Source organism: Hemicordylus capensis, chromosome 13, assembly GCF_027244095.1.
Source record: "Hemicordylus capensis ecotype Gifberg chromosome 13, rHemCap1.1.pri, whole genome shotgun sequence".
Taxonomy (NCBI): Eukaryota; Metazoa; Chordata; class Lepidosauria; order Squamata; family Cordylidae; genus Hemicordylus; species Hemicordylus capensis.
In genome coordinates this window covers 22,258,065-22,482,203 of record NC_069669.1, presented here as the reverse complement: position 1 = coordinate 22,482,203, position 224,139 = coordinate 22,258,065, and the positions used below count along the sequence as shown (strand labels likewise).

Below are 224,139 nucleotides of genomic sequence, written 5' to 3'. Positions count from 1 at the left end.
TCCTCGCACAGGAACCACATCCCTCTTTAGTCAAAAGCGAGGGTGAAACGCACAAGATTCTAGAACGGCCACAAACTGCAAAGACTAAATTTTGACATTTTGCCAGCTCCCAGACCCAAACCTGAAAGGAACAGAACACCTTCCTTTTAGAGCCCATGCCCCCCCCCACCCCCCGCCCAAAGTTAGCAGGGCCAACCTCAAACAGAGATGCTGTCACAAAATGACAGGGATAAGGAGCATAGGAAGCTGCCATATACCGAGTCAGGCCCTTGGTCCACCTAGCTCAGTATTGTCTTCCCAGGCTGGCAGCGGCATCTCCAAGGTTGCAGGCAGGAATCTCTCTCAGCCCTCTCTTGGAGATGCTGCCGGGGGAACCTCGATTCTAAGTCTTATATAGACTTAGTATGGCAGCTGTTTTGAGGACTAAAAGCTTGCAGGAGCATGCATGAATGGCCCCCTGCGCTGCGCAAGGTCTACCTTGGTTGGCATTTGGCTGGGAGAGTACAGATCAGCACGCAGGCAGCTCCCCTTAGGGGTCAAAGCTGTAGCTCAGCGCTAAGCGGGCGGAGCAAGGTCTCTGTCTGGCAGGGGCTCTCCGAGGTTTCGGGCAGGGTAGACCATATGGAGCGAGATGGTCTAAGGGTCGGACGCTTCGAGACATCTATTCCTGGGTGGAGGGAAGCGTTTTCAGAAGGGAACTACAGCATGGAAGCAACCCTTGGGTGTTGGGGGAAGCAACGGGTCAGGGAGGCAGCTGCCTCGCGCAGGTGGGGTGAGAGAGGCTGCTGCCTATTACAGAGGGCAGGACCAATTTGGAAGCATTTCAGGGATTTTGCAAGAAATGGTTTGGTTCAAAGCCGGGAGTGTTTTGAACCCCACCCCCTCCATGCAGGCCCTTGAATGAACCTGGTCTTTTCCTGGTGAGCTGGATTGTTGCCATTTTGATAACGCCTTGCTACAGAATCCCCAGCGCCCAGGCTGTGGACATTTATGGGTTGAAGGACCGAGGCGTGTCTTCAGGTCCTCTGGGTGGAGCCGGAGGTCAAGCAGACGCAGGGCTGACTCGACACAAGTATCCTCACTGTAGGCACAAAGCCACCTTGGCGGTTTAAGTGGGAAAAGATGGCTTTAAACAAGCACATGCGCAGTCTCAACCTGCAAGAGCTTTCTAGCTGGACTCCACTGCTCTATTTTAGACAACTTCCGCTAAGATAATCTCACTTCTCACCACCCCACTACCTTAGCCAACGCCAGCCAGCACATATGACTCGGCACCCACCCACCCTCACCCACCATTCAGGTGGATCGATATCCTGTACATTATGGAATATAAACTAACAATGGGGGGGGCACTGAAGCCCAACTTTAGAGCTTCCCCTTGGGTGTAGCCCCCTCCCCAGCTTGCTCCTTATGTGCACTCACTGGCACCCCAATACGCTGCTGCCTGAGACTATCCCTGCATGGAAGTGCCACCACTGATAACAGGGATGTCTTTGCTGTGCAACCGATCCCTTCTCACAGGGCCAAGAGGCACCTCTTCAAGGTGATGGAGAGGAGAGCTGGCCTTGTGGCAGCAAGCATCCCCTTAGCTAAGCGGGGTCCGCCCTGGTTGCATATGAACAGGAGACTAGAAGTGTGAGCAGCACTGGAAGAGATTCCCCTCTTAGGGGATGGAGCCGCTCTGGGAAGAGCATCTAGGTTCCAAGTTCTCTCCCTGGCAGCATCTCCAAGGTAGGGCTGGGAGAGATTCCTGCCTGCAACCTTGGAAAAGCCACTGCCGGTCCGTGAAGACAATACTGAGCAAGATGGACCAAGTGTCTGACTCCATATATGGCAGCTTCCTATGTTCCTTTGGGTGTTTCTCCACAGTTTAGGTGAGAGAAACTGGCCCTCTCCAGCCCCAGCACAGCATCCCTTCAGTGGTAGTTGCTGGGGTCCATCTTGTGTCTGTTTCCAGGTTGTGAGCCTCCTAGGGGCAAGGAACCGTCTTATTCCTTTCTGCTTATTTTTCCTCTGTAATCTGCTTTGAGAACTTTTGTGGAAGAGCAGTATGTAAGTATTTGTAGTCACTGGCCAGCTGTCTGTCCTGTACCAAGAGCTGCTCAGCACAATGAAAGCAAAGAGGACTTACAGTGAGCCTGGCACCCACTAGCAGAGCTGGGCTGCACAACTGCAGCCCTCCAGCTGTTTCTGGATTGCAACTACCATCATCCCCAACCAGTGGCCAACAGTCATGGATAACGGGAGTTGTAGTCCAACATCTGCAAGAGGGCCAAAATTCTGTAGGTCCAGAGGAAGAATTGGCTATCGCCACAAATTTCAAGCTGCTTCTAGCTCCTAACAGAAGCAGAGCCCAAAATGAAATGAAATCTGCTTTGAGCCTTTGTTCAGCGACTGAAAATAAAAAGTTTTATACTTTTAAAAAAAATAAAGATACGGCAATATGGAGGTCAAGCTTTTTTCCAGACGAAAGCCTCAGCAATTATCCCTTTTACCCAGTTTTAAAACATTGACAATTTGTTGTTTTAAAAAAGATGCATCAATAACAAAACAATTCAGCCCCTGTTAATAAAACTCCCTTTAGGTAACAACAATTCCAAGCAGGCAAAGAGAGAGAGTGTCCCAAATACAGGTAAAATTTAAACAATCAATTCAGTCCTATTGAAACATCGTTAAGTCATCCCAACATGGGATGCACAGTGTCACTGTCAAGATAATTCCAAGTGTGGTTTCCACATTCCCCCTCCCCCAACAGACACTGAACAGCAACACAGCAAGCAGAAATTCAAGAGGTGCGGCTTTTCCCAGCACTGCATTTCCTGCAACAAAAGCTGAATCTGATTGTTTTGGGAGTTGCTAAAGGAACCATGGCAATTGCACTCATCAGGTGCAGATTTCCTTGTGCTGGCAGGGGGGCGGGGGGCAGTGGTCTGATTTAGCAATTGAGAGGTTTCCAAGGAACAAACACATTAGAAGAGTTTTGACACAGATGTAATGCACTTCCCAACCGTCAACCCCCCCCCTTTTTTTTAAACACAAGAGTCAAATATTTAAAATTAAAGTAGGATCCCCCACCCCCACTGAGTGACTTGCACCACTATCATCCCTGTAAGACCGCCCACTTTAAGGGAAAAGACCCACCTTCTTGCAGTGCATGCTGGGCATCTTGTTCAACAGAATGGAGCCTGCTGTTGAGCAATTCCGGACACAAGCTAACGGAAGCAAGCGTGTTACCACTTTTTCATTATCTGTAACCATGAGCAATTTTGCAGGTTGATATTCTATATAACCACTGGCAAGAGAATGTATTTTTACAAACCCCTTGAATATTAGAGAGAGTGCCTGAAACGTATAAAACACATCAGAAACGGAATCAGGATTTTTGGACATTGCTTCCAATTCCATTACCGATCTATTTCACACTAAGGAGGTTGTAAAAATATGGCTACACAGTAAGAGACATTCTCTTGCTAGTGGGTATATGTAATATCAACTTGAAGATCTGCATATGGCTAAAGTTGTGTTGCTGTTTTTGTTGGGGTGTAACGTGCCAGATTCTGTCACCCATGGAATTGCCCCACTGGAAGTGGGCAAAAGCATCCCCAGATCATGGCAGATGTTTTGAGGGCAAGGAAGAAAGAGCCCTCCCCCACAAAGCCTCTCGTCTCATGGCCAATGCCCCCAAAAGGTTACTAATGCTCAGCTGACTGGTAGGGACAGTGTAGTCTAACAAAACACAACCCAAATTTTAACAAGAAAAACCCGGGACCAACTTAAAATAAGTAGGGATGTGCCCTGAACCAGCTGGCTCGGTTCGAGCCTAGACCGGACTTGAACCAGACCGGGCCAGATCAGTCTGGCACCCGCTCAACCCCGGTCCAGGGGGGAGGGGTTCACGGACTCCCCCCACCTTTTTAAAATAATTTTTTTGTATGTATGTCACTTGCCCCCTCTGGGGGAGAAGTTGGAGGCGGAGCGGGGGTCCACGGAAGTTCCCCCTCCCCCTGCCAGCCTTCCTTGCAGCCCGTTCGGGCCTTCCCCCTCCAGTGCAGCGGCTGCAATAGGCTTCTGCGTGACCAAGGCCATGCAGAGGCCAATTGTGCAGGCGTGGCGGCCTCCAAAATGGCCACCACACCAGTGGGGAAGGCCCAAACGGGCCGAAGAGCAAGGAAGGCTGGCGGGTGTGGTGGGCAGGGACCTCCACGGACACGGCACCACCTCCAACAGCTCCCCCTGGAGAGGGTAAGTCCGCGAACCCCCAAACAGTTGGGGGTGTTTGGTCCAGGTCAGACTCTTTCGGTTCAACCCCAGACCGTCAAACTGGCTTGACATTGAGCACATCCCTAAAAATAAGCTAGCCATGCTACCCCACCCCCCGCAAAAAAGATGCTGCTTTCATTGGCTTTCAGTCTTTTTACCTTGGAATTAAATGCATTTGTAGTTAACAGTTAACACTGTTATAATCATGGTATAAATCTTAAAATTATCACAAAAACTTTTTAAAAAATCAACAATGTAAACAGCACTACACACGGTATAGACTTGCCCTGAAAGAAAAAAAATGCAAATTTGCAGAACTTCAAATCTGGCACGGTATAATTTAGCAATTTTAATTTAACCTCACCAAAAAAATTGTTTTTTAAAGTTGTGCAACCCATTGCAAGCTGTAATTATACCAAATCTGAGACCAACTTTTTAAAAACAACAACAAAGAAGATTTAAATTTGCAGCCAGGGTCAAACATTGTAGGAAAAACAACAAACAGGAGTAATCCAAAATTTAAAGAAAGTGCCTAAAATATGGATACAGCATTTTAGAGCCCTTTCAAATACAAGGCAGAGAAAGGTGTAAAGTAGAAAAATCTGGAGCGTCTAAATCCCAGGAGTCCAGAGCTTACAAGTCATGAAGGGTTAAGCTGTTGCTGCTGCAAGAAATGGTGTTAAGTGTGGTGATCTGGACACAGGCTCTCTGTCTGTGAAGCCGCAACCCCTTTGGCTTCCTCCTCTTTCTTCCGCTGCTCCATTTCCCATTCCACAAAGGTGTCGAAGAGACTAGGCCAGGCTTCGTCCTCGCTGTAGTTGCTAAGGTCTGGCCCAATGACCTGAGTAAAGTTGAGGAACATGTTCCACGTGTCCCGGGAGATTCCCTTGATTCCTGAGGGGTTCTCGTTCAAGAAGTGTAACCACTGGTCCAAGATAGGGGGCTTGTTCTGGGTGAAGACTAGTTTCCAAAGGGCAATGGCTATTTCCCGATGTAGCGACCGCTGTCCCTCTTCGGAGTCCAGGCCAAACTGGAAGGTGAAACGGTACAGATCCTTGAACTTGTCTTCTTGTTTGGCTTCGTTTAGGAGGCTGGGGAACTGGGCACAAATCCCATCAATGCTGTCCGCGTTCATTGCTTTGCAGCCCTCAAAGAATTCCGTCCTAGCAGGAAGTTAAAAAAGAAAAGAAAAAAGCAGCCAGTTGTGTTAGGTCAGAGCTGTCCAGCGTAAGGCCCAAGGGCTTCGGAGCCTAACCCTAGGATCATTAACAATATTCATTCCCTGCTCCTCCAGTACACAACTGCTCGGGGTGGCTCACACCATGAATAAAACAGAACCAGTTAAAAGACCAGGCCCAAACCACATTTAAAATGACACATTTTTCAAGTTTCAAATTAAACGCCCTCCCCCTCAGCACGAAGATATGTCTCATAGCCTGACAGCGCTCCATAGACATATAGCGGGGGAAAGGATTGAAGACTTTAGAGGGGGAGATCGGAGAAGGAAGGTTTGGTTTGGTTTTTTAAAGCAGAGATTGGAGGAAGAACGGACAGATAGATTGCCACAAAAAGAACATAGAAAGAGAATACGATTTGAAATAACACAATATTTACGAGGTAAATCTGTGGGGGTCTCCTAGGAGCGAAGCAGGACTAAAAGCACTGGGCAGGGTTCTCCGTCCGGAGCTCTTACGGCTAGTCACACATTTCCAGCAGTCCTGCCTGGGAGCACCACGTGGGAAGGCTAACCCAAGCAGAGACCTCCTCGGCTGGAGGCAGCAGAGGAAGTGGTGTGTTTAATGGTTTCTCAGAAACACGGCGGGAGGGAGCAGTCAGAGCACCAGACACAGAGCTGGAGAGCTGAGGCAAGGATTGCCACCGCCCGGCGTGGCTTGGTGGGCCAGCATTTTACTTCTGCGGCATGTGAGGAGCAGGCAAGCTTGGCGCTCCAGCTGTAGAGGAAGGACAAGGCCCACCAGTTTGCAACCCAGGAGGGCTGGCTGGCTGGGGGGCGATCCTTGTCCCACAGCCGCTGGAGTGCCGAGGCGGTTCCCCTGGCAGTTGGACACGGAAAAGCGGAAAGCAGGAGTCCCGCCAGGCCCAGTCTGCCAATGCAGGGGCACCAAGGCGGCAGGATGGCCTGTCCCGCCGGAGGCTGCACGGAGGGGCCCTGCAGGCAGGCTTGCCCACAGAAGGGCCCCGCTTCGCTCTCTGGCAGCATCTCCAGGCAGGGCTGGGGAGAGGGTGGGGGGCCCTGCTGCCAGTCAGTGTCGAGAAGACCCACGGCCTGACGCAGGGCGAGGCCGCTTCCCGATGCCGGCAGGGAGCCCTCTTCCTGAATGCTCCCTGCCAGGAAAATCCAAGCACAGAGGAAGTGAGCAGGCTGGGCTCAAACCAGGTAGGCGGGTGTTTCCCCCCAAATGTGACCTCCCCCACCCCACCTCAAGGAAAGAAATGTGGTTTTGTTTATTATTCATTGTTAGATTTGTATACTGCCTTTGAGTAAAACAATCCCAAGGCGGTTCACACAAAAATTAAACACAAGACTATAAAAATGACGCAATTAAACTAGTAGGCTAAAATATAAAACAAATCTGATTAAAAAGATTTAAAATCCAAGCATAAAAACTACAAAATACAAAGCAGCAGCAGTAGAGATAATCCTATAAAAGCCTGGGTAAAAAGTGGTTCTGTCCCATCTGCTGCCTCCGAACTCTTAATAATCTCGGTTTCCCTGCCTGCTTAGGTTGGTCGTCCTGCAAGGCAGAGTTTTCCAGAGGCCCCTCCCTGCTTCTCCTCCTGCCTCCAGGTCTGCAGGAATTCCCACACGGTCATTTTTATCTTGTGCCTCAAGCGAGTACAGCCAGAACTGACCACTTCAGATGCTGAACTGGACAGATCCAGCAAGCCATGTAAACTTTTATTATTACATAGTTTATTCTGGTTGCAAATGGAGCGTCCCCCCCACCGGGGGGCGGGGGGGGGGATTCAAAATATTTTGGCCATGACCCAACACAAGGCACGCAGGCAGGCACGAAAGAATGTGGAGATAAGGAACTGTGCTCCTGCCCTGGCCAAGTTCTCAGGAGCTTTTCCTGGAGCTCACGTTAGTTTCTAGCACTCAGCAAGACCCTGCTGGCCAAGTCAGGCATGGTTAAGCTTTTATAAAATATGAATGCTCAGCTACAAGTTGGCTTGAAAAATGCAGAATGAAAAGATGCATAACATGCAATGCTGTACAACAAACCAACAGTAAGAAACTCAAGCAGTCTGCAAAACACAAGCACGGAGCCCCCAAGGGTCCCCAGGATAGGATGGCCATAAACTGGGGCAAGGAAGCAGAATGAAACTTCCCACCACGCCCCAGCAGGTGGTGCTGTGTCCAAGCTTTGGTGCCGCTGCAGAAAAGGCTCTGTTCCAGGTCACCATCCACCATACTTCGGAACCCAGGGTAAGGACCAAGGAAGCTCTTAAGGTACATATGGAAGATGCTGAGCTTTAAGGCCTCCTGGGCATTTGTGCCTTTAGAGGATCAAACACATCTGGAATTGAGCTGCCATACCAACTGAAGCTTCTAAAAAGACACTTTTGGCTGCTTCCACCACCCGGGCATCCAGGTGTTGAAGATTGTTCAAGCAGCTGTGTCAATACCTCTTTGGGGACATCCTCATTTCATCATAGAAGAGTCCCTGTAACAGGGATTCCCAGACGTTGCTGACTACAACTTCCATCATCCCCAGCTGCCTTTGGCTGGGGATGATGGGAGTTGTAGTCAACAACATCTGGGAATCCCTGTTACAGGCAATGCTGGTCAGGATCCCTTTTGCCCTTGGCTTTTTGCTGGCATAAGGCTCCTCTAGGTTTTACAGGCCCCAATCCACATTCAGATGCCTTCAACTTGGACTCCCACTTGCTACTTGATGAACCAGAGGTTCTGGCTGGCCGCCTCCATGAGATACCCATTTTCTGTGTGGAAGATCCTTCCATCTTGCCACGCCCCCAGGAGCGCCCAGGAGCAAAGCAGCCCAGAGCCAGGTTCACCGCCTCAGAGAGAAACCGGCCTCAGAGTCCAGCAACCTCAACGCTGCCCCTCAAGGGCTGCACTTGCTCCAACAGCACACACTGCCAGTCACCAGTTCCCCAGCTAAAACCTGCCCTGCCCAGCAGGGCTAAGAACATGCCAAGAGCCCCTTTCTGCTCCACACCAAGCAATGATGGCCAAATCCTGCCCAGCAGCAACAGCAGAGGGTCCGAATCCGAAACAGGCTCAGAGCCCAGCCCCCGTCAAGCTCAGCTTTCCACACTGGCTGCAGTGGGGCGGCCCCGGCAGTGTGGCCACCTAGCTGCAACCGCAGAATTGCAAACAAGCCGCCCGCAGCAGAGTGTCGCTGGGTTTGACAAAGAGAGCCAAGGCCGACAAACACGTGCTACTCTTGAAGCGGCCGTGAACCCACCTGGTGAACTTGCACATGGTCGCCGCCTGGAATTTCCACGCCAGGACGAGCACCTTGAATTCAGTGGGGTCGACGCAGAGGTCGTTGCAGAAGTGCTCCATGCCTTCCTCCAAGATGGCATCTTCGCGCTGGTCTTTGTACCTCCTGAATAACTCCTCAGTCCTGTGGAGGGAGGACTCCTCGGCGCCAGCAGCCGGGTCTTTCTTGGCGTCCCCAGAGGAGGTGGGCGGCTGGCTGGCCTCTACGGCAGCCTCCAGCTTCTTCGTCCCGTTGACCAGGATGTCCCCGGAGGACTTCCCACTGGCCGTGCTGTGCTCTTCCTTGTGGGCGGTGCTCCGCTTGCCGTGAGCCTTGCTGGACTCCCGCTCGCCATTTTTGCTGCCAAGCGTGGAGGAAGGGTTCTTGCACTTGGTGACACACTGGCCCATATTGGTGCACCCCCAGCCGTTAGAGCAGCCCCCTCGCTACCACACACCCGCTCCACTGCGATGCGGTGGGACTCAACATGCCATCAGTGGGAGGCAGCCAACCTGGGGGTGTGGAGGGTGAAGAAAAGACTCAAGATCAGTTCAACTGGAATCCAAACACTCTTTTGCAACTCAAGTAAGAAAAGAAGATACAGCCCATCAGGGTAGGCCAGCCTGACTGAGGAAGGGCCCACGTCCCCTTCTTAGTGAAGTGGCAAAGCGAGACTCATAGTGGACCTCAGCACCCAAAGAGGGACTTCCTCGAGTGAGAAAGCCCCTCCCAATCTCTACGGAGCCCAATTCGGATACTGCCAGATCTGTGTGTGGATTTCAAGTAGGTATTGACTTGGAAGCTGGGCGGGGGAGCATTTCAACTCCTCTGGACATTCTGTATCAGGCCAGAAAAGCTGCCATACGTCGTCAAAAATGTTTGAAAGGAAGACTCCAACTCCGAGCTGCAGAACTGGAATTCACACACAGATCTGGACGCGGCAGCTGGGAGAGCCTTGCTGGCTACAGGAAAGAGTTCTCCAGTGCTGGCATACAGCGTTTGTCCTGCTTTGCCATCACCCGTTATGAGCAGGTCATGCCCACTCCAAATGGCTCTTTTATTCTTGATTACTCGGTTTGGGGGATACTGATGTAAAAAGTGAACGGATTTCTTGATTATGGCCAGAGGCCAGCAGAAGATGTATAAAGTGATCACAGCCTGCATGATTCACATGCAAATGTAAGGTCGGACAACTCCCACATTCCCAGGTATATGGGGGGGAAGGGGGAAGGAGGAAGGAACCAGCCAGTCGCTTGGACTTTGGCGCCACCCACAAGCCACCAAAACCTGCAGTAGTTCTGGTGCCCTCTGCAAGAGAACCAACTTCTACCACACTTCTAACCACTGCAGTTTTGATTTCTTAGCAATGCTTCACAGAGTGTGCTCACTGTAACAGAATCCCAGATGTTGACTACAACTCCCAAAGGCTATTGCAGCTGGGGATGCTGAGAGATGTAGTCAACATCTGGGGTTTCTTGTTACAGAGAACACTGTTCTTGGGATTTAAATGATGTTCAGGTGAAGGCACTGAGACTTGCCCATGGCCACCAAATGGGTTCATGGCAGAGGCAAGAACACAGGGAGGAGACCAACTGTCTTCCAGTTCCGGTTCAAATCTGCCATTTGGACTGCAAGACTGTGGCACCAATTAGGCAAGGTGCTCTATTCACATCTCTCGAGGCAAACTTGAATTGCCCAGCACTGGCTGCCGCAGAAGAGTTCATGTTCAACTGGAAATGGAAGTTGCCGAATTCCACTGGAAACCACTCTTGGGTGAGAGCTGAGCTCTCGTCTCTCACACCCAAGCGATAGTCTGGTTCATTGCTGAACCAAAGTGGGGCAGGCACAAGCTGGGGGGCATCTGCCCTCACCTGGATTGAGAGCCCAGTCTTGAAGCAGGCTCCAGATTCAAGCCCTGGCGGCATCTCCAGGAAGGACTGGGAGAGACTCCTGCCTGAAACCTTGGAAGGCCACGGCCAGTCAGTGGAGACAACAATACTGAGCTAGATGGACCAAGGGTCTGACTTGGTAGAAGGCAGCTTCCCACCTCCCCGGCTCTCTCAAAGCTATCTAAGCCAACGGCCATCACTGCCAATCCAGGATAAAGGCTGGGAAAGGTGCAACTGTCTGCCGTTACATTTTTAGATTTAGTCCAGCAAACCAGAGACTTCCGGGTTCTAAGAAGAGCCACACCGAGCAGCTCAGAACACCACAGTGGCCCCCCTGAGTCAAATGGCCTTTCAGCAGCCTCTCACATCCCTTCCCTCCACCCGAGATGCCCCCAAGAGATGCTCTTTCCATTGGAAAAGGTCCACTTCAACCTTGCCCGTGGGAAAGGCGTTCCCCTTTGCTGGCAGCAGAGCAAAACTGTCCGAGACTCATCTAGGAGAGCGTAGCAGGCAGCCCGGAGGACTTACGTCATCTCCTCAAAAGCAGCGGAAGGCATTGCACGGCCTCTCTCGACTCTCCTCCCAAAGGCCTGGTCTCTCCATGGGATGATGCTGTGGAAACAAGGGGAATGGCTTAGACATCAGCGATCCAAGGACAAAGGAGCATGTACAAAGCTCACGCCAAGAGGCTTTATTCTATTCTTTATTTCTGTATACATGCACTGGTCAATGACCGTAATCAAGCCTATTGAGTTATCTTCTGCTTTCAGATGCTGTGTTAGGGTTTGACTATATAGCCTCTCCCGTAACAAAAGTATATTTTCTAGAAAGAATTCTGACCACCCTGGTTTTAAGTCTGCCGTGTAGTAGGTAGTACAGCTGGGGCGGGGGCTGACAGCACCCCAGCACTTCCGCTTCCGACCTCGAATGGAAACCCCAGCGGAGAAGGAGCACAGTCAGAAAGCCGCGGAAGCTAAGCAGGCCAGGGTCTGGTCAGTGCTTGGAAGGGAGGCTGCCTAGGAAACCCAGCAGCACGACGGTGAATCCCATGGAGGAACAGCAGGATAGAAGGCTTGGGGTGGCACTGAGGAACAGAACCCAAGAATGCCCTCGGCTAACAGGAGCTGCCAGCAAGAGGCCAGGACTGCCGGAAGGAAGGGGGCCAGTGGCAGGAGAGTGGCTGGACGGGACAGACTGCACCCGCACCCAGAGGGACACGGGAAGCTGCCTTCTACCCAGCCAGACCACACTGGCCCACCGACCTCATGACTGGCTGCAGGTCGAGACCCAGTGGCAGTCCATCTCAGCCCTCAAGGCAGCTCCTGGGGTCTTGATGGGGCCTCTGGGGAGCTTCGGCCAAAGCTCAAGACTCTGCAGAGGCAACCACCCCCACCGTACAGGGCGGCACTTTCCTGAGCACTGCGGGGGGGGGGTGGGAGCTCCTCGAAGGAGCCCTCTTGAGCCTTGCACCATCTTGGGAGGCCTGCGCAGTGTAGTGCTAGGAAGTGCAGCCCTTCTCCCCAGGACTCCCCTCCTAGAGATCGCAGGAGGGATTGAGCCCTCCCTTAACGCCCCCACCCAGCACGCTGGGAAAAGGCACTCACCCTGAAGGTTTCTGGCCCAAGTGGCCCCTGCTTGAAAAACAGACAAGATAACTGGGCTACACTGAAGGGCGGCAGCTCTCTGAAATTTCAGGCTGGGGTCTCTCCCAGCCCTACCTGGAGACTCTGCCAGGGACTGAACCGGGGACCCTCTGCCTGCAAAGCAGAAGCTCAGCCACCCCCGAAGGAGAATCTCTTACAGCGCTCATCTGTAGTCACCCATCCAAATGCACAGCTTGGCAAACCCTGCTTAGCAAAGGGGATAATTCATGCTCACTACTGCAAGAGTGCGCTGCCCAGAGAACAATTTGTGATGGGGTGGCTAACAAGGTTTATTAATAATCATAATACCACCAGCAGCTCTCCAACCCTAGGAGTCCAAAATGTTCTTCACTGTAGGCAAGACACACACACACACGCGCGCGCATGTTGGTGATTGTGGCCAAGCCCAATTCTCACTTTCCTTCTTGACAGAGCGGAAGCTGCCATGATTCCGCATAGGAACTATTTCATTTGCATGCTGAAGACCTGCTTGTGTCAGCTACCTTGGAGCGAGCTTTTGCAGTTTGCCACACCCAACGGCATTATCTTGCAAGAAATATGCATCATGCCAGAGTGACACTGTAAAAATACTTCCCAGTGAACTTTTCATATGTGAAGAAAATGACCCACAAAACCCCGCCATGTCTGCCTGGCTAGAGATTGCATTGATTCAATCTCTTGATTCAACTCGGGAAAGCAGAAAGCTCCCAGGACAAGCCTGGCCTCCTGCCGAGGCAGAGAGGAGCATTTCCAGTCCTCTCCTCCACCTCGGCTGGTCTGTAAACACGCAGCAGTGAACCAGGTGCCAGCAGTGGGAACATCTGCTGTGACAAACACTGAACTCTCCCTTACTATTTTGGACTGAGTCGCCTTGCAGACAGTTCTGCAATCAAGTCACACCACAGCCCTGGCGACATTTCTCCACGAATGACTGGCGGGGGGTGGGGAGGGGAGGGGAATTTAGTCTTCCCAGAACTATTTGAGAGGCGGTTTCTTGCTTTCTTTCTTAAAGAGGTGCACTTGCTGGCTGCTTAGAACACCCCACAGAGGCCAAGGCCAAGACTATCTGGCTACAAGACTTGCAATTAGCAAGTCACCTCAGCGCTCACGATCAGTGGGTATGCAGACCGGTTCAGTCCATCAAACCAGCTTGAACCGGCTCACCACTGAACCACTCGAACCGGCCCAGTTCGCAGCGGGCTGGTTCTGCACATCCCAAGTCGATGTGGACCAATGGTCTGACTTGATCGAAGGCAGCTTCCTATGTTCCAGAGCCGACAGCCACAGCAATGGAGCCAGACTAGGCCATCCTCTCATCCCTACGCCCACATCCCCCTGTTCTAACCGGGCCCTGATGTGCCTTGGAATGGCAACGCAGGGGCCTCTCCTCTCGATGGCAGCGGCAGCCGCGAAGAGGTGGCGGGGCTTCCAGGGGCCAGAGAAGCCATCCCAGAGGAGAGCTCATTCCAGGGCGGACTGCTTAGAAAAGGAGGAACTGGAACCAGACGGAAGCCTCTCTCTGTGGAGCAAGCGCATAACTGCAGCTTGGGAGGGGAGGCCCCCCGTCCTTATTCTGTTGCAAACCAAGGACAATTTTTAGAGCCACCTGGCACATCCAGGTGCAGCTGCTGCCAAGTTCCTGCCAGCCAGAAAAGGACCCCGCCAACATACCACACAGCTCAGAATGCAGAAGCCATCCGGGGAGGGAGCAGCAGCCAGGAGCACGAAGCCAGTCCTCACGCTGCCCTGAGCTTTCCAAAACACCCACTGGGGGAAATGCTACTTCCATGACCCACAGGCGTGCTTCGAGGGTCCCAAGAGAGAGCACAGGAGACTAAACCATCGTATCACACCATCAGCGGCACAAGTGGGTAGCAACCTCCCCTCTCACAGGGATTCCCCGATGTTGTTGACTAGAACTCCCAGAATCCCCAGCTGCAATGGGGTTAGGGTCAACATCATCTGGGAATCCCTTTAGAGGGAACACTGGTGGCTGGGTAGATGCTCACCAACAGGAGGGGGTAGTGAAGACCCTCTTCAGAGTCAAGAGCCAGCATGGGGTAGTGGTTAGAGCGGGGGGGGGGGCATGGTAAACCTGGCCCTCCAGCTGCTGTTGAACTACAGCTTCCACAGTTTATTGTGTCTGGAGATGATGGCAGTGGTAGTTCAGGTTGGCCCACTCGTGGGTTAGAGTGTTGAACTAGGACCAGGGAGACCCAAGTTCATCCGCGAAACTGACTGGGTGACTCTGGACCAGTCACTTCTCTCTCAGCCTAACCTACCTCGCAGGGTTGCTGTGAAGATGAACACAACCATGTACACTGCTCTGGGCTCCTGGGAGGAACAGCAGAATGGAAGTATAAGAGGATACACCAGCACCCCATTGCCCTCCCAACAGCTGAGAGAGCCCCAAAAGGTCGCATGGATTTAGAGAGCATAGGAGGCGTTCACAGCTCACCCTCCCAACGGTTCTTGAAAGGGAGAGCTCCACCTGGAGCCAGTGCCTCGGAGAAGATGCAGGAACCGTTCCAGCCACCCCCGCCCCACACCTGGGATTAAGCTGCAGAGTGACTCAGTCAGTTGGCACTGCCTCTCAAAAATGGTGGACCCAGGTCAACCCCATGCCAACGGGGGCCTGGCGGAAGCTGCCGTCTTGCGAAGGACCCCTGGCTCCAAGAACTGCCCCACCTCCACTGGAGGGACCACCGCCCACTCCTGGGGCACCAGCGAGCAAGCCGGTGCCAAAGTGGTGCACCAGGAAGGACATTGTGGGGGTGCCATCAGCTTGGAAAGCAGGAAGTCTGAACTCGGAGCAACTCAGCCACAGCAGACTGGCTCGTGTCCTGGGGCAGGCGGGCTGGGGAAAGCCTCATTCGGAGGGCAGAGGGAAGCCGGGGCGGCGGGGGGAGCCTGCAGAGCCAGAGCTTCCAAGGGCTCCCTCTTGAAGAGATCCAACCCCTCTGGAACCCCACATGCAGCATTCACTGTGGGACACACTTAGCTGCTGGGAACAGGCTGCAAGGAGCAGACCAGAAGAGGACGGGAATGTCATCCTTCCAGTCCTGGAGCAGGAGAGGCTCATCCACAGAAAGGGAAAGAAGATGTCCCAGGGCTTGCTGTGGTGCTTCAGACCAATTTCTGCCTCTCCCCACAGTCAACAAAACGTCCTCAGCCACCACCAAAACAAAACCATGGAATCCAAGCAAAATGCAATTTTGCCTGTTGTCTGGCAGCTACTTGGGGCTGGGCCTTCTCTGTAGTTGCTCCTAGGTTGTGGAACACGCTCCGCACAGGAACCCTGGAGGCTTTCAAGAGAGCCATAAAGACCCACTTTATGCCATTTTAATCTTTTTAAAATACGTTGTACCTTAAAACTTTAAATGGTTTTAAAACTGCCCTGAGGCATTTTTTGGATGGGCTGTATATAAAATAAGGAAATAATAAATACATTCTTACGAGCATGCACATCACCTAACTATCCTGGAGAATGTAAACCAGTCATCTTATATTAGCTACCAGATAGTCGTCTAGGAACATAGGAAGCTGCCATATACTGAGTCAGACCCTTGGTCTATCTAGCTCTGTATTGTCTTCAAAGACAGGCAGCAGCTTCTCCAAGGTTGCAGGCAGGAATCTCTCTCAACCCTACCTTGGAGATGCTGCCAGGGAGGGGACTTGGAACGCTCCATCCCCTGAGAGGAATCTCTTGCAGGGCTCACACTTCCAGTCTCCCATTCATATGCAACCAGGGTGGACCCTGCTTAGCTAAGGGGACAAGTCCTGCTTGCGACCACCAGACCAACTCTCCTCTCCAGGATACGTACCCAAAGATATCCTGCCACACTGAACATCCAGACATATCCACCCCGCTTTTTTAAAAAGATAATAATAATTTAAAAGCCCCAAGTGGCCATCCACCCATTGTTGTGAGACACGGCATTAGCCGTGGCCGGCTGCAACTCCAGCTCTGGCTTTATCCAGCTGCATAGCTGAGCATCAGGACCGTCTGGCCGTGGCGCCAGCACACGCTTGGAGCAGCAGCTTGGCTGCAGTCAAGTCTGGTGGAGCTGGCTGATTTAGAAATTCAACCCCCCAAACTGCCCAATGACCATCATGTGATTTAATCGTAGTGAGTTGTGCTTTGAAAGGAAAAAAAGAAGAACTGAGATTGAGGCAAGGGGAAGAGAGCGGGGGGGGGGGGGTCGGCAGGAGGAAGCTCAGATGACTGGGCAAAGTATCCGGGAAAGCAGCACACAATGACGGGGGGGGGGCTGCTGCATGCAGACGGAGGAAGCCGGAAGGAAGGAAGGAAGGCGCGACGGGGGGGGGGGCCCTACTTACTCCACAGGGGCAACTCCCAGGGTGATGGAAGCAGGCATTTTGCCCCTTTCGCCATGAGGGGAGCACATTTCCATATGCCCACCGGCAAGAGAGCGTCTCCCAAAGTGTGCCGTCAAGGCAGTGCCGACTCCTGGCGCCCACAGAGCCCTGGGGTTGTCTTGGGTAGGATACAGGAGGGGTTGGCCATGGCCTCCAGAGCCTTGTATATTTATTATCGTGTCGGGAAGACACAAAATACCCCCGTAACCAAATCAGACTCTTTGGGCGTTGCTTGGGAGTCCGCTACAGACGTAGTCCACACCTTCCAGGCACGGTAATAGCGACTGGCAGCAGCTCTCCAAGGATTCAGGCAGGGGTCTTTCCCAGCCCTCCCGGGAGACACTGCCAGGGAGGGAACCGGGGACCTTCTGCATGCCAGGCGGATGCTCTGCCACTCAGCTGTGGCTCCATCCTCTCAGGGGAAGATCTTGCAGTGCTCACCGGTAGCCAGCCACCCACCCAAATGCAAACCAGGGTGGACCCTTTTGGGGGTGCAGAACTTGGAGTCACATACCGCCTTCCTTACACACTTGCTGTGAAGATGAACCAAGAAACACACTATTAAACCGTCTGTTTCCAGAATGGAAACAGTCCTACTGGTGCAGACAATAAGCCTGAATCTCCCTTTTGACCAATTCTACCAGCTTTCCTTTCGGGGGGGGGGGGCGGGGGAATAGTGATTGACACAAACCTATGTGCAAGACAGACTGGAGGGCACTTAATGGACCCCCAGGTGGGCAGAGCACATGGAACTTGTTAGCAAGGAGGAGCGGGGGGGGGGGAGGGCTTGGACAAAAACGGGAAATTTCTCAGCTTGAAGAGTCCTCCCTCAAGACAGCCACAAATTACCCCCAAGGGGCAAAGCAACCCCCAACTCTCACCATGCCCAGGCTGAGTTAGCACATGCATACCTGCAATGTTTTCTTGGCAGTCCATCCTTGTGAACACAATACATATACTTGCTCTACTATTTATTGATTTATTACATTTCTAGACCACCCCATCCAAAGGCTCTGGGCGGTGCACAACAAGTAAAATACAAAAACAAACACCATTTAAAACAAACAGGTTATAAACAATATAAAAACACTTAAAAACAATGTTTAAAACCTTGGCAGGCCTGGCCAAACCAGTCAGTCTTTAGGCAATGAGTCCAAACTGCGGATCTCTGCCAGGAGTGCATCCCATAGGCCAGGCCAGGAGCCGCTCCAGAGAAGGCCTCGCTCCGAGTCGCCACCAGACGAACCGGTGGTAACTGGAGACGGATCTCTCCCCCCAGGACAACAACCAGTCTATGAGTTCCAAACCCTGGGATGAGGAAAATCAATGTGTCAGCTATGAGGGCTCCAGAACTAGAGCTGGGCTACTTTTTAATGGGGAGAAGTGCAGGGGGAAAAGAAGAGGGAGTGGTTTAGTCTGAGGTGCACAAGTTCGATATATGCACACTTTGGTATCAGCAAAAATGCAGATGAGGACAGTGGCAGCACACCATTACCCTGCTCCTCTTTTGCAGCAGCAACTTATGACACAATATTCCATGAGTTGAATAATTCCCTTTCATGGACAGCAGCACGAAGGTCCTTCTCAAGTGGAGTACGTCTCCACTGACCGCTCAGGTCTAGGGAGAAGCTGTCGGTCTCCCCTGGGCTTCCGTGGCGTCAAGACTGGCCCACAATCGGTGCTGTGCAAAGCCAAATCCAGTGCTCGGGATACATTCTGCTTCTCCAGCCGCTTTCCTTAAGGGGACTGACATCGTGTCAACTGCAGAACACTCTACAAGGGGGAACCGGGGACAGGCAGGCAGGGAGGAGGACAGCTGGGGACTGGATGGAGCCAGAAGCGCCCCCAAAGGAGCAAGAGGCAGCAAGCAGTGGGCCTCGCGCGGGTGTGAAGCCCAGCAGACACAGCTCAGGCACTTCTGTCACCCGTGGTTTCTAGACCTCATGAAGCTGGCACTGAAATCAGACTTTGACCGATTTTCCTGGGATCTAGGAGCCAGCCAATGGACACGGCCCAACTTAGTGATGGTTGCTGTGGAGGGAGAGGGTGGGCGGGCTTCTCTCTGTCCCACTTGACAAGTCACATACTTGGGACACAAACAGGGCTGCCAGGGGCAAAGGAAAAAATCTTATCCCATAGCTCGGAATACCCTAGTATACATGCCTCAGATTTCTAGCTATCCTGGCTGCTTGGCGCCTGGGATTTGTAAAGCCCTGATTTAAATATTTACGCATATATGACAGCTAACACATATGAATGCAGGAGAGACTGCAAAAGGTCATTATCTCCCACTTGCTGAACAGCCCTAGAAAGCAGAGGATCATCGGAAACTAATTTGAGAACATAGGAAGCTGCCTTTGACTGAGTCAGACCCTTGGTCCATCTGGCTCAGTACTGTCTACCCAGACTGGCAGCGGCTTCTCCAGGGTTGCAGGCAGGAGTCTCTCTCAGCCCTGTCTGGCCAGGGAGGGGCCTTGAACTGTCTCATGCAAGCAGGCAGGTGCCCTTCCCAGAGCGGCCCCATCCTCAAAGGGGAAGATCTTACAGTGCTCACACTTGTAGCCTCCCATTCAAATACAAGCCAGGGCAGACCCTGCTTAGCAAAAGGGACCATTCATGCTTCCTGCCACAACATCAGCTCTACTCCCTACATTTATAGGCTTGGCCCATCCAGCTCAGAATTGTCCACACTGACTGGCAGCAGCTTCGCCAAATAGGAATGTGCATGAACCATAGTTTGAACACCTTTGGGGCAAGGGGACTGGGAACTTTATGGAAAAGGAGAGCAAGCCCGAGGGCCATGTGTGTGCTGACACCACCTGGGGCTTCTAGGGACACGCACGGCTCCAGCAGGAAGCTGCATGGGCTGGTGGAACGCGGATGAGGACCTGCTCTCCTCTCCCACCCAGTTCCTGGTCCCCCGGCCCAAAAGGTGCTTGGACCGTGGTCACCTTAGAGCTGCCAGGGAGAGGATCTGGGACCTTCTGCCGGCAGGCTCACAGATGCTTGCTACCGCTCATCCGCTGAGCTGGGGCCCCATCCCTGCAGGGGAACCTCTTCAGAGTGCTCACATGTGGCCTGCCACCCAAATGGAAATGAAGCTGGACGCTGCTTGGCAAAGTGGACAACTCACACTCTCTCTCCTCTCCCGCAACGTTTTAGGTTTGCAGGAAACCCACCACAGTTGTAAATACGAAGCTTTCCAGAGCAGGCCAAGAGCGGTTCTGGCAGAGGCATCCCACCGCAGTTAAGAGCTCCTGCAGGTCCAGAGTGCCCATCCACAGAGGAGACGACCCCAGTTCCCTCCTTCCAGTCCTCCTTCCTGGGGTGGGGTGGGGTGTCCTCCTGTTGCTCCTCCGCCCTGGGTGCCATCAGAGAATCCAGCCACACCCAAGACAGTGTCGGACTGGAATTACCTGCTCTGAAGAGGAGGCCGCCGGTGGCGTCAAAGGAAGCTGCCTCAAACAGAGTCAGACCAGCGGCCCATCTAGCTCAGCACCGTCTGCACACCAGGGCTCCACAACTTCGGCCCTCCTGTCGAAGTTGGCCTACAACTCCCAGAATCCCCAGAGGTCACAGTGGCTGGGGATTATGGGAGTTGTAGTCCAAAAAGAGCTGGAGGGCCAAAGTTGTGCAGCCCTGCTCTACCCTGAGAGGCAGTGGCTCTCCACGGTTCTGGGCAGGAGTCTCTCCGATCTCCACCCGGAGATGCTGCCAGGGAGGAAACCCGAGATCTTCTGCATGAGCCTAGCAGCAGCCCTGCTGGATCAGGCCCCCCAGGAGGCCCCTCTGGTCCAGGCTCCTGCTTCACACAGTGGCCCACCAGATATGCCACAGGCAAGAGCCGAGAACGTGGCCCTCTCTCCAACTGAGCTACAACCCCATCTCCTAAGGCGGGGTAGGCAACTTTGGCTCTCCAGCTGCTGCTGAACTACAATTCCCATCATCCTCAGCAGGGGATGATGGGTGCAGTAGTTCAGCAGCAGCTGGAGAGCCAAAGTTGCCTACCCCGCCTTAGGGAAAGAAGCCGCCGCCTTGCATGGGGAGTTCTTCCTAATTTTTGCAGCGTGGTGCTGCAAACTCCCGCAAAGCCAGGCAGCGCAAGGAGATTTGGACATGAAGAGCTTTCCACTCCCGTGGAGCTGTAGGGAAGGTTGCAGGCCGTCAAGACAGCAGACAGCAGCTGACTCGGCAGAAGGTTCCTCACTCGGTCCCGGGCAGCATCTCCAGGCAGGGCTGAGAAAGGCCGCTGCCAGTCAGAGCAGACCAACCCAGGGCCTGCCTCCGCCTCCCCCAGCTGGTGCCAGCGGCTGCATCCGCAAAGGGCAGACGGCATCTGGCGCCCGGCCAGCCCACAGATGCTAATCCCAGTCGCTGTGCAATCAGTGTTGTTTGGAGCACGGATGTCATTGCCAAAGGAGAGGCGGCAGCAATGTCCACAATCAGTGCCTGTCAGCCCAGTGGAGAAGCCACAAAGGGTTTCAGAGGCCAGGCCCTTTTCTTTTTCTTTTTAAAGGATGGGGGATATTCAACACCCGCCCCCCTGCAATGCAAGGTGAGAAAGGCCGCAAGAAGGGGGCTCTCTCCCCGCCAGCCCCATTTAAACAAATGAAGCAGCAGCAAGCAGGACTGCAATGAAAGCGAAGGACAGCCGGGGGGTGGGGGGGAGTCTGCTGTGGCCCCCTTTCTGCCAGAAACCCTCGACGGCTGCAAATCCAGCCCCGATGCCCAGGCACCTGCGTCCAATTCCAGAGTACGCAGACCTCAAGGAGAGTTTCCCAGCCTCGACAGAGCGGGGGGGGGGCCTCTCTTCTTCCGCCCGGGCCCACCTACACGTTCAGCCCTCCTCAGACATGCTGCCCCCACCCCAGGGACTAGCCATTCCTACTGTGCACTGGCCACGTCCGTTCCTCCGCTGGGTGCTTGCAGCCGTCCCCCTGCAAAGGGGTCCTGTTTGACACAAGGCGGGTTCTGGCAGCGCAGGATTTGGCCGTGCATGCCGAGGTGGGACTTGAACGCCACGCTGGCCGACTCGCTCCAGGACTAAGCCAGGCGCCAGGGAACGGGGCACTAGTCGCGGGCATTCAGGGGGATTGCCGAGCACATTCGCCCCGGCAGCTCTCGCTCTCCGTGCTAAGCGGCTTACCTGCCAAGGGGATCAGGGGGAGCCTCCGCACCCTCCCCCTCCAAACGCCAGCATCCACCAAGCCACGTGCCAGGGGGCCGGTGGCCCTGCGGCCCCCAGCCCCACACAGGCCTCCTCCCCAGCCGCCTCATGGCCACTGCCACACAAGAGACCGCAGGGACCCTGTCGGAGCAGGAGCAGAGAGCCCCGGCCCCGGGCCTGCCTGCCTGCCTGCCTGCCTCTCCTCCCAGGGCCAACGACGGGGGAGCCGCTTGTCTCCCAAGCTCTGCGCCAGGAGAGGGGCCGCGGGGGCTGGCAGCCGGCTTGAGAGCCGAGCTGACCTTGGTGGGGCCCCGGGGCAGTGTCCGCTTCTGGGCTGGCTCCTGGAGCCCGAGCAAGGCCTGCACTGAGCCCCGACCCACCCGCATGGCCCAGCCTCTGCAGCAGGAGAAGCAGCCCCGGGACTGGAGCTCTGCCAAGGGGGAGGACTGCTCTCCCAGGCCGGCAGTGGGCCCAGGACTGCAGCCAGAGTCAGGAGTCCACCACTCCCAGCCTCCCCCCGGACCTGGGCATTGCGCGACCCACTGCTAGCGGCGGCAGCCTCGTTCCAAAGCAAGGGGGGGCGGGGGGGCACGTTGCCAGGAGCAAACGCGTGCAGGCAGGGCGTCCAACCTAGTCACAGCCCAAGAGCCACTGGAGAGAACATGTCGTCACGTTTGCAGCCGGGCACCCACGGATGGGGAGGAGGGCGCGAGGCTTGTGCCAAGGAGGCGGCAGTTCCTGGGCTCAGAGAAGAGCAACGTCTTCAGAGCCCGGCAGACAAACCCAACGGGCACAGCAGTCTTGACGTTCAGCACACGCCTCTGGTGAGACGGTTGCCGTTACCTTGCAAATTATTTCTGAGGAGTTTGTTTTTAACTTGCATTTCTGGCTGTGGGAGAAAGGAGAGCAGCTCCGAAGGCAGAAGTCAGTCCAGCCGGTCCCAATCACTTGAGGAGCCACACACACACACAGACGCACAAACACACACACAGGGCCTCCAAGCCTCTCCTGCTGCACTCTTGCGCTTCCAATGCTTCATGCTGTGAGGGCTGAAAGAGCACCTAAGCAAGGCAGATCTGCTCCCACTGAATCACCCGAGCATCTTTGCTGTGGCTGCCTGTAAAGCCAGGCTCGGCAGAAAGACCAGCCCCACCTCTGCCCCGAGCAGCGGCCCTTGGGGGGCTGCCACTCGTGGGACCCTCTTCCTTAGACGCCGCCCCTAAACTCTCAGCCCACGTCTCTGACACAAGGAGCCTGCCCTCCCCAGAAGAGGGTCTGGGTGGACAGTCGCATCATCAGAAGGAATCGGGGGGGTGGGGGGGGCCCAGTGTGGCCCTTAACAGGGGCTCCCAGAGGTTGCTGACTACAACTCCCAGCACCCCAGCTGCAAGGGCCCTTGGCTGGGGGTTATGGGAGTTAACACCTGGGGATTCCCATTACAGAGCATACTGGAAGGCACCTCTCTTAGTTCACCCATTTCCAATGTTACTATTCCCCCAATTCCACACACACACAGCGCCACTCTTCCTTCTTAGGCTGGGTTTTTGCCCGACCTGGGCACTTTCCCCCAATCCACACACGAGCTCTTCCAGCACACCCATGGCCACGACAGCCCTAGTCCTTCCTCCCTAGAGTCAGTCTAACACAAGAACGGGTGCACCCTATCATGTGGCCTGCTGCCACCTTTCCTTCGGGGACTGCCCCACGGAAGCTTCCCCTGTTCCCCTCTGGATTTATGAGCAGGGCCCTGGGGAGTTGCCTTCTGCCGAGTCAGACCCCAGATCCACCGAACCTGGGACCGTCCACACTGGCCGGCAGCAGCTCCCCAAGGTTTAAAGCAAGAGTCTCTCCCAGCCCGCCCTGAAGATGCCGCCGGGGATTAAACCTGGGGCCTTCTGCAGGCAGGGCAGAGACTCCACGGCTGAACAACAGCCCGGTGAATCTCTTACAAGTAGCCACACGTCCGCATACAACCCAAGGCCGGTGCTGCTGAGCGAAAGGGACAGTTTGTGCTCGCCAGACCGGCTCCCCCCCCCCCCCGGTCCGAAGGCCCGTGATGCAGCCACCCTGCGGAAGCTAAGCAGGTCTCTGCCTGGTCAGTGCCTGGATGGGAGGCCCCCCCAGGAGCTCCACGGATGCCGCCTGGAGTGCCAGCATGGAAGAGCAGCAGGAAGCGCAGGCCACAAATACATCCCAAGATGACAAAGACATGCGACAGTGCTGGGATTTCGGCAATCCACACTTCCCCAAAGTATCACCGTGTGCCACAGCAGAGGTGTTGTGTGGCTTGTGGAGGCAAAATGTGCTCAACCAGCCTGTCTGAGGCGGGAAAGCCTCTGCCTACACTCCCCACACACCAAAGCCACAGAGAGAGAGATGCCCTTAGTTACCACCGGGGAAGTGCAAAACAGTTTTGCTTACTGGTGTCAGGAGACTGCTTGCTGTGTCCAAGAGTAGGCATCTCTACTCTTATTTATTTTCACTATGTCGTTTTCTATATCACCCAAGACCCCAGGGCGCTGAACACCAAACAAACAAACTAATTAAAGCAATCAGAAAAAACACAACGAAAAAACCAACAGACACAGCTACAATGCCAACTAAAAGGAAGCCAGAGGACAACTACTCAGTGGTCCGTGGTGCTTGTGAAAAGGGCATAAGAAGATCAGCAAAGCCCTGCTGGATCAGGCCCAAGGCCCTATCTAGCCCAGCACCCAATTTCCCACAGTGGCCCACCAGATGCCTCTAGGAAGCCCACAAGCAGATGAAGGCAGACCTCCCTCTCCTGCTGTTGCTCCCCTGCAACTGATATTCGGAGGTATCCTGCCTCTGGGCCTGGAGGTAGCCTGCAGCCATCAAGACTAGTACGTAAGAACAGCCCTGCAGGATCAGGCCCAAGGTGGCCCATCTAGTCCAGCATCCTGTTTCACACAGTGGCCCACCAGATGCCACTGGAAGCCACAGACAGGAGTTGAAGGTGAGTCCACTTAAGAAGTTGCTGGGTCCCCCCAAATGGCATCTCTCATCATTGGGACAAATCAAATGCCAGTTATGAGCAGTTATTTTCTAACATGGCTATGCCAAACAATAATGCAAAATGGCATATTTCTTTTTTAAAAGAATGTTCTGGAAACACTCTCAGTGTAACTGGTAACCAATGCAACAGAAAAGCTGATTAGTTTACAAAGCTAAAAACCGACCTCTGCAGTTCAGCCTCCAGGCGGAGAGGATGGCCTCCGGGCCGCTTCCAAAACAGCCCACTAAGAAGTCACAATACAGCCCAAGGAGGAATATCGTTCCCCTCCCGCCACTGATTCGGACCTTGGCCCTCGAGTAGGGGAAGGGAGCTCTCCCTACATGTACCTGGTTCTTTCTGACAGCGTGTTCAGAAGACAGCTCTTCCCCAGTCAGAGGACAGATCATGAGCCTGGCAGCAGCCGTCCGGTTCTCCCAGGTTTGGCTGGACAGTCACATGCTCCAGGGCCTAAGGTTTTATAAGAGCATAAGCCTAAGTCAGGAGTAAAGGAAACCTGGGGAAGATGCATGTTTACCAGAGAGGGAACCACCCCAAATCTTAACCCAGTCTGATGCTCCCCGTCAATTGCTTCTCCTCCCCTCTCCAAAACTGGTACACCCTTGCTGGATTCTAATGCACGTCAGAATTCAAGCGCATGGATGTGATCAGAGGAATTGTTGTGTTCCCCGATACAGAAATACACTTGGCCAGAACTCAAAGAGCACTGTTTAAATCAAAGTTAAGAACAGAAGAGCAGAACAGCAGCCCTGCTGGATCAGGCCCAGGAAGGCCCATCTAGTCCAGCATCCCGTTTCACACACTGGCCCACCAGATGCCTCTGGGGAGCCCACAGGCAAGAGGTATGTGCACATCCTCTCTCCTGCTGCTCTTGCTCCCCTGCAACTGGTAATGAGAGGCATCTTGCCTCTGAGGCTGGAGATGGCCCACAGCCACCAGACTAGTAGCCATTGACAGACCTGTCCTCCATGAATTCCTCTAAGCCCCTTTCGATGCCACCCAAGCTGGTGGCGAGCATACCACATCCCCTGGCAGAGAATTCCATATATTAATTATGTGCTGATTCTAGTGTTGTGTGTGAGAGAGAAAAATTTCTCTGCCCACCCTGTCCAGTCCATGCATAATTTTATACACCTCAATCATGTCTCCCCTTAGTCGCCTCTTTTCCAAGGTAAAGAGCCCCAGACGCTGTAGCCTAGCCTCATAAGGAAGGTGCCCCAAGCAACTAGCAGGACAACCCTATGCATTTTATTCAAAAGCAAGTCCCAGGGTGTCCAACAGAGCTAAGTCTGTTTAGGATTGCAGCCTAAAGGACATGAGCACGGGCAACGCCATGCGACCCCAGTGTCCATGTGACCACCCATGCAACCACCAGTGTGCAGCAAGACACTGGCCCCCTGGGCCACACCAACTCTCCCTTAGTCAGCTCCAGAAGTGAAGCCTTTTCCCACGTTTGGAGCCAACTCTCTCTTGTGTGCACCAGGGGGGATGCATCCTTCGCTGGGCATTAAGGGGTTAGTCGGCTCCTCCTGAAGCAAGGAGTTCAATTTCCCCACTTTGGGCACTCACCGGGGGGGGGGGGGGGGGGCACGGCTTAAATCATGCAGTGGCTGCGACTGTTGGGGTGGGTGGGCAGGGTACCCCAGTGTTTAATTCCAATATGCCTCTGAATGAAAGGGATAGGACACACTGTTCTAGTCTGACCCTGTGCTCAGCAGAAGAAGAATTTGCTCCAGCAGCTCCTTCATTGTCCTGTTGCTCATTCTGGCAGAGAAAAGCATCTAGCGCATGGTGGTGTAGTGGTCAGAGCACTGGACCAGGAGCAGAGGGACCCAAGTTCAAATCCCCTTCATTCAGCCATGGAAGTCACTAGGTGTCTCTGGGCTTCTCTCTCAGCCTAACCTACCTCACAGGGTGGATGAGAGGCTCAACTCAGCCATATCCATTGCTCTGTGCTCCTTGGAGGAAGAGCAGGAGATACGTGTGAAAATGAATGAACCGGAAGGGCTGCTATGCTGGGGGGAAACCAACCATGGCAGGCAGGCAGGCAAACTCAGGCAGAGTGGCCTCAGATCACAATGAACCAGTCACAGGGCAAGCAGATAGAGCAGATGACAACCCCGTGCCTGGGCTCACCACTTCAGGCGGCATGTTGGGGCTCCCAGGACAAGATGCCCTTCCATAACTCCCCCAGATAATAAAAATTCACTAGCAGAAAGCAGATAAAGGAGCTCTTTAGGAGGGATTGTGAGGAGAGTGCTGCCTAATGGGATGTCAAGAGACAAGTTTGAAAGCTTAAAGAGTACAATAAAATAAATCTCTGCACCCAGGAAACTCGCCTGCCAGGAATATATGTTCTAGCTTCGCTTTGTCCCCGGGGAGCAATCTTCCTGCCTGCAAGGATTCTGGCTTGTCTGAAGGAGGATGCCGTCACATGAGCCCCCACCTGAAGCTTGAAGTGGTGCAAGCCAGGCACAGGCTGACCCCTTCGGAGAGAAAGAGGCCTCAGGGGAGACCCTACAACAGCAAGCAGAGTCTCTGCTACGATATGAAAAGGCCAGAAGAGCAACATGTCCAGAAAGCAGCAGGCAGATGTGAGAACACCCAACATCTACCCCATGGACCACCACCCAGAAATGTTAAAAATGACCCCTCAGTTTGGCTTCCGGATGGCTCTGGTGTTCACACTACAGCTTCAGAAAAGTGGGGGCGGGGGGGGGCAGGGGGATACGGTTGATTCTGGCGTTGTGATCTCTAGAGCCTGTTCAGGTCAGACTTGTTTTTGCATTTGTGGGTTAACACTTCAAAACCATGGATATTGCGGGAGCACAGCGTATCTATTTGTTGTGGCTTGGCATCTGCCACATCCGTGAAAATGACCTACAAATTATGGTAATTACATGCAGCTACTCTATGCCACTTGGCTGCAGCCCTTGGGCTCGAGATGCATTCCCAGTGCCCCCGCCCCTTCCTGAACATCTCTCTCAAATTGCTACACACACCCCAATTACGGCAGCTGCCCAGTAATTGTGGGGCCTGACAAAAAGCAGTACAATGCCAGGACCAAATGGAAGAGGTCTGGGGCTAAAGAATGTAAGGATTCTTATCGGCGTGTGATGTATTGCTTTTGGGTGCAGGTGGGAAGAAGACTTCTTTTGAGAGAGAGTCCAGGAGCCAGGCCCACAAATTTTGGCCATCAGAACCATGTCAGGGGAAGAATGTTCAAAGTGGTCTTTGGCAACATCTACGGCCCTAGAGATGGAAAGAGGCAGCAGCACAGTGGCCTTTACAGCTTGCTTGCTTCTCCCTCCCTCCCTGCAAATGATTAGGCTAAAGTTACAGACATTTTGCACAGAGGAAAGGGTTAGGGGGCCAACGGACCAACTGTTGCGCCCTCTCCATGGAGTAATCTTGTCCATTTCCATTCCTGTGACAACACTGAAAGGATTTTATAGTAGTTTTTGTGTTTTTAAAACTTTTAAAAGCTTTTAAAACACCAACTGCATGTTTGGCTGCTGCAGGCCTGATGGTCAGGACAATAAAAGCAGGAGAACACAATGAAAGCTGAAAGTCTTGAAATGCTATCGCCTATTTCCCACTCCTAGGGCCACAGACCTTGTCAAAAATCACACTGAGACTTCATCGCCCAGCTGGCTCATGTTCACCCCCAGCACAGTACTTCCAGTGACTGTTGCTGGTGTGTGTCTTAAGTTTCTTTTTAGAATGTGAGCCCTTTGGGGACAGGGAGCCATCTTGTTTGTTTATTTCTCTTTGTAAACCGCCCTGAGCCATTTTTGGAAGGGCAGTATAGAAATCGAAATATTATTATTATTATTACTAAGGAGCATATGAAGGGGAGAAGAGCTGGCCTTGTGGTAGCAAGCATGAATTATCCTCTTTGCTAAGCAGGGTCTGCCCTGGTTTACATTTGGATGGGAGACTACATGTGTGAGCACTGGAAGATAGTTATTTACCTATTTACTTTTACATTTATATCCTGCCCTTCCTCCAAGGAGCCCAGAGCAGTCTACATGGTTATGTTTATCTTCACATTTAGGTTAGGCTGAGTGATACATGACTGGTCCAGAGTCACCCAGTGAGTTTCATGGCTGAATGGGGATTTGAACTCAGGTCTCCCTGGTCCTAGTCCAACACTCTAACCACTGCACCACCATCAACAACAACTATTTATTTACCACTTTTCAACAAAGAAGTTTCCAAAGCGGTTTACATAAAAAAAATAATAATAATAAAAGATGGATCCCTGCCCCGAAGGGCTCACAATCTAAAAAATGCTGGCTCTCTAGTCTACACCACCCCTTAGGGATGGGGCTGCTCTGAGAAGAGTACCTGCATGCTTGCATGCAGAAGGTTCCAAGTCCCCTCTCTGACAGCATCTCCAAGATAGGCTGAGAGAAACGCCTGCCTCCAACCTTGAAGAAGCCACTGCCAGTCTGTGTAAGACAATTCTGAGCTAGATGGACCAATGGTCTGACTCAGCACAGGGCAGCTTCCTGTGTTCTTAAGAGAAGCTCATAACAAATTCCAAGTAATTTGGAAAACCATTCTAGGAAAACCCTTCCCTATAAAACGTTTTGAAAAATGGGATAGGTATTTATACACTAAAGTTGAGAGAAATATCCTACAGTGCTGAAAGATGGATTTTTTAAAAATCAGTTTTGTTTCTGTGTCTCAATGTATGTTTTTTAGAATTGTTCATCCTGTCTGAAAAATTATTAATTAATTAAAAAGGGACCTATGAATTCTGAGAAACGTTAACCTGAAGCTCTGCCTTCAGAGCAAGGAGTCTTGCTTTGGTAATGTCCAGCTCTTAAGTAATGCAGCAAGGCAACCTAAGAAGAAACAGAAAGCTTCCAGGAATGCAAAAGGAAATCTATGGCTCTCGGCCTCTTCCAAGAATCTCAGGGCTCAGCATCCCACTGAAGTCCAAAGCCATACTGGAGCAGACAGAGCATCAATTGTATTAGCCACAACTGCCTGAAGAGCACAAACATTCCTCTCAATGTTCGCCGTAAAAGGAAACAACTTCCAGTTAATGTTTGCTTAACCGCTGCTTTCAACAATTACTAGCCATTCCTCATTAACAAACATGTTTCTATGACCTCCCACAAATATGATGAACCTCCACGAAGGCTTCAGTTATCTCTGTGCAGACATTTAAATGGACCATCTTTTAAAAATCAGAAGTGCTGAAGGAGCTGCACTTCCTAGAGATGCCAGGCCTGGAAACCAACATCACTCCTCTAAAGGCACCTTTGCAACTCGACCTCACGTGTGCTGCTTTTTTGAAACACACACAGCAATTTAGTTACTGCAATTAAATCCAAGTCACTGAGACATACATCAGGATGCTGCCCACCTACTGCCTTCTAGCTAAAACACCAGTATTTCGGGATGGGGGGAGAGTATTTCGAGTAGTAAAGAAGCCACATGGTTTTACTAAAGTGAAATATTGCTACTTCAAGAAAACACCCTGAACTTGTTACTCACGTAAACACTAAACCCCTTAGGGGCAGAGTGTTATGCTTTTTTAAAGAGTTGCCTCCACACCCTTCAGATAGGAAGAGAAAATGAATAATGAGTGGAAAAGCAAACCACACTGGAATGTGGCATTTTGTTTGCACATTTCCTACACAGGCTATTAAAAAAATAGGAAAAGAATGTATACACTTTGGGAAATTCCACTTGTTTCTCTAGAATTAAAAAGGCATGATCACCATAAGCCTATTCTAGATCAAAATAAAGATACCAAAACTTTGACCACCAAGAGCTCTCTCAAAACCACACAGGATCACGTACCTGTGCCACAAAAAGGGGTGTGTGGGCAGGGGAGAAAAGAACAGGGACCACAGAAAAATGAAGATAATTCTAAAAATCCAAAGCCTGAGGCCCCTGGGACCACACACAAGTTCACTCTTCCACATCCCAATTCCATATTCAGTAATCCAGAACACAAGACACACCACAACTGGGTTCCACACTCACAACACGTAACGACAGCTAACAACAGATTAACAGATACAGGTAGATGTCCGGAAAGAGTGTTGGGCGGAGTGCTCCATCTCCCCCCAGCTCCAACACACACAAACATTAGCTACCCAGTTGTGCCCACAACAAGCCTACTGAAGGCTGTCAAGTGGGAGTTTCCTCCATATATTAAGAACCATATATTAAGTGAAACTTAACTTCATGCCCCCTCCCCAACTGGACCAGTCCAAACATCCTTCCCACCCACCCCGACAGGAGCCAGCCAGACACCCGTGAACAATAGCCCTGCCCAGCATGGCAGTCAATGGCCTACTGCTTTTGGACAGGGGGTTCCAGTTTTATGGATTTAGGATGAGAAAGTTTCCCCAAAGAAAAGAGAGCCAGCGTGGTGTAGTGGTTAGAGTGCTGGACTAGGACCAGGGAGACCCGAGTTCAAATCCCCATTCAGCCATGAGACTAGCTGGGTGACTCTGGGCCAGTCACTTCTCTCTCAGCCTAGCCTACTTCACAGGGTTGTTGTGAAAGAGAAACTTAAGTATGTAGTACACCGCTCTGGGCTCCTTGGAGGAAGAGTGGGATATAAATGTAATAATAATAATAATAATAATAATAATAATAATAATAGTATTACCAGCGGACACTGCAACAAACTTCTCCTCCCCCTTTCTCAGAAGGTCCTCTTCTAAGGAAAAAGAGATGCCTAGAGGCATCTAAACTCCAGGAAGCAGGGAGAAGAGAGACTCTGTCACTCAGGGATGCAGCTGTAATCAAGTAGTGGGGGGGCATATTTGGGCCCAAGGGAGAGGGGGCCTTGGAGTGGGTTCTGTTGCTGCCGCCGCCACCTGCCTCCCATCCTATCCCCACTTCTCCCTCGTGGGCATTAATTGAGGTCAAGAACCACCACCTCCAGGTGCCAAACTTATCTACCAACAGAAGTTACAATATTCACTTATATAAACAAGTACTGAAATGGTTGTAAGGGATACTCCATCTTTTATTATATCATGCCTAAACATCAAGATGACTTTTTAATCACTATGAACATTAAAATGGCTAGAGTTGTCAAGTGGTAGCTTTCTCCACTCATCAACTGATCTTTAACTTCTATTTTTGGGGAGGGAAAGCTTCCTCCTTATCCCAGAACTCTATGACCAATAAGCTCAGCTTCTGAGAAAGAAAAGTGAGTTGGTTACTAGGTGTTTTGGGGGTTTTTTAAAGTCACCCCGGGCCTTGATAAGTTTTCTTTGGATATAGGAGCCAGCCTAAAAATCTAGAAGCCAGATAATGAGTACTTGACAAAATTATTCAACTCAGTGACAGCTATTATGGAAGGGGAAGATAAATGAGCTTCTCTTTGTCCCCTCTACAGGTAGCATACTTAGAACACAGGCAGCGTTGCCTGGGACAAAGACAGATTTTATTAAACCACACTACCTCTGAATATCACAGTTATGTTTCTAGGTGTCATGGCTCCCTGGCACCTGGGATTTGCCAAGCCCCGTTTTAACCACTTCACTTTGAATACACCAGGTTAGGTTGAAGATCAGTTTTCAAACCACACCACTCCAAGTCACCCATTAACAGGGCAAGCCTAGGCATGTTTACTTAGAATGAAGCCCACCCCCACCCCCACGTGTTCAGCAGGGCTGTCCTAAATGCACACACACTTATTTGAGACTAAGATCCGTAGCATTTTGTGGTACTTACTTTTGAACAAACATGCCTAGGACTGGACTGTGGGAGGATCCTTAGCATCTAGGCTGAAGAAGGGGGCTTTTCTTCCATCCAGTGACAGGAAACTTCAGTGGATGCAGCTTCTGCAAAAAGGAAGAACAGACGAATGCCTTCTGGGAAGGGAAGACGACCAAGCACATACTCCAAACTTGGGGAAGTGAGAAAAAGGACTCTCCTACCCCTCCACACCTCTCCCGGGGGTGGGGCTGCAGGAACCCTCTCATTCCTCATCCCTATGCCTAGAACTTGCCTGCTGTGACTGAACCCTTCGCACAGGCCTTGCCAACCTGTCCTCTGGCTCTAGGGTCGAGCCCAGATCTTGGGGAGCCTGACCACAAATTCCTGACAAGGTTTACCAGATGTAGTGACAGGCATGGTGTGGGGGAGCAGGGAATACGCGGGCTTCTCTTTGTCCCCCACAGAAGCGAAGGACTTGGGGAAGGAAGAGGCCTGCCTGGGACAACCGGCAGACTGCAGAGCCGAGTCTAGGCGCCAGGGCTCCCTGGCGCCTGGGATGTGCCAAGCCCTAACTTGGCAGCCAGCTGGAGGAGGAGGAAGAGGAGCTGCTCCTGCCCCTGAGGCTTCCTTCTGAGGAAGGGGGCAGGACAGGGCAAGCCTCATGCCCCACACCTGGGGGGGGGCAGAAGGAGAGAGACTGCTGGACCCTTCCTCCCAGAGTAGCCCCACCTCTCCCCTGGGGGGAGGCATACAGGGACCCCTCACCCCCTCCTCAGGGGGACCCCTCAGCCCCCCAGGAACTCCAGGAGACCCACCTGCCAAGAAAGGGGGGCGAGGCGGCGACCCACAAGCTCCAAAATTGGCAAAAGCTCCAGAAGGGCGAGAGAGCACCCCCTCCTCTGCCAGCCCCCCTCTGCCTCGGGGGCGCTTCATGCTCCCCCCGGCCCCTCCCTGAGAGAAAACAGGAAGCCCCCGCCAAGAAGAGAACAGCCTTCCCTTCCCTTCCCTCCCCACTCAGGGGAGCCCAGGGGGTAAGGGGGACCCCGCGGAGGCTGCGGCGCCTGGCAGTCCTTCCGTGGAGGGGGGCTCGGCGGGGGGAGGCGGGAGGCGGCGCGCCCCCGGAGCCCCGGAGCCGGACGGGAAGAGAGAGGGTCCAATCCACTCACCCTCCCCGGGCAGCAGCTCGCAGCACCGCCAGGGCTCCGTCCAGGCTCAGCCTCCCTGCATCACTTCCGGGGGGCGGGGCGTCAGTCAGTCAGGGGAGTCAGCTGGCGGCGCGGTGGCGTCACTTGGCGTCCCTGACGCCACACGCAGCGTAAGGGCAAGGCCGCCAGGGCCCGTCGCTCTTGGAGGTGAGTGGAGGCAGCTCTGCCGGGGGCGGAACCACCGTGGGAAGCGGGGGGGGGGGGTGACCCAGAGAACAGCTCGGACGAGGGGAAGAAGGGCTGCGACAGAGTGCCACAGAGTGGGGGTGCTTTTGAAGAGAGAGGAGAGGGAGGCGGCGGCGGCGGCGCGGGTGGCTGTTCGGCGCCGAATCCCCGCTTTTTGCATTGGTAGAGCCCAGCGCAATCGGAAGGCTCCCCAGAGGCCAGTAGGGGTGCCGTTGGCGCTCTCCCCGCTAGGGGGCGCTAGAGCAGTTCCTGGCGGTGGTAAAAGGGCGCCCCCTGCCTGCATGGATGGGGAGGACCTGGCAGAAAGTTCTCTCTGCGTGGTGGTGGCCCCTCCTGGAAACCGATCCGCATCACCTTGATTCTGCCCCTGCCCTCTTTTTCCCAGCACCCCCAGCGCAGGTTACCAGGTCGACTCACGGGGCAGAGCCTGGGATCTGGGGGTGGGGCTTCATGAGCAGAGGCGGAGCCTGGCTGGGCTTAGTGGCTCAGGGGGTGGAGCCTGGGAGCTGAAGGCGGGGCTTAATAGGTTAGTGGGTGTTGGACCAGAACAATACTTCACCAGCTGTCTTTGTTTATTCTGCAGTAGCCCATCTCCCGCTGGTGGCAAAGCCTTCAAGGTGATTCCTCTTTTGGCTAAAGGTATATTTGAGAAATGCAGTTGTGTTATCAATAGTTACAAATAAAGCTCGTTAGCTGTCGCCTGTGAAATGACAGCATATGTTACTGCATGCTGCATTACTGCTACTACTACTATTTATGTACCACTTTTTAACAGAAGTTTCCAAAGTAGTTTACATAGAAAAACATAAATAAAATGGTTCCCTGTCCCCAAAGGCTCACAATCTAAAAGTAAATAAATTAGACACCAGCAGCAGCCACTGGAGGGATGCTGTGCTGGGGTTGGATAGGGCCAGTTGCTTTCTCCCTGCTAAATATAAGAAAATCGCCACTTTGAAGGGTGCCCCTTTGCTCAGCAGGGGCTGTCTGTCAGCATGAGTCCTCATGCGATGTGTATCTATGTCCTCATGGGCAGTAGAGCAAAACGTATACTTGGAGAGTGAGAGTGATTTTTGGAGAGGGAGAGTGATTTTTTAGGAATGAGGACTAGAAAATCGAGACTGTTCCTAGTAAATAGGGTAACCGGAATAAATAAATCTAGCCCGTCCCAGTGATTATGGCCTTTTCACCAGAATCAAGGGGACAAATTTTATTCCATCTCCTGAAGACCCTGAGAAGCAAGCAAACACTGTGAAACTTCAGATCAGGTCATGACACCTGGCAAGAAGTCAAGAGAGGTCCCAGATTTTCTGGGTAAAACTCTTTCCTCTGTGTGTGTTTCCTTCCACTGGCTTTTCATAGCTGGGCCTTTGCTAGTAGTACTGTTTATAGACTTATTTCTTTTATTCAGGCAAAATGCTTAGCCAAGGCATGACCAATCCCAGATGCTAGGGAGACACGGGGCCTAGAAATTTAACCGTGGCGCCTAGACTAGGATATGCAGAGGTAGAGTTATTTAATAACAACTTTCTTGGTCCCAGGCAGCCCTGCTTCTGTTCTAAGTAGGATCCTTGTAGAGAAGCCCATTTCCTCCCCTCTCCATACTATCCACCACTAAGACTGGTAATTCTGTGAAGTGTCCATTGTCTGGCTCCCAGATTCTGGGGCTGGCTCCTAGATCCAAGGAAGACTCGCCAAGGCCTGTGTTGAGCCACTTTGCCCACAAAAGTACTCAGTGTGATTTAGAGAGCAGCAAAGGCACGAGCAAACTGCTACAAGACCGTGCAAGCAGACGCCAAGCTCAGAATGACAGCATTGTGTTTTCAAGCAAAACCCAAAATAGTAAACATTGTCCCACAAAAACTTAAGCAAACAAAAATATTTTGAGCTGGCAGGAAAGGGCACGTGATGTTGGGGATAAACAAGCAGATATCACTGGGCAGGGAATTCCATAGGGTGGGGTCCTAATGTCCGGCTGAAATCTACCCTCCTGTAAGAAGGAATCACATTTGAAAGAAACAGGGAAAGCTGTATATTCCCCTGGTTCAGTTCTCTTCCTTTTTTTTCCTGTTTGGTGGCAAAATTGTGTCTTCGTGGCCATTGGTTTCAGGTTGCCAAATAGCGGTTTTTCCTGACAGGGCAGGTCTTTGAGGTATTTGAAGTTATAAGAGACTTTCCTTGCAAAATAGCTTGAGTCAGGATTTTGCTTCTGTGCAGAAGTGCAGTGAAGAGCAGAGGAGAATCCTCCTCAGAAAGCGGCCAGAGCTCTTGAGCTTCTCGCCCTCCTACATCAGGGGTTCCCAACCTTTTTAAAACAAGTGTACCCCTTCTGTCAGAAACCTCCAGCACAGGCACCCCCAGTGTGTGTGTGAACTGTCATTTCATGCTGCAGCGATGTCCACCCACCGTTTGTAATGGTTTGGATAACCCCTCCCTCCCACACACCACAAACTGCCAAATATCCACATGGTGCAGTCACAAAATATCTGCCACAAAGGGAGGAATTTTCTGATATACAAATGTGTATAGAGCATAATGCAAATGGCCCTTCATTGCATCCGTCTGTGTGCTGCACCCTAGGAGGCAGCCTTCTATAGGGACCTAGGAAGCTGCCTTCGGCTGAGTCAGGCCCTTGGTCCATCTAGCTCGGGACTGTGTTGCCACTGACTGGCAGCAGCTCTTCGGGGTTTCAGGCAGGAGTCTTCTTTCTCAGCCCTGCCTGGGGTTGCTGCCAGGGAACCGGGGACTTCCTGCATTCAAAGCCGATGCTCTACCACTGAGCTACGGCTCTTCCCAAACTGGGAGGTAAAGATTACATCGGTCCACGGAAGCTGTCTTACATGGGTTCAGACCCCTGATTCATCTCGTTCAGTATTGTTGACACTGGCCGGCAGCAGCTTCTCCAAAGTTTCAGGCACGGTTCCTTCCCAGCCCTATCTGGAGAAGCCAGGAATTGAACCGGGGGCTGTCTGCAGATGCTCGACCACTGAGCTCATCCCCCTTCCCACTGGCTTGCTGGTCTACCCCTTGTCTTGACTCGGCACTCAGACACACCTCAGCAATTACGTTTGGAATCCTGTTCCCTTTGCTCCAATTCCAAAACAACAGAATCCTGTCCGCGAGTATATGGGACAAGTTTGCAATACCCTCTGGATCCCTGTGCCATGAAGCCAGATTGACTGTTGTCGGTTCTGCCTGTGCCAGGTGAGTTGAAGACTGAATGCATCCCATACACTGGAGAGAGGTGATCTTCTCAGGCAAAGGATCCTCCTTCGGCCCGTTCTCCCAATGGCACCGCTGTTCCTTTTCCTGATGGGGGTTCTGCACACAGGGCAGCCCAGCGGTGAAGCTGTGGACTTGCTTTGGGCTTACCCCACTGACTCTCTGGTTCACGCCCTGCAGTGGCCTGACTGATGGTCTGGTGCTTTTTCCAGCTGCAGAGCAATTGAGGGTCATCACTTGAGCTAAATGTTATGATTTAGCCCTTCAGGCAACTGGAGAGAGAGGCACCATGCCTGCATTTTGGGAAAGAGCCCAGAAGCAGCACCAGATACGAAGAAGAGAACCCCTGCTAGCTTGGCAAAGAGGCACCTTTTAACGTGGTGATTCTCTTTATTGAGCAGGGGGAGAGTAACTGGCCCTATCCACGCCCAGCACGGTACCTCCAGTGACTGTTGCTGGTGTCTATCTTGTGTTTCTTTTTAGATTGCGAGCCCTTTGGGGACAGGGATCCATCTTGTTTATTTGTTATTTCTCTGTGTAAACCGCCCTGAGCCATTTTTTCTATTATTCAATAGAAATTGAATAAAATAAATAAATAATAAGAGGGAGTTAAACTACCCTTTGCTGGGCCTGCCCTCTTAGCCCATGAACTAGTTGGGGGGTGGGTGAATGCTCATGGTGGTTTTTGACAAGGTCGGCACCCCAAGAGATGGCATATAGGCACTCGCATTGCAAGACTTCCGCGTGTTCTCCTGCTTTGATTGTCCTGACCATCCAGCCCGCAGCAGCCAAATTTGCAACCGTCTTTCAAAAACTTTTAAATTAAGAACACACACAACAATTACTTCAGATTTGATCAGCGTTGTCAGAGAAATGGAATTGAAAATTGGCAGGAATGTCCTGCAGAGATTACGCCATGGAGAGAACACAACAATTTGTTCATTGTTACCCTAATCTTGATTCTAGCAAAAATGACTGTCATTTTACCCTAATTGTTTGAGGGGAGGGATGAAGCGGGTGGGGGGGAGCTATAAGTGCCACAGTGCTATCACCTCTTTTCCATTTCTAGGGGGGTCGATATTGCCAAAAAACCCTATAAGCATTTGCCCCCTGAGACTGTGTTTATTTTTTTATTATTATTCAGTTTTTATACCACCTTCCATAGGGCATCCCAAGGCAGTTTACACAAGTTAAAATACAATAAAATTCAATAAAAATCACATTTAAAACCTTAAAATCAGTTAAATAGTAAAAGCCATAAACCGCCCCCCCCAAACCCCACCACCTCAAAAAAAAGACAAACAGAAGCAAGAGAGCTGAGAGACCCACCAGCAGCCCCAAAGGGGTAAAAGCCTCACCATGAGATGGTAGCAGTGGCCACAATGTGTGGGCTTGGCTCTTGGACTATACGCAATTCTTCCACCCCTGGCTTGGGGGCCTTGGGAGGCAGCCAGAGGACCCCCCACCCGCAAGGGGGCTTCCAAATGGTCTTGCTCTCAAGCCTTCCAGCTGACTCCTGTGTCTGGCCGTAGCTGGCATGAATGGCCCTTTTGCTAAGCAGGGTTTGCTTTTGGACAGGTTACTACACATGAATACTGTAGGGTCTTCCCCCTTAGGAGTTGGGGCCGCAGCTCAGTGGAGGAGCATCTCCTTTGCACGTGGAAGGTCCCCGGTTCACTCCCTGGCGGCAGCATCTCCAGGTATGTGTCTGGGAGAGACTCCTGCCTGCAAGCTTGGAGTCTGCTGCTAGTCACTGTAGACGGATTTGGTATAAAGCAGCTTCCTATGGGAGGGAGGGAGGGGGATGCCACTCCGTGGCCAAGCATTCACATGCCGAGAATCCCAGGTTTGGTCCCCGCCAGCATCTCCAGGGAGGGCTGGGAAAGGAGACTCCTGCCTGCAACCCCAGACAGCCACTACTGAGCTCAAGGGACCAGGGGTCTGACTCTGTATTCAGCAGGGCAGCTTCCTCTGTTCCTCTCTCCAGCACGGGGGTCATTTTTGGAGGGCACCGAGGTCTTTGACTGGTTAGCAATACAGAGATTTGAAATCCCTACTGCCAAAAGTCATTTTTCTGGTACTCTGATACTGAAGAAACTGGCTCTGAACGTCCACAGTTGCATGTACCCAGTTGTGAAAAGTTGGGTCTTTTACGAAAAGTGAAAAGCTGAGCCTTAACTGACTGGCTTTTTTTTAAATGTCAGGATTAGGCATTTGTTAATCAAAGACAGATTTTGATGGATAGCATTCAGGCGAGTGCTTCTGCACACAGAAGGTCTGCTCACGCAAGGGGGTGAGAGTGGTTTTCACCAGCCCCCTCTTCCCCTGTGCTCTCCTCTGCACCCTCCAAAAAATCTGCTCAGCAGTGTATTTCCAGGGGACTGTAGAGGGAAGGGATTGATGGAAATAACTCCTCCCTTCCCCTTCCGTGAGCAGAACGTCTTCTCTTGGCAGAAGTTTCGGTCTGGTGTTACCCAGTGTGTTCTGGAATAATGTGGTGCATAACTGATAGCAGCTGTTTTTCTCTGGGTACATTGCGGGGGGCAGGTATCCTCTGTGGCTGGCAGAAAATAGAAGTTTTCTGCTCTTTTGGTTCTTTTCATGTTCACTTGGAAAGCTAATGAAATATTTGAAAACTAATTAAGGAGCGTGTGAAAATATCCATCTGTTGAGAGGCCTTTTGCTCAAAGCAAATGTTTCTGAGGATGTTCCCCTTTCTCTAGATGACACACGTCACGCGGCAAGAGGTTCTTGGCCTTTACCGCAAGATCTTCCGAATCGCCAAAAAATGGCAGTCTGCTTCCGGGCAGATGGAGGAGACCGTAAAAGAAAAACAGTACATTATAAATGAAGCGAAAACCTTATTCCAGAAGAATAAACATGTAAGTGGATGTATCTCAGGCTGTCTTTGTTGCTGAATAATTAGAGTTTTGCTTAGTATCAAAGATAGCAAGATGATGTTTTTCTCTTTTATTTTTCCTGGTCACATGTTCCTTTGAATGATGATCGCTGCTACTTTTTCTCCTTCACTTGGCTGTGATCAGAGTGTTGGTTGGGTTCCTCCACTGAGGGATGATATGGGAGATGAAGGGCTGTCAAACTTGGGTCCTCCGATGTTCTGGGATGACCACCCCCATCATCACCAGCCACAATGGCCAATGGGCAATGCTATGATCCTTATAGTGGCATAACTGGAGCACCTGTGGGCAAGGGGTGGTGGTACCTGCAGACTTAGGAGAACCACGGATACGTCAGTTTCACAAAAATCTGAAGGGGGGGAAACTTAAGGGACAACTGCCTCAATGTAATTCAATGGAGTGGAATGTTCACAGATTCAGAGGGCACTTAACAAACAACCTAGTAGGTGGAGCTAATAGGACACAGTGGCGAGCATGGCCAGTGGGGAGGAGAGCTTGAACAAGTTTGAAGAATACTCCCTCAAGATAGTCATAACCCATTCTTCTTCTGAAGGGGAAAAGTGCCTAAAATCTTCGCCATCTTCAGGCACAGGCTCAGATAACACATGCACATTAGGGATTATAATAGTACAACATTTTGTTGCAGGTTCATACTTGATTTCTTACAGTCCATTGATTTCAGTGATGCATAATCACGTTAACTTCCTCTGGAGTGCCCCTAGCAGCCTTGATCCAGGCCTAGAAGGTCTCCATTGCTGGTTCTTGAGCACACACGGCTCCTTCCCTTCCATTGCTGCAATCAGAAAAACCATTGTGCGGAACAAAATCCAAATGCTCTGAGATGGTTTGAATCTGTTTAGCAAGGCAAACAAGGATGCTAACTTGCACCTTTGAGGTGCTATGAAATGGAAGAATGGCCCACAAGCCAGCTGGGATGGTCAGCACGTCACGGGGGTGGGGTAGGGGGGACTGCTCAGTGTGGTTTTTGACAAGGTCTACACCCCTAGAGGTGGAAAAGAGGTGAGATCATTGCAAGACTGCCAGCTTTGAGTGACTTCTCGTGCTTTGATTGCCCTGACCATCGGACCTGCAGAGGACAAATTTGCAGTGGTGTTTTAAAAGCCTTTAAAAGTTGTAAAAACACAAACCCTACTATAAAATTGCATCAATCTAGTCAGAGGAATGGAAGTAATTGGCAAAAATGTCTTCCAAAGATTACTCCACGGAGAGAGTGCCACAGTTAGTTCATTGTTACCCTAACCTGGACCCTAACCCTTTCCTCTGTGCAAAAAGGACTGCCATTTTACCCTAATCATTTGGGGGTAAGGATAAAGAGGGGGTGATAACACGGAGAAAGCTGTAAGGGCAACAATTCCATCAGATGTTGCCAAAAATCACTCTGAACAGTCGTCCCCCGAGATGGTACCAGTGGCCAGAATTTATGGGCCAGGCTCATGGGCTACCAGTGTCATCGGTGCCCTCTCCTAGGGTGGTGGGGGAACCACTAAGACATCTTTGAGACTTCTCCCTTGATTCACATGACCAACATTTGCAGTTTCTATTTTGTGTTTCCTCCTTCATTGCTTGACCAGTTAGCAGAGCCTGAGCTGATTAAACAATGTATAGAAGAGTGCAAGGCAAGAGTGGAGATCGGACTGCACTATCGCATCCCATATCCCAGACCTGTGAGTAACAACCCCCCCATTACGAGCCTCCAGTCCAGTCTGGGTGTGTTCTTGCTCAGCAGGATTCGCCACACGCTAGACAGACATACACCTCATTTGCTTCTCTAAGAGCAGTTCTCCTGCAGCAGCAGTTAATGTTAAGCAGATGCCTCCGTGCCTGGTTGGTTCTAGCCTGGAGAGTTGCTAATCTTCAAAGTAATCTAACACTTCTAAAAGAGCCGTTCAAAGGCTGCCTTTTGGAAGCACAGTCGCTTTGAGAATCAAGATGTCAGTTCGATGTTTAGTGACTAAATGGCACTGATCCCTGACATTTTAGACATCAAATGGTGCTAATTGTCTGCTTTTAGCCCCACACAAATAACCATATATTTCTGCCTGTTGGCATTCAAATTGTCTCTAAATAGGAATCCAACATGGCGGCAAATGAGCCATCTAGCTTTTTCCATCCTTGCAGTGCTTACTACGGTGAGTCCAGGGAAACATGGTTGAACAGCCTGAGCACTCAGTACATGATTTAGGGCCCGTTCAAAAAATCAAAAGTCTCTCCACTTACTGTTCAATCCCAGCTTGCCATGCTGTTGGCACTCCCATGTCGTGCACCTCCCACACCATCCTACCCAGACTGCGCAAGCACACCAACCTTTCCCTGTTCACCGACCACGACTTCTGCCAACACATGACCAGTTCTTGGGGGCTTGCACCGGACTTGGGGCCTGACTGGCAAAGCATGGTTTGTGCTATGGTTTTGACTAGTCATAGGCTGCATTCACACGTAATGGAGTTTAAGGAGCCAGAGGTTTCAAAGCCATTACGTCCGAATGCATGAAACTCCAGTTTGACAACATGTGTGACCTGAGGTTTTCTCTTTGGAACTCCAATCTGAACCCTCAGGTTGTAGTGAGTTTCATTGCCCCAACCAAAGGGTCATTGTAGCCTGCGTTACATCCAAATTTGGAACCATAGGCTGCAGCTCCTTCAACCAGAGTTGAGGGGAAAGGTTCCTCCCTCTCTCCAGCTATGATTGGCTGTGCAGGCTATCCATCATGCAAGGAGGAAGCCCACACAGCCAGTTCCCCCTCTTCTCTGCAGTCTTGTTGACTGCAGGCTCACTGCTCTCCTTTATGTCCTAATTCAGACAGGAGAGTGCAGTGGGCAGCAGGAGAGGAACTGAGGGTCCACTGATCCTGCGGCTCCACATTACATGTGAATGCGGTCATAATCACAGCCATTACTTCACCTCCAGAGGCACTTACACACGAGAGTGCTAAGCAGGTAGAAAAACAAAGCAGACAAGCAGCTCTGACCTGTATTGCCTGTATGTTTGAAAGCTCAAACCATAATAGGGATTTTAAACCATGGTTAGTACAAACCATGGTTTCACACGATAGCTGGTCAAGCCATCATTGAGCCGGGCCTCATGATCGGTGAGACCCAGTTTGGTGAGCTGAGTGGAGAGAGCGGGCTAAGCCAGCTCTTCCTGCAGACAATCCAGGCGGGAGCCCTGGGCAGCCAGATCGGCTGCCCACACAATTGCAGGCTCCGTGACGGAGCCGGTGGGGGCTGGGGGGACCGGCTCCAGCATGCCCTGACGAGACCCCCGGAGCCAGGAGGCAGCTTTTCGCCTCCCCTCGGGGGGGTCTCCTCGTGAGTAGCCACGGCACGGAGCCGCGATGCGGCTACTCACCATTTTTAAAACCAGGTTTGCAGAGCGTTCACTCCGCAAACCTGGTTTTAGGGCAGGGGTATGTAGGCGGGTTACCCACCTAGGAACCACCGGGCTTGCAGCCGAGCCCGGTGGTTCACACGATGGGGCGAAATCAGGCTAGCCTCTGCTATGGAACATGTCCCCATGTTCGGCGTTGTATCTGCAAACATGAAGGTAGGAGGTGGGGAGAGTGGCCATGTGCCACGTGGCCGCTGGGTAGGAGGGCTGTTCCTCCTACCTCGGTAAAAAGCTGGGGATGGAATCTGGGTGGGGCGCGCTCACCCTACCCAGTGGCCACCTTGTGCATGATTATTCTGCCTGCCCCTCGCCTTAATGTTTGCAAGTGCATGACTGGAAATCGAGAGGGCACCCAGCTCTCCTACCCAGCCAGCAGTCATGGGAACAAACATCCCCTTTTGCATCTACTACTTGCCCTGGGACAGAAGCCGACAGGAAACATGGACACACTTTTAGTAGCACTTTCTTGTTTACACTTAGCTGAACTTTAGTGTAGACAAGAACAGGGATTTCAGTTTCCCCAGGTCTACATCGACTGTATTTACCTGAATCCAAGACTAGATTTTCCCTCCAAGTGCTTTGCTGTTAGAAATGGGCAGGACTCCTCCCACTTGGTGTTCTGCACTCTCTGAGTAGTTCTCCATTTCTCCACTTTCCACCAGAACTGGGAGTTTGATTTTCTTTTCTTTTTGGTGTGCGTAGATCTATCTGCCTCCCCTGGGCCTCGCTCAGCAGCACGGTCGTGCGTTTCGACATCAGGAAAAGCTGAGGAAGCTTTCCAAGCCCGTCTATTTGAAATCCTATGATGAAGTTTCATGATTCTGACTCCAAGCACAGCCACTGTCGTCCTGGACTGCTTGGCAGACACCTTGCATGCTCACCAGCGCAAACACAAGTGGTGTGGTTAGCACTGGAGAACACCTTTCTCAAGACCAGAAGCCCACTTGGAACCTGAGCACGGAAGGATGTATTAAAGCTGACTTTCAATAAATAGAGGTCAAGAGCTAACACTTCAGTGAAAGTAAGCAAGGTTGTGCTCAAGTACAAAGTGATGCATGGGGAAAGATCTGCCAGGCCTTTGGTCACTCAGGGAGATATTCCCTCATGCCCTGGAGATTATGGTCAATATTACTGAAGTTTCCGTTTGCCCTCAGAGCCCTATTCAGCACAGGAAGGCCTTTAGAAAGCACCTGCATGTCAAGTTGTTCTTTGTCTCAGTCTCGGGGGCTCAAGAGCAAGCAGACCAAGGCTGCACCACTCAAGCCCTCTAGCTGTTTTTGGACTGCAACTCCCATCACCCTCAGTGGTCAGGGATGATGGGAGATGTAGGCAAATATCTGCAGGAGGGCTGAAATGTATAAACATTGTCCCTTGCTTGTAAAGCAAGAGGTTGCTTTCCCTCTTCTCCTGCACAATGGAAAACACTGGGCTGGCTCTCACAGTTATTTTGACGTCAGTTAAATGAAACTCTGAAATCCTGGGGGCGCACACACTGCTGCAGAACGTGTCATCAGAACCCAGAATGTTTCCCCTGATCTCAGATTAAAGCCATGCTCAAGCAACATGTCCCCGAGATTGGCAATCTGAGATCTGAACTCAGTCAGTCCATCAAGGCAACTCTAATCTGACACTGGCCGGCAGGGGTGGGTTCTGTCTTCTCACAACACGTCTTTGCAGATCCATTTCCTACCCACCAAGCACAGCCACTGAAGGTGCACAGTGCAGGCCCTCTCCTGGCTTTCCTCTGCTGGGATTCCCAGATGTTGCTGACTACAACTCCCACAATCCCCAGCTGCAGTGGCTTTTCCTTGGGGATTATGGGAGCTGTAGTCAACATCATCTGGGAATCCCTGTTAGAGGACGACTCTAAATAGAAGACAACTCTGAATTAAAGTAAAGTGTGCTGTCGAGTCGGTGTCAACTCCTGGAGGTTTTACGCACAGCAGATTTTACTGTAAACTTAAAGCTGTCTCAATAAACTGCTGAAAATAGTGGGGGTTTTTTACTCCAGAGATAAATCGGGCTACATTTGAGTGCAGTGGGAAATCTGAATTGCACGTGTGGACTGCTCCCCGATAACTCGCAGGGACTTTGGGGGAAATCTGGCCGATCTGTGTACTTGCACACTCCATTCCGGAGGAGATGCAAACTAAAAGCAAAAACCTCATGGTAAAACTTGCTGGTGGTTGTCCTGTGATTGTCTTTGGTAGAATACAGGAGGGGTTTACTGTTGCCATCTTCCATGCAGTATGAGATGATGCCTTTCAGCATCTTCCTATATCACTGCTGTGACAACCCCCTTAAAAATTAGGTAGAGGTTATACTTGTATTTACCTGAAAAGAAGAGGATGCTGCATTTAAGACAACCTCTCAATTCCTAACATCAAATAACTGGGGGGGGGGCTAGTCTTGGATTCAGGTAAATCCAGGATTTCTGCTCATTCTCCGTTCAGAGAATTCTGCGAGGCAGTGATGCCAGGCCTTGTTGCAGTCTCTCTCTGAGACAGGACGGCTTCTTGCATGGTCTTTGAGGAAACAACTTAATTGTGCGAGACTTGAATGATCCTTTCCAAAGACCACATCGACAGATCAGTCTCCACCCAACCCTCTTAGATGTGGCCACTGCACTGCTTAAAGTACCTATTATCTTTTAACCACACGTGGATGTGCAGAGATGATTTAAAACCTTGTGTTTGAGTTCAGCGTATGAATAAGCTAAGTAGCTGGACAGTCTTGCAGCACAGACAGGGTAAGCGAGCTGGTGTGATTCGGTATTTCATGGCCTAATTAGCAGAGTCAGGCTTACTAAACGAGGACTGCTCAAATCAGTGGGGGAATGCCCGGTCCTGCAAGCAACTCCACAGAGGGCCTCCAGCCACCGGAAAGGGTCTCTCTTGGACACGGCAAAACCAAACAGCCTCTGTAAGAGATGGCTCCTGGGCAAAACACAACTTCAGTCTGCAAACGTTATCAGGGAGAACTGAAACGGATGCCCCTCTGACAATGGAACCTCACGACACCTACAACTGTTTGCAAAGCAATTGTTCCGTCTTTGAGATGGAAGACTGCAGAAGCAGAAAGTATTTCCACACAGTCAATTAAAGTTCCACAGGGGACGCCTGGAAGGCATCAGCCCAGGGAGGATGCATACAGACCTCCCTCAAAGGGAGAAGCTGGTGCCGGCTTGCTATCGCCTCAGCCTGGCTTCCCCAACGCCATCCCTTTGGCCCCTCCTCCGCTGCTTCAGACCTGCCTCTTTCATGTTGCTTAAAATAAAAGGCTTAACAGCCACTTCTATACTGATGTCATTTGAATTCCACGTGATGCCTTTTATTTTCAGAACACTCTTTTTAAGGTTGCAAAACTGCTCTGGGCAGTGGGTGGGACTCATTTTGAAATCCAGCCATGCATGCCTACCCAAGGTCTCTAATGGCAGACTTCCCCTCTCCTACTGTGCTTGGGGCAAACTAGAAGCTACCCGATACAGGCAGGGCTGAATGCCAGGTCTGGAGTTTCCCTCAGGCAGCTGCCAGGGCCCCGAACTAGATCAGGACCAAGGGGCAGTGCCGCGGCTTTAACTCTGGGACACTCTGCCACAGGGCCGGCCCGAGGGTTTGGCGCCCTGGGCGCAGTCGGATGTTGCCCCCATCCCCAGCCGAGAAGGGCAGAGAGCCCCGGCTGCAACTCAAGCTGCCCAGCCTGCGCATGGATGGCCAGGAAAGGACCAAGCTGTGCTGCTCTGGGGATGCAGTGGCGGGAGAGGGGAAAGGGCGGAGGCGCCCGGAGGAGCCCACCCTGCTTCTCTTGCGGCCATCCAAAGCCCCTGAGCGGCAGCTGCTACATGGTGCTGTGGGGAGCTCCCCTCCGCCACCAGCCAGGCCAACCATGGCAGGCCCCACTTCCTCCCTCTCTGGGGGGTCCGGGCACTCGGGAGACCGGGATGGAGGCTCCCGCCTGAGCAGCAGCAGCAGAGCAGAGGGAGGCAGGAAGGAGGCTGGGGCAGAGCGTGCCGGGGGGTGGGGGGGAAGCAAGCCGGAGGCCAGCTAGGAGGCAGGCCCTGCCTGCTCATTTTCCACCCAGGGAGCAGTGGTGCCCCCCAAGAACTGGCGCCTTGGGCCTGAGAGTGGCCCCTTTGGCTTCCTCTGGCTGGGAACGCCCTCCTGAGCTGGCCTGAGAGTGATTCCGGAGCAGTGATGGGAGATCACGTTTCTCCATCTCTCTTCCAAGACGGTTGCACATCAAAAGAGGAAGCCAGTCCTTATAAAGGCTGTCAGGCTGGCGGAAAATGGCACGAGTCGCAGAAGATAAATCTTTTAATTGGAAAAGCCGTGGATAAGCCCTTCAGTCGTCAAGCTGGCAGAGTGCTGCCACGCCCCGGTTGATCCAGTGTTTCTGGGGAAGCTGCGAAGGAAGCTCGATGGAAAGGACATAATTGGTGGAGTGTCCCGTTGTGGACAGGACCCCTCTCCTGGCGCTGGTCTTGTAGACGGGGCACAAGTAAATGTCTTGATGCAGAAATTTGGCACTCTCTCCCGGTTTCAGCCAGATGATGGGCAGGGAGTCATAAAGGATTTTGGGAAAGGACTCGCCAATCTGCATGGTCTCCCTGTCCCACCGGGCCCCTTCCAAGAAAAGCCCTTTCACGTAGGCCCCATCCGCTGGCATTGCCTCCATGTTGTGCTCCTGTTTCATCACCTGGATTGAGGGAAGAAGAGAAAGGGGGCCGGATGAGAAGGTCTCTTTGCTGAGAACCACTCTGCCCGCCCTGTGGGGGGAAGGGGCATTGTCCTGACCCTGAAGGCCCTTCAAACAGGCCTGATGGCTTCAAAACGTCATCCTCGGAGCCAGTTTTCACAGCGCACCCTTTCCTCAGCCACATTAGCCAGCCTTGTAGCGATAATTGAACAAGGCAGGACAAATGGCCCTGAGCCCCCAAGGGAAGGGGGTCAGCTGGCTGGGCAAGAGCCCACTCTTCAACCTCCCCATTAGGGACCCTCCTCAAATCCTGCCCTCATTAAAAAGAACAGGGTAAAACCATCATACTCCTTTTCTCTGCTCCCCCCCACACACACCCCACAAACAAGCATTGCTTAGCAACTGGGTTCAATTTACCCCTAAATCCTGAGGAGCAATATGGGACTCAGTTGCCCATGGAAGATGTTGGCGTGTGTGAAAGAGAGAGCAGTCTGGTTCATACAATTGTTCAAATCTAGGTTTAATGTGGGTTACCGACATTAGCGTGACATTCCACCACCCCCCCATTGAAATCTGTGGCCGTTGCCACATCTTGCAGCAATGCATTCGAGATGCACCATGTGAACTATGGAGGCATGGGCTTCCCTGTCGATTTGCAAGGGCGTGCCCAGAAAAGATGGTCCCCAGCTGGCCACCATAATGTGCAACCGCCAGGGACACATCAAGGTGCCTTATGATGATGCGCTGGACCACTGGTCCTTCTAACCTGGCACCATTCCCTCTGATGGGCAGCAGCTCTCCGAAGTCGTGGGCAGAAATGGCTCTTCCCCAGCCTTTTTACCCAAGATATTTTTAACCGGAAATGCCAGAGATTGAGCCCAGAACCTTCTACGTGCAAAGCACACTCTCTGCCGCTGAGCTACAGGCATTCCCAGACATGGAAAGCACCCTAGAGTATTCTTTTGCCGCCACCCCCACACCCCATTTTGGGAAGCATGGCTGCCACGAAGACTAGAAATCTGAACTGCTCCTACTAGCCATAGAGAGCTGGCAAAGAGCGCCCCCTGTAGGTCCGAAGCATGTTCACCCGGCTTCCACCACCGGGGCTGACAGATGTCTTGAAGTTGCCCAGATTATCCACAGGGATTGGCTTTTCTATTTTCCCTTCCACCCCCCGCCCCCCGGCCTCCTATCAAGACTCTAAAATGTAAAAAAGGCGACAAGAAGAATCTGTAAAGCCTGCAGTCTCTGGCTTCCCGGGCTCTGCTGTCTCCATCTGCTCATTATAGTCTACTTTTTAATGCTCTCTGGACTTGTTATTGTGAACCTATTTCTGCACAATCCCCCAGAGGCCTGTTGCAAGGCAGGGTTCCAATAGCTCTCAAAGCTCCTGCTTTTTTGTTTGGTTTGGTTTTATTTCTGCACTCAGCATTCACCCATGCCATCAATTATTTACTATTTTACAGATTATTATCCTCCGACACTAAGGGATCAATTAAGTCGGAAAGCGGACTCTGTGATTTCTGGCTGTTGCAAAGTCTGAACGGACTCTAGAGAACGCAGCCTCAGAAATCTAACTTAGATGCAGCCATGCGAGGAAAAAGGTATGCCTCGTGAAGTTTTACTACAGAGGTGCCTTACTGATCCCCAGGTGTGCAGCTCATGCAAATGCTCCCTACTGGAATAACAGCGATCCCTAGAAAGAGATGTGCTGATGATGACTGAGGAAAGACCGCTGCATGAGCTTCTCTGGGCATCCTCTGGCGATCTCTTGCTGCCTGCCTTACTGCAGCCGCCTCCTGCTGCCTCTTCTCCAGGGCAGTTGCCTAGGGCACCAAATCCTGGCTGAGTGCATATATGAGTGCCGCCCGCCCCACCCAGATGTTACCTTTAAACATTCACGAAATCTCCTGCCGCTGCTGCCTCACCCTGCTCCGCTGCTCAGCTGGCCGATGCGCATGCAAATGCGCATGCAGTCAAGCAAAGGTAAAAATACTGGCCACACTGAACCCTCCCATGGCTACCGTGCATGGGCACTGGCCAGCTGGGCGGTGGAGGGTGGGGTGTGTTGTGGGGCCGACCCTGCGCGGAGCTGGGCAGCAGTGCAGGCTAGCAGCAGTGGGACATATTGCACAGCTTACAAGCATCATCGGCTTCCTCACTGCCCCAGCCAGCACCAGAGGCCGAGGATGACTTTGACCCCCTGCCTCACATTCAGTTCAAACAGTCCATTCTGTACGGTGCAGAATACAGTATGTGGGAAGGATAACCCGCACGAGATGTCCTCATCCAGCAGCAGCAGAGAATGGGAGGGGTCCCAAGCCATATTCTGCATCAGGCACCAAAAGCCCAGCTAGCGTCAAGTTCTGCTAAGAAGAAAAAAGAAAGAAAGCCTCTCTGTCCTGTCCCTACAATCAATCTTGCCTCAAAGACTCTGCGCCAGTCACTTTCCCCACTAACCTTAAAGATCTCATCCGTTCTTTTAGGGCTCTACCCACACATTTCTGTGCCTCATCTTCCCTTATTCTCCTTTGCAGGCACTGCCCCTTCATAAGCATGGAGTGAAATTATTCCACATACATTACCTCAAATTCAAACCCAATATGATCGATCGGGATGGTATATTTTCTAGCATAATTCTGTGAAACGCCCGTCAGGAACGACTGAGTAAAGTAGAAGCCCGAGATCCAAAATACGTTGGGGGGGCCATGCTTGATCCACTCCTGGGTTCAATGTGAATTAGCAAACACATATGTTTATTGCAAGGGATGGAAAACAAGGACCCTAAAAATACCTGCAAAGTCTTCAGTGCAGGCTCTGTCAGGCTCTACCAGTAAAATGAACACAAACAGTTTACGCCATTTTATGGGCAACATCTAGACCAGCTAGTTGTGATAAGGACCACTGAAATCAATGAGATGAGTTACTCATGGCTGACCTAAGCCCCATTAGGAGAGAGCCAAGGCGATGTAGTGGCTGGAGGGTTGGGCCGGGACTGGGGAGCTCTGAGCTCAAATCCCCGTTCAGCCCTGAAACTCGCTTGGTGACTCTGGGCCAGTCACTTCTCTCTCAGCCTAATCTGCCTCACAGGGTGGTTGTGAAGACAAATGTAACCACATCGACCACTTTGGGCTTCTTGGTGGAAGAGCAGCATATAAATGTAACAATACACAAATTTTGATGGGGCTTAGTCATAATTAATATTTTTATGGCTCCTGCCCAATCGGTTGATACAATTAGCCTGGCAAAAAGCATCAGCATAACCCAGACTCAAGAATGGATTTACAGCTATACACCAGGTTGCTACTATACAGAAGAACAGGCCCGATGACTCTGCACTAGAGAACAGGAATAGAGAATAGTTCCGTGCACACCTGGGTGATGGGGAAGGGTTGCTTTGAGCAGCGGGGAGGGTGCCCTCCCCACTGCTTAAAGCAACCCCACACACACACACCTTCGAACCGGCATGAACACCAGTCTTTCGAACCAGTTCAGCAGTCTGTGATAGACCGCCAAGCAGTTCATGCACACCTCTGCTAGAGAAATCCAGCTTTTGTTCTAGCATCCTGCAGATGTTCAACATATAAATTCAAGATAAATATTGCTCAGATTGCACACCATTTGTTCTGGAGCATTTATTTATTAAACATCTGTACTGCTTTTCAGCTGTCTACAAAAGCAGTCAGACAAAATCCATAATTTACAAAACTGGGTAGAAAGCATCTGCAGAACGAGAACAGACAACCCAAACATGACAAAATATATCTGTCTTTGCCTTATGATGAAACTCTGTAAGGGATGGAGCAGAATGGACAGCCTGCAGAACTCTGGTGGGGCAGCAACCAAGAAGGCCCTGCTTCTTGTGGGAGTCAATCTGTCTTCCAAAACAACCAAGGACTTGAGGCAGGGCAATAACAGGGAAAGCCAAAAGGCTGGCAATAACATTGTCTTGATTCTCGATAATAACTGAGTGGACGAATTGTGCCATTGCTAGAAAGAAGGGCTAGTATGGAAGTGCACGCGCTCAGCAATCTGTCCATTTTCCAGGCATCCCAGGGCTCTGTCTATGTTGGCACCAATGCGGCTACTCTCTGGAATGTGCCAAAATCCTAATGCATGTATAAATGTCCTCATGCTGACAAACGAGGCATAAGGGTACCTGGAAGAAGCCCAGTCGCAGGAGTAGGTCAGACACATAACTGCCCAGCGGCTTCAGAGATGGGTAGGATTTGGCTGCCCACATAGCCGGCACTTTGCCCACAAGCATGCTGTTAAAAACATCCTCCAGCTCAGAAGACATCAGCACTTGGCCTTTGATGGCCTTGCCCAGGTTGATCAGGCTGCTCCTCACAACTTCCGTCAGCCTGGAGGGAAAGGAAACACCAACTCAGCTCCGATTCCTGACTTTAGTTCTGCCTCTCTCAAAGCCCACTGAATGAAATCAATGAAACAGACCTACTGGTTTAGGATTAAACCAGGGCGGCACAACTTTGGCCTTCCTGAAGATGTTGGCCTGCAGTTCCCATAATCTCTAGCTATTGCCACTCTTGACTGGGGATTATGCGAGTTATAATCCAAAAGCAGCTGGAAGGCTGGAGTTGTCCAGCCCTGGATTAAACTCTTGGAAAATAACGTGAGGTTAAAGACATCCAAAGGGAGCCTTACCGGTTAAACCTGATAAGTTCTTGTCTAAGAACTGTATTCATAGACTCCGCATAAAGCACTGGGTATTTCTCCATCACACTTTCTAGGTCAAAATCTTTTGGCAACTTGGACAGGATATCCTGGGCCAGTTCCTCAACGGTTTCCTAAAATCAGAAATTTGAATAACCTTGGAAGTAACATATTTGCAGCATTTTCCTGGATGGCCATTTTCACATACAGTTCTTCTTCAAAGTTGTTTTCTCTACATGTGCTGACACCACTAAACTTTGGCTTCAATTGTGCTCCGTAGGAGTCGGAGTGGGGTGCCCCTGGAAAATTGCCTCATGTTTTAATTAATTAATTAATTAATTAATTACATTTATTACATTTATAAACCACCCCATCCAGAGGCTCTGGGCATAATGCATGAGGAACTAGTTCCCAGAGTAGCCTGCAATAAATCTTGGATGCCATATCCGCAAGATCAGGCAGCTGTGGAGCAGAAGCGCTTGAGAGTTGCGCCACTGTGTTGTCATGTCCAAGTCCCTGGTTGCATAGGAGCCACCGTGTATGTCTGAACTGCTTTTCTCCCCACCAAAAAGATGATAAATATAAATATATATGGGGTGGGTATCCATACTCCTCTTTATTTCTCAGAGAGGAAAGCATCTTAGGTGGGAGGGGTCCGGTTCAATGACCCATTTAGCGGCCACCCGTCTTTTTCTCAGCCCGAAACCAGCCACTGTCTAAAAGAGAGTCTTTGAGAAAAAGACTCGGGAAGCTCCACAACAATGTTTTTAAAAGGTAGAGGAGGAGAGTCAAAATCGGAAGCCAAAACCTTGCACCTTTTTTCAGACAGCAAAACACACTTGAGTATTTTACTTGCATGAGCACCAATGCTTTGTCAGTATTATTTATTGACTAATAACAGGGCTCTCTCTGGAATCCCCCATTTGGAACGTATTACCCCTATTCTGAAAGAGCTGCACTGGCTGCCAGTCTGTTTCCGGATCCAACTGAAGGTGCTGGTTATGACCTTGAAAGCCCTTAACTGTTTGGGCCCTGGATACCTGAAGGCCCTCCTGCTCCCAAAAGTTTCTGCCCACCCAACAAGGTCATCCGAGGGGGGCTTTCCTCTATGTGCCAACACTGAGGAAGGCTCAGCTGTCATGCACGTGGGGCGGGGCCTTCTCTGTTGTTGCCCCTGGCTCTGGAATACCCTCCCAGTGAATATCCGCTCTTTGATATCTGTGGCTGCTCTTTAAAAAACCCTGAAAACTCTTGTATTGGTTCAAGCTTTTACCCCAAGTGGGCAAACTTGGCCCTCCCACTGTTTTTGAACTACAACTCCCAGCATCCCCTGCCAAGGGATCCCCAGCCACTGCGGTTTTGTTTTTTGTTTTTACCTGGGGGGATTTGCCTCCTCCCCCTGCTTGTCTGGGCAGAGTCAATAAAACTCCATTAAAAAGCAGGTTGGTTTCTTGGTTGTCCTTCGTGATGTCTGCATTGTCATGGAGGCCAAAGACTCCGGGGTGGGTGGTGATTGGCAGGCTTCTCAGGTAATCTATGTAAGACTGCAAAGGAAAACATGCCGCTCAGCAGGATACGAGCGGGCCTTTTCTTTCCCATGTCTGAGCGGGGGTGCTAGGATATAAGAGAGACACGAGGACTGTCCTCACGGTCAGAACTAGGGTAAGAGGAACTGTGGAGCCGAGCTCGGGAGCAGGGCACACTTCCATCATTTGATCACGTGTCAGGTACAAGCAAGGTCAGCAGCGGGGAGCGGGCTCACCCGCCAAGCCCCAGCTGGGTCGCAGAAGCGCACCCAACCCAGATTCCGCCCCCAGCTTCAGAACAAGGTCAGAGGGGAAACCCTCCTACCCAGACAGGGCTTGGCAGACGAGCCAACTCCCCACCTCCAGAGTCAGGCCTCCACTGTGAGGGCACCGGAGAGGAGTGGGGGGCAGGCGAATCACTAGACCCTGGGGATGCCCCTGAGGAGGAGCAGCAGGCCGGTGGTGTGAATGGGGAGGTCATGGAGAGAGACCAGGGCGAGTGTTTGGCGCAGGGGGGGCCAGCAGGGCCAGGTGATCTTTGGAGAGAAGGGTCCGGATCGGAGCCAGAGTTTGAACGGCCACAATCTCAAGAACGCAGACGGGGGAAACATCAGCAGCGGGTGAGGGAATGACGAAGGAGTAGTCAGCTGGCGAGAAGATAGAAGCTGGATTGCATCTATGGCCGCTGGCAGGGGTGGAGTGTTGACTAAGTGCACGGGGGGCTGCTGACTGTAAATCGGGCAGCCTCTGCCTTGAACAAACTGCTGGAAACAACACGTCAAGTCTGCTTGGAGCTTTTGTCAGAGAGACTGTGACGTTGGGATTTGGATTTCTCACTCCTGTATTCTTGGTGAGACTGTTAAACCTGACTATTGAGCAGTGAAACGGAAACTCGAGCTACTGGCTATTGCGTCATATGTTTCTGGCCAGCATCTTCTGTCGAGTGAGCCCGTGACAAACGGCCTTGCTTTTACCTCACACACAATCCAGTATCCGAAGCGTGCACAGCTCCCCAGCTAGGGTAGGCTTCTCTACCCTAACCATAGCCATGAGAAGAGCCCTTATATACTGTTCACACAGCCCCAGACTCATAAGGTCAGTTCACACCATCGGGTGGGACCAGAGTCCTATCCAGCTTCAGGAGCTGTGCAAGCTCCTGATTTTCAACCACGTTTTACTACCAAAAACCTCGGTAGGGGAAGGGAGGAGTGATCCTCTCTGAGGCGGAAGGTGGGTAAGAGGGCACCATTCTACCCAGCATATCAACGAGGCACGAGGAAAAGCTGACCCGCCGCCCAGCTCCTCTCTCATAGACAATTACTCCCTCCTCCCCCACTAGGTTTTTGCTAGCACGCGATCAAAATTTGGGAGTGTACACAGCTTCCAAGGCTGGGTAGGATGCTTGTCCTACCCAGTTAAGGATCGTGTGATCTGCTTTATAGAGTGGCAACCAAACCTATGCCATTAAAGCAGCCCCACTGTGGGCAGACATAACTTAGAAAAAAAGACGACCGCGGGGAGACATGATAGAGGTTTATAAAATCATGCATGGTGTGGAGAAAGTGGATAGAGAAACATTCTTCTTCCTCTTACATAACACTAGAACCAGGAGTCATGCCATGAAATTGATTGCCAGGAAATTTAGGGCCAACAAATGGAAGTACTTTTTCACACACATAATCACCCTGTGGAATTCTCTGCCACAAGATGTGGTGACAGCCAACAACCTGGATGGCTTTAAGAGGGGTCTGGAGAACTTCATGGAGGAGAGGTCTATCAACAGCTACTAAGTCGGAGGGTTAAAGGCCACCTCCAGCCTCAAAGACAGGATGCCTCTGAGTACCAGTTGCAGGGGAGTAACAGCAGGAGAGAGGGCACGCCCTCAACTCCTGCCTGTAGGCTTCCTTCCAGCGGCATCTGGCGGGCCACTGTGTGAAACAGGAGGCTGGACTAGATGGGCCTCCTTGGGCCTGATCCAGCAGGGCTGTTCTTATGTTCTTTTAATTGGGCAACCAAAAGCCACCCCACTGATTTCCAGCTTGGCTCCCTTACCTGGTATGTCCCAAATGGTGGTATGTAATATTCATCCCCAGGGGAGAGTCTGTAGTTCTCCTGAGTTTCTATATCTTTGCAGTATACAATGGAAAGAAGCGAGAGGAGCAGACGCCTGTCCTTGTCATCTGTTACTCTGCCGCCATAGTTACATTCTCCTAGGAACATAAACCGCACACAAGGTCAGAATGTTGAGATGTGCATGCAGGAGACCTGGGTGGGGATGAAGCCCTCACTTTGGGGATGGTGGTGGCATCTCCACATCCCTGGTGGCATCTCCACAGTTAGGGCTAGGAGAGATGCCTGCCTGGAACCCTAGAGGAGCTGTTGCCAGTCTGTGTAGACAATATGGAGCTAGATGGGCCAATGGCCTGACTCGGTATATGGCAGCTTCCTGTTATCTATGCCATCAAACAAAGTCATGGTCAGCAGCTGTAACAACATGCTTTAGAATCCCAACTAGCAATCAGCACAATAACAGGCAATATTGACACAACTGACTGTGCACCCACACTTTGTGTCTGCACTCATGTCTTACTTTAAAGCAGAAAAGCCAAAAAGTGGGGGGTTTTAAACCCTGGACATAAATTGGGCTAGGCTCCAATATGCAGCAAAAAACCCGAATTGTGTACAAAGTGCCCTCTGATATGTTGCACGGACTTCAGGGTAAACCTAGACGATATGTGAATGCACACCCTCCATTTGCAAGCTAACAGTCCCGTCTGGGGATACTCGCTCCTGTAGCTGCTTACATTTCACCAATGGGATCTAATCGTTTCTTGATAGCTGGGGGATCTCTCTGTGTTTTTGAATGAGACACATGTCAAAGCTTAAAGTGACACCCCTCCAGCTAGGTGAGGAGGTAGTGAAACAGCAGAGGCAGCAACAGGCCTAACAGGGAGACAGAGAGAGTTGTGAGCTGGCTGGATGTGAACTTCCTTGTGCGGTGGACTTGGAAGTTGCCATGCAGGGCAGCCTGTCGGTGGCCTCTTTGCCTCCACTTATTTCTAAATAAAGCAGAGATGACAAAGACACCCCAAGCCTCCGCTGTTCTCATCCACTGGAAACAAAACCACCCCGGGCTGCTGCCCCTCAAACTCCTCATCACGATCTTTTGATCCCACTCCCTCCCACCTCCAGTCTGCTCACTGGCGAGGCAGGGGAGAGACAGCCAGGAGAGCCGAGTGTCGTTGCTTTCTCTCAGTTGTGCCCGGGGAGTTCTACGTAGGTGTGTGTGCAGAGGGGACTCACACTTACTGGGCGGGTTCACACATAATGATTCAGACTGAGACGGAATGAATGCATTTTATTATTACAGTCAGTGACCAGCAATCAAAAAATAAAATGGAAAATAAAACCAGAGTAAAATCAAATCAAAAACAGGACTGGGTGACAGAGCATCACAACATATACATACAGAGGTCTCAGTTACAATTCACCAACTGCCCCTTCTCAGTTTGCATGCTGCGGTGACGGAGACAGAATCCAGGTAAGACAAAGGTACTTATTGTGCAGGGTGGGAACTCGGGAGACGATTTTGATCTGCCGGTCTGAACAGGGTCACACTTCCCCAGAAGCAGTGTTCCCTCTAACAGAAAATCCCAGATATTGTTGACTACAACTCCCAGCCTGCTCAGCCAAAGCTCACTGCAGCTAAGGAGTCTGGGAGCTGTAGTCAACAACATTTGGGATTCCCTCTTACAAGGAACACTGCCCAGAAGGAACAGGCGCACAGTCTGGGAGGGCTTCTGGATCCAAACCTCTCCCTGGTGTCCCCGGCTGGGGGGGTGGCCAGAGGTGCTATCAGCTTCAGCTGATATGCCAGCTGCATCCGTTTCTTGAGATACACGACCTCAGAACAATTGTCGTTTTATTGATTTACTTTTTGAGCTGCCCAGAGAACAATTTATTATGGGGTGGTCAACAAATAAAGTTCTACTTGCATTTCCAGATCCGACATTCATAACCTACTTCAAATCTAGGTTGCGGACATAGGGTTTGGAACCACAAGTAGGGTAGAATATGCTGACACCGGTGAGTTCGGACGATACGGCCACTGTCGACATAGCTGTCACAGCATTGAAACTCAGGCTCCTGCACACACTCTCGGAACTGGCAGTTCGTGGCAACCTGATTTGCTGTGTTATACGTGAGCCTGCCCACTATAACACAGTTTGAGATGCTATGTTTCACAGAATATTACGCCCTTACCTGTTAGATATGTTAAAGCTTCAAATGGAATTTCTTCATATTCATTCAGAAACATCTGGATCTGCCGCATACTGATTCTAAGATCAGATTCGTTGAATTCGTATGGAATATTCCAACCTGTCAGGATCAGAAAAAAGAAGAAATGAATGAGTTTGCAGCACAGTTAGATTTGTTCTGGAAATACTGACTGTGTGCCTGGCAGCTATTTGGCTGGAGCTGTTTGCTGCTGTGGGAATGGCAATGACAGAGCTCCGGTTCTGCGTGCTGGAGGTCCCAGGTTCAGGCCCTGGCAGCAGAATCCCCAGGTCAGGCTGGGAAAGCCTCCTGCCTGGAACCCCGAAGAGCCACTGCCAGTCAGAGTCAAAAATACTGACCTAGACGGACCAAGGGTTTGACTCAGGATAAAGCAGCTTCCTAGTCTGGGGGAAATAGAGCTGTAGCTCCATGATGAAGCACCTGCTTTGCCTGCAGAAGGTCCCAGGTTCAGTCCCTGGCAGCATCTCCAGGTAGGGCTGGGAGAGGCTCCTGCCTGGAACCTGGGAGACCCACCGCCAGTCAGTGCAGACCATCATGAGCTAGATGGGCCGAGGGTCTCACACAGCAGAAGGCCATTTCCCAATGTCAGTGGCCACAATAAAGGGTTGTTAAAAGCAAATGGTCTTTGGATGTTGGAACCCCACCCCACCCCCCACCCCCACAATGAAGCTCAAGCATTTGTCTCAAGATTGTAGCCAAGGGGGAGATACTGATTTTTAATGAGCTTCCCTTCCAACGTAAGGATGCATTCTGGGCTTAATGGCATGCCAAACTGCCATTGTTAGATATTATTTACGTACCCCTTCACTGTCATTTTTGAATTGCTCAGCTCAAGACGGAACAGCTGCATTCAGATGGATGCAGAGATGAAAAAGGGCTGCAGCTAATTTGAACAGCAGTTGCCTCTATGGCCACCGCAGAGATCGGAACTGATGCTAGTTGAAAGCCCCATCTAAAAGGCTCCCATCTGCTTTTTGAGGAGCGGCCTGGGGCAGAAAGCCCAGCCGCCAACTGCACACCTGAGGAAGCCGTCAACAAAACGAGACCTCAGCTGAGTCACAGACGGAGGCGACCATCTGTACGGCAGCCACATGCCAATGGGCACATACCAAGCACATACTGACACCATCAGGGCATTATCTCCATATGATCAGAAGCAGCTCTCAGTGCCCTAATGGTTTCGGGGTAGGGATAAAGAAGGGGTGATAACACAGAGGAAGCTGTAAGTGCAACAATACTCCACCTACAGTATTTTCCATCTCTAGAGGGGTCGACATGTAAACCTCTCCTGTACTCCACGAAAGACAACCACAGGGCACTGTGGTCGCCAGGAGTCAACACTGACCCAACAGCACACTTTACTTTAAAGAGAGGAGAGCTGGTCTGGTGGTCGCAAGCATGATTTGTCCCCTTAGCTAAGCAGGGTCTGCCCTGGATGCATATAAATGGGAGACTGGAAGTATGAGCACTGGAAGATATTCCCCTTAGGGGATGGAGCTGCTCTGGGAAGAGCAGAAGGTTTCAAGTTCCCTCCCTGGCAGCATCTCCAAGAGAGGGCTGAGAGAGATTCCTGCCTGCAATCTTGGAGAAGCCGCTGCCAGTCTGTGAAGAAAATACTGAGCTAGATGGACCAAGGGTCTGACTCAGTTTATGGCCGCTTCCTATGTTCCTATGTACCTTTAGTGGGTAGACATTGCCAAGAATCACAGTGATGAGTCACATTCATCACTGATGGGCAAAATTAGTCTGTAGGGTTGCCATATCCAGGTGCCTAATTTGCACATTATGTAAATTGGCTTGAAAATAACTTTTGAGCAGACTAGTGACTGCAAGTTTTCCTCTCTACAAGGGCTAGAGCTCAGTTTTTGTTTCTGTTTTTTAAAATGAAAGTTGAAATTAGGGTGAATCTGGGTGGGCTAAGCAATCTGGGTGAGATGCTCAAAATCCGGGTGAAACCTGGAATTTCGGGGGACATGGCCACTCTATTAGTCTGGCTCATGGACTATAGCAGCAGGAGGCCACTTTGGCTCACCAGCAGTTGCTGAACTACAGTTCCTTACAACATCCAATAAATTGCAGCTAGGGATGATGGGAATTGTAGTCCAGTCACAGCTGGAGAGCCAAAGTTGCCTGCCTGCTGGATGAAAGGCTGATGACCTGTGCAGAATAGAGTGGGACAATTCCGGCTTGCAGTATGGACACGATGCTTCTGTTAATGGGGCAGCACAGTGCCAAATCTACTATTTTGGAAAAGAGTGGAATGATCACATCTTACCCAAAGGGCCAAAGTTTCTCCTCTCTTGCACAAGAGCATGGAAAAAACAAAGGCCAAACAGCAATTTCTGCCACATTTCTTTCTTTTCACAGCTGTTAAAGAATGTGATGTCAGAAATCGGGTCGTTGAGGTACGAGCGGAGGAGATTCGCTCTGACCCCTTTTGGTGGCTCGTTGGTCATTTTTATTCCATTCTGTAGAATGCTAACAGGAAACTTTTCCGATGGATAGCTGGTTAGCCACAGCCTGATGGAGCAAGACCAGAAATACATTTGATTATACAGTGCAGATGTTATCCATGTACAGATATCCAAGTTTCTCTTTTTAATGTCTGAATACCTGATAACACCTTATCTATCCATCTATCTATCTATCTATCTATCTATCTATCTATCTATCTATCTATCTGTCTATCTGATTTATAGACAATCCCAAACCTCTGTATCTGTGCAGTTTACAAGCTATCTGTGGGTTACTCCAAGACTCCCTCTTACCAGTGAATGCTCTGGTTATGTGTCCATAAAGATCATAACATTTCTAGCTCTTTTAGAAACAGGTATTTCTAAATATTTTCCCAGCACAGATCCTTCCAATGGCTGCTGCTGGTATATATCTTATGTTTCTATTTTAGATTGTGAGCCCTGGGGTCAAGAAGTCATTTTTATGTATGCATGTAGCAGATTGTGGGTATATACCCTTCCTGACTCAGGCCAGGTTACTGGATAATCTCCCTGACTGGTCCAAACCAGTTCTGCAGCACAAGGGAGACTTCAGTGATGAGTCATCCCTTTCCTCTGCTTGAGAAGCAGATTCGCTGGCTTAAAAATCTTTAACATTCCAAAACCCAGAAAGAAAAAAGAAAATATTCTGGTAGGGTAAATCTCACTGCCACCAAGCCACCTCTATAGAAAGCCTTTCCCAACGGGGTTTCGGGTGACTAGCAATCCCCATTTCACTTTGTTTCCCGTTGTAAGTAGGCAAGAATAAAACCTCTCTCTCCCATGCATCTGCCTGCATATGGAGTTAATTCTTAATTGTTAATTTGGCCATGCTATCCTTGAGATGTGTTCTGCACCAGATAAATCCCCCTTCTGCCTCCCCGCTTTTTTCCTGCTCATTTAATAACCACCCTTGGAGGCTTGTAAAAGGTAAAGAACAAAGAAGAAGAAACTGTTATTCAATTACTACAAACTGGTTCTGTCTGAGGCTTTTGGCTTTTTAGAAACACTTAATTGGTTACAAGAATACTTCAAAAGCACCCCAAATGATGGCATACTTTAAAATCTTAGTTACTCAGTTGCAAAGAACAGATATTTAGGAAAATGCAACGCGCACACACCAAAGAAACAGAAATTCTAATGCAAATTCTTACTAAAACACTTTCTCCTGCCCTAAACCTCCAAAGCCCCTAGCCTGGGCTTCCTGTTTTCCTGAACCCACCAAGCTCCTGATGAGAATCAAGCCTCCTGCAATCCTGTCTCACAAGGATCTACAGTCATCCTGCTGCAGCAAAACTCCATTGCCACATGTCCTCCTCACTTCTCCAGTACAGACTTCAGGCTACTCCACACTCTCTGCACAGACTTCCTTTCTTGTCAGAATTACCCCCTGCAACTCTCAAGTCCCACACACCTGTTGGACTGATTGGGTGAACTCTGGAGTTCACCAGCCTGTCAGTCAAGACAAGGGTTCACTTCCTGTTAACTCTTTAGAGGGAGCGGAGACTAGTCACTACAATGTATTCATTCATTCATTCCTTTGTAAACTGCTTTGGGAACTTTTGTTGAAAAGCGGTATATAACTATTCATCCCATTTGTCATATATAAGATTCCTGGAGCTCAGAAACTGAGATTTATTTATTCTTTACATATTCATGTAGAATTAAGAAGAAATATTAAATGCTTGCCTGAATTGGTCATGGGTATTCTCAGGAATGATGACTTCTTCACAGATCTTCTCCAAAGCAGGCATCCAGCTGGTCGCAAGATGGCAGTTCTGTAATATGACCCACGTTCCATCCACAAGACCTTTATTAATCATCTTGGCTGCTATGGGGCCTTGTCCTTGTCCAAGGGAAATAGTCTGGATGTTTTCCATGCCAAGATCATCAGCAAACTTCAGCAGTCCTGATGTCAAAAAGTTAAAAGTATTTGTGTCTACATGCTTAACAAACATGTGGTGTGTTCTTAGAATCCTCAACAGCCAACTCATACTCAAACTAGTTCATCTCAAACCTCCGGATCAGACTTTAGCAATGCACTTTATGTGGGGTTGTCTTTGTACATAGTCCAGAAACTGCAATTGCTGCAGAATGCAGCAGCCAAGTTATTCTCTGAGATAACCTGAAGAGAACATATAATGCCAATCTAAAAAGAATCTTACACAGAATGTCTCTGTGCAAAATAAAGAGTGCTGGTTATTACCTATAAAGCCCTTAATGGCTTGGAGCCAGGGTACTTAAGAAACCTTCTTCTCTACCATGAAGCCTGCCACCTACTGAGATTGTGAGGTCTCAGTTCTGGTTCCAGTCTGTCACCTGCTCATTTGGTGGCGAAACGGGACCAGGCCTTCTCTGTGGCTGCCCCAGGACTTTGGAACATGCTCACCATCAATAGAAGAGATTCTCTATCTCTGGAGTTTCAAAAAAATAAATAAATCCTTAAGACACACTTTTTGCTTTAAAATATTTATACTGTGTTAATTGTTTTATTTGATTAAATTTTAACTAAACCGTGATTTTAAATCTTTTGTTTTTGCTGTGTTTTAAATGGTTCTGCACTGCCTAGAGATTCCTACGTTAAGCGGGTTGTCAATATGACAAATAAATACATAAAACCTAATAAGCAAGTGGCTCCTGAGGGCCCCAGGCATGGCGTTGAGATTTAACAACCGCCTTGGGGTTGTCTTTTAACGAAAGCCGGTATATAAATGCAAAAATAAATAAATAAATAAATAAATAAATAAATAAATAAATAAATAAATAAATAACAGCCCCCCGCTTCCCAAGGTGTCCTTTCTTTCCTTTCACTCTTCCTTTTTGTTACACATTGTGGGGGGAAGTTTCAGACGAACCGCCACAAAGCAGTAAGCCGGTAACATCTCAGTAAAATGCTGGAATACAAGAGCGGGCGCTTCCAGCGGGCAAGTTGTCCAAACCCATCTAAGTCTGGTTCCAGTACTGGAACATTTTTGCATCTTCCTCAAACCAACTCCCATTCCTGGTTAAAAAAGTCAGCAAAATGTCAATATCATGCTGCGGGAACTGAGCTTGGGTGGGTTCAGATGGCACACCCTCTTGCGTCCCAATATTTTGCCAAGATGTTACTGGCTTACTGCCTTGCAGCAGGTCTTCTGAACCCACCCAATGAAAAGAAGGAACAAGTGGCAAGAATGGATAGTCCTTCATAAGCTTTATCAAAAATCACAGAAAGAAGGATGAAGAATCCTGATTCTGAAGATGCAGCAACAATTCAAGGTGTTGGCTTCAACCTTTAAAGCGCTCAATGGCTTGGAACCAGACTACTTGAACATATTTTATGGGTAGTGGCTGAGGAGAGGGCCTTTTCAGTAGTGGTGCCTTCTCAGGCAGCTGCAGGAGGAGGCACCAACGCTATACTCTTTTCGACTGCAGGTTTTCATTCCTTAAGGCTTATCATGCATAATCTACAGTTGCCATGACTTGATCTGTTTTATATGTAGACCATTTCTCCTGACTGTTGCTAATGTGGTCTTATCCATTACTATTCTGTATGACAGATTTAAAACAAGTCAACGTCTGTCATTGCAAAAAAAACCCACCCCCAAACAATATATTGTTTGTATAAAGACAAACAATAAACTTCACCACATGCTATATAACATAAAAGGCAACTTTGCAACATACGCAATATTAACAAAACTAGAACATGCACATTCTCTTGTGCATGCTTTTTATTCTAAAGCCTATGAAGTGTCCCCAATCCTTCTGAAAAGGGTAGCACAGGATGGATTCTCTTTAACTGTAAGCATCACTGGAGATGTTTCTTAGTGTAAATATGGCATACAGAACCATTTTCATTGAACACACAGGTCTTGAGCTGCAGGTGGGGCTGAAGAGCATTGGCAGAAGTATCAGAAGGTTGACTTTCACTTAGAGAGACAGAAAGACACAGCAAATCCATAGCCCTGGCAGACATTGCTAAAGAATCTCTAATGCCTCATGGGAATCTTGAGATCCCCATGGCGCATGCGCTTCTAGAGAGTAATCATGTCAATCCAGAAATCTTCTCTGATCTCCACTGGGCAATGTGCTAACTTGACATGAAGCTGACATTGTATATATATATAATCTTTATTACGGTCGTTGACCAGCACAAAGCTGACATTGTCAAGCTGAGTTCAAATCTTAGATTACCAATCTCATATTCGTGTCAGGTTGAAGTGTTGCCAGGTGGAATTGGCAACAGTAGCCTGGTTCACACAATCATTCAAATCTCAGTTTAATGTTGGTTACTGACGTTAGCATGAATTTGTGAACCCACACCAAAGTAGGAATCTCAGATGCATCTCAGGTCATAAACCACCTTGGCATGTGGTCACACAATCACCCTAAAGTTGGTAACCAACATTAAACCTAGATTGGAATGGCTGTGTGAACCTGGCTGGTATCTGCATATTCTTCTAACAAGCAAATAATACTTCATTTTGTCATTTACAAAGCTCACCTGCCATAGGGTCAGCACCTGGAGAGAGTATGAAAATCAGAGGTGCACAGCAATTTGAATCATTATAACTTCCTGAAAGGTCAAAAGTTGGAGGTTCAATATAAGTTCTTCCCATATTATATGTGATGAATTCTTGGGTTGCCGGAACAATTTTATCTGGTCTAAGACACCGGAGAATGACCATGCGATCAAGACCTATGGCTAGTTTCCATTCACCGGGGAACTCCTCATCATGAGGTCTGGCAGAGTCGTAAATCATTTTCCATTCCATGAGGTTGGATTCAACATGATCCATTAACCCATGCAGGCTTTTCAGACCAGATGCACGCACTATCTCAGCCCATGACTTCTCAGTTAACCACTCTGGTGCAGGGTTGGGATAGGGATTATCAAGAGCAACGCCTCCCGTCAGTAAGAAACGCCACACTTCATCGTCTATCTCATCTTTCCCTTTCATTATCCCTACAGTCAGGAGGAGAGAGAAAAGAAGTTTGTCCTTTTCAAACAGGGATCGACAGACATTATTGTAGATGCTGACTGTAAAGTGGTCAATGATGTTTGCAATTCTCTCCTCCAAAACGTCACTCTTCTGACTATTTGCAAGAGACTGGACATAGAGGTTAATGAACCATATCAAGGAATATTGGTACATTGGCTCAATGTTTGCCAGATCAGAAATACAGAAGAAAACCGTCGCAGAATGAACAGCCACTGGTTTGTAGCCCATACGAGTGGCATCTATCTCCATCTCAGTCACAGTGGCAATTTCCTGCTTTTCGGAGATTTCTTCAGACAGCTCCTTGGAAGAAGAGAGAACTTTGATGGCTGTTTCATCTTCTAATATATTTCCTTCAGATTTGGAAAGCACTTCGAGAATTTTATCTTCTATCTCCTTCAGCTGCTTCTTGTTCGCTGCACTCTCAACAATCAGTTTGTTTTTCTTCTCTTCCAGCTCTGGTTTTTCCTTCGCAGCCACAATCCCAAGAAGCTGGTCCTGAAGTCCTAGAGGAGTAATCATGAAGTTGAGCAGGCAAACCTTCACTGCCACTTCGGGAAGATAATGAGGATTCCTTAAGCGAGTCGTAATGTAGAACTTGAAATCTCTTGAGAACTCTATAATATTTTCCCCTAGTCTTATGTACTCCACACCTTGCTGCTTGAAAGTGGTCTTGAGCAGCACTGGCTCCAGAAAGGCATCTAGCTCCTCACCAATGTTTTCAAGCAAGACTGGGGTTCCGAACTGGATGGCGTTTTCCAATGACCGAACGTAGTTTGTGTCAGACAATTTGATAGCAGAAAGCTTGTTGCCTTTTTCCATGTTTTTGACCCACTTGTTGGCTTGGCCTTGAGGATCTATCATTAAAGCCCAGCGTCTTGAGTTGGAAACAATAATGCCATTATCAATTGAAAAGGAATCGATTGGCAATCCTGCAATCTGCCAGGCACGGATTTTGACTGGATCCCCTAAGGTATTACTTAGGCTGAAATCATTGGAGCATGGAATCTCCTTCTCTTTACACAAATCCAGCCATTTCTGCTGACATTCGAGACGGTAATCCACTGTAAAGGCTCCCAGATAGGCCACTGTGCCTGAAGATAGTAAGACATCCCCAGTAAGATCGGTGTATCGGATTCCCAACAAGCGTGCTGCTTCCGTCCACCTGTCCTTCTCTCCTCCTAACCCACTGATCAGTTGTTCTGCCCGTACCAGCTTCTGAGAGCAGATATCAATATTGTTCTCAAGTTCTTTCTTCCGGTTGTTCATCTCTTCAAACTCATCGTTCAGAGCTTGGAGACGGTCAATCACGTTCTTAAGCTCGGCACGCTTCTTATTAAGCTTCTGCATTTGTATAGCTAGCAAACCTTCTGCCTCCCTAAGACGCTCACGTTTGGGGGCCACCACCTTTGCAACTCGGTCGTACACTTCCATGGCCCTCACCCATTTGCATAAGCCTTCACAGGCAGACGACACATTCTTTATGACAGCTGGCTGAAAGTCTGGGTGGTTGATAAACTTCTCTCTAATCCTCTTCATCACGGCTGGAGGAATATTATCTTTGTCATAAGTCTTTAACCCTTCAAGGAACTTCATATCTCCTAGAATCTTCTTGGAACTACCCCAGTAATCTTCTATCATTTTACCTGCATTTTGCACAAACATTTAAGAAAAAGATTTCATATTCAAATCCTATACAAGGGGATAATTGTCTATACTGACTGGCACTGGTTCTCCAACGTTTCAGATAGGAGTCTTTCCCAGTCCTTCCTGGAGAAGCCAGGGAGTAAACCTGGGACCTTCTGCATGCGAAGCAGATTCTCTGCCACTGTTCTTTGGCCCCATCCCCTTCAGACAGGGGTCTCTCCCACCTAGAGACGCCAGGGAGTGAACCTGGGACCTTCTGCATGCAAAGCAAATTCTCTACCACTGAGCTATGGCCCCATCCCCTTCAAACAGGCATCCCTCCCACCTGGAGATGCCAGAGAGTGAACCTGGGACCTTCTGCATGCAAGGCAGATGCTCTACCACTGAGCTACGGCCTTATCAAAAGTATTGAATGGACAGGAAAGGTAATTCAGTGCCAACAAAGGGTGCACTGGACACAGAATACTCAGTAGGCCAGGCGCTTGTAATCAGATTTTACCGCTTCCACTTGGATCAGGTTTTCTCTCCGGCTTGATTGCTTTCATGACACAAATGCTCTCCATGACAAGCTTGACAGGCCCTGGAGGGTTCTGCATAGACTTGACGAGGGAGATGTCTGAAGGGTTCAAGGTATCCAGAGCAGCAAGGGCAGCCTCCAGAGCAGGCATGGCCTCTGCAAGGTCCCCTTCACATTCTTCCTGGAATCACAGCAAGCCTAATCAGCCCTCCACTGTCAGCAGCCCCACGGCATCTCCTGCTTCCCCCCAGCACACAGCAGTGACCCAGGAAAGCGGCATCTTGCCAGGAGTCGACCTTTCGCAGCAGGCGGCAGGTTTTATTTATTTGTTTCATGTCTATGTCGCCCGCCCAAAAGGGCTCAGGGCCGTCCAAAATGGCTTCACCAAAAAATAAAACCAATTAAAATATTAAAATAATAAAAACGACTTAAAATATGTTCAACAACATCAAATATATCAAAATGATAACATATTAAAACCAGTTAAAATACATTAAATATTTGTATTTATCTGCCAGAGATTTTTATATGGGGCGGTATAGAAATGTGCTAAATAAAATAATGATTGAATACAATAAATAAATAACATAAAATATATTAAAATATTAACATAAAACTCATTAAAACCACTGAAATACCAGGCTTAAAAATTTAGGTCCTTGCAGCTCTCTGGGATGCCTGTAGGGAGGACAGAGCTCTTTTTCCCACAGGGAGGGCATTCCACAACCTAGGGGAAACATCTTCCCGCAGAGAGTGATCACATGTAGTCTCCCATCCAAATGCAAACCAAATGCTAACTTCCCTTAGCAAAGGGGAGAATTCGTACTCACTACTGCAGGACCAACTCTCCACCCCTAACCCTACTTGCTGGGGTCCCCCAATCCACCCACTCATCTCTTTTCCCGAGACTCCCTTCCTACCAAAACTGCAGATTAGACGCGCCTCTCTTATCATATTAGGACCCGGGATCATCCCTTGAAGCTAAATGCTGGGAGATTCATGACAGACAGAAGCAGTACTTCTTGACACCATGTGAGGTTAAACTATGAAATTTGCTGCTCTCGGAGGTGGTGATGGCCACCAGCCTAGAGGGTTTTAAAGGGGGATCAGACCAGTTCATGGAGGAGGAGAGGGCTCTCAACCTCTGGCAGCCTTGGTGGCTATGGACTCCCGTCAGGATCAGAGGTGGCAAGTCCCTGAATACCAGGTGCTGCTGCGAGGGAAGTGCAAACGGCAGCTGCCCTCTTCCCCCCATTGGTGGGAGGCCCAGAGCATGCACCTGGCTGGCCAGTGCCACTGGGTGAAACGGGATGGTGGACTGGATGGGCCTCTGGCCGGACCCAGCGGGGCTCTTCTTGTGTTCTTCTAAGACCCTGACATGGAGAAGAGCCCAGGAGGTACCTTGATGCCCTGAGCAACCGCTGCTGCCTCGTTGGCCTCCTTTTCATCGGCAGCTACCAGCTCTTTCTTGGCATCCACTTCAACCGTTTCTTTTTCTATATGCACCATCATCTTCTCGGTTTCTGCAGAGGTTTGGATCAATTCCGGCTGGAGAGCTGTCAGCTCCTTCTGCATTACTGCAACCTAAAGAGGTCACCGGGGGAAAGAGGAGCAGCAGCCGGAGAGCGTGGCTGAGTCGTGCCGGGACTAGCAGGGGCAAAGGAAGGCTGGGGGTGTGGGCCCCAGGGCAAGACGTGAAGAAGGGCCCCTGCTCCTGGGACCCCTGTCACCTTCTCCACCCCCCACCAATGTCTTTGCTGCAGGAGAACTATATGGACATGGTGAAAAACCAAACATTCCCAGCACGCCCCCCCCCTCCTATGCAAATCATCTCACACGCACACTTCATACTCCAGAAGGGAGCCAGCAGCTTGCCAGTGAGTCAGGGAGATGGGAGGGGAGAGCAAAGAGCGGGTTGCTTCCCAGCCAGTGCCGCCCCCACCCCCCATCCCCGTTCCCTTATGGCTACACTCCCAATGATGAGATTTTTTCCCACTTGGCTGCTGGCAAGTGAGGAGAAGTGCCCGGCCTGGGTAGGGGAGCCAGGGAGCACGCTCCTGGTTTCCGGCCGTGTGCTTGCAAACCTGAAGGGAGGAGGCAGGGAGGATGGCCGTGTGCGAGGCGGCAGCTGGCTAGGGCTGCCTTTCCTGGGACCTCGGTAAAAAGCCGAGGACAGGATCCAGACAGGGTGCGCTGGTCCTGCCTAGCTGCTGCCTCGCACAGCATCATGCTTCCCGCCTCCTGCCTTCATGGTTGCAGGCACATGGCCGAAGCCACTTTGCCTACCCTGCCGGCAGTCATGGGAACACGCCTACTCCTGAGGAACACTCTAGGAGCCTTGCTCCCAAGGACACGTGTGTAGAATTGGGGTGTTAGTCGCTGAAAGGCCCTGCTAGTCGTTCTGTGAGCAGAAAGTATCACGCTTGCCATGATTATTCTAAGCAATGGACATCGCAACAGGGGTGTGTGCATCTTACCGTTTCCAGCCCATACTCACTTGCGAAGCTGCAAAATCCAGTTTCTGAAGGCCGACAAGGTATCGATTCCTCATCATATCCACTTCATGCCTCTTGCTATTTAGCAGAGCCTTAAAGGTCAGAATCAATTCCAGGTAAGATGTTGGCGTCACATAGTTGTGTCTCCGAAGGACATTGTAATAGCTGACGGAGAGCTCTCGCACGCTTTCTTGGAAATACTTGCACATGGACACGACCCTACAGAACATGGATATGTTAATACAGTTAATACAAACAAATGAGTCAAACTGTACATTATGGTGGTTTGACGGTTTGTTAATAACAAATCAAAATTGACCACGATGTCCGAACCAACTATCTTGGTTTATTCTAACCTACTTCCCTAAAATGAATCTAAATTTGAACCCAAGGTTTGAAGTGGGATTCAGATTTCAGGGAGTTGGTTAGAAAACAACCGAAGATTGGTCGGTTCAGATGTGATAATTGACCCTACTTTGTTTTTAACCTCAGTTGGAAGAACAATCTGCTGAGGGTCACACAAGCAGGGGAGGAAGGAGACCCCACACGGACTGTAATATCTGTTACATTTGTTGTTGACTACAACTCCCATCATCCCCAACCAAAGGCCATTGCAGCTGGGGATAATGGGAATTGTAGTCAACAAGATCTGGGAATCGCTGTTACAAGGAACACTGCCCCCAAGGCTTGGCGACGTGGCATGGAACCAAGATTTAACCGCCATTTCCTGTGACATCTGAGCCAGCCCTGTCTTCCCATTAACAACTGATCAATTTACGTTAAGGTAAGTGCTGTAAATCTAGCATATTCGAGAGACATTTCACAACATACGATTTCCTGATTTCATCTTCTAGCTTCACATCTTCTAAGAACTTGTTTGCTACCATTTCCAAAGCATCTGTGGGCCATCTTTGGAACCAGTCAATCGTACAGCAGTTGATGAGTGAAGGGAACATCCGCAAGCGATTCCGGAAAGCATCTCCTATGGGACTCATTGCTGGAAAAGATTAATCCCCCCCACCCGCCAGTGAGTCAAGTTAACCGTTTGAAGGTGAGGCAAAAATCTGGGTGAAAAGTGTTTTATTGAGAGATAAATAGGGGGTGGGGCTGGAGCCCAGCAGTAAAGCATCTGCTTTGCGTGCAGAAGTTCCCAGGTTCACCCCCTGGCAGAATCTCCAGGTAGGGCTGGGAAAGACTCCTGCCTGAAACCTTGGAGAGCTGCAGCCAGTCAGTGTAGACAAAGAGCTAGATGCACCAAAGCTCTGATTCCGTGAAAGGCAGGTTCCTATGTTTATATTTGGGGGGATGGGGCTGTAGCTCAGTCGTAGAGCATCTACGGCATTTCTGGACAGGGCTGAGAAAGGAGGCCTCTGACAGTCAGTGCAGACAAGACTGAGACAGGTGGCCCAAGAAGCTGACTCGATATAAGGCAGCTCCCTATGCCCCTATGTTTCTATTCATACCTAAAACTATATGCAGATTCTTCTTCACACGCTCAATAAAGAAGTTGTACATGGCCAAAGGGGTGGCTTCTATCCTCCTGCCTTCAGTTCTTGCTGCACTCTGCATTTTCTCAACAATCTCAGCCTTCTCGTCTGCTGCAAAGATGTTAGGCACATCGCCTGTGTTCAAGAGCATGTTAATGTCCTCCACAAATGATTCGTCCTTGATCTGGTTGTCGCAGAATAGGAACACAGTGCTTTTGTTGGCGACTCCTGACTGAAGCATGACCTTCTTGACATCTTCTCTCCAGTCATTGGTGGTATAGAACTTGGTGATTTCAATCATGAAAAGCTCGTAGGAATTCATGAAAGTGCCGAGTTTGGTCACGCTCTGCCGGCCACTCCCGCCGATGCCCACCAGCAATAAGTGGCCATTGTCTTGTTTCAGGACTCTGCATATCCTGGAGATGTGCTCAATGGCGAACTTGAACATGACCAGAGACATCGGCGCCTTGCTGATGTTGTTGAACTCCTCCAGGTAGTATTCCATGACGGAGGTCAGCTTCTTCAAGTTTGTGATTTCATCATAGATTTTTACATCGCTGGATGGTTTAGCGTAGTCCCCAAAGAACAGACTTCGGATGTTATCGTCGCTGATCTTTCCAGTCCGTGATAAATGACTTAGTACCTATGAAAAAGACAGGACGACACCTCACAATTGAACTCCATCAGGTCAGTTTTTGTTGGAGATGGCGTTCCAGTGCATCAACCTTTTGCACCAACTGTCCTAATGACCACTAGGGGCATTGGGAGCAGAGGTAGCTGGTGAGGGTCTCCTTACTTTTGCCTCTACTATGTGTGACCCCTGCCTTGACTCCTCCGGTACTTCCTGTAGAGAGTCAGTCCTCTACCTTTCCTCTTAGAGAGCAGATGGAAACATATATCTTTCTCCCTGCCTATCCATTATGTAGCTAATAGATAAGATGAGGTCTTTCCTATCTCAAACGTATTTCACCAATACACCTATTTAATTTAGATTGTACACCAATCTCCATGCGTGCTCTTTAAGTAACTGCAACTACTCAACTCAGCACTCTACTCGGTACCTGGAGTGGACAGTTTCCTCTTGGTGCTTTGCTGAATAATTACAAACCCCAACAGTTTATCCCTAAAAAGTCTGCCCATTCATTTTTTCATGAATGAGATGCACACAACCTATGGAAGCAATTAAGGTTTCATGTTAAAGCTCAGGATCTACCAAACACAGAGCGCCACGTACCAGAATTTTCAGACATTAGTCGTAACTGACAGCCATGCACTGAGGCAAACATCCAACTTTCCAGGAATGTTCTTGTCCACTACCATAATTTCCCAGTTATTATATGCCCCCATGCATTGTACGCAGTGCCAGCTTTTAAAAGAAAATGGAGGAAAATCATTGTTTCCATTTGTTACATGCACCACCAAACCTGGACTTGTTTCTTTTCTCTCATTCTTGGTCCCTGAGTTGCCAGGACAAGGGGAGAAGCTGCTAGTTGGTGCAGATTCGATCATTTGCCTTGGCAAGAAGCAGGAAACAGTTTTCTTGCTGACAGTGTTAGGAACTGCTTGCACTTCTGTTCTACAGTACATGATACATTCAGATGGGGAGGCAGATAGATCATTGACTGGAATGATTTTCCGGTCACTCAGAAAAACAGGTTGCTTACCTGTAACTGATGATCTGGTAGAGATCCGTCGATATCCATAAGAATGGGTTCTGCGCCTGCGCAGGAGTCACGCGGTAGCCATGCCTGAGCTTGTCGAAGCGCCGAAGCCACGCCCCCACACTGAGCGTTCTATATAAGGCGTGTCTTTGGCGCGAAGTCCCTCAGTTCTTGGACGACCGCCGTGGAGGACGACCATCCAGAAGACGAAGGTGAGTTCATCCAAGGTAAGTGCTCAATAAAGGACGTTGCAAAGGGCTGCACACCGCAATGCACATAAAGGTAGTCCTACTGCAGAGGGGAGGTCGGGAGGGTCTTATGGATATCGACGGATCTCTACCAGATCATCAGTTACAGGTAAGCAACCTGTTTATCTGGATCGAGATCCGTCGATACCCATAAGAATGGGTGTCTAGCGAGCTCCAAAAAAGGAGGAGGGGAGCAGTAGGAATTAAGGCAGCACCCTTTTCAAGATGCTTCTCCCGAATGAAGCCTCTGCAGCAGAACGTACATCTATGGCATAGTGTTTGATAAATGGGGACTCAGAGGACCATGTAGCTGCTTTGCAGATGTCCGTGAAAGAAACCCCTGCTAGGTGTGCAGCCGAGGAAGCGTGGGCTCTAATGGAGTGGGCCCGTATAGCTTCTGGAGGTGCTTTGTTTTGTAGTTTGTATGTGAACAATATCACCTGCACCAACCATCTCGACAGTCGTTGTCTGGAGACTGGGGAACCTTTGGAAGAGCCCTGGTAAGACACGAAGAGACGTTTGGAGGCTCTAAAGTCTTGTGTTCTGGACATATAGAACAGCAGAGCACGGCGTACATCCATAGTGTGCAAGGATCTCTCCAAGGAAGTGGAAGGAAGTCTGAAAAACGTAGGCAGGATTATATCCTGATTGAGGTGGAAGGAAGACACTACTTTAGGTAAAAAAGAAGGATCCAGACGCATTCGGACTTTGTCTGGATAAAAGATAGTATAAGGGGAGTCTACTCTGAGTGCTGTGAGTTCACTGACTCGTCTAGCAGTAGTAATTGCTATCAAAAAGGCAGTCTTCCAGGAGACCAGTTTCAATGAACATGTGGCCATGGGCTCGAAAGGAGGCTGAGTGAGGGATGAAAGAACCAGAGATAGGCTCCATGGTTCTACAGGAGGCTTAACTGGCGGGTACACATTCGAGAGACCTTTTAGAAAGGCCTTACTCAACGGATGGGAAAACAAAGTCTTTCCATCACTGCCCGGGTGTTGTGCGGAGAGGGCAGCCAGATGGACCTTAAGGGAGACATTTGCAAGACCTTGAGTTTTTAGTATCGTTAGGTAACGTAAGACTTCCTTGATCGAAGCCTGCTTGGGTAAGAACCCTCTAGACCTTGCATATATTTTAAAACAGTGCCATTTGCTCTGATAATTCTTACGAGTGGATGCCTTCCGTTGGTTGAGCAAAATTCGTCTTAGGAGAGTATCCGCCAGGCGGTCAGATGAAGGGTGAGTACGTCTGGGTGCAAGATCTGGCCGTCGTCTTGTGTCAGCAGATCTAGGCGCTGAGGTAAGTGGTGGTAACAGTTCTTGGACAGTCTGCGTAGCCGCGGAAACCAAGGTTGTCTTGGCCACCAAGGGGTAATCAAGATCCCGTCGGTCGGTTGAGACAGCAGACGTGCCACTACCCTGGGTATCAGTGGGAGTGGGGGAAACATGTACGGAGTCTCTTCGGACCAGTTCAGCTGAAAAGCATCCCCTAGAGAACGAGCATCGTGGCCCGCTCTCGAGCAGTAACGGGAACATTTTGTATTCGTGGAGCAAGCAAAGAGATCTATGGAGGGAAACATCCATTGGTCGAAGAGCGGGGTCAAGACTTCTGAATGTAGTTCCCATTCGTGTTGGTGATCTTTCAAAAAGACCCGACTGAGGTCGTCGGCTAATACATTCTCCAGGCCTTTGATGTGTACTGCTGCAGGGGCAATCTGGTGTTGGATGCACCAGTGCCACAGCTGGACGCTGAGGGCACACAGGCTCCGGGACACCGTTCCGCCCTGACGGTTGATGTATGCTTGTGCAGTTGTGTTGTCGAGCTGGACTTGAACAATCTGGCCTTGTATGATTGGAAGAAAAGCTCGCAGAGCCAGAAAAACTGCTAGTAGCTCTAGGAAATTTATGTGTAGTAGGGCTTGTTGAGGAGACCACCTGCCTTGGATCTTGTGCCCGTTGCAATGTGCACCCCAACCCTGTAGAGATGCATCTGTGGTCAGCCAGACAGTAGGGGAGGGATTTTGAAAGGGGGCCCCACTGAGCAGATTGTTTCGGCGCGTCCACCACGTTAGAGAACGAAGGACTTGAGGAGGCATTAGTAAGCGTTTGTCTTGATTGTCCCTGCATGGGTGAAAGACAGAAAGAAACCATAGTTGAAGCTTGCGCATTTTTAGGCGAGCGAAGTGTATAATCGCATTGCACGAAGCCATCAGCCCTAAAAGGCGTTGGACGGCAAGGGCTGGTTGGGTTGGTTGTTGCTGGAAGAGACGAATCAGGTCTCCAATACAGTTGAACCTGTCCTCTGGTAAGAACGCTTTCTGCACTCTGGTGTCCAAAACTGCTCCTATGTAGGAGATAACCGGAACCGGTTGTAGATGTGACTTTTTCCAATTGATTTGAACACCTTAGGTCGTGGAGAAGATCTATCACATAACGGATATGCGAAAGTAACTCTTCTTTGGTCTTTGCTGCCAGAAGCCAGTCGTCTAGGTATGGATAGATAGCAATCCCTCTGGTATGTAGGTGTGCAATCACCACAGCCATGCATTTTGTAAAGACCCTCGGTGCGGTAGACAGTCCGAAGGGCAATACATTGTATTGGTACACTTCCCGTCCGACGGTGAAACGTAAGTACTTTCGGTGGCAAGGTCGAATACTTATATGAAAATAGGCGTCCTTGAGGTCCAGCGTTGCAAGCCACTCTTCTCCCTGAAGGAGAGGTAGGATGTGTTGTAACGCCATCATGCGGAATTTTCGGACGTGAATGAATTTGTTCAGGCGACGGAGATCCATAATGGGTCGTATACCCCCATCCCGTTTGGGAATTTGGAAGTAACGGGAGTAGAACCCGTCTAGCCTGTCTGCCCATGACACCGGGGATATTGCCCCTTTGCAAAGAAGATCCTTCACCTCTTCCCTCAGGAGATCCGATGCAGGAGTGAGCTTCATCCCCATAAAACGAGGAATGGTCTTGAATTCGAGTGCATAGCCTGAGCTCACAATCTTCAGGACCCATTTGTCTGATGTTATGTGGTGCCATGCGGGGACATGGCTGGCCAGCCTGATGGTTGGCTGGGACAGAATAGTCGGTGGTGAGGACGGTACCCGCGCTGGCTGGGAAAGGGAGAGAGGAGGAGGTGTCAATGGGCAATTGCAATTTTCAAAGACGCTTTTGGTTGTCCTGCGTCTTGGAACGCTGGGGTTGAGAAGCTTTATGCCTCTGCTGGTAGGCTCGCTTTTGATATGGGGTATATGGCTTTCTGAAATCCCGGCGATCTTGGGTTCGATAGTTGGGCCTGTATTTTCCATAATTGGGTCGGTATCTTGATGACTGCCCGGAGGATGATTGGGCAGCAGTGAAGGTTTTTGCCGTGAACTTGGATTTTTTTAACTGTTCCATTGTGGCGTCTGTGGTGGTGCTGAAAAGACCGGAGCCATCGAAAGGGAGGCCTTCGATCTTTTCTTTCATGTCCATCTGGAGATTAGTGGACCGCAACCAAGCATGCCTGCGTAGAGTGATAGCTGCTGTCATGGCCCTGGACTCACTTTCCGCTAGGTGTTTAGAAATGCTTAGCTGGCGACGAGTCAAATCCCCAGTGTTTTCCAAGGTCTGGCGGAACTTAGCCCTAAACTCATGTATAGGCAAAGATTCCAGGTCTTTTTCCAAAAGTTCCCAGAGGCCACGTGTGTATTTGGCCGTGCAGGCCGCATAGTTGGCCACTTTGATCGAAAGGCACGAAGTCGAATACACCTTCCTGCCTAAAAGGTCTAGTTTTCTGCCCTCTTTATCCGGAGGAACTGTATGGCGTTTGCCTGACTTAGAAGAAGTGGCGCAATCAATAACAAGAGAATTGGGCGCCGGATGCTTCAACAAATATTCATTGTCCTTATCTTGTACCCGGTAGAGGCTCTCAAGTTTCTTGGAAGTTGGCGTGGAGGTGTGGAGTACTTCCCAAGCGCACTTAGCCGCCCTAGTGATCACTGGTAGCATAGGGAGTGCCACTGGAGCGGTAGATTGAGACTGAAGCATAAAGTTGTATACCGGATCATCTATTGTCGCCAAAGGAGAGCGAATGTCCAGCCCCAGGGAATCCGCCATCGCACGAATGTGCTTGTGGTAAGCTTTTAGCTCATCATTTGGAGATACATACGTGGGTGAAGCCACATCCACTGGAGGATCCGCAATATTACTGTCCGAATCCGAATCCGACTCAAAATCGGACGAACCATAATGTTCAGAGGGGGAGCAAGGAGACGGTTCATTTCCATTAGTTTGAGCAATGGTTTGTGTCTCTTCAGTGCTGACAGATGAGTGTGGCAGGACATCTGTCTGAATGGAGGCAGATCTTGTGCTCATAGGAAAAGTCTGTGAAGCACGGTGAAATAGTTCTGGGCACTGCGTCTGGGTAGATACAGTAGACACAGAACGCAGTGGCAATCGTTGAGACCCGGTGTCATCAAACACATATGGTTCTCCAGGTGAAGTTGTACCCATTGGATCCTGGGGGTATTCACAGGTGTGCCATGTTAGCGGGGAGCGTCCTTGGCTGGCGGATTGAGGTCTGGAGGAGTGTGCTGTGGAGACTGAAGGTTGAGATGGGCCTGCATCTGTTGGCAAGAAACCCTTAAAGGTAGAGGTTGTCCGTCTACTCGACGTTGAGTCCAATAGCGAAAGCAGTGAGCGAGTCGCTGATGGTAGAATATCCTCGGCATCGACGTCTATGATCTCGAAAGCAGGAGGTGGGCAGCGTGGCGTCACCTGAGAAGTGAGGACCGGGGTGTGCAGTACAGTATCTCGAAGACCGACCGACGGTGTAGATGGCGAAGCCGAGTGTAGTGGGGTCGGAGCTGGCGATAGAGCTCGAGCAATCGGCATCGAAATCGACGTCGAGGCAAGCACCGGTTGAACAGCAGGAGTCAATATCGAGGCAACTGTCGATGCTGAAGGAGCCGTCGACATCGAAGGATTTGTCGGCATCGACTGAGCTGTCGACATCGAGGGAGCAGGTAGCGCCGACTGATCAGTCGTCATTGGTGGCACTGCAGTGGTCGATGGAATCCCCGATGTTGATGGTAAAGCTGACGACTTCGATACTCTTGGTGGAGATGGAGTACGAGGAGGCAGGTCTGGGGATCTTCGACGTTTTCTAGGTGGAGAACTATGCCGATCTATGTTTCGACGCCCAGAAGGAGAGTCGTTACGTCCACTTGAACGAAGATCCGGTCTCGATGGGGAAGATGAAGAAGATGTACACGGCGTCGATGTTGACTTTACCGGTTTCGATGTCGATGTGGATAACTTGGATACACGCGAAGGAGCTGGAGATTCCTTCGACTTAGAATGTTTCTTCGGTATCGAAGTAGGCTTCGAAGAATCAACTCTCTTCGATGCTGAGGAAGACTTTCGGTGGCGGCTCGACGTTGATGGAGGTGCCGACTCCGCCCTCGGGGGCAATTTTGAAGACGAAGTCGATGTCGAGGGACGAGGAGTACCCGGAGTGGAGGGGCTCAGAACCACGTCATAAATAGCGGCCCGAAGGCGTAGCGCTCGGTTTTTTCTCGTTTGCTTCGAGAAAGAGAGGCAAATCTTGCAGGAGGCGACATTATGTTCCTCACCGAGGCATAATAAGCAAAGGTCGTGAAGGTCCTTGGAGGGGAGTTTCGCCCTGCAGCCTTCACACCATTTAAAAGATCTTTTCTCCTCAGTCATATTCACACTCGTAGTGGAGTCCGTTCCGAGGTCGAAGAGCCGGGATCGTCGTCAGTCAGTCCGCGTCGAGAACCGGGAAAACCGAGAAGTCAGTCCGAGTCAAATTCCAAACAAAGGTCGCTTTCCAGTCCGTCGTCAAAACCAAAAATCAGTCAGTAGAGGATGAACTCGTTCTTAATGTAGAGAGGAACTTTTCCAACAGCTGAGGTGGCAGACCGAGGTCCAAACGCAAAGGCGGTCGGAAAATAACTGAGGGACTTCGCGCCAAAGACACGCCTTATATAGAACGCTCAGCGTGGGGGCGTGGCTTCGGCGCTTCGACAAGCTCAGGCATGGCTACCGCGTGACTCCTGCGCAGGCGCAGAACCCATTCTTATGGGTATCGACGGATCTCGATCCAGATCTGCTTTGAACCTATTTGTTCAGGGAGAGGAGAGGAGAGGAGAAGGAGGCAGTGAGGGGGTGAAGAGCAAAAGAAGGTTCATCTGCTAGTCATTCAGCACGATTTCCTTCATGCCTATCTGCTGCTTTTGGTCTGCCGAATTCTGCAAAATGAAAAAATCCTCCATTGCTGTCCTCCACAACCAGCGTGTATCGAAAAGACCATCAAGCTGAAAATACACTTGTTTGGTAGTTTAGGATTAGCAACTCCAAGAAAAATCTCCTTGATCTTTCAAACCATTATAGTTTAAAACTGTTTTTGATATACGGTTTTTGATATATTAGGCGTGTTTGTATTGCTAATAACTGGGAGCCTACAGAGCATACTAGTCCAAAGATATAATAAACTATAGTAATGGTGACATGTATAAAAAACAACTGAAAACACTTCATTTCAGTTCGCAGTTGTTTCCATAGCTGAAACAAATATCTTATTTCCCAGAATCCAAGACAAGGTTTTTTCCTGAGCCCTTTAATATTAGAAAGTGTGGCATCATCTTAAATCCAAAGTCTTCTGCTTCGGGGGGAAATGAAGGGCTCGTTCATTTTGTTCTTTCATGCATTTCAAAATGAACGCACACCTCAACATACCTTCTCAACACTCTGCTTAAAGCAGTCAGAGGTGGTCTCCTTCACCATTTCAAAGAACACCTTCCTGTCCTCTGCGTCAATTAAGCGGTCATAGAAGACTCGATACACTTCATGAATCCAGAGTCTGATCAGTTTTTCTCCATCCTGCCAAAGAACAGACAAATGGAAGAAAAGGAAATGCACACTTGGTTTTAAACACATGGTCGGAGACATTCACACACCAGTTAATGATCCATCTTAACCCTTGGCTCCTGGAAGCCTTTTCATTGACATGGACAGGACCTGATCAGCAAACATGCGGGATTTTAGGCTGGCTCACTTCCAAGGTCTGCAGAAGTCAAAGGTCCAGTTCAGCTATATTCATACGCACACAATATTTGAATCACCTTCTCAGTGGCTCAAGAATCTCAGCGGTTTAACTGTAGACTCAGCAACACTGTGACAATTGTGTACAATATTGTTCATTGTTCCAGGTGCACAAAGGAAGCTGCTTTATACTGAGTCAGACCATCAGTTCATCTAGCTCAGAACTGTCTACAATGATGGGCAGCGGCTTCTCCGAGGTTCCAGGCAGGAGCCTCTCTCAGCCCTACCTGGAGATGCTGCTGCCGCCAGGGAGTGAACCGGGGACCTTCTGCATGCAGAGCAGCAGATGCTCCACCACTGAGCTATGACTCCATCCCCAAAATTGGGAGAGAAAGATTACCTAGGTGCAGAAGAAGCTGCCTTATACTGAGCCAGACCCTTGCTTGCCTCAGTGGCGTAACGGGGGGAAACGGCGCCCAGGGCAAGCTCTGCCCCTGAAATTGCACCCTCCCCCCGCCCCCCCAGGCCCCCACATACCTGCGCCAGCGCCCCCTGAGCGCGGCGGCGGCAGATTGCGCGGTGTTGGCAGGCGGCGGCGGATCGCTGAGTGTGGCGGTGGCGGGCGGCAATCCCACCAAGTGCGGCGGCGGCGGATGCACTTGGCGATCCGCCGCCACCGCCGCACTCGGCAATCCGCTGCCACCGCCGCACTCGGCAATCCGCCGCCACCGCCGCACTCGGTGATCCGCCACCACCAGTGGTGGGCGGCGGCAGATTGCGCGGTGTTGGCAGGTGGCGGCGGATTGCCAAGTGCGGCAGTGGCGGCAGATTGCCGAGTGCGGCGGTTGCGGCAGATCGCCGAGTGCAGCGGTGGCAGGCAGCGATCTTGCCAAGTGCAGCCACCGCCGCACTTGGCGGGATCGCCGCCCGCCACCGCCGCACGATCCAGGGGGGTTGGGGGGGCATGCCACTTTTTGGCGCCCCCCCACGTAGCCCACCAGAGTGGCGCCCAGGGCACGTGCCCTGCCTGCCCCCCCTATTGTTACGCCCCTGGCTTGCCTACACTGACTGGCAGTGGCTCTCCAGGGTTTCAGGCCAGAGTCTCTCTCAGCCCTAAGTGGAGATGCTGCCAGCAGGGACTGAACCTGGGATATTTTGCGCAACGGTGTGTTCAGCAGCCAAGGAAGTCAGCGATGAATCAGGAAGTTGAGGTCTGCATGAACTCCTTCAGCAAGCTACCCTCTTCCAGCTTCAGGCTCCACCTTCAGAAACAGGATATTCACACTGGCCCACCTTACAGGGTTGCTGGGATGATTACAACATGAGAAGGGACTGGAAGGGCTTGGGGATGGAGAGAAGAAGAGCAGCACACCTGCAGATGGGTATGTGGACACAGCAGCACTCCTCGGATCACCCGGGAGAAATCGCGGAGATTAAAGACATAGTGAGATTTTGAAGGCGTTGGGAGGAAGTTTTCCACAGCCAGCTTGTAGATATTCATGGTAGCATGGACCAGCATTTTGCCAAGTCTTTGAGAAGAAGAAAAGAACAAGGAATGAACAAAACCACAAGTCCTTACGCCTTGCTTGCTCCCTTCTGCCACTCTGACTGGGCACCCTGCAGCCCACCTTTCCATCTGTCGCGTCAAGGCCTTCGCCTTCTCCAATTCCCTTCTGCAAACTCAGAGAGAGGAACAGAAGAAGCCACCTTATGCTGGGCCAGGCCTTTGATCCGCCTAGCTCAGGATTGTCTCCACTGACTGGCAGCAGCTCTCCAGGGTTTCAGGGGGCAGTCTGCAACTGCTGAAGATGTTCGCTGCTTTTCAGTAAATTAACTGAAAAGTGATTGCCTCTTGTCGCAGAGAACATAGGAAACCTGCCTTATACTGAGTCAGACCATTAGTTCATCTAGCTCATCACTGTCTACTCTGACTGGCAGCAGCTCTCCAAGGTTCCAGGCAGGAGTCTTTCCCAGCCCTACCTGGAGATGCTGCCAGCGATTGAACGTGGAACCTTCTGCATGCAAAGGAGAGGCTCTTCCACTGAGCTGTGGCCCCATCCCCAAACTCTTTCCATAAAGCCCTCTCTGGAGTCTGGACTATCCATCTTTTCAACTTTGTTCTGCTGCCAGCTAATTCTCCCCTGGGCACTTTCCAGATTACCCGCTAGAACTGGCAGGGTTAGGGTTAGGGTCGAATTGAAAACGACTCCCAGATTCTACAATGGAAAATACAGCTACTTTTTTGCAATGGACATACAACGTTATAGCATTAAATCGCAGCGATACAACCCAAAACAAGGCATCCGAAATGTGAATGGCACCCTGCTGCCAGCATAGGGACTGCAGTGTCACAACACAGGAAGTGCAGAAGCACACTTAGCAGATATGTTGTGACACGGTGGGAGGGGTTAATCTGGAAAGTGCCCAGGTCCAACCTCCCCTTTTCTTTACCAAAAAGTTTCCTATCCCTTCCCTTATTTTTCTGTCTTTAAAAAAAAAAAAAACAGCGTTAGGCTTCTTTGGACAGGGACCATAAACTCTCTGTGTGTTGCATTGCTGCTTAGGAACTGTTGGCATGAAATAAATATGGTTATGCACTCCCCACCTGTCAGAGCAAGAAGGCTGCCAATGCGGTGCGAGGGGTAGAGGCTCTCATGGCCTCAGAAACCCACCTAAGGAAAAGTCATTTACCTCATAAACGTAGGGTCAAAGCCTTTGCTGAAGTGCCAGTCAACAATGGAAGTGAAAATCTTGGTCAACACTTCATCATCAAAAGCACTGATGGAAATGATATTCAAATGTCGTGTGAAGCGCCCTGGGAAATGTGGAGGAGGAAGGCACAGCAAGGCTTAGGATCATTGGGTTTCCCCCCCTGGCTTCAGGGGCGTAACTATAATAGGGCAAGGGGAGACAGTTGTCTGGGGGCCCACTGCTGGGGGGGGGCACCCAGAGGAAAGTCACATGACTGACTCCCAGCCACGCACCCGCCCGGGCTTCCTTCAGTTGGATTCATCCTCCAAAACTGGTGTGAGTGTCAAGACCTGGAGCTACCAGAACAGCATGTTTTTCTCTAGTACCATTCAATGACTTGCATTGTCCACAATTTACAAAACCTTTTAAAAAATAATTTAGGGTGATGTTCTATTGTAGCAACGGATATTACTCTGCTTTTTGTTACCACTATTCAGCCTCCTTTAAGATTTCTTTACTTCATGAGCTGAGCTTCAGTGAGGGGGGCGCCATTTTAAAATCTTGTCTCTGGGCCCATGCAACCTTGCTACGCCCCTGACTGGCTTCATGTAAATGTTTTGCCTGTCAGCAATTACTTTATGATAGGCTTTTCCACAGCTAAGAGGTTATCCTGCATACAAGCATCACCCCAGCTTGGCCTGTAGCCCTCGGGGACATATTTTCAGATGACTGAAATCTGGTCGTTGAAATTCCCCTCCTCTCCTCTCACACACACAAACCCACCCCACCCCAGTGCTATGTCAGTCCGACACACTGGTGCTACTCTGGTGCTTATCCTGTTGCATCAGTGCTTCATTAGTCAGGATGTTGTCAGTCAGTGTTTGGTTGGGGGAGAAAGGGGGTAAGCATTTCCCCTTTAACCAGCTGTCTAAGCTAAGGTCCGTGGCATCAATCAACCAATCATCTTTATTACGGTCCAAGACCAACATAAGATGAAGGTCTGTGGTAGACCCTGAGATGGCATTTGGCAAATGACCTACCTGTGATATCGTTCCTTCCACCACCTGGAGGTCCCATTGCGGAGACAAACAGGAGATCGACAATGTCAAGCCTGGACGTATCCTTCTTGTCATACCAGTGGCCGTGATCAATCCATTGCCGCAGGAGCTCAATGGGGGGCTGGGCTCCGTACACCTCCTTGGCGGGCATATTCAGGTCATCTGGGAAGAATAAGGAGGCTTCACTGACTCAGGGCAATGAGAGGGCCAGAGAGAGAGAGCCTTGTGTCTTGGATGTGGAACCCCAAATTGACTAAGAATTTTGAACCATGGAGGCTGAATCTTCGCTCAGAGCCTGCTGGTTACCTTGCTACCTTGGTTGTGCCCAAACATCGGAGAGCATTTTCCAGGGCACGTTTTAATGCCCTCTCGCCTGCCCTCTGAGAGTGTAGGTCCAACAATATTCTTTCAGCAAAGGGATTTGTCCATGTGGATTCAGGGCCACTGAAACTGCTGGGCATCTTCTACTTTACTGCACTTTATTATAGAGACCTAGGCAGCAAGTTAACTTTAACTCATTTAATGTATTTCCCTGGCCAAACAGATGGATTTTGTGCTTCTTTTCTTTTATTGGATAAGCAGCCCATTACTTACAAGGTAGCCCTATTTTGTGTGCTGGCGTGCAGATCCCGTCACGGGATGGTAGTGGGCTCTCCTTCTAGTTGTCAATAGTTGCGTTATTATTTTTAAAAATCATCTTATATATTGCTGTATTTTATGTGTTGGTTACTATATAGCTGGTCATAATAGAGTTATTCATTCATGCATTCCCTCACTTGTTTCCTTAGGGCCAAGATCTTTAAAGCTCCTTACCCCAGTCAACAAAATGAAAGAGAGGGAGGTATGAGAGAAAGAAGAAAAGAGGGAACCAGAGATATTTCCAGGAGGCCCGAATGTAACGAAACTGGAAGTGCAGAATAATTATTTCATCACTTTTCACTGTGTTTTAAAATTCCTCTCTCTCTGAGAGGAGAGCTGGTCTTGTGGTAGCAAGCATCGCTTGTCCCCTTAGCTAAGCAGAGTCTGCCCTTGTTGCATATGAATGGGAGACTTGATGTGTGAGCACTATAAGGTATTCCCCTCAGGGGATGGAGCCGCTCTGGTTTCAAGTTCCCTCCCTGGCTTCTCCAAAATAGGACAAGTTTTTTTAATAGGACAAGATTTGAGATTCCTGCCTGCAACTTTGGAGAAGCCACTGCCAGTCTGTGCTATACTGGGCTAGATAGACGAATGATCTGACTCAGTATATGACAGCTTCCTATATTCCTATGTTCTATGTTCTTCCTCACAGTTGGTGGTAGGTTAAGAGACGGTGGATTGCCCAAGATCACTCCATAAGCTTCATAACTGACGGGAAATTTAAACTTAGGTTTCCCATTTCCAAACACAACATTCCATCTATTGCATCATCACCCCTGAGGTTACATCTGTAAGAGAAGACCCCTTGATACGAGAGGTTTGCTTTAGATTGCTGCAAATCTTCTTGTGAGCCTGGAAAATAGAGGGTATGCCCCCTATTTCCCAGGCTCATAAGAAAATATGAGAAAAGGTTAGTTGTTCCCATTTTGAAACAGATAACAATCAGCCCTCACATGCTGGATTTATTACAGAGAAATCACAGATTGAGCAATATGTATTTTATGTTATTTTAACAATTTCCCTACCACTTTCCTAAACATACAATTTTACCCATAATGGTTTAAAGGCATAAAAACAAGACATCTACATGTGCAAGGAATGGTCATATAAAGCAAGCTAAAACCAGCATTCAATTGGCCAGGGACTGTTACACAGAGTAGGCTTTACAGTGAGTTTACTGGGAGGCTGAACTGCGAACTTGAAGTTGTCCCCCAAACCCGACGAAAATAGTGGATTTTCCAAACCCCAGATATAAATTGGACTACACTCTAACACGCAGCGAAAAACCCGAATTGTGTGTGAACTGCTCCCCAATAACTCCCATGGACTTCGGGGTAAATCTGGCCGATATGTGAATGCACCCCCTCCATTTTGGAAGAGATGCAAGTTAAAGGGCTTTAAAAGCCATGTGTGAAAAACTTCCAGGAGGATAACAAACTCAAATCAATACAATAAATTTTGGCTGGGGACTATGGGAGCTAGTGATTCAACAACAGATTGACTACCCCTGACCTACATTAACTGGGACATTCAAGACATCTTACCCACAAACACAATGGCCATTTTCCCCACCGCAGGTCCAAAGAGTCCTTTTCTTCTCCTGTCCAGTTTTGACATAATGATATCCTGGGTCTGATTTGCTGAGGTTCTAGCAGAGAAATTGATGACGTTGGGGGTGTATTTTGTCTTTGGAAGCTGGATCAGAAAGCTGTTGGTGATTGCCGATTTGCCGGTGCCAGTGGGTCCCACGAACAACAAAGGAATGTCATGGTCCACATAGGTTTTTAGGAAGAAACTCTGCCTGGCAGTTTCCATGGTTGGAATTATAAGTTCAGAGACCTGTTGCAAAGAGATGGTTAGAGATTGGGGCACCAGTGCACGGCAAACCTCTTGCTCTATCTTCCATTTCAAACTAGCAAAGCCACCATCACCATCATAACGCTCTCTCTCTCTCGCTCTCTCGCCATCAGTACCATCTCAGGGGATGGATGCTCATAGTGATCTACCCCCACCCCAGAGATGGAAAAGAGGCGACAGCCTTGTTGCACTTACAGTTTTCTCTGTGTTATCACCCCTTCTTAATCCCTAACCATTCGGATAAAATTGTAGTTATTTTTGCACAGAGGAAAGGGTCAGGGCAACAATGAACAAATTGTTGTCCTCTCTCCCTGGAGTAATCTCTGAAGAACATTCCTGCTAAATTTCATTTCCATTCCTCTGACAACACTGATAAAATTTGAGAGGTTTTTTGAGAGGTTTTTTTTAAAAATCACTATTGCAAATTTGGCTGCTGCAGGACTAATAGGTCAGGACAATAAAAGAATGAGAACACAATGAAAGCTGAAATTATCACTAACCCACCCCCTCTTTTCCACTTCTAGAGGTATACTGTAGCCCATGTCAAAAATCACAATAAGCATTCACCTTTCCAGTGTGGCCTACCTTTGTTCCAGCAGAAATAGTTTGCTCTTCCTTTGTGATATACTCTGTCCACATGTTCCACTGTCCACTGGCTATCTTATGGAAATAAAAGTCATACACGGTCCCTAATGATCAAAAAGAAAAAGCCAACAGGAAATCTCACTTCTAGGCAGCAGAAAAGGCTTTGGATTCTATTTTAGATTATAATATTTAGATATGCTTCAGCAAAATTCAAGACTCAGGACATCAAATCATATAGACTTTTGGCCTCGATCTGATGTGAATATTTCCTATTTTTAAAATGCTCGACAGTCATGGACATATGATGTGCAAAAATAAGGATAGAAAATTGATATGTTTCTCCCTATACCTTCCCATCAAAATCAAAATCATCCAGTGCTCTTGAACTTCCAGTTTATATCTTAGTAGGGTAGATTGTTAAATAATTTCTTTTTGAACCAGCCACAAGCATAACAAATTAAACTGTACAGATAGAAATGTTTATTATATATAAAAACATAAACATTCCTAACATATCAGCACTACCAACTTGCTTACTAGGAAGGGCCAATCTGGGAAGATTGTTGCCCACCCCACTGGAGAGGTTTCTGGAACTGGAACCCTGCCTATTGTTCCAGGGTTTAACCCCAGTGGTGAGTTTAACCCCAGTGGTGAGGAATGCCCTCCGGGAGTCTAGGGAGAACAATCATCACACATATCCAATGATGTTAAAAGGACAAACATCCCTCAAATGTTGATGACGTCGCTGCAGCTAATGCAGCTGAACTGTCCTTTTATGAGTTTGCCACTAAATATTCAAAGGGTGGGTCCTTACGATCTGATGCAAAGGGGAGGAGCCCCCAGCCGAGATTCCAGGACTATGTGTGCTCCCAAAATGGGTCGTGTAGACGGGGGTAATGTCGGACAAACAGCTGGGAAGTGATCATGTGCAACCAGCAATCGCAAATGGGCGGCATGGGCAGCTGACATCAGTGATCCAGGATTTGATGTCGCATAGAGAAGGCCCACTGCCCACGCTACCCAGCTGGGCTTGCTTGTTCGTACGCGATCACTTCCCAATCCTCTGCCCAACACTAACCCTATACACAATGCTGGGATCCCAGCTAGGAGCACCGATTCTGGCCATCGAGATCATCCTAGGGAACGAATGCTCACAGTGATTTTTGGCAATGTCTACCACTACCACCACCCTCAGAGAAAGGAAAGAGGTGATAGCATTGCTGTACTTACAGCTTCCTGTATATTATCACTCTTCCTTTATCCCCACCCCCTGAACAATTAGGCAAAATTGCAGTCATTTTCACACAGAGAAAAGGGTCAGGGTTAAGGTCAGAGTAAGGGTAACAATGAACAAACGGCTGCCATCTGTCCATGGAATAATCTTTGGAGAACATTCCTGCCAATTTTCATTTTCATTCCTCTGACAACATCAATCAAATTCACCAACAGTTTTTGTGTTTTTATTATTCATTTATTTCTCAAATTTGTGAACCAAGTTGTAGGAATGGAAACACTGCAAAGCAGTGCCTCCCAACCCCCTCAGGCGCTCCAGAAAGATACTATGTACAATAGTATAGAAAGCCGCCGAGAGATCCAAAAGGACCAACAGAGTCACGTGCACTCTATCAATTTCTCATTGGAGATCATCCATCAGGCCAACCAAGGCAGTCTCCACCCCACAAGCCCGCCCAAAAACCAGTTTGAAATGGGTCTAGATAATCAATTTGTCTGGAGCTGGGAGGCCACCACCCTCCCAATTACCTTGCCCAGTCATGGAAGGTTGGCGACAGGCCTATAGTTGCTTAATTCTGAGGGATCCAATGTGGGCTCCTTCAGAAGAGGTCAAATGATTGCCTCCTTAAGGCAAGGAGGCATCCTGCCCTCCCTCAAGGAAGCATTTAAAATATCTACTAGGCCATCTACAACATACACCCTGCTAGACAGTATAAACCATGTCAGACAAGGTAGTAGGCCACACCATTCCAAGCACCTGTCCACATCCTCAGGAGTCACAAACTGAAAATGATGCCGTCTAAGCACAAGAGGAGTTGCTGGACACCTCCGCATCAGACACTGCAGTAATTGTGGGGTCTGAGTCTATCCACAAAGAACTCATTAAAAACGTCACAGCGGGTAATTGATGATTCCAAATTCTAATTCAAGGGAGGAGGGACATGTACTAGCCCTCTCACAACCTTGAGCAACTCCACTGGATGTGAGCTTGCAGATGCGATATGGGCGGAAAAGAATTGCTTAGTTTCCACATGTATCTCCTGAGCATAGATCTTCAATGCACTCTGTGTTGTAAGCTGTCAGATTTGAGTTGAGTCTTTCTCCCCCTTGCGTTCCAGTCTTCTACCTTGTCACTTCTGACCCCATAGTTCTTTCATATACCAAGGGGCCAGTTTTGAAGTGGGTTGGAGAGGATGCTTAGGAGTGATCATGTCTCCTGCTCTGATGGGTTTGCTGTTCCAATTTTCCACCAGGGCATCAACAGGATCACCAGCAGAGCCAACACTAAATCCTTCCAAGGCTTCTTGGAATCCTATTGTATCTCAGGCAGACTATCCTAATAGGACCCTCACCCCTGCGGAGGTAGGACATGGTTGTGAGTCCAACCTTAACCAGATGGTGGGCCATCCATGACAAAGGGGGAAATCACAGGAGTCCCCACCCATGGAACACCACCCTGATCAGAGTAAAAGACAATAAATATTTATATACTGCTTTTCAACAAAAGTATCCAAAGTGGTTTACATAGATAAAGCAGGAGACCAGATCAAGAGTGTGACCAGCAACACGAGTCGGCCCTGAGACAACTTGAGATAGGCCCATAGTTGTCATGGCTGCTATAAATTTCTGAGCCGCCCTGGACAAATTTGTCCCAAAGTGGGACCAATTTAAATCCAAATGTTTTAAAACTTTTAAAGCTTTGAAAACACCATAGCAAATTCAGTCACAGCAGGCCCGATGGTCAGGGCAAGCAAAGCATGATAACACACTGAGAGCCGGAAGTCTTGCCATGCTATGACCTATTTGCCATCTCTAAGAATGTAGTCCTTCTCAAAAATCACCATGAGCATCCATTCCCCCAGATGGTACCGACCTCCGCAGCTGGCTTATGTACTATCTGACCAAGATGGAAACAGAATCACCTTGTACCTGAGACAGAGAAATAGAATCCTATTAGGTACAACCTGGGGAATGTACCTGCTTCTATATACTAATAAAGGCTAGACAAGATTAGCACTTCACCAAATCCTTGTGACAGTGACTAGACCTAAACCTACATCAAAGATACATTATTTTTCAGCATACAAATTAAATCAGATGGTAAAGCCACATAATTATATTTGTGAAAAGGTACCTCTTTCTGGAAACAAATGTGTTTTCGTTAGCTTCACGCTTTTCGGACGTGGGTTGTCATCATCTATGCCCATCAAAATATTTCGGTAAAAGTGATCAAATTTCTTCCTGCCCTCCGCATTGATGGTGCCACCAATGGTCCAAACCAAGGCAAAAAGGAAAAGACCCTGTAGCCACAGGGTGATCTGCTGACTGGACATGGGCTCTTTCCCTTCGTCTTCACCAGTACTCTTTATCTCATCTAAAAATATTAAAAAGAGCTCCATATCTTACAGTGCTCACACGTGAAGCCTCCCATCCAAATACAAATACCCTGCTTAGCAAAGGGGACAATTCATTCTTGCCCAAGACTAGCTTTCCTCCCATAACATTCCTCCCCTTCATTTGCACCTTGGTTCTCCATCTACATTACCAACATGCAGATGCAGCATCAAGATGCTTTTGTGCCATGGTGAAACACTACATAAAAATAATCTTGAACCAACTGCATGTAGCATAATCATGTTGATTGCTTTTGTGCAGCGTTTATCAACCTCCAGGTGTTCATCAGCAATGTAGAAGCAGGAAGGAGGACATGACTGAATGGAATTGGAAGCTAGCATTTGAGAGTGGGAAGGGACCTTGGAAACTTCCTAGCCCTGCCCTCTGCCCAGCACAGGAATCTGCTACAGCACTCTTGACAGAGGCCTGTCCAGCCTCTGTTTAGAAACCTCTACAAATGCAGAGCCCACCACTAAACCAGGTAGAGTGTTTCAGTGTCCAACCATTCTGGCTATTAGGAAATTCCTCCGTATATCTAGCCTGAAGCTGCTTCCCAGTAAGATCAACCGGGGTCTAGTCTTGCCTGGTTCTACTTTGGGTGGAAGATGGCGCTCACAGGATCCTTACCAAGCAAACAGGTGAACAGTCTCATCATAGTAAAGGCCAGGTGCATGGGTGATGTGTGGACGATGACTTTGCAGTGATGGCGAATGAATTCCAAAGAGGGCTGAACTAGCCACATAAACATGTCATCGACCTACAAGAGAAAGGGGTGACGGTTTTTTAAACTCTGCAGAAGTCACATGACTACCAATAGTCATATTCTGCTAATACCCAGTACAGGTGTTAAATTAGAATAAGCACAGCTACCAATGATGGTGTGATTGCTGATGGTGATAGCATACGGTCCCCATATACAGTTGAACTTTGCACAGAAATATCACAGATGATATCTCCTGCATTTCATGACTTCTTGGCCCTATAATTACATGTTTTTCTGCCTGTCTATTTACATATCAACTGAGGACAACATTTCATGCAACTAGTGAAGTGGGCTCTGGCCCACAAATCTTAAGCCGCATTAAATGTCAGTTTTTAAGCTGCTTTGTGCTTGCTGTAGCAAACTAACATGCTTATCCTGCTAGAACAGAGCTGCTCAACTTCAGCCCTCCTGCAGATGTTGGCCTATATACTGCCCACAATCCCTGGCTATTGGCCATTGTGGCTGGGGATGATGGGAGTTGTAGTTCAAAAACAGCTGGGGGGCCTAAACTGAGCAGGCCTGCACTAGAATAACTAAATGGATGCAGCTGTCGCTCAGTGGGAGAGCATCTGCTTTGCATGCAGAAGGTTCCGGGTTCAATCCCTAGCAGCATCTCCAGGTAGGGCTGGGAAAGATCCTGGTCTGAAATCCTAGACAGCTGCTGCCAATCAGTGTAGACAGTACTGAGCTAGCTAGACAAGCCGTCTGATTCAATACAATACAAGCTCAATATATCAAACCGTAGCTCAGTAGCAGAGTAGCTGCTCTGCATGCAGGTGGTCTCAATTTCAACCCCCGGCATCTCTCAGAAGGACTGAAACCCTGGAAGGCCACTACCAATCTGTGTGGACACGATCAGTTCACATGATCAAAAACTGGGTAGGACAAACCTCCTAACCAGCTTCAGAAGCTGTCCACACTCCCGATTTTCAATTGTGTGTGAGCAAACAGCTAGGTAGGAGGAGGGGAGAGTGACCGTGTGTGAGAGAGGAGCTGGCGAAGAGGGTGTCCTACCCAGGTCTCGCACCCAGGATTTTAGAAAGGTCCTACCCAGCTCCCTCCTCACAGACAATCGCTTCTCCCTATTTGTTTGCTCACACACAATCAAAAACCAGGAGTGCACACAGCTCCAGAAGCTGGGTGGGATGCACGTCCTACCCAGTTTTCGATGGTGTGAAGAGGTCTCCTGAGTCCGAGGTCAGTGGAAGGGAGCTTCATACATCTGGCCATAGAGGGGTGAGTGTGGATCCCCAGCAGACCTGGCACTCAAGCTGTGTCTGACCGTATGCACCCAGGGGACACTACAGCAAACATTCCATTTGTTTCCCCACAAATGGTTAAGGAGAAGCATATTTGCAAAACACAACACAACTAAGCCCACACACCAGTTCTAAGTGCTCCTCATGCAAAGTTGGGGGCAACGTGTTCAGATACGAGTCCTTCAGAGGCTTCCAGCCTAACTGGTGAGGTTCCATGTAGATCATGCCACACCTGGGGGAGACAAAGAGGTGGTTTGCTCAGATTCCTGCGCAACGCAAAAGGAGGCCTCCTGCACATGGACTCAGCCTGCGTGTGACTCTAGATGATCCTTATAGACGTGATGCTGAATGCATGAGGGGAGAGGAATCAGCATTGTGTGAACACTGGTCCCTGGTCCCACCCTACACATGTTCAGCATAGCTACCACATGCATGATGGGGCTCTTTCAATGAGAACATGACCTGGAAGCTGGAAGGAGAGCTGGTCCTGCGGTAGCGAGCATGAATTGCAGGGTCTGCTCTGGTTTGCATTTGAATGGGAGAGTACATGTGTGAGCACTGGAAGATAGGAAATGGGACTGCTCTGGGAAGAGCATCTGCAGAAGGTTTCAAGTTCCCTCCCTGGCAGTATCTCTAGGTAGGGCTGGGAGAGACTCCTGCCCGCAACCTCGGAGAAGCCGCCGCCAGTCTGTGTAGAGAATACTGAGCTAGGTGGACCAACGGTCTGACTCGGTAAAAGGCAGCTTCCTATGTTCCTAAGGTCCCCTGCACTGGCCTGAATAGGATTTTGCCCCATTGAGACACTATTTTGCACTTAGCTCTGGCTGGTGGAGCTTGTGGGTATAGCAAAAAACAAAGAAGAACTTGCAAATCTGAAGTCTACCCACCTCTTTCCAGAGATAGGCAAGCATCTCTTTGAGGATATGTTCTTATAAAGTACCAGAAAATCCAAAACAAAATGCTTAGTTGGGGAGGCCAGCAGAGTTTTGTAACAGAAAACGGGAAGCACCCAGCCGCTGAATTACCTGCTGACAGTTGCTGGCGATGCCTGTTCCAGATCTTCTGGCTCAAAGATTAAGCTCATTTTTGCACTCATCTGGATGATTTCACCGCTCATTAAGCACAGCTGAAAATAAAACACAGTAAAACAATGGTCGAGTCATGCGTAGGGCAGAGATTTTAGAACAATGGCTATTGTTCCCACTTCTTTCAACTGGATGGTGAACATTTTACTTTTGTAGGTTAAAAAACATGGAAGTAAATAATAATTAAAAAATAATAATGCACATACACAAATAAAACATTTTTAAATGTGGCAAAAATGGTTTGCATGCACGTTTCAGTGTTTTAATTTTCCAGGCTGTATTTTCAGGGCAACCACTATGTATTCAAATGCACTTAAGATGGCTATGTCTGACTTCACCCCTCTTCTTGAGGTTGCAAGGTAAAGGTAAAGTGTGCCGTTGAGTCAGAGTTGACTCCTGGTGCCCACAGGGCCCTGTGGTTGTCTTTGGTAGAATACAGGAGGGGTTGACCATGGCCTCCTCCCAGGCAGTAACCTTTCAGCATCTTCCTAGATCGCTGTTGCCCGATATCGTACCAGCAGGGATTTGAACTGGCAACCTTCTGCTTGTTACGTCAAGCATTTCCCCGCTGCGCCACTTAGGGTGGTTGTACATGGGGTTAAAATGAGATAACCCCATATAAACACCACCCTGGGATCCTTGGGGAAAGTGTGAGATGCCACCCATCTGATTAAGTCAATAAATGAAAAGCTCAGTGTGCCCAAGATAGCTTTGGATTTGGATTTCTTGAAGAAGAGTCCCCTGTGCCATATTACACTCCCTTGAAACTGAAGGAAGGGAATGAAAGCAATTTGGGAGATGGCAGCAGGGGAAGCCCTTAAACAGCTCTTTGGAACCCAACCTTCTGTCTCCTGACAAATTATGCCCCATTTGACCGGCAGCTGCCACATAGCAGGAGCTTCACCTCTTACAACCAACAGTGGGGTCTGATGGGCTCAAGTCTCGCAGGAAAGCTGCAAGGATACCTTCTTGTTGTCATCCAGCACGGTGTTCATGTTTTCTATCCAAACGGCGTCCACAGGACCATCAAAGATAATCCACTTCCTGTCCTCAGTTGTGGAAGAAGCTTGTTCTCTGAAGGTGTTTGCAAGGACACCGTCCGTCCATTCATGGCTCACGGGGTCAAAGCACCCATACAGCTGCCCCATTGTGATAGCTTTGGGGTTAATAATTCTGTACTCAACTGCAGATTCCTCCGTCGAACTGTCTGAGAAAAGAAGTCTCTCTGATTAAGATGGGAAACCACCAGCACGCTGTCAGGATTACCTCCGAATTCTCCCCTGACAAGGAGGCCTCTGAGACTGAGGCCCAGAATACTGAGACTCCAGAGGGAGACCCCCTTGCTCCAGAGAACGAGCAGGCTCTTTGCAGTGACAGTGAGTTATTCTTTACAGTATTTGTAACATTTCTCAGCCACATCTCTGGTATGCTGTGGCCCAAGGTGACCTACAATCAATGGGAAACTCACAATAAAAAGTGAAGGTCTCTCTAGAGCAAAAGGAAGATGAAGCCAAAGCTCTCCTGACTAAGGTGGCCTCGGGCAAAATGCACTTGAGATTACCTTGGCTCAGATCCCCAAGTCCGGCAGCTAGCACTTTGTAGGCACTGGTTTTGCCTCCCAGAGGCTCTCCAACGATCATGTAGCCATGGCGCACCATCATCATTTCATAAATCTGTGCCAATGACATGAATGCTGCAATAAATACATTGCATAACAGAGTGTTGCATCAATGACATTTCATTTCTCTCTTAGAAGAACAGAAGGAATTCACGGAAAGGGAAGAGACACATTTATTCAGTGGCAGCAAAACTCATCTAATGTGGGCATTGGGGTTTGGTAGTCCTGTGCTGGGGCCGTTTGTATAAACCACTCTACTTTGAAACAGTCTGATGATAGCAGAGCCACAGCTAGAAATTTTGCAGAGATTCATGGAAGGGGCAGCAGGACCCATTCACCCTGCCTGGTAGCAGCCACCAAGACCAGGAGTCTGCTCCAAGTAGTGGCTGGGGCCTCGTCCCTCCTATTTTGCTAGACTCAGCTCTTGTGGGTTCCTGCTTGGAGTTATCCAAGGTCTTGACCCTTTTCTCCTCAGAACTGTCGGAGTACTGCATCTCTCCTTGATCCCTCCCATGGTGGAGACCTGGCTCGGCCAAGAACAGGACAGTTTCCAGGCCCACCTGCATCCCACTGGCATATTTTTATGCTCTAAAGAGCTACATATTTCAATTCACTCATTTACTTCAGGCAGGTTTCAACAAGGCATGTCCCTATGGAGCCAGCGTGGTGTAGTGGTTAGAGTACTGGACTAGGACCGGGGAGACCCGAGTTCAAATCCTCATTCAGCCATGAAACTTGCTGGGTGACTCTGGGCCAGACACTTCTCTCTCAGCCTAACCTACTTCACAGGGTTGTTGTGATGAGAAACTTAAGTATGTAGTACACTGCTCTGGGCTCCTTGGAGGAAGAGCAGGATATAAATGCAAATAAAAATAAATAAATAAATATGAGTGAGAAAATTCTACTGTATACATTTCCTATGTGCACGTTAAAAAACAAAACAAAAAAACCTGAATAATTTTCCCAATAAACCATGGAACTGGCTGGAGATTCATTTTCTTGATATTGTCATTCAGTGCTTGGATGAAGAGTTCATAATCTGGTTTTGGAAGAACCACACCAGGAAACAAATCAGATATGATCCCCTGTGAAATGAAAGAAAAGAGAATTCCATTTCAAAACAGATTGTCAGAAAGATAAGAGCAGCAGTTCTGAGAGCAAAGTCATCTACAAGTGCATTTCAAGTTGTTAAAAACCAATGGAAAGAACTTTCTTCTGAATCAATCACCACCGTTCATCAATATTTGTTTGCCGTCAGCATCTAAATAACTTTACTTGTTATCTCACCTGAAACAGAGGAACATCTTGCGCCAAGAATTTAGCTAAGTTAACATCCAGCAGTGCCCTGAGCAATAACACACTTTCATTTTCACTTGGGTACTTCAGTTTTAGGTTCCCTGCTGCGGTCAGGACTGACTTCACCGCGCGCATCCCATAGTCATAGTGATGTTGCGATGATAACTGCTCAGAGCAAAGGCGGTAGGTAGCAACAATTTTCTGGGCAAGACTGTGAAAGATTATGATACATTGCAATTTATAAGCAGCAAACACCATGGAAAAATCAAGAAAACATCTACACATAGAAGCAGCTGAATTTTTAAAAATACATGAAACCAAGTCATATTATAAGAGATAATTATGGGATAGTTCAAAATATATGAAAATCCAAGTAGCAGGTCACAGATTCTTTTCTCATTTGGGGGTAAATGGTGATGGCTAGTTAAGGTTCTAATAACTGGAAACAGTTATTGTTTTGGCCAAAGGCGAAACAATTTTTGGTGGGGGAGGAGAGCTGGTCTTGTGGCAGCAAGCATGAATTGTCCCCTCTGCTAAGTAGGGTCTGTCCTGGTTTGCATTTGAATGGGAGACTAGAAGTGTGAGCACTATGAGATATTCCCCACCGGGGATAGGGCTGCACTGGGAAGAGCACCTACATGCTTGCATGAAGAAGGTTAGAACATAACATAAGAACACAGGAACAGCCCTGCTGGCTCACGCCCAAGGAAGCCCATCTAGTCCAGCATCCTGTTTCACACAGTGGCCCACCAGACTCAAATGACCATGGTGTGTAAGAGATCTATAAAGCTTAAATAAAAGAACATCTTAAATTTAGTTTCTGAAACGTATACGGAAATTTAGCCATTTCACATTGGTTCTCCCTTTGAAGTTTCTTCATTGAAGAATGACGCCTTTCATTCTCTGCGCACACACGTCTGAATACACAAATGCACACACAAGCAGTGCTACATAGATTTGTTGCTGGAGCATTAGGAGAAATGAAAACATCTCAGAGAGGAGACCTATAGACAGCAAGATTCCATGAACAGTTCTTCTGTTCACACATTTCCCCTAAGAGATAATTTCATGCAGGACATTCAGGTACTCACAGGTAAAGCCCTACCAAGTATAACAAAAACAAAATCTAAAACAAGTACTTACCTTCTTGAGTCAAGGAATCCCATGGAATAAAGGGAAATTTCACCGATCAAAGCATAATCTGGGACCATCATGGCTACTGTGCGAAATAAAGCCTAAATAAAGACAGAAGGAGGCAACTAATACTTAACATTTGTATAGCAGTATTCATTCATTCATTCATTTTATTTTATTTGTGCACCTCCCCAAACTTACCTCTCTGAGTGCTTTACAACAACATATTTGAGTGTGCAAAGCACTTCACGTTTATTTTCTGGAGTTAATCGTTATAGCAACCAGCAAGGTGGTCTTATGCCCATATTACAGGTGCAGAGTTGAGGCTGAGGACGTGGTTCTTTCTAAGGATGTTTAGGAGCTCATGGCAGAGGTGAGATTCAAATTGCCAAAGTCCTGATTCTCAGACCAGTCTCCAAGTCCAGGAATGGCCAGGCCAACCTGAGGACTACAGCTCCCATTATCCCCAGCTAGAATGGCCCGCAGCCAGGGATTATGGGAGTTGTAGTCCAACAACAGCTGGAGATCTTCAAGTTGGCCCACCCAGCCTTGGTCTTGGTCAGTCCTATCCTACCTGCTGCTCAGAGCCCATGAGTTCTGGCGGCTGAGGCAAGGCAGAAAGGGCCACGGACAGAGCCACTGGATGTGTGGACCAGACAAGAGCAAGTCTGAGCTCTTGAATGCCTCTGAGCCACCTGCTAGGCTCTGCCTCCCTGCCTGGTGAGCAGCAGTCTTAAAGGGGCAGCCCTCGGGCCTAGAGTAAAAAAAGGGGAGACATGACAGAGCTTTACAAAGCTATGCATGGTGTGGAGGGAGGGGAAAGAAAGATTTTTCTCCTTCTCTCACAACACTAGACTCAGGGGTCATCCCATGAAACGGATTGCCAGGAAATTAAGGACTAAGAAAAGGAAGTACTTTTTTCACACACCACGTAATTAATCTTTGGAATTCTCTGCCACGGGATGCAGCAACAGCCACCAGCTTGGATGGCTTTGAAAGGGCATTAGAAAAACGGATGGAGGACGAGTCTACTAGTTGGCTACTGATGGCTACTAGTTCTGACAGCTGGATTCAGAGGCCGGATGCCTCTGAATACCTCTGTGGCAGGAGAGCAACAGCAGGAGAGGAGGCATGCTTCATCTCTTGCCTGTGGACTTCCCAGAGGCATCTGGTGGGCCATTGAGGGAAACTGGATGCTGGACTAGAGGGGACTTGGGCCTGATCCAGCAGGGCTGCTCTGATGAGCCTGACACTCCTCTGCCTCCTCTCCAGTTGAAGCCGCTCACCTGTCACCAGTGCTGATGCGCTGATAGCAGGGAAAGTGATGGGAAGGGAGGCACCGGCTCCTCCAAGGGCTTGGAGGTCCTCAATGCCACCAGAAGATGGCAAGGTTTACCTTCAGGTTATCGGGAAGTTCTGCTCGGCCAGCATACCCAGGATTCATCGTGATGAATACCGCACAGGTTGGATTCAGGGAAATCTCCGTGCCTTCAAAGAGAAACGTTCTGAGCTTTCGAATAATAGCCTGCTGGATACTGAGGATCTGTTGTGCCACGACAGACAGTACTTCAACCTAGCAAACAACCCAAACAGAGCACCATCATGTCTAAAAGGCACCAGGCCTCGAACCAGTGCAGAAGCTCATCTCCTGTGGGTGTTGGGGCTCTGCAGTCCTGTGCTGGGGGCCGTGCATACAGCTCCCTGTCCTTGGAAATGATGTGATGAATGAAGGATGCAGAGAGGCAGCTAGACCTGTCGCCCTGAGGGGACCTACCAGGGTGCGCTGCTGCGGGGGAATCCAGCATAACGACTACAGCCTAAATAGAGGGGCATTAGTCTGTTTGAAGTTAGTTAAGTATATGAAATCGTCACCACTTTATTCATGGGGCTCCTGCTTGTCAGTTGCACTGTCTGGTCACGATACCGCAGTGGTATCGTGATGGTGAAACACAGGTGGAAGCCTGTCCCCAAAGGTTTGGGTGGCCTGCTGCCTGCACTGACCCCCACGCTCACCTGCCCCACGTGCTTCCTGCTCACCCCCCACGTTGCTGCTGGCCTCCGTGGCCCCATCAGTCTTTGCCCGTCAACCCTAGTTATCTATGCTGGTTAACTGCTGCTTAACCCGAGCAATTGGACTAGGATTGCCCTGGAACTTTGCGTTCTCACAATCAGTGTGGAGCTCACTGATCCTGGTTAACTTTCCAACCAGGATCCCTGTCATTGTGAGAATGCAGCCTAGATCACGAGGGATGCACATGACGATAAAACCCAGGCTTAGACTGAAAACCGAGCAGTGCAGCAGATGAACAGTTCTACGTATGCCTCTCGTCATTTGCAAATTATGGCAGTGGACTTTGGTTCTCCCAGCTGCCTCCGTCCGTTAAGCCGTTACCTCAATCCTGTTGAACTCATCAAAGCAGGCCCAAGCGCCAGCCTGTGCCAGTCCTTTGAAGAACTTCCCCATGGCTTTGTAATCAAGACCATCAGAGCAATTGAAGACGACACACTGAAACAAGTGGCAAAATGCGTCACTCCAAGTTGTTACAAAGTTGTTGCTTACATTTATTTTTTGATTTTTATTTAAAATATTTATACCCCACCCCTCCAGTACACTAGTGCTCGGGACAACTCACAATACTAATAAAATAGACACAATGTAAAATAAAAGAGTAATAAAATTAAACAAATTAAAAGACCAGGCTAAAACCACATTTAAAATTACAAATGTTAAAAGTTTCAAATTAAAAGTTATTAATAAAAAGCTAAAAACTGAGAACTAAAAAACCTACCAGATATAAGCAGCAGATAAAACATTTAGGAGCCTCTTTTTAAAAGTTGTGTTTTTAATTGGTGTTTTTAAACACTGAGGGAGGGAGCATGGCAAAGCTCTTCGGGGATGGCGCTCCAAAGCCAAGGGGCCACCACCAAAAAGGGCTCGTCTCTAGTCCCCGCCAGCTGGATCTCTGTTATTGGCAAGGTCATGAGCAGGGCCTGAGATGCTGAGCAGAGGGCCCTGGCAGGTTCATATCGGCGGATGTGGCCCAACAGGTACCCCAAACCGGGTAGAGCTTTAAAGGTCAAGACCAGCATCTTGAATCTAGCCCAGAAGCAGACTGGTAACCAGTGAAGCTGCCACAGGATGGGCGCGACACTCATGAAGCGACTTGTGCCCACGAGCATCCTTGCAGTAGCAATCTGGACCAGCTGAAGCTTCTAAACTGTCTTCATGGGCAGCCCCATGTAGGCTGCATTGCAGGTGTCCAATCTGGATGTTACCAGTGCATGAGTGACGGAGGTCAGGCCTGACTTCTCCAAGTATGGTCACAGCTGGCGTACTAGATGTAGCTGGCAAAAGGCACCTCTGCACACCACCACCACGCTTGTACTGATGCCGCTAATCTCCCGCCCTGCACTCCTACAGTTATCTTAATTTTAATCTAAAATGTAATCCTAATCTTAACTAATTCCAGAGCTTTCTACAGATTTTAGTGTACAGCAATGCAGTGACTTTTATGTTATCATCTTTAACCTGTCTTCATAGACATAGAATGTTTTAACAATCTTGCTGTTAATCTCTTCACTTCTATGCTTTCACCTTATGACATTTTTAGCCAATTTCATAGCTTTTCATAGTCCTTAGTTTTATAGCAATATGATTTTAGTATGCTGCAGTCATAGTATGCTCCACAGCCCTCATTTAGTATGCTCCACAGCCCTCATAGGCACTGACTGTTTTTAAACTGTAGTTGTATCCTTTTAATCTTTCCCTTCTGATGACAGTTTCATGGTTGCCTTATGCTGGGCAAAGCCCCTAATGAAGATGATTGATGGACCAGCTCGTAGATCTTCCCCCTTTCTCCCAGCAGCGGCATTGGCCAGGCTGGAGGCGGCTCAGGGGCAGAACCCAAAGGGCAACCCTTTGCTCGCCCCTCACTCCTGGCCACCCACCCGGCTGTGTTTCCCACCCTGTCCCTGCCTGCCGGAACAGGCTTCAAGGGGCCTCCTGTTCTCGCTGGGATCAGGGCCATGCCAGTCTGGAGTTGGGGTGAAAACAGTGGTGGCCGCGAATGGGGGGGTGGCAGTGGGGAGGCACAAAGGTGAGGGCGAGCACCCTAGGGGGAGGAGGCAGCAAGGGGGGTGGCCCTCTTCCCCCCCCCCGCTTTGGGCCTCTGTGGCTTGGGTGCACTACATGGCTTTGCACAATGGTGGCGAGGCCCCTGCCAGTGTCTTCCAGTATTTGCGCGCTTTTAATCCAGGAAACAGGGATTACTACAAGAAGAACGTCTTTGAAGAAGAGAGGGGATGTCACCGTGAATTACGACTGGGCTACCTGTTTCGCCAGGGCTTTTGCTAGATCCTTGGTGGTCTCCGTCTTGCCAGTCCCTGCAGGTCCTTCGGGAGCACCTCCCAGGTTTAACTTCAAAGCTCCCATCAATGTTCTAAGACACGGGGTGGGGGTGGGGGTGGGGGGTGGAAATAAGCACAAGGGACATTATTTATAGATGCCAGCTGCATCCTCCCAGTTCCCTGCCAGGTAACAATGAGCATGCCCTCGTTCTCCATGGACTGCAGTGAGGGCATGCTTATTAAAATAAGTGAGACGTTGCTCCTGCACGTGTATCTGTGGATTTATTTCTGTTTTAATTGCTTTACTCACCTCAGGAAATATTTTAATTCTCTCACCATTTCCACAAAGTAAACTGGCCAAAAGTAAAAGAACACATTCAGGCCTGTGCCCTGACTTTTGTGAAACATTATACATTTTAACTGGATCTAGAAACAGGATTCTCAAAATGTGAGGATGGCCACCCTGTCAACCTCACGCAAAAAGGTATGAACATTCCCAGGACTCTTGCTGTGCCCCAGCCCAAATTTTACGGACATTTCATGGTATGATATAGCAACAGGGGTCAATAGTCCACCTTGCCCAGAACCGCCAATACCATGTGGTAACTGAAGAAACGCACCCCTTCTGTCACAAACCTTCAGCTCAGGTACTACCATGTAGAGAGAGAGAGAGAGAGAGAGAGAGTGTGTGTGTGTGTGTGTGTTTACAATCATAATAATCTGTTCTACTGCAAAAGCTGATTCACTGATGATATTTGTCTGGTAGTACTAAAGAAGAAAGTATTAAAAACATATTCAACAGTAGGAGTTACTTAGGATGCTGTTTCCTGAGTCAGACCATTGAGCCATCTAGCTCACTATTGTCTGCACTGACTGGCAGAAGCTCTCCAAGGTTTCAGGCAGGAGTCTTTCCCAGCCTTACCTGGAAATGCCAGGAATTAGACCTGGGGCCTTCTGCATGCCAAGCAGGTGCTCTTCCGCTGAGCTGCAGCCCCATCCCCTGGGGTGCATATCTCACATGTGGTCACCCATCCAAATGCAAACAAGGGCAAACTCTGCTTAGCAAAGGGGGCAATCCATGTTCGCTACCACAAGACCAGTTCTAACTATTATACACAGTCACAATTAAGTTAGTAAGAACTGAGTACACGAAGGGGAAAAAAATCTTATCTTCAATGATTTAGCTTTGCACATTTTTCATTTCTTTGGAGGTGTTGTGAAGTTCCAAAAAAACTTCAGAAAAAAATAATCAGCTCATAACAGGCTGGAAATGAAAGTGTAAATCTCCCATCCCCACGCCAGGGATGTTGAGAATATTCACCCCAAACCCTTGGCAATATCAGAACTGGAAACTAGAAACAGTCAGATATCTATAATATTTGACCACCTGGGAATTTTGACAATTTCATTACAATGTATTACCAGTTCTTGTTCTCTCTTTCTCTCTCTCCTTCTCCCCCCTCTCTCTCAGTATTCTCTCTCTCACACACTCTCTTTCTCTGCCCCCCTCCCCCTCCCCCTTTCCCAGGAGCTTTTGGATGCAGGACACTGCAGAGTGAAAATACTTTATACTGTTTGGGCAAAAATAAATCCATAATATGCCTTCTGGGAAAGGGCGAAATACAACTACAGTTCCTTCCCAGTAGCATTTCAATTGTAGTCTGGCTCAAAAGCTAAGCAGGAGGCGTTGGTGTGGTTAATGCCTGGATAGGAGACCCATGGATGCCCTCTCTGGGGATGGAGCCGTAGCTCAGTGGTAGAGCGTCTGCTATGCATGCAGGAAGTCCAGGGTTCAAGGATGTTCCCTGGTGGCAGCATCTGCAGGGTGCTTTCCAGGCTGGCTGCTCAGCAGCAGCAAAATGCCTCCATTTGCGCAAGTCACATTCGGGCTGTAAACAGCAGGGGGTACCGTCTCGAAGCAGCTAACAACCCGAAAAAACAGCAACTTTTCCACAACGGATATGCAACGTCCTTGCTCTATATCACAGCGATTAAATTCACAACAAGGCATTTGGAAATGTGAAAGGCACCCTGCTGTCCACGTAGGGACTGCGGTGTCACAACACAGGAAGAAGTGTGGAAGCACACTTCTGAGATTCGTCCTGGCCCCGTTGTAGGGTCTAGTCTGGAAAGCGCCCAGGTAAGTCTGGGAACTGAGACTCCTCCTGCCTGAACCCTTGGAGAGCGTGCTGCATGCATGAAGAGCAACACACTTTCGCTCAGTGTCTGGCCAATATTGTAGTGGAAGGCAGTGAAGCATCATGGGCAAGCTTAATCTAGCAAGAGCGGTAACTTGATAAATTGGCTCAGGGCTGCAGAACCTTGGCTGTTCTTGGACTACATCTCCCAGGAGCCAGAGCCACAGCGGCCAACAGGCAGAGGTAATAAGAGTCGTGGTCCAACGTCTGCCGGAGGGCCCAAGCTGTACAGCACTGAATTAGGTGGTAAGCCAAGGCATTATCCAATATGCATGTGTGCTTGACAAGGGAACAGGAATTGGAACAGGAAATGTAATTGTGATGTTGAATTGGTGTCCTGAATTGAAGGTGGTTTGTTTTGGGATGGAAATCCCTTGAACTTTTGTTATTTTAGGATGCAGATCCCTTGATGCACTTCTCCATCTCAGAGGACAGATCCTAGTTACAGCCAGCTTCCCTTATAATTCCTTATTTCCCCAACTCCAGGGCTTGACTTCTCTAGACCTTGTATCCCCTCCTGGTCCCTTCCTCGATCCAAGGTTCCCCCAGGTCTAACATCCATCCGGTAGGCACTGACTGCAACAATGGAAAGCAAGCTTTTTCTTTACCTGTAGCATCGGTCTGTCAGTGGAGTAATCACCAATCGCAAAGAATTGCCCAGGTATTCATAGCCATATCTGGCTTCAGTTGTAATCATTCGGACCATCACTTGGCTGTCTTCCCAGTAATATCTCAGCTGCGAAATCCACTGGAAATCGTTCAGATCTGAAATTTCATCCTCCGCCAATTTCGCAACTACATCACGAGCTGCAATAACAAAAATCTCTTAAATAAACTGTGACATGTAGGCCAAACGTTTCATTTTTTCATGTATACAATGGTATGCTGCAGGGGGTCCCAACACGGGATACTTGTACCCCTAGGGGTACTTGAAGGACTCGTGGGGGCGGGGACTCAGAGCCCTCCTATCTCCCCACGCTGCAGCCGCCCTATTTGTCCCCAACCAGAGAACTGCCAGCTTGAAGCCAACACTCCTCAGCAATGTGTCCACTCCTCCTCTGCTCCTAACTGGCTGGCTACATGCTAAAGCTCAGCGTGCCCCTCCCCTCAGCCTGACTGACATGCTTCAGATAACTAGCACTGAGTACTCCTAACTGAAATTAACGGGACAAGGAAACTTGTCGCATTAATTTCAATGTGAGTACTCATGAGTAACTTAGTCTGGATGTAAGCCAGTGACTGGAGTAGCTTGTCTTATAACTGACGTTTAAATTTTTGTCTGGACATGTGTGCGTACGTGTGCGCGTGCGCACACACACACACACTCTATGTGGTACCTGAGCTGAATACCTGAGACAGAAGGGGTACACTTGTTTAAAAAGGTTAGGAACCCCTCCTCTAAGGGGACTATCTTGCAGCACTCACAGGTTGTCACCCATCCAAGTGCAAACCAGGGCAGACCCTGCTCAGCAAAGGGGACACGACGGCCTGCCCTGCCCTGCCCTCCCCTGCCCTTTACCATGCACGTCAATGACAGTGAGAGCTCCCAGAGTCAGCCGGGCTCCTCCTGACAGCTTGCCTCTCACCAGTTCCACAATTTCTCCAATCTGTTTGTTGCTCTTCTCCAAAAATAGCTGGCAAACACAAATGTAGGGAGTTGTTAACCAACAGTTACTTTGCAAAACACAGCAATGTGAGATTATATTTCTAAGGGATATGTCACCAATTTGGAATTTTATTTCTTGTACAGCGGGCTTAGACCATTAAATCTGTAGAAAGATTATTTAATTTTGCCCCAAACTCCTGCCCTCACCATCTCTCGTCTGGATTACTGTCATGCACTCTACCTGGGGTTGCCTTTAAAGACAACTCGGAAGCTTCAGTTGGTCCAGAATGCAGCTGTAATGCTTCCAACCTTGGAAAGGAGGCCAGAATCAAACCAGGGACTTCCTGGTTTCTCAATCAGTCTTTTAGCCATCCTACCATACCAGCCCATTTGAGCCCTGTAAGACTTACAAAAGGCTTGTTCACACAGCCGTTCACCTGGGTAGCCACAGCCTGTTCCCTGGGAGCATGATTGCCTGCAAAGCGTAGCTGGGTAGGACGGCTGTTCCTCTGGCCTCATTCAAAAGCAGTCTGGGGAGGGCTTAGCAGACAATCACGGCACACTCCCCAGCATCTACCTTGCTTTTTATTCACACATAACTGAACACCAGGAGCGCGTGCAACATCCAGAGCTGGGTAGGCCACTTGTCCTAACCAGTTAACGGTTGTGTGGGCAAGTCTATAGTGTAAGTACAGTTGGATTAAAAATTTATAATCATGCTCCATAAAATATTGACTTTTTTCACAACACTGGAGGGTCTATCCATCAAGAATCTTGTCTCTGTAACTTGGCACTGCAAGGACAACTTGTTTGGAAGCGTCGTCTGCATATTAAACTTTAATTTTGCCCCAAATGAGCACTTTGTAAATGGACTTGTCACTACACCAGCCAAACACCATTTCTTACCAAATATAGTCTTTGGATAAATACAGGGCTGGATCTGAAGGTTCTCCTCTGACCAAAGAAGTCTTCCCTGGAGGAAAGGACCCTTTGGGTCCAACTACAGGGATTGCCTTAACAAGCTTACCGGTAAAGTTCTCTCTTGTATGGCTTCTGATACTTCCTTTGTCCAGAAGATTGAAGATACACAGATGACTATTTGGCCAGGCCACTGTAGCACCCACTTATTTCGGGGGACCTTTTAAAAGAGAACCACCAGTGAGGTTATCCAGATCCCAATGGATCCAAGATTTTACATGAAAAAAGGATTGACATATTGGCTGAAGCCTGGTTATGCATACTACAAGCAGATGTCAGACAATGAGGAAAAACAGGTTGCTCCCCTGTCTCTGATGATCTGCTAGTGATCCGTTGTATTCATAATGAATGGGTTCTGTGCCTGCACAGGAACCTCGCGGATAGATTGACTAGCTCCTTGCAACCCCTGATCTGCCCTGCATGTGCTCCGTGCTTCCATTATTTTCAACAGTTGGGGCGTCCTCTTACTCAGTTTCTTGCAGACTGCCTTCTGTTGACAATCTTTAAGTGTCCTTGTAAGGTAAATATGTTTGCTACTGTTGCGGGGAGGTTAGGGTGGGTCTTATTAATACAACGAATCACTACCAGATCATCAGTTACAGGTGAGCAACCTGTTTATCTGGATCGTAATCCATTTATTTATTTATTCATTTCATTTCATTTCATTTATTTATACATACACTTTTACCCCACTCTTCCTCCGAGGAGCTCAGAGCAGTGTACATAGTTATTTTTTATCCTCACAACAACCCTGTGAGGTAAGTTAGGCATCTTCGTTCCATTGATTTTATAGGACCAAGACACATTATTAAGCACAAGTACATGATTGTAACACATTTGCACACTATTACCAGATCATATCCTCCAATGCTGAATTCTATCACTTGTCTGATACTGGCTAACATCATTTCTTCTACTTGCAGAAGCCATTTCTCAACCATGCCCTGAAAAAAATTAAAAAATGAAGACTCACTAAGGCTTCAAATTAAAGGCTGTTTGAAGGAGAACATTAACACTAAGAACATTCAGACACCCTGGAGAAATGGCATTAATTTCAGCGGGGCCAACAAGGAGAGATCCCATGTGGGACATTCATTAGAAGTTAACAGGATGCTTAACTGGTGATGAGCTCTTTGAAAGGATATTCAGCAATCACTTTGTTGCTAACACTTGCTGTACATCTCTGCTGCACACTGACAACTGGGCACTTCCAAGGGTAACAGAATCAGGTATGCTACCAATTTTTCAATTACTGTAGCCTTAGGCAAATTTTCAAGTCGATATTATATATATCCATTGGGTAGAGAACATCTCCTACTATAAGGCCACAGTTTTAGAAACTCCTTATATATTATAGACAGTGTATACAACATGCAAAATACATCAATAATGGAATCAGACATCTTGGAGATCATTTCAGAAACGATCTCCAAGAAGTCTGATTCCGTTACTGATGTATTTTGCATATTTCAGACACCATCTATAATATACACCACACCTCCCAAGTTGCTTGGCCACACCGCCTACACATTCACAGGCATGTCCCTATTTTCATCAGTGAAATATTGGAGGGTATGCTATAGTCCTACACTGCTTTATCTAAAAACCAGCATCCATATTTGAGCTTCAGAGGGCATTTCCCCAAAATCATTTTTTATAGTAAACACTTCCTTATAATTCCTCAGGGATCAGGAGAATTACTTTAGCAAGTGCTGGGAAGATTTTCTTTATAAAAGGAACTACTTCCTTCTCGGAACTGATCATGCCTATAATCTCCAAGTCCTCTGTAAACTCTAGTTTAGCAATTCCCTCGAAGCACTTCTTCAAATGCGGCTGCACTCGCAGAGGATCTTTTGTTTCGGATAAGATCTCCAGCAGCTCATCATTGGAAAGGAAGAAGAATCTGTTCAAAAGAGTTGTAAACACACTTACACATTCACTTCTACATCAAGGAGCTGGGGATTTCATCTGGCTGGCCTTAACAGAGAGGGACTGGAAGCCCAGGGGTGAGATCCAGGCCACAGCACTGCGGTAGAGCATCTGCTCTGCATGCCCAAGGGCCCAGGTCCACACCCTGGCACCCCCGGCTCAAAGGGCAGCAGCTGGTTGGGAAAGACCAGTGCCTGGACCTGGTGGAAGGCCACTGACAAGCAGAGGCCAGGTTTGCATGTCACACTGGACAGCCAGTTCAGCTGAGTGGCAGCAGCCCTGAGCACATGCAAGCCCTGCTTCCAGGCTCAGGAAAGATACGCCAAGATGCCCGGGGTTTGTTTGTGTGCGTTTCATATGTCACACCCCATCTCAGCACACCCTATGCTACTTGCTGTCCAGAACCCAATGTTCAGATCAGATCTTACTCACAGTCATCAGACCAGCAAAACGAGTAAAGAGCAGATACAATGGAGCCCACTGCTCTCAACTGTTATAAGTACCAAACAGATCACTGTTACAGATTACTATTACTATTACTAGTATTACAGCTATAGCCATTAGTCTGGAATAGTTAATCAGCATTCTCAGACATAAACAGAGTTTATTCCACGAACCCTCATTTCTAGCTGAGATTTGACGTGAAGGACAACTGTCCGATTCCACGCTGCAAGTAGGGCCGGGTATGTCGAGACTGGAGGGTTTGCATGCCACGCCCAATCTTGGCATAGCACTCCCAAAACCGGAAGCCGGGCTTCTGCATTCGAGGCTCGGCCAAACTGCCCATTTGACGCCATATGCGACTCCAGCCAGAGTGTAGTAGACCATATGAGGCTAGATGGACCAAGAGCTCAACAAACCAGATGTCTCAATGAGGGTGGGTGGGGTGTTTTGGTGAGGCCAGCCGGGACTTGTAAATGAACCTACCTTGGGAAAAACAACCTTTTCTTTTCCAAATAATTATTCAGACCCTTCTGGATATCTTCCAAAAGCATATTTGCTTCGGTCAGTTTGTCTAACATCCTTGGTTGTTCCGTTGCTACCAGTACTCTGGTGTCTTTCACCTTTTTGAAAAAAGAAAATGGCATACAAGCATCATTGCTTGATGTGGATGGATGGAATACTGGATGTCAACCACTGATCTCAAAATGGCTGTCAGAGTCCCCTGAGGCGAAGACTCTGCTGATCACCTTCCCTGGGGTGACTGAACTGTACAGCAGCAGCTGTTGGGTCTCTGGCCGCTATGCTGGCCCTACACTATGAGGCCATGATTGACTTCCCAGCACACAGGAAGAGTATAAGAAGCTTCCTCTCTGAAGCAGACTTTGCTTTAGTTTCAAGGTCTCTTTTGCTGCCGGTGTTTTTTACTCCCTCTCTTTGCTTTGTTGATTTGGTGTAATCTTTCTGTGTCCAGTGTGTGTGTCCTTTGTGTGTGACTACTCGTTTGACCCTCTGGCTCCTGATCGCCTTCCCAGTCTGACTGCTAGTGTGTGCTCACATCCTGACTCCCAGCTTGACCCTCCTCCGAGTACTGACAGTCTGATTTCCAGCCTGTCCCTGGCTCCTAACTACTGGTTTGACTCTCTGGTTCCTGGTGATCTACTCGGCATGTTGTCTAGCATACTCCTGACTCTGAGCTTCTGGTTTGACCCTCTGGCTCTTGTCTCAGACCCACAGGCTACCAGTTTGTCCCCTGCTGCCTGGCTCCTCCAGTGTCAGGGCTCTGGAATCGTGCCCCCTGGTGTCCAGCCCGCTACTCATGGCTCAGCCCTGACAATGGTGGACACTAAAACAATGAAAGTCAAATAAAATTCTGCTTTCAGAACTAACACCAGAAAATGCCCAATGATACATGGAGGCTGTTCTTACGAGTAGCCTGTTCCAGGATAGGGCAGCCTAGCCTGGACTGGCTGCTCGTGTGGAACGCGGGGATCCTGCCCAGACACACCTGGCTTTCAAGCCTGGCTCTTAGCCAAGGAAAAAGGGAGCAAGCGCCACCTTAACCCGGCTGCCAGGATTGTGTGTCTGCTCAGGCTGCACGCAGCCCAAGGAGACACAGAGATGGGAGCCTAGAGCGCTCTTCTGACAGGGGAATTCCCCAATGCACTGTGCATTGTGGGATTCCTGGAGGCCAGGACGCATCATCCTGGGCTCTGGAGATCCGCACTGCTTGGGGCAACGTCGATCATCTGGGAGTGTGGTCCACACTCCCAGCAATGTTTTTGCTTTCATCTGGGGGGAAGGTAAGTTGGGAACAGCCTTCCCCCCACCCATGCAGCTGCCCGCCTGAGCAGTCATGTGAATACCCTTGTAGCTCTTTTCTGGCTTGTTTTCCTACCACCCTTCCTGAAACCAGGCCAAGGAGCCTCTCCATTTGACAGCAGCCCTGTGAGACAGGTTAGTCTGAGGGCCAAACCTGCTGAGACACTGGAGACCTCGGACCAGATCTCGTCTCTGTAAACTGACAATGGGGTTAGGGAAAGCCTTTCCGCTCACACTATTTCCCCAGTGGAAGTCATTCCCACCCCAGCTGCTGTTTGCTGTGCCAGGGAAAACTTGGTTTTCCAAATGGAGCTGATAACAGTTTCCAAGAGGGAGGAGGATTTTCACGAAGAAAGCAGCACTGGGGGCGGGGAGCGAACCTGCTCCTTCTCCAAAGCCACGGTCAGGGATTTTTTTTTTTAAATTAAATTGTATTTGTTTGTTTGTTTGTTTGTTTATTATTTGATGACTCCAAGGGGCAGTCAGGGGCAGTAGGCGCTCCCCACAAAACATTTCCTGCTCCCCCATCCACCAGACTGGAACTTTACAGCAAAGTGTCAGGCAATACAGTCATCATATACTGCTGTAGCTTGAATTAATTATTTTCAAGGGCCCCCCAGCTTAATGAAGCCTCATTCGCTCATTCCTCTACCCCGGACCTGGTAGTGCTCTCTCTCTCTCTCCCTCCAGCCTTGCCTGCCACACAGTCTTGGACAGGAAGAGGAAACTAGCCAGGAAAGCAGACTGGAAAGTTTGGCTTAATCTCCAAAGATGGTATTTTCTAAGAGGAATCGGGTCTATTTTCTGCATAAGTTTGAAAAGGCCAAGCAAGCTTCATTGATAAGGTAAATAAACTAAGAACATTAATGACCTTCCCTCTGTAAATATTTAACATATCATAAAGCCTCGCTCCCCTAATAATGTCCTTTGCCACCCCTTGGTTGCTCCAAACTAGTTGCTCTAGGGTTGCCCCTGGCCATGGTCCTGATCTGAATCAAGGCAGCAGGGAAGAAAACATTCTTCCCAACATTTTCCCCATAGAGGGAAATTTTCCATTTTCCATTTTCCATTTTCCATGGGGAAAATGCTGAGAACAACGACATTTCCTTGCACTCCACGTGTGCCTTCCAAGATGGCTCAAGGGCTGGAGAGGGCTCTGTTTCTCTTGAAGGAGCTTCACCAGCACTGGGCAAGGCACAGCACTGCATGGAGGTCAGCATGGTAGGAAATGGCTCTCGGAAGGGTTTTGACAAAAATGGCCTTTGCTTGGGAAACACTGAAGAGGAATGTGCTACAGAATGCCTGACAGATGGCTCTCCAGTCCCTAGAACAGAGCAGAACAACTTTGGCCCTCCTGCAGATGTTGGAACAGCAGCTTCCATCATCTCTATTTGCAACTATAGTTGAGGATGATGGGAGTTGTAGTCCCCAAAAAGCTGGAGGGCTGAGGTTGTGCAGCCCTGCTCTAGAAGAACTGGGAGGGGTGGGGCGGGGGGTGAGGGGAGTTCCAAGGAGAGCTGTACACAATATGAGTACTTACTGCTTGCACCATGATGTCCTTCCAGTAGGTGTCCACGATGCCAAACTTCCTGCCTTCCTCTGGCATCTGAGCAATAATGTCCTCAGAACTGAAGATCGGTTCCAGATAAAGCCAAGTTGACTGGCACTTTAACCAGCCGTCTAAAATCTCCTGCATCGTGACAAGCTTCTCTTCCCACCTCTGTAAAGAAAGTGCTTCACTTTCAGGTCTCCAAGGAACTATTTTTAATTGTTAGTCAAGGAACAGGAGACAACGTTGAACAAAATGTCTTCTTTCCATCGTACTGTATCATTGGGCTGGTTCTCATGATCAAAACAAAGTTGGAGGAGGGGTCGGCTACAATTCAGGAGCCTGAAATTTGACTGTGCAGGCTGCCAGAATCCTGGCCAGAAGACTAGGAAGTGACCATGAGGACAGGCTATCTAATTTGCCGGGCAGCACACCTGAACCCCTCCACCGTAGATCAAACCGAAGATGACCGATGTTGGCTGCCCGTGCCGGCAATCTATGATTGCTCCTGGCACACAATCACTTCCTGGTCCTCCAACTGGTATTTTCGTGGTTACAATAACATTCGCTTTTGTAAAGGTAGTGGACTGGTTCTCACAATCAAAATTGGTCCATACGATCAATATACGGGATTCTTGAATTGTAGCTGGCTGCTCCTCCTATCTAGTTTTGATTGTGAGAACCAGTCCACTACCTTTACAAAAGCGAATGCTATTGTAACAAGGGACCAAACTTGATTTGGAGAGTGGAGGATACCCACGGAAGAGAAGGCAATGAACGATCCTCTCTCTTTTCATTGTTTGGTACAAAATTAGCATGCTTGGGATGGTTTAAAATTGAAATAAAGGGCCAGTCACCCCTAAAGCCTGAGCCTTTTCGGAAGGGCGGTATAAAAATCGAATAAATGAATGAATGAATGAATGAATGAATGAATAAATAAATAAATAAATAAACAAATCACACCACGATTGGTATTAGAATGGCTCCTTGGGAGTGTCGAACACAACCACAATGTGTGAGACCAGATTCCTTGGCTGTCCAGCTGTTGAGAGCTAAGCAAACGACAACAAAGCAATAAGCAAACTACAACTGCCATCGTCCCCAGCCACAGTACATTGAGGCTGTGGATGATGGGAGTTGTAGTTCAACAACAGCTGGAGAGCCAAGGTTGCCCACCCCTGAAATAGAGGGGAGGTGAAGCTGGGGAGGGGAGCTGGCTTTGTGGTAACAGACATGGATTGTCCCCTTGGCTAAGCAGGGTCTGCCCTGGTTTGCATTCAGAAGGGTGACTACATCTGAGCGCGGTCTGCTGTCAAGTTGTTCCTCTTAAGGGATGGGCCCATAGAAGAGCATCTGTTTTGCATGCAGAAGGTCCCAGGTTTGCTCCCTGGCATCTCCAGGAAGGGCTGGGAGAGACTCCTGCCTGAAACCTCGGAGAAGCCACTGACAGTCTGGGTTGACAATACTGAGCTAGATGGACCAAGGGTCTGACTTGGTAGAAGAGAGCTAGCTTCTTGTGTTCCTCCTTCCAAAGGGCCATAGGAATGCTTGGAATTTCCGAATGGCCAATGACCATTTGGAAATTCAACGCATTCCATGGCCCTTTGGAGAGAACCCAGGCTTTTCAGTGGGCATTCCCTGTCATTCATTTTAGTACATTCCCCAGAGGATCTGCTTTGCATACAGAAGGTTCCAATTTCCCTCCCTGGCTTCTCCAAGATAAGGCTGAGAGAGACTCCTGCCCACAACCTTGGAGGAACCCTGCCAGTCTGGGTAAACAATACTGAGCTGGATAGACAAAGGGTCTGACTCAGTAGAAGGCAGCTTCCTATGTTCCAAAGAAGCTCTCCTGGAGGAAAGGAGCACGTAATTTGGAAGAGAGATATCATGAGTTAAAGGCTTAGATGCATGACAAGCTGTCAGAATTAAAGGCAGGTACAATTTCAGCCCACCATCAGACAGACAAGAAATGCCCTTTGTGCTTTTGACCAAAACAACCTGTTCACATCCATTCTCTTTAATGTCTTCTACATAGCTATAGAAGGCCTTGAATTCAGCAGCCGAGCACGTACACTACACAGCTACTAAGCTAGGAGGGCATCTGCAGCAAAGATCTTGATAATCTTATGGATTTGGTTAATGCCAAAAGACTTTAAGTGGTTTCTGCAATGCAAACACCAGATAAAATTAGATTTTTTAAAAAGGTTTTGCCTGCCTATCAAAAATGCAATGCAATTCTATTTTCCACTAAGAGATAAATTCATTTATTGCTAAGGCTTATTAATAATCGCAGTGTTATTTTTCAGAAGGCAGAGAAACAGACACATAATGCCTATGGGGAAACAGCTAGGTAACACTATGCCAGTTTGGTTTCTATCGACTCTGGCAACTCACAATAACCTCCAGCTTTCTTATGGTCCTGTGTGTTCGAATCAATGTTAGAGACAGAGCCAAATCACTCCTGGCATTTATGTTTTCAAAGGGCAAGCAGCCATGGTTTGTTTCTTCTAGGAACACAGGAAGAGCTGCCTTCTACCGAGTCAGACCCTTGGTCCATCTAGCTAAGCAATGTCCAAACTGACTAGCAACCTCTCTCCCAGGTTCCAGGCAGGAGTCTCTCTCCCAACCCTACCTGGAGATGCTGCCAGGGTGTGAACCTGGGACCTCCTGCATGGAGCACAGTAAGCTGCCTTGGACTGAGTCAGACCCTGGGTCCATCTAGCTCAGTATCATCTACACTGACTGGCAGCAGCTCTCCAAGGTTTCTAGGCAGGAGTCTCTCTCAGTCCTATCTGGAGATGCCAGAGACCTGGCAAAGCAGATGCTCCGTCACTGAACTGTGGCCCCATCCCCAGTGGACTGGGTGCAACCTGAGATCTTCTTTGCAACTAGCTTGGTCTCTAACTTCATTAAATCTGCATAAGATCTTCTCTACTAGGTCTGACATACTATAGGAAGATAGGAGGCAGCCCGGTCTCTGCCGCCCATTTCTTTCTTAAGAGCAGCTTTCTAGCGGAACAAAATATTTTTAATCAATTAATTCAATCAATCTCACCAATTAATCCAACACTGCAGCCCTGGTTTTTATATAAACACTTCAGAAAAGAACACTGCATAGAAGTACATAGATGTTCAGAAAACGCCGCTGCTTCTTACCCGACATTCGTTTTCTATGGGTTTGATAAACGGAGAACCACACATGGTCTGAGTCTTGACAATGTGATCATCAAGCAGAAGTTGGATGTCATCAATTGCTGACAGAATGCTGGTGTCCTGCAGGGAAACCACACATGGGTGAGGCCATTGGTTGATTTGAGCTCCATTCTTCTGAACCTTAATCCCATATGCTTCCCATTCCTGCCCCAGAAGGGAATAACAGAGACCTAGGGAGCTGCCATATACTGAGTCCAACCACCGGCCCATCTAGCTCAGTATTGTCTGCACAGACTGGCAGTGACTTCTGCAAGGCCCTCTCCACCCCCAGCACAGCATCTCTCCAGTGGCTCTTGCTGGTGTCTATCTTAGGTTTCTTTTTTAGATGGCCAGCCCTTTGGGGAAGGAAGCCATTTAATTTAATTTATTCATTTATATCTATGTAAACTGCTTGGAGAACTTCCACTGAAAAGCAGTCTATAGGAATATTCGTCATATTTGTTTTCCAAGGTTCCAGGCAGGAGTCTCCCCCAGCCCTACCTGCAAATGCCAGGGAGGGCACTTGGAACCTTCTGCATGCAAGCAGGCAGAGAGAGGATGAAAAGTGTCGGAGGTCAGATAAGCTGAGCTTCCAGAAATAAAAGCCGGCTGACATGTTTTGTGTCGGGCGTATTTCGCCTCCACAGGCCATTCATTCCACACATGTGCAGCCGGAGTCCAGGAGCGGTTCGCGAAGGCGGTGAGGTATGGCGGCAGCCGCCAGTGGCACCTGCGCCAGGGCGGAAAGTGTGGGCATCCCACCCCTCCCCCGTAGGTGTGGTCTCACCTAACCCTAACCCTAACCCTAACCCTAACCCTAACCCTAACCCTAACCCTAACCCTTGGGTCTGTGCTGTCCGGTGCCTTCCCCTCCTCCCCCTGCTTACTTTCTGGGCGCTCGGAGGACACAGTTTTAAGACCCAGTGCCTGGAAGGTAAGCTTCTGGGGCTGGGGAAAGCATAGAGCTGGCCCAGGTCCTTGATGGTGCATCACCACTTCAGCACTGTGTGAGCGTCTCATAGGAACATAGGAAGCGGCCATATACTGAGTCAGACCCTTGGTCTATCTAGCTCAGTATTGTCTTCACAGACTGGCAACAGCTTCTCCAAGGTTGCAGGCAGGAATCTCTCAGCCCTATCTTGGAGATGCTGCCAGGGAGGGGACTTGGAGGAACCTTCTGCTCTTCCCAGAGCGGCGCCATCTCCTGAGGGGAATATCTTGCAGTGCTCACACTTCTAGTCTCCCATTCATATGCAACCAGGGCATAGCTAAGGGGACAAGTCAGGCTTGCTACCACAAGACCAGCTCTCCTCTCCTGACTCCTCAAATTGGTGGCAACATCAAAGGACTTCCAAAATTAGCCCCAGGGCAACTCTAGATATAACCTGGAGCAGAGATTAAATCCTGGCTTCACACAAGGACTCTGAGACTCGGGGATGAATGCTTTCCTGCTCCCGTTCATGCATGCGGGTCAAAAGAATTCTTCCAATGCTGGTTTAGAACAAGCCAGGATGGCTTCTTGCAATCAAACCAAGCAACCCTGCCTCATTGGAACCGGGGTTTCAAGATGAACCAGGATCCAAACCAGGGACTGCACAGTGGGAAGCAGAAACATGCTCCTGAGGTTAGGAGAGCTCGCTTGGCTCCCCATCATGTCTGAACTGGCTGCCTGAACAGAGTTCTCCAAGAGAGGGACGTTTGCTCACCGTTTCCCTGTACTTGACAAAGGTGAAGCAGATATTGGCCCATTCCGACTTCATTTTCTCCATGTTTTTCTCCAAGGAATACTCCTTGCTAGCTGCTGCTCCAATAGGCTCAAGTCTAGATGGAAACAGAAATGCAGTACATAACTGTAGTGCGGGACATTGTAAACTACCCCAAGAGTTTCATAGGACCAAACCACACTTCAAACATTCAACATTTTCAGGAAGCATCAAGTAGAAATTAAAAGCTCTCTCACTGTAAAAGCATACAAAAAAATATTCACTAGATAAAAGATATGGGTGTGTTTCTTACTTTTCAATATATTTTGACAGCCCAAATTCTAGCATGTTTAGGAGACAAGTAGTTTCATCGGGTCTTATCTCGTAGCCAACGATATCACTGATCTGGAAAGAAATGGGAGAAAGCAAACTCCAGTCATGACAAACAGCCAGAAAAAGAACACAAAAGGAGATATAAATACTGGTCTACCTTACAAGATCATTGTGAAGTACATTGAACATTTCAAAAGCTCAATATAAGTGATGATGATGATGATGATGATGATCTGTCTCCCTTGCTGCCCCTTACTCTCAAAGTTCCCTTACCGAATGCCTACAGGAGGTCACCCCAAGTCTTTCCTTCAAATTCCTTTGCAAACTCCACCTTTCCTGAAAAGCCTTTGGCCCAACTCCCTCATCCTCGCACTGTATTGCACGTGAAATAATGGAGCATTCTTCCCACTCTCCCCTCCCCTTGTGCCTGTGCTGAGACTGTGAGCCCTTCAGGAATACGCTGGTCTCATGGTAGCCAGCATTGTCCCTTTTGCTAAGCAGGGTTCACCTTGGTTTGTACTTGGAGGGGTGACTCTGTGTGAGGCCTGTGTCTGCTGTAGGCATGCAGGCAGATGTTCTCCCACTGAGTGGTGGCCCCCACCCCCTGAAGTGAGTATCTTTAGGGAATGGGGCCATAGCCCCGGGGCAGAGAACCTGCCTGGCATGCAGAAGGTCCCAGGATCAACCCCCAGGAGCAGCTCCAGGTAGGGCTGGGGAAGAGGGTGTGCGAACCGGTTCGAATTCGAACCAGGGTGGTTCGAAGGTTCAAATTTGAACCGAACCAGCCACCAGGTTCGAGCTGCAGGTTCGAATTCGAACCGAACCAGAACACTTCAGAAACAACAAAACCATGGCAACCCATGGAGGTGGTTGGCACCCTCACTCTAGGCCACCCCAGCACCCCCCCAAGTGCAGTTATGGGGCTGCTGAAACTTCCATTCTTCCCTATGGAGAAAAACCTTAAAGCCACTTGTGGGGTGCTGGGGTGGCCCAGAGTGAGTGGTGGTCTAGTGCAAAGAGGGTGCCAACCACCCCCATGGGTTGCTAACCCATGGGGTACTGGGTTTTGTTGTTTCTGAAGTGTTCTGAGTGTAGATTCTTTAGTAGCATATAAGATTTTCAATGACAAACCATGAATCCACTCTCATCTGCTAACCTTAAAGACACATAAACTTTAAAAATCACTTAAAAATCAGACCTATGCCCAATTCCTTTCAAATAATTCTGATAGCTTCCTGGCCCCCCTTGGGCACTACCACCCACCACACTCTGCTCTAGGCCACCCCTTTGCCCCTGACGTGAAGCTACACATTTGCTGACACCTCCATGCTTCTTTATGGAGAAAAACCTTAAACTTCAAAAATCACTTAAAAACCAGCCCTTTGCCCCATTCCTTTCAAATAATTCTGATAGCTTCCTTGCCCACCTTGGGAACTACCACCCACCACACTCCACTCTAGGACACCCCTTTCTCCCTGACGTGAAGCTATACATTTGCTGCAATCCTCATTATTCTCTATGAGGAATTCCAAAATACTTTTAAAATTCACCAATAATCAGAGGAGTGTCCGATTGCCTTGGAACTTTGTGGATAGTAGGCACCCCTGGTTGTCTACCACCCACCCCATGTTTGTGCCCCTAGGTGCTCCATAATAGGGGATATGGGCTGGTTCTGGTCCCATTATACCCTATGAGAAAAAAATAAAAATAATCTTCAAAAATTCATAAAAAATTGTACGAGTGTCCGATTGCTTTGGGGTTTGGGTGGCAGGTACCCCTGGGTGTCAGCTACCATCCTACCAATTTTTGGATGTCCAAACCAGTTTTAACTGGTCCAAAATGGTTCAAAATGATTCAAATTCAAACCGAACCAGGGGGAGGTTCGAGCAAAACCAAAACCGAACCACCCCCTCCTGGTTCGAACCTGGTTCGAATTTGAACCGAACCGGGCAAACCGGTTTTGTGCACATCCCTACTAGGGAAGACTCCTGCCTGGAACCTGGGAGAGCCGCTGCCAGTCTGGGTAGACAATGCTGAGCTAGACAAACCAAGAGTCTGGCTGGGTATGTCAGCTTTCTGTGTTACTATGACAGGGGCCATCTACACAGCCCTTGCACATTCATCTGCCTGCCTCCTTTTCACAGTACCTGTTCCCAGTGTCTGTCCTTCATCCCACGGTTGCAGGCAATCGAGAGGACAGGGAGGTGTTGCTTAAACTTGTCTATTTTAAATTTCACATTCTCCGCTAAGCGTTTAGGTCCAGGTAGGTCTGAAAGGGTTTTGGTCAGTTTATACATGGTCCTCCACATATTGCCCACTTCCTCCGTGATTTCTTCAGCGTTCAGCTGTAGGATAGGTCCTGTGTACGTACAGTAATGGGAAAAAGCAATGAGCACTGTAAAATTCTCAAAGCCAAGCTATTCCTCCAAAGACTGGCATACAGGCAGAAACAAATTCCACACACAAAGCAAGCCCTCAAATCTTAAGAAATACAAGGTCCAGCCTTGCAAAAAGATCCCAAACTCATAGAATTTTTTTAATTTTCAAAGTATGGTGGAAACACATATTAAAAAGTATCTTCATGCAATCGTATGGCATCAGTGGTATTACAAATCCTCATTTATAGTTAGGAAATGATTACTATGAAGTATGCAACTATATACTGTAGAGGCTTGCTCTATATAGAGGCTTGGTTTAGCTTGATTTATAGTGTATTATTGGGGTGGTGCAGTCCTCATGTGTGGCCTGCACTATCCCAGTTCCACACTGGGACCTTTATTTTAAATCCCCTCCATGTAAATTTGTGGCACTTACCACACCGGGGGGGGGGGGGCGGACAATTTTCACTTTTTCTGGCATTGTCCCTGGGTAAGGACTATACCACTTCAGAAACACAGACATGAGCAAGGCTGAAGTGTCATAAATAATATTGGGCCTCTGACATATTGAACATCTGGGCAGATAATCCATATTATGTTTCCACCCTCCCACCCTGCCCCCCAAATAAGGCAATAAAGGTTTGAAACATTTTTTTTTAACAAGCCACCTATCACTGCGTACTAATCCTCACCATTCATCCATTCCTCCGACTTCACATGGAAATTATAAGCAGTCACCCAAAGCTGCTCAAAGGGCTGCTTGTGTGAAATGATCGTCTGCAATAGCGGAAACTGACTCTTCTCTCGCTCAAGAAGCTCCTCTTCCTTATTAATAGCCTGTAACACACATTATTTCTGTTTTATAAGTTTAGCACCAGTCTCCCATGTTTTTAAACTCAGCCTTGGCAAGAAGAGCTAAAATGGTTTCTTCATCAATGGCTCTCTCAGCCAACTATGATGTTTCTTCGTCTCCTTTCAGAAACCCTTGGAGAAGCCGCTGCCAGCCTGTGTAGGCAACCCTGAGTAGATGGACCAAAGGTCTGACTCAGTATAAGGCAGCTTCCTATATTCCTATGATCCCACGATATGAAGAACAGGCAGTTTGGCCAAAGCAGTAGAGCTCATCCATGTCTCTGTAAGTGCAAGCAAAGTCTGAATCATGTTGGTACTTGTCAAAATGCACCATCCATGGTCTGCATGCCCCACCCACCCGCCCACACACCAAAGGAGAGAGGAAACTACCACTACTATGAATATTTATATACTGCTCTTCAACCAAAGTTCTCATAGTGGTTTACATGGAAAAATAAACAATACATTAATAAGATGGCGCCCTGGCTCCTGGCTCACAATCTAAAAAGAAACCTAAGGCAAATACCAGCACCAGCCACTGGAAGGAGGCTGTGCTGGGGCTGGATAGGGCCAGTTGCTCTCCCCTTGCTAAATATAAGACAATTGCTACTTTTAAAAGGTTTCTCTTTGCTCAGTTAGCAGGGGTATTCAAAGCTAAGTCTAATGAACAGACTTGTAATTTTGAAAAGACTTTTTCTCAAGTATCCTCTCTCCCCAATATAAACTACAGAAGTGCTCGCAAACTCCAGTCTAGTAAGGAAGACTAACTTCATATTCGGCTAAAGCATTGTCCAAATTCTTGGACAACTCATTAAATTTTTCGACGTTATTCTTCATTTCTTCTATGGTCATGACCTCCTTCTTTCGGAAACTTTCAACCTCTTTGTTATAACCTTCAAGGACAACCTCAAATTCAGAGCACCTGGAATTAAGAACAACAAAGCACACTGGACTCTTAAACTGTAGTCACTGATGCCCTGAACTTTTTCTCTGATGGAAGAAAAAACTATGGCACACACACACCCTGTGTGTGTTTTCTTCAGACATCACACGGAACCTCGGCTAGCGCTGTGTGGATGTCCCTCAGCACTGGGAGTGTGTGTTCCCCTGCCCCATTCCCACACTAGTGTCTCCTTCCCAGGTTGGGAAAAGCCGAGGAAACCTCTCAGGTTCAGATCTCGAGCTCTCTGAAGCAAGTCAGTTAGAATAAGCCAAGACTGTTGGGTCCGGATGTCATGACCAAAAGTCTACTACGGTCACTTACCTTTTGATCAGCGAGAGCTCTACTTGATCCCTTCTGTTCATCAGCTGGAGCCTACTGGTGTCAAAAATGACCTCGATCTCATCTGGCCAATAGAGAACTGTGCTGTTCAGAGTAATATCTTCACCTGAGGAAAGATATCAAAGAAATTGCTTTTGGAAAAAAGAGTTAATGTGATTAGCTTTCTTTGAAATCATATTGTTATCCGACCTTTCCTCCTTTCTCACTCAGAGCAATGCACATGAGATAACACTATTTTACCATTCCTTTAACACTGTGGCAATAGCTGGCTATCTTCACAATAACGCTACAGAGAGACCTACTGAGCTTTATGGATGAGCAGGGACTTTAACTCAGGTTTCCCTGGACCTATACCCTATCCATTACACCACCCTGGCTCTTTTAATTTAATTGTTTTAATGTGTTATGTCTTTTAAATCATTGCTTTATGTTATTTTAATGTTTTATTGTTTTAACTTTGTTTTAATTTGTGTTGTTGTATTGTGAACTGCCCAAAGATGTGGGCTCTGAGGGGTAGACAAATATACTAAATACATAAATAAACAGACTTAATTTGGAACACAAGAAGCTGCGTATACTGAGTCAGACCCTTGGTCCATCTAGCTCAGTACTGACGACACTGGCTGGCAGCAGCTCTCCAAGTTTCTAGGCAATAATCTCTCCCAGCCCTACCTGGAGATGCCCAGGAGTAAACCTGGGACCTCCTGCAGGCAAGTCAGCAGGTGCTCTTCCACTGAGCCATGGCTACATCCCAAATTTCAGAAGCCCTTAGACAGAGTCAGAGCACTGGCTCATCAAGCTCAGGATTGTCTACACTGACTGGCAGCGGCTTCTCCAAGGAGTCTCTCCCAGCCCTACCTGGAGACGCTGCCAGAGACTGAGCCGGGGACCTTCTGCAGGCAAAGCAGAGGCTCTGCCCCTGAGCAAGGGCACTGGTCTTTTTGGGAGACTGGAATAAGGATACGCCTGGTTTCCTCCGAAGTGGATAAATCTGCATCTGGGCTGAATCTTCATACTGCAGATGAGGCTTGTTTAATGCTTCATCATAGAAAACAATCCCCTGAACACAAAAGATAAGCAGGCCAGGGAGAAATCTAGGCCAGAAGAACCCTTCTCCTGACCTCTAATGTTTTGTTGTGGGGGAGAAAATGTACGCAAGAGCCTTCGGAGCATATAGGAAGCTGCAGCCAGCTTTTAGCTATGCTGCGTTTTCACTCTCAAACCTACGAGGGAGATCAGCGTAAGACAGCAGGAATTCTAGTCTGTAGATGGCCTCTCGGATTTCACGCCGCAGCTTAAACACGGTCACTTCGCTGGCTTTTTTCAGGTAGGCTGTGAGCTCCACCAGCTCCTCCGTGGTCAAAGGCATCTCACTGACTTTGTCGGCTATTATGCTGTACTGGTTGCAGATGCTGCAGCAGGAGTGAAACCGAGGAGGGGAACAACATTGCATAGCCATCAAAAACAGTGATAAGGATTTTTCTGTGTGTTGCAACAACTCCTAAAAACTCGTTTTGCCTGCTCAATGAAGTTAAAAGGTTCAGAGCATTAAACCTTCTAAAGGGGATGTTGTAGTTAATTCGGAATGTAGGAAGCTGCCTTATACCAAGTCAGACCATTGGTCCATCAAACCCAGCAAAACAGGCATCCAAATGGTGCACGAATCACCCGAATTGATTCGGGTGATTGGAGCTGATTCATCAAGACAGCCAGACAAGCTGGCTGCTTCCAGCAAATCAGTTTGAGGGGTCTGAGCTTTGATTCGACATCAAATCGAATCACAGATTTTGATTCGTGCACACCCCTGCCGAGTGGGTCTCTTCTGAGCCGGAGTCCAGGCGGGTCCTGACACAGCCTTGGAGCTGTCCAAGGTCCTGCAGCGGATGTCTGCCCAATCCTCTGCCCTCCTACCTGCCCTCCTATCTCCTCATCCAACTGCTATCTGTTGGTCCCACATGGCTTGGTCCCTTCTTTAAGGACTTCACTGGACTCTGTGGGTTTCTGCCCATGACCCCAACAGCTCAGTGGGCCTGATATGGCTCATGGGCAGTGTCCCCTGTTATAGGGATTCCCAGATGTTGTTGACTACAACTCCCAGCATCCCAGGCTGCAATGGCCTTTAGCTGGGGATTAGGGCGGCTGCAGTCAACAACCTCCATGGCCGGCCTATTAAAGAATACAGATATGACAAATAACGAGCAGGGCTGCTGTGCGACCTACGAGGCACTGGACTATGTGGGAACTGATCCAGTGTGAATCCATCCCCCTAGTTCCAGCCATACCTCTGGTTTGCCTCCCTGTTTTCGTCTACTTCAAACTGAATCAGCCGGTCCTTCAGCTTCTGAGTCCGAGAGCAAAGCTCCTCATTCAACTTTAATGCGTCAAGGCAGAACATTGCCAAAGGGACCGTGACATGCAGGGAAGCAATTTCTCTCTTCAGCTTTGTCAAGCCATCAATCTTCTGCATAAAGGTAAGTAGCCATCATAATATATTGTGGTAACAGTGCCAACAACTAAGCAAAATCATTTTAGGTGATTTCCAGGAACTGGAATTCATATTTTTGAAGGGACTTTCTGCAAACTTCACCCAGACTTTTAACTGATATTGTTTTGATTGTTTTAATGTTGTTTTTCGAATATTGTTTTAAAAATTCAAATTGTGTTTTAAATTTTTTGCTTTTAAATTTTCTGTTTTTGTTTTTAATTAATGTTTTACTTTTAATCTTGTTGTAAACCACCCAGAGACGTAAGTTTTGGGCAGTGTAAAAATATGATAAATAAATAAATAATAAATAATAAACTGATGCCTGAAAACAAGAGGTTGTTTTGCTCTGGACTACCCTCCTGGAATTAATGGCCTTTGTTTTTCAAGTAAGGGTATCCCAGAGTCTCTCACCTACACACTCCTACTCAATACGGAGTCAATCTTCTGGTCACTGGGGGTGTGCAGTGAATTCCAGACCTTTGCATTCTCAACGGGACTGAGACCTTGGCCAATGGCTATGCTCCTGTTCACAGCAATGCTTAGTTAATAGCTGGTTGGTAGCAAGCCATCCAGCTCCCCACCGCCCAGCTTGTTTCACACTCATAGGCAAAACAGGAGGGCACACAGCTCCCAAACCTGGGCAGGACACATCTCCTATCCAAGTACCAATCGTGTGAGCTGCCCTAATGTATTCTGGAGTAGGGGCTGTTACTCTAACTTCTGTTACAGCAACTTGTACCAGTGGTCTCTGCTATGGTTCAAGCAGGGGCCACACAAAAAAAAAAAAAAACAGTACAAAAAACTCTTTGATGTGAGAGCTATTTCCCACTATGCTGACCTCTGCACAGTCCTGGGCTTTCCTCAGTGCTGGGAGGGTCCTTTAAAAGAGACAGAGCACTCTCTTAAGAGCTCTGAGGGGAACGTCCTGGAAAGGGTGGCATTTCCCAGCACTCTGTGCCTGCCTTCCAAGATGCTGCAGGGACTCAAGAGGGCTCCCGTTCCCTTAAAGAGCCCCCACCCCATCCCCGGTGCTGGACAAAGCACAGCACTGCATGGTGGGAATGGCTGCTGCCTCTGCATGGTGCCAGGGCCGGGCGACTGTGCAGAGAATTCCACTTGGGCCCGAGGGTCACATGAGCCCAAGAAACCATTAATCAGGGAGCTGCACGTAGGGTGATGGGGCTCGCGACTAGCCCCCGGGCTTTACAGGGAGCAGCGCTGCTTTAAACTAGTATACCTTGTCTAACATCATACAATTTCATGACTTGAATTTTTGAACAGCACAAATGTTCTTTTAGAATAGTGGGGTTTTTTCCTTTTAAAACTGCATGTTTTTGTATATTTAAAAAGTCCTGATCTTCATCATTATGAAACCATCATTTGGCCATGATATCTGAACCAGTTCCTACACTTCCCTGGAGAATGGAACGAAAGTCACAACTTTCCCACAAATCTTTAGGTGGCTTATGCATCCGTGAGGGTGCTTCTCCACTGAGGCCTCTAATGCACATCTGGGCTCTGCAAAGAGGCCTCGTAGCAAAGTTGTACATATCCCAGTATCTTTCTGCTCTGCTTATTCAGCTCGAAAGGAAGTGCTGAGCTAGAAATGCAGGGTGGCTGCTTGCAGACGGGCCTTTCCAATGAAAGCTCACCCAGAAGGAGAAGCTATCCTGGCCTATACTTCTCATTTACTCAACAAATGTTGCTTTTAGTTACATAAGAAATTGCTACCTCCACAAAGTCATCCAGATCATGCCTTTTGCTTAAAAAGTCAGTCACGTCTTGTTCGGCATTCTTGTTCAAGAGATCATTGTATTTTCTGTACACGTTTAAGTACCTTAAACACAGAAAGAACAGAAAGTGTCTCAATCAGGATCAATGGCAAAGAGCAGCAGATTATTGTATTTTATTTTTTAAGGCACCACAAGTCACGCCAGGCGGTCAGACGAAGAGTGAGTATGTCTGGGTGAAGGATCTGGCCTCCGTCCTGGGTCAGGAGGTCTAGGCGCTGAGGCAGGTGATGGTAACAGTTCTTGGATAGTCTGCGTAGCTGTGGAAACCAGGCTTGTCTTGGCCACCATGGTGTTACTAAGATTCCACTGGTTGGTTGTGACAGAAGGCGCGCCACCACCCTGGGTATCAGGGGGAGCGGGGGAAACATGTATGGGGTTTCCCTGGACTAGTCCAGTTGAAAAGCATCTCCCAGAGAGTGAGCATCTCGCTCCAGATTTAACAGAATTCACAGCAGAGACTTACTTCTGTGGGCCAACAATATTGCGATCAAATATCTCAGCCGTTCTGACCACATAATCTGAAACCAAAGATTCGTCTGCTTGGACAGTACGAAGAACAAGGTCTTCTCCTTTTAATTCCGGGAAAAGTTTAACTTGTACCTAAAATGGAAAATGTACCCCAGCAAAACAGGGTGATAAGCACAGGATGCTACATATGGAAAGGGAAAACACTTGTTTCTTGACCTACAAGTTTTTAAAAAGTGAGCATTTTTACTTGTCTAAAGTTGAGGGAGATACAGCAACGCAAAACACAAAGACATCCCAGCATAACGTAGTCAGCAGAGTGCTTGAAGCTGTAGAACCTTGTCCAGTCAAGATCAAAGGCCACATCGGCATTTGTTCTCAGATGGATTAAATGATCAAACATATGTCATGGCCCATCAGCCGATCACAGCCCCTGCTCATAACAGTTGAGGAGGCAGTGCCAGCACTAGCCTCAGCCCTGGATCATGATGCCAGCCTGGAACCTGAGAGAGCCACAAGGACATAGGAAGATGCCTTAGGCCAAGTCAGACATCTAGCTCAGCCTTGTCTACCCAGACTGGCAGCAGCTCTCCTGGGTTCCAGGCAGGAATCCTATTTCCCAGCCCTACCTGGAGAGGCTGCCAGGGAGTGAACCCTTTTTCTGCATGCCAAGCAGAGGCCCTCCCCCAGAGCTATGGCCCCACCCGCTAAGGGAAATTCCTTACTGCAGACAGAGCTCACGTCATCTCCCATCCAAATGCAAACCAGGGGAACCCTGCTTAGCAGATTCCTGCTTGCCACGATAAGACCAACTCTCCTCCCCAGGGCTGGGGTCCCCTGAGGAAGCTCTCTCAGGGCCCGGGCTCCCAGAGAGACAGGACCCCCAGTCTCCAAGCCCACTACAGAGCTCACCTTTCTCACACCCTCTTGCACCTCTCAGAGTCTGCTGCGCACCAGCACCGACAACTAACTCAACAAGAGCAGGAAGAGCAGAGGAGGAGCATAGACTCCAGAGTGCTGCCCCTTTCAGGCCTCCCCTCTCCAGGTAGGGAAGCAGAGCCCAGAAGGGGCCCTCTAGGCTCAGCATCGTGGTTCCTTTGGAGCTCTCCAAGGTCCTGCAAACGGCCCTGCTAGCAACCCGGACAGGACATTTTAAAACTCCTTTTTTTAACACACCTTTGGAAGTCCCTCGGAATTCTTGAGGATCTCCATGAAGCAGCGGTAGATTAAATCCCAACAGTCTTTCATATGTGGCTCAAATATAATGGTGGGGTCCTCCACGTCCAGTTTGAGGACCAGTATTTGTGGTATAAAGAATTGCATTTCATGATAGATTTCTCCAAAGTCATTTCCATTCTCAAGACAAAGAAGAAAAGAAAACTGCATAAGGATTGCACGTGAGTAACTGTCAACAGCCAACTCAAAATACTGGAATAAGTGAAGAAAGAGCTGATCAGAAGAAAGCACTACCTATACTGTGATAAGGTTAACCAAGAATCCCTGGTGCTCCTTCTCTGCCTTTGATGCTCTCTGAAGCTGTCCGGACATGGCAGCGACCAGAAATGGAATTAGAGCAGGCTTCCTCACCAGATGAGAAGCCCACCATAGGCCTTAGCATTAACCAGTACCAGGGGAGTCTGCGCACCCTGAGGGAACTTGTCAAACCATACCCCAGGTCAATAAACCATGAAGGGAATCAGAAGAATCAGGGAAGCCAACATGCCCCAACTGGATTCACCCTCTTGAGAGCAGAGGAACATGAGAACAGCCCTGCTGGATCAGGCCCAAGGCCTCAGACCAAGACAGACCCTTGGGCCTTCTAGCTCAGTGTTGCCTGCACTGAAGGGCAGCGGTTTTCCAAAGTTCCAGGCAGGAGCCTTTCCCAGCCCTACCTGGAGATGCTGCCACCAGGGATTGAACCTGGGGCCTTCTGCATGCAAAGCAGATGCTCCCCCACTGAGATGGCCGCATCCTCATCCTGCTATCTCTGTCATAGCCACACATACCTCAAGCTATATCAGCGTATAGATTATGGCATCGACATCACACTGCAAACCCACGGAACGTGCTTGGCTCTGCCTACCTCATGTATCTTGAAAAAAGATAGGAGGTCTTCCAATGAATTGATGACCATCTCCCGTAGCTGTAATGACATGAGCATTGCTACCGAAGCAAAATATTCCTCTATTGGCTGGGAAGAGTCCAAGTCACTCTGGGGAGCGAAATGAAGCCACTTTTCCTTCTGATCAATAAAGAGCTCAGCACATGTGGGAATCCACCTGTAACATATAGATGAGGCTGGGGTTTTGGTTTTGGTTTTGTTACCTTATGGAAATATTATTTACATGTATGGCCCTGCCACAAAATGTTGCAGTATATCCCTGATGTGCAGGTTTTAGCCTATGGCTGAGTGTGATGGGGAAAAGGAAGGTAGCAACCAAGGTGGGAGTTCCTCTTCTAACGTGGGCCTGACTTCATGTGCCAATTTTATTTTCCCATTTGTTTGGTTGGGGGCTGGGCACGGGCGCTCAGTCCCAGCTCCTTTTCATCCAGCCCTAAAGCTCCAAGAGTTCATGTTAAGGAGGAGGATTCTGGAGTTTTGGTAAACTGCTTCAGGGTGGGCTAAGGCCTGTTTCTCTTGTTCAGTCTCATTGTGCTTATCTGGACCTCCAGAGGGCCCCCATAAAGCTGGGGAGTGGTGAGGAAATCCCCTCAGAACTTGCCCACCAGCACCTGGGAGGGCAGAACTTCCTAACACCAAGAGATGAACGGTGTCAGACTTCTGCCCCTTCAGGGTTACCAAGCTAGTGAGGGAGCCAAAGAGTGTCAGCATGTTCTCCGGTGGAGACTATTTGACCGTTTTCCCCCTCAGAAGCAGAAGCAGACGCAGACTCCTTGAGGGAGTATTCTTCAAGCTGAGAAATGTCCCACTCTTTTTGCTCAAGCCCTCCCCACATTTAGGGTGGCTGTACAGTCACTGCCAAGTCCAGAATGTTGGGAACCAGTTCCAGTGAGCATGCAAACCCAACCCAGTCAAGTGCAAACAAGTGTCTTTCCTGAGCCACATCAATGTGAACAATAAAATGTTGATGCTGTAGGGGGCTACCCCCGTCTCACATCTGCTTCTACAATCGTCTCCTCTCCCCTGCTGTTGCAGTTTTTGATGAATTGTGTTGGTTTGAAATTTATTTAAATATTAAACAGCTGAGGCCCTAGAAACAGGGGGATGCAAAACCCATGGCTGGCACTAGCTTCAATCCATGCTGCTCAAAGCATTTTCTGCAAAGACTTTGAAATGAGCTGGGCTCTAGCAGGATTTGCTATGATCAAAGGCTGAAATGAATGGCTTCTTAAAAGACAAGGCTTGATTTTCTTTAAAACCCTCTTCTGTTCACACACAGGCTCATCTGTGCACAGGATAAAAACACACATTGATTTCCCCTATTTATCTAAGCAAATACATTCAAAGCCTTTCCACAAAGAAAACAAAATGATGCTAACATGAACTTGTGCCAGCAAAGGCAAGGGACTTGTTAAGTTTAACTGTCTGGGCTTCTTTCCAAGGAACCATGAAAAATGCAGGGCCAGTTCAGATTTTCTTTTCCAGCTGGTTCTGTTCCCATGTGATTAAGACGTGAACATACACATCTTCCCCCTCCAGCATGTCATTCCTTAATCATGCGGGGCTGCAGTTCATCTCAACGCCCCTTACACATGCTCCAAATAACACTCTGAAGTAGTATTTCGTATAAGGAATATGTGCAGAGAGGCGGTCTGGATGATTTTGTTGATAACTGACGTTCAGAAAGTAGGAGTGGGAGCAACTTTTTTGTTTGCCAGAGCTTTGGAAGCTCCAGTGGTTTGAGGAGACAGAGTCAGTCACAAAATGGCGGCATAAGGAGGCAGAACCAGTCACAAAATGGCGGCATAAGGAGGCAGAACCAGTCACAAAATGGCGGCATAGGGAGACAGAACCAGTCACCAAATGTCAAGACAGAGCCAGTCACAGAATGGACTGGACTTGAATTTACATTGCCAGAATAAGGGATTTAACAGCAAAACTCCTGAATTCTGGGAGAATTTTACTGCAGGACAAGAGAGGAGCAAGAGGTGCTGTTTTGTGAGGGAAGAAACTGAAGAGAAATTAATGGGAGAGGAGGTAAAAGCAACCTTGAGCACTCCAAGAGGGAGAGAGATTAAAAATGGCATGGCCAATCAGATTTGTAGTATTGGTTCGAAGTGAAGGGCATGAGAAGCAGGCCACATGCCCCAAAGCGACCTCAGACTAGTCTGGGAACTACCATTTCCTCCTAAGCTACTTAATGCCCACCCTGAGTTAAGGCACATTGACCTGTTCTGAAGAATATCACGAGCTTCCAGGCAGTGTCTGTGGATCAAATCTTCAAATTCGCCAGGCAGTAATGGCAAGTCACCTGCAAGGATGTCCTTGGTGCGAACAAACCTCAGTCCACTAAACCTGTGGGAGGAAAAAAGGACATGGCTGTGATGATCCTCATCAAAAATAAAAGGTGTAAGCTCTTGTAAAAACATTAAACTATGATGTTTCCTGATCATACTTTCCTGTCTTTAAAATATGAGATGAATGTTTACTAGGGCTGTGTGGTCATGTTGGTCCGAGAGGCATGTTGGGCCCGATATCCCCTCTGCTGGGCATTATTGGAAAGAGTTCCGTCACAACAGGAGGGACCCATGACAGCCGGAACTCCAACAAAAATCTCCGATGTTGTGGCAGAACTCTGTTGGAGTTCCGAATGCCTATCGGACCCAAGTTCAATGGCCAGCACAGCACCTCTCAACAGAGTCGGGTTTTGTATTTCAATAACATCCTGACATTATCTGTGTCCTCTGTTTTGCCATGGTTGGGACACAGACACCAGAGGACAATACTACTGCATGCGGAAGGTCCCAGGTTCAGTCCCTGCAGCATCTCTAGGTAGGGTTGGGAAAGAAGACTCCTGCTGGGAACCTTGAGTCAGTGTAGACCAAGGCTGCACAACACCAGCCCTCCAGCTGTTTTTGGACGACAACTCCCATCATCCCTAGCCACAGTCATCAATAGTCATGGATGATGGGAACTATAGTACAACATCTGTAGAAGGGCCGAAGTGGTGCAGCTCTGGTGTAGTAGGCAATCCTGAGCCAGATGGACCAATGGTCCGACTCGGCAGAAGGCAGCTTCCCAAGCTCCTATGAAAGATGGAGCTTCACCTCTTGGTTGCAACATAAAATGACACATCTGGTCATTTGGACTAAATGCAATTGTAGTACCAGTGCCTGACGTGAAAATATATTGTGGGTGCTAGCACAGCAGAGATGTTACCGGTAAGGTGACTTACTCTGAAAACCAAATTTCTTGCAAAGTAAGCATCATGGGATTCACCGTGAAGAGGTGACTTTCATTCCAGGCTCTCGCTTCTTGGTAGATCTGGTGCCAGGGGACTGGTGCACGGATCACTCTTTTTGGGAAAGGCCGTGGGAGGCTGTGTATAAAGAGTCTTTTTCTCTCCTCTGGATCCTTCAAGATGTAATCAACTACAATAAAGTCACACAGTGTTGAACAACAAAGATAAAGGGGGAAACGGTCAAAACCTACGCTGGAAAACACCAGTTGAGTGTACAGTGTTAGCGGCATATGTGCAACAGCCACTCTGTGGCAAGGGGTTCAGAGTCCAGGATTTTGTTTTTAAATAGTGCCTTTCTAGTCCTCAGTATTCCAAGAGATAACTTTTAAAATAATCCAGTGTTGATGATCATCCAGTCTTAAAATCATCCACTGATAAAGCCAGCAAGAGTGGAAGAGACAGGGAACAGTTTTCAGTGGTCAGGTCAGGCCACTGTCCCTTCTCACAAATTTTGGACCAATTCTTCTACCATGGATGGGATGGGATGGGATGGGATGTCATGTCCAGCAGCATATGCAGACCCAAGGCTGGGAACAACTGATCTAGAATATAGAATTCTAGAGTTCAATCTGCCATGAGTAACCCGCCCTTGGACTACACGACACAACCCCTAAAGCAGCGCTACACCTACGGAAGGACGCACTCATCCTCTTACCAATATCTTTCATGAGCCAGATGTGATAATCATTCTGAATCTCTTGGGTTAAACTTTTCAGCAGGTCCTCCAGGTTTGGGTTGATAAGAAAATGACTCGAGAGGTGCTTCAAAATGCTCTCCATCACTTCTTTGTCTTGTGGGGCCAGCATGTCTTTCCGGATGCCTCTATGAATGTAGTAACAATATCTCTAGAAACCCCAAAGCCAGGAGAAAGAATTAGCCTCATCAGTTAGTGTTGTGCAAGCACCAGAAGGCGAGGACCAAAACAGAGGCGAGACCCTCCATGCCACGTCTCATTTGGCACGAGCTCTGCTGGGTACATCCGTTCAATCTATTGCGATCTTTTTTCTTTTTTTCAGTTCAGTTGCTGGGTACATTCTTTGTAAGGTGCTATCAAGGCTAGAACAGAGAGTTCCCAGCCCTGTCAACAGCTTCCTGTATGGTGAACCATCAAGACAACAGGTTGGGACATTTCTTTAGACCAAGGCTTTGATCCTCCAGTTGCTGTTGGACCACAACTCCCATCATCCCTGACTATTGGCCTCTGTGGCTGAGGTTGATGGGAGCTGTAGTCTAACAACAGCTGGGGGGCTGGAGCTGCACAGCCCTGCCCTAGACAGTAAAGTGTTCCAGGAACTGGAGTGACTCCGCCCACTCAGCCTGGCCACTGGGGCTAGTCTCAAGAGGAAGGGCTATAAAGGGCTAATCCTGTTTAGATGGCAACTAATATAACAATGGGCATCCAAAAGGTTTTAAGTTCTGATCCACTCTTTTGGTTGTGCTTCCATTCTTTATCACATTCAGAGGCCACCACACACCTGTCTTCTGCAACATTCACATACAAACCAACTCAGATTGATACACAAAATATGTAGCTGTTCCCAGGGCCCAGCCCATGCTGGACAAGCTGCAACATACATAGGAACATAGGCAGCTGCCATATACTGAGTCAGACCCTTGGTTCATCTAGCTCAGTATTGTCTACACAGACTGGCAGCAGCCTCTCCAAGGCTGCAGGCAGGAGTCTCTCTCAGCCCTATCTTCGAGATGCTGCCAGAGAGGGAACCTGAAGCCGTCTGCTCTTCCCAGAGCAGCTCCATCCCCTTACAGTGCTCACACTTCTAGTCTCCCATTCATATGCAACCAGGGCAGATCCTGCTTAGCTATGCTTGCAACCACAAGACCAGCTCTCCTCTCTCCTCTTCTTGCACTTTTCAGTATCTATCATCACGATGGCTACTGCTCCTGCTGCTCCTGCTACCACTACACCTCTGTATAAAGAGCCTCTCCTTTCAAGCCATTATTCCAGGGGTTCTCAAACGTTGGCCCCAGATATTGTTGGACTACAACTCCCATCATCCCCAGCCACCATGGCTTTTGGCTATTGTGACCAGGGACAGTGGGAGTTGTAGTCCAACAAGATCTAGGGCACCCAAGTTTGAGAACCCTGCATCATTCATCTCAGAGAAGCTCAGTGCAGGGAGTGAAATGACCAGGGCTCACAATCTAAAAAGAAACATAAGAGAGACACCAGCAACAGTCACTGGAGGTCCTGTGCTGGGGGTGGATAGGGCCAATTACTCTCCCCCTGCTAAATAAAGAAAATCACCACGTTAAACATTTTAGATAGTTTTCGCAGCCGGTTGTCACTTATACTATCATGCACCTGCTGCAATCAGTTGCACTGGCCTTTTCAAACGCTGCTTTTTTGCACAACCTGACCAGGAATTCAGAAATCATGCTAAATGCTAAGTACAGTATGTGTGACTCGGTCTCTGTACAGCCGTGACGCTGAGGCCAACATTCAAAGGCAGGATAAAACTGGCTTCCAAAAGAGGCATCCGCAAAGGAGAGGAAGACAAAGCAAAGGGAGCTGGTAACAAAAAACAGATGCCAAATGGAATCTTCAAAGCCTCCAATGTGGTTAGAGTTGATATTTCTACATGGTGACTCGGCTCTGCGCTCTCCTCCCAAGCAGTCACAGCATTTCTCTCTTGGTATTTAAGAGAATGGCTTCTTCGTCATGAACCCCACCACCCACTGAGATCATTTGGAGAGGTCTGTCTGTATTTGCCACCGGCGCGTCTGGTGGCTACACAGGGATGGGCCTTCTCCACTGCTGTGCTGCCCTGAAGCTTTGGAATGCGCTCCCTGCTGAAATAAAAGCCTCCCCATCTTTGACAATTGTTTAACAAGTCTTTAAAGACACATCTGTTCACCCAGGCTGTTAATTAAATACTGTTTTAATAGTTTAAACATTGTTTTAAAACTTTAATTTGTTGTAATGTTTTAATTTTTTTGTTGTCATTTATTTTAACTAATGTTTTTAATTTTTTCAATTGTCATTTATTTTGTTTTGTTGTAAACCACCCAGACACATACGTTTTAGGCAGTATAAAAATATGTTTAAAAAATAAATATAAATAAATAAAAATAAAATAATAAATATTGTTATTCGAGTTGATTTCTCCATTTTCCATTACCAAATCCAACATAAAAGTTGTACAGATAGTAAACGACACTGAACCCCTCCTTCCCCTGGTATTTCCCCCCAACGATCCTTCCCCATTCAGAGCCACCATTTGCCATTTCCCCACCAATCCCGCCACCCAGAGCAGGGGCATCATTAGGGGTGGCCCATGGGGCTCAGACCCCCCAGTAAATGGTTCAGAGCCCTGAATCTCACCAGCCAGCCACCTCCTCCTCAAATGGGAGGGGGGAGCGATCTGTTTCTATTATCGTTTCTCACCTCCCACCTAATAGGTGTTCTGCTGGGGGCAAAACAGATGCTTCAGCCTGCCCACACCCCCTGAGCACTTGTCTCCTCTAGACAGTTTCCCTTTGGGCAGGAGTCAGACAGAATTATTCTGCGGGAGGCATGACTGAGTGTAATTATCAAAAGGGCCGCTGGGGGACCCAGAATGGTTAAGCATCTAGCCACACCGCCCCAAAGACTGTGACCACCACCCCACCCCGCAGCATTCACCCTCCATGACCCCTGACATAAACAACAAATATTTAAGGGGATATTCACATAAAGGGAAATAAAGAGAATGAGGAGAGAGAGAGAAAAGAGAAGAAAGAGGTATGTTTGAGTAGCCACCAGGTGGTGTCATCAGCTTTAATAAGGAGCAGACCAATCAAGTCCCAAACAGAAATTCACCCAAGATCTCCTCCAATTTATCCCTTTTCCCTGTTTGCTGCCTGCAGCTTTCCCTTTAGCTGCCTTGTCTGTTCAGTCAGCAATCAAGCTCTCTGAAGTAGAGAAATAGTACTGCAAATATTTGCATATTGCTTTTCAACAAAAGAAGTTTTCAGAGAGGTTTAAGTAGGCTACATTCCCACAATCCTGGCTAAAGCAATCAGGATCATTGAGCAGTTGTGAGGATGCAGATTTCCTGGGCAAATTAAACCAATGTAGTTAAACTGCGCTTAACCAGGTTAAAAAAAACTATTTATTTATTTTTACATTTATACATTGCTCTTCCTCTGAGGAGCCCAGAGCGGTGTACATGGTTATGTTTATCCTTGCAATAACCCCGTGGAGTAGGTTAGGCTGAAAGAGAAGTGACTGGTCCAGAGAAACCAAGTGAGTTTCGTGGCAAAGCAGAGATTACACCACAAACCATTATACTACAAACCATTACACCACACATTACACCACATTACTCAAACCATTACACCACACTGACTCTAATCCTGATTAAATGTGAGTTAACCACAGCACTTTGATGATGACGGCCCAGGAAATCAGAGTTCTCGCAACCAACTCCTTGGGACTTAGTGGTCCTGGTTAACTCTTTAACCAGGACCACCATAATTGTAAGAATGCAGCCTATGTAAAACATAAGGGAAAATGGTCCCCTGTCTCAAAAGTGCTCACATTCTAGAGAATGATTTGAAATATGCATTTTTAAAGGTTAAACCTACCTCTAGATCAGCACTTGTGGGTGGCAGTTCATATTTGTTTATCTCCTCCTCATGTTGGTACATCACAACAAATTGTTGTTCTGGAGTCAGAGGCTGGATATCAGAATAATGAATAACTTCTAATTCTGAGCGTGGAGGAGTCTGTAACACATCGACTTCTAAAATGGACACCTGAGGAACCACTGCAGCTCTGAAACGAAAGATGGGCAATATAATCTACACTGACTGGCAGCAGCTCTCCAAGGCAGGAGTCTCTCCCAGCCCTATTGGAGATGTTGCCAAGGACTGAACCTTCTGCAAGCAAAGCAGATGCTCTTACACTGAGCTACGACCTCACCCCCACATTTACATAGGAAGCTGCCTTATACCGAGTCAGACCATTGATCTATCTAGCTCAGGATTGTCTACACAGACTGGCAGCAGCTTCTCCAAGGTTGCAGGCAGGAGCCTCTCTCAGCCCTATCTTGGAGATGCTGCCAGGGTGGGAACTCGGAGCCTTCTTAGTGCAAGCAGGCAGATGCTCTTCCCAGAGTGGCCCCATCCCCTCAGGGGAATACAGTCATCGCTTGCCAAACACAGATTTACCAACCTGGTTTCGAGTATATGCGCATAGGAAATTGTGACAGGTCTTGCCAACTGCGACCTGAGTATCTGCAGTTAGCAAGGTTTTTCAGTGTTGGGGGGGGGGGGTTTCAGTGATTTTGCGGGATTCAGAGGTTCGATCTGCTCATTCCTCTTGGTGACCCTTGCTGACCTTGCTGTCCCTTGCCAATTTAAAGTGCCTCTGAGTGATTTGAGGTGGGGTTCAGAAATTTCCAGAGGTTCAATCTGTTCATTCTTCTTGGTGACTCTTGGTGATATTAAACGATTTTTTTGGTGATTTTTAAAGCATTTTTTGTATTCCCCCCTTTATTTGTAGCTCTTTTTGCAGCTGTGGTTCCCCTAACCCCGTTTCCCATAGACTTTAATGCCAACCGCGGATTTTCCAATGGCGAGGTTTTGTCAGAAGGGGAAGCCTGGCGGTTGGTGAGGGATGGCTGTATCTTGCAGCGCTCCCAGGCCTCCCGCAGGTATTTTCTTCTCCAGGAAAGGTGCACCAGATTGGAGCTTTCAGACTTGGCCAGCTACGACCAGACTGACAATGAGAGGTGAGCAAGAGGGAGCCACGGGACCTCTCTCACACAGGCTCAGATCCAGACTGGCTCCCAGACTCAGTGCAGGTCCCTGTTACAACTCAGTAGGCAAGGGAGCAAAACACTCTCTGTGGCGCAGACGTTCTCTGAAGCAGGAGGAAGGCTACAAGAACCACGGCGGCATTTGTGTGCAAGTGTTTGCAAAGGAGGACACCCCAAAGCGCAGAGACTTGCCATATGGTGAGTCCACCACCTGGCTTGGGATTTTTAAAAAGGGATCATTCTGCTATGTACAGCACCCATGGATTTTGTTTTGTTCATCAATTTCCCAGCACACTGACTGATTAGTGTTAAGTTCTGTTATTCTGGACATGCATCTATATGCATGTACAAGTGTATATTGTATTTACCTGAACCCAAGACTAGTTTTCCCCCAATTTATTTGATGTTAGGGTTGGGGGGGGGTCAAATTCAGGCTCCTCTTCCTTTTGGGTAAATAGTATATTTAACCCAATACCACCTAATGGTGCAGCAGGGAAATAACTTGCCTAGGGAGCAAGAGGTTACCGCCAGTTTGAATCCCCGCAGGTATGTTTCCCAGACAATGGGAAGCACTGATATCAGGCAGCAGCAATACAGGAAGGTGTTGAAAGGCATCATCTCATACTGCGCAGGAGGAGGCAATGGTCAACCCCTCCTGTGTTCTACCAAAGACAACCACGTGGCTCTGTGGTCACCAGGAGTCAACACCGACTCAATGGCACAACTTTACTTTACTTATATTTAACCCATGTTTTAAAAGGGGATCCCTTAAACTCAGGGTGGTCTTCTCTTCGAGTAAATACAGTATCTGGCAACAATCGATTGATAATACACAAAGGAAGTTCACAGGATTATCATGAGGGTGGGTCAGGTGTCCCACCCTGGATTAGGAGCTAAGTGAGCCCCTGTTTTGTGACAATGTGCGAGGGAAACAGCAAGGTTGGAAGGGGAGGAAGTGATGGGAGGGAGGTGCCCGATTGGATGGCGTTTCCTCCTAGCCCTGTGACCCAGCTCCTCTCTCCCAGGCAATCACTTCCTCCCCTTCCAGCCTTGCTTTCCCCCTCACACATGATCACAAAACGAGAGCATGCACAGCTCCCAATATGATAATAGTGCGAAGTGCCTTACAGACTTGTTTGGGCACTAGGATTCAGTTTGATCACTGAGTCCATCAAAACATGCAATCTACAGCTACATCAAAGGCTACCATTCAGATGCAGAAGATCCAGATTGCTTTATGCTGTGCTGGTTGCTGCGAAGGACTCATTCCATCTGGGAACATCATCACACACATCACAGACGCAGTGCAGTGTTATCAGAACATTGATAGTTGAGCGGCTTTGTTCTGTTGCCAGCCCCAACACAGCCTCACACAGCTCCTTGTGCTCTTGTGGTACCTCAGCACTTCCCTGACTTTATGTGCTGCACCACACCCCACGATCTCACTCACCCAGCCACTTCATATATATCTGCTACTTCCCACCGCCCACTAATAATACATGTGGGGAACAGCTTGTCCCAACAGCTTGTCATGACATCTCCTTGCGAGTGAGAAGAAGGGACTTCATTACTATTGCTCAGTGGTGGAGCATCTGCTTTGCACGTAGAAGGTCCCAGGTTCCTTCCCTGGCAGCATCTCCAGGTAGGGCTGGGAAAGACTCCTGCCTGGAACCTGGGAGAGCTGCTGCCAATCAGTGGAGACAATCCTAAGCTGGACCAAAAGGCCATAGGAATGAATGGAATTTGCCAATGGCCATTGGCCATTGCATTTCAGGGGGCATTTCCTGTCATTCCTTTTAGGGTGAGGCTGTAAACCAGTGGCAGGGCATCTGCTTGGCATGCAGAATGTCCCAGGTTCACTCCCTGGCAGCATCTCCAGGTAGTTATCCAGACAGGGCTTCATGCTGCGAGGTATCCAAAAAGGTTTGCAGCAGATTTGCAGCCATTTAAGTTGGGTGATTACATGGATCATTCACGTAGAGTTGTTTCCTCTCTGCATTTTTTCCCCTGTGTGCGTTCCCACAGCTTGCTCTGGGTTTTTTCTCCAACCAATCACATCCCAGGAGGAGCTGAGAGACACCTCCCATATTATTATTATTATTATTATTATTATTTTAGTTTGACAGTCGGTGTTCTGCAAGATTGACTAGTCAAAACAACAGAATGCGCTTAAGCCAAACCTGCCGAATCTGACCCAAATCTTTGTTCATTTTTATGAGCTTGCCTTTGTGACGGCCTTCATCCCCTCATGTTCCCCACCCCACCCCATTTAAGAAGCCATCGAAGTTTACAGTAGAAATCACTGCTTTTTCTCTGTGATGAATAAAAATGCAGCCTCATGGAATCAGCTCAGACACAAAGGGCACAGGTGACGCCGAACCTGTAGTCTCCATTGTTAAGCTTCCAGGCATCCTCCAGCAACTTCTGCATATGGAAAGCCTGGTAAAGGGGAGTGAATGTTTCCAAAAGGTAACAAACTTTTCTTACGTCAAGAAACAGGCCTGCAGAGTAGGGTTGGCTTTCCCTTGCATCCGTGCCCATGCGATTCTCCACTGAGACGAGTGACACAGAGAGCAGAATCTCCAGCACAATAAAGGTTTACTCATAACCAAAAAAGTAACCAAGGACAGTTTTGTAACCTGCATTTGAACACTTGTGACAGGATTTGTGGGGCTGAAGTTTGTTTATGGACTGAAAATGTTGGGAGGCTGGGTTTGGGAGCAGGCAGGCAAGGAGTAACGCCTCCTCTTCTGATCCCCAGCAAAAACCCCTCCCAAGCTGCAGGCTCTTTCTGAAGCTGACCGGCGCAGCTTGAGGTTAAAAAACAAAACAGAACATGAAAGTGCGAGTTCTGAAAAAAGCCGAATTATTGTCAGTGGCCCCTTCACACATCACGGGATAAGCGTCGGGGCATACCAGAAAGCGTGGGTTTTTTCCAAAAACGCCACCGCAAACATTCTAGCTTAGCCTGAATTATGTCCGGGGTAAAACTGGACATAATTTGGGCTAAGCTAGTATGTGCAGCAGTAATTCAGGGAAAAGCAGGATCATGTGTGAGCTGGTCCCTGACAGGTAAATAGGTAAATCCAGCTGATATGTGGACTCACACCCTGCATTCCAGAGGAGATGCAGACTAAAAGCCATGTGTGTAAAAGGCCCAGGTAGGGCTGACAGAGACTCCTGCCTGGAACCTTGGAGAGCTGCTGCCAGCCAGTGTAGGCAATACTGAGCAAGATGGACCAAGGGTCTGACTCAGTATGAGGCAGTTTCCTCAGTAACCTAGGAGCACACATCATGATATTCCACATTAACATTCAGTCTACATTGATGACCCTGTTACCCCCAACCCAGGCTGTAAAATAAAATAAAAATAATAATAATAATTAAAAAACCTCTGCGATCAGCAGTTGTGTGACTTGACTGTAAGTCACGTGAAACTTACTGCACCCTTGCTTCTTCCCCATATGTAGGAGAGCAAACTGGGCCAGTGCAGAAATGGCACCCAATCAGGTTGTTTGGCCTGTTTAGCACTTAGCATGTTCAATGTTAACATTGAGATCACACACACTGGTTTCAACCCACCTTATTTCTGATGCCCCCCTCCCACCTCTCTCTCTCTCTCTCTCACACACCCACACCCACACAGAGTTGCCTTATTCTAAGTCAGACCTTGGCCCATCAAGCTCAGTACTGTCTTCATGGGCATTACCACCACTGGATGAGTGCATGCATTGAACATGGGGCGCCCAGGGCTACGGAGGGCCAAGCTTTGTGCCCACCCCCAGCTGCGCTCACTCCAACTCCACACCAGCTGGCAAATGTCCACGCGCCACAGAATCACTTGAGGAATCCACAAGCCAATCCCCATTTGAAGGGGTCTTTTCTGCCATGCTGACCCCACAACCCCAAACGGCACCGCGCATGCACTTTGGCCAGCTAAGGGGCAGCCATGCGGGACGCCAGGCAGCCATGGGAAAGCAAGAAAAACCAGGATGGTGGCGAGAAACAACAGGAAGAAGAAGTGAGCAGGGTGGGGGCCAGCACGCTCAGGACTTGGCACCGGGGCTGCCTGCAACCTGGTCACACCACTGATTGTTTTCACTAACTGGCAGCCACTCTCCGGGGGTCTCAGGCAGGCAGGAGTCTTTCCCAGTTCTGTGCAGAGACGCCAAGGCCTGAACCTGGGACCTTTGGCAAGCCAAGCAGGTGCTGTGCCATGGAGCGGTCACACCTGCCCTTGATCTGCTCTGTAAAATAATAATGTGTGTCATCGTGATCACATTTGTCCAGCAACCAGGCTAGAAGCCGCACTTGCTGTCTGGACTTCTGTTTTTTTGCCAGAAAATCTTCAGGGCAGGGATGACCATGCAAAACTCTGCCTGCAGCACACAGCAAACACATGGACCGCTGACAACTGCACAATACCTGTCAGGTTCACCAGTGCTTCTTGGCGAGAGTTTCAGCTTCTTCTCAGAAGGTGCATATTCTTTTGGAGCTATGAGACCTTGTCAAGGAAGAACACCTTCAAAAAGGCCTGATCTTAACTACTGCAAAAACTGGAGACCAGAGAAGACAGCCGGGATACTTGGGCTCATTTCTGAGTTTTAACTTTAGGATTTGCCCTTTACATCCTCAGTGAATTGGTAATGTGTACCAAAATGGTGCAGGTGTCAAAAACTCCTAACTGGCCTAATTCATGTTAATGGCACCTTGCACGTTTGTATGCTGATTGATCTGCATTTTTGTCTTCTCTGCTGCTCCTTTCCTGCTGTGCTGATTCATGTGCTTTTGTTTCATTGATTGCTACCGTGCATTTATTCAGTGATTGAAACTGAACATTCATAATGAATTTGAAATGTGCTTATGAGAACATAAACACAAGAACACTAAAAACACCTAGTGTTCTTAGAACACTGAGAATTTTGGATCAGGCCAAAGTTCTCTCTAGTCCAGCATCCTGTTTCCCAGTGTGACTAGCCAGATGACTCCATAGGAAACCCAGAGGAGGCTCTTATGCTTAACGGCAGTTCCAAGGAAGAGCTTGGCTTGTGCATCTTCTGGGAAAAGAGCCCCAGACATCAGGCTTTATCACGGGATTAAGAGGGGTGAAATATTGCGAGTTACGGGACAGACTGGATATTTCAAATTTGTCCAAAAACCCAATGTAAAAAGTGGAATTTTTTACCCAGGACATAAATTGGGCTAAGTTCCAATGTAAAATGAAAAACCTGAATCATGTATGGAGTGCTCCCCGACAGCTCACAGGGACTTCGATGTAAATCTGGGTGATATATGAATGCACACCTGCCCAGAGGTGTACCTAAATAATTTTGGAGCCTGGACCCCTGGACCTAAAGGCCTTTGGAGCGCCCTGCCACCCCCACCGCCAAAGTTAAGCATAATCCCCCTACAAACACACACACGCCGTGACATACTCAGCATTTTTAAGACAAGGTTCTTTAGGACACAAACAGCAACTGAACTCGCAAAAATGTAAGGATATAAAACAGGTATATTTATGCAAATATGCATTAGCAGTAACACTTCAACACTCAACAATATATTCCCATCCCACCCATTTCTTTTCTCCACTCCCCGCTCTGTCTCTACAGCAGAGGTCATGCTCGGTTGCCTCGTGCAAGCCACTGTCTCAGCTGGCCACCCAGTCCGGCCCTGGCTGGCAGCGTGACAGCCACAGCACCCTGGACAGACTAAAGAGGATTTGGGGGTCCCCAGGGGGTGTGGAGGCCCTGGCCCTGGGTCCAGAAGTCCAGGGATAAGAGCACGTCTGCACCTGCCCTTCCCAAGTAAAATCGCCATCTGGCAGGGCTCCAGGCAATGCAGCGAAGCAACTGGCTAATACGTTTTGAGTACCAGAAACGCCTCTACCTTGAATGCCCTCCCCGCTGCTACTGTCATGGGTTGAGTATACAACGCTTTGCTAGACAGACAGGCCTGCCAGATAAAAGAAAAGAAACGAAACCGCAGCACATTTAAGCATACAGGATACGTGGCGATTCTGCCCTCTGTTTTGCTTTTTTTGCCTTTGCAGCTGCCGCCATCATCTTCTGCAGATCTTTCAACTTCAGGTCACGGGCCGTCAGCGTGTAGTTGTTGGCAATGGAGTCGCTCGGGCTTCGGAAGTAGGGCTGCTCTTTAAACGGAGCGGCCAATGTCCAGGATGCTCTTTGCATCAGAGAGGGGAAATGGCTGCTCTTCTGGATCAGCTGAAATGGGGCGGGGGGGGGGGGGCAGTAATGACTTTAAACTGAGCTCTCTCTTGACTTCCTTAGCTAGAGCAAGGCAATGAAAACCACTTCATTTGGATTGTTCTCGTGATTCCTCTCCCATCATCACTCCTTTTTTCTTGTTTATTTTCTGTCCCCACCTTTTACTGATTTCCCATCATCCCACCACCTCCTCTTCATCTAGATGAAGGCAGAGAAAGAAGCTTGCACGTACCTGATACAGCTCAGAAGGCTCTACTACACTGGACTCTGGCAAAGGTGGTAACTCTGGTATTTGCTTGGAATGGCTCATGTTATAGATAGACTCATTCTGTACCTGAGAATAATTATTTTAAAAACCATGTTAGCAGAATGTTTACTCTATAAGATGAACCAGAGAAACCAATTATGTCTTGGTGCAGGTGCTGACCTATATATGGAAAAGCAAGATATTCTCAAAATTAGAACGTGTTTTAAAAAGGAAACTCATTTTTAAAACTGCCTCTCTTCCACTTTCTACAATACATTAAGGATATTCAGAATGAAGAGACACCTTGGAGTTGAAAAGATATTCTTAATGTTGGTTTTGACAAAGATGCCCTGGAACTAGGGCTTAAGAAAAGCCGGCGTGGTATCGTGGTTAGAATGCTGGACTAGGACCAAAGAGACCCGAGTTCAAAAACCCCTTCAGCCATGATGAAACTCACTAGGTGACTCTGGGCCAGTCACTTCTCTCTCAGCCTAACCTCTCACAGGATGGTTGTGAAGATAAACATAACCCTGTATACTACTATGGGCAGGATATACATGTAAAAATGAATACAAATAAGAAATGCCAACCCTCAATTCAGTTTCATTCACACCTGCACTACCTGGGGCTTGAAGGTCTGGAGAGGAGAGTAACAAACAATTTACACAACCAATTGGGAATTCAGCAGATTCCAGATCTGATTTTTCACACACCCATCCCATATCGCAATCCCCAATTCTCCTTCCACAGTTGTCTTCTTATCCGTTCACTCGTGTCCGACTCTCGGTCACTCTATGGATCACTGCACGCCATGCCGTTCTATCTCATACAGCTTCCTTTAATTCCACCATGGTCATTCCGGTGTCATTTTTAATAATATCCAGCCACTGAGTACAAGGCTGTCTCCTTCTCCCGCTGATCATTCCCAGCATAATTGTCTTTTCAAGTGAATCAGCTCGCATGACATGGCCAAAATATGTCAGTCTTTGTTTAGTAAAGCTGCTAAAAATGGATGATCTGTGCTATGGCTAAAATGAAGAGACCTGCTGAACCAGGCTCAAGACTGAGCTAGATGGAACAAGGGTCCGACTCAGGATGAGGAAACTTCCCATGTTCCAGGGGGTGGCTTCCAGGTGGTGTACCAGATGGGCACCAACCAGGTGACAAGATGGCCCTGCCCTCAGAGCAATCCTCCGGGACTAGAGTTGCCACACACCCCAGGAGTTTAAGTTTCACCCAGATTTCAAGCATCTCACCCAGGTTGCTTAGCCCACCCAGATTTGCCTGGATTTCAGCTTTCTTTTTTTAAAAGAGCGAAGCTCTAGCCCTTGTAGAAGCAGAGTTATGGAGCAAAACATGCAGTCATCATTCTGCTCAAAAATTAGTTTCACAATTTACATAATATGCAAATTAGGCACAGGATTTGGAAAGCCAGAATATGGCAACCCTATTCGGGACCGATCTGACCTTTGTGTGCTTGGCAAAGAGCACCTTTCCTCTTATTCCATGCAAAACATACAAGGAGGCTGCTGGGGACCTTTCCCCCTCCCCGCCAGCCCTGTGCCACTTTCAGTGTTTGCAAGGATCCATTTTGAAAAAGGGCTGGCTGGCCCCCACTATGGGCACACAGCAATCCCTTGGCCTCCCTCTATGGAATGTTTTTGGTTGAAGAGCCAGTGGGATGAGGCTACCATCTGCGGGCTTATCATGGAAGACCTCTAATCCTCCAACATGTAACGATACCGCAGCACTATGGGACCTTGGTTGGTCTTGAAGAGCTGAGCTGCCCAGTGTAGTGTTGGCCGAGCGCCATCTCTCTTGGGAGAAGAGTGGAGCCCAAAGGGGGCCACATCTCACACGGAGCACAACATGTTGTGTTCATGAAGAAAGGTAAAGGTAAAGTAGAGTCGGTGTCGACTCCAGGTGACCACAGAGCCCTGTGATTGTCTTTGGTGGAATACAGGAGGGGTTTACCATTGCCTCCTCCCGCACAATATGAGATGATGCCTTTCAGCACCTTCCTATATCGCTGCTGATGCCCGATATGGGGGTTTCCCATAGTCTGGGGAACATACCAGCAAGGATTTGAACCGGCAACCTCTGGCTTGCTAGTCAAATCATTTCCCTGCTGAGCCTGGTGCTAAAGCATTCATAGAGAACCTGATTCTGGGGTCAGGGTAGATAGCAGAGCAGCTTCCTTGAAAGTCAGCCCCCGACAGAAATGTTTGTCCAAACACACAGCACAGGGCCTAACCATCTAACGCTGTGCTGATCTGGGGCTGGATGGGGCCTCAGCTCCGTAGCAGAGCATCTGCTTTGACAGCAAAAGGTCCCAGGTTCAATCCCTGGCAGCAAGTCCAGGTAGGGCTGGGTGGAAAAGACTCCTGCCGGAAACCTGGGAGAAGTCTCTGCCTGTCAATGTAGACAGTACTGAGCTAGAAAGACCAATGGTCTGACTCGGTATATGGCAGCTTCCTAAGTTCAGGATTTACAGGAATGTACATTTTCTGTCATCAGAGTTCTTTTCTTAGAAAAGTGGCAGGCCATCCATGCCTGCACAAATCCCAAGGAGCACTTAAATCAGAGTTTAGACACAGAAATCCCTGGAGGTTTTTCAGATCTGGCTTTTAGTTCACATCTCTTGTGGAATGGAGGGGGTGCATTCACATATCTGCCACATTTACCCCGAAGTCCCTGCAAGCTGTCAGGGAGCACTTCATACACAATTCGGGTTTTTCATTGTGCATTAGAGTATCGCCTGATTTATATCCAGGGTTTTAAAAATCCACTTTTTGCATTTGGTGGGGGGGGGGGCAACTTCGAACTCGCAGTAAAGCCTTGCATTAAGCCATGGTAAAGCCTGCTACCTGGGAAAGCTCCTGGAGAAGCAAGCCAGTGGGTGAGTAAAAGATAGGTTCCTATGTGCATTTCATTTCCCATGAACTGAAATGAAATTGAAATCCTAAACAGACTTTACACTAAAATCAGAGGTTTTCCAGTAAAATATATTTAGGAAAGTGGTGTGAAAGAAGCCTAGTTCCTCCTGCTTTCGTTCTACACTTTAGTTTTTCAAGTAGGAAAAAACAGGGCATTTGGGAATTAATCAATATGCAAGGGGACAGGTACTATTAAAAAGTAATACATATGAAGCTGCACATTCCTCCCGCACACGTACAACAAAAACCTATTCCCCAAACTAATTATTTCCAGCTTATTAGACGTGAGTCATTTTTTAAAGTCAGCCTGCTCCACCAAGGCTCAAGTCCTGCTTGTGGGTAACACCAGGAGGCTAGGATCCTTTTCAGCAGAAAAGGAGGGGCCTCACGCAAGGCTTTCAACCCCCACGGAGAATACGGAATCCCAAGGCCCACAAACAATGCCCCCCCCCACACACACACACACTTACCCTCACAATCGGGGCACAAGATCTGGGCTTCATGATGTACTTTCCCTTGTCTCCGATTGTTATTAACTGCTTCAAATGTACCAATTCAATTAATATTCTTCTTCCAATAAATTCTTGGCTCAGACTTTTGCTGTAACCACCTGGAAGCACACTGGTTGAGGGAGATCATTGCAGGAGGACTCACATTCAATCTCAAATCCCACAGAGCTGGTTTCTAGATTCAACATCTCTCAAGCCCTCCAGTTTCAAAGAAATGGTTTCCCCAGCTCTGTTCTGTGTATGCTCACTGCCCATGCCAGTTTCATGCCCTCATATCCCAGGTACAGCTTCTCCCCAGGCTGGTTTCACTTGCCAAAATTCTGCCCAAAGCAGCCATTTGCTTGTTCCTCTCTCAAGCTTTTGTCACTAACTTCCTTCTTTTAAATCACCTCTGCCCCCAAACTCTACCCCAAATCACCGTGACACCCCACCCCCCGTGTTTGCTCCTACAAACTTACTTACTTCCCCTCTAAGTTCTCTTTCTCCTCCTAGCTTGTTGTCCTGTCAGATTTTGTCCCCATCTTCTTCCCCAACTCTTTCCTCTCAAATCTGACTTGTCACCCTTGCTGGATGGTTGCACCAAGTTCACAGACTTTTAGAGGGAGCAGAAAGTTAACACTACTCAAGTGTGTGAGAGCAAAGCAAACACAGTCCTATTTTGCTCCTTCCCTTCACCCTTACAAGCTGCAGAAAGGTGGGATGGGGAGGATTTCTACCTGTTGCTGCCCGAGTTACCTGTCTCGGAGCTTGATTGTTGCTCTGGGTTAAAAAAGAACTCCTATGTAGGACTTTACTTCTCAGCCTGGGTAACCAAAGCAACAGCATTATGGTTGCTAGGTAACTCAAGAAAGAAAGACTCCTCTCTGGTGCCACCAGCCCCACACCACTCCCCCCCCCATCCCGCCTTCCTCCACCCAGTTGGCCAGAGTTGACTGGAAGGCAACTCCTCCCAGGCTGGGTCTTGCTGGCTGATATTCTGAAGGGCAGCCTCCTCTAGCAACGGAAAGGTAGATTGATAATACGAGACGATGGATGATTAACTCAGGGCAGAGCCGAGACGCCTGACAGATCCAGCGGATGGGAAGCCAACCCAAACTTCTGGAAAGAAAAAGATTTAGCTGTGACTAGGTGCACTTAAGAGGCCCACAACACAAATATGAATAATAAATATTACTGGAACAATAAAGTGCAGGGCAAAGCACAGCCATTTGCTTTGCGAGGAGTGATTTAATATACGTTAAAGCAATTGCATGATACACGTATCAAGCACACAAGCATATGTGCACACATCTGTATAGGACATATATGTGTACTTCAGATGGCTGTGTGTGTTAGATGGGCATGAGCATGTGTGTACTGTATATATTTCCAAAAATGGGAGGGGGGTCCTGAAACCAGAACTGTGCATGCGTACTTGTGTATTTGTAACTGTAAAAGTTACTGTAATTGTAAAAGTTGTAACATCTTTTTTTCAGCTCAGTGAAAAAAGTCCTGCTTGTGTCTGCTGATATTTTTTATAGTGAGTGTGCTTGCTTTGGCTTTGCCCAGCTTTGCAGGGACTGGCTGGGCCCTGCCCGCAGGAGTCCCGCCCTGCTGGTGTGTCTCAGGGAAGTCCAACTCCAAGGAGGAGGAGTCAGTCTGCCTAGAGAGAGCTGGAGAGTCAGCCAACCACAGTTTCTACTCCCGGAGTAAGCCATAAGCAGCTGGAAGGTAGGTGAGGCTAATTAGAGCCTTGACTACCTTTTGGTTTGGTTGTGTAGTGGTGTTAACCTCTCTTTCCCCCTCCCTCCTTCTAAACCAGGCCCGTACCCCTTTGTTCAAATAAAACACCCTTTTGTTTTGTGTGTTTGCCTCCTACCCGGTCTGGAGAGCCCTCTCCAAAATGGCTGGGCCTCCTCCCTGCCACAGGTAGTTTGACTCAAGCCTTCTCTAGACATGCCAAAAGGGTGGACAGGACACCATTCTGCTGAACAGCTAGAGTTGCCATGCCTCCCGAAATTCTGGGTTTCACCCGGATTTTAAGCATCTGACCCAGATTGCTTAGCCCACCGAGACTTGCCCGGATTTCAGCTTTCATTTAATTAAATTTAAAAAAAACAAATTTTTTTTTAAGCAAGCTAAACTCTAGCCCTTGTAGAAGCGGAGTTATGGAGCAAAACGTGCAGTCACTCTTCTGCTCAAACATCATTTTCCAGCCAGTTTACATAATATGCAAATTAGGCACCCGGATCTGGAAAGCCAGAATAGGGCCACCCTATGTGCAGCGTCCTGAGAGCAGGTGGAAGCTCCACTCCAGCAATGACACACCGAGAAGGGACATCTTCCCTGCACTCTCCACGCTTATGGCATTGGTCTGAAGAGGCAAATGCTTTGAGCGCAATGGCAGCGGTTTCTGTGAGAAGAAGGCTGGGTCTCTCTAGGAAGCTAAAGTGTAAAATTAAAGTGCTGGGGGGTGGGGAGAAATAAATAAGAAGACTAGGACATCCTACCCATCCAATCCTGGAAGCAGCCACCACCATCACACTTACAGTGTGTGCCTCTTCAGACAAACGCCATCAGCATGGCAAGGGTCAGGTGGCAGCATGAGACCTCTCTGTGCTTGCAGGAAAATCTTGGGTTGGGTTTTTTGCCTGTCTGAAGAGGAGCTATAGTCCCACGTCAGACTGCTCTTCCTGTTAAGCAGCCTCTCCTTTGTAGACACACTTCCACACCTGCCAATTGAGGATAAACATTTCATTCAACCAATAAAGTGAGCTCCGATTCAGGACAGCTTGTGCTACAATAAAAAGCATTTAAAGATAAAGCAAAACAAAACAGGGTGTGATTGTGACTAATAACAACTCCTCAATAAACACGATTGGCAAAAATATACTACCAAAATAACAACATACACATGCAATTGACTGCCACTGTGAAACTGACATGTTGACGATGTACTGGTATAGCTAAGGAAACTTGTGTCTCAATTTGGAATCCTAAACAAAAATGCATATATAAACAATGATAGCACAGAACAGGCACCACAGTGAAGTCCTCAGAACAAGGAGGGTAGAAGAAATGAAGGCACAGGAACAAAGTCCAACAGTTGTGTTGGGTTTTGGGGGGGGGGGTTGAAAAGAAGCCATGAGTGAGTATGTTTGTCTTGCATGATGAGGGCCTTTTGCATGCATGTGCTCTGCCCGCCCCCCACTGAGACTTAACTTCTCCAGACCTGGGAGCTTGAAGGTGAATAACCAGAGTGTGCCTGTGGGGATGCTAACATTTTAAAAAGCACCCCCCACCATGCCTCCCCCAAAGGCAAAATAGGGGCTGGTTCCCTGCAGAAGCCCACAAGCAGAGCAGGCTGCCAACCCTGAGTGAAGCTAGTTCTTCACAAGACCACCAAGCCAGTAAAACCTCCCATCCTGGAGACTCCCAGCCCCAAGGGCAGCTCCTCCAAAGGGAGGCCAAGGTGGGGAGGAACTCCTGCCTCCTTGCTGCTGTGCCATTAGGAAAGGGACAGGCGCCTCACAGCAGCCCCAGAACCAGCTCTGACAGCCCGGAGAGAGACCTAGGTCCAAATGCCCATCCGGCCATGGAACTCCCTGGGTGCCTCTGGGCCACCTCCTCCCTCGCAGGGTTGTTGTGATGATCACCCTGGGTTTCTGGAAGGCAAAGTGGGATATTAAAAGGTTTAAAAATATAAATATATGATATACTCAATCTTGAATAATATATGATACAACACAGGCTTCTGGAAGGCAAAGCAGACTACTAATATAATATTATGGCTTCTGGATGGATACATGGATTTGTAGATAGTCTGGGCTTGTGGAAGGCAAAGTTACCAGATATGAATATATCATTCTGGATAGATGGATAGATAGATAGATAGATAGATAGATAGATAGATAGATAGATAGATAGATAGATAGATAGTCAAGTCACATGGGCTTCTGGAAGGCAAAGTGGGCTATTAATATAATGTAATATAATGACTTGAATGAGAGAGAGAGATGACAGGAGTGGGCTCTCCTATATCAGATGATATCCAGCCCAATTCCAGAGGAGGGTTGCTACCCCTGTTCACTGGGCAAAGAGGCACCTTTTAAACAATGGTGACAGGGGCGATTCTCTTGATTGAGCAGGGGGAGAGCAACTGGCCCTCTCCAGCCCCAGCACACCATTCCTCCAGTGACTGTGGCTGGTCTCTACCTTTCTGTTTCTCTTTTAGAGTGTGAGCCCTTTGGAGACAGGGGAGCCATCTTATGCCTCTATCATGTCTCTGTGTAAACTGCTTTGGAAACTTTTGTGGCAAAATAAATACTCCTTGTTGTTGCTGCCGCCTCGGGGTCTGTGGCGATAATGGAGCGGATGAGGGGGCTTCAGGGGAGGGGGGGAGGCAGCTCCATCCTCCTCCCTCTTTGCTCCATGGTGTCCTTTACTGGGGGGAGGGGGCTGCCGGAGGGGGTCACCACACACCACCACCCCCCCCCCCCCGCAGCTAGGCCCAAGTGCGGCGTCGCGTCGCCTCCCTCCCGGGCTGCTGCTGCTGCCGCCCCTGCTCCTCCTCCAGGCTCCAGCCGCAAGTCAAGGGAGGCCTCGGCTGCGGCTGCTCGTTGGGGGCTGGTCTCCTCTCTCGGCTGCCTCGCGACGGGGCGCGGCCGGCAGCCTCCTCCCTGTCCCTGCCCGCCCCGGCGCCTGGGCCCAGTCCCGAGGAGGAGGGAGGAGGAAGCGGCGGCGGCGGCGGCGGGGAAGAGGCTGAGGCGGACGAGGAGGAGACCCGGGGCTCGAGGAAGAGCGGCGGCCTCAGTCTGGGGGACGAAGCCCCCCCCCCCCTCCTTGCGGGCGGCGCCGGCGGCTGAGGTGAGGCGAGGCGAGGCGAGGCGGGAGGGGCTGGCCCGCCACGAGGCCGCCCCCCGGACGGACATCCGCCTGCTGCGGGGGGTGGGGGCGAGGGGCCTGCAGGCCGAGCTCCTTCGGCCGTCCCTAGGAGAGATGCTCGTGGCTTGGGCTGCCTGCCGCGGGGGGGGGGAGGAGGAGGAGGAGCGGCGGCCGCCCTTGTGTCTCGAGAAGAGGCGTTCGCGTCCTCCTCGGCCTGCGCGCCTCTCGCCGCCTGGTCGCTCCTCGGGGGGCTCTCGGGGGCGGCTTTCTCGGGGTCCTCATCGCCTCCATCCATCCCGGCCCGTTGCCTGGCGCTTTGTGAGAATGTTGTACCATCTCGCGGCTAGGAATAATATTATGATATTTCAGCCTCTCTTGCAATATTGGTCGCTACCGCGGCTGCAGATGTTTATAGACCGCTCTTCCGCCGATGTTCCCAAAGCCGTTTGCACAGAGAGAAATAATAAACACACGCACCGTTTTCAAAGAGACGCAAGTTTGGGCGAGGTGTGGAAATGTAATGCATGAATGACTAAACAAGGATGGCTCCCTGTCCCCGAAGGGCTCGCCATCTAAAAAGAAGCACTAAGGCCACAGCCGCTGGAGGGGTGCTGTGCTTGGCTTGGAGAAGGCCAGTTGCTCTCCTCCTGCTAAATATAAGAGAAGCACCACTTTAATAAAAGGTGCCTCTTTGCTCAGTGAGCAGGGGTATATCTTGTATATCTGCCCGTCTGTCTCTGCAAGGTGGCTCCCGGGGTTCCCGTGTACTCTGCATTACTGGTAGGATCCCAGGAGGTCATTATGGTGCAGGTTTCTTTTTCTTATTGCATCCATATCCATTTTGTGGCTATACCCATTGAATATCTGCCTGTCTGTTGTCAGCATTCCCAGGTAGGGTCCTAGGCAGTCACTGTGCCAAGTTTGGTGCCAATAAGTCGGTGTCGACTCTTAGCGACCACATCTCCCCGTTAATGGAAGAAAAGGTGCCTCAGGTCGCACTTTTCTAGTCCCCTCACCTGGTGTGACATTTGCTCCCTAGCCGGGCATGGAAAGCCATTGTGCTTGATTAGAAAACGTTGCTTTTCAAATGTGTTAATACGGAGCATTTTCCTCCTTCAGTTCTAAAAACATGCTTGCTGCTTCCTAGCCCCAAAATCAATTTCATTGATTTAAAGAACAGAGGGCTGTGTTTCCTGTGAATAAGGGCAGAGTCACACCAATTAATGGTCCAGCCTTCCATTGGGATTAATGGACTTCTAGATTTGGCAAGTCCCCATCTTGCCTCTGCCACAAACTCGCTCAGTGGCCTTGGGCAATTCACTCCCTCTCCCCAGTTGCAGTATGGGGGCTAAAATGCAACATGCAGCAGGGGTAGGCAACCTGAGAGACTCCAGCTCCCATCACCTCCAACCACCATTTATTACAGCTGGGGATTATGGGAAGTGTAGTCCAACAGCGGCTGTGGTCCTTCAGGCTGCAATGGCTTTTGCTTGGAGATTCTGGGAGTTGTAGTCAATGACATCTGGGAATCCCTGTTAGAGGGAGCACTGCTTACAGGCTTGTTGTAAGGATTGCATTCAGTTAATTCACGTGAAGTGCTTTGCGTACTCAAAGCACTATGCAGATGCTCAGTTGTTGTTGATAATAAGAATAGTATTTTGGATTGTGGATTTTGATGTTCTAATCAACTGGAGTTGGAGCAGGGAACAGTCTTGCATGCATATATCCTTACCCTGGGAGGATTCTTATGCATGCATATATCCTTACCACGGGGTGACTCTCTTTGAAAAGTGGTGGTATAGCTGTGTGTCTGGTTCAGACATGTAGACTGTTTCCAATGTGGGGGCTGCCTCGGATTTCTCTCCTTGCCATTCCAGATCTTCTCAGCTACATAGAAAACCATGAGTGTCCTTTAGTTCAGAGGCTCAAGGTTCAGGCATCAGAGTTGCTAAGGGACCAATTTCTTCTTTGCAGCCTAATCTGATTGAGCTACAGTCTTCCCAAATCCTGACCGGAGGAGCTTTGAAAGGGATCCAGAGGGAATCCCTGTAAATACCCTGTTGATTTAAGCAGCTTGAAGCCTCTTCCTTGTGCTCTTGTTTGGCTGTAGAGTACTCTCTTCTAAATCAAAGATGCATACCCGTGCGCTCAGCTGCTTTCGGAGTGGACAGGACTGGTACAGTAGAAATTTGGCTTGGATTATACATACAGAAGAATTGAATATTAAAGCTTTTCCTGGATTATGTAGACTGCTGGTGGAGGTTGACGTGTTGAATGCTCTCTGTGCCAAAAAAAACCCCAAACCTCAGAGAGACGTGAAGCTCGCGCGCGACGTGCTCGTGCGCAGAAGGCTCCGTGAAGCCTTTTGCACTGAAGAGGGAGAAGGGGCGGCAGGGAGGTATCCTGCCGCCCCAATTACTACATACAATGCGCGCGCTGGAGGGGGGGAAGCGGTGGGAGGGGTAAGTAAACCCTCCCCCGACAAAGTGCCGGACCGCAGCGCTGCGGTTCCGTGCACACCCCTACAGACTACGTTAACTAACTGTATTTACTTACTTACTACACTTATAATCCACTCTTCTTCCAAAGAGGCCAGGGTGGTGTACATGGTTCTATTTGTCCTCCCAACAACCCTGTGAGGTAGGTTAAGCTGAGAAAGAAGTGGATTGCTGGTCTTGTGGTAGCAAGCATGACTTGTCCCCTTAGCTAAGCAGGGTCTGCCCTGGTTGCATATGAATGGGAGACTGCTTGTGTAAGCACCAGAAGATATTCCCTTCAGGATGGGGCCGCTCTGGTAAAAGCACATGCCTGCTTGGATGCAGAAGGTTCCAAGTTCCCTCCCTGGCAGCATCTCCAAGATAGGGGCCAAGAGAGATGCCAGCATGCAGCCTTGGAGAACCTGCTGCCAGTCTGGGTAGACATTACTGAGCTAGATGGACCAAGGGTCTGACTCAGTATATGGCAGCTGCCTATGTTCCAGATTCACCCAGTGAGTTTTGAAGGGGGATTTGAACTCGTCTCCCTGGTCCTAGTCCAACATTCTAACCACTACATCACACTGATTCTTATAATATTGCCTCAAAAAGAAATGGTTGTTATATATTAAGAGAGTCCATTACATTTTATCCCTGTGCTCCTTACTCCTAATTTATTTCAAGGTTAAACATAAGTATTTAAGGCCTATTTTTAGGTATATAAGTATTAAGCCCTGTGTTTGTTTTAAAGTGCTTTGATTCATTGCGCACTGTGTACAAGTAAAAAATTTCTCTCTTTTGAAGGTTTCGTGATTTAAAAAATGCACTAATCTAAGAGGATTCAAGATTTTGGACTGAAAGTGCCATCATGTCAAAAGAAATGAAAGAGCTTCAGAAACGGTGGCAGTCCGTGATGGAAACCGTTCACAGCAACTCTCATGTGAGATCTGAATTTCATCATAATTCTGTTATGACACTTCCCTTCTGTTTGTGGATGGGCAGAGCCAAAGAAATGAAGATATGCACTGTTCCCTCCAACAGGGATTCCTGGGAGTTGTAGTCAGCAACATCCGGGAATCCCTGTTGGAGGGAACACTGACAATATGGCGCCAATTTAACCTTGTGACAGAGCCCCAAGCTTGCCATTGGCTCTGGGTGAGTGGATAAGTGGCACCATCAGCCCCAGTGACTGTGTGGGCAGGACAGCTCCTTCCCTTGGCATACAAGGGGTGCTGCTTGATGGGCACAGCTGTGTCTGGCTCAGATGGGGGCTAGCCTGGATTTCTCTCCTGGCCGCTCAGCACTGTGACAGATCACCCCATTAGCATTTCTTGGGTAGTTACTTATGAAAGGATTTACCCTTGAGTAAGTGTCTCTCAGCTTGCCTCTTTAAGTAGAGCCCGCTAGCAAAAGCACTGGGAAGGATGACATATCCCAGCATCCTGTGCGTGCCTTCAAAGATCATGCTGGGGCTCCACAAGGCTCGTTACTCTTAAAAGGCCTTCCCTAGAGCTGGGCAGAATGCAGCTCTGCATGGGGGCCAGCACAGTGGGAAATGGCTCTCACACGGAAGGTGTCTTGTCAAAGTGCCCCACTAAAACATAGTGAAGATCACTGCCACAGAGTCCACTGTGATGGGTGGACTCCCACCCAGCTCAGATTGGAACTGGCTGAACTAAAATAATGAATGGAAATGGTTCTAAATACAAGTCCGTTCCAAAGAAGCTGGGTGCTGCCACAGTCCTGGCAATGTTATCACCAAGTTGCTCTCAAACAGTTTTATTGCAAAGTTATTGCTTTTCTGCATCCTATAATCAACCCTGTAATGAGCAGATCTGGAAATTATTTCATTATGTGCAAATGTATTCTTGGGCAGTCTGGATTCTTCTTTAGTCTTTTTTAATGCCTAATGTTGGAGTTTTCTCTCTCAATATCAAATGAACTCTGGAGCTCTCATTAAGAGTCCTTACAATGACCCAGTACAATAGGTCAGAATTGGGGTGCAGCAGGCATTGAAAGGATTCTGTTTGCATTTAGCGATGGAGGACCTTCCCCCCCTTGTTTGACCTGCGTGCCATAGCACTTGTTATGAAATAACTTTGACAGGAACATGGTTTTAGCGTTGTAAATAAATACAATTGCTTCAAAGCCTGTGTGTGGTGTGGTCTGTTCCTTTAGATCTTAATGTAATACTTTTTCTCCATAATTCATGGTTCAGTCTGCAGGTTCTGAGGGCGATCAGTCACACACTTAACAAGATAGCCTTACTGCATTATTGAAACATTCTGTTGTAGAATGACAACCCTGACCTCTGAATTGCTCTTCCTCATTACTTGCTTTCATCTTCAGAAGAAGCCTGCAAACCAAACTACTAGTTTCAACTCCTGTACAGGTGGCCCTCATTATTCACAGGGCTTCCGTTCTCGCCTACAGGCGCGAATACGAAAACGGCGAATAACAAAATCCTACCTCTTTGTAAGGGTTAGGTTCCAGGGGTTAGGTTCCTTCAGCTAAAAAAAGGACCAAGAGAGCCGAAATAAAGCTGGGGGAGCACAGTACCTTGCTCTCCAGCAAGGCCCTCCCAAAACCTGCAGATCCTCCAGTTTTGTGAATTTTTGCCAAAAATCTTGCGGTTGGGGGCTTGAAAAAAGAGCCACGAAATGGCTCCGTGCTGCAAAATGGCAGCTGGAAATGACATTTCCCACCACACAGGTACTGCAGATAGGCGGATTTTGCCTATTTTTAAGACCGTGAATAAATAAACTGGGTCTCTTAGACCCAATTGCAAAGAAACTGGGACTCTTAGACCCAGCTGCAGATATGCGAAGCCATGATCTGCAATACCTCTGATGACAAGGGCCACCATTATTTTGACAGCTGTAATCAGCTTTTTAATGACTACCTTTGCTTGGACACACACATCAAAGGACTATGTCTCTTTTTCAGTTATTTGTAGAAAATGTCAAACTTTTAGCTGTTGGGGAGTAGTAGAGGCAGATATAGGCAGAGTCATCTCCCTACATGAAAATGCCTGCCTTATTGCCACCTGGGGTGGGGGGAGGACAAATGCTCGTGGTGATATTTGACAAGGTCTGTGCCCCTAGAAGCGGAAAAGATGTCAGGGCGAGGCTTCCAGGGTGTTTTTCTGCTTTTATGGCCCTGACCATCAGGCCTGCAGCAGCCCAATTTGCAATGCTGTTTTAAAAGCTTCTACAAGTTTTCCAGACACACATACTATAAAATCTTGTCAATGTTGTCAGAGGAAAGGGACATGAAAATTGGCAAGATTACTCCATGCAGAGGGTGCGACAGTTTGTCCATTGTTACCCTGATCCTCCTGACCCTTTGCGGTGAGCAAAAATGACTACAATTTTACCCTAATGGTTTGGAGGCAGGGATAAAGAAGGGGTGATGGCCCACAAAAAGCGGTTAGGGCAACCAGGCTGTCAGTTGCTTTCCGCCGCCGGGGTGGGGCGTAGGCATTGCTATAGTAACTGTGAGCATTTGTCCCCTGAGATGGTACCAGGGGCCGAAATTTGTGGGTCTGGCTCATGGACTGGTTTATTTTCATCAGGAGACTTAAAATCTGAACGAATTACCTCTTTGCTTTCCCAATTGGTTTCGCAGGTGGTTGCTTTCATGAACTCTCGACTTGGCCAGTACTTAGATGACCACCCTTTCGTTGCCCTCTTGCTGCTGGTCTTCATTGCTGCCTCCGCAATTCCTGTGGCCTGCTTTCTGCTTTTCGTTATTTCCACAACCATAATTGCCTGCATTGGGGTGATAATCATGGAAGGTATTTTATTTAGTGCTGTCATCCAGTTAAAGAAACCTTCACCACTTTTATTTTTTTTAATTAATTGCTTCAATCTGCATTAATTTGTGTACAAAAAAAGCTGTAGCTCTAAAGGAAAAAGCATATTCTCCTCCTTTTTAGAGAATGTGCTTATGTTGTAGCAGGCACCATTTTAAACGAGGTATTACCTGCTCATTCCCACACAGGAGTTATGTTTATCCCCACAACAACCCTGTGAGGTAGGTCAGACTGAGAGAGAAGTGCCTGGCCCAGAGGTACCCAGTGAGTTTCACCATATGAGATGTGGTGCTGATTCTCAGTGTTCCCGCTATGGTGTTCACATGTTTGTGTGCTCACAAGTTTTTTAGTGTCCACTCAGTTAATTTTAGATACCGCTCAGGTTGAATCACGAAGGCCCCACTCTGAAAGCACATGCATGTGAACACTGCCACATGATCCTAATGGCCACCTAATGGCACAGCAGGGAAATGCTTGATTAACAAGCAGAAGTCGGTTGCCGGTTCGAATCCCCGCTGGTACTATATCAGGCAGCAGTGACATAGGAAGATGCTGAGAAGCATCATCTCATACTGCGCTGGAGGAGGCAATGGTCAATCCCTCCTGTATTCTACCAAAGAAAACCACAGGGCTCTGTAGGCACCAAATCAACTTGACAGCACACTTTACATGATTCTAGTTCGGGCGCTAAGCTTGCCCCCATTTTCTGCTTATGTGCAAGTTAGAGCCAAGGTCAGAGGCACCGTCCGTGATCATGCTCTAAGCAGTAGCTGAGCCGGAGGGCTTTTCCTCCTACCTTGTTAAAGAGCTGGGTTCTGCTGCTGGGTAGGAAGGGGCCCTTTGATCCAGCTGCTGCTGAGCACAATCACAGAAGGAACCTCCAGCCCTTCTTTTAACTCACAGATGAGCAGAAGACGGGAACGTGCTCAGCTCCTGGATTAGGGTAGGCTGCATCTCCTACCTTCATTAGGATTGAGTGAACTGCCCTTTTATTTTGAACACTTCATGCAGATAAGTAGAGCATACTGTCTCTTGCTCCTGGCTAGGTTTCCTCATATCAGTGGGAGGCATCATGCTGATCTGTGTGCTCGGTGGGCTGGGCATGCTGTCGCTGGCCATTTCCGGGGTGCTGAGCGTGTGCTACTTATCGGTGTCAGCTGTGCTCAACTACTGGCCCACTACAGAGTAAGTACTAACAGCTACCCCTGTGACAAACTGTGTTTACCTTGAAGTAGCAATTATGATTCCATTTGGACTACATTGTTTTCTCTTGGTTGTCATTCAAATCGGAGCAATTCAAATTACAGAGCTCCCTGGAGTACTTGGATTAAACTGATCTTGTGCCCAGGGCGAGTAAGTGGACTCTTGCAGAATCCTCTCACTGCCACTTGGTACTCCTAGCCTTGCCCATGTTGCCAAGCTTCTCTGGCAGAAAAACAAAATCCTATCAAACTTGGAGTATTGTCCTGCTTTCCCTCCTCATATTTTGTCTTCTCCCATGGGCAGATATAAAGGGAACAGAGCTCCTATCTTGGACTGTTCCCCTCTCCTCCCATCCACAGAGCCAGAAGCAGGGTACTGAAATCAGATCGTGCTGATTCGGCAGGATAGAGCTTCCTTTCCTCTAGCCATGCGTGCCACTTCCCTGGTCATTACGGCAGAACATCACACTTATTCCAGTGGTTTTGAAATTGAAGGCTGTTGAGAGCAGAAACCTACCCGATAACTACCTCTAAAAATAATGCTGCGAAAATTGCATTATTAGTCTTCTCTCAGAGCCAAAATAAGTAGCCATGCTCTACATTTGAAAGACTCTGAGAGGATCTGGGGGTGGGAGCACATAAAGAGAGGCACTGTAATGAGGAATGTTCTGAAAATCCTGGAGAATAGGCAGTCTGACCTATTAGGCTTGGATTTCTGTGAGCCATGCAATGTGGAAGCATCTAACACTTTCACTTTTTCCTTTTTTTGCAGCAGTCTGTCAAAGAAGGAAATCGCAAACGGAAGCAATTTTCTGCCAAGCAGCACTCCTGCTTTAGACCAGCCTGCCACTAATAAGAAGTGTGAATAAATTGGACCGGTGCTTGGCAGGCTTTCCTGAGCAGCACTTACAATTTTACAGTCTTGAGGAAACTGTTACATTCTAGAAATGTTTATCTATCAGAACGGTCAAGGCTTGGTTTAGAGTTTATGGGCGCTAAGACTTCCATTTTTCCCCTTAGAAGGACTGAACCATTGTCAAATGTGTTGTCACGTGAAGTCTGCCAAGCATGGTGAGTAACCCCAGCCCCTAGAGAATGGAATGCCATTCTCTTCCTCCAGGTTTATCTCGGCATTTTTGTGTAGGGACTGAGTAAGGCAGTTCCCGCGATTATCATCCGGGTAGGACAGGTGGCCTCCCCTGGTTTGGGAGACATGCACACTCCCCTTTTATCATCGTGTGCAAGGAAAACAGCCAGGTTGGAGGTGGATTAAGTGATCGCCTTGGAGACAGGAGCTGGTTCAGACAGCACCTTCCTACCCAGCTCTCACACCCAGCACTTTTCCGAGGATCCAGCGTCTCTCTCTCCCAGACGATCACTTCCTCCCCTTCTGACCTTCCTGTTTCCCTCGCACACGGTCACGAAACAGGGGTTTACACAGCTCCTGATAACGGGGTGCAACACTTGTCCCACCCTAATGATAAATCAAGTGAACAGGCCTAGTGAATGTCTGGCTTAACATGGAGGCTTTTCTGCCTGATGGGAGGTAGAACCCAATAGTGCTAATAACACTTCTCTTTTGAATGTGGATAAATACTTTCAAGCCTTAAATGTCTTACAACAACGGTTTTGATTAGACTGAAGTCTGTGCCATGTTAAATACATAGGCAGAAAACCAAGTTCAAGGGGATGTTTCTCTTTCTTATTGTTTTTTTAATAGCTCAAGCGTTTGTGAATGTTTTGTTTTAAATTATTCAGAAATATTTGTGTAGGGATTTTGTTTTTGTCCTTGTCATGGTACCTGGTGCTTGGACGTTTTGCACAATATCTGATAAATAAACATTGTGCCTTATGTTACTTAGCGGCCTTATTCACACAGTCATTTGAATCTTGGTTTAATGTGAGTTGCCAACATTAGTGTGATTGTGTGAGAGCACACACCAAGCTGGTTTATGGCATGGGGTTAATCTAGAGATTATCTGCACATTATCCGGTTTACACAATCATGCTAATGTTGGTAGCCCACATTAAACCTAGATTCAAATGACTGTGTGAACAAAGCCAAAGTTTTGTTTGAGATAGCTATATTTTGAGTCAAGTATTTTCCCCACCTTCTTGAATTTTTTTCTTTTTAACAATATTAAGTTTTTGTAACTGGTGACACTATTGTCAAATCCTTTGTCACTAAACAGCTACTTGTTTATCCAAGTTGTCTCATCTGTCTTTATTTGTTAGGATCTGTTTATGCCATCACTTTGTGTGTTTCAGACAGAAAAATAAATACCAGCCACCTTTTCTAAGCCCATAATTGTATTGTGCAGGTGCCAGCTGATCCTCCAAATTGTTCATCACAACTACAAAGCACAGCACTGTGTGCTGAATCCACACTGGGAATGGGGTTGTGCGGTGAAATATCAAATCACAGTTGCCCTTATTTTTGTTTGTTTAGAGCATGCCTTGATCACTTTCCTTTAGATCTAGGAGCCAGCCCAAATATTTGGGAGCCAGACTTGACAACATTACCAGACTTAGTGATGGACATTGTGGAGGGCAAGGGGACTAAATGGGCTGCTCTTTATCCCCTTTACAAGTAACATACAGAAACAGGGCTGCCTGGAACAAATAGATATTATTAAATAACTTTGCCACCTCTGAACTTCTAGGCTTTAAACATCTAATTAAATTTCACCATTTAGATTTCTAGTAGGGGTGTGCATGGATCAGTTTGCGGTTGAACCAGTCCTCTGCAAACCAGGCCGGTTCAAGCGGTTTGATCGCAAACCGCTTCGGACTGGTTCACGCTGGTTCGTCGGCTTGACTGGCCAAGCCAGTTCGTGGAGTGGCAAATTGGTCCATGCACACCCCTAATTGCTAGACACTGTGGTTTCCTGGCACCTGGGATTTGTCAAGCCCTGGTTTCGAATATTTCTCTCCTTGTTTTGAACCATGAGGATCCACAAGATGGTAAACAACAAAACCAGACAGAGCATGAAAAGGCGCAGCAGCATCCTACAGCATAGTCACTAGTGAGCTGGATGGACCTATGTCAGACTGGACAAAAGGCAGCCCCGTGGGTTCTTCTGTCTTTTTTTTTTTTCCCTTCATTAATCTCAAGAAGATGCAATAAATGCAACCCAAAAAAGCTGCCTGAGGGAACCGGAGAAATGAGTCGAAGAGTATAAAACCACCCTGAGCCATTTTGGAAGGGCAGTATATAAATCCAAGGAAGAAAGTGGAAATACTTGCAAATTGCTTTTGCTTCCTAAGTCATGGGCCTAAATTAACTGGGATGGAAGGAATGTTGAAGTGAGTTCTGTGTTTGGGAAGGGGGGAGTCTTTTATTCTTTCTGGATTATCCTTTCTAGAACATGGGAAGTATTTGGTGCTTTTTGGGTGGAGTCGCAAACACCACTGATTGCAATGACAAAATGTGACAGGGTATTAGGAAACTAGTTTCTGGCTGGCAAGAAATAGGAAATAAAAGTACATGACTGTTTCTTGCGGTTGTTATGAAAGTGGCAGCCACACTACAGAAATGCCACTTCTGTCTTCACAAGGGCTAAGAAGTAGAGCTGTGGACTGAACGGTTGGTGATATTCCGATCCTGCTTTTCAGCCCAGCTTGGCTACCAAGGGAGCTTAGGTGTTGATAAAGTCCAGGATTCCAGGACCTTCCCTGCAGAAATGGGGAGCAAAAGAAGCTGCAGGTTCATCTCCGGGGTGGCCCTTGTTTTAATTAGCCAGTCATCAGACTTCTAATCAATCATTGCCCATTTGATTTAATGGGCAAACATAGGTGCATTGCCAAAACCTTAATATAGGTTCTATTTTGGAAATAGTAAAGGAAGGACATTGTTTCCCTAAAGCAAGAGAGAGCTCACAGTTCAATGAATAAAAACAGCCATGCCCCATTAATCATGAAGAAAACCATATTCCTTGTTTTCCTCACAATCTGTAAGAAGGAATAGTCACTGTTAAATGAGAGTTAAAATGGCTTCCCCAAAACCAGCACTTCTGGGTGTGTGTATTGGTCATGTTTTTATCCTGCTCTTCTTCTAAGGAGCTCAGAGTTTTTGTCAACTACCCTGTGAGGGAGACCAGACAGAGGACGTGATCTGCCCAAGAACACCTAGAGAATTCTAGAACTGAACAGGGATTTGAAGTTGGGTTTCCAGCATCCACCCAACACTTGGCCATGGTGTCACCTTGGCTCTTATCCATCAGTATTTCAAAAGAGCCAGAATTAAGGCTGAAATTCTGTGCACACTTCCTGTAACACAGGAGTAAAACCACCAAATACAGTGGGATCATCTTCCACGTAATAAGTATGCAGTGGATCGTGCTGCATAAGATCTGTTAACGCTGGATGGGTTCATGCATAAAGTGCAGCCTACTTGTAAAGTCGGTCAATGACTTTTCTGTGATTGTCTGAACCCACTTCCAGGCAGGGAATTTAGGTTGACTTTGTGCCTTGAACCGAGCTGTGTGAACAGGATTTGTAGTTGGTTTGCCAAACCAAGTGCTGTATTTTATATCTGAACCTGCCCTCTACATGAACCCCGGGTTCATTCCAGGAGCACCTGGCCCTTTTGCCATTGGGGCCAGTGGCTGCAAGATGGCATAACAAGGCCAATCTGGATAGCATCCAGGGACTTGCTGGGAGGAGGCCCAGCCAGAGGACATATCTCTGGCTCAACTCAAACACTTTCAGCAAACCGAGAGATGTGATCACCTGCAGTGCAACTTCAGACTTCCTCCATATCTCAGGCTGGAGAACCTCAAGTTCTGCACCAGCTGTGAACGCGCTCACAGAATTGAAGACCAAGCAATGTCAGGTTCAGTCAGTCACAGATCTTTGAGAGCCATCATGGTTTCTCCCGGGAGGCTTTCCAGTTACCCACTCAACAGCAGTACAATGCTTCAGCATTGGGCAGAGTGCATTGAAACTGTAAATAGAGGCTGTTGCACAAAGCCACCAGCAAGGGGAGCAGTCTTGCAAAAACTCCACCAAGGGAAAACACAGCTGTGTATTTGTGCCACACATGCAAGGTTATAAGACTGCAACGTGGCAATAAAATCTGCAAGAAGGCATTGGAAATGTGAACGGCACCATGCTGTCAGCGCAGGGACTGCGATGTCAAAACACTGACAGTTTGGAAGCAGAGGTGCTCTTACCCTTGGACTTCGGGGCTGAAGTCCAGGGCCTCCACAGCCCCTGGGGCCCCAAAATCTTCTTTAGTCTGTCCTGGATGGTGTGGTCACCCGGTGGAGCATGGTGATGCTTAATTTGCAGGGAAGGGGAGGGCCTCCAAAGGCCTTTCAGTCCAAGCTCCAAAACCACCTAGGTGCACCTCTGTTTGGAAGCACACTTAATCGACAAGTAGCGACACTGTTCTAGTCTCCAATCTGGGAAGTGCCCAGGAGGGCGAATGACATGCTACCTTTAGAGGCACACTGAGAGGCAGAGGTGTCTTTGAGGGCCTTTTCCAGTTATGGGAAATCAACCTGTCTCCACAGCAGACCAGTCTGAATTCGGGGTGGGAGTTGTGAGGGCAGCCACCCAGGACCCTGCATCTAGGGTGGCCCTGTGCTGCAGGACAGAAAGAGAGACTCTTCTTGTTCTGGCAGGGCAAGAACTATATTGCTGGGGGAGGGGCCATTAGACACAGCCCTCTCCGTGGCCTTGCTGCAGGGAGGGTTGCCGTATTCTGTGATCTAAGAGGATGCTTAGGCCACAGGCCCAGGGGGGCTTCTGTGGCAGCCAAGTAATCGCCATGGCTCTCACTCAGGCAGGAACTCCAGGAGGGCAGGAAGGTACCTTATCCTGAGTCATTGGGGGCCCATGCTCCATGGGCAGCCAACCCCTGGTGACACATAGGAACATAGGAAGCTGCCATATACTGAGTCAGACCATAGGTCCATCTAGCTCAGTATCGGTCTCAGCCCTGTCTTTGAGATGCTGCCAGGGGCGAGAACTGGGAACCTTCTGCTCTTCCCAGAGCGGCCCCATTCCTGAGGGGGAATCTCTTCCAGGGCTCACACTTCTAGTCTCCCATTCATATGCAACCAGGGTGGACCCTGCTCAGCTAAGGGGACAAGTCGTGCATTGCTACCACAAGACCATCCCTGACTAATAAAAATTATCTTATGCCCAGTATGAGAAGCTGGCAAACTGATGTGACTGGGGGGATTCAGCTCCAAGAAGTGACCTGGAAGCTGGAGTCTCATCCCAATGTGCAGAAGGCTGTCTTGGGCGGGGGAGGCCTGCCTGCAGGGGCGCTCTTCCCCTCCCCGCCGGACTTTGAGGCCGAAGTCCAGGGCCTCCCAATCCTCTTTAGTCTCTCCAGGGTGGTGTGGTCACCCGGCCGAGCACGAGGATGCTTAATTTGCAGGGGAGGGGAGGGCCTCCAAAGGCCTCGAGGTCCAGGCTCCCAAACGACCGAGGTGCCCCTCTGCCTGGCTGCCCTGTGACTTCCCCTTCTGAGTTCTCCCACCACTCAAGCAAAGATCGAGAGCTCCGAGACAGCCCAAGCTGCCTGCTGCGTCCCCAGCTGCCAGGCTGCACAGATGTCACTCCGAGCCTGCAAAGATGCGCTCCTGGCTTCTTTATGCGCTGGTGTTTGCTTTGTCCTCAGGGTGGTACAGAGAGCAGGCAAATTCAGAGGGTTTTTGCTGGCTCCCCCCCCCCCCCGCAACAGCTGCTTTATCACACAGCAGCAGAGAAACAGCCTCGCCAAGCCATCCTTGGAGAACAGCAGCCTCGCGGGGTCTTCTTCCAGCAGCATCCCTCCTGCCAGACCTCCTCCGCGTGTTCCAACCACTGAGGGGACCTGGCGACTGCTGAAAGATGGATTTTCAGGTGAATCACACCCTTAGTCTGAATGAATGCACCCCGAATGTGTCTAAGACGGGGCAAAACTTTTCCCACAAGGGTAAGTACTGTAAATGGGGAGGCACAGAATTATTGGGGGGGGGGTTGGGGGGTGGAAGTGAAGTGGGGCTTGCTCACAGCTGCAGGCATCAGGGAGAGAATTCTTGCCACTACATGGCCTAATACGCCGGGCAAAACTCCAGGCATGCTTACCTGCAGCGAAGATATTCAGAGATCTCTTTATTCTGAATCGTTCATTATTCTGTGCATGGCAGCTTTTCTTGTTATACAGAGTTCATATTATCAAGAGTGGCTGCAGAGGGGGGGCGGGGCAAGGGCCTCTTCAGAGAAGTAGTTGCTTGGAAGGGAGGAGAGCTGGTCTGGTGGTAGCCAGCATGACTTGTCCCCTTAACTAAGCAGGGTCTGCCCTGGTTTGTATTTGAATGGGAGACTAGAAGTGTGAGCACTAAGAGATTCCCCTCAGAGGATGGAGCCACTCTGGGAAAAGCATCTAGATTCCAAGTTCCCTCCCTGGCAGCATCTCCAAGGTAGGGCTGAGAGGGATTCCTGCCTGCAGCCTTGGAGAAGCCGCTGCCAGTCTGGGTAGACAATACTGAGTTAGATGGACCAAGGGTCAGACTCAGTATATGGCAGCTTCCTATGTTCCTACCTGTCCCACATGTCAGAAATCTAATACAGGGGAGAGAGCTCGCCCACCTAGAGATGCACTTTCCCCCTTCTGTGCCCTCGCCTCAGTTTTGTTCTAGTGCCGTCAGTGGTTATAATCAGAGAACAAAGTCTTTCAACTGTAGATAAATATCATATCATAACCCCCAAGGATTTTGTGCGGGGTGTGTGTGTGTGTGTGTGTGTGTGTGAGAGAGAGAGAGAGAGACAGAGAGACAGAGAGAGAGACAGAGAGAGAGAGAGGTTTTCACAGTCTGCTGTATCAAAAAGAGTCAAGGAGGGTTGCACACAGAAGCAGACCTTCAAGCTAATATGAACATTTCTGCAGCAAAATGATGTGTGCACATGTGGAGATTTCAACAAGTACTTTGAGCCTGCGGGTATTCCACAGAGTCTCCCCCAATAAATACCTGTTTAGAGGCTTCTGCATGCATGCCAGTACAGAAATGCCACGGTTTACCTTTATGTAATGAACACACACACTGTGCTCTTTCCTGAGAAAGGTCTCAGCAGGTAGGAGGCAAGGGTAATGTTCTGAGCATCTCCTCTCCCCGCCGGAGCCTTTTCCACAGAGTTGACCTGATGCAGTGATGGTTCAAGCAACCTCCTATCAGCACAAAAGGGAAAGCGCAGAAATCCTTAGGACTGTGGCAAGGTACTTCTCCCGAGCTCTGTGCAAACCGGTGTGGTGGATAACCTGCATCTCAGATACACAAAAAGAAATTATTTTTTCTTCTACCTGTAGAAGAGGTAGGTGGTATTGGCAGTGGCTGACATCCAGACTAAATTACTCATAGGAACAATGGAAGCTGCCTTCTGAGTCAGACCATTGGTCCACCTAGCTCAGTATTGCCCGCACTGACTGGCAGCAGCTTTCCAAGATTTCAGGTTTATTTACCAGCCCTGGCAGCAATAGGCTGCCAGGGCTGGGAAATAAACCTTTCTCCTGAAATCTTGAAGAGTTGCCGCCAGCTGTGGCACAGCGGGGAATTGCTTGACTAACAAGCAGAAGGTTGCCGGTTAAAATCCCCGCTGGTATGTCTCCCAGACTTTGGGAAACACCTATATCAGGCAGCAGCGATCTAGGAAGATGCTGAAAGGCATCATCTCCTACTGCGCAGGAGGAGGCAATCATCAATCCCTCCTGTATTCTACCAAAGACAACCACAGGGCTCTGTGGGCGCCAGGAGTTGAAATCGACTCAACAGCACACTTTAACTTTTTTATTGCTGCCAGGGACTGAATCTTCTGCATACAAAGCAGATGGTCTGCTACTGAGCTATGACCCCCATCCCCTACTCACAAGTAGTTCAATTGGTCCTATTAATTCCAATGGGCTTGTTCATGAATAATTTAGTCTAGATGCCAGCCTCTACTAATATCACCTACACAGTGAATAGAAGACCATATGTCTGATATATAAAGTATCCACTGTACCTATTTGCACAGTGCCTAACTTTTCCTATTCATTTCAATGGGACTAAAGGTAAAGTAATCGAATAAATAGAAATTGAATGAATGAATGAATAAATAAATAAATAAATAAAGTGTGCCGTCAAGTCGATTTTGACTCCTGGCGCCCACAGAGCCCTGTGGTTGTCTTTGGTAGAATACAGGAGGGGTTGACCATTGCCTCCTTCCGCACAGTGTGAGATTATGCCTTTCAGCATCTTCCTATATTGCTGCTGCCCGAGATAGTACCAGTGGGGATTTGAACTCATTCATTCACTACCGAAAGATCAGCTCTCCAACCCAGGAGCAAATTTCAACTCAAATCTTTATTACAGTCAACGAGCAGCTTCATATAGTGAATATGATTCAAGTTATCTTAGAGAGCGCCTTCTTCTGCATGATCCCCACTGCACGTTTAGGTCATCTGAGGAGGTCGGTCTCCAGTTGCCACCAGTTCATCTGGTGGCCGACTCAGAGGTGGGCCTTTTCTGTAGCTGCTCCTGGGCTGTGGAAGGCACTCCCTGCCAGAATCCGTAATTCGAGTTCGTTACTGGCCTTCAGGAGAGCCCTTAAGACCTGTCTGTTTGACCTGGCCTTCCAAGGTTTTTAAATTGTTGCAAACTGTTTTAATTGTTGTAAATATTCAGCCTGATTCTCCAGGTATTTTTAAACTATTTACATGTTTTAACTGTTAATTAGTTTTGATTTTAATGATTAATTGATTTTAATTTTTTTAATTTTGATGTAAACCACCCTGAGCCAATTTTTGGAAGGGCAGTATATAAACCGAATGAATGAATGATCACACTATAATCACAGCAACAATCGTAGCAGTGATGACAACAAAGCAAGAGTTCACCCCAGTAGTAGTAGTAGTAGTAGTAGTAGTAGCAGCAGCAGCAGCAGCAGCAGCAGCAGCAGCAGCAAACTCTGTGGACCCAGCCTTCCAGGCTAGCCTGCCTTTGCTCTTTCCCGACAGGTGAGCTGAGTCCAGGGAGCGACTCCGCCTTCATCATGCCAGCCCTCTTCGGCATCATTTGCCTGCTGGGCATCCTTGGCAACAGCCTGGTGATCTGCACGGTCCTCAAGAAGTCCAACTCCAGCAGCTGCGTCCCTGACATCTTCATCATCAACCTTTCCATGGTGGACTTGCTCTTCCTCCTGGGCATGCCCTTCCTCATCCATCAGCTTCTGGGCAACGGCGCCTGGCACTTCGGAGAAACCATGTGCACCATCATCACCGCCCTGGATGCCAACAGCCAGTTCACCAGCACCTACATCCTCACCGCCATGTCCATCGACCGCTACCTGGCCACGGTGTACCCGTTCAGCTCCACTCGCTTCCGGAAGCCGCCCGTCGCCATCTTGGCCATTTGTGTGCTCTGGGCTCTCTCCTTCCTTAGCATCACACCGGTGTGGATGTACACACAGCTCATCCCCCTGCCCGGAGGGCTTCTAGGCTGCGGGATCCGCCTGCCTGATCCTGAGCGGGACATCTACTGGTACACCCTCTACCAGTTCTTCCTGGGTTTTGCCATCCCCTTTGCCCTCATCACAGTGGCCTACAGGAGAATCCTGCTGAGGATGGCCAGGTCGTCACAGGCACTGGCCAGTCAGAGAAGCACCAGGGTCCGGACTAAGAAGGTGACCCGCATCGCCATCGCCATCTGCCTGGCCTTTTTTGTGTGCTGGGCCCCCTTCCACGTGCTGCAGCTGGTCCAACTGGCCATGCACCAGCCAAGCTTACCTTTCTACTATGCCTACAAAGTGGCGATCAGTCTGGGCTACGCCAACAGCTGCCTGAACCCTTTCATTTACATCTTGCTTGGGCAGAACATCCGCAAGAGGATCATCGTCTCCGTCCGGCCTGCCACGGCAGGAGAGGACCCCTCCCACAACCGGCTCAAAAGCACACGCGGGGAACCCAGCGAATCGGGGCAACCACTTTTGCACTTGGTCTCTGTCTCCGCTAAGTAGAAATGGGGAAGAGGTCCTCGGGGAAGAACGTCGCTCAGTGGGAGAGTGTCTGCTTGGCATGCAGAAGGTCCCAGCTTCAATCCCTGGCAGCATCTCCAGGTAGGGTGGAAATCCTGAAGCGAGACCTGCCTGTCAGTGGAGACAATGCAAAGTGGTCTGACTCCATATCAAGCAGCTTCTTATGTAAACCTATGACTTTTATAGGTTTATAAAACTTGCTGTTGCTGGTCCAGTTTGCCACAGGGAATCAGTCTCCATCTAGTGGTGGTGATTGATTGATAGATTGATTGATGATCCTCCTATGCCATCTCTGCCTTCCCAAAGCACTTGGCTTGAGTGCTGTGAACTGTGTTCTTTGGAAGGTGACCTGACCACTTGAGCTCTCATAGCAGGAATTTGAGCAAAAATTATGAGCAGGCAGGAGTAAGAAAACAGCCGAGGAGTCCAAAGGGGACACAGACAGTCTCTGCACACAAGAGTGGACAAATTTAAGGCTTGCAAGACTGGAATATCAGCCAGTGCTGACTGCAACATCGTGTCTCAGAGGTTTGGACAGGCATTTAAAAATTAAGGACCAGGGTGTCCAAGACTTTGTTTTCAGGCCGAGAATTGAACTCCCAATCCTTGCACACACAAACCCACTCCAGATTTTCTAGCAAGCTTTCATCATTTCAGCAGCCTTGCTAGGAGAGGAGCACTTTTGTTGGGACTTAGGGAGGTAGAAGACCTTGTGGATTTCCTGCAAATCACCCAGAAATTGACCAGTAAATCCTGGTCTATATTCTGCCCCATCCTGGTCTATCGCTGTGGCAGAATAAAAAGGGATTAGAAATATATCTGACAACATGGTTATGCTTGCATGTGCTGGACTGATACTTGTGATGCACGTTGTTAAAAAAGGGACACAAAGCTAAAATGCATATGTTCCAACGTTCTCTTCATTTTTGCCAGGGTCAGCCCCTTGTTTTCTTGGAGCTGGGGGTCTGGGCTGGGGTGTGTTCATTCTCCTCCTCCTCTCACAGCATCTCCTTTGGGTTCGTGTCTAGCTGGGACCACCTAGCAGACAGATCAGGTCCACCTACCCCTCTTTCCCCTTTGCACACAACGGGAGGAAGGAGTGTACTTCCTAGCCTGGCTTAAAACAAATCAGGGCATTTTCCACACAGGGCTTTTAGCTCTCATCTCCTCTGGAATGGAGGGTATGCATTCACATATCGTCCAAATTTACCCCCAAACTCCCACGAGCTATTGTGGAGCACTTCATACACAATTCAGAGTTTTTATTGCACATTAAAGTGTAGCCCAATTTATATCTGGGGTTTAAAAAATCCACTTTTTGCATTGGTTTGGGGGGGCAACTTTGTAGTAAAGCATCACAGTAAACTTGTGGTAAAACCTGCTGTGTGAAAAATGCCCAGGATTTGTCATGACCGCTGGACCAGGTAATCCTGCTTTATTCTACTCAAAGTTTCCAAATAAACTTGAATCTCCGAAGGACAGCTGAACTGGACCAATAGCTTTTACAAGTCTGGGAGGTTCTCCATGCACAGAAATGGAGATTTTGAACAAAATTGGCTAGACAGCCTAATATAAAGAAAACCAAATTTTTTTGGAAGTGGGCTGTTAATCACTTCTTTGGAGAATCCTGCTCCTTCTTGGGGCTGTCCTCATGATCAGAACTAGGGTAGCAGCTTGGGAGCTGTGTGCGCACCTGTTATTTGATCGTGTGTTAGATCAAAGCAAGGACGAAGGCAGGGAGCTTGCTCCTCTGTCCAACCCCAGCTGGGTAGGACAAGCACACCCGACCAAAACTCTGCCCCCAGCTTTGAAACAAGCTGGGGCCTGACAGTCAAGGAAGGCCCCCCGCCTTCGTCCTTGCTTTGCTCTAGCGTACAGTCGAATATCAGGAGTTCACACAGTTCCTACCCTACTAGCAATTGTGAGATCAGGCCAATTATTTCACTCCATCGTGGTGGGTGCATATCTTTCTGTTGCCTGGTATATCCTTCCCAGGGGCGTATCTAGGGGCAGGGCAGGCAGGGCACGTGCCCCGGGTGCCACTTGAAGGGGGGCGCCATTTTGTAAAATTAATTTTTTAAAAAAATGGCTGCCAAAAACAAAATGGCCACTGTGCATGCTCAAATGGCCTCTGTGAGGCTCTAGGTCATGCCAGGCTTTGCAGAGGCCATTTGAGCATGCGCGGTGGCCATTTTGTTTTCAGTGGCCTTTAAAAAAAAAGATTATTTTTAAAAACGGCCACTGCACATGCTCAAATGCTCCCTGCAAGGCCCTAGAGGCCAGCGGGGTGAGGGGGAATCTTTGCAAAAAAAAACCCAGCCTTTAGGAAGCCCCCCCAAGGGGCTACGGGTAAAAATAATAATAATAAAAATATAATATAAGACACTGTACACATTCAGATTGGCACTATGTACAGAGAATCAGGGCTTGTGAATACTGAGCTGACGCTTAAGAGCTAGGATTGTATTCATTTGCTCTTACTTTGCTTCTTGTGATAAGTGAGTTAAATGTGATGTCTTGCTAATATGGCTATTAATGGTGAGTTTGTCTTTGAATCAGTGAAACCCTTAATATTAAGGCCCACTGGGAGTTTCTTGCTCTCTTTCTCTCATTTTAACTGTCTTTCTGAAAGACTAGAATATATTCCAAGCAGTGACACAGTTTACTCTGCATATCCTTTAATTATTTACAGAGTATCTGGGAAAAGTCAAATTCTCCATTGATTTTTAAAACTTATGTAATGGTGATGCTACAATGCATAGTAGAGAATTAGACAGGCACTTCTGTTTAGTTTTCCAAGTACATCTCCACATAGTATTTGGGTATTTCATGAGCCCCAACATACTGAAATTTGTAGTTTTCCAGCATTTTTTGGGATGGCTAAGTCCACTGCTAAATAGTTTTTGAAATATTAAAAGATTAACAAGCTTGACTTGTATTTTTCAGCTGATATTATGGTAAAGTTATCTGAAAGATGGGTGTCAGATGCTTGGACAGGGGGTGCAATTTCAGTGTTTGCCCTAGGCGCTATTCCCTAGATACGCCTCTGACCCTTCCATTGCCTGGAATAACTTCCTTATGGGGCAAGGCTACAGCATTGGGGGCTCTTTACCTTGGAAAAGAGGTGACTATGGGGAGACGTGATTGAGGTGTATAAAATTATACATGGAATAGAGAGAGTGGACAGAGAGACATTCTTCTCCCTCTCCCACAACACTAGAACCAGGGGTCACCCCATGAAACAGAAGGTCGGGAAACTGAGGACCGACAAGAGGAAGTGCTTTTTCACACAGCGCATAATTAATCTATGGAATTCTCTGCCAGGGGATGTGGTGATGGCCACCAGCTTGGATGGCTTTGAAAGGGGCTTAGAGGAATTCATGGAGGACAGGTCTCTCAATGGCTACTAGTCTGGTGGCTGTGGGCCACCTCCAGCCTCAGAGGCAAGATGCCTCTGAATCCCAGCTGCAGGGGAGCCACAGCAAGAGAGAGGGCATGCACATACCTCTTGCCTGTGGGCTTCCCAGAGGCATCTGGTGGGCCATTGTGTGGAACAGATGCTGGACTGGATGGGCCTTGGGCCTCATCCAGCAGGGCTGTTCTTATGTTTTTATTGATGTCTTGATGCTCTACATTATATATTGTAAGGTGTTCTTGAAATTATTAAATAAAAATTATGTGTTTTGTTTTTTAAAGAAATAGACTATAAGGAAACAGATTTTAGACCAATCACAGCAAGCTATGAGCTTGTCCTGACACTGTGAAACAAATCACACATCCTTTCAACCTTTCCTAGTTTATTGAATGCACAGGATATGAAACCCTTTAATCTTCATGGCATCTTCCATGCTGGAAGTTCATTTTATTGCTCTGAGAGTTTGAAATGTCAGTTCCACTCAAAGAAAATGGGGGACTCACAATTATGGGAGACTCACCATGATAATTCTGAGGTGAAACACAGCGTGCTTTAAGCTCCCCACATGAGATTAACTTAGAGCATCAAATATATTTGTCACCTTTCCCTCTCTCAAAGCCACAGCAAGGAATACAAAAGTAACAAACACGTATGATGGCTTCAGTGTAATAAGAGCCTCTGCACAGCATAGAAGAAGCTGTCAAATAACTCTGGGGACTGGAAGCAGGCGTTACAACAAGCCCATTGGTGTTCCGGTGTTGCTTTCATGACTGGCATCCATCCCTCTATAGCAGGGTTTCTTAACCTTGGGCCCCCAGATGTTGATGGACTACAACTCCCATCATCCACAGCCACAATGGGCATGGCTGGGGATGATGGGAGTTGTAGTCCATCAACATCTGGGGGCCCAAGGTTAAGAAACCCTGCTCTATAGCATGCTGGCATTGTGTCTCTATAGTTCTCCCAGCCCAAGATGTGGAGGGAACCCCAAGTGGGTGCTCAAAGCTCGGAAGGGTCATTTTTTTCTAAATGTTTTTGTGGTTGCAGCCTATGGCAATTCTCTACAGACACTCTCGGTAAATGCCCACCCTCTGCTTTTTCTCTGAATGCCGTTGAAAACTGAATGAAAACATTATGGCTGTCATTCCTCTGCCTATACAAGCTACAATGGACGATGGTGCTCGGGGTATTTCAGTCAGCAGGATGCCCAGCCCTCATGAAAGATGGTGGCTTCAAGCAGGTGATGTGAGTTATTGGACGAGGACCAGGGAGACCGAAGTTCAAATCCCCGTTCAGCCACAAAGCTGACTGGGTGACTCTGGACAGTCACTATCTCTTAGCCTAACCTACCTCACACTATGGGGTACCTACTATGTACCCCACTCTGGGCTCCTTGGAGAAAGAGTGGGATATAAATAGATATCATCCAGTCACTGACAGTTTGGCAGAAGGCTTATCCATATCATGGAAACATGTACTAGCCAAGATTTGTAGCAATAAAGCTTGCAAGCTTGATGCTGGCATGTGGAAGTGAAGTGCATGCATGCATTTCACAAACCAGAAACCCTAGTTTTTGAACAAAAACCAGGGGGCATGAATTAATGCTTCAAGAAGAACAGTACACTCATTGTGCCCCCTGCCCCCACCCCCATCCTTGCTACCATCTCACATACATATCATATTAGCAGGACAGAATGATCCTTGACCTCAGCTTTTCTGCAAATGTTTCCACCATCTATCAACTCTATTATCTATTTCTAAAAGAGCTGGAAATGTTATGATCCTTATGGACACATCACAGGAGCACCTGCAGGCCAGCTGGCAGATTCAGGGTAACCCACAGATAGATGGGCTTCTCAAAATTCTGATGGGGGCGGGGGAATGAAGGGGGCCAAAAATTCCCAAACTGCCCTAAAGTCACTCAATGGACTGGAATGTTTGTAGATTCAGAGGACAGTTATCAGACCACCAGGTGAGCGGGGCTACTGGAACTCAGCAGCAAGAAGCACGCAAGGGCTTGAACAAAAAGGGTGGGGAATCTATCCGCTTGATTAATGCCCCTTCAAGACAGTCACAACCTCTGCTGCTTCTGAGATGGAAAGAGGCCTAAAACTTTCACCATGCTCAGGTAATGAACGCTAGAGAGAGATTTTGTTGCAGATCCATATATACATCATTTTTCTCCTTTGGGCTGTATGCTTAATGACTCCATCACAGCAGATATAATTTCCCTGTTAGAAGAGAGCCAGGGGTTCAGTTGTTCTTCCAAGCTGTTTCCTGGAAAACAGTGTATACAGGTGGCATCCAGGTGCTCTCCTTGCTTCGAGTACATAAAGACTCGACAATCAAAGTCTAATTTCCCGTCCTTTGACCAGTGGGAATAGAATCACTATTCCTGCTTTCCAGAGGATGGCTAATAGGGCTTTGATTTGCTGGCTGAAACAGTCTGGAATAAGCCAGATGAGTTGCTAAAAGGCAGTTATTGATTCTTACCATTTGAAGCTAGCTGGATCCACAAACCAATTAAGCCTTTGTGCTGGTTTTTCATCCAATTCTGTGCTATTGAGGTGCCTGCAAAACAAATGGGCTTAAATCCAAGTTTGTCCGTTTAAGTGGTCTGTAGAGGGAAGGAAGGGCAGATAGGAAATTGAGGCACTCAAATGGCCCCCTTAACAGCCTTTTCTATTGCCGTAACAAGCACATGTCTAGGTAGCAAAAGGAGCAGACAGCTGTTCTGCTCTGGCATTGCTTGTTTCTCAGCTGCTGAAAGGGGACTTCCAACATAGCAAATAGCAAAGTGTTCTTAGAATCTTAGCAGACTGTAACATGAGTTTTTGTAGAATGGCATCCATTTTGTCAGAAACATTAAACTGGGTTGGTAGATGGATGGATGGAAATCGTAAACACGGCCAAGAGCTGTGGGTCTGTGGCATTTCTATGCAGCACATTGTTTTTCAGAACAACAAGTATGGAGCTACAACAAAATGTTGCCATATATCCCTGGTGTGCATATGCTTTACCAGTCTCTCCCTGAACCTGGTGAAAGTTTAAGGTACCTTTCCCCCACAGAAGCCGACGGGGTTGTGACGGTCTTGAGGGAGTATTCTTCAGACTGGGGAATTTCCTGCTCTCCACTCAGTTCCATTTGCTCCACCCACCTGGTTGTCTGTTAACTGCCTTCTGTCCATGAACATTCCACTCCACTGAGTTATATTGGGGAAGTTTGGAGCAGGGTTGGGGCCCCTTTAGAATTTTTGACTTCAAATGTTGCACCACTAACACAGTGCTAGTCTGGATATCAACCACTATTAATATTATTTTGTATCTATTGCTGAAAGAAATGAAACTGTTGTTATCCTTATGGACTCATAACCATAGCACCTGCAGGCAAGAGTTAAGGTAACCCACAGATGATACTACCACCACCACAATCATATTTATAAACCGCGGTTCAACCAAAGTTCCCAAAGCAGTTTACATAGATAAATAAACTAACAAATAAAATGGCACAAACAAATAAAATACAGGCACGGCATATCTGTATACCTCTGGGAGTCGGGACAAATATACCATAAACACTGAATTGTGATTTGTACCCTGAGCAATTCCAGCTGTTCAAGCAAGAAGCCCAGACTCTTTGCCTGCTGAACATGCTTATTCTGTGGCCACTTTGAGGCCACACAGATTGGCTCCAAGGCCCAAATCTTCCCCCAACCCCACCCAGGGGCTTTGAGTCTTTCTGGGAGAAGAGTCCGACCTGCTGGATGTCTTCTCGGCTTGGCCAAAGGGAGAGCTGAAGCAGCAGCAGCCCCTTGGAGCTTTCAGACTGAGGGAGCCCTTGTCAGTCCGAGCCGAGCTGAGAGCGGAGTCGGCTGTATTTGTTGTAAAGCAATCGGTTTCTTCCAATCTGAAGCCAAGCATGGCCCCCCCATGACCCCCCTTCTGCAAATCAAATATCTACCTGTTGAAAAGAGGGAGTGGGGTTCTGGGGAACACTGTCCGTCACAGACTTTATCATCATCATCATGATTCAGTATTATGGACCCAAAGGAGTTTGCAAGGGAACAGAATAAGGCCCAGGGTGCCAAGCCTCCAGGACTGGCCCGGAGTCTCCAAGAATCAACATCCGTCTCCCCAGGAGCTTTCGCAGACAGCAGGCTTGACCACGGGTTTACTGAGAGGCGTTACTGCATGCTTGAATTTGCCGCAAAAAAACCCAATCCAAAAAGTGGGGGGTTGGTTTTTTTTTACCCTTGCCATGAATCGGCTAGGCTCTAACGCGCAATAAAGAACCGAATCGTGAGTGAAGTGCTCCCCCATATCTTGCACGGACTTCGGCGTGAATCTGGCTGATGTGCAAGCGCACACTCTCCGTTCCAGTGGAGAAGTGAACTAAAAGCCCCCTCTGGGAATGCTCCAGACAGTTCTTGAAAGCACTCTGGGAGCTTTTAAGGGCTTGATGTTGTGAAAAATATTGTTACAATGATTGGAATAGCTTCAGTCAGCACTGGCCGTTCTAGACACCAGCAACCTGTGATTAGATCTCCTGTATTTTTTATTATAGGGGTGACGGGGGGGAATGTATATGTGGGGCGGGTGTTCCACCTTTCCCCCCCATGCTCTTTTCCCAGTCTAAATTCCACTTCCTGACACTGCTGTCAACTACAGTGGAAAAAGACATGTACTTGTCTTTCCCCCCAAGTGTGGCTAATAGCAGCTTCAGGGGCAATTTAAACTGAGAATTCTACCCTGAGCACCTCAGAGAGGAAAGGCTGGATACAGAAATGTCTGGCTTCATTACTGTCTGGATAAATGACACCAAGGTGACTATATTCTCTCGAATTAATGGGCTGTATAACAGCCAAGTGGCCCACAGGGGCAAGTTGTGTGCAGCTTGTATTAAAGGTTTATCTAAGATCTTGCTGCCTTCGAAAAGCTACCAGAGCCTACGAGAAAACATCAAACGGCAACTTGAAAAATTGACTGTCCTCTGAATTATGCAAGGTTCAAAGCTACACGATCAGACTCCAGGACGGAAAAATCGCCAGATAGCAGACAGGAGGCCCAAGTGCCTGCCTAATCACCAGAGCAAGGAAAGCTATGGTGGAACATCAAGCTCTCTTTTCTTTTCTTTTTTTGCCCCAAGATGAAATACTTGTCTAGTTCAAAGAAATCTCACACAAACTAGGCAGAAGCTGATGATTAATGAGACTCCCTGAAAGAAAGGGAATGAGATTTTTGCATCAGACAATTGCATCTAGTTGCCCACGGGTTCTGGATGTCAAAAATGCATTATTCTGGGCTCATGTCAGTGTTCATGGGGATGGGACCGTAGTAGCTCTGTGGAAGCCGAGCTTTGCATGCTAAAGGTCCCGGGTGCAATGCTGGCAAGCTCCAGGTAGGGCTGAGAAAAAAATCCTGCCTGCAGCGCTGAAGAGCTGGTGCCCCTGAAGACAATACTGAGCTAGCTGGACCAATGGTACACAGGAACATAGGAAGCTGCCACATCCTGAGTCAGACCATTGATCTATCTAGCTCAGTATTGTCTACACAGACTGGCAGCAGCTTCTCCAAGGTTGCAGGCAGGAATCTCTCTCAGTTCGATCTTGGAGAAGCCAGGGAGGGAACTTGGAACCTTCTGCTCTTCCCAGAGCGGCTTCATCCCCTGAGGGGAATCTCTTCCAGTGCTCACACATCAAGTCTCCCATTCAGATGCAACCCGGGCAGACCCTGCTTAGCTATGGGGACAAGTCATGCTTGCTACCACCAGACCAGCTCTCCTCTCCTGATTCTGATTAATTAGAAAGGAACTTCGTATGTAAAAGGACCAATGGTCTGAGTGAGTATAAGTAGTATGTACATATAAATTGCCCGTGAGGAGGCCGTAACGCCCTGCCCCACAGCTCCTTCTAACATCGTCCTGGGATGAGGTCATGCAGTATTCAAGGGTCAGTGGCAACCCTTGCCCACCCGACGGGCCGCTTCCTGGCTAATGGTCTCTTGGGCCTGTGCGAAGCTTCGGCTGAGGCGGCATCTTCTCCACAGTCTCCCTGGCACTGTGTGGAGAGGACCATTCTCACCATGCAAGGCGGTGCCCTGCCCAGCAGTGGGGGGTCTTTTAAGGGGCACGGAGCTCCCATGAGCCTTGGCACCATCTTGGAAGGCATGCACAGAGTGCTGGGAAGTGGAGCCCTTCCCCTGCCTCAGCACAGTGGGAAATGGCTCCTGCCCTGAAGATTTTTGCCTGACAATTTCGGCCCAACTTTATTTGGGAGGAAGGCAGGCCCGTGTTGCTGCTGCCCAGCCCAGCCGGATTTGGGAAGTGGGTGCCCTGCTAGTCGTTCTCGCCACTGCCACTGCTGTGCTGCTGGCAGTTTTTCAAAATTAGAACAAAGATTTCACTCACTCACTCCCCCGCCACCGGTCCAGTGGCGAGGAGCTCCAAGCAAGCTTAGGAACATCGCCATTTCCCTCTTGCTGGGTCAGACCCTGGGCCTGTCAAGCTCAGAACTGTCTACACTGAATGGTAGCCGCTCTCCAAGGCATTAGGCAGGGGTCTCTCTCAGCCCTACCTGAAGGTGCTAGAGAGGGAACCTGGGGGCTCATCTTCTGTGTGCAAAGCAGATATCTTACAGTGCTCACATGTAGTCACTCATCCAAATGCAAAGCAAGGTGAACCCTGCATAGCAAAGTGGAAAAATTCATGCTTGCTACCGCAAGACCCTGCAGGGGCATTGCTCTACTAGAACAAGCCGGGGGGGGGGGATGTCCCTGGGCCTATGAGAGAGGGGGGACCCTCTGTCTGGGAAGCAACCACATCGTTCACGTTCCTCTCCCGTCTCACTGGCAAGCTGCTGGCTCCTGATCTGAGTTTGGAGAGTGTGTGAAATCTTTTGCATAGGAGCGAGAGAAAGGGCGAGCTGAGAATAATTGTTTTCCAACATGTCTTCATAGTTCTTCTGCAGCAAAGACGGGGTGGCAGCGGGGGCACGGTGGGGGGTGGGGAGAAGGCAGGGGGCCCAGGGCCCACTTTAACCTTGCTAGGCCTCTGCCTCCCTGTGTGATGACTGAACCCACCTTCAGAGAACACGCCTTGGCTCTCTGAATCCTCCGTCCAGCCTCCTCCCCTCCTTGCTGCTTTTCACTCTCGCTCTCCTGTTATCTCCCTCCCCTTTTATTTTACACTTGCTAGGTTTGGGCAGCAGCGATATAGGAAAGATGCTGAACAGCATCATCTCGTACTGCGCGGGAGGAGGCAATGGTCACCCCTCCTGTATTCTGCCAAAGACAACCACAGGGCTCTGTGGGCGCCAGGAGTCGACACCGACTCGATGGCACAACTTTACCTTTAGATTTGGGTTACTCAGGGGGAGACTGCCAAAGGCTTCTTTTTGTATCGTAATCTTAACAAGCATATTTTAATAAACTGGCAACAATCTTTTAAAAGATGGCTAGCCCTCTGGTAGCTTTGCTGTATGCATGATTCGCCTTGCAGCACATATATCATATCTATTGACAGCTGAAGAGTTTTGATTGCAAATTGAGCTGCTGGAAATAACAGAGGTTCTCAGGAACAGGATGAAAACAGTTCAAACCCGAGAGACAAAAGACAAGACATATTGATTTTAGGGGAGAAAACTGGATTCAGAGAGAAGGTTGTTTGAACGTATTAACTTTGCATGTAATTTCAGGCAGATTATCTTTTCTCTTAGCCATGTCCTTTCCATATGGTTTCAATTTAGCACTGACAGACAAGTAGAGACATCAGTAGTGGGGTATTGATCTGAGGCACAATGATTGTGTTAGTACAACAATTATTTCATCTCAGGACTTCAAGCTAAAATGTGTCGTGGGCATGGCCTTATCACCTTATGGCAACAATTATACAATTCTGTATATACTTATTTATTTATCATATTTTTATACTGCCTGATATGTAAATCTCTAGGTGCCAACATTAAAATCACAGGTTAAAATACATAAAACACTATTAAAAAATATAAAACAAATAATTAAAATTATTAAAATTCTAATTAAAAGCTTGCGAGAAAAGGAAAGTCTCAAGGGTCTCCCTGAACCCAAACAGAGAAGGAGATGCTCTTATTTCAGCAGGGAGTGTATTCCAAAGCCCTGGGGCAGCCACAGAGAAAGCCCAGTCCCGAGTTGCCACCAGACGAGCTGGTGGCAACCGTAACCGGACCCCTCCAGAAGATCGTAAAAGGCAGCATCATATACTTATGCCAAGTAAGACTTTTGATCCATCTGCATAGGAACAGAGGAAGCTGCCTTTCATCGAGTCAGACCCTGGGTCCATCTAGCTCATTATTGTCTACACTGACTGGCAGCATCTCTTCAAAGTTTGAGGCAACCGTCTTTCTCAGCCCTTCCTAGAGATGCTGCCAAGGCTTGAACCTGCTGCATGCAAAGAATGAATGACAGGAAATGCCCACCAAAATTGAGTGGTAGATGTTCTTCCACTGAACAATGAGCCCGATCCCCAAAGGTTTCTGGGCAGCAATGGGATTCAATCCCATGCCTATGAAATGGCTTAGACCACTTGGACACACTACCATTGAGCTCAGTATTGTCTACACTGACGGGGTTTCAGATCTTTCCCCACCCTACCTAGGGAAGCTGGGGATGGAATCACATACAGAGCAGGATATTTAGAGCCACTATGATGCCGATTCAAGTTTAATAACAATAAGGGCAATTAGCTCATTAACGAAGGGCCTCATCTAATTCTCATCCTCATTATGTCTCAGCTCAGTTGTTTTGGGGAGGAAGCAAGTCGTACTCTTGTCATCTCTCCCCTTTTAAGATTTTGTTCCTTGTATTCCCCTCTGCCCCCCACCCCCCCGTTCTGTTTTTAAATGTTTTTGAATATGAGTCATTGTCAAAACAAAAGGGAGCAGTAAACAGCTCCAGCTCTGAAGCCCCGCTTTCCCAAATCCAGAGAAATTGCTTCCTCTCAGCATCCTGCTCCCCTTCACCTCCATTGTCGCCTCGTTTTGCACACAGAGGAGAGCAAAGCGTTTGATATGGTAATCAGATCAACAGTCTTCTTCGGCCTAGAGGCAATGTTTGCAGCACTGAGCCCATAGGAACTGTAGCAGGTTTAACCCAGCCTTTGTCTCAAAGCAAGCCCAAGTGTGGAAGGAAAATGCTGAATCATTCCCTCCATGTTTTCCCAACAAGCAGATTCCTTTAAACTTAAACTGTTCTTTTAATAGCTCAGTCGCTGCCACCACACCCACTTTTTAACAGAGCTTAATCTGCCCCCACCATGTAGGCAAACTTCCAGGGAACTCACCTTCTCTTTTCCAAGGGAAAAGTACAAAAAAACTTTCACGTGCAGCTTACGCATGATAAGAAAATGTGGTAGAGTTGCTGAGCAATCAAACTTGAGACGTGTGTTGCACTAGAGACAAAACCAGCGAATGATTAGCCCCCCCATGTTGGTTTTGCAATGTAGTGGGAGAGGGGAAAGAATTGGGGAGCTCAGAGTCTGGCCCACCTCTTCCCTTCCCCTATTGCTGCTGTCTCCCTCCCCTCAGCAGTGCAGGCCCTGTGATCCTCGGGGCCGACCAACCTCTCTGTCTCCCTGAGAGGCAGTTTTTCATGGAGCTGCAAGAAGCTTCCTCTGTGACCAGCCAGGCCCAACGGCAGCCAAGCTGACCATCCCATGCATCACTTGTGTCAGAGAAACTAAAGGAGAAAAGCCTTTACCTCAGTGTCTTCCTAGGAGTTGCAGGCTTCAGGATAAAAGAAATAACAGGGGACAGGAAGAGAAGCCCAGCAGGGAATGCTGTGCCCACACACCCCTTAGGCAGAGAAGCATGGATGGGGGAGGTCAGCTTGTTAAGAAGCTCCTGAGCAAGGACTGTGATGGGCAACAGAGCAAGGCGAATACTACCACCTGGTGGCTGAGCCTGGTAAGGTAGCGAACTTGTCTTCAGTGCTGAACAAACGACCTAGGCTTAAGAACTGTACAGAGCCAATGATGAGATCTTAAGGCAAGCCAACCTTCCTTTGTTTGTTTGTTTGTTTGTTTGTTATATGAACTGCTTTGGGAACTTCTGTTGAAAAATATATAAATAGCCAGCGTATTTGTATCCGTATATTCCATACAAGGAAGGAGCCTTCACCACTGAGGCAAAAACCTCCCCCTTCTTCACAACTGGCTCCATGTTTTGAGTAGGGTGGGCACTTGAGAACCTGATATGGAGGCTCCCACCTGAGCAGCCACAGCAGAGCAGAGGGATGGAGGGAGAAGGGAGGGGGCGAGGGAGAGGAGGAGGAGGAAAGCAAGCGGGAGACCAGCTGGGAGGCAGACCCTGGCCTCCCCCCAAGAACTGGTGCCCCAGGAACTGCCTAGGTCCTTCTAGGGAAGGGGCTGGCTTTGCTTCTGCTTGTGCTGTCTTAGAATTGCCTCACAAAAGCAAAACATGGTTCAATAGTCACCGATTTCAGGGCATAGCCTGAAGGTACAATGTTGTTGTTGTTGTGTTTGGTATTATTAGGGTTGACTTCAAGTGGACTCCAAACTTAGTTGAAAAGCGGTATATAAATATTCTTCATATTCATCTCCCTCAATTTTCTGAGTAGCTCCCAGATTTTAAGCATTTAACCCAGATTGCTTAGCCCGCCCGGAGTCCCCCGGATTTCAGCTTTCATTAGGAAAAGTGTGTGTGTGTGGGGGGGGTGGACTAAGCTCTAGCCCTCGTAGAAGTGGAGTTATGGAGCAAAACGTGCAGTCACTATTCTGTTCAGCTGCTGGACTTGGGTTAAGGCAGGTAAAGCACAGGAGGCTCGCTGGGAGAGGTTCAAAGTACAGTAATCCTCCGAGGAATGTTGCCTTTGTTTTTTATCAGCAGGTGGTCTCTATTGAGCAGCTGAAAGGATAGCTTGCTTTTTCTGTAAATCACTGCCTGCCTACCAGGCTGTGTATCATAATGTTTAAGGACTTTCTAGGCTTTACGTTCAATGCATGCCTACTTAGAAGTAAGCAATGTTGGTTTCAATCAGATCTTCTCTCAAGTAAGTGCATAAAGAATTGCAGCCTTAACTGGAAAGCTGTGCATTTTTTGGTTGTTCTGTTGCTGCTGTTAATATGTCAAGGAAAATGGTTAGGTAAAGATATCTTCCCCAGCTATTGTTGGTAGATATCCAGAGCAAATACAAGTCAACAGGAAAGAGCATCTGCTAATTTGCATCATATGCAAATCATGTGCAAATTAGGGTGCCCGGATTTGGAGAGCCAGAATATGGCAACCCTACCAAACTCCTCTGCTCTTTCCTCTCTCCTACTGTATCCCCAAACAGCTTAGGCATTTGCCATTGCCATCCAAGCAGGCTGGTGACTTGACCTGAAGAATGAGCAGCCTGTGTGGCTCAAGGGAAATCCGAGGCTCTGCACTTGTTGGCTGGGTGGGGGGCAAGGTCAAACTTCACCTAGGGCGCCAACCCCCCCCCCCCCCGAGTAAGGCTCGATGGCCAGCCAACCGCATTCAAACTTCGAGGGCAAAACATCTCTCTCCCTCCCAGGCTCCACATCATGCTCTCAGGGGCTCTGAATTGTCTAGCCATCTGAGAACACAAATGCGAATCAGTGACTCATGGGTCTAGGAATCCAAATAACAACCCATTCGGAAAACATCCCTCCCATCGTAAACAAACTAAGCATGAGAGGGAGAAAGCAATTATAATAAGTTCCGCCACCCATTAAATGTGTCTTAATTAATCCAGTTCTACTCACTGGGGCCTTGTGCTGCACATTTCAGTGTGAAGGGATTTTGGTCCTGGAACATCTTTTCACTGAAGAGAAGAAGAAGGGAGGAATTCGAGTTGCCCAGAACTTCACAACTTTCCTCCCAGCACTTGAAGGGAGAAACAAACATCCCACTTAGACACAAACCTATTGAGTTTAGGCGTCAGACTGGAGAGGGAATTTGAGGTGAGCTTGTTTGATCTTTTCAAAGAATCCACAATGCAACTCATTACATCCTTTCCTTTTGTCTTGTGGCTGGCTCTGTTACATCTTCAATTAAAATCGGCAAGAAGGGATTTGCATTTCTTCCTCCTCCTGCTGGCCACTCAAAAACTTTTAGCATAGCCCAGGATGTTGAACACACACATCATGCAATGCAACACAATGCAATGCAATGCAACACACACACACACACACACACACACACCACTGAAGTCAATGATAATTTTATATTCTGGTGGCTCAGGACTGCATCTTGAGGTGTTTTTTTTTATTTTAAGAGCATACATCCTGCCTTTTTCCATAGACATAAGGTGGCTAACATGATGATGATGATGATGATGGTGGTGGTGGTGGTGATGATGATGATGATGTTGGCTGGCATGATGCAGAGTCCTCCATTGCCAAAAAGGGGGCTGCAGGTTCTGGGCAGGAAGAGCAACCCAAGATTAGCTCACACAGCTCTACCTGACAGATGGCCAGCCTGCAGGCAGCGTGGCTCTGGGATGGGGCAGGAGAGAGAGGAGCAACCTGAGCTGCCGAGAAGCAGAGGCAGCTGTGCCTCTTTTGGCACCCCTCCACCCCCGGCACGTGAGGACGGGCTGCTACTGGCGATGAGGAAAGTGTTCCCTGTCCCCAAAGGGCTCACAGTGAGTCTTAAAAAAAACAAAGCAAAGCAACAACAACAAACAACCAAACCCCAAAAACCCACTCAGAGAGGAGACACCAGCAACGACGACTACTGGGGGAAATGTTGTGCTGCTGAGCTGACCGGAGGCCATTGCTTTCCACCAATTGCAGCTACGTATAAGGAAGCCACCCTTTAAAAAGGTGCCTTTTTACCCAGTGGGCAGGTTTTATTTCATAGCAGGGTTTTATCAGAAACATTGATCAATAGCCAGTGTTTGCTTCGAGTGTCTCAGGGTAGAAGAGATCCTTTCATGGCTCTTCGAAGTGCTTTCACCATCTAGGTTTTGCATCCGTGTGGTTTTAAGAGGCCCCAGCTTTTCCGCTCCAGGGTCTGCTCACAGGCAGTAGAAGCAAAGCATGGTAGGGACGGATTGAGGGCTGCTGTGTGCTTCCCGGCTACGGAAAGGCTCCACACTCCCCTCTGTTGGATGGATTTCCTGGGGGGAACTGCATTAACGGGCCTATTGAGGGTGGGGAGAGGCAGGGGGGTTGAGATTTCAGCCAGGAGGGCCTTGATCTGCCTCAGTAATTGCCATATGGGGATGCAGGAGTGGTGGCTACAGCCAGTTTTAATTACTGCTGTTGTGCCTGCAGAAACATAAAGCAGGGGAAAGGTCCAGGTTGTCCAATATCCCCACAGCTAATGACTACTCGAAGGAGATAATTAAAAACAGCTCACAACTGTACATGTGTTGGCCATGGATTAGTCGCCCCCCACCCAAATTGAGCCAGTTCCCATTGAATTTAATGGGGCATACTCCCAGGGAGGGGGGTATTGGGTTGCTGGCTGAACATAGGAACATAGGAAGCTGCCATATACTGAGTCAGACCATTGGTCCATCTAGCTCAGTATTGTCTACCCAGACTGGCAGTGGCTTCTCCACGGTTGCAGGCAGGAGTCTCTCTCAGCCCTTCCTTGGAGATGCTGCCAGGGAGGGGACTTGGAACCTCAGATGCTCTTCCCAGAGCGGCTCCATCCTCTAAGGGGAATCTCTTACAGTGCTCACACTTCTAGTCTCCCATTCAAATACAAACCAGGGCAGACCCTGCTTAGCTAAGGGGACAAGTCATGCTGGCTACCACCAGACCAGCTCTCTTCTCCTCTCCATCTCCTTTTCCGCTAGATTACTTCCGCTAGGTTACTTTTCTGTTGAGAAAACTCCAGGCTACAGACTTCTCACTGCTATGTTATGAGTCCCTGATTCATAACACAACTGGGTTTATTTCTTTTCAGTCCAGCGTTGGAGAATGTGGAGTCGGGACTCGGGTGACCCATTTTCGATTTCCCTTGCTGGTCAACGGTCTGCCTGCTTGCTGGGGCCATGTTAAATATCCATGGAGGCCGCACACGCAATTAAATACAGAGATGACAACCTTTCCAATGAGACTGCTTCATGGAGCGCAAGATGTTCCAGGGAAGGAGTGACCTTTGCTTCCTCATTTCTGTCTTCCTGAAACTGCCTATAATTATTAATTAACTCTCCACGTCAGGGAAGTGTGAGCCGCTGAGAGAGCAACTGTGTGAGAAGATTCTGCCTCAGAGAGCCGGGTGCTGTTGGAAGATGTCCACGCGGTACCACCGGGCAGCTGCGGACAGCAATCTGGGATTACTGAAAGAAGCCACCAGGAAAGATCTGAACACTTCCGATGAAGATGGGATGACGCCCACCTTACTGGCGGCTTACCACGGAAACCTAGAGGCTGTAGAAATCATCTGCCGAAGAGGGTAACTACAGCAGGCCTAGATGAGTGCCATGTATGGGAAGAGAGTTGGTCTTGTGGTAGCTAGCATGAATTTTCTCCCTTAGCTAAGCAGGGTCTGCCTTGGTTTGCATTTGTATGGGTGACTCCATGTGAGCATAGCAAGGTTTTGGGGGATGGGGGTGTAGCTCAGTGGCAGAGCATCTTCTTTGCATGCAGAAGGTCCCAGGTTCAACCCCTGGCATTTCCAAGTAGGGCTTATTATTTATTTATATATTTATATGTATATTTATTTATTCAATTTCTATACCGCCCTTCCAAAAATGGCTCAGGGCAGTTTACTCAGAGAAATAATAAATACATAAGATGGATCCCTATCCCCAAAGGGCTTACAATCTAAAAAGAAACATGAGAAAGACACTGGAGGTCCTGTGCTGGGCGTGGATAAGGCGTTACTCTCCCCCTGCTCAATAAAGAGAATCACCATTTTAAAAGGTGCCTCTTTCCCAAGTGAGCAGGGCTTGAGAGAGACTCCTACCTAAAACCTTGAAGAGACCCTGCCAGCCAGTGTAGACAACAATGAGCTAGAGGGACCAATAGTCTGACTCAGTAAGAGGCAGAATCCTATATAATTATGAGATGGTGGGGCTGTAGCTCAGTGGCAGAGCATCTGCTCTGCATGCAGAGAAGGTCCCAGGTTCAACCTCCGGCAACTCCAGACAGGGATGGGAGAAACTCCTGCCTGAAACTTCGAAGAGCTGCTGCCAGTCAGTGTAGACAATTCCAAGCTAAATGGACCAGTGGGTTGACTCATTATAAGGCAGATTCCTATGATCCTTTTTGAGCAGCAGGGGCAATTTTCAGCGATGCCTGTATCCAGAGCTGCTCTTACCCCTGGAATTCCAGGCCAAAGTCCAGAGCCTCCACAGCCCCTGGGAGCCCCCAAATCCTCTTTAGTCTGTCTTGGGTGGTGTGGTCACCTGGTGGAGCATGGTGATGCTTGATTTAAAGGGGAGGGTGCCCTCCAAAGGCCTTAAGGTCCAGGCTCCAAAATTACCAAATATACCTCTGCCTGTATCAATACCAAGACTGTAATTAGGGAGTATTGGCAGCCAAGGAATAGACCAGAGCTGAGAAGGAAAACGTGGCCACGTGGAAAGTGAAAGGCATCGGAACAGGAAAGACACGATGTGCAGCTGCAGAATCCAAGCCTTATATATATTAGGTGTGACAGCATGAGGATAATAAAATATATGCCATATTTTATTGCCCATAAAACTGACCTTTAAACAGCTCGCTTGCTCCTGCTGTATTTCCCTGTGGTGAGGTTGAGCATAGCTGGGTGGACTTTGTCCCTTGTTCATCTGCAAGAAAAGACACATTTGACACCACGGAATCTGACCTGGGTCTTCCCGAGGCAGTCAGCCCTAGGTCTGGGCTACACCGCAGTCCTATCACAAGTCATGCTCAGTGCACGTGCAATCTGCACATCGGTCTGCATGCACAGCAGGGGCGTAACTATAATAGGGCAAGGGGAGACAGTTGTCTGGGGGCCCACTGCCTTGGGGGGCCCCCAGAGGTAAGTCACATGACTGACTCACCCAGCTGCGCACCCACCCCCTGCTTCCTTCAGTTGTATTCATCCTCCGAAACTGATGTGAGTGTTAAGATCTGGAGGTACCAGAACAGCATGTCTTTCTCTAGTACCATTAAGTGACTTGCATGGTCCACAATTTACAAAACTGCTTCATTGAGTGGGGGCCCATTTTAAAATCTTGTCTCTGGGCCCACTCCAACCTTGCTACGCCCCTGATGCACAGCAATCCACAGATTATGTTCAATGTATATGTGCAATAGTATGCTTCTAGTCTGTACTACTAGGAATATTTATATACCGCTTTTCAACAAAAGTTCTCAAAGGGAAAATAGATAATAAATAGCTGCAATAGGCTCTATGTCCCCAAAGGGCTCACAATCTAAAAAGAAAACAGCAAGGCAGATCCCAGCAGCAACAGCCACTGGAGGGTTGCTGTGCTGGGGCTGGATAGAGCCAATTGCTCTCCTCCTGCTAACTATAAGAGAATCGCCACTTTGAAAGGGGCCTCTTTGCTCAGTCAGCAGGGCTGATACATTTGTGAGGCCTTGGACCAAGGCTGTTCTTAGATGAACTCATTCACACAGACACATGCACATGTGTACAGACACTTCTCTGTATGCAAAAGGGCTGGGCTGGCTTCCAGGAGACAGGAGGAGTCTCCTCTCTACTGGCTTCTGCTGCTTGTTCTGGGTAGAAAGGGGAGTTAATGAGGCTTCTTTAAACAATGGAGTGGGACTTTTTACAAGAGTTAATCTGAGCTGCAGAACCAAATATATTGTAAGTGTATTGTCTGACACTTTGCTGTGAAGTTAACATCTGCAGGGGCGTAGCTAGGGGAGAGGGGGCCTGTCCATGTTCGCTCCTCTCCCTGGCAGCCCCTTGGACAGAGGTAGGGTTGCCATGTCCCCCGGAATTTAGGGTAGCCACCAGATTTTGGCTCCTCCACCCAGATTTACACGGATGCCAGTCCGTGCAGATGATCCGGAGCTAAATGGACCCAGGGCCTGACTCAGGATTTGGCAGCTTCCTAGGCCTATATTTGGTGAGAGCGAGAAAAACTCCTTCTCACTTTCTTCATACCAAGCATGATCGTATCAACTGGTCCTGTCCCCTCTTGTCCTGTTCCTTCTTTAAGAACGTAAGAAAGTATCGGCATAGGCAAAAGGTGGCGATGCAACGGCCCCAGGTGCGATGCCCTTGTGCCAAGGAAAGGGACCTGCCTCGCATGCAAGGGTCTTAGATAGGCGGCTGGAAGGAGGATGAGGGTCTAGATGGTCTCTGAGAGCAGGAGGTGTGGACTAACAGGGAGAACAGTGTTTCCTAAACTGCGCCCCTGTGATGCTGGGGAGAAGAACAGGGTCCCTGGAAAAGGGACTCAGGGTAAAAGGAGGGCTGTCTACTCCACAGGATTGGCCCGGAGTCTCGAGAAATTGGCCACCCAGGGGTTGTGTATTGGGATAACCCTGAGTCAAAAGACTTTTCCACAGCATCTCCTGGATCCTCCTTTCTACAGGGTGCATGTTTTCCATAACCACTGTCACCACCGCCCTCTGAAGTAGGTCACTCTTTTTGAATCATCGCTTCCAGGAGACTTGAACCCAGGTCTTTCTGACCAGTTGGCCAATTTGCTCTTGCCAATTGAGCCCCTGGCCTCAGGGAATTTCCTGCTACAGCCCCTGTGCCGTTGCGCTCAGAAGTCCTGCCCTACGCCGTCCATAGTTCCAGCATTTGTATGCACAGAGCAAGAACGCTCTAAGAGTGGACAGATTTTCACCGTGATGCAGAAGACTGTGGCGCCCCAGTGTTCTGAGGTCGGGGAGAATCTGTGGCGTGTTGCCCGCGGCAGACAAATGCTACAAATGTGGGCAGTGAGGTGGCAGGGCTTTTGTTCACGTCAGCAAGGCTGCAGCATCCTCCGAAGGGGTTTGTTGGAGTTCCTTTGGCAAGATGAAGCCCAAGCAGGGAGGTGAACTCCCCACTCAGAAACTCCACTTCCCCTCAGAAACTGGTTTTTGGCAGGGGTCTTGAAGATAAGGTTGTGCGTTTTGTTTTTCCCCGTTTTGTTTTTGGCCCGAATCCGAAACACCCCCATTTTGTCCTTTGTTCGAAATCAGCCAATCCGAAACACCCCAATTTTGTTCTTTGTTCGAAATTGCAAAATCCGAATCTGAAACATTCTGGATTTTGAAAAATGGCCCCAGGGAAAAACTAGTGGGTGGGGGTGGTAGTGCCCAGTGGGTGGAAACTACCACCCAAATTTCAGAGGAATTGGGCAAAGGGCTGATTTTTGGTGAATTTTTGAAATATAGGATTTTTCCCATAGGGAAGAATGGAGGTTTCAGCAAAAGTATAGCTTTGTGTTGGGGGGAAAGGGGTGGCCCAGAGCAGAGTAGGGTGGGTGGTAGTGCCCAGTCAGGGCAAGGAAGCTGCCAGAATTATTTCAAAGGAATTGGGCAGAGAGCTGATTTTTAAAGATGTAATGGAGTTTGCGCATCTGTAAAGTTCTTCCCCATAGGGAATTATGGACCTCCATAATTCCTGCCCCATAACTGCACTTGGGGGGCACCAGGGTGGCCCAGAGCCAGTGGTGGTGTAGAGCACATAGGGTGCCAATCACCCCCATGGGTTGCTAACCCATAGGGTACTGGGTTCTGTTGTTTCTGAGATGTTTGAGTGTAGATTCAGATTCTCTGGTAGCATGTGAGAGTGGATTCATGGTTTGTCATTGAAAATCTCATATGCTACCAGAGAATCTATACTCTACAACAATCAAATGCACACTGCCCCACTGGGCAATGAGGGTAAATGCACACTGCCCCACTGGTCAATGAGGGTAAAATTTACCCTTAAATTTGCTTAAAAGGAGTAAGGAGGCAATTGCCAGCAGATCAGCCCATGCTTTCGCTGGCCAGTCTGTGAGCTGGAAGGGCTGGAAACACAAACAGATGTCAAAACTCAAAATGGAGACTGAAAAATGAAGGAGGAAGACTTTTTGTGATTGCAAAATGGAGTTCCAAAACAGCCGAAACAACAAAACATTTTGTATCCAAAACAGGGACGTTTTGTTTTGGCTACAAAATTTCTGTTTTGAGCATTGGGTGTTTTGTTTTGGCTACAAAACAGCCGAAACGGCCTGTTTTGTGCACAAAACGTTTTGTATACGAAACGAAACACACATCCCTACTTGAAGACCATATTCCCATCATTCTCCCACAAGGTATTCTTTTAAAAGGCCACATCCTGGCTGAGTAGCATGGCTGGAGGGGTTTCCTCCTTTTCCTGAGGCAACAGAGACTTATTATTAATTATTATTATTATTATCCTCATCCTTTTGGTGAGGTGAAAGCCACGGCTGGGCCTAGAGCCCTTCCCTCAGAAGGCTACAAGAAAGCTTGGGGGCCGCTTTCCCTCAGCAGTTATGACTTAGGAACTGTAATGCGGAGGGGGGAGCCGCCCGCTCCTTTCCTTGCCCTGCTGCTTGCGGGGGGGGGGGGGGGGCGGCCTTCCCTCGGACTAGGATTTCTGCAGGGCGGGGTGGAACTGGGGGGAGGAGAGCGGCTGCCTGCTTCGGCCTCTGGGCGGGCTTCTCCTCGGAGTCGGAGGCTCTTCGGTAGGCAGCCAAGTAGTGGCAATGAGGTGGGGCTTGAAGCCCCCCCCCCATTCCACGAGCAGGAGCAGGAGCAGGACCCCCCCTCCTCCCCCTCCCGAGTCCTGGCTGAGAGGGCGGCGGCGGGCGCTCCAGCACCAGCCGGTTCCTGCTGCCTCAGCTCAGCTGCCTCCCCTCCCAAGGAGGGGCGCGCCGAGGGCGGGGGCTGCTGCTGCTGCTGCTGCTGCTGCTGCGGCGGCGGCGGCCCCTCCCGGCGTCGTCCTCGCGAGGCGCTTCCGCCCAGCTGCGGGAGGGAAGGAGCCAGCCCGCCGCGGTCAAGCAGCCCGCCAATTTTTGGTGCCGCCTCCTGTCACCCCGCCAGCCAATCAGCGAGGTGGGCTCGGCTGCCAGGAGAGTGGGGGGGGAGTGGGGGGGAGCGCGGAAAGCCCGCCTGAATCGCTCGGCGGGGCTTGGGCGGCTCGGCACCCCCAGTGCGCATGCCCAGTGGCCCGTCCTGGAGGCAGCCTGCAGCCCCCAGTCCCGACCCCCGCCTGCGCCGAACAGCCGCAGAGCCGCCCGGGCGGGATCCCAGCAGCAGGGCGTGGCGGCGGCGGCGGCGGGTACCTGCCGAGGGGGAGAGCGCGGGGGATGGTGGGTGTCTTTCCCGCACCGCGCTTCCCTCTCACCCGGCTGCTCCAGGGGTTTTGTAAGCCATTGGGGGCGGCGTCACCCTCTCCGTGGGGGAGGCAGGCGGGGCCGGTGGCGGCAGCAGCAGCCCCAGCGCCGGGTGCCGCCCCTGGCAGAGGAAAGTCTCCCCCGGGCAGCAGACGGGACCCTGGCGGGGGGCCGGGAGGAGGTTCCTTGAGCCCCTCCGCTCACTTCTAGCTACACCCCTGAACATCTGGGGGGTGGGGGAGCAAAAGGGGGGGCGGGGAATGTTGCAAACTGATTTTTAATTAGCAGCAGGCTAGTGGCTATTTTGCTGTTAGGGCAACTGCTTCAGTTCAGGACTCCGTTGAAAAGCAGGACTAGCCTCTTATTAGTCGATGTTTTCATCTGGGGAAGGGGAAATGCACACAAGCAAAAAGAGCCTGAGACCAAAGGGCCAGAGAGAAAAGATGAACTCTCTCAGAATTCATTAAGATAGCAGCCATGAAATCGCCCCTTGGGTGGCTGAATGTGTGAAACAGCCCAGGATCCAATAAAGCAGTAGTTTAATATTTAGAGCCAGAACCCGCCTCCTACTGATGAGCGTTCAAGAGGCTGCCATGGATACAGGCGGCATATCTGGAAGCAACTGAAACCCAAGCGCTCAGCATTCTATGTTCAGGAGAGGAGGAAAATGGCAAAACAGGGTTGCCATGTTGCCAAAATGGGGGGGGGGAGAATATTGTGGTGTGCCAATTGCTCGTTAAAAAATGTATGCAAAGTGTATGCAAAGGATTGCAAATAGGAAATGCCCCTTAACATTGTAGTCTAGCAGCTGATATCCTGACTGAGATGACTCAAAGCTCCATCCGCAGCCTTGTGTCATGGGTGGTGGCCTGCGTTAAGATTTTTTTGGTAGGCCCAGCTGCCACAGCACTGTCTATAGCCCCATCTACCTGCTTGCCTCCCCACACCCCACCGGATTTCCTGCTGCTTCTCACTGCCCCATGGCAGTCCCCATGCCCAGCGGCTTGATGAGTTCTAGTCACTAAGCGCAGTATAATAACATCACAGCACATGCACCCCAAGGAAGTACTGCAACGTTACTTGCAATGTGAGTCCATACTTGTTTACCCTTATTTCCTTCCTATTTTGTTTTTCCAGAGGTGACCCAGATAAATGTGACATTTGGGGCAACACTCCTCTTCACCATGCAGCCTCCAACGGCCACTTAAATTGCGTCTCATTCTTAATCAACTTTGGGGCCAACGTCTTCGCCCTCGACAACGACATGCGTTCTCCTCTGGATGCCGCAGCCAGCAGGAATCAATATGAATGTGTCAGGATCCTTGACAATGCAGCGACTGAGCAGACCCTCAAGAATCCCAAAAGAGCCTCCAAGCTGAAAGCCCAGGCTGAGCGCAACGTGGAGAGACAAATCCGAGAATGTGAGAGACGCCAAGAGAAACATGAACTTCAGATGAATAGAAATTACAGCAAAGAATCCATGAATTCAGTGAGGGGAACGGCCACCAGGACAAAAATATCTAATTTCTTTACATCCAGCTCTTTAGGGACACTGCCCAAACATCTGAAGGACACTTTCAGGTTGAGGACCAAAAAGAGAGAGGAAGGTCCGGATGACCCAGAAGCAGGGAATAATGGTCAAGAGAGTATGCCTGTTGGACGGACGGCTGTGATGGAAGTCTTCAACGAAAACGACGAGGAAGAACTCACCAATGACTTTAAAAGAAAAAACAGTCTTTCTGAAGAGGACGACCAGCTAGGGCCGAAGTCCATTTTTAACCGCCCTGGTCTTGGGAATATTGTATTTAGGAACAAATTGTCCACAGGCATCAATGCTGCTCTACTGTCACCCGAGAAGGAAGACGCCAGCTTCAAGATAGCCAGTGAATTGTTCCAGATTAAACTGGCTGAGGCTGCGGGCAACCCAGACTTAGAAACGGATCCCGAGGAATCTTGGATTGAACAGGACATTGGGTGGGATGACGGGAAAGTAGAGACGACCCCCCTGGAGGTGTTTCTGGCATCTCAGAACCTCAGTGAACTCCTTCCCATCCTGATGAGAGAAAATATCGATTTGGAAGCCCTCATGCTGTGTTCTGATGAAGATCTCCGGAGCATACAGATGCAGCTGGGTCCGAGGAAGAAAATCCTCCATGCAGTAGACAGAAGAAAGCAAGCACTCTCAAGGCCAGGAAAGACTGGAGATACCCAGCTGTAAGTCCTACAGGTGCCCGATCACAATAATTGGTGCTGAGGCCTGGCCTAGGCACGCTGCAGAATGAAGCCGTGGAACCGACCCTTACCACTTCAGGCTGCAGGTGGGGAAATCACACTCCTCCTGACTCCTCCTCTCTGTGAAAAACTCCTTGTAAAGAGAAACCCAGCACAGTAGGCAAAGGGCTGGACCAGAATTTTTCTCCCCAGTGGGAGGGCTTCTGGTGGGTAGGAGTTCTTTTTCTTTTCACCTAAGAGCATACAGAGTTGTCTGATGCGGAGTCTGTCTGTTGGTCCATCTAGTTAGCTCAAGGTTGTATTGACTGTCATGGGAGGAGAGCGTGACTGGCAGTCCCGAGCATGAATCCTCCCCTTTGCTAAGCAGGGTCTACCCTGGTTTGAATTTGGATGGCTGACTACACATAAGTTCTGTCTGCTGCAAGATATGCCCCTTTAGGGGGTGGCATGGTTTACTCCCTGGCAGCATCTCCAGACAGGGCTGGGAGAGACTCCTGCCTGAAACTTTGGAGAGCTGCTGCCAGTCAGGGTAGACAATACTGAGCTAGATGGACCAGTGGCTTGACTTGGTAGAAGGCAGCTTGCTGTGTTCCCTTGCAGCAGCTCTCCCCTCTTTTCCCCCCGAAGCCCCTTTTCTGCCCCAAATCTGCCCCAGACAGAGGTCTTTCCCCCAACCCTAATTTGGAGATGCCAAGGATTCAACCTGAGGCCTTTTGCATGCAAAGCAGATGCTCTTCCACTGAGTTATGGCCCCACCTCAACCAGCCCCTTCTGGGGCGGAACGGGTTGAATTAGGATCCTCCCCCTGCTGGCTGCCTGTAGTGGCACAGTCCTTTCTAGCCCAGCTGACCTGGCCTCTGTTGCCCATGCCTTTGTTGCTTAAAGGTTGGATTATCGCAATGCACTCTATAAAGGGGTGCCCTTGAAAAGCATTTGGAAATGACCGGAGGTACAGAGTGTGTCTGCCAGACTGATATCGGGAGCTAGCCACAGCCTGCATATTGCACTGACTTTTAGACACTGCTTCAAGCAATCTGATGCCAGATACAGTTCCAGCTACTACCTGCTACCTCGAAAGCCCTCAACAACGTGGAGCTCAAACACCCTAAGGACTGCCTGCTTCTGGCTGAATCTACCCACCTAATGAGGCCAGCTGGAGGACTCTGCTCTGTGTGCCGACATCAGCGGGGCCTTCTCAGTGGTTGCCTCCAGGCTGCGAAACTTACTCTCAGATTTGACCCATGTGGCTCCCTGGCTCCCAGTCTTCTGGAGGTGACTGAAGGCTGCCCTTTCTGTGAGTAGCTGCCCTTTGCCTTCCTTTCACCTGGTGTCTCTTGTTTTTTAGTTGCATTTTTAATGATAGTTGCTTGAAGGCCCTAGGGTCCCAGGACAAACAGTGGCATACACATGTGAGCAAGCAAGGAAATAAATAAGTAAATGAGCGAGTCGTCGTGCTCCAGAGGCCACTGAATGAGGTTCTGACAAAGGGGATGTGGAGTCAAGCCTGCTGCATCCATGGAGCTGCTGTGCAGCTCAAGGGACTAATCCCTGTCTACATGGAGATTCTTTGGAGAAACAGCAAGCAATGCCTTCCTATGGTTCACACAAGGAAGTAACCCTGGGCCACTTTGCCACTTTCGTGATGGGGGCAGCAACTGGGGCTTCTCCAGGCAATCCCCTACATGGGAGGTGGGGCCACATAAAGAACTGGAAACAGACACTTCCAGTCCACAAAGCAGCTGGGGGTCAGTACCATCTGGGGGGATGAACACTCACTGTGATTTTGCTGGTTTGAATCCCCACTGGTATGTTTCCCAGACTATGGGAAACGCCTATATTGCACAGCAGTGATATAGGAAGATGCTGAAAGGCATCATCTCACACTGCGCGGGAGGAGGCAATGGCAAATCCCTCCTGTATTCTACCAAAGACGACCACAGGGCTCTGTGGTCATGACGACTCGACAGCACACTTTACCTTTACTGATGGCCAAAGTGTGTGGGTCTGGCTCATGGACTAGGCAGTATACAGGAGCAGCAGCAGCAGCCATCCCAGCGGCCTCATTCTGCTTTCCTCCTCCGCTGCTGTGTTAAGCTCAGGCATGTGGGGGCTGCTCATTTGCCCGGGTTGGGAAACCATGCGGAGCACCAGCCCATGCATCTGGGGTAACTGTGGCTGCAGTTGGTTGACAAGGCCAAGTGAGGCAGGGCTGGGAGAGGCGAGTCGGGATGAGCCACACTAGCAGCTCATTTACCCCCACCCCAGGCTGCCTACTGTTCGACCTGCTCGGTGTGCCCCACAGCGCGCATCTGTTGCAGAGCCGAAATGAAACGGGAGGGGGAAGCAGCTATCCAAGTCACAAGGATGGAGCTGCAACACAATCTTGCAGGGCATCCCTGGTGTGTTACCTGAGCCTGTGGCTGAGTGCGCAGTGCTAAAAAGTTAGCAACCAAGGCAGGAGGACCCTCCCTCCTCTAATGTGGGTCTTACTTCATGTGCCAGTTTCATTTTCCATTTATTTCGTTGCAGGGCTGGGCACTGGCACTCGGTCCCAGCACCTTCCCATCCAGCCCTAGAGCTCCAAGCGTCTGTGGCTGGTGCAGGGTCAGTGGCTGTAGCTGATGGTGAAGGGTGTTCGTTTCTTGTGTGGCTGTGCGTATGCAGGGCTGGGAGATCCAGGAAGGGGTGGGGCTCTTGCTGGCTATATCCCCAGCTGTTGACAGCAGCTGATTGCTGGTCCAAGAGCTCCTTCCGTGGGCTTGCGTTGCCCCCTTCCCTGCCTGAGCTAGGCATGAATACCCTGTATTCCGAACCCCAGTGAGACCCCCAACAAGGGTTACCAGGAATGACCACTCTGGACCTATTCATAAGGAGTAGAAATTTGTTTATTGATATTCCTTTTGAAATAGAAACAGGTCTACAAAAGCACAAAGGTGTCTCAGGCAAGGAGTGTTTCCTGGGGCAATAAAGCATACCAATAATTCACTCTCAGAGCAGATTCATCCTTGAAGATAACCGATTCCTGGACCCTAACCACCACCGGCTGGTTCTCTGCAAAAATCCCCACTGGCACCTAGGAAGCTGCCTTTTACCGAGTCAGACCCTTGGTCCATCCAGCACAGGCTGGTTCACTCCATTATGAAGAGGGTCGGGGAAGCCTCCTACCTACGTTTGGGAGCTGCCTGGGCAAACTCCCATTTTCTGCCCGTAAGCAAGTTAAAAATAAGGTCAGATGCACCACTGATGATCATGTGCTAAGAAGCAGCAGGGCTGGAGGACTTTCCCTCCTACCTCCGTAAAAAGCTGGGTGTCGCTCCTGGGTACTAGGTGGAGGGATCTCCCAGCAGCAGCTCCCAGCTCTTTAAGGAGGTAGGAGGGAAAGTCCTCCGGCCCCACTGCTGCTTGATGAGCACAGGATCGTCAAGGGTGCCCCCAACCTTGCTTTTAACTCGCATATGAGCAGAATATGGAGTGTGCCCAGCTCCCAGACTTGAGTAGGACTCTTGCCCTACCCTCTGACTATTGCTTCCTCACAGTCCTAGGACTCCTCTGGCCAGCATGATTGACTGCCATGGACTTGGCCACCATCTTGCTTCCACTCTGTTTGTCCCACCTTCTCCCACCGCAGCCAGACAAGTAGAGAAGAGAAACTGAGCTCTGGACCAGCATGCGTCAGGACCCACCCGGACTCTGTCTTACTACCAAACAATACTCAGAAAAAGATGGGCTACTGCCAGTACAAAAGTTAGGCATGCCTAACTTACCCAGTTCTTGCATCTATTCTAATTCTTCCTTCCTCAAGGAAAGACAAGGAGGGGCCAGTTCAGATGTAGCACAGAGCTGGGACTGAATCCTGGCTTCACATGACACCCCATTGCCTTGGGTATGTGTCGGAGGAGGAAGGATTCAACTCCTGATTCTGGTTTAGGAGAAGCCAAGGTCTCTCATTATGCCCGAATCAGACAATTCTGGCTTAGTCTGGCTGCACTTTCAAAATAAGAGTGCTTCACACATAACACAGCGCCTGAGATTACTGCGAACTGCCACAGCCCTGGCAGCACCGTGGACTCTACTTTCAGTTTTGGTAACGATACGCCAAGACCGAGCGTGTCATATGAATCAACCAGTCTTGGCGTATCTTACCCTACTTGCGGCAGGGAACTGGACATCTGTCCCTCACTTCAAAGTTAGGTTACATATGTCAGGTTCCCTGCCATGAGTACAGAAAGATTTGCCAAGACTAGTGGATTCATATGACAAACTCAACCTTGGCATATCGTTACCGAGACGAGAAGTAGGCTTGTGTGTTTTCAAGGCTGTGGGAGTTTGGGCCTCAGGTGCCACATTATGTGTGAACCCACCTTAAGCCAGATCTGAAGCTGGTAAACAATCCCAGTTTCAGATCCTGGTTTATTTTGAAATCATGGCTAGAATAAGACAGGATTGCCTGGCTCAGGCATATCAAGAGATCCTGGCTTGTTCTAAGCCAGGATCGGAGGTAGAAAACTTCCTTCCCTCATGGTGGAGGGGAGGGAGAAGCATACACACCCGAGGCTACGGGCCATCACACATAATGAAGATCCAATCTTGGTTCCGTGTTACATCTGAACCAGCCCAGGTAGTAAGGGCTACAGTCTTTAACAGTGTTCACTCTTCTGATCAAAGAAATTGTGGGGAAAGAACATCCACTCTAAATGCTACTTTATTTTCTTGATTGTTTCTTCGCTCTGGATATTAGCAGATCTTCCTTTTTAGCTGCCAGCTGACCAGCAGTCAAAGACCATTTTTGCTGCAACGGTGTCTTCAATTGCCATCCCTGAAACACACAGCAGAACTGAAAATCAATGTCAGTCCTCCAGTTGCATAGAAAACCTGAAAACTCCAAATTATTTGACCCAGGGGGTTATATAGGGCAGAGATAGGCAACCTTTGGCACTCCAACTGTTGCCGAACTAGAACTCCCATAATCCCCAGCCACAATACATTGTGTTGTATGATGACCCGAGAACCTTCCAGGACATCTGTTTGTTGCTCGTAAAGTAGGCATTGTGATGAAACATACATGCAGAAGCTGGAGTGATGGAGAGTGTGTGAGTTAGTTGCCATAGCAACCAAGCATGGAATGTTTAGGACAGTTGGTTTCAGAGAGAGAGTTGGAGCTGGGAGTTAGGAGACAGAGGCTGGACAGAACGTAGTTGAGAGAGAGATTGATTTCCTGTGGTAACTGAACAAGGGAGATTGTTCAGGGGTTTGTGAGAGACTTGGCTGGTGAGTGTGTGTTAACTGTAGAACTAGCAGTACACTGGTGCAGTGCTCTATAAATCTGGGGTGTTAAGCCTGGGAAAGAAATCTTGAATGAGAAAGATGCCCAGAAGTGAAAACTCCTGGTAACAGAAAGAAAGGTGTGGGTTCACCAAGTCTGCAAACCAAATTTAAATACCTCTGTCCCAAGTTACAGACCTCCCTAAGGAAAAAGCACTCTGCGTCCAACCGCCATCTTATTTAGCAACGTTGTAGAGAAGTTGATGTGCCCTGCCTTGCAGAGATTTTTATTTCAATCCTTCGTAAACAAACTTATTCTTATTTTGTTCTACATTTTAAGCCTTGTTTCTTTTATGCATTGAACATATGTGCCTATCCTGCGCTTGCAAGGCTACGTGACCAAGGAGTTAAGTACTGAGAGCAGGGTAATAAGTAGTTATACGGTGGCAGAGAAAGAAAATAATAACTTAATAAATTCCCAGAACATAGAGACCAAGTTGATATAAAATGATATAAAACAAATCACCTCCCTGGACTTGGGAGGGGCATCAGGGTGGGTTCCTGACATGCATACACCATGAACATTAGGAAAACTGCATATATATTCACTTAGTTATCTAGCTCATGGTACAGCCTTAAAGGGTGCTCACAAATGCTCATTGTGATTTTTGACAAGATCTACATCCTAGAGAAGCCACCTAATGGCAAATCAAGGAAGTAACTTGCCTAGGGAGCAAGAGGTTGCGGGTTTGAATTCCCACTGCTATGTTCCCCAGACTATGGGAAACACCTATATTGGGCAGCAGCGATATAGGCAGATGCTGAATGGCATCATCTCATACTGTGCAGGAGGAGGCAATGGTAAACCCCTCCTGTATTCTACCAAAGTCAACCATGGCTCTATGGGTGCCAGGAGTCAACACCAACTCGACGACACTGCTTTACCTTCCATCCTAGAGAGGGCTGGTACTGAGACAGCCAAGTTGAGAGCACCTACTTTGCAAAGAGATGGCCTCAGATTCAATCCCTGGCAACATCTCCAGGCAGGACTGGGAAAGACTCTTGCCTGAAACCTTGTAGAACTGCTGCCAGTCAGGGAAGACAATACTAAGCTAGATGGGCCAATCGTCTGACTCAGTATAAGGCAGCTTCCTGTGAAACCTACGAGATGGAAAGTAGGTGAGAGCATTGCAAGACTTTCAGCTTTCAGTGTGTTATCATGCTTTCATTGACCTGACCATCGGGGCCTGCAGTGGCCACACTTGCAAGGGTGTTTTAAAAGCTTCTAAAAGTTTAAAAAAACACAACAACTATGTTTATGTTTAGCAATGTTAATAGAGGAATGGAAGTGGAAATGGGCAGGAACGCCCTTCAAAGTTCCTCCATGGAGAGACTACAACCATTTGTTCATTGTTACCCTAAACCTGACCCTAACCCTTTCCTCTCTGCAGAAATGACAGCAATTTTACCCTCTTTGTTTGGAAGGAGTGACAACACAGAGAGAGCTGTAAGGGCAGTGATGCTCTCGCCTATTTTCCCTCTCTGGCAGGGTAGATGTCACCAAAAATCACTACGCTGCATCTTGAGAATTCGCTGTGAATTCATTTCACCCTGGGTTGCTGAAAAACACAGTCTGGGGTTCTTCAGAATCATTAGAGAGAAGCTCTCCCTCTCTCTCTCCAGTTTTTTTAAATTGCAAGCTACCCTCAGCCTTAAGGGCAGTGTGGGATACAAATCTAATTTTTTTTAAAGCCTGGAGGAAAACAATTATGATGAGAGTTAGAGCAGCACAGAAAGACTGGCAGGCTGTCCACCCATCTTTGTTTCCCTGCTGATGTCAATTACTTCACTCGTAATTACTCCTTCAAGGAGGAGGAAGGGACAGCTGCCTCGAAGATAATCGCCAGAGTTCCCAGGCAAGGAGAGCCCCATGAAACAAGATGGCATTGTCTGGCCCTGCCGTGGATGCATAGAAGGGGGCTGTTCTTACCCAGCGATTTGAAAACGGTGGTTTTCTCACGCAGGGCTGGTTTCGTTCCCAACAGCACCTCACCCAGCTCTGCAAAAATCTTGGCCTGTGAAACAAACACAGAGTTGTTATCATTCGTAGATCTGGATGGTCCACATTCCGAGATCTAGGAACCATCTACGAACACCTTTCTGTGTCCAAGAGGTACCCTGTCTTTAGTGCTGCAGATGTATTTTGCCCCTTGGCAACACAGCCTCCACTAGGCCACTGCTGGTCCTCCTATTGCCATCTTTTATCGAGGTCACCTACAGATAAGTCAGTTTCACAAATATCTGAAGAAAAAAACCAGAGGGGGCAAAAACTCAATGGAGTGAGATGCAAATAAATGGAGCAGAATGTTCATGGACTTAGAGGGCAGTTAACAGACAAACTCAATCTTCTGAAATTCCACAAAGAGAATCTTCTAATCTCCATGATCTGCCCTGGGTATAGATTTAAAAAAGAGTTCTAAAAGGGAGGCAGCATTGCAAAACAGACAAAAGAATGATGGCCATAAAACACGAACAAAGGGAATACAGTATCCCAATCACGTCTTATTTGTCGTGCTGTTGTCATGCTGCCTGGAATACAGAAAGAAGACTAGGGCTCTCACCCAATTAAAAGAAATCTTAGCTGATTAATTGTTTGAGTATTGATTGAAGCTGCATCCACTACACCCACATAGCAGTAGGGGGATGATCTGAGCTACAGCTACTGTCCTAAAGCTAAGCAGGTCTAGGTCCAATCAGTGGCTGGATGGGAGACTTCATGAGGATGGAGCTACAGCTCAGTGGTAGAGCATCACTTTGCATGCAGAAGGTCCCAGGTTCAATCCCCGACATCTCCAGGTAGGGCTGGGAAAGACCCTTGAAATCTTGGAGAGCAACTGAGAATCAGTGTAGACAGTACTGTGTACAGTACAGTGTAGACAGTAACTGAGATCAGTGTAGACAGTGTAGACAATACAGCTAGATGGACCAATGGCCTGATCCCATATAAGGCAGCCTGTGTTTACACCGGTGAAAAACAACAGCTCTAAAAATGAGAGCAAGTTTTCTGTATTTTTAATGTATCACATAGGCTTTATCTTGGCAGAAGCATTCTGTGTGAGGGGGGAATGCCTCTATTTTTAGACGATGCATGCATGTGTCATAGCAGGCATTGTTGGCAAAGAGGCATTCCTCTCAACTCTCACTCAGAAGAATCTCTCTCTTCCAAGATGGCCCTTGTCATCTGCAGTTTTTCAAAGTACTTGTATTAAAAGTCATTTTTAAGGATCGTGAGTCTGTTGATGGTTAATCAGGGGCACCTTTTTAATAAATTTAAAAACGTTGAACCAGTGGATCTAGCTCACTATTGTCTACACTAACTGGCAACATCTCCCAGTCCTACTTGGAGACTGGGAGTTGCTGCCAGCCTGGGTATTTCTGCACCAAAGCAGAAGCTCTGCCACTGAGCTCACAGCTCCATTCCCCATGGTTTGGGGAAAGACCTCAAGGTTTCAGCCCAAATGTCTTGCTAAAAGGAGACACACACAACCCCCCCTTCCTTACCCCTGATAAGATAACATCCCCTGATTCACGCAGCGCCGCCTCTCTTGAATCCACGTACAACTCAGAGTTCCGCATCGCTTCGTCATCCAGCTCCCTCCAGTCAGGTCTGCTTGCCCCAATTGCTAAGAAGAGACAAAGCAAATTAACTTGTGAATACACAAAGGTGCAAAGGTTGGGGCGGGGGGATACACCCAGCCCCATCACCACAGTTCATTCACAAACAACTAAACATTGATTTTGAGTCACTCTTACACAACTCGGGCAATAGGTTCTACCGGTACGGTGAAGATGCTGGACAAAAAACCAGCTCAGCCACCCTTTCACAACATGGCCCTGGGCAAATTATTAGGGCCTCAGGAGTGATTCTCAAAAAAACTAGTTGGGGGGGTGGGGAGCAGAGGGGTGGCAAAGAACATTATTAGGGGAGCGAGGATTCTGCTCTACATTAAATACTTGGAGAGGTCTGGCAACTCAAGCGTCTCCTCCCTACCCAGCTGCACTGTCTTCTGCGGCTTGTTCTGGGGTGGAGTAGGTGAGGCTTCTTTAAACAACAGAGGCCTTTTAAAATAATGAATCCAAGCGATTGGACCTTATCAATCAATCAATCGATCGATGTTTATTTCGATCCAAGAGCAAATACAGCTAGAGGACCATAAAATATGCTAGGCTTGTTCACGTGACCTGCAGCTTTCTAGCAAAGTGTCAGACAATACAGTCATAAGGCTTGTTCACATGGTCCGAAACAGGGTCAGCGGAGGAGGGCCCAGGCAGGGCAGGACGCTCCCGATGAACTCAAAGATCAAGGCAGGAGGAGGGAGAGTGATCGTGTGGGAGCCGGCAGCTGTGCAGGGCAGCTTTTCTAGCTGGCTCTCGGCTCCCACATAATCACTCTCCAGATGGAATTTCCCCCAGCGTCTCATCCGGAGAGTGATTGTCTGGGAGCTGGGCAGAAAAGCTGTCTGGCCCCATTCCCGGCTCCCCCATGGTTATGCGCCTCTCCTCCCACCTTAACTGTAGAATTGACATGGCTGCTGCCTGGACACAAGCCTTATGACTGTATTTCCCAACACTTTGCTATACGCTTTCAGTCTGGTGGACAGGGGAGCAAAACGGAAATATTTTTCGAGGGGAGGAGCACCCACTACCTCTTGGGGTCATCCCTGTATGTCACAGCCTTAGAAATCCTCATCCGCAGAACGGGAACAATGGTACCTGTATGACCAAGGGTATTGTAAAGATGAATGGAACAAGCAAAGCACTTTGCCGGAAGGAGAAATAAATGATTTCTCAAACAAAAACACCACCCCCACCAGTCCAGTCTTCACACAATTCTGTCACAATGTTCCAGGGATATCAGAATTTCCCAGCATTTAAAAACCAAAATGTTTCTGAAAAGATGCATTTTCAAGTCATGCTAGGGTCCTAAGGCAGCCGATACATGGAAAGAGACTGAGTGATTGGACAGCGCCTTTAGCATCCATATTTTTAACAATACTTTCCTCGGTGTTCCTTTCAGGAGTTGTATAAGGAGTAGGGGTCTGACTCTCCTGCAGCGACGATACTGCTAACCTTCAATTACGCAGGAGGGAAATACCATGCTACTGGAATGGGATCAGGGCTCATAGAATTGTCCTACAAAGGGTAAAAATATCCTGGGGCAGGCTTTTGTTAATTATCTGGACAAGCCTTTGAACATGTGCTCTTTGTCCAAGTCTCTTGCAAAAAACAGGAAGATCTTGTTTTTTCAATCCAAGTTTTATAGTTCTTACGCTCATCAGCCCGCTCTTGAACAGATAAACACGGCAACAGGGAGCCAGCTCGGAAGATTCTCTTGTCCAGGTTTGCAAACAAAGAAGCAAGAGACTCGTGCACTTCTCTGAAAGTGTACCCAAGCATTAAAAATGATTCACTGCAGGGGGGAAACTCGGAGAGGCAGCCTTCTGCGTCTGTGGGGACTCGGAAGAGGAGGACACCTATTGTCCCCTGTGGCCGCCTGGAGAGCATCTCAGCTGGAGATGAAAAATGCTTCAGACAAAGCATTGCACTGAGAATGAAAAAAATTGGTCCGATGCTAATGAAATGTGGAACTGACCCTTCTCCTTGACCGCTCCCACAAATCATTTTCTATCTCCTTGGCAGACAGAAAAGAAAAGAAAAGGAGAAAAGGTGATCTGAAATAGGAAAGCATGCAAGCAAAGCGACATCTCTGTTCAAATCTTACAATAAACAGAGAGGAAATATTGGTAAGAAACTCCAATCCTAAAATCGTAATGCAACATAAGGCAAGCAAGGAGGAACACTTCCTCATATCCAGAGGGTGGTCATTCTACAAGCTCAGGGCCACAGCTAAGAAGGCCCCGCTTCTAGTGACAGATGTTCACCTTGCACAGCCAGAAAGGGACTGAAGCAGGGCCTGGTCTGAAAAATGAAGGCAGTGGGAAGGCTGATAGCAAAATTAAGAGCCATTTCCATGGGCTGAGAAAGAGGAGAAATCCTACACATTCATATGCATGTGGTTAAAGCAGTAATTGGAGAATGGAGCCATGTGCTGGAAACGACGTAATGCCTCCCTTGAAGATCTTGCAATTGAAGGAAGGATTAACAGGATGATTAAATCTCTAGACTGAGTAACTCCTGCAGAATGTGTGACAGTCTTGGGACTCTTCTTATACCCCTGATACTAGACACATTTAAGGAAAAGGTAAAGTTGTGCTATCAAGTCGGTGTTGACTCCTGGCGACCACAGAGCCACGTGGTTGCCTTTGGTAGAATACAGGAGGGGTTTCCCATTGCTGCCTCCTGCGCAGTATGAGATGATGCCTTTCAGCATCTTTCTAGATTGCTGCTGCCCAATATAGGTGTTTCCCGTAGTCTGGGAAACATACCAGGGGGGATTCGAACCAGCCACCTCTTGCTTCCTAGGCAAGTTACTTCCCCACTGCACCATTAGGTGGCTGCTAGACACATTACAGAGAAGAAAATCCTACTGACTTCGGTGGACTTTAATTCCGCTTAAGGATGTCTACGATCATTACCTAGAGCAAATTACCATTCCCTTGATTTAACTTAGATAGTCTTCTTAAAGCTTGTTAATCTGAGCTGGCTAATCCTTAGCAAGGCCTTTAGCTAAAGTTAATTAAACACGGTAGATAGTTGTGATTTAACACGCACACATGATGCAGACCTATGAGAGCAGACCTCACAGTCCTGTGTTAATTGTATCTTTCAGCAGCAGCTTAACTAAAGGGAAGTGGTCTCACATCCACTAAGGATGGATCCGTACGAACATTACGAGTGCAGAGACTGCTACCTGAAATGGCCTACTCCCTGTCTCCATTTTTCATGTTTACACTTCTATCCCTCTGAGGAGCCCAGAGCAGTATACAAGGTTATGTCTATCCTCACAATAACTCCATGAGGTAGGTTAGGCTGAGAGAGAAGTGACTGGCCCATGAGCTTCATAGGATTTGAACTCGAGTTTCCCTGGTCCTAGCCCGACACTCTAATCACTACACCATACATGCCATCATGCACAAGATTCTCCTTGTAGCAACACAGCTGCTCCAAAAGATATCTTCCTCCCATAGGCACACAGGAAGGTGTCTTGTCCCAAGTCGGCTCATTGGCCCACTTAGCTCAATATTGTCTAGTCTGCCTGGTGGGGACTTTCCAAGGTCTCAGATCAAGGCATCTTTCCCAGACCTTCCTGGAGATGCTGCCAGGGATTGAACCTGGGACCTTCTGCATGCAACGCAGATGCTCCACCACTGAGCTACAGCCCCATCCTCTAAGGGACACCCATCCAAATGCAAACCAAGGTGGAACTTGCTTAGAAAAAGAGGACCTCATGCTCGCTACCACAAGACCAACTCTCCTCCCCTTCAAATGTCACAACTGAAACATATAAGGCTCACTAATACCAACAAACATGCTTGCAACTTTAGCAGTAGCAAAGAAAACTCAACCCCAAAGTCTCCTTTACCATTGATATGGGCTCCAGGCTTCACCCATTCTCCATGCAGAATTGGCTTTGTTGCCATTGTCACCGTTATGATCACATCTGCCCCAGTAACAGCCTCCTGAGCAGAAGAGCACACTTGGACTGGTCCATTAACTGAGGAAGCAAACTTCTCGGCTTTCTCCTTGGTGCGATTCCAGATCCTTACCTTTAAGGGGAAAATTGGGTCTTAATTCTGCCAGCGATTAACAACCTGTAAAATCTTGTCATGGTCACATCTTAAAGCCCCCCTCAGTCTGCTCTCTGAGGGGCAAAGAAGAGATAAGGACTGCAGGGCAATAGTGCCGTTATAATAATGTGGTCTCAAGAGTACATGTGTTGAAGCTGCTCAAAAGAATGTGATTAAAACAATGTATTCCAAGTAGAACTAATGGAACCTACTTTCCACTTCTTTTAAAAAGGTGACACTTACCAAGGACCATTCCCGTGTATGTAAATTTGGTTGGTATCTGACAGCACAAGGGGTACAAAAGGGTGTTGTCCATAATTTGAGTGGCCGATTGGCAAAAAGAAAATACCTAGACAGGGTCCCCAAAGCCCCCCACACAAGTGCTGTGAATTTGGTTTGTATCTGACCGTCAGCACATGGATTATAAAGGGGTGTTGTCTATATTTTGAGTGGCTGCCATCTTGAAACAAGATGGTGGATTGGCAAAAAAACAACCCAAAAACCCAACCCATTGAGGTTCCCAGCCCAATCCATGTGAATTTGGTTTGTTTCCAACTGTAAGTACATGGGTTAAAAGGGGGCGTTTTGAGTGGCTGCCATCTTGAAAAGAATTGGAAAAGAAAAGAAATGCCCCCATTGGGGTCCCCAAGAATCCCGTCCCAAGTGCTGAGAAATAGGGATGTGCCTGGAGCCGCTCCTCCATGTTTCGGAGGCGGTGGGGGTACTCCCTTATGGGCGGGGGAGGGTGCACTTCTTATTTTATTATTATTAATTTGATTTCTATACCACCCTTCCAAAATTGGCTCAGGGTCAATTACACAGAGAAATAACAAACAAATAAGATGGAACCCTGTCCCCAAAGGGCTCACATTCTTACTTACCCCTCCTGCTGCATTTCCCCTGCCGGCGCTCCGTTGTATCAAAGCCCCTCGGTGCACACATGTGCTCGGTACTTCTAGTCCCTTCCGGCCGAGGACAGCAACGGGGCAGCAGGGAGGTACGCTGCTGCCCCGAGGGGCTTTGATACAACGGAGTGCTGGCAAGGGAAATGCAGGGGGAAGGGTAAGTGGACCCTCCCCCGCCCTTAAGGGAGCACCCCTGCTGCCTCCGAAATCCGAAACAGCCCTGGTGGCTGAAACGTTTCAGAGGTTTCTATAATGGCTTACTGAGAAATTGTTTTTTATTGGTCTGTGAATGCCAAAGTTTGTCTGTTTATGTATTTATTTATTTTATTTTATTAACATATTGTATACCACCCAAAACCCAAGTCTCTGGGCGGTTTACAACAAAACAAGACAAACAACAAATACAAAGGTTAAAACATTACAATAATTTAAAATTTATATCAATGTTAAAACTATTAATAACCATCAAACTATTAAAACAGTATCTAACTAAAGGCTTGGGTGAACAAATTGTCTTGACTGCCTTTTTTAAAGTTGTCAGAGATGGGGAGACTTATTTCAGCAGGAAGCCTCGGGGCAGCAATGGTGGCAACTGCAAACAAACCTCTCCAGATTATCTCAATGGGCGGTGTGTGGTTCATAGTGAAGAAGATGTTCTCTTAAATACCCAGGGCCTAGAGGGTTTAGACCTTTATAGGTTATAACCAAGACCTTGTATTTTGCCCAGAAACTTATCAGCAGCCAGTGTAGATCTTTTAAAATAGGAGTGATATGATCTCTCTGAAATGACCCAGAGACCAACTTGGCTGCTGCATTCTGGACCAACTGCAGTTTCCAGACTACATACAAAGGCAGCCCTACATAGAGCACATTGCAGTAGTCAAGTCTGGAGGCGACCAGATGTACTATTTATTGTTCTGAGGTCATTTTTCTCAAGAAACTGATGAAGCTGGTGTATCAGTCAAAGCTGATAGAAGGCACTTCTGGCCACTGCCTCAACCTGGGAGACCAGGGAAAGGTTTGTGTCCAGAGGCACCCCCAGACTGTGCACCTGTTCCTTCTGGGGAAGTATGACCCCATCCAGAACAGGCAGATCAAAATAATCTCCTGAATGCTGACCCTGCACAATAAGTACCTCCATCTTATCTGGATTCAGTTATCCCTCATCTAGCCCATTACTGCCTCCAGACAGGCATTTAGGAAGGTTATGCCTTCTCCTGATGATGTTGACATGGAGAAACAGATTTGAGTGTCATCAGCATACTGATAACACCCTGCACCAAATCTCCTGATGATCTCTTCCAGAGGTTTCTTGTAGATGTTAATCATCATCAGAGACAATATGGAGCCCTGAGGGACACCATACTGAAGTTCAGATTTTGAAGAACAACAGTCCCTGAGGGACACCATCTGGAATCTGCCCGAGAGGTAAGAGTGGAACCACTGCAAAGCAGTGCCTCCCACCCCCAACCCCCTCAGATGCTCCAAAAGGATACTATGGTTGATAGTATCGAAAGCTGCCGATAGGTCAAAAAGGACCAACAGAGTCACACTTCCTCTGTCAATTCCCAACTGGAGATCATCCATCAGGCCGACCAAGGCAGTCTCCACCCCATAGCCTGCCCAAAAGCTAGTCTGTAATGGGTCTAAATAATCAGTTTCATCCAAGACTGCCTGGAGTTGGGAGGCCACCACCCTCTCAATTATCTTGCCCAACCACAGAAGGTTGGAGACAGGCCTATCGTTGCTGAACTCTGAGGAATCCAAGGCAGGCTTCTTCAGAAGTAGTCTAATAATTGCCTCAAGACAAGGAGGCATCCTTCTCTCGCTCAGAGTTATTAAAGGAGGACAGATACACAGAGGTGGTTTTCTCATAAGCCTTCTTCCTTTCAGTAAGCAGGCTAAAAACTAACAAGCTACAAAACAAAACAAAACAGCATTCTGTGGGTTTAATTGGGCTTCTTACCTCATTAAATGAGAAGAGCTCCGTGAAGATCTCATAGTGACTATAGGCTTGAACGCCGGCCCCCAAGATGCACAAGACTTCCGAATCAGCCGGCATTAAGTACTAAGAATGTATCCAAGAGAGGAGATGTTCATTAACGTGGTCCTTTCAAATCAACAACTCTGGCCTGTGCTAAAGTTCATGGCCTCGTTTCCCTGGACGCCCACGTCTGATGTTAATTACAACATCATGCTTTTTAAACCCCAGCCATTCTTTCCCCTCATGAAATTGGTTCCCAGCCTCTAGATAACACTGCTCAATTGGACTTCTGCTGACTCCTTACTTAGGGCTCCACCTAAAATAAATCTCTTGCCAATAGTTGGGGGGCTGATGGGAGCTGCAGTCCAATGACAGTGGAGGGTCAAGGTTGTGCACCCCAGGAATCCAAAAGGTGTAGTTACATTTAGGGATGTGCAAACTGGCTCGGATTCGAGCTGGTTCTCCATCGAACCTGGGCTTGTGGGCTCGCCCTCAAGCCGAACCAGACCCAGTTCAACTCAAACTCAAGCCAGAAACACACACATCCTGGCCAGTCTGGAGGTTCTAATGAGAGGGAAAAATGATATATATATTTTTAAAATCCACCACCTCTGGGGGGCGCTGCCGTGGCCGCAGGGGGAGATCTCCGGTGGTTCCCCCTCCTCCTGCTAGCCTCCCACACCAGTCTCAATTCGGCCCAGTTCAGGCCATTTTGGGCTGTTATTGGCCCATTCTGGGCCTTTTGGAGGCTGCCGTGCATGTACACTGGCCATCTGTGTGGCTGGGTCAAGCCATGTAGATCACCAGTGCGCATGTGTGGCAACTTCCAAAATGGTCAATGCAAAAAGGCCCAGAATAGGCCAAAGACAGGCAAAAAAAGCCCAAACTGGTCCGAATTGAGACTGGGGGAGGCTGGCGGGAGGAGTGGGAACCACCAGAGACACCCCACGGCCACAGCAGTGCCCCCTGCAAGCAGTGAGTTTCTTTTTTAAAGAACATTTCCCCCATTAAAACCCCCAGACCGGCTCAAATTTGAGCCAAACCAGGGGGGTCTGTTCAAGGGGGGCGGGCAAAAGCGAACCTGCCTAGTTCCATTCAAGTCTGGTTCGAACTCACATCAAAAGGGGCATACTGGTTCCATGCACACCCCTATGTACATTATTGATGCTTGTGGTTTCCAGGGGAATTTCTCACTTGCTTATCCTCTAGCAATTCACCAGGATTTAGGAACTTGTAAGACCCAAGGGAGGGCTGGTGCCATCCCCAAATGTCTTGGTGCCGCTGAAAACAAAGCCTTTATAAAAACAGATTGACTTTCAACACCCATCAGTGTGACTGCAGTGAAGGAGATCAAAACGTTGCAACCTCTTGCATTTTTCAATAGCCAGGAATTCTTTGGATCTCTTATCTAGAGGTACTCAGCGCAGTGACATCCTTTTCAGAGAACCCTTGAAATAACACACACACACTTTGAAGGAGTTAAAAAAAATGGGGGAAAGCAGAAAAGGTAACCTCTCATCACAGAATTCATGAGGAGTCCTTTCGACTTCAATGAGTATTAAGCCGTTTGAAGACTAGCCCCAAGTGCTGACTTTGAGCTGAGTTTCTTGGCTCAGAAGGACCCAAGAAACTTCTAGAGTGGCTGGCTGAAAACAGCTGAAGTCTGGTTTGAAACATAACAGCCCTTCAGAAAGGCTGTAGGACTCCAGGCTACAAAGGAAACATCTGAGCCTAAAATCTTTTCTAGTGCAAAATGGAGAGTCTCGTTGTAAAGTTACTTTTCTTCATCAAAACAGAATGGTTTGTGAAGGAAGGACTCCTGGCATGCTTAGCTAGTTGGTTTTTTTAAGCTCTTTAGACAGGGTAATCCACAGACTATACATCTATCACAGTTCAGCTTACTAACTCCTGCAGAAATACTCTTATTTTGATAACTCTGTGGATTGTAGTTTGACTGACTGAAACAAATCACTGTTTGTTGACTGGCATGGGTTCAGACACACAAACTAAGCCCCGTTAAAAACAAACCAAACAAACCATGGTTCTGCAGGACGTCTGCACCCACCATTGTGTGAGTCGCTAACCTTTCAGACAGGAATTTTTTACATTGCATGCAATTACTTGAAACTCATGGCAATCTCAAAATGGTGAAAGCACTTCCACATATCTTAAGAAGTTTGGTAGATACACAGGGACTGAAAACGCAACACTTGTACATCCCATTCCCAAATAGAATCTCCTTTGCATAAATCTAGGGTCCACTGATGACAACAGACCTCATAAATAGGCATCATAAATAAAGGGTGGGGATGGAAAGCCTTTGGAATGCAAAGAGCCAAGTTCCTTTGCTGGAAAGCCTTTTCACAGCACAACAGCAGTTTCCCATCGTGATTCCACTTCACAAAAACACTCACCTTAGTGGCTATTGCAGAAACTGTAGCGGTCCGCTTGGCTGTAATAATGCTGCCATCCATGACCTTTTCAAAAGACACATACAGTCAATACCAAATGCCTTTCCTCGTGGGAACCACACACACAACTGCATGCCCAGTCAGCAGGGCCCCACAGAGGTAGGCCTGTAGGAAACAGTGGGAGCCCTCTCCGGCTGCTCCGAAGAGCTGGTCTTGTGGTAGTGAGCTTGAATTCTCCCCTTTGCTAAACAGAGCCTGCCCTGGTTTGCATTTGGATGGGAGACTCCATGTGAACACTGAGAGAGTCCCCTGAGGGGATGGAGCTGCAGCTCAGTGGTAGAGTATCTGCTTGGCATGCAGAAGGTCCCAGGTTCAATCTCCAGGTAGGGCTGGGAAGAAAAAGACTCCTGCCTGAAACCCTGGATAGCCGCTGCCAGTCAGTGTAGACAATACTGAGCTAGCTGGACCAAGGGTCTGACTCAGTATGAGGCAGCTTCCTGTATCCCTATGCTGTTTCTTACCTTCTCAAACACGGCAGTGGAAATCAGACCTCTGGGAAGGAGATGGGTGTGGTGCTGGGTGGACCTCCTGCTGACCAGAGGGCTGGGGACATTCTCCCCTGGCGAACTGGCAAGTGGCTTTGTGGAGGCCTGGTCCTAGGAGCAGCTGTAGAAAGACTGGGGAGTGAAGGTCACTGCTTCAGGGCCATCTTGCAAGTGAGGGTGTTCTGGCTAGCAAGGACAGTGGCCAGTTCAGCAACACAGGAGGAGGGGACTAATGCAAGGCCTTGCACGGGCCAAGGCCCTGCAGAGGAGGCACGACAAATGGGCAGATTAAGCGGCCTCCTACTGAGTCAGGCCAGGAATTTAATGCAGCAGTCTTGTCTAAAAGAGTAGCTGGAGACGCTGCCGCCAGGGAATGAACCAGGGACCTTCTGCATGCCAGGCAGATCCCCCCCCCCCGCCACTGAGCTGCAGCCCCACCCACCCCTTGCCATCAACGCCTGCGAGGCCAAGAGGCACTGGAGACCCCCACTAAGACCAGGGCTGGGCTGGAGTGTGAACTTGTCTCAGGCCGGCAGAGCCAGAAGGGGAACCTTCCCAAGCCCACAGCCTCAGCCATGGGCGCTGGGCCCCAACCCCTTGGCGACTTACAGCTCGGAGGGTGCCGTTGCTGGGCTCAAAGAGGAGCACGGTGGCTTGATGGGAAGGAACGGAAGGATCCTGGAGGTTTTCATAAAAGGTCACCAGCTTGGTTGTGAGCGCGTCTTCGTGGGCGCTGTACGCGGGCATGACTCCTAAAAACCTTCCGAGGAGGAAACAGAGGCACGCATTCCTTGCTCCCTGAGCAAGCTTTGGCTCCATTTGTTTTTATTTATTTAATTAATTAATCTATCTACTGCCGGCCTCCAAAGGCTGCAGGCGAACACAATGGAAGCAAAATAAAACTCTTAGAGCAATAACTTCAAAGCATTTAGGACATTCAAAGATTGCAAGAAGGCAGGCTCCCAGGAAAGGGCTCTCGTCCAAGCTGATAAAGACGTTATGAAGCCGTTGCACAGGGCTACTGGGAGCACACACACACACACCCAGCCTTTTACTGATCCGGTCACTACAACAGGGCCTGCCTCCGTAGAAGGTGGCCTCCTAGATTCCCAGGGGGAGGCAGAAAGGGCCAAGCACATCTCTGAGCGGGCGAGCAGTGCCCCATCTGTGAGACTGCCGGAAAAGAAAATCCAGTGACCGGGGGGGGGGGCACTACTTTTCTAAGGGGGTACTTCCCCCCCCTCCCTTGGAAGCTTCCCTAAGATTGCCAGCTGGGACTGAAGCTGTTCCTGCAGGTTCCCCTAGATGCTATTTGTATATAGGAGTATAGACCTCCTGTCTAGGCAGCAGCAGCAGCAGCAAATCCTAGGCAGTCTCTCTCCCTCCAGCCATTCAGCTCTCCAGAGCAGCTGCTCTCCCGTCTTCCCAGGGAGGGGACCCAGCCAGGGGTCTGGAGCTACAATGGAGTGGACGGGGTCAAGGGACCCGGGCGGGGGGGGGCAGCTCCTGGGGGCCCCCAGCTGCTCCACCCCTCCTCTCCTGTCTGCTTCATGGCCGCCCTCGCTCACTCCCCCCCAGCGAGACCCCGCGCCGCCTCCCCCTCGCCTCCCGGGGCTCACCCGCCGTGCTTCTGGATGGGCACCACGGTGCGCACCGGCTGCACGACGCCTCCCTCGGGGCCGCGGGAGAAGTTGGCCAGGGCGGCTTCCAGCGGGGGAAGGAGCAGGCTGGCGCGGGGCAGGCAGCGCTCGACCTCGCCGGCCGGCAGGAACACCGGTGCGGGCGCCGCCGCCTGGCTCATGATGGACCGAGGTGGGGGATGGCGCGGAGCACCGACCGGCCAGCCGCCCCGTCCCGTCTCTCCTCCTCCTCCTCCTCCCCAGACGGCCAGCAGAGAGGGGCGACCACCAGGGACCTGCCTCCCGCCGGCCGGCCCGCCCACGGCTCAGCTGGCCCGGGCTGCACGCCCAGCACCACCTGGCGGCGGCTCGGAGCCCCGATTCCTGCACGCTTGGTCCAGCCAGCTCAGCATTGCCTGCGCTGACCGGCAGAACAGCCTTGCTGCTGGATCAGGCCCAAGGAGGCCCCTCTAGTCCAGCATCCTATTTCGCACAGTGGCCCACCAGAGGCCGCTGGAAGCCACAGACAGGAGTTGAGGGCATGCCCTCTCTCCTGCCATTACTCCCCTGCAACTGGTACTCAGAGGCATCCTGCCTTTGAGGCTGGAGGTGGCCCACAGCCCTCCGACTAGTAGCCATTGATAGACCTCTCCTCCATGAAGTCTCCGCGGGCTTCTTCTCTCCCAGAGCCCTACCTGGAGATGCTACAGGGAGAGGACCTGGCTGGGAGGATCTCCTTTTGCAGGCGGAGCTGGTGTTCTTCTGCCACATACCGAGTCGGATCCTTAGTCCATCTGGCTCAGGAATGCCTGCACTGACTGGCAGCGGCTCTCCAAGGTTCCAAGCAGGAGTCTTCTTCCCCAGCCCAGGGGTTGGACCTGTGGCTTTCTGCATGCAGAGCAGATGCTCTGCCTCTGAGTTATAGAAGGCAAAATCCTCCAAGCTGGCAACCCAGCCTGTTCCCAGGAGCGGGAATCCATTCTGACTACATAGCAGTTCCTTCACACCTTTTGAGTAGACAGACAGGGCAGCTGTGGGCCCAATGGTACTGAGGTGCTCTTCAAGATTTTTTGGAATTGCACCTAGGGTGCCAATTACTACTGGGATTATTTTGGTCTTCTTCTGAAACAGCCTTTCAGTTTCAATTTGTAGATCTTTGTAATTTTTTCGGTTTCTTTTTCTTCTATTCTGCTATCACCTGGTATTGCTATGTTGATTATTTTGACTTGTTTTTCTTTCTTCTCGACTACAGTTATATCTGGTGTATTGTGGGCAGATGTTTGTCTGCTTGTAGTTGAAAGTCCCATAATATTTTTACATCTTCATTTTCTTCAACTTTTTCAATTTTATCATCCCACCAATTTTTGCCTACAAGTAGCTTGTATTTTTTGCAGATGTTCCAGTGTATCATCCCTGCTACCTTGTCATGTCTTTGTTTGCAGTCAGTCTGTGTGATCTTTTTACAACAGCTGAGCTGATTAGGTGGTCCACGGTTTCATCTGCTTCTTTACAAAGGCGGCACTTGCTGTTGTTGATTTTTTGACTTTTGCTCTAATAATTGCATTTGTTCTTAGTGCCTGTTCTTGTGCAGCCAGTATTAAACCCTCTGTTTCTTTCTTCAATTGCCTGTTTTGAGCCACTGCCAGGTTATATTATTATTATTATTATTTATTTATTTATTTATTTATTTATTATTTTGTTATTGGTATTGTTGTTCACCGCCTAGTCTTTGGAGGCAGCGGTCTATAAGAAGTGTTTAATACATAAACAAATGAATAGGTCATTGAGACACTTTTGGCATGCACTTGGTATGTCTTACCCTGCTGCAGCAATGCTTACAACAGCCTTGCAGAGTAGATCAGTAGCACTATTCCCTCCGCCCCAGATTGCAGCTGAGGCTGAACGGGAGAGACTTGCCATCCTCTCTGACTACTGACCATTGTGGCTGGAGATGAGGGGGGTTGTAGTAGTCCAAAAAGCAACTGGAGTACTTCAGGTTGTCTATCCTCCTGCTGCAGGGCAATGACTGACCATCATCCCTCCGTGTTCCCAGTGACATAAACACGGGAGATGGGGGAATACACTATAGTGACGCATAGTCGCGGACCACGCACAGCCTTTCCGCTATGGAACGGGATTCGTTTCCTCTCTAACGTCCAGCGCAAAGCCTGTCGGCCAGGGCTGCTCAACTTCATCCCTCCTGCCGGTGTTGGCGGCCTGCAATTCCCATAATCCCTGGCTATTGCCCACTGCGGCTGAGGATTATGGGAGTTGCAGTTCAAAACCAGCGAGGGGGCCTAAATGGAGCAGGGCTGCTGTAGGCCGAGTTTTCATCACAGAGATGCCGAAGCCTAGAGCGCTGCTCATAATGATATCCTGGCCGCAGGAGGACTTTTTCCACTGCTAACAGAACCTCAGGCATAGTAACATCTCTTCTTACTTAACAAACGCCTCCTTTCCTGTGCATCTACCTAATAAAGGCCTTGGAGCAGGCTCAGTAGGGTCCTATGAAGCGCCCTTCTGCTTCCTGCCCACACAACCCCTATCAAAGTGCAGTGTTGCTACACCGGATGTGCGTCACGGGAGCTGCTGAGCTGTCGAAGTGGGACGCTGGCGGGTGGGGCGGGGGGAGTCCTAGGTAGCCCGCCCTTCCAAGGAGAAGCGTCTCTTCGTCTCTATGGTCCGCTGCTAGGGAACGGGGAGGCGCGCGGTGCACGCTGGGAAGGCCGAGTTCTCCTTCGCCGCCGCCGCCACCTTGATTTTCTCCCGTCCCGGGGTCTGCGGAGATGAGGCCCGTCGTCCCGCTGGCAGCGCGCTGCTGCCGCCTCTCGGTGAGGGGAGGGCGGCGGAGAGTGGGGGGCCACGCGCGGTGGGGGACGCAGCGAAGGCGGCCGGACTGAAGGACGGACCGACCAATCGACCTTGGCTGCGGTCTCGCTGCAACGGGAGCGAGGAATGGCGGGGAGGGCCTCCCCGCTCCGAGCGCCTCTCCTCGCCCGTCCGCCTGCCGGGCCTTCGGGGGTGGCGGCGTCTGTCTGCCTCCGTCCTAGCCGGGCGGTTGGAGAGGCCGGGAGGAGGCTGAAGGTCACCCCGCCCCGCCCTGCAGACTCGCGGCCCGGCAGGTCGCTTCGGGGAGCAGGAGCAGGAGCAGGCCCTCCGCCTCCCTCCAGCCAGGGGCCTCCTTAGTGATGTTGTGTTGGTGTTTTCGTGTGAGCCGCTTTGAGTGGCCCCACTGGTGATGACCTGTGTGTGGAACCGAAGGATGGGCTCAAACGTGTCTAGCTCTAACTTGCAGTTTGTGTTCTCTTGTTAGAAGAGGTTTTATTCTCTCAAAACTGCACCTAAAGCTGGAGGCTCCTCAGCAGCCGCCGAGAGAAGGAAAATACAGCTGCACCCGCAGGACCTTGAGGTCAGTCTGAAATGGAAGTCGGTCTGCATTCTAGCGATGCGCATGATGGGAGTAGTTCACAGTCTAGAGTGTTGCAGGATAACCAGGACCGCTGTCTCATCTCCTGAATACAGATTGCAAAGCTGCCCAATGGCCTAGTGATTGCCTCGCTGGAAAACTATTCCCCAACTTCAAGAATCGGTGTGTTTATCAAAGCAGGCAGCAGGTATGAGACCACGGCCAATTTGGGAACTGCTCATCTGCTCCGCCTCGCATCCAACCTGGTGGGTTTTCATCTCTTACTTAATTGCTTGAGCCTAGGTTAAGAAAGCAAAATCATGTTTGGGTTGTTTAGGGCTGGTAGTATAAAAATGAACTTTTTAGGTTCTAGGCTATGTAAGCGTAAAGTCCAGTGCCTTGGTTAGAGAATCCCAGCACTCATGCGGTTGTGTGAGAAATCAAAAAGGGTGTGTTTCTGGTTGCCCTTTTTGAGGAGAAAAAATTTCATTGAGACTCAGTCCAGACGTGTCAAACCATGGATAAAGGAAGCTCAGCTATGGTGGAGCATGATGTCTGAGGTGACCACTCATAGTTTGAATGAGGTGGAAAATTGAAGTAGGAAGCTCTGTTTTGAAGTGGGCTTGCAAACAATGGTTTGTGCTAACTGTGATGTGTTGAGACGTCTGAATTGAACCACAGTGATGGCTGTCACTCCACTTCCAAAGACTGAAGCGTGTGAGACAAAGGTTAACTTATCAATGTCTGAAGCAGGGTGGAAGAGAGAAGCTTCCAAGCACAAAGACAGTTTGCACCATGGTTAAAAGGGTAGGTTAAATCAACACTGATTTAGGAGCTGTGTGTGTGTTCCTTTTTTTGCTTTGTGTGAGTAAAAAAACAAGGTCAGACTCGAACAGCGATTGTCTGTCAAGTGTCAACTGGGTATGAATATAAGAACAGCCCTGCTGGATCACGCCCAAGGAGGCCCAACTAGTCCAGCATCCAGTTTGCAATACATTGGGAAGCAGCCCCTCCCCTGCTGGTATTCTACCTTCATAACTAGTTTTATTGGGTATTTAAAGTATATGGGGTTTGAAGCTAGGTTCTAGGTACAGTTGTCAGCTAATTAATGGTTTTTAGTTTTGTCCTCCAAGAAAATTACAAAGGTTGGGTAGTACTCACCTTATTCTTGCCTTGTGTGTCTCGCCACAGCTTTTCCCGCCAATCTCCCACTAAACTCCTGTTAGGGAAGCTCCTGGGAGCAAATCTCCTCTGGTCCCAGCCTTGTATTCAACACCAGCAGTCAAACTGACTCAGCTCAGGAATGTGGGGCCTCCCACAAGCTGGGGCCCTCACCTGGAATGAAGTAATCCCCCACTCAGGCTTGCAAAGACACAAACGCTGCCAGCCAGCAATCCAGCCCTAGGAGATTCCCAGCCCTAGCAGACCTAGCTTCTCCTTTGAGAAGTTAGCAGGGCTCTTTCTTCTACTTCATTCCACAACTGAGTACTGAGCCTCCAACCTTGTTTTTTATTTGCACACAAGCAGAAAACAGGGATGTGCACAGCTCCCAAAGTAGGATAGTAGGCTCATCTTACCCTTCTAAGCGTTGTGTGAACTGCCCAATAGTTTGTTTTCAACTCTTGATTTGGATTCTAAGCTGTCAGTGCAATGCCAGGTGTGATGCCTGAACTGAGCCAGAGTGACGGCTGGGCTGG

General features: G+C 48.7%; 9 protein-coding genes across 38 annotated transcripts in view; 5 read left to right on the top strand and 4 right to left on the bottom strand.

The window, feature by feature from the left end:
- Nucleotides 1-2,382: 2,382 nt before the first annotated feature.
- Nucleotides 2,383-33,937, bottom strand: DCUN1D3 (defective in cullin neddylation 1 domain containing 3). Of its 4 annotated transcripts, none has more exons than XM_053276400.1 (6): nucleotides 33,713-33,937; nucleotides 32,562-32,671; nucleotides 25,175-25,295; nucleotides 11,150-11,233; nucleotides 8,715-9,244; nucleotides 2,383-5,423 (listed from the first exon to the last, which is right to left on the bottom strand). In XM_053276400.1, the coding sequence occupies exons 5-6, from the start codon at nucleotides 9,140-9,142 to the stop codon at nucleotides 4,940-4,942; spliced, it is 912 nt and encodes a 303-aa protein (XP_053132375.1). In that variant the 5' UTR covers nucleotides 9,143-9,244; nucleotides 11,150-11,233; nucleotides 25,175-25,295; nucleotides 32,562-32,671; nucleotides 33,713-33,937; the 3' UTR covers nucleotides 2,383-4,939. The 4 variants fall into 4 exon arrangements, with proteins under 4 accessions (XP_053132375.1, XP_053132374.1, XP_053132373.1 ...); XM_053276399.1 differs by lacking the exon at nucleotides 33,713-33,937 and adding an exon at nucleotides 33,362-33,689; XM_053276398.1 differs by lacking the exon at nucleotides 25,175-25,295.
- On the top strand, nucleotides 33,672-46,796 carry LYRM1 (LYR motif containing 1). Of its 12 annotated transcripts, none has more exons than XR_008311999.1 (6): nucleotides 33,672-33,898; nucleotides 34,521-34,576; nucleotides 38,735-38,856; nucleotides 39,880-40,038; nucleotides 41,667-41,759; nucleotides 44,185-46,796. XR_008311999.1 is itself a non-coding variant. In XM_053276408.1 (5 exons), the coding sequence occupies exons 3-5, from the start codon at nucleotides 39,880-39,882 to the stop codon at nucleotides 44,299-44,301; spliced, it is 369 nt and encodes a 122-aa protein (XP_053132383.1). In that variant the 5' UTR covers nucleotides 33,687-33,898; nucleotides 34,521-34,554; the 3' UTR covers nucleotides 44,302-46,796. The 12 variants fall into 12 exon arrangements, 7 of the variants coding, with proteins under 7 accessions (XP_053132383.1, XP_053132378.1, XP_053132380.1 ...); XR_008312000.1 differs by having other exon boundaries at nucleotides 33,674-33,898; nucleotides 38,773-38,856; XR_008311998.1 differs by lacking the exons at nucleotides 33,672-33,898; nucleotides 38,735-38,856 and adding exons at nucleotides 33,959-34,336; nucleotides 37,043-37,138.
- Nucleotides 46,797-47,777: 981 nt separating this feature from the next.
- Nucleotides 47,778-160,384, bottom strand: DNAH3 (dynein axonemal heavy chain 3). 13 transcript variants are annotated; one of them, XM_053276363.1, is made up of 63 exons: nucleotides 160,257-160,384; nucleotides 151,810-152,031; nucleotides 149,282-150,418; nucleotides 145,861-145,962; nucleotides 145,409-145,625; nucleotides 143,824-143,893; nucleotides 138,224-138,413; nucleotides 134,292-134,481; nucleotides 133,571-133,766; nucleotides 132,565-132,690; nucleotides 130,297-130,492; nucleotides 129,390-129,569; nucleotides 128,212-128,348; nucleotides 127,687-127,792; nucleotides 125,753-125,931; nucleotides 124,698-124,882; nucleotides 123,453-123,576; nucleotides 122,957-123,110; nucleotides 122,029-122,173; nucleotides 121,106-121,317; nucleotides 118,939-119,030; nucleotides 118,629-118,743; nucleotides 116,887-117,003; nucleotides 113,722-113,901; nucleotides 110,847-110,983; nucleotides 109,692-109,893; nucleotides 108,842-108,934; nucleotides 108,040-108,150; nucleotides 106,926-107,040; nucleotides 106,015-106,213; nucleotides 103,192-103,300; nucleotides 101,254-101,367; nucleotides 100,258-100,434; nucleotides 98,871-98,962; nucleotides 97,719-97,938; nucleotides 97,382-97,516; nucleotides 96,375-96,486; nucleotides 95,779-96,020; nucleotides 94,754-94,854; nucleotides 93,855-93,960; nucleotides 92,334-92,463; nucleotides 91,447-91,686; nucleotides 88,080-88,183; nucleotides 87,182-87,476; nucleotides 84,981-85,160; nucleotides 83,941-84,064; nucleotides 82,622-82,778; nucleotides 80,944-81,087; nucleotides 72,273-72,939; nucleotides 71,641-71,806; nucleotides 70,812-71,028; nucleotides 69,716-69,898; nucleotides 68,297-68,495; nucleotides 65,655-67,796; nucleotides 62,858-63,077; nucleotides 60,952-61,196; nucleotides 58,641-58,757; nucleotides 56,430-56,587; nucleotides 54,228-54,395; nucleotides 52,843-52,985; nucleotides 52,337-52,541; nucleotides 50,763-50,900; nucleotides 47,778-48,177 (listed from the first exon to the last, which is right to left on the bottom strand). In XM_053276363.1, exons 3-63 carry the CDS (start codon nucleotides 149,312-149,314, stop codon nucleotides 47,824-47,826), a joined length of 12,207 nt encoding a protein of 4,068 aa, XP_053132338.1. In that variant the 5' UTR covers nucleotides 149,315-150,418; nucleotides 151,810-152,031; nucleotides 160,257-160,384; the 3' UTR covers nucleotides 47,778-47,823. The 13 variants fall into 13 exon arrangements, 12 of the variants coding, with proteins under 12 accessions (XP_053132338.1, XP_053132339.1, XP_053132341.1 ...); XM_053276364.1 differs by lacking the exon at nucleotides 160,257-160,384 and adding an exon at nucleotides 152,212-153,794; XM_053276366.1 differs by lacking the exon at nucleotides 160,257-160,384 and adding an exon at nucleotides 153,515-153,794.
- LDAF1 (lipid droplet assembly factor 1) lies at nucleotides 154,024-163,881 on the top strand. Its single transcript, XM_053276402.1, has 5 exons — nucleotides 154,024-154,165; nucleotides 157,462-157,597; nucleotides 160,285-160,453; nucleotides 161,518-161,656; nucleotides 162,446-163,881. Exons 2-5 carry the CDS (start codon nucleotides 157,526-157,528, stop codon nucleotides 162,540-162,542), a joined length of 477 nt encoding a protein of 158 aa, XP_053132377.1. The 5' UTR covers nucleotides 154,024-154,165; nucleotides 157,462-157,525; the 3' UTR covers nucleotides 162,543-163,881.
- Nucleotides 163,882-168,118: 4,237 nt separating this feature from the next.
- LOC128336540 (melanin-concentrating hormone receptor 1-like) lies at nucleotides 168,119-175,605 on the top strand. Of its 2 annotated transcripts, none has more exons than XM_053276389.1 (2): nucleotides 168,119-168,531; nucleotides 171,662-175,605. In XM_053276389.1, the coding sequence occupies exons 1-2, from the start codon at nucleotides 168,240-168,242 to the stop codon at nucleotides 172,657-172,659; spliced, it is 1,290 nt and encodes a 429-aa protein (XP_053132364.1). In that variant the 5' UTR covers nucleotides 168,119-168,239; the 3' UTR covers nucleotides 172,660-175,605. The 2 variants fall into 2 exon arrangements, with proteins under 2 accessions (XP_053132364.1, XP_053132365.1); XM_053276390.1 differs by having other exon boundaries at nucleotides 168,399-168,604.
- LOC128336545 (uncharacterized) lies at nucleotides 169,674-196,006 on the bottom strand. Its single transcript, XM_053276401.1, has 5 exons — nucleotides 193,150-196,006; nucleotides 191,756-191,836; nucleotides 187,851-187,971; nucleotides 178,586-178,663; nucleotides 169,674-169,933 (listed from the first exon to the last, which is right to left on the bottom strand). The coding sequence occupies exons 1-5, from the start codon at nucleotides 193,294-193,296 to the stop codon at nucleotides 169,737-169,739; spliced, it is 624 nt and encodes a 207-aa protein (XP_053132376.1). The 5' UTR covers nucleotides 193,297-196,006; the 3' UTR covers nucleotides 169,674-169,736.
- On the top strand, nucleotides 194,017-200,007 carry ANKS4B (ankyrin repeat and sterile alpha motif domain containing 4B). Its single transcript, XM_053276521.1, has 3 exons — nucleotides 194,017-194,035; nucleotides 195,899-196,049; nucleotides 197,468-200,007. The coding sequence occupies exons 1-3, from the start codon at nucleotides 194,017-194,019 to the stop codon at nucleotides 198,546-198,548; spliced, it is 1,251 nt and encodes a 416-aa protein (XP_053132496.1). The 3' UTR covers nucleotides 198,549-200,007.
- A 1,422-nt stretch (nucleotides 200,008-201,429) lies between these two features.
- Nucleotides 201,430-220,651, bottom strand: CRYM (crystallin mu). 3 transcript variants are annotated; one of them, XM_053276394.1, is made up of 8 exons: nucleotides 219,732-220,651; nucleotides 218,027-218,177; nucleotides 216,876-216,938; nucleotides 214,444-214,545; nucleotides 211,368-211,551; nucleotides 207,386-207,507; nucleotides 205,815-205,899; nucleotides 201,430-203,378 (listed from the first exon to the last, which is right to left on the bottom strand). In XM_053276394.1, exons 2-8 carry the CDS (start codon nucleotides 218,162-218,164, stop codon nucleotides 203,314-203,316), a joined length of 759 nt encoding a protein of 252 aa, XP_053132369.1. In that variant the 5' UTR covers nucleotides 218,165-218,177; nucleotides 219,732-220,651; the 3' UTR covers nucleotides 201,430-203,313. The 3 variants fall into 3 exon arrangements, with proteins under 3 accessions (XP_053132369.1, XP_053132367.1, XP_053132368.1); XM_053276392.1 differs by lacking the exon at nucleotides 219,732-220,651 and adding an exon at nucleotides 219,037-219,407; XM_053276393.1 differs by lacking the exons at nucleotides 205,815-205,899; nucleotides 219,732-220,651 and adding an exon at nucleotides 219,037-219,433.
- Nucleotides 220,652-221,643: 992 nt separating this feature from the next.
- Nucleotides 221,644-224,139, top strand: part of LOC128336539 (cytochrome b-c1 complex subunit 2, mitochondrial) — a 14,504-nt gene continuing 12,008 nt past the window's right edge. The window contains exons 1-3 of the mRNA XM_053276388.1: nucleotides 221,644-221,867; nucleotides 222,350-222,445; nucleotides 222,559-222,708. Of these exons, the coding sequence (XP_053132363.1) occupies nucleotides 221,823-221,867; nucleotides 222,350-222,445; nucleotides 222,559-222,708 (291 nt within the window). The 5' untranslated portion in view covers nucleotides 221,644-221,822. The remainder of the gene's footprint in view (nucleotides 221,868-222,349; nucleotides 222,446-222,558; nucleotides 222,709-224,139) is intronic.

Coding starts and splice junctions, on each gene's coding strand:
- DCUN1D3 (XM_053276400.1), bottom strand. CDS start 9,142: ATGGGCCAGTGTGTCACCAAGTGCAAGAACCCTTCCTCCACGCTTGGC. Junction 5,424..8,714: donor ACCATGTGCAAGTTCACCAG/GTGGGTTCACGG, acceptor ACTTCCTGCTAG/GACGGAATTCTTTGAGGGCT.
- LYRM1 (XM_053276408.1), top strand. CDS start 39,880: ATGACACACGTCACGCGGCAAGAGGTTCTTGGCCTTTACCGCAAGATC. Junction 40,039..41,666: donor TATTCCAGAAGAATAAACAT/GTAAGTGGATGT, acceptor TTGCTTGACCAG/TTAGCAGAGCCTGAGCTGAT. Junction 41,760..44,184: donor GCATCCCATATCCCAGACCT/GTGAGTAACAAC, acceptor TGGTGTGCGTAG/ATCTATCTGCCTCCCCTGGG.
- DNAH3 (XM_053276363.1), bottom strand. CDS start 149,314: ATGAAGCCCAGATCTTGTGCCCCGATTGTGAGG. Junction 134,482..138,223: donor CCACAAGTGCTGATCTAGAG/GTAGGTTTAACC, acceptor TGGGGTTTCTAG/AGATATTGTTACTACATTCA. Junction 91,687..92,333: donor ACTGTTCACCTGTTTGCTTG/GTAAGGATCCTG, acceptor TAATATTTTTAG/ATGAGATAAAGAGTACTGGT.
- LDAF1 (XM_053276402.1), top strand. CDS start 157,526: ATGTCAAAAGAAATGAAAGAGCTTCAGAAACGGTGGCAGTCCGTGATG. Junction 160,454..161,517: donor TGGGGTGATAATCATGGAAG/GTATTTTATTTA, acceptor GCTCCTGGCTAG/GTTTCCTCATATCAGTGGGA. Junction 161,657..162,445: donor AACTACTGGCCCACTACAGA/GTAAGTACTAAC, acceptor CTTTTTTTGCAG/CAGTCTGTCAAAGAAGGAAA.
- LOC128336540 (XM_053276389.1), top strand. CDS start 168,240: ATGTCACTCCGAGCCTGCAAAGATGCGCTCCTGGCTTCTTTATGCGCT. Junction 168,532..171,661: donor GCTGAAAGATGGATTTTCAG/GTGAATCACACC, acceptor CTTTCCCGACAG/GTGAGCTGAGTCCAGGGAGC.
- LOC128336545 (XM_053276401.1), bottom strand. CDS start 193,296: ATGCGAGGCAGGTCCCTTTCCTTGGCACAAGGGCATCGCACCTGGGGC. Junction 191,837..193,149: donor AGTTGATACGATCATGCTTG/GTATGAAGAAAG, acceptor CTTTTCTTGCAG/ATGAACAAGGGACAAAGTCC. Junction 187,972..191,755: donor AGCAAGCGAGCTGTTTAAAG/GTCAGTTTTATG, acceptor TCTCCCTTCAAG/TGCTGGGAGGAAAGTTGTGA.
- ANKS4B (XM_053276521.1), top strand. Junction 196,050..197,467: donor CCCGCCAGCCAATCAGCGAG/GTGGGCTCGGCT, acceptor TTGTTTTTCCAG/AGGTGACCCAGATAAATGTG.
- CRYM (XM_053276392.1), bottom strand. CDS start 219,218: ATGAGCCAGGCGGCGGCGCCCGCACCGGTGTTCCTGCCGGCCGGCGAG. Junction 211,552..214,443: donor AGCTCTTCTCATTTAATGAG/GTAAGAAGCCCA, acceptor TTCCCCTTAAAG/GTAAGGATCTGGAATCGCAC. Junction 203,379..205,814: donor CACCGTTTTCAAATCGCTGG/GTAAGAACAGCC, acceptor TGTGTGTTTCAG/GGATGGCAATTGAAGACACC.